The sequence below is a fragment of the Thalassophryne amazonica genome, chromosome 2 (genome assembly GCF_902500255.1).
Source record: "Thalassophryne amazonica chromosome 2, fThaAma1.1, whole genome shotgun sequence".
Taxonomy (NCBI): Eukaryota; Metazoa; Chordata; class Actinopteri; order Batrachoidiformes; family Batrachoididae; genus Thalassophryne; species Thalassophryne amazonica.
Genome location: NC_047104.1, coordinates 92,002,264 through 92,290,621, shown reverse-complemented (window position 1 = coordinate 92,290,621; position 288,358 = coordinate 92,002,264). Strand labels below are relative to the sequence as shown.

At 43.5% G+C, this 288,358-nt stretch overlaps 4 protein-coding genes and 2 long non-coding RNA genes across 13 annotated transcripts in view; 4 read left to right on the top strand and 2 right to left on the bottom strand.

Moving 5' to 3' along the window:
• The first annotated feature begins 49,677 nt into the window (after nucleotides 1–49,677).
• On the top strand, nucleotides 49,678–224,296 carry LOC117527099 (heterogeneous nuclear ribonucleoprotein C-like). 2 transcript variants are annotated; one of them, XM_034189277.1, is made up of 7 exons: nucleotides 49,678–49,823; nucleotides 68,316–68,391; nucleotides 177,290–177,340; nucleotides 204,382–204,545; nucleotides 211,052–211,165; nucleotides 212,096–212,253; nucleotides 224,195–224,296. In XM_034189277.1, the coding sequence occupies exons 1-7, from the start codon at nucleotides 49,802–49,804 to the stop codon at nucleotides 224,231–224,233; spliced, it is 624 nt and encodes a 207-aa protein (XP_034045168.1). In that variant the 5' UTR covers nucleotides 49,678–49,801; the 3' UTR covers nucleotides 224,234–224,296. The 2 variants fall into 2 exon arrangements, with proteins under 2 accessions (XP_034045168.1, XP_034045173.1); XM_034189282.1 differs by lacking the exon at nucleotides 177,290–177,340.
• LOC117527110 lies at nucleotides 77,694–94,911 on the bottom strand. Its single transcript, XR_004565441.1, has 3 exons — nucleotides 94,887–94,911; nucleotides 88,957–89,071; nucleotides 77,694–77,828 (listed from the first exon to the last, which is right to left on the bottom strand). It is a non-coding gene; the product is annotated as an uncharacterized LOC117527110 (long non-coding RNA).
• On the bottom strand, nucleotides 161,451–161,849 carry LOC117527116. The gene is made up of 2 exons (XR_004565442.1): nucleotides 161,595–161,849; nucleotides 161,451–161,529 (listed from the first exon to the last, which is right to left on the bottom strand). It is a non-coding gene; the product is annotated as an uncharacterized LOC117527116 (long non-coding RNA).
• A 7,675-nt stretch (nucleotides 224,297–231,971) lies between the features above and the next one.
• LOC117527068 (5-hydroxyisourate hydrolase-like) lies at nucleotides 231,972–252,331 on the top strand. 7 transcript variants are annotated; one of them, XM_034189249.1, is made up of 5 exons: nucleotides 243,385–243,495; nucleotides 244,492–244,643; nucleotides 248,473–248,612; nucleotides 248,704–248,839; nucleotides 252,062–252,331. In XM_034189249.1, exons 2-5 carry the CDS (start codon nucleotides 244,557–244,559, stop codon nucleotides 252,149–252,151), a joined length of 453 nt encoding a protein of 150 aa, XP_034045140.1. In that variant the 5' UTR covers nucleotides 243,385–243,495; nucleotides 244,492–244,556; the 3' UTR covers nucleotides 252,152–252,331. The 7 variants fall into 7 exon arrangements, 3 of the variants coding, with proteins under 3 accessions (XP_034045145.1, XP_034045140.1, XP_034045148.1); XM_034189254.1 differs by lacking the exons at nucleotides 243,385–243,495; nucleotides 244,492–244,643 and adding an exon at nucleotides 231,972–232,299; XM_034189257.1 differs by lacking the exon at nucleotides 244,492–244,643 and having other exon boundaries at nucleotides 243,402–243,495.
• Nucleotides 252,332–264,300: 11,969 nt separating this feature from the next.
• Nucleotides 264,301–282,873, top strand: pdcd5 (programmed cell death 5). Its single transcript, XM_034189237.1, has 6 exons — nucleotides 264,301–264,472; nucleotides 266,246–266,286; nucleotides 280,802–280,863; nucleotides 281,770–281,861; nucleotides 281,947–282,018; nucleotides 282,093–282,873. The coding sequence occupies exons 1-6, from the start codon at nucleotides 264,407–264,409 to the stop codon at nucleotides 282,138–282,140; spliced, it is 381 nt and encodes a 126-aa protein (XP_034045128.1). The 5' UTR covers nucleotides 264,301–264,406; the 3' UTR covers nucleotides 282,141–282,873.
• A 3,104-nt stretch (nucleotides 282,874–285,977) lies between these two features.
• mvda (mevalonate (diphospho) decarboxylase a) overlaps nucleotides 285,978–288,358 on the top strand; it is an 8,851-nt gene continuing 6,470 nt past the window's right edge. Inside the window, exons 1-2 of the mRNA XM_034189222.1 lie at nucleotides 285,978–286,068; nucleotides 286,163–286,233. Of these exons, the coding sequence (XP_034045113.1) occupies nucleotides 286,002–286,068; nucleotides 286,163–286,233 (138 nt within the window). The 5' untranslated portion in view covers nucleotides 285,978–286,001. The remainder of the gene's footprint in view (nucleotides 286,069–286,162; nucleotides 286,234–288,358) is intronic.

Sequence of the window (288,358 nt, the reverse complement as noted above, 5' to 3'; positions counted from 1 at the left end):
CAGCACTAGCACGCTAACACTTCAGGAACATGAAGTGAGACGTGTGCTGAAGGCGGTGAACCCCAGGAAGGCGGCCAGCCCCGATGGTGTACCTGGAAAGGTACTCAAAGCATGTGCTGACCAACTGGCTGGAGTTTTCACCTGCATCTTCAACCTGTCCCTGTCGCAGGCCATCATTCCACTCTGCCTCAAATCCTTCACCATCATTCCAGTCCCAAAGAAGTCAGCAGTGGAGAGCATAAATGACTACAGGCCTGTTGCACTTACGCCTGTGGTCATGAAGTGCTTTGAAAGAGTGGTCTGTCAGCACATCAGAGCCTGTCTGCCTTCCACTCTGGACCCCCACCAGTTTGCCTACAGGGCAAACCGCTCCACAGAGGACACTATCATCACAGCTCTCCACACCACACTGAGCCACCTGGAGCACCAGGGAAGCTATGTGAGGATGCTCTTCCTGGACTTCAGTTCAGCCTTCAACCACATCATCCTGGAGATCCTGGTCCAGAAACTGACACATCTGGGCATCTCCACCCCCATCTGCCAGTGGATCAAGGACTTCCTCACAAACCGTCCACAGTCTGTGAAACTTGGCCCCCACCTTTCCTCCACCATCACACTCAGCACCGGTTCCCCTCAAGGCTGTGTACTGAGCCCCCTCCTGTTCACTCTTTACACGCACAACTGCTCTCCGACCCATCCCACAAACACCATCATAAAGTTTACCACCGTGATTGGGCTCATCTCGGGGGGGAATGAGACTGACTACAGAGACGAGGTAAATCGACTGACAGCGTGGTGTTCAGTTAACAACCTGCCGCTGAACACCACAAAAACAAAAGAAATCATCCTGGACTTCAGGAAGGCCAGGGCTGACCCAGCCCTGCTCTACATCCAGGGCGACTATGTAGAAAGGGTCAGCTCCATCAGGTTCCTGGGAGTGCAGCTCTCTGACAGCCTCTCTTGAACTGCCAACACCACAGTGGTGGTGAAGAAATCCCAGCAGCGACTTCACTTCCTGAGGGTGCTCAGGAGAAACAATCTGGAGGAGAAGTTGCTGGTGTTGTTCTACAGAGCCACAATTGAGAGCATCCTGACGTACTGCATCACAGCATGGTAATTTGCACCTTTCAAGTTTCTTGTGCAATATCTGTAAACCATGTGCAATATTCCCATGTAATATGATTCCACAGTTGTATATAATTCTCATTTTACATTTTACTTGGTCTTACTTATGTTTATATTAGTTGTACATATACTCTGAAAAATGTACCGTTAAATTTCACTATCTTTTATATGGCTAAAAATTACTCGCACTGCGGAAAGCACCTTTTTGGAGTTGCACTCAAATCTCGTTGCAATGCAAATTACAATGACAATAAAGGCAATTCTGATTCTGATTCTGGTTTACATAATGAATGACTCAACCAATCAGTGTTTAGCGGAGGCACATTTTACCCAGAATCCTTTGCGATCTATCTGTGTTTGTTACAGAACTTCAGAATTAGTGCATTATTCAACATTAAAAGATATATGTTATATATACCATACGGACCACTCAGGCAGAAAACCAGAAACCCTGTCAATTCTGTCATTTGTACAAATGACAGAATTGACATTAATGGAGTTATTCTATCAGTATTCATTTTCTTTACACACCAAACCATAACTCAGCAATGCTTTATTTTCCAAGACCTCCGCCTGACAGGAGCATTGTGATTGAGTAGAGAGCTGAGCTTTGTGGCTCCTCTCAGCTTGCATCTGTGCTGGAAGCCATGTAGTAAACAAGAGCTTCCAGCAGGGGGCAAGATATTCAAAGACAGAAGTGTGGGCTCATTGTTTAGGTCTGTTGTCGCTTTTGATGCTACCAGAAGCGGCCGTGGTGTTAAAACTCAAACTCAGCTTGTTAGTAGTTGCAAATGTACCAGAGACAATACTGGAATTTATCGGTTATCTGTAACTTCCGATACATTTTTGGGTGGTTTATTGTTTTATCTTTATCAAAGATAACTTTTCTGTTATCTGTTATCAAAGTTAATTTTTTGGTTATCTGGTCACACCAGATACTGACTCGCTTTCTCACACCCCACCAATAAAGCAAAACTGCACTTTTCAGTGCCCAATGCAGTGTTGTCATGGTGATTTAAAAAGAGTAAACACAGTTGTTGGACAATAAGTGGCTTCACGCAACCACTAACCATTAGTGAAAAAAAAGTTTTCGTGTTATCATTCATATTGTCTGAAAAATAGCAAAATAAATAAATTCTGCCAGGGAATGTAAATTTTTGAGCACAACTGTACATGAGCTAGGTATATGAATTAGTGAGTTTTTGGCAGGTTAAATTGTTCATCAATGTGATGGCCTATGGAAAAAAAAACTGTTCCTATTTGTGCTTGTTTTTAGTACAGAAGGTTCCTGGTTCAAAACGCACCTCTGCCCATTACTACATGTTACACTCCCTGATAGGTCAGCACTTGTTATGATGACATCAACAGCGACTTGATGGGGTGGCATTCAAATGACCATGCTATTATGGACCAGCGCGACACATCATCAGTTGTGTACCCTGGCTTCACTGGGTGTTTTGTCTTTTATCACAGTACACCCTCAGCTGAGGAAGACTTGGCTGATCAGACCATGGTGTGTGTCGCACAGTCGCCACAGTCGCTGTCGCCACAGCCAGCCACCGGACACACATTCACCTTCCATGCCTGTCCCACTGCCTCAGTTGCTAGCTCATCATACTGCAACCTTTTTCTTTCAAATGCCTCATCAATAGTGTCTTTTCACTGGACTGTGAGTTTAACAATGAGGACATAGGACCAGGTCAGGGTTCAAGTTGGTCTGTGCAATATCATGCGGAAACGTAGGTCTTTGGTGTTGAACGGCAAGTATTTCCCAGTCCTTGGCCAGTATCAGCAGGCACGCATGGGGATGGGAGGGCTTTGTTTGCAGCTTTTTGCCTCCCTGGATGAAGGATGTTATGTGTGGGAAAATCCGGTGAGCATTTGGGGGGATGGCGTTGATTGAGGTTCTCTTGTCCTCCAGCGCCGAGGCCAAATACCTCAGTACCTGATTGCGATGCCAGGTATGTCTCCAATGCATCAGGATGGTCTTGCAACCCACCAAGATATGTTTGGAGCTGCACAGAGGTGACAGGCAGGGTCTTCTCCAAGCCAAAGAAGTGAGTTGCAGAAGGAAGGGCATCCAGTGTCAAACTTGTGCAAAGTCAACATGCAGATCCACCTCCGATCTGCTGCGGCAAGCCTGAGTGAAAACAACGGAGCAGCCAAGGGGACTTACTATATTTTAATTTTTTTTTTTTATGTTGGTGAATTTTGTGTAGATTTGATTACATTTATCCATGGGATTGTGCTAGCGTACACAGAGTTCTCCTAAAACTATAATGATGCTCACTAAGTAACTCATTCCACTCCATTAAGTATGTTGACAAGTAAATTTTCATCTATTTTGGAGAATTGTGATCATATGGAATATCAATAAAATATAAAATATACTTATTTCCTTTCCAATTCTTTTTTATAAATTGGAATTATCATAGCCATTTCCTTTTTAATGGGGAAAAACGTGCTAAAAATACTGTTACAAATATAAGGAAATTGCTGAAATATATTGCTGTATAAGAGAATAGGATAACAGAATAATTTATCAGAGCAAAATTTAAACCTTCATTTTTTTATCTTTACTTTTTTAAACCTCCACTCGCTACTGGAAACAGAAGTGCAGTTTAATTGATGTGCTGTTTAAGTCTCTTGTTGGCCATTTAACAGATGTGTATTCTGTGGGAAAATACCTTCAAGTTTTCAAACACTTGGTTTTTGGTTGCTGAAAAAATGTGCACTGAGACAAAAAAATAAAATAAAAATAAGATAAAATAGAAAAAAAACATCATATACACAAATAGGTTTCATGCATATTCTTACTTTTACATATACTTATTTTTAGCAAAGAAGAAAGCTAGTGTTTTCCATAATTTAAATCATTAAATACTTCAAAATGTTTTAAAAATGTTTTCAGAGAAGTCATATTAAAACACCGCTCATGTAAAGTATATTTGATGAAAAAATTTTAACTCAACAAAAGTTGAAAATGTTTAATAGTATGCAAAAAGGAAGACAACACACAAAACCCTGTCTTATTAGTTAAGAATAACAAAGTAATTCAATTTTCTCTGCATGTAATGAACGCTCAGGAACAGAGCATTAAGGACAGAAATGGTTACAGAAATTGTCAGTGGAGAAAAGAGAGAAAAGGAAGACAAATTACCTCATTACACTGTGAGTGAGAACATTATTTTCATGTGGCAGGATGCAGAGTTAAATGTCATACCAGTGAAGTATGACCAGTGGATACGGTGGTTTTACCCTTTCATTGTACATGTTACAACCGATGTCTAATATATTAATAGATATTAACATGTGAATAAGATGTTCCGAACTGTGATTTCAGAGAAAATAATCTGATGAATATGCAGCGAGCATGCCAAATTTATATTATTTTCATTACTAATGACTACTCATGATTGTTTGTCATCATATTCTGTAGTACAACAGAGATACTATTTTGCAGATTTGTAACCCAGTGCTGTCCTCGACTTAAATGTAGAACTGGAGCAGGACTAATTTAGCGCTTTGTCACAGTACTGAGAGTGCAGTTAGCCAAGCTTTATAATGCAATTGTCCTTGGGTTAAGTGCAGCATGAAAAGGGAGTAATAACTATTTTAAAGTTGACTAAGATTAAAGTTTGGCTTACAGCCAGTCTTACTCTCTGGGCCGCATGGAGAAGAACCTAATTAAACCCACATGAAAGTCTCTCCCCAAGAGCCAGAGAGATTAAACATCCTCAGGTAGACTGCTGGGTGAATAACACACAACAAAAGTTGAACAATGATGAGACAACACACATAGACACACACATTCCATAATGCAAAACCTGGTTCAGATGCATATTAATTATAATCAAGATCCTGTTGATGAAAATAATGAGATAGAAGTAACACAATGAGCACACAGAATCACATCCTTTTTCAGTCTGTTCAAATCAAATATGCTACACCGTGTATGTTAATTCTGTATTTGTTCAAGTGTTCACTCTGTGGTCAGTCGGTGTAGTTACTGCCCATAAGGTACAACCTTTTTTTTCCCTAAATGTACAGAATGCCAAAAAAAACCTTAAGTAGTGAAGATCTGGATGAGATCAAACTCTCCCTGAATTTCATGTCAGAAGAACTCAGTGGAGTGGTTAAAAAGCAAACTGAACTGCTTGGTTTATTGAAGGAGGTTCGTGATATAAAAAAAATCTTGCAAGAGAAAGACAATAAAATTAGATCATTGGAAAATCGTGTCGATGATCTTGAGCAACAAATGAGGATGGAGGACGTAATTGTTTCAGGACTGAACATTAAGCATCGGACATACGCTCGGGCCACTGCTGTGGGCAGCGGTGCCGATGATGCAGATGACATGCGAGAAGAAACTCACTCCCTGGAGCAACAGGTTGTTCAGTTTTTTCTTCCAAGGACATCCACATTAATAGTACTGATATTGCTGATTGCTATTCAGTTGCAAGAAGAGACAAAAAAGCGAAACAGGTTATCATCATCTGGTTTGTAAATAGGAAGTTTAAGAGAAAATTGCAGAGATTGCAAGACAAGCCAGAGATTGCAAGACAAGCCAGAGTCCTTCGCAAGCAGAAAAAAAATTCAAGTGACATGGACTAGGAACTGTAAAGTGTGGATCAAATTAAATGGAACTCCAGAGGAAGCGAAGGTCATAATGATAAGAGAGCTTGCGGATTTGGATCATTTTAAATGATTGCTCCTTATGGAGGAAAATGTTCCTTATTGTTTTGATATTGTTTATCTGAAGGGATTTTGTTATGTTTTTTGTTTTGTTTTCCTTTTTTGTTATGAGACAACTTTTGACTAAATCCATATCACATACTGGTTTACATGAAATAGTTATATTTAGCCACATTTTTGGTTTGTCAATTACAACCCTTTTATGATGTCAATTGATTCTTTTCAACTTGCTTCTGCACAGGAGCTTGATCTAAAAGTGTTTGATTACTCTGAACGTAAATCTTATAGCATTGATTACAATATAGATCCGGATTGTTTTTTTCTTAAAAATACTACTCACCACTGCAATTACTTTACCAAGGAACAACTTAAGAACTGTTCCATGACAAACGGTTCTTTCTCCATTATAGATTTTAATAGTAGAAGTCTTCCTATGAATTTGCCCAAAATTCAGGATTGTTTAAAACGTGTCAATAATCCCTTTTTGTTGTGTGGGCCGCTGAAGAGGAGGTACTGCTGGCCCACCACCACCAGATGGCGCCCTGCTTGAAGTGCGGGCTTCAAGCACGAGAGGGCGTCATAGCAACCCGGGAGTGAGAGCTGTTACTCATCATCAGCATCAGCTGTCACTCATCCACATCATCACCACCACCTTAAAGGCCGGACTGCAACTCCACCTCCCCGCCGAGAAATCAACTACCAATCAGGTCATTTTCTCTGCTGACTTAAAACCTTGTGTAATAGTCTGAACTTCTGTTGCAGCCGTTTTCCTGTGGTGATTGCCTTATCTGTGGGATTGGCGTTGGTGTGATCAGCGACGGCTTCGCTTCACACCCCAACCAGATAAGTGGTTAGACAGGAGCTGCACGAGTGTGTGATTGGAGGTGGAGGTGCTCCCTCCTTACTGACTACAGACTGTGGGATTACTGAGTGTGCGACCTCACACTCATCAGGACTGTCTCTGTTCTCTGCCAGCAGTACCGGGTCTGACTGCTGAAGACAGCGGCCACCTGGGGCGCAGGGCTTGGCGGCTCCGGTGTTCTCAGCTCCGTTAGTAGTGGAAGCTGTGTGGATCCGGCTCTTCTCTCGCCAGGCGTCTTCTATCGTCGAGCCTGCCAACACGTCACCTGGTGTATGATTGACAGTCACTATATTGTTATTGTCTGTACGTCGTTGTGTGATTCACAACATTAAATTGTTATTTTTGGCTTATCCATTGTCCATTCATTTACGCCCCCTGTTGTGGGTCCGTGTCACGACACTTTCACAACACTTTTCTGTCATTGCAGTTACAGAAACGTGGTTGAGGGATGAGCACATGGACACGGTCCGGCTCGATGGGTATAACCTTTTTGTTACAAATAGGATGAATAAAAGGGGCGGTGGCGTTGCACTTTATGTCAGTTCTAGTTATCAGTGTGAAATTGTTAATAATATGTCCTTTTCTTTTGACAATGTCATGGAATGTGTCTCAGTGGAAATTAAATGTGAAAAATCAAAAAACATAATCATAACTTGTATTTACAGAGCTCCTGAATCAAACACGAATATTTTGTGGATAAATTAACAGATATGTATAACACCTTTAAAAATAACAAGCTTTTGTTTATCTGTGGAGATTATAGATGAATTTATTAATTCTGTGTTTTGTATGGGATTGTATCCAGTAATTACTCATCCAACTAGGATAACTAGGAATTCATCAACACTTATTGACAATATATTGATATCAGTGACCACCTGCCTGTTTTTGTTGTTTTCAATTCATTAACTGATAAAAATTGACCATATTAACATTACAAACTTCATAAGGAAAATAACAAAGGAAACTATGGAAAAGCTTAGGACGGATTTAAGACAGCAAAACTGGGGTGACATTTACACTGAGGATGTAGATCAATCTTACGAATCATTCATTTCTGTTATTTCCAATTTATATGATAGACATTGCCCTTATAAATGGTAAATGGACTGCATTTATATAGCGCTTTTCCATCTGCATCAGACGCTCAAAGCGCTTTACAATTATGCCTCAAATTCACCCCGATGTCAGGGTGCTACCATACATGGCGCTCACTACACACCGGGAGCAATAGGGGATTAAAGACCTTGCCCAAGGGCCCTTAGTGATTTTCCAGTCAGGCGGGGATTTGAACCGAGTATCTTCTGGTCTCAAGCTCAACACTTTAACCACTCAACCATTACCTCTGCGCTTGTGTGTTAAAAGATGGAAAAAAGCTAAGCAAAGATAAACCTTGTGTTGGGAAAGTGTAGTGACACGGACCCACAACAGGGGGCGTAAATGAACGGACAATAGAGGAAGTTAAATTTGAACACTTTACTGTTATGAATGTCACAACCACACACAGCAGATTATAGAATAAATACAAGTCAATGAATGAAGGTGTCGTGTGGGCAGGCTCGACGATAGGAGACGTCCATCTGGAGATGAACCGGAACCACACGATTTCCACCGCCACCGAACCCGAAGGATACTGGAGCCGCCAGGTCCCGAAGTCCCCAGGTGGCCACTGTCTCAGCGTGTCGGATCTGGTACTGCTGGCTGAGAACAAAGACAGTCAAGTGTGGGTGTGTGTACACCCCGTAACAATAACGGTGGGAATTCCACCTCCACCTCTAACACACACTCGTGCAGCGTCTGAGTACCACTTATCTGGTGGGAAGTAGGACGAAACAGTCGCGATCCACGCCGGTCCTCTGGGTAGACAGCTGCAACACAGTAGCTCTTGGAATCAATCAATATAGTACGCAGGCAAAGAAAGTTACCTCTCAAAGAAGTACGATATCTCGGCGACGTGGTGGAGGTGTCATCCTGCTTTTATCCGGGGAGAAGTGCAGATGATCGGTGACAGCTGTCATAGTTGATGAGTGACAGCTGTCACCTCGGCTGTTCCTGTAAGGCGGCAGCGCCCCCTCATGCCTGAAGCCTGCACTTCAGGCAGGGCGCTCTCTGGTGGTGGGCCAGCAGTACCTCCTCTTCTGGCGGCCCACACAACACCTTGGATCACTAAGGGACTTCAGAATGCATATAAACAGATTTTTTTTTTTTTTTGTATAAGCAGTTTTTAAAATCTAGAACAACTGAAGCAATTGTTCCTTCCAGAACGTGTGCCTTGAATCACAGCAAAACAATAGAAACAGTGCGTGATTCAATGTTCATTAGAAGAACGGATGAAAAATAAATTATTGATATAGTTCACAAATGTAAGGGGAAAAAATCAACTGATAGTGACCATTTTGATATGTTTTTTGTTAAAAATATTATTGATTGCATTGTTAAGCCTTTAACATATATCTGTAATTTGTCATTAATGAATGGTAAATTTCCTTTCAAAATGAAAATAGCTAAAGTGATCCCATTCTTCAAATCTGGTAACAAGCATGTTTTTTCCAATTATAGGCCAAGCTTCCTTTTACCACAATTTTCCAAAATTTTGGAAAAGGTATTTGAAATTAGGTTAAATGATTTTTTAACTAAACATCATATCCTTAGCGAGCAGCAATACGGTTTTAGAAACAATCGCACTACTTCCCTGGCTGTGATGGATTTTGTCGAACAAATTTCTAACGCGATTAAAAATAATCAATATACTGTAGTTTTTTTTTTTTTTTTTTTTTACAGAAAGCATTTGATACTATAGATCATACCTTGCTACTGGACAAATTACAGAAGTATGGTATCGGGGGATTGGCACATGACTGGATAGAGAGCTACTTAGACAGTAGGTATCAGTGTGTCCACTCTGGTGGGACAAATTCAGAGTTTTTGAAGATTATTTGTGGGGTGCCTCAGGGTTCAGTCCTTGGGCCACTGTTGTTCCTTTTGTATATTAATGATATATGTTTGGCTTCTAAGTACATAAGTTGTATTTTATTTGCGAATGATACAACTGTATTTTGTTGTGGGGATCATTTGGGACAGCTCCTGGACAAGATGGAGAATGAATTATATACATTTAAAAAATGGTTTGATTTAAATAAATTATCGCTCCATTTTGGTAAAACTAAGTGCATCATATTTGGGAATATAGTCCAGGAATTTAAGCAAAAAACCATTATTACATGATATTGAAATTGAAATTGTAACAGATACAAAATTTCTTGGTGTTCATATTGATGATAGATTAAGCTGGAAAACACATATTAACTATGTTAAAACTAAAATGTCAAAAGCCATTGCAATTCTGCATAAAGCCCAGGACTTCCTCACCCAACATGCATTAACCACTTTATATCATCCATTACTTGTTCCATATATGACATATTGTGTCGAGGTTTGGGGAAATACATACAGAACTAATACTGGACCAGTTTTTCTGTTGCAAAAGAAAGCTATAAGAATTATCAGTAATAAACCATACCGAGAGCCACAAAATCTGTTATTTGCTTGTCTGCAAATTTTAAAATTCTGGGACTTGGTGGATTATATTACAATGCAGATTATATATAAAGTCAAAAATAAGCTTTTGCCTCTACATGTCCAGAATCTGTTTAAAATGAGAGACTCCAGCTACAGTTTGAGAGGAACATTATTATTTGAGAAACTGAAGATCCGTACTACTGTTAAAAGTCATTGTGTTTCCGTCAGGGGTGTTAATATTTGGAATAATTGTCCTGATAATATTAAAATACTTGTTACACTGGTTGGTTTTAAAAGGCTTTACAAAAAGAACATACGTATTTACCCGTTATAGGTTAAAGGATTAGGTTTACCATTTGTGTCACTGTTCACTCTTACTTGTTTGGTTGTGTTTTGAAATGTTTGTAATAAAGTTAAATATATATATATATATATATATATATATATATATATATATATATATACAGTGAGGAGAATAAGTATTTGAACACCCTGCGATTTTGCAAGTTCTCCCACTTAAAAATCATGGAGGGGTCTGAAATTCATCTTAGGTGCACGTTCACTGTGAGAGGCATAATCAAAAAAAAAAAAAAAAAAATCCGGAAAATCAGAATGTATGATTTTTTAAATAATTTATTTGTATGTTACTGCTGCAAATAAGTATTTGAACACCTGTGAAACTCAATGTTAATATTACAGAGGTTAAAATTACAGAGGTCAAACGTTTCCTGTAGTTTTTCACCAGGTTTGCACACACTGCAACAGGGATTTTGGTCCACTCCTCCATACAGATGTTCTCCAAATCTTTCAGGTTTGGAGTTTCAGCTCCCTCCAAAGATTTTCTATTGAGTTCAGGTCTGGATACTGGCCAGGCCACTCCAGGACCTTGAAATGCTTCTTACGGAGCCCATCCTTAGTTGCCCTGGCTGTGTGTTTGGGGTCACTGTCATGCTGGAAGACCCAGCCATGACCCATCTTCAATGCTCTTACTGAGGGAAGGAGGTTGTTTGCCAAAATCTCGCAACACATGACCCCATCCATCCTCCCTTCAATACGGTGCAGTCGTCCTGTCCCCTTTGCAGAAGAGCACCCCCAGAGTATGATGTTTCCACCCCCATGCTTCACGGTTGGGATGGTTTTCTTGGGGTTGTTCTCATCCTCTAAACATGGTAAGTGGAGTTGATTCCAAAAAGCTCTATTCTGGTCTCATCTGACGACATGACCTTCTTCCATGCCTCCTCTGGATCATCCAGATGGTCACTGGTGAACTTCAAACGGGCCTGGACATGTGCTGGCTTGAGCAGGGGGACCTTGCTGCCCTGCAGGATTTTAAACCATGACAGCATCATGTGTTACTAATGTAATCTTTGTGACTGTAGTCCAGCTCTCTTCAGGTCAGTGACCAGGTCCTCCTGTGTAGTTCTGAGCTTTCTCAGAATCATCCTTACCCCACAAAGTGAGATCTTGCATGGAATCCCAGACTGAGGGAGATTGACAGTCATCTTGTGTTTCTTCCACTTTCTAATAAATAATCATAACAGTTGTTGTCTTCTACTAATCTGCTTGCCTGTTGTCCTCTAGTCCATCCCAGCCATGTGCAGGTCTACAGTTTTGTCCCTGGTGTCCTTAGACAGCTCTTTGGTCTTGGCTATGGTGGACAGGTTGGAGTGTGATTGATTGAGTGTGTAAACAGGTAACAAGTTCAAACAGGTGCAATTAATACAGGTAAAGAGTGCAGAATAAGAGGGCTTCTTAAAGAAAAATTAACAGGTCTGTGTGAGCCAGAATTCTTGCTGGTTGGTAGGTGTTCAAATACTTATTTGCAGCAGTAACATACAAATAAATTATTTTTAAAAAAAATCATACATTGTGATTTCCAGATTTTTTTTTTTTTTTTTTTTTTTTTTTAGATTATGTCTCTCACAGTGGACATGCACCTAAGATGAAAATTTCAGACCCCTCCATGATTTCTAAGTGGGAGAACTTGCAAAATCACAGGGTGTTCAACTACTTATTTTCCTCACTGTGTGTATATATATATATATATATATATATATATATATATATATATATATATATATATATATATATATATATATATATATATATATATATATATATATATATGTGTGTGTGTGTGTGTGTGTGTGTGTGTGTGTGTGTGTGTGTGTAGTTGTGGTGGCTTCTTTCTTTTCCGTTGGTAAATCCGCTTCTTTTATCCGGTCCTCAAATACTGCCTTTTTCCTCCTGCCCCACTTCTCATGCCTTGAGTAAGCGAAGCAGGAGAAGATCATTTTCTTCTCCTCAATGGTCCAATTTACAGTGGCGTAATTTCGTAGATTTCTTTTGGCCCTTTGAGGCTGTTGCTGCTGGAGTCCAGGATCAGAACTGTGCTGATCTGGTGGGTTATCCAGCTGAGTGCTCCCGCAGAAGAGATCATTCCCTGCAGCACTAGGAGAAGTTGCATCATTGCTTTCCTCACACACCCTGGTGTCTAGGCGTGATGTGGGGACCTTTTTATCCTGGGAGACATCCGGCCAGTACAATTGATCATTTTTCGACTTTTTCATATTTTCATATTGCTTTGTGGAGTTTTTAGCTGGGGTTCATTTTCAGTGAAAGGTCCTCATACAGAGATCTCTCCCCGCAAACCCTCTTCACAGTGGGACCGAGGACACTTGAGGCAAGTGTCCAGTAGGAATGTTGGGAAGGTGTCGTAGCACGGACCCACAACAGGGGGCGCAAAAGAACGGAGAATGAATAAGCCAAAAAGTAACAATTTAATGTTGTGACAACACACAACTAAACACACAAAATTTGTAAAGTCAATTAACACCAGGTGACGTGTGGGCAGGCTCGAAGATAGAAGACCCCCGACGAGAGAGGAGCCGCGTCCCACACGGCTTCCACCACCAACGGTCTGAAGAACACCGGAGCCGCCAAGTCCCGAGTCCCCAGGTGGCCTCTGTCTTCGGCTGTCGACCCTGGTACTGCTGGCAGAAAGCAAAGACAAGATGAATGAGTGTGAATCCACACACTCAGTAATCCACAGTCTGCACTCAGTTAGGAGGGAGCACCTCCACCTCCAATCACACACTCGTGCAGCTCCTGTTTAAACCACTTATCTGGTTTGGGGTGTGAGGCGAAGCCGTCGCTGATCACACCAAACGCCAATTCCACAGATAAGGCAGAACACCACAGGATAACGGCTGCAAAAGAAGTTCAGATTATCACTCAACGGTTTGAGTCAGCAGAGAAATTATCTCTTCGGTAGTTGATTTCTCGGCGAGGAGGTGGAGTTGCAGTCCGGCCTTTATGGTGATGGTGATGATGAGGAATGAGTGACAGCTGGAGCTGAGGATGAGTGACAGCTGTCACTTCTTCTGGGTCTGGCGCCCTCTAACCCTTCCAGCACTTTCCCTGACACCTGTGTCTTGTTTTCCTAATTACTGCACCTGTTATTTAAACCCCTCACTTTCCCCACTCCCTGCCAGTTCATTGTACTTTCTAGTTCATGTTCCAGGCCTTTGCCTTGCTCTGTTTTGCTCTGCAGTGTTTTTGACTGTGTTCTGCCTTTGACCTTGCTCTCGCCTCAGCCCGTGACCATTGCTGCCTTGTGTTTTGACCAGTGCATGTTTTTGGACATCGCCTTAGCTTGTCGCCTGCCTGTACTGCCGTCTCTCTGACTGTCTACTTGTGTACCGAATCCCTGAATGCCTTTTTGAGATAAAAACTTTTACTATCACACCAGTCTCTGTGACTTTTGCAAGCCTTTATACAATCACACCTGTCCCTGTGAGTTTTGCATTTGCATCCATCCACCTTCTGTGCCACGCCTGTTCTGATCCTGAAAGTTAATTCTGTATTTGTTCACTTTTCCCTGCATAATAAACACTGCAGTTTACTACATGCTGAAGAATAAATTGAGATTTTGAATCATTGCCGATCATCAGGCACCACAGCTGACAGAGTCCCACAGAACGGCAATATCCATATTGCACTGTGGGAACTCTTGGGGGGGTAACTAATTTAGTGGTCCTTTGTGTTTCTCAGAAGTATCTTGTCTTAAAAATTCTACTTCAGTTATTCATGCCACAGCTACACTTCCAAATCTCTGACACTGAGGACATGCAGCACTGCATACAGTAGTTTACATCTCACTCTGGTTAGGAACAGAGTGGTCTGAGAGAGGCATGAATACCTGATAATACTAAATACATGATTAGGTGCATATGGATGTTCCAGCTAACTAGCAGTGGGTTGTAATGTTTAGGTGGAGAAAAATTAGTCAATAGCTGCAGTGCAATGCCTGGCTAACATGGCAATGTCATGACTATAAAATGTGTGAGGTGTGTGACACATACAGTACATTACCTCGTTACACTGGACAGCACCCTTTGGGAGTCCATTGCACATCCTACAAAGTTGCCTGAAGAGATGCAAAACCACCTTTCTGTGGACTTGCTTCAGCATCCCTTGTACGTTGTCATTGTCTCCTGTGGAGTTGAGCACTACAGATGATGTCACATTTCCACAGGGATCTGCGCTGAGCAGAAAGATTTTCAGAAATATACGCTGGATTTGAGCGGAGTTTGCCATGGTCTAAAAGAATGACATCCTATTTCCTCATGGTTCAAACACCAGGACATCAAACACTGTGTTTCCTCATTGAGAGAGAGACAGAGAAAGAGCAATCATGACAAGGAACTCATTTAGTACTTAACAGTGCTTAATCGTGACAAGGAACTCATTTTGTACTTAATAGTGCTTTATCATGACAAGGAACTCATTTTGTACTTAATAGTGCTTTATCATGACAAGGAACTTATTTAGTAGTTAATAGTGCTTTATCGTGACAAGGAGGTCATTTTGCACTTTATAACTGTGCTTTATTGTGACAAGGAGCTCATTTTGCACTTTATAACAGCACTTTATGATGACAAGGAACTCATTTTGTACTTAACAGTGCTTTATCATGACAAGGAACTTATTTTGCACTTTATAACCGCTTTATGATGACAACAAACTCATTTTGTACTTAACAGTGCTTTATCGTGGCAAGGAACTCATTTTGCACTTTATAACCGCTTTATGATGACAACAAACTCATTTTGTACTTAACAGTGCTTTATCGTGGCAAGGAACTCATTTTGTACTTAACAGTTTTTTATCGTGGCAAAGAACTCATTTTGTACTTAACGGTGCTTTATCATGACAAGGAACTCATTTTGTACTTAATAGCCCTATACAGGGGCGTAGGTTTGCATATGGACCATAGGGACAAGTCACAACCAATATTTTGGGATGGCAAAATAGTCCCTACCAATATTTAGAATTTTTTTTATATAACAAAATCATTCAGTATTTTTTTGCGAACTCGATACTATAATTTTAGTCATCACGTTTTGTGTTTTTGACGTGCCAGAGTGACAGGGTTACCCATGTTGCAATTTCATTAGCTCACGTTCTTCTCACATGGACGTAAACAAAGCGCATCTCGTGGCAGGCAGTGCTTAATTTGTAAAGTGGGAGGTCCCAGAGCGCAGAGGATGGGTGGCTCCGGTGCAGTGTTGCCAGATGTACGATAATTATCGTATTTGTACGATAGTTTTGCCCTCTGTACGATGTACGATCAATAAATGTACGATCAATAATGGGAAAAAATCCAATATGTACGATAATTTCAGTTGGTTGCCCAAACACGCATCTCTCTCTGACACCCAAGAATCATTTTGCAGGTGTTGCACTCAGGCGGCATCAAATGCTGGCTTTGGGCGACCGGGACAGTCATTTGAAAGCCCGCCCCCTCTCCATACAAAGTAATGAGTTCCCATCCAATCTCTGCAGGACAGGACAGGAAGATTCCCCAACCAACATCTTTTTTTTTTCTCGAAACTTTATTTCAACAAATGCAATAACAAACGGAAAAAACACAAGAGCAAAGAGATATACAAGAAGAATAAAAAAAAGTTAAAGTTCCTTATGGAGGTGTCAACATTTTTTTCTGTGTTCAACAAAATCTGCACAAGTGGCCATGGCATCGGATGACGACAGCGACCTCGAGGTTGAATTCGACTCTTTCTAGTCTGGTAATTAACACGTTTGTGTCCCTTCACAGAAAAAAAAATCTTTCTAGTCTGGTAGTGCATTTGCGTTCTTTTTGTGCCATAGTTTCCCCATTACTATAATTACTGTTTAAAAATGTGACATAAAATTCTTTGTAAATTAAAAAAAAAAACGCTAAAATAGCTACGTTGTATGCGTTTTGTTTGTGTACGATAATTTCTCCCAAAATACGATAATTTTGAGGTTTTGGTACGATAGTTTCATATTTCATATCTGGCAACACTGCTCCGGTGCAGAAAAACAAGAAGGGCGGGGGAGGGGCTTGCAAACAATGCTGTGCGCCACACTTAAACTGCACACCCACACAAACACGCACGCACACCTTCACAAATGACACTAACACCCTGCCTTTTCCTCAAAAATTACTACATTTATGTTTGCTGTCTGTCTCTGTACTTTTCTGTCACTTTTGCGCTCTTTTTCATACTTTTCCCTCGTTTCAAAAGTCACCGAACGCACTTTACCGTAATATATGCAACATATAGCATACTGTTGGAAAGCACGGGTTCTTGGCTTGCTGTCAGTGTTGAAATTTTTCAGCGTGAGGGCTTACATGAGAACTTACGGTAATGAGAATCAGCGGCGCACTAGTGTGAAACTTCCGTGTTTTTCCTCTGCGTTATGACATCACAGGCTTACGTTTACCGTAATACACCCTATATATCATTGTAAAGCCCTTTTTTTTTGTTGGCAAATTAGGTTGCCAGATACCTACAACTGCATTATTGATGAAGAGAATAGATTATACATCTTGGTTGCAAAAACTTTTTTTTTTGTTAGCTCCACAAGTATTTTTTTTGTTGTCTTGTTCTCTCAGGTGTAGGCCTGTAGAATAGACTCGTGATTTTGGGTGCAATTTTGTTATTTAAGCTATTTGTTTGTCTGCCTACACACTTAATAATGTAAATACAGTGTTACATTATTCAGCATTATGTCGTCATATGTTATGTATTATGCTGTACTTGTGTGTCTAATGGTATGAGTGGGTTAGGGGGTGGTGGTGGTGGTCAGGGGGGCAGGGGGGGTGGTATTGTCCCTACCAAAGCTGAGACCAAACCTACGCCCTTGGCCCTATATCATGACAAGGAACTCATTTTGTACTTAATAGCCCTTTATCATGACAAGGAACTCATTTTGTACTTAATAGTGCTTTATTGTGACAAGGAGGTCATTTTGCACTTTATAACAGTGCTTTATTGTGACAAGGGGCTCATTTTGTACTTAACAGCACTTTATGATGACAAGGAACTCATTTTGTACTTAACAGTGCTTTATCGTGGCAAGGAACTCATTTTGTACTTAACAGCACTTTATGATGACAAGGAACTCATTTTGTACTTAACAGTGCTTTATCGTGGCAAGGAACTCATTTTGTACTTAACAGCACTTTATGATGACAAGGAACTCATTTTGTACTTAACAGTGCTTTATGATGACAAGGAATTAATTTTGCACTTTATAACAGCACTTTATGATGACAAGGAACTCATTTTGTACTTAACAGTGCTTTATGATGACAAGGAACTCATTTTGTACTTAACAGTGCTTTATCATGACAAGGAACTCATTTTGTACTTAACAGCGCTTTATGATGACAAGGAACTCATTTTGTACTTAACAGCACTTTATGATGACAAGGAACTCATTTTGTACTTAACAGTGCTTTATCGTGGCAAGGAACTTATTTTGCACTTAACAGTGCTTTATCATGACAAGGAACTCATTTTGTACTTAACAGTGCTTTATCATGGCAAGGAACTCATTTTGTACTCAATAGTGCTTTATCATGACAAGGAACTCATTTAGTACTTAACATTGCTTTATCATGACAATGAACTCATTTTGTACTTAACCGTGCTTTATCGTGACAAGGAACTCATTTTGTACTTTATAACACCGCTTTATGATGACAAGGAACTCATTTTGTACTTAACAGTGCTTTATCGTGGCAAGGAACTCATTTTGTACTTTATAACACCGCTTTATGATGACAAGGAACTCATTTTGTACTTAACAGTGCTTTATCGTGGCAAGGAACTCATTTTGTACTTTATAACACCGCTTTATGATGACAAGGAACTCATTTTGTACTTAACAGTGCTTTATCGTGGCAAGGAACTCATTTTGTACTTAACAGCACTTTATGATGACAAGGAACTCATTTTGTACTTAACAGTGCTTTATCGTGACAAGGAACTCATTTTGTACTTAACAGCGCTTTATGATGACAAGGAACTCATTTTGTACTTAACAGCGCTTTATGATGACAAGGAACTCATTTTGTACTTAACAGCACTTTATGAAGACAAGGAACTCATTTTGTACTTAACAGTGCTTTATCGTGGCAAGGAACTTATTTTGCACTTAACAGTGCTTTATCATGACAAGGAACTCATTTTGTACTTAACAGTGCTTTATCATGGCAAGGAACTCATTTTGTACTCAATAGTGCTTTATCATGACAAGGAACTCATTTAGTACTTAACATTGCTTTATCATGACAAGGAACTCATTTTGTACTTAACCGTGCTTTATCGTGACAAGGAACTCATTTTGTACTTTATAACACCGCTTTAAGATGACAAGGAACTCATTTTGTACTTAACAGTGCTTTATCGTGGCAAGGAACTCATTTTGTACTTTATAACACCGCTTTATGATGACAAGGAACTCATTTTGTACTTAACAGTGCTTTATCGTGGCAAGGAACTCATTTTGTACTCTATAACACCGCTTTATGATGACAAGGAACTCATTTTGTACTTAACAGTGCTTTATCGTGGCAAGGAACTCATTTTGTACTTTATAACACCGCTTTATGATGACAAGGAACTCATTTTGTACTTAACGGTGCTTTATCATGACAAGGAACTCATTTTGTACTTAATAGTGCTTTATCATGACAATGAACACATTTTGTACTTAACGGTGCTTTATCATGACAAGGAACTCATTTTGTACTTAACAGTGCTTTATGATGACAAGGAACTCATTTTGTACTTAAATCAAATCAATTTTATTTATATAGCGCCAAATCACAACAAACAGTTGCCCCAAGGCACTTTATATTGTAAGGCAAGGCCATACAATAATTACGTAAAAACCCCAACGGTCAAAACGACCCCCTGTGAGCAAGCACTTGGCGACAGTGGGAAGGAAAAACTCCCTTTTAACAGGAAGAAACCTCCAGCAGAACCAGGCTCAGGGAGGAGCAGTCCTCTGCTGGGACTGGTTGGGGCTGAGGGAGAGAACCAGGAAAAAGACATGCTGTGGAGGGGAGCAGAGATCAATCACTAATGAATAAATGCAGAGTGGTGCATACAGAGCAAAAAGAGAAAGAAACACTCAGTGCATCATGGGAACCCCCCAGCAGTCTAAGTCTATAGCAGCATAACTAAGGGATGGTACCTGATCCAGCCCTAACTATAAGCTTTAGCAAAAAGGAAAGTTTTAAGCCTAATCTTAAAAGTAGAGAGGGTGTCTGTTTCCCTGATCTGAATTGGGAGCTGGTTCCACAGGAGAGGAGCCTGAAAGCTGAAGGCTCTGCCTCCCATTCTACTCTTACAAACCCTAGGAACTACAAGTAAGCCTGCAGTCTGAGAGTGAAGCGCTCTATTGGGGTGATATGGTACTATGAGGTCCCTAAGATAAGATGGGACCTGATTATTCAAAACCTTATAAGTAAGAAGAAGAATTTTAAATTCTATTCTAGAATTAACAGGAAGCCAATGAAGAGAGGCCAATATGGGTGAGATATGCTCTCTCCTCCTAGTCCCTGCTAGTACTCTAGCTGCAGCATTTTGAATTAACTGAAGGCTTTTCAGGGAACTTTTAGGACAACCTGATAATAATGAATTACAATAGTCCAGCCTAGAGGAAATAAATGCAAGAATTAGTTTTTCAGCATCACTCTGAGACAAGACCTTTCTAATTTTAGAGATATTGCGTAAATGCAAAAAAGCAGTCCTACATATTTGTTTAATATGCGCATTGAATGACATATCCTGATCAAAAATGACTCCAAGATTTCTCACAGTATTACTAGACATCAGGGTAATGCCATCCAGAGTAAGGATCTGGTTAGACACCATGTTTCTAAGATTTGTGGGGCCAAGTACAATAACTTCAGTTTTATCTGAGTTTAAAAGCAGGAAATTAGAGGTCATCCATGTCTTTATGTCTGTAAGACAATCCTGCAGTTTAGCTAATTGGTGTGTGTCCTCTGGCTTCATGGATAGATAAAGCTGAGTATCATCTGCGTAACAATGAAAATTTAAGCAATACCGTCTAATAATACTGCCTAAGGGAAGCATGTATAAAGTGAATAAAATTGGTCCTAGCACAGAACCTTGTGGAACTCCATAATTAACCTTAGTCTGTGAAGACGATTCCCCATTTACATGAACAAATTGTAATCTATTAGATAAATATGATTCAAACCACCGCAGCGCAGTGCCTTTAATACCTATGGCATGCTCTAATCTCTGTAATAAAATTTTATGGTCAACAGTATCAAAAGCAGCACTGAGGTCTAACAGAACAAGCACAGAGATGAGTCCACTGTCTGAGGCCATAAGAAGATCATTTGTAACCTTCACTAATGCTGTTTCTGTACTATGATGAATTCTAAAACCTGACTGAAACTCTTCAAATAGACCATTCCTCTGCAGATGATCAGTTAGCTGTTTTACAACTACCCTTTCAAGAATTTTTGAGAGAAAAGGAAGGTTGGAGATTGGCCTATAATTAGCTAAGATAGCTGGGTCAAGTGATGGCTTTTTAAGTAATGGTTTAATTACTGCCACCTTAAAAGCCTGTGGTACATAGCCAACTAATAAAGATAGATTGATCATATTTAAGATCGAAGCATTAAATAATGGTAGGGCTTCCTTGAGCAGCCTGGTAGGAATGGGGTCTAATAGACATGTTGATGGTTTGGAGGAAGTAACTAATGAAAATAACTCAGAACAATCGGAGAGAAAGAGTCTAACCAAATACCGGCATCACTGAAAGCAGCCAAAGATAACGATACGTCTTTGGGATGGTTATGAGTAATTTTGTCTCTAATAGTTAAAATTTTATTAGCAAAGAAAGTCATGAAGTCATTACTAGTTAAAGTTAAAGGAATACTCGGCTCAATAGAGCTCTGACTCTCTGTCAGCCTGGCTACAGTGCTGAAAAGAAACCTGGGGTTGTTCTTATTTTCTTCAATTAGTGATGAGTAGTAAGATGTCCTAGCTTTACGGAGGGCTTTTTTAATAGAGCAACAGACTCTTTTTCCAGGCTAAGTGAAGATGATCTAAATTAGTGAGACGCCATTTCCTATCCAACTTACGGGTTATCTGCTTTAAGCTGCGAGTTTGTGAGCTATACCACGGAGTCAGGCACTTCTGATTTAAAGCTCTCTTTTTCAGAGGAGCTACAGCATCCAAAGTTGTCTTCAATGAGGATGTAAAACTATTGACGAGATACTCTATCTCACTTACAGAGTTTAGGTAGCTACTCTGCACTGTGTTGGTATATGGCATTAGAGAACATAAAGAAGGAATCATATCCTTAAACCTAGTTACAGCGCTTTCTGAAAGACTTCTAGTGTAATGAAACTTATTCCCCACTGCTGGGTAGTCCATCAGAGTAAATGTAAATGTTAAGAAATGATCAGACAGAAGGGAGTTTTCAGGGAATACTGTTAAGTCTTCAATTTCCATACCATAAGTCAGAACAAGATCTAAGATATGATTAAAGTGGTGGGTGGACTCATTTACATTTTGAGCAAAGCCAATTGAGTCTAATAATAGATTAAATGCAGTGTTGAGGCTGTCATTCTCAGCATCTGTGTGGATGTTAAAATCGCCCACTATAATGATCTTATCTGAGCTAAGCACTAAGACAGACAAAAGGTCTGAAAATTCACAGAGAAACTCACAGTAACGACCAGGTGGACGATAGACAATAACAAATAAAACTGGTTTTTGGGACTTCCAATTTGGATGGACAAGACTAAGAGTCAAGCTTTCAAATGAATTAAAGCTCTGTCTGGGTTTTTGATTAATTAATAAGCTAGAATGGAAGATTGCTGCTAATCCTCTGCCTCGGGGGTGTTGACTCATTTAAACTAACATATTCATCCTGCTGTAACCAGGTTTCTGTAAGGCAGAATAAATCAATATGTTGATCCATTATTATATCATTTACTAACAGGGACTTAGAAGAGAGAGACCTAATGTTTAATAGACCACATTTAACTGTTTTACTCTGTGGTGCAATTGAAGGTGCTATATTATTTTTTCTTTTTGAATTTTTATGCTTAAATAGATTTTTGCTGGTTATTGGTGGTCTGGGAGCAGGCACCTTCTCTACGGGGATGGGGTAATGAGGGGATGGCAGGGGGAGAGAAGCTGCAGAGAGGTGTGTAAGACTACAACTCTGCTTCCTGGTCCCAGCCCTGGATAGTCACGGTTTGGAGGATTTAAGAAAATTGGCCAGATTTCTAGAAATGAGAGCTGCTCCATCCAAAGTGGGATGGATGCCGTCTCTCCTAACAAGACCAGGTTTTCCCCAGAAGCTTTGCCAATTATATCATCTCATTTAGTACTTAACAGTGCTTTATTGTGATTAGGAGCTCATTTTGCACTTTCTAACAGCACTTTATCGTGACAAGGAGCTCATTTTGCACTTTATAACAGCACTTTATGATGACAAGGAATTTATTTTATACTTAATGGTGCTTTATCGTGGCAAGGAACTCATTTTGTACTTAACAGGGCTTTATCATGACAAGGAACTCATTTTGTACTTAACAGTGCTTTATCGTGGCAAGGAACTCATTTTGTACTTAACAGCACTTTATGATGACAAGGAACTCATTTTGCACTTAACAGTGCTTTATGATGACAAGGATGTTGGGAAAGTGTAGGAACACGGACCCACAACAGGGGGCGCAAATGAACGGACAATGGAGTAAGTCAAATAACAACGCTTTACTGTTGTGAATGTGCACAACGAATACAACCAATCACAGAAATGGACAACAGTCAATTCACAAAAGTGTCGTGTGGGCAGGCTCGAAGATAGGAGACGCCTCTCCAAGGTAAGACCGGAACCACACGGCTTCCTCCGCCACAGGACCCTGGGAATACTGGAGCCGCCAAGTCCCGAACTCCCAGGTGGCCACTGCCTCCGCGTGTCGGACCTGGTACTGCTGGCGAGGAACAAAGTACAGTTAGATGGGGGCGCGTTTGCACCCAGGACTCCGAACAGCAGGAAAGTTACCTCCACCTCTCGTTGGAACAGTAATCCAAAAAAACTAGCTCAATCCAAAAAGATACACTCTGTTAGCTTCAATACGTTACCTCTCCGGTAGAAACGATATCTCGGCAATGAGGTGGAGATGCCGTCCTGCTGATATACCCCACTGATGATTGCCGTCAGCTGTCTCAGGTGATGGGTGACAGCTGTCACCGAGGCTGCTCCCGTGAGGCGGCGGCGCCCTCTGGTGCCTGGAGCCCGCACTCCAGGCAGGGCGCCCTCTGGTGGTGGTGGGCCAGTAGTACCTCCTCTTCAGCGGCCCACACAACAGGACCCCCCCCCTCAACGGGCGCCTCCTGGCGCCCGACCGGGCTTGTCCGGGTGGCGACGGTAGAAGTCGGCCAGGAGGGCCGGGTCCAGGATGAAGCTCCTCTTCACCCAGGAGCGTTCTTCGGGACCGTACCCCTCCCAGTCCACCAGATATTGAAAGCCCCGGCCCATCCGTCGGACGTCCAACAACCGGCGCACTGTCCAAGCCGGCTCGCCATCGATGATCCGGGCAGGAGGTGGTGCCGGACCGGGTGTACAGAGGGGCGAGGTGTGATGGGGCTTGATTTTTGACACATGAAATACTGGATGGATCCGCAGTGAGGCTGGAAGCCGAAGCCTCACTGCGGCGGGATTGATGACCTTCAGAATTTTAAACGGACCTATGTACCTGTCCTGCAGTTTTGGGGAGGCCACTTGCAGTGGAATGTCCTTGGTGGACAACCACACTTCCTGCCCGGGGCGATACGTAGGGGCCGGGGTCCGCCGCCGGTCTGCATGGGTCTTCGCCCTCATCCGGGCCCTCAACAAAGCAGAACGGGCGGCACGCCACACCCGACGGCACTTCCGCAGGTGGGCCTGGACCGAGGGCACACCGACCTCTCCCTCAACCACCGGGAATAATGGGGGCTGATACCCCAAACACACCTCAAAGGGGGAGAGGCCGGTGGCTGATGACACTTGACTGTTGTGGGCGTACTCGATCCAGGCCAGATGAGTACTCCAGGCCGCTGGGTGCGCGGCTGTCACACAACGTAGCGTTTGCTCCATTTCTTGATTGGCCCGCTCTGCTTGCCCGTTGGTCTGGGGGTGATACCCGGATGAGAGACTGACCGTGGCCCCCAGTTCCCGGCAAAAGCTCCTCCAGACATGCGAGGAGAACTGGGGACCGCGATCGGAGACGATGTCTGATGGTATTCCATGCAGGCGGACGACGTGGTGGACCAGGAGGTCCGCTGTCTCCTGGGCCGTAGGGAGCTTCGGGAGGGCCACGAAGTGGGCCGCCTTGGAGAATCGGTCCACTATCGTGAGGATGACGGTGTTTCCCTGGGACGACGGGAGGCCCGTGACAAAATCCAGGCCGATGTGGGACCAGGGGCGATGAGGCACGGGCAGCGGCTGTAGCAGTCCTGGAGCCTTGCGATGGTCGGCCTTGCCCCTGGCGCAGGTGGTACAGGCCTGGATATAGTCCCGGACGTCGGCCTCCAGGGACGCCCACCAGAAGCGCTGCCGGACAACTGCCACGGTTCTTCGCACCCCTGGATGACAGGAGAGCTTAGAGCCGTGACAGAAGTCCAGGACTGCAGCCCTTGCCTCTGGTGGGACGTAAAGTCTGTTCTTTGGTCCAGTCCCGGGGTCCGGGCTTCGTGCCAGGGCCTCCCGGACGGTTCTCTCTACGTCCCAGGTGAGGGTGGCCACGATAGTGGACTCCGGGATGATGGGTTCCGGTGGATCCGACAACTCCGTTTTGACCTCGTCTTCGTGTACCCGGGACAAGGCATCCGATTTCTGGTTCTTGGTCCCGGGCCGGTAGGTGATGCGGAAGTCAAAACGGCCGAAGAACAGTGACCAGCAAGCTTGCCTGGGATTCAGCCGCTTGGCGGTCCTGATATATTCCAGGTTCCGGTGGTCAGTGAAAACCGTGAATGGCACGGACGTTCCCTCCAACAGATGTCTCCACTCTTCAAGAGCCTCTTTCACCGCAAGGAGTTCTCGGTTGCCGACGTCATAGTTCCGTTCAGCCGGGGTCAACCTGCGGGAAAAATAGGCACACGGATGAAGGACCTTATCGGTCTTCCCACCCTGGGACAGCACAGCTCCTATCCCTGAGTCCGAGGCGTCCACTTCAACCACTAACTGGCGACTAGGATCGGGCTGCACCAGAACGGGTGCAGACGAGAAGCGCCGTTTCAACTCCTTGAACGCGGCATCGCAACGATCCGACCAGGTGAAGGGGACTTTTGGTGAGGTCAGGGCTGTCAGGGGGCTAACAACCTGACTGTAGCCCTTAATGAACCTCCTGTAGAAATTCGCAAAGCCGAGGAACTGTTGCAGCTTCCTACGGCTTGTGGGTTGGGGCCAGTCTCTCACCGCCGCAACCTTGGCCGGATCAGGAGCGACGGAGTTGGGGGAGATGATGAACCCCAGGAAGGACAAAGAGGTGCGGTGAAACTCACACTTCTCGCCCTTAACAAACAGCCGGTTCTCCAATAACCGCTGCAGGACCTGACGTACATGTCGGACATGGGTCTCAGGATCCGGAGAAAAGATGAGTATGTCGTCTAGATATACGAAGACGAATCGGTGCAGGAAGTCCCGCAAGACATCATTAACCAATGCTTGGAACGTCGCGGGAGCATTTGTAAGACCGAACGGCATGACCAGGTACTCAAAATGACCTAACGGGGTGTTAAATGCCGTCTTCCACTCGTCTCCCTTCCGGATCCGAACCAGGTGATACGCATTCCTAAGATCAAGCTTGGTGAATATCTTGGCTCCATGCAGGGGCGTGAACACCGAATCCAACAAGGGTAAGTGGTATCGGTTACGAACCGTGATTTCGTTCAGCCCCCTGTAATCGATGCATGGACGTAATCCGCCATCCTTTTTCCCCACAAAAAAGAAACCCGCACCCATCGGGGAGGTGGAATTCCGGATCAACCCGGCAGCCAAAGAGTCCCGGATGTAGGTCTCCATTGATTCGCGTTCAGGTTGTGAGAGGTTGTACAGCCTACTGGACGGGAACTCAACGCCTGGAACCAAATCAATGGCACAATCATACGGGCGGTGCGGGGGAAGGGTGAGTGCCAGATCCTTGCTGAACACCTCCGCAAGGTCATGGTACTGCACCGGCACTGTCCCTAGATTGGGCGGGGCTCTGACCTCCTCCCTGGCCTGGGAACCGGGAGGAACCGAGGAACCTAAACATACCCGATGGCAGGTCTCGCTCCACTGAACCACTACCCCGGACGGCCAATCGATCCGGGGATTGTGTTTCAACATCCAGGGAAAACCTAAAATCACACGGGAGGTGGCCGGAGTCACGAAAAACTCGATTTCCTCCCGGTGATTCCCCGACACCACCAGAGTTACTGGTGGTGTCTTGTGAGTGATTGGAGGGAGTAGGGAGCCATCTGGCGCCCGTACCTGCACAGGCGAGGTAAGCGCCACCAGAGGGAACCCTATCTCCCTAGCCCATTTGCTGTCTAGCAAATTCCCTTCTGAGCCTGTGTCCACCAGTGCTGGGGCCTTCAGGGTTAAATCCTCATAAAGGATTGTAACTGGGAGTCGTGTGGCGATGTGGGTGTGTCCCACGTGAACGTCTCGGCCCACCCCTAGCCCAGTTTCTAGGGGCGGGCGTTGGTGTTTAACCGCTCGGGGCAGTCCCTTACTTGATGCTCAATCGAGCCACAAACAAAACACGCCCCGCGGGCCAGCCTCCTTTGCGTGACCGGTGCCCTAAATGTTGCCCTACTCGTGTCCATAGCTTCGTCAGCAGGGGGGCCTGTAACCGCACGGAGCGCAGGGGCCGTGGAGCGTGGGGAGGGCGGAACGCGGTCGGAACCGGAAGGGAGAGGGACGACGCGTGCCTGGCCACGCCCTTCGTCTCGTTCCCGACGGCGCTCATTTAACCGATTGTCTAAACGTATAACAAGATCGATAAGCCCATCTAAATCCCGCGGTTCGTCCTTAGCCACCAGGTGACTCTTGAGGACCAATGACAGTCCGTTTACGAAGGCGGCGCGGAGGGCAGCGCTATTCCAACCGAACCTCGCAGCCGCGATGCGGAAGTCGACTGCATAGGCAGCTGCGCTCCGGTGCCCCTGTCTCATTGACAGCAGCACGGCTGAAGCGGTCTCTCCTCTATTAGGGTGATCGAACACCATTCTGAGCTCCCTCACAAACCCATCATATGTCAGAAGGAGCCGTGAACTTTGCTCCCAGAGCGCTGTAGCCCAAGCGCGTGCCTCACCACGAAGCAGATTTATCACATAAGCTACTTTGCTAGCGTCAGTCGCGTACATGACGGGACGCTGTGCGAAGACGAGCGAACACTGCATAAGAAAATCCGCGCACGTCTCCACACAGCCTCCGTACGGCTCTGGGGGGCTTATGTATGCTTCAGGGGAATGTGGGAGGGGTTGTTGGACAACCAGTGGAACGTCGTTGTTACGCACAGGTTCTATGGGAGGGAGAGCCGCAGCGGCGCCCAGAGGGCGCGCTTCCAGCTGCGCGGCGAGAGCCTCCACCCTGCGGTTCAGGAGGACGTTCTGCTCGGTCATCAAATCTAACCGAGTCGTGAAAGCGGTGAGGATCCGCTGCAACTCACCGATTACCCCTCCTGCGGACGCCTGTGCGCCTTGTTCTTCCATTGGCCGTTCAACAGCCGGTTGACGCCCCTCGGGATCCATGACGATTGGCCGAGATATCCTGTTGGGAAAGTGTAGGAACACGGACCCACAACAGGGGGCGCAAATGAACGGACAATGGAGTAAGTCAAATAACAACGCTTTACTGTTGTGAATGTGCACAACGAATACAACCAATCACAGAAATGGACAACAGTCAATTCACAAAAGTGTCGTGTGGGCAGGCTCGAAGATAGGAGACGCCTCTCCAAGGTAAGACCGGAACCACACGGCTTCCTCCGCCACAGGACCCCGGGAATACTGTAGCCGCCAAGTCCCGAACTCCCAGGTGGCCACTGCCTCCGCGTGTCGGACCTGGTACTGCTGGCGAGGAACAAAGTACAGTTAGATGGAGGCGCGTTTGCACCCAGGACTCCGAACAGCAGGAAAGTTACCTCCACCTCTCGTTGGAACAGTAATCCAAAAAAACTAGCTCAATCCAAAAAGATACACTCTGTTAGCTTCAATACGTTACCTCTCCGGTAGAAACGATATCTCGGCAATGAGGTGGAGATGCCGTCCTGCTGATATACCCCACTGATGATTGCCGTCAGCTGTCTCAGGTGATGGGTGACAGCTGTCACCGAGGCTGCTCCCGTGAGGTGGTGGTGGGCCAGCAGTACCTCCTCTTTAGCGGCCCACACAACAAAGGAACTAATTTTGCACTTTATAACAGCACTTTATGATGACAGCGAACTCATTTTTTACTTAACAGGACTTCATCGTGACAAGGAACTCATTTTGTACTTAACAGTGCTTCATCGTGACAAGGAACACATTTTGTACTTAATGGTGCTTTATCGTGACAAGGAGGTCATTTTGCACTTTATAACAGTGCTTTATTGTGACAAAGGGCTCATTTTGCACTTTATAACGCCGCTTTATGATGACAACAAACTCATTTTGTACTTAACAGCACTTTATGATGACAAGGAACTCATTTTGTACTTAACAGTGCTTTATGATGACAAGGAACTCATTTTGCACTTTATAACAGCACTTTATGATGACAAGGAACTCATTTTGTACTTTATAACAGCACTTTATGATGACAAGGAGCCCATTTTGCACTTTCTAACAGCACTTTATCGTGACAAGGAGCTCATTTTGCACTTTATAACAGCACTGTTATGTGTCGACGCGGGTTGAGGAGCGGACCTGCGTCTGACGGAACCCAGCGCTAAAACAACCAGAAAGCGGTTCCAATAACAAAACAATTTATTTTTCCACCCTTTGGTGCATAACAAAGTGCACAAATAAAAGCTGCGTCAGTCTGGCGGAGTGAAGGACGGCACGCTCTCCGGCGCCCAAAAGGATCGAAGCCCGGCGCTTCTGGACCCACGTTCACCGCCAAACACCCCCCAGGTGGACACGACAAACCAACTCTCTGCGAAGGATAGAAAAGGTGAGGTAAGTCAGCAGCTACAACTAATATCCTTCAAAAGGCACACACTATCAGCAACACATTCAGGTCTGTATTTAAGCTTTATGTAAATGAGCAGCTTCTCACAACAGGTGGAGGATCATCAGTCCGCATGCCATGGCAGTGAGAAGCGAGCTGCACAATTCTCATCAAAGTTCAAATATACTGCGTAACAAAATACCAAGTTACTATTAACAATTATTCAGACAATTAATCACCTCTGATGTGTGCTGACAGCATGTGTCCCTCACCCTTCCTCCTTCACAGGCACGATGTGTCAAACCCAGGCGCGGTCCTCAGCGTCTCACAAACGAACATCACAAAGTCGAGTTCCCGGCAATTCTGCTTGAATCACTCATGACTTAAATGCAGAACGCCATCTCATTATCTGCTTCAGCTGAAAGTCTTTAAGGTTGCACGTGAGCACCATACACCAGTGCTGCACATCATGTTGATGAGGGTGAAGGACTCTTCTGCCAGCACCTTCTCCACAGACAATAAATCAGTTTGCATACCACCTGGAGAGCAAAGAAAAGAAAAGAACACCAAAACCGTCCTGCCACACACCCCCAACACACAACAGTACCCCCCCCTTTAACGGGAAGCCTACCGGCGACCGAACAGACCAGGTCCGAGAACAGCACCTCCCTCCGGGGTCCACGTCAGGAAGCAGACAGCGTAACGCTCCCAAGGTCCACCACAGACAGCAGGACAGGGCACCGCAGCTGGAAGGCCGGCTGGCATCAACAAAAACCCCAAAACAGTCCCAAATACAACCTAACATACAAGAAAAACATAAAACCCACCCAAAACCTCCCCAGGGGACCGTCCCATCCAACCCCGGGAAGAAAAGAAAAACGCCCAAATGCAAAAACCCAACACAGCCCCACAAACACAATACAAACATAAATGCATAAAAGAAAAATAACAAACAACCCCCCCAGAACGACTTGCAGAGCCCAACACCCCCCAGAAGGCCTTTACCGCCGGTTCCAGGAGGAATAGCCAAAACCGGAATCCCACAAAGGTTCCCAGGTACACATGGAGCAAACGGCGCCCCCCAGAGGACCGTACCATCAAACCCCAGGAGGCACCCTCCCCACAACCCAGGAACCCCAGACCCGGCCACACTTGGCTAGGCGGCCCCACAAGCCAATTCCCCCCCAGAGGACCGTCCCATCAACCCTGGAGGTGGAAACCGGAAGGAAACAAAAAACATCAAAGACCAACCCCCGGAGGACCACCTGAAACAACCCCGGGGGCAAATAAAACAACCGATAAGCCCTGTTACCTTCCCCGGCACCCCGAAAGACCCCAGGTCCTTCCCAGAGCCCCTCGGCGGCTCAATCTTGGCGAGCGGCACAAAACAGCAAGCCGGGGAAGGGAACAGGAAAAACTAACCCGGCCCCAACCCCAAGGCGCAGCGGAAAACCGGAAATACGTCCGGTGTCTGCTCCAACCATACCCAGCCTATCGGGAGGGGTGGAACTACCGAAATGGCGAACGGCAACAGATCGGCCCACCCCTCTGACCGAGGCATGTTCCCGCTGCACCACACCCCGGCAACACCAATGACAAACGGTACAAAGGCCCACCGAGGCTGGAGTGAAATCGGGCCCAAACTAAACAGAAAAAACGCCCCTAACAACCCCCCCCCCAGGTGCAGAGGTCTTCTGAGAATGCTCAGCGTGACCAACCTGCACCACCCCACCGCCCACAAGATGAACGGTCTTGGGGCGAGTGAGGTTGGGGTTAGGGAAGTAGGGAAATAATATAAACAACAAAATAAAACGACCCCAGAACCCAACAAAAAATACCTAAAGACACATAAAAAAAAAAACAACGATCAAGTGAGTCCAGACGGGCTTCTAACCGCCTGTCGTTCACTCCATCAGACAAGCCTCTGACTCCCCAAACAAATTATAACCCCTTTCAAAGAAACAAAACATTAGCCCATACAAGTTTTTTTTTTTTTTGTGTGTGTGTGTGTGTGTATTATTTCGCCTGTCCCAGAACACCTGGAGAGACGTCACCACTATTTTTCTTGATGCTTCTATGACGGGGCAATATAGCGGCCTCAGCTCGTCCGAGCTGCATGGGCTCATCTGCAAGAGGAGCCAGAGGTCCCGTCGGAGGAGCCTCAGTGGGGCGAAGAAGTGGCGGCCCAGATCTGTGTCGGGGAAAGCCCCGAGACAAAAAAAAACGTTCTGATGGCCGCCCTCTCTCGCGTCCACGCTCCTTCATCCGATCATCTAGACGAATCACCAATGATATTAGCTCATCTAAATCATTTGGCTCATCACGGACTACTAGCTCGTCTTTTAATGGGTCATTTAAACCAACCACAAACACTCTGCTTAATGCTGCAGCATTCCAACCGGACTGAGAAGGAAAAATTCGGGAATCCACAGAAAAATCCACCGCACTCCGCCTCCCCTGCCTGAGATTCAGCAACCGCTGGGCAACGGTATGAGCAAAAACCAGAGAACATTGCATCAAAAACGGAGCACAAGCTTCAGGAGGAATAGCCAAAACCGGAATCCCACAAAGGTTCCCAGGTACACATGGAGCAAACGGCGCCCCCCCAGAGGACCGTACCATCAAACCCCAGGAGGCACCCTCCCCACAACCCAGGAACCCCAGACCCGGCCACACTTGGCTAGGCGGCCCCACAAGCCAATTCCCCCCCAGAGGACCGTCCCATCAACCCTGGAGGTGGAAACCGGAAGGAAACAAAAAACATCAAAGACCAACCCCCGGAGGACCACCTGAAACAACCCCGGGGGCAAATAAAACAACCGATAAGCCCTGTTACCTTCCCGGCACCCCGAAAGACCCCAGGTCCTTCCCAGAGCCCCTCGGCGGCTCAATCTTGGCGAGCGGCACAAAACAGCAAGCCGGGGAAGGGAACAGGAAAAACTAACCCGGCCCCAACCCCAAGGCGCAGCGGAAAACCGGAAATACGTCCGGTGTCTCCCCCAACCATACCCCAGCCTATCGGGAGGGGTGGAACTACCGAAATGGCGAACGGCAACAGATCGGCCCACCCCTCTGACCGAGGCATGTTCCCGCTGCACCACACCCCGGCAACACCAATGACAAACGGTACAAAGGCCCACCGAGGCTGGAGTGAAATCGGGCCCAAACTAAACAGAAAAAACGCCCCTAACAACCCCCCCCCCAGGTGCAGAGGTCTTCTGAGAATGCTCAGCGTGACCAACCTGCACCACCCCACCGCCCACAAGATGAACGGTCTTGGGGCGAGTGAGGTTGGGGTTAGGGAAGTAGGGAAATAATAAAAACAACAAAATAAAACGACCCCAGAACCCAACAAAAAATACCTAAAGACACATAAAAAAAAAACAACGATCAAGTGAGTCCAGACGGGCTTCTAACCGCCTGTCGTTCACTCCATCAGACAAGCCTCTGACTCCCCAAACAAATTATAACCCCTTTCAAAGAAACAAAACATTAGCCCATACAAGTTTTTTTTTTTTTTTTTTTTTGTGTGTGTGTGTGTATTATTTCGCCTGTCCCAGAACACCTGGAGAGACGTCACCACTATTTTTCTTGATGCTTCTATGACGGGGCAATATAGCGGCCTCAGCTCGTCCGAGCTGCATGGGCTCATCTGCAAGAGGAGCCAGAGGTCCCGTCGGAGGAGCCTCAGTGGGGCGAAGAAGTGGCGGCCCAGATCTGTGTCGGGGAAAGCCCCGAGACAAAAAAAAACGTTCTGATGGCCGCCCTCTCTCGCGTCCACGCTCCTTCATCCGATCATCTAGACGAATCACCAATGATATTAGCTCATCTAAATCGTTTGGCTCGTCACGGACTACTAGCTCGTCTTTTAATGGGTCATTTAAACCAACCACAAACACTCTGCTTAATGCTGCAGCATTCCAACCGGACTGAGCAGGAAAAATTCGGGAATCCACAGAATAATCCACCGCACTCCGCCTCCCCTGCCTGAGATTCAGCAACCGCTGGGCAACGGCATGAGCAAAAACCAGAGAACATTGCATCAAAAACGGAGCACAAGCTTCAACGTTTCCCACATAGGGCTCCGGACAACAAATAATCAATTCGGAAGCTGAATCTCTGGGTGACGGAGTTATCTGCACCGGTATCGATGGTGCCGCAGCTGGAGCAGCAGGAAGCGGAACGGCTTGCGCTGCAAGCTCCGTAATGCGGACATCTGTTTGTTTAATTTGGTTTGTGAGATGCTGTAATTGCTCCCATATTTTCTCCAAGTGTTCTTGAACTCTTTCGGCGAATGGAACCGCCTCTGCCGCTGGGTCCATTATTGAATGGCTGGGAACTACTGCTATGTGTCGACGCGGGTTGAGGAGCGGACCTGCGTCTGACGGAACCCAGCGCTAAAACAACCAGAAAGCGGTTCCAATAACAAAACAATTTATTTTTCCACCCTTTGGTGCATAACAAAGTGCACAAACAAAAGCTGCGTCAGTCTGGCGGAGTGAAGGACGGCACGCTCTCCGGCGCCCAAAAGGATCGAAGCCCGGCGCTTCTGGACCCACGTTCACCGCCAAACACCCCCCAGGTGGACACGACAAACCAACTCTCTGCGAAGGATATCATCAAAGTTCAAATATACTGCGTAACAAAATACCAAGTTACTATTAACAATTATTCAGACAATTAATCACCTCTGATGTGTGCTGACAGCATATGTCCCTCACCCTTCCTCCTTCACAGGCACGATGTGTCAAACCCAGGCGCGGTCCTCAGCGTCTCACAAACGAACATCACAAAGTCGAGTTCCCGGCAATTATGCTTGAATCACTCATGACTTAAATGCAGAACGTCATCTCATTATCTGCTTCAGCTGAAAGTCTTTAAGGTTGCACGTGAGCACCATACACCGGTGCTGCACATCATGTTGATGAGGGTGAAGGACTCTTCTGCCAGCACCTTCTCCACAGACAATAAATCAGTTTGCATACCACCTGGAGAGCAAAGAAAAGAAAAGAACACCAAAACCGTCCAGCCACACCCCACCAACACACAACAAGCACTTTATGATGACAAGGAACTCATTTTGTACTTAACAGTGCTTTATCGTGACAAGGAACTTATTTTGCACTTTATAACAGTGCTTTATTGTGACAAGGGGCTCAGTTTGCACTTTATAACACCACTTTATGATGACAACGAACTCATTTTGTACTTAACAGTATTTTATCGTGGCAAAGAACTCATTTTGTACTTAACAGTGCTTTATCGTGACAAGGAACTCATTGAGTACTTAACAGTGCTTCATCGTGACAAGGAACTCTTTTGTACTTAATAGCCCTTTATCATGACAAGGAACTAATTTTGTACTTAATAGTGCTTTATCGTGACAAGGAGGTCATTTTGCACTTTATAACAGTGCTTTATTGTGACAAGGGGCTCATTTTGCACTTTATAACACCGCTTTATGATGACAACGAACTCATTTTGTACTTAATAGTGCTTTATGATGACAAAAAACTCATTTTGCACTTTATAACAGCACTTTATGATGACAAGGAACTCATTTTGTACTTAACAGTGCTTTATCGTGACTAGGAGCTCATTTTGCACTTTCTAACAGCGCTTTATGATGACAAGGAACTCATTTTGCACTTTATAACAGCGCTTTATGGTGACAAGGAACTCATTTTGCACTTTATAACAGCACTTTATGATGACAAGGAACTCATTTTGTAATTAACAGTGCTTTATCGTGGCAAGGAACTCATTTTGTACTTAACAGTGCTTTATCGTGGCAAGGAACTCATTTTGCACTTTATAACAGCACTTTATGATGACAAGGAACTCATTTTGCACTTAACAGCGCTTTATGGTGACAAGGAACTCATTTTGCACTTTATGACAGCATTTTATGATGACAAGGAACTCATTTTGTACTTAACAGCACTTTATGATGACAAGGAACTCATTTTGTACTTAACAGTGCTTTATCGTGGCAAGGAACTCATTTTGCACTTTATAACAGCACTTTATGATGACAAGGAACTCATTTTGCACTTAACAGCGCTTTATGGTGACAAGGAACTCATTTTGCACTTTATAACAGCATTTTATGATGACAAGGAACTCATTTTGTACTTAACAGCACTTTATGATGACAAGGAACTCATTTTGTACTTAACAGTGCTTTATTGTGGCAAGGAACTCATTTTGCACTTTATAACAGCACTTTATTGTGACAAGGGGCTCATTTTGCACTTTATAACACCGCTTTATGATGACAACGAACTCATTTTGTACTTAACAGTGCTTTATGATGACAAAGAACTCATTTTGCACTTTATAACAGCACTTTATGATGACAAGGAACTCATTTTGTACTTAACAGCACTTTATGATGACAAGGAACTCATTTTGTACTTAACAGTGCTTTATCGTGGCAAGGAACTCATTTTGCACTTTATAACAGCACTTTATTGTGACAAGGGGCTCATTTTGCACTTTATAACACCGCTTTATGATGACAACGAACTCATTTTGTACTTAACAGTGCTTTATGATGACAAAGAACTCATTTTGCACTTTATAACAGCACTTTATGATGACAAGGAACTCATTTTGTACTTAACAGTGCTTTATCGTGACAAGGAGCTCATTTTGCACTTTCTAACAGCACTTTATCGTGACAAGGAGCTCATTTTGCACTTTATAACAGCACTTTATGATGACAAGGAACTCATTTTGCACTTTATAACAGCGCTTTATGGTGACAAGGAACTCATTTTGCACTTTATAACAGCGCTTTATGGTGACAAGGAACTCATTTTGCACTTTATAACAGCACTTTATGATGACAAGGAGCTCATTTTGCACTTTATAACAGCACTTTATGATGACAAGGAGCTCATTTTGCACTTTATAACAGCGCTTTATCGTGACAAGGAGCTCATTTTGCACTTTATAACAGCGCTTTATGATGACAAGGAACTCATTTTGCACTTTATAACAGCGCTTTATGGTGACAAGGAACTCATTTTGCACTTTATAACAGCGCTTTATGGTGACAAGGAACTCATTTTTCACTTTATAACTGTTTTATAAAATGAACAGAAAAATCACAGCAAACAGCCCCAATTGTGCAGGGTCTGTTGGGCAGCCATGCCGTCATCTGAGCATTGTTTGTGCATCATCTGTGCATCTTTTAGGGCCCCTTCACACATATAGTACAACTAAAGAACAGCTGAGAACTAAACCTTTCACCTACCACAATCTGAAGCAAGCCATCCAGCTCTGGTGTTGGTCATCTTTTAATTATTACCTCCTGCTTTGATTTAAAGTACAGTTTTAAAAATTGTTTCAGTTTGGATATGTAATGCTTCATTCTGAAACTCAAGTCCAGGTAAGAGATAAAAATAAATGAACGGCTGCTCTCGTAGCTTGCTGTCACTTATTCTGCAGCTGCGGAATTGCTGCAATAAGAATCCCTGGGATCACTAGTGCCCCCTAACATGAGGCAGGAGAACTGCATGCCTCACCTGGTGCGTTTTTGCAGCCATTTTTTGATCGCTCAGCACACGAAACACGTTATATACACATACAGATTTTGACAAAAAACACTGTACATTATGTACATCAGCTAACCTATGGAATTTAAGTTCATACAGCCAAAGTGTTTGACCATTTTGATGGTGACATACAAACAGACAGTGAGACAGTCTCTCTGCACAGCATTCCGGCAGTTAGCCCAGTGATTGTACAATCCAAGGTGAGGCACAGCTGGCTGTTGCTTCACAGCACGTCTCTTCTCAGTATTTGAACGGCAAATGTGAAAATTCAGCGATTTTGAATAAAAAATAATACAAAACTGGTGAAGTTAAAAGGAAAATAACGTTATAGTACAAATCACTGTATAAATATAATCATTTAATTTATTTTTCATTTTACATTTTTTCCTTTCCATGATGACCCTCACCTGCCTCCCCTGACCACACGTCACTGAGAAGGAAATACTGGCATGAACCCATGCAGTGACCATTGGATTTACTGTGTTCATTAGGCATGAACATGTAGTACAAACATTATATCAACCCAAACTTCAAACAGTGAGTCACCAAGGAGTGTGTGAAAAGCCCAGGTGATTTTTTTTAGCAACGCTAATGTTGTGTGTTGGGGGGGTGTGGCTGGACATTTTGGTGTTCTTTTCTTTTCTTTGCTCTCCAGGTGGTATGAAAACTGATTTGTCTGTGGAGAAGGTGCTGGCTGAAGAGTCCTTCACCCTCACCAGCGTTATGTGCAGCACCTGTGGATGGTGCTCAAGTGCAACCTTAAAGACTTTCAGCTGAAGCAGATAATGAGATGGCGTTCTGCATTTAAGCCATGTGTGATTCAAGCAGAATTGCCGGGAACTCGACCTTGTGATGTTCGTTTGTGAGACGCTGAGGACCGCGCCTGAGTTTGACACATCGTCCTGTGAAGGAAGAAGGGTGAGGGACACATGCTGTCAGCACACATCTGAGGTGATTAATTGTTTGACTAATTGTTGATAGTAACTTGGTATTTTGTTACGCAGTAGATTTGAATTGTGATGAGAATTGTGCATCTCGCTTCTCACTGCCGTGGCGTGCAGAGTGGTAATCCTCCACCTGTTGTGAGAAGCTGCTCATTTACATAAAGCTTAAATACAGACCTGAATGTGTTGCTGATAGTGTGTGCCTTTTGAAGGATATTGGTTGTAGCTGCTGACTTACCTCACCTTTTCTATCCTTCGCAGAGAGTCGGTTTGTCGTGTCCACCTGGGGGGTGTTTGGCGGTAAAGTGAGTCCAGAAGCGCTGGGCTTCGATCCTTTTAGGCGCTGGAGAGCGTGCCAGCCTTCACTCCACCAGACTGACGCATCTTTTGTTCATACACTTTGTTATGCACCAGAGGGTGGAAAAAATAAATTGTTTTGTTATTGGAACCGCTTTCTGGTTATTTTAGCGCTGGGTTCCGTCAGACGCAGGTCCGCTCCTCAACCCGCGTCGACACATAACAGCTAAGCGCAAACTGTCCAAACAGTTTGTGAAGTGAAAAAAGCACACAAAAGTAATTCCAAATATGACAGTATCAAAACACAGGGGACTGCACAGGGAATACACAAAGATCATAACAATACTCACAGAGAGCGCAGGGAGCAGAGAAAAGGAATGAATTGGCAAAGGCTAAAGGACAGCTGAGAGCGAAATTACTGACTCAATGACTAATGATAACAGGTGCATGAAATAAGAACGGGAACCAAAGACACACATGGAAATATACAGAACACAAGGTGGCGAAAAACTAAGTAGACATTTGCTGGTGATAAACAACTCAACAGACATCTAAGGGTGAGTGGAAAAATAAATCAGAACAAAACATAACAAAACACAGAATCATAACATAACTGAAGAAGAAGATTCAGACCTGCACCTTTCTCTTCTGAGCTGACAGTGACATTTGTGAAACTTATTTTGTGTGCTCTATTTTATACCTGTCTGCAGTTTCACCTATTAATATTTTTAATTAAGTTAATAGTACCTATGGGCATGAAGACAGTGACCTTGACCTTCAGCTAAAAGATTGACCTCAGGCTGATTTTGCCAGGGCAGTTCTCCAGTCCATCAACTGTAAATGTGTGCCATATTTGGTGCATATTGGGTTAGAAATCAATTTCCATGACTTTAATGATTACCCAAATGAATTCTTCAAGGGCAGTCTCGCAGAATCGCAGTAAACCTTTAGTGACATAAGAAGTTAGGTAGAAATCAGCAAAAGGACCTGTGAAGAGTTGACCAAGAAACAGACAAGCAAACATGACCTTTGCACAAATGTAAATTTGGACATTTCACCTTGCTGGGTAATTCTGGAACCCACATCTTCCAATTATAAGGGTTATGGGGAGCTGCAACCTATTCCAGCAGTGGTCACTGGGCAAGAGGTGAGGTACACCCCGAACAGTCAAACGCAGACACATATATAGACAGACAAACTCATTAACACTCACACCTATGGTCAATTTAAAATTTACAATCCACCCAAACTGCACGTCTTTGGAATTAGAATGAAGCCTAAGTAACTGGAGGGAACTCACTGAAACATGGGGAGAACATGCAAACTCCACACAGAAAGGACCAGGTTGCAAGTTGTTGAGTTATGTTTTCAAATTTTTCACAGGGCAATAAGAGCAACTCCAAATCACAGATAACAGACTTCACTTTTAGATGTTGTATTATATAGATGCCTACACTCAAGAGTTCATGTCTACGTCAGCCTGCAAGCTGATCACACACACTCTGCCCCTCTCTACACCCTGCACTCCAGCCCCGTCCACATATGGGCAGGCTGTTTCCCCTCAGTGTGGCTCATTTAAATATGTGATTATGGTTGAAAGATGTTGCATTTTGACCTTTATCTGCGGTTTTTGCGAGCATTGTATTAAATGGTATGTACGTATACAAGTAAAACTGTGTTCTGTCCATGTAGCGTAATAAGCAGGACAGTATGTATCAACGCATACAACATAAAGCTATTATTGTTACTGTGATTATCTGTATAAGGAGATATGATGTTATTAGTAGTATTATGATATATTATTATTAGTATTATATGAAGTTACTGAGTAGCAAATTAGCCATGAGACATAGCTCTCCACCAAAGTGAACCTGGGACCTTCTCACTGTGAGTCAACACTGCTACCACTAGCTCACTGTGCTGCCCTAAATTTGATGTTGCCTGGGAAATTACACAACCCATCTCTGACTGGTCTTGACCTCTTCCCCAAGGGTGGAAAAGGACGCAGGACCACGCAAGCAAAACTGGGAAGAAATATGCCAAGTGACAGTGGCAGTTTTTAGTACAGGCCATGCAGGCCACTGCCCAGGGCGGCATTTATGGTGGAGCAGCACCATGGGCATGAGCACTGAAAAAAAAAGAAAAAAAAATCTCCACCGCAAAGTGGTTTTCTTGTCACTGTGTGTGGAATTGGAAAATTGACGCCCGCTGCAGGCACCCCTACTTGCTGTCAGAGTTCACAGAAGCAGTGAGAAGGTGAAAGAAAGGGGAGGGATGCGCGGTGGACAGGTCACCTCTTTGTAATGAAAGGGACAAGTTGGGGGGGTTTCTTGGGCTAAAGTCAGTTACACCTCGACTTTCTTCCAAATAACGCACATCTCATTCATAAAATTATGAATACAGGTCTATAATTCCTGCACATTTTTCTGAATTGTGTGAAATGTCCTGCAGCACACGGAGAGGATTGGACACGCAGCCAAATCCTCTCTGTGTGCGGCAGGACATCGGGGACAGGGGTTCTCCTCCCGTGCGGTCTGCGGATCATCCAGCAAACGAGGCAGGCAGCCTTTGAAAACAGACAGACAAGGTGTAAGAATGGGTTTGAATGTCACCAGAGAGGACAATCTGCCCACTCGTGGAAAAAAGTTTGCAGAAAGGAGAGCCTGCCAATTTGTAAAGAGGGCTTAGAACTTCTGCTGTGTTCACATTACTAGTTGAAGTGACTGAATCTGACCCTTTTTTGAGTGCCTGCAAGAGTGTGTGTTTTTACCTAAATTTTCCAGCAGCTGACAACTCATTTTGTTGTTATGTACACTGACAAAATAATAATAATAATAATAATAATAATGTATAAAATGAGGCTTATCTTCATAATTAACTGGTTTATTTGAGGGAGAAAATGAATCACATTTGATTTCATTGGCACGGGAATGCAAGTAACATTTCAGTTAAGATTTTCTTTTGACCCACAGATGAAGAGCAAAAATTAGGGAGAAAAAAAAAGGCATTATCAAATTTCTGTCAAACCTAAAACAGATTAGTTAATGCTAAGTATTTACACATTTAGCCTAATATTTACAAACATCAAGCTAAATATTTAGCTAAATCTTGAGACGAATATGCACCTTAATAAAAGAGCTAATTGTTCTTCTCTGAAAGACAGATGGAGACTGCATTTGCCACATCTTCTGTAAGGTACACATCTTCCAACCAGGCAAATTCTTGCTTCAAATATGAGTGGGTTGACTCTGGTGTTGGCATCAAGGGACAAGCTACAGGAGGAGGGTTGAGATTCTTTGTGATATATGCTGGGTGAATATTAGTGTATGACTCTGGTAGTTCTGGAACTCTCTTGACCTTTAAGTCTGGATTCACTTTGTGTGGTTCACGTTCTTGACCTGTGTTCTCCTGGCTAGGATGCTGAAATATTGAAACATGAAAGGATGTATGAGCAGTGGTTGCACTGGGATTATGATCAGTGTTGTCCACTGCAGCTGTAGTAAACAAGTTTTTCCTCAATATTGGTGGACAAACAACTCCATCTTCTGCATATTGTGTTACAACTGCCTCACCTAACTGAGCTGAAATCTCCAGGACTCTATCATACGAGATGCTGAGGCCATTATCATAAAACATGTCAATGAGTTGCCATTTTCTGGTTTGAGCAAACACTGATGTACCAACATAGACAGCAAAGGGTGTTTCACGGTCCTTTGAATGTCTGTGCACTTCAGCTCCATCTTTGTACTTTGCAAAGCAGTTGAACTGCAGAAGCTGGGATATGGCCAGATCTGATTTTGAAGCACAATGCTGGAGTTGGGACTTGATATCTGCACCGTGTTCAATCAAATTGAAGAGGTTTTGGTGGTACAGCTTGTTCCAGGTCTGCATTGTCTAATGTACTGCTGAAGTTAGATTGTGATGCAACATGTCTCGTCTTATCATTGTAGCAGCTTTTGCCAGGTGAATTGCATCTCCATATTTGGATGCTTCAGCAAGAATACATCCAATATCTTTCTCAAAAGCGAGCAGGATCTCACATCCTTTACTATGAGGTTGCAGCTCAGGGATGTGCAAAAGAAGTTGTTCTTTAAGTCAAGTAGCATGAATATCTGGTGATTCAACACCCAACTGCTCTAGGCTCTGCTTGTAGAGCTTTGTCAGATCTGCAAGTCTGAAAATAGGTGGATCAGTACTGTCAGCTGATGCTTTTACCTCACTGATGTAAGTCACCAACTCTGAAAGGCTACTGGGTAAGCTTCTTTGCAATGATTTGGTGCATTTTCTTGCTCTCTGGCTTTCAGGTAATCCCTTTCTCGATTATACAAAGCTGCCAAGCAAGAGGGATGATACTTCATTTCCTGAGCAATAACATCACCAGCACTAAGTTTGGCAAGTAGTTTTTGATCAGTCAGTGTCTTTGCACACCTATTTATCCTTGCATTCACCGTCATTGTCAGTGCTTCACATAGCTTTCCTTCATTCTTCTCACATAGAAAACATTCAAGAGGTTTTGGACATGTCTCAGGAACTTTTCTCAGGATTTTGCTTCTTTTGTCCTCATCAACAGCATATGCTGTGATTGATCTTTTTCTAGCCCTCTCTAACTTTGTGTTGTTGAACAGTCTGCAACTCTCATGATACTGGGCCAGGTTTTCCGCCAAAGTTTATTCAATTCCACATCCACCATCAAGCCTTGTGAGGTCCAATTGTATTGGGAGTGCATTGAGAGATTTAAATTGTGGAATATTATTTGCCAAATTCACATATCCATCATCTCCTTTTTTGGTAGGATTTGTCTTAGGGGACTTAAGACTTTCCTTTGTATCTTGTTGACATAAAAAGCACTTGCTCCAGTTGGTTTTGCATTTCTTACTGGTGGAGATTCCTTCCATGGTTAGTCTGATATTCAGGGTCAAGGGTTCATCCTTTTACCACCCTGTTTATGTATAATGGGCAACTTATAATGGGCATTTTCTCGTATGGGATACAACTAAGCTCATGCATTTGCCCTACACTTAGTCCAGTCGTTCATCTGGTGTCATTAGTCCCATGCAATCTGTACACCATTCAGACAACTATATTCCCCATTATCCTTGGCTTGGCTATCCCGCGCTGGCACATCCTGTCAATTCATTTGCAGCTACCCAGCTGATGTAGGGGGTTGACCAGGTAACATTTGGGATACTAAGTTGAACAAGTGATGATGACATGAATTTACAACTTAGTTGACACCAAACCCCATGCTGAGTTTCACAGCAGTGATGTCACCAATGTGCCTTGGTAGTGCCTGACGATCACTCTATTAATGTGTTGGTTGGCTCGTCCCATGTCCAGTGTTGATAGGAGTTCTTGTTAAGAGACTTCTTCATGGGACTGTGATCTACTCATTTTAGCAGTGTTATGTTGGGACGCAGGTTAGAGGAGCGAACCAGCGTCTGACAAGGACCCAGCGCTGAAGAAACAGAGAGCGGTTCCAAAGAACATAACAGATTTATTTCAAGTGCAAATATAAACAAAGGGTGAATTAACAGCCTGGCGGGGTGGAGGACGACGCGTTCTTCCTAGCGCCCAAGGGATTGGAGCCCGACAGTTCTGGACCCAGAAATTCCCGCCGGCACCCCCCAGGTGGTTAATGAATCGGACAGCGCCTGTTAAGGATGAGAGGCAAGATAAGTCAACACTGTTCACACAAATACTGTTTAGGGTTCACACCATCAGCAAACACATTCAGGTTCTAATTCAGACGCAAATTACAGAAACAGCTCTCACAGCCCGTGGAGGACCATCAATCCGCACGCCACGGCTGTGAAGAGCGAACTTACACAATTATCAGAGTAGCTCAAATATAGCTGCGTACAAAACGCCAAATTACTATTGTTAATTACTCAAAGTCATTCACAGCTTTAGTTACCTCTGAAGTGTGCTGATGGAGCATGTCCCTCACCCATCTCCTTAACAGGCACGGTGCGTCAAACCTGGAGTGATCCTCAGCGTCACAATGTTAGACAAACAATCGTCACACAGCAGCAACAAGGTTGAGTCCCCAGCACCTTACACAGAGCAGTCATGGCTTAAATGTAGTACATCATTAGGATATCTACTTCAGCTGGAAGTCCTTTGGAACTGCATGTGAACTGCTGATCAGGATATCCACTTCAGCTGGTAGTCCTTTAACTCTGCACGTGAACTGCTCATCAGGTGCATCCTCTTCAGCTGGTAGTCCTCTAGATCTGCACATGAACTGCTCATCAGGTGCATGGGGTTGTCATGATGACAGTGGAGGGTGAGAGATGCTTCATCCATCAACACAGCCTCAGACACGCCCCCCACAAACCACCCGAAGTATACACAAAACACACAAACAGTATCTTGGCCAGCCAAACCCCCCCCCCCCCCCCCCCCCCCCCCCAACACACAACAAGCAGGTCAGATAAACTTCTGCCAGGATTACACATTGCACACAGTTCTGTGTGCTTCCCTCATCTTGTTTAGTCTGCAAGCCAGTGCGGTTTATCAGGGTGTGGCCATATTACCATATTTGGTTGTGGATATGAGTTAGGGTAATGATGAAGACCAGTGCCAGTGGTCCATCCAAGGGATGTGGCAGACTCCTGAACAAAAGTGCTACTTCTAGCACTGCATCCATAGACCCCATATACTGGCTTCCATAAATATGTGTAGGCTGCCACTTAAAAAATCACAAAATCATGCAAATTGTCAAAAAATCTTAATGATAGGGCTATGGAAATAGCATATTTCGTATCAGAGAGCTTTAAAAGGAAGGAATAGACCCCTAAATCATCAAAATTGGTTAATTATACCCAGACTTATAAACAAAACTAGTTTCAGTGAAAAAGTTTGGCAGCCATATTGAAAAATGGCTGCCATCTTGGAATTTTGAATGGCCAATCAGCAGAATTGATCAGAGACCTCTGGAGGGCAATAATAGTTTCATGCTTTTATCATAATTTGCACAATTCCTAGCAAATATAGACTTTATCTGCCCCACTAATGTGTAACCACATCATGCTACTCGCACTTTGTTCCCGCCTCCACGAAACTGTCGCAGCATGTATTTGTTTTTTTTTTTTCTTTTTTTGCTTCACAGCAGCTGTGCGATATGTAACCACATCGCACAGCTGCTCGCACTGTGTTCCCGCGTGAACGAACCTTTGCAGCGGTATCCTGCATGCCTGCCCGTCGGCTCAATGTTTTCGTGGTTCGCTCATACGAGCTGTTCAGTTGTGAGCCGCCCTGAGTTTTACTTATTCGTACTATGTGTTAAGGGGCCCTAATAAAGCGTCTAATGACAGAAATTTAACATGTAAGGGTGTGTTTATTCAAATTTGCAATTCATGGATATTTTAAGAGCTATATTGTAGCCTGCGGTCTTTTGATGTCAGAGGGGGGCCTTGCCCGTGGAGTAATTCAGTGTAGAACCGCCACTGCCCAGTGACCTCACATACAGGAAGAGCATGAAAAATAAATATGCATGAAAATGAGCACAGAGGAGGACAGAACCAGCCAGCACTATAAATAGCTTAGATCTGTGTGAGTCAATCAGAAGAAAGAAGCAAAGAGCTCTCAACCAATGAAATGGACTAATTCGCTGTTGATTAACAGCCTCCTTTTTCACCCTAGTGGAGGAGGCTGGAACCAGCCAGAACCCACCTAAAGGAGGCAAATAAGCATTTGATCCACTGTCGATTTTGCAAGTTTTCCCACCTACAAAAGAACTGAGAGGTCTGTAATTTTTATCGTAGGTACACTTCAACTGTGAGACAGAATCTAAAAAAAAAAAACAATTCAGAAAATCATATTGTATGATTTTTTAAATAATTAATTTGGATTTTATTGCATGAAAAAAGTATTTGATCACCTACCAACAAGCAAGAATTCTGGCTCTCACAGACCTGTTCATTTTTCTTTAAGAAGCCCTCTTATTCTGCACTCTTTACCTGTATTAATTGCAATTGTTAGAACTTGTTACCTGTATAAAAGACACCTGTTGACATACTCAATCAATCACACTCCAACCTGTCCACCATGGTCAAGACCAAAGAGCTGTCTAAGGACACCAGGGAGAAAATTGTAGACCTGCACAAGGCTGGGATGGACTACAGTACAACAGGCAAGCAGCTTGGTGAGAAGGCAACAACTGTTGGTGCAATTATTAAAATATGAAAGAAACACAAGATGACTGTCAGTCTTCCTCGGTCTGGGGCTCCATGCAAGATCTCACCTCGTGGGGTAAGGATGATTCTCAGAAAGCACACGGGAGGACCTGGTCAGTGACCTGAAGAGAGCTGGGACCACATTCACAAAGATTACATTAGTAACACACCACACCATCATAGTTTTAAATCCTGCAGGGCAGCAAGGTTGCCCTGCTCACATCGGCGCATGTCCAGGCCAGTTTGAAGTTCGCCATTGATCATCTGGATGATCTAGAGGAGGCATGGGAGAAGGTCATGTGTTCAGATGAACGCAAAACAGAGCTTTTGGTATAAACTCCACTCACCGTGGTTGGAGGATCAATCAATCAATCAATCAATTTTATTTATATAGCACCAAATCACAACAAACAGTTGCCCCAAGGCACTTTATATTGTAAGGCAAGGCCATACAATAATTACAGAAAAACCACAACGGTCAAAACGACCCCCTGTGAGCAAGCACTTGGCTACAGTGGGAAGGAAAAACTCCCTTTTAACAGGAAGAAACCTCCAGCAGAACCAGGCTCAGGGAGGGGCAGTCTTCTGCTGGGACTGGTTGGGGCTGAGGGAGAGAACCAGGAAAAAGACATGCTGTGGAGGGGAGCAGAGATCAATCACTAATGATTAAATGCAGAGTGGTGCATACAGAGCAAAAAGAGAAAGAAACACTCAGTGCATCATGGGAACCCCCCAGCAGTCTAAGTCTATAGCAGCATAACTAAGGGATGGTTCAGGGTCACCTGATCCAGCCCTAACTATAAGCTTTAGCAAAAAGGAAAGTTTTAAGCCTAATCTTAAAAGTAGAGAGGGTGTCTGTCTCCCTGATCTGAATTGGGAGCTGGTTCCACAGGAGAGGAGCCTGAAAGCTGAAGGCTCTGCCTCCCATTCTACTCTTACAAACTGTAGGAACTACAAGTAAGCCTGCAGTCTGAGAGCGAAGCGCTCTATTGGGGTGATATGGTACTATGAGGTCCCTAAGATAAGATGGGACCTGATTATTCAAAACCTTATAAGTAAGAAGAAGAATTTTAAATTCTATTCTAGAATTAACAGGAAGCCAATGAAGAGAGGCCAATATGGGTGAAATATGCTCTCTCCTTCTAGTCCCCGTTAGTACTCTAGCTGCAGCATTTTGAATTAACTGAAGGCTTTTCAGGGAACTTTTAGGACAACCTGATAATAATGAATTACAATAGTCCAGCCTAGAGGAAACAACCCCAAAAACACCATCCCAACTGTGAAGCATGGAGGTGGAAACATCATTTTGGGGGCTGCTTTTCTGCAAAGGGGACAGGGCAACTGCACCGTATTGAAGGGAGGATGGATGTGGTCATGTATCACGAGATTTTGGCAAAGGCTGAGATTTTGAGGCTCCTTCAAAAAATAAAAAAAAATAAAAATAAAAATAACTTTATTTATCCGTCAGGAACTTCATTTGCAGACAAAGCGCCAGCACGAGCAGAAACACACATTTCATACATGATCAAATTCCATAAAAATCAACACTTCATCAACACTTAATAAATATAATTACAAAAGATCTTCCCTCAGTAAGATCATTGAAGATGGGTTGTGGCTGGGTCTTCCAGCCTAACAATGACCCGAAACACACAGCCAGGACAACTGAGGGCTCTGTAAGAAGCATTTCAAGGTCCTGGAGTGGCCTGGCCAGTCTCCAGACCTGAACTCAATAGAAAATCTTTGAAGGGCGCTGAAACTCGAAACCTGAAAGATCTGGAGAAGATCTGTATGGAGAAGTGGACCAAAATACCTGCTGCAGTGTGCAAACTTGGTAAGAACTAGAGGAAACATCTGACCTCTGTAATTGCAGGCAAAGGTTTCTGTACCAAATAAGCTCTGTTTTTCTATTCTATCAAATACTTATTTCATGCAATAGGATGCAAATTAATTATTTGAAAATCATACAGTGTGATTTTCTAATTATTTTTAGATTCTGTCTCACAGTTGAGGTGTACCTACGATAAAAATTACAGTCCTCTCCATTCTTTGTAGGTGGGAAAACTTGCAAAACTGACAGTGGATCAAATACTTACGTATTTGCCTCACTGTACATATGTGTGCCAGGTTTGGTGGACATCACGGTGACAAAGTGAATTTTTCTGTCATGATTGATTTGTTTTGGTATGTTGTGTGTTCTTAGTCTGTTTATATGTTACTGGGACTACGGATGGAAATTGGCATCCTGCTATAATCCGGCATATTTACATGTAACTATGTTCATTAATATGCATTGTCCCATTTCAAATAAACGTGAGTATATTACCTTTTGCCCCAGTTACCTTGCCTTTTGCCAAAACAAAGGGACTGACTGTAATCCATATATTAAATTTGGTAGAAATCAGCAAAAAGACATGTGAGGAGTTGGGGAACAAATAGACAGACATGCAGACAGATGTTTCTTAATTTATAATATGATGCTTAAATGCCTTCTAATTTCAGAAAAGCAGTTGATATCTGCATGTGCGTTTTCATGTATTAAAAGTTATCCATGTGACAACCCAGGGAAAATGGGAATTTAAGATAATCCCTCGCGTTAAGAGCCACTAGTGTCCAGATTTTCACTGAAAGCATCACGTCAGCAGGTCGTTTCCCTGAGGAACTCCTCTGCTCTGTCTGAAGGAGTGCTAATCACTGAAATCAGCGTTTGATACAGATGAAATCCTGCCCATAATCTCAGGCTGTAGCATGACATGGGAAGTGGCTCTTTACACTCTCATACACATTACAGCAGCTGTCTTTTTATTTATTTATTTCGTGCCCGGGCTGAAATGTGTTCTTCTTGAGCTGCAGCCAAACTCCTGTTGCTGAGGGGAAAACAGCTGCACACTCATCCAGTCCTCATTACACTTCTCCTACTAATGGAAAAGACCACTTTTCTCCTGCCCACCCCTGACAAAGAAAGAATTTGGTACAGCCCACTGGTGCTCCTGTAGCCGGTCTGTCATTGAGTCAGTAGTATGTGAACAGTCTGTGTGAACACACACAGCAGTGAGGACATAAATAGAGATCATCGGCTGTCCTGTCTGTGGTTCGTACATCCCTGATATGACTCTGTTCAGCCTGAGATGTGAGTATACTTGCAGGCAGTGTGTGTGTGTGTGTTTTCTTCTACATGCAGCACTGTGTCTCTCAGTGACAATTTTTGACTATGTAGCTCTCCTCCTGTATTTTTGCAGTCTGTTATATTTGTCTTTCTGAATATTTTCTGTCTTCATTAGCTGCATATTTGATCATAAATACCAGGACCATTTTCACTTTTGCTTCCAGTAGTTTTTGTACCCCGGCTTTCACTGTACTTCATCAGATGGGGTTTTGGAAAGTAGTAGATTTTGTAATCATAAACACTGTGATCTGCTTTGTGAGGTGATTCTGACCACTTTTGTCAAAACTCTGATTTATCATCCAATGTGAGCTTTATCTGTCTCTCACATTGACAAGGTCAGTATTCTCTGAAAAGAAAACATTGCAAGACCAAATTGGTCATCATGAAAGATGGGAGGACCTTTCCTTTTTCTTCTGCTTGACCATGGCCACTCCATTTTCAAACAGTTATTGAGCCATTTCACAGTCTTGGCCCTCATATCTAACCACATGTGTTGGAGAATATTAAAAATACAGCAGTTGTGATGGAAAATGATTAGAAATCAAATCAGAAAATACGTCCCATTCTAATATCATCATGACATCGTCATGACATTATCATTTTCAATTCAGCATATGACAATCTGGGGGGGTTTTTTTGGTCTGTATGACAGGACTGCATTTGGTGACATCATCATGACGCCACATTTACAGTTGTAAATCAACAGATTGTATTCTGTTTGCTGATTCATGTGGACTTGAAATCATTCTTCCAGCTCTCTTTGTTTTAAAGTTATTACAAAAATGTGGTTTTTCAGACTATTTAATGACCTTGACTGACCTTGACTTTTGACCTTTACATTATGTCATGCGGAGATGATATCGCAAGCAATTCATAAGTGCAACACAAATGGAATCAGGCCAAGTGGTTCTTCAGATATTTGTTCATACAGACTGTAATAGACTATTAGAACATCACTGTTTATCCGCCCTTTTCAGGTTTCAAATCCCACAAAATCTTGGAGAGTTTGCCGCGCTGCGAGATCTCAGTAACATTGAGCACTGCATTGAGACGCTGTGATCAGGCTGCACTTTAACCGCTGCACACGGACAACACCATTAACATTGCAACATAAAACTATTTTTATATTTTGCCTAAAACTCTCATGAATATATTCTCTGGGTTTATAGATGTTGTTATTGCGTTTGTTTTATGCAAACATGCAAGAATCACAGGCTGTCTCTCCATTATTTTCAATGAGAGCTGCTGTGAGCTACGCTCGCTTCCTGATCATGTTGTTCTGGGGGAAAGTGAAGTTCTTTAACATCTTGATTCTTTACAACACTGTTTGTCCTCTTTGTTCCAGACTAATATATATAATATGTCTGAAATTCGGTTTGCGCTTATTAAATTCCACGCAGATTAAATGTAGCAGACACAGATTATTTGTTACAATTGTTTTAGCAAGTTTTCAGGGTATCATGCAGCAGTCTCTTATTTTTGTAGTATAATATTCATTTGCAATTGTCATCATTGGATTCTCTATGTTGTTTTGACTGCAGCGACTCTCTGGCGCGCAAGGGATTATGGGATATGTGAAAACCCTGAATGTGAGTAATGGATTGGCTAACATTTAGATGAGTAGCAAGAAGGGACCTCACATTGCTAACCACCCACTCCAGGCTAAACACAAAAGAAAAATGAAATAAAAATTCACATTAAACTAAATCCCAGTATCTGTGATGAAGTGATCTGAACAAATAGTTCTGCTGTTCAGTGGGCTTGTGATTTGTCTTCATTTTACCCTGTGGATGGCATTTAGCCACCTAGCCTCTCTTTTTTGTGTCCAAATAGCATTTTGGCAGCTATAAAAAAAACCCTTTCCCCTATAAACTATGATCGACAACTACTTACTATTTTTGTGACTTTTTTCATAAGGTACAGAGTTCAATGCTCTCTGCATTTTGTTGGTAGTGGTTAGTTGTCATTGCTAGACTGGATGCTAGGCTAACTCTCAATGGAGGTAGTACTCAGGGAATAAGCTATGTTTAGGCTCAGATCGACCTCCCTTAGACCTCTGTGACATATGTAATAGATATTCACATCATCTCTCAAACTGCTCTTTGAGACACGGACGAATAACCAGTTTAAAATTGGAGGTCAGAATTTTCCATATGAAAATTCTTGCTATCAGTGTCAAAGCCTTGACACCAGACAGAAACAAGAAAAAAATGTCAACAAATGTTTTTACTTTCATAATCAACATTTATTCATAAAAGTTGTTGCCCTTGGTTGATGTGTGTTGGGATTTGGTACATTTCACAGTGGATGCCCTACAACTCCAATTGTACATGGGGCAGCACACACAGTCCTCAGTGTTCCCAAGCATTCCCCCAATCAGGAATTACTCTGCTTTACTTAGGAGATCTGACAGGATCAAGTGCACAAAGCAAAACTACTGCATACTTATGTATAAAAGTTTAGATTCTGAAACTGTATACCTCTGCAAAAACGTATTGCCAGCTTAATATGGAATATGTGTGATCCTGGGATTCTTTCACAGGCACATAAAACCAACAGGGCAATTATGAGCTTTGGCAGTGTCTGGGGTGGTGTCCAGTGTTGCCAACTCCTCAGTAAGGGCCCCTTCACACAGTACGAATAAGTAAAAAATCAGGGCGAATCACAGCGGAACAATTCATATAAGCGAACCATGAAAACATCGAGCCGACGGGCAGGCATGAACGAACCCGCTGCGAAGGTGTGGTGCATATGACGGTGTCATGCGAGCAGGAACACAGTGCGAGCAGCTGGGACGTGGTGTACCACATCACACCGCTGACATGGAGAACAATAAAATAAAAACCGGCTGTATAATTAGTGAATATCACTGGGTTGATATAAATAAGAAATAAAAGGGGACGCAGTTGTAAATGGGCACTGGTCTTGCATAGGGACGTGACACATGATGATCTGCCATCCTTTGAAGGGCAAGACATACACTCTCACCTACATCACACTATGATATAACAGCCCAGTCTCATAGTTTTTTTCGTGTTCCCGTGAAGAAATGAGCCAAATTTTCGTAACAGGGTTTTTTAACTCACTATTATACTAACCCTACTCCTACCCCCAACCCTAAGCTTAACCATAACCTAATCCTACTCCTTCCCCCCACCCTAACCATAACCACCCCCCAACCCCCCGCTTCACCTTTCATTTCGTGCAGCCATCACAGAAAGAATTAGAATGAATTCATTCTGCCGTGATGAAAATGAGGCACTTTTCATCACAATATCACGAACCAATAGATTAATGTATATTTTGTGCTGCTGAACCATGATTTGCTGTGAAACTGGTTTGGATATAAACTACTGGTGTTGCAGACTGAATGGTTGCCCCTAAAAATCTGTGCCCCATGCCTTTATTGCACCGTCATGCATCATGTTGGAGCATTAGCAGCGATTCACTGATTATCAGCACGTTTCTGCTTAAAATTGACTTGAGAATGATCTGATGGTTAGTAATCCCATTATTTCCTTTGATCATTTTGGGTGTAGAGAATCGTAGTCAGAGAGTCAGGCTCAGACGTGCTGCTGTGGTAATCTGATTGCTCCCCCATATTTTATGATGAAATGATGCTGAATTTATGTGGAAATGATTGTTGTACAAAAGCTTCAGATATCTGTCACTAAGATAGATGATGACCGGAGTTTGAAGCAGAAACGAGGCAATAATCAGTGATTTGCTTCTGACGCTCCAAAATAACACATGTACAATGAAGGCAGGGGGTACAGATTTTTAGGAGAGACAATTTGGTTGGTGACACCAGAAACTATGAATCCCAGTATCAATGAGTCTCTACAGGATTTATTTCTTCTGTGTCTAATCTGTTTTACCATAAATTTTACTTCAAGCTCTTGGAGGAAAACACTTTTATTTGGCTGATAGCAGATTATTTACGTTCACTCCAAACGTGCTGACATATGCAGTCAGAGCAAAAGCTCTGTTAGAGTTCTGGATAGAGGGATTTGGTCTGTTTTATTAAGGATGCATCACTTCAGTGTCTGTGAGATATGTTTGGCTAAAAACTTTATTATATTTAAAAAACAGCGGTTGGCCTTTGTTAATTTAGTGAAAGAGTGTTTAATACACCCCCGTTATACTTCCTAAAGTGTACCAGTACAATTTGAAAACGTGCTGGAAAACCAAATCAGAATCCACAGTAAAGATACAGATCCTTTTTATTATTATTTAGTTTTTATTTCTTCGCTGTCATCTTGTTGATGTAATCTACTTTTTCTGTTTTAAAATTTTGATTATTTTTGATGACATAAGATCACATGGCTATTTTCGTCGTGTCTCTGAAAGTTGACGAGTACTTTCAAAGGATCTGGAGTCTCTCTTAAATGGAATCATTTTTTCAGAGTTGTGAGACCTGTCTGTTCTTCAAAATTTAATTTAAATTAATCTAAAACATTGATTTAACAAGTCACAACGTAAATATGTTTACCTTGGCAGAGGCAAGAGTTCATAATCAGAGCACTTTAGTAGCCGTTTGGTTAGTGAAGCTGCAGCTGTACATGATTTGCACAGTAATTTAGAGGCAGCACTCTATTTGCAAAGGTTCCTGTCCAGTGGGAAAGCCTAGAGTTTGATAGAGAAGTGAAAATCTTCTTCCTCAAGTGTTTCTGTGATGTCAACAGGCTTTTCAGGATCTATAGCTCAGCTCATGTATAGCCTTGTTGCGCAGCTTTATCTCCCCCACTGTGACACATCAGAAGCACTTTCATGCACCTCTTTTCCCTGACACTCATATAAAGATTATGAGCCTATCTTGCACACAGCACAAAGTACTTTCAAACAGAGTTGTCGTTTTCTTGCCCAGTGTCCACAGACTTTGAGGTCCCTTCACACATAACACGCAGTTGGGCGAAAGAGGCAGAAACCGTCTGAAACAGCCAGAAAAAAACTAACAAACTGGCGAACCGCGAAAAATTCCAGCCAGTGTCTTGAGGGACACATGGTCGGACAGGTGTGAATGATCCCGTGGCGATGCTTTTGTGCACACTCGTGCGCATGCACACAAAAACAGTGCGAGCACGTGAGAGGTGTGATACCACATTGCGCTCATGCAGCAGCAATCACATGTTGGACAAATTAACGTAAATCAATGAAAATGTGTAAGGACAAAATAATGGGAGTGCACACAACATTATAAGAACAATGAATGTACTGTTTAAATGTAAGACAGTCAAGTTACTGGTAGTGATGTGTAGTTGATGCAATGATGACCTGACAGTCTCTGTTGGAAATGATGAAACAAATGGATTTTATTTTGTCTGTTAAAATATTTAATTCCTGTTATAAAGATCAGACAATACAAGAATTAACGGCCCTCTGTTCCATCATGTGCAAGGAATTCATGAACTGACATGACTGAATGCTCATATCATGAACACATCAGTCGGCTCTGTGTGCTCAGCTGTCCAACACATAGACACCGCGTCATGTGGACTATAACTCACATGGTGGATGTGAAATTCGGATCGCCAGCTGAGTGTTCACATGATCAGACGGATACTTTCACATGGAGCAGCCTGACTGATTGTGTCCAGTGTGCACTGAGGCATTTGCTACTGAGCACGTTGCAAAAGTGATATGTGTTTTTATTTATTACCATGCGAGGATAGCATCCAATACATGCGTATCGCGGTGTAATGGTGAGAGGTGATGGTGTTCATGGCATGATATGTGTTCTCCAGCTGTGAGTTGCGATTGCACAGTGGTCAGCTGCTCCTGCTTTCCGCCGTCACGCCCACCTGTCCAGACCAACTCACAGCCGGAGAACACATATCATGCCATAAACAACCTCACCTCTCAACACACCATGTAAAACACATGTTTGGGCAGGCTCTCATGCTCTCCTGACATGCTTATAATTACATACAAACAAGATCACCTCTTGATCACCCAGTCACATTCCAGCACACATGGTATGGTGTGAACATTGTGACCAGCTGGCCGACACGGCTAATGTCATGTCTCCACCACATAAGTTGTCCACATGACAGACAGAGTGGAAAAATAAATAAAAACATATATATTTTCCTTACCACTGTCGCCTGTATGCTTGCTCTGGGGGTTGATAAGGTTAGACCTTACTTGTGTGAAGTGCCTTGAGGCAACTTTGCTGTGATTTGGTGCTATATAAATGGAAATAAATTGAAATGGAAATGGAAATAAATTGAAATATACGATAAGGGGAAAGCCATGAACTCATTCATGTCTGATTGCTTTTCTCATAGGGCTGTGGACAAGCGGCGTGTCAGCTGACCGCCGGCCAGGGACTCACTGTCAGCTGGAACTGACACATGTTATATTAAAACAAAGAGAACAGAGAGAGGGAGGACAAATACATAAATAATACAATAAATAAATCCATATTTATATAACAAACATAAAATAAATAATCACAGAAAGAAAGTCCCTTTTTTCTCTGTGGCATCTGGTAAGTATAAATCCAGCCCACCCTCCCTGTTTTTTGTCCTCCCATCACGAAATGATTCCGATTTTCGTGACAGGTTTGTACTAACTCTACTCCTACCCTAACCATAACCAAGGTTGGGTAGGATTACTTTGAAAGAATATACCTGTGGATTACATGTATGTATGTACATACATTTGGATTACTTGTAATCTGATTACTTTTGGATTACATTTCAAAGTAATCCTACCCAACCCTGACCATAACCACCCTCCCATCCCCCCACTGCACTTTGAATTACGTGCAGCCGCCACGAAATGAATTAGAATAAATTCATGCTCCCATGACGAAAATTTTGCACTTTTCGTGACAATATGACGAACCAATAGATTAATGTATATTTCATGCTGCTGAATCACGACATGACGTTAGACCAGGTTGCATAAATCTCACCAGAGTATAAGTCACACCTGTTAAAAATGCCCCTTGAAGAGGAAAAACCTAAGTCACACCAGAATATACGAGGTCTATTAGAAAAGTATCCGACCTTATTATTTTTTTCAAAAACCATATGGATTTGAATCATGTGTGATTACATCAGACATGCTTGAACCCTCGTGGGCATGCGAGAGTTTTTTCACGCCTGTCGGTTACGTCATTCGCCTGTGGGCAGTCTTTGAGTGAGGAGTCGTCCACCCGCTCGTCGATTTTTTTCATTGTTTAGGAATGGCTCAGAGACTGTTGCTTTGTTTGATAAAAATTTTTTCAAAACTGTAAGGCACAACTGAGTGGACACCATTCAATAAATTCAGCTGGTTTTCGGTAAAAATTTTAACGGCTGATGAGAGATTTTGGTCTGGTAGTGTCGCTTTAAGGACGGTCCACGGCGCCTGACGGCGATCTGCGCTTCGAGGCGGCAGCGTCTCGCCGTTTCAAGTTGAAAACTTCCACATTTCAGGCTCTGTTGACGCAGTAAGTCGTCAGAGAACAGAGAACTTTCAGAAGAAGTCGGCATGAGGAGTTTATTCGGACATTCCATTGTTAACGGTCATTTTGTAATGTAAGAACGTGCGGGCAGAGTCGCAGAAAAAACACCTCCGTTGGAAATCTTAACGGGCAAGTTGGAACATGCCCAAGCTGTTAAACAATTTCTCAGTTACTCACTTGTTGAAAGCCATTAAAAGCCGCCTGAATTCTACAAATGGTTTTCAACACGGAGGTGTTTTTCCTGTCGCGGCGCACACAGATTTGCCGAGTCGTCACGGAAACGACTCTGCGAATTTGCGCGTACGTCTTTCATTAAAAAAATGTCCTTAAACAGTGGAATGTCCGCATAAATTCCTCATGCCGGCCTCTTCTGAATCTTCTCTGTTCTCTCACGATGTCCTGGGTGAATTAAGCCTTAAATTAGGATGTTTTCAGCTCGAAACAGTCCGACGACAGCGCCTGGAAGCGCTGCAGGACGTCCCGCTCCGTGGGAAGTCCTTACACCGACAGAAACACCCCATAATCTCTCATCAGCCGTTAAACTTTTCACAGAAAACCAGCTTAATTTCTCGAATAGTGTCCACTCGGATATTCCTCACAGGTCCAGAAAAAATTTTGATAAAGCAACGCGCGCCGTCTCGAGCAGCGTGTGAAACAAAGGAATTCAGCCGAGAGGGTGGGACCACATCTCACTCAAGGCCTGCCCACAGGGAAATGACGTCACCGACACGCGTGAAAAAACTCACGCATGCGCACGAGGGTTCAAGCATGATTGGTGTAATCGCATGTCATTCAAATCCATATAGTTAAAAAAAAAAATAAAAGGGTCGGTTTATTATCTAAGAGACCTCGTACAGTGAGGAAAATAAGTATTTGAACACCCTGCGATTTTGCAAGTTCTCCCACTTAGAATTCATGGAGTGGTGTTGGGAAAGTGTAGTGACACGGACCCACAACAGGGGGCGTAAATGAGCGGACAATAGATGAGCCAAAAATACAACACTTTACTGTTGTGAAAAATGCACAACAAGAATACAGACAAATGTAGAATTTGGATCACAATCAAACTATACAAGGTGATGTGTGGGTAGGCTCGAGCATAGAAGACGTCCGTCCCGAGAAGAACCGGATCCCACACGATTTCCACTGCCACCGAACCCGAAGGATACTGGAGCCGCCATGTTCCGAGTCCCCAGGTGATCACCGTCTCCGACTGTTGGATCTGGTACTGCTGGCAGAAGAACAGATGTGATCAGTGTGTGACAATACACTCAGTAAACAGTCAGCAAGTCGTTATTCCAGGTGGGAAACAACACCTCCACCTTTAACACAGAACACTGTTAAGCAGAGCCAAAGAGCTACTTAGCGTTTTGGCGTGAGGGTGAAGAACGTCACTCTGTCACGGAACCACAAAACGCCGCACCCAGCTGACAGCAGCTACAGCAACTCCTGCAAACACTCAGAAAAGGAATCACGTGCGTAACGGCACAGTCAAACGGCTGAGAGTTTACCGTATAGGTAGACGATATCTCGGCGACGAGGTGGAGATGTTGTCCGGCTTTTCTGTGTGTGGTTGAAGACCTGGTGATTGGTGACAGCTGTCACCTCGGCTGTTCCTGTGAGGCGGCAGCGCCCTCTCGTGCCTGAAGCCCGGACTTCAGGCAGGGCGCCCTTTGGTAGTGGGCCAGCAGTACCTCCTCTTCAGCGACCCACACAACAAGTGGTCTGAAATTTTCATCTGAGGTGTATGTTCACTGTGAGAGACATAATCTAAATAAATAAATAAATCCGGAAATCACAATGTATGATTTTTTAATAATTTATTTGTTTGTTACTGCTGCAAATAAGTATTTGAACACCTGCTAATCAGCAAGAATTTTGTCTCTCACAGACCTGTTAATTTTTCTTTAAGAAGCCCTCTTATTCTGCACTCTTTACCTGTATTAATTGCACCTGTCTGTAAGAAGCATTTCAAGGTCCTGGAGTGGCCTGGCCAGTCTCCAGACCTAAACTCAATAGAAAATCTTTGGAGGAAGCTGAAACTCCAAACCTGAAAGATCTAGAGAAGATCTGTATGGAGGAGTGGACCAAATCCCTGCTGCAGTGTGTGAAAACCTGGTGGAAAACTACAGGAAACATTTGACCTCTGTAATTGCAAACAAAGGCTACTGTACCAAATATTAACATTGATTTTCACAGGTGTTCAAATACTTATTTGCAGCAGTAACATACAAATAAATTATTTTAAAAAAATCATACATTGTGATTTCTGGATTTTTTTTTTTATTTTTTAGATTATGTCTCTCACAGTGGACATGCACCTAAGATGAAAATTTCAGACCCCTCCATGATTTCTAAATGGGAGAACTTTCAAAATCGCAGGGCGTTCGTTCAAATACTTATTTTCCTCACTGTAAATTACATAACATATAAGTCGCACTTTTTTTTTTTTTGTATTATCATCTCATTAATTTGGGATAATGTGTACATTGTTGCGTTGTACTTTTTATCATTTGCATTTAATCTTTTATTATTAGAGATTATTTTGTTTATGTATATAGGGCTTTCCCAGCAATTAAAGCACTAGTCAATAGAATTAGAATTATTATTAATAACAAATGTATAATTTTTCAGTATATAAATCACACCAGAGTAAGTCGCAGAACCTCCCAAACTAGTAAAAAAAACTGTGACGGATACTCCAGAAAACCCTCATTCTTATTACACTGGTTTCAACTGTGTGAAAATCAAAGCTCTGCTTCATGAGTGCAGCCTCACCTGATCTGAGGTCATCTGGAGTGCATAAAAATTATTTCAACAGACATGCTTTTCCATCCATATTCAACTGTTCTTCCCTTTAAGTGTAGAGTGTCAAACTGTGGCCTTGTTCAAAAACAAGATCTGAAATGCTTCCAATGCTTTGATGTAGAAACAAACAAAGACTGACTGTGAAATAATTTAACAAATGTACTAATGGCGATCAGATTTTACAAGGTCACAGTGCATTTGATAAATAAAAATATTAAATTTAAATATATCCTAGAAACAGTATTTTTCCAACAAGGCATAACTCAATTTCCCTGAGGGAGTCTTCCCAAGGGATTAACAATGTTCTATCTAATCTAATCTATCTAATCTATGTTTCTTAAATGTACCAAACCCATCTGAAGGAAAAGTAAGGTAATGTCACTTCTTGTGCCACATTAATCCTGCATTAAATGACTGCTGCAAAGGCTTTTTCTGCGACAAAAACTTTATTTCTTTTTAGTCTTTATAGATAGAACGCAATAACTATCATCTGAAAATGGGGAAAACATGACTCTTCAGTTCCCCCCCAGACTGAATTTTCACTTAAAATATCAGTTGAGGTTGATAAATGCATTTTTGAAACATGCAGCTTGATTTAAATTTTAATTTAAATCACTTCAAACACTAAGACGTGGTGTAAGCCTTGCAAGCAAAAAAAAAAAAAATTAAAGAAGCCAGAAGGAGAAAAATGATAATGCATACAAACGCCAAAATTAAGCGACGGTTTTATCTGATGATATTACATTTCCAAACTCTGCACATCACTGACTTCAAAGTCCACAGATAAATAGGATATGAGAGCCAGTCATACAAATTACCATGCCAACTTTTTTTGTACCATTTGTGTGTGAGTGTGCAGAAGATGAGACTGCGAGCAATGGAGCAGAAACGGTGCAGTAAATTAATATAAAATAATTGAGATACTGCATTGATCATAGTTAGAAATTATTCTCCAAGTGTATGTAGGGAGGTGAAAGCACATGAGTAGCTCCAGAGGAGCTCTGCTGGGGCTGCCAGAGATTCAACATACTATTCAAGGACACATCAGCAGGGTGGAAGCTAACTGACTGGAGTCTTGGACTGGTTAAGCAGGTGAAGTTTGCCTCCTGAAAAAAATAGAATGTTCCGAGTTGCTACCGTTTACTTTAGTTTCCAGGTAGTCAAATCAAATCAAATCAAATCAATTTTATTTATATAGCACCAAATCACAACAAACAGTTGCCCCAAGGCACTTAAGATTAATGTAGTAAGATTAAGCTGACTGTCCCCATGAGCCGCAGCCTGCTGTATGTCATTACAAACTGCAACGGCAACCAAGGCTACAGTGGACCCTGAGGTTTTATAATACTTTGATGATGACAGTTAGATTACACTGACTGGGCCTCACAGAAAAAAAGGTGTTGGATTCAAAGTGTCTGTGTGAGGTTCAACAAATTGTAGATGAGCATTTCAAAGTGTTATCGTGTCTATAAGTGCATCATACATGCAAAATTATGCTTTTGCCTCAGTGTTTTACCAGTGATAAGCATGTGTTTTGATTCTAACGCTGTTTATTGCTTGCATGGACTGGGTGGTGGGTAGGGTTGTGGAAACCAGCGGCTTAGTTGGAGAGGAAAGGTTTACTGACAGCGAGGTTATGGAAGATGCTGTGATCTTTGCAGAATCTTTGAATACCCTGATTGTAGCATTTGAAAAGCTGAGTGAAGAGTCAGTCTGAGTTTGTGATGGTCCTGGATTAAGACTAAGATCCAAGCCTTCAAAGACTTCCTTGACTCCATCAGAAGTGTATCTGTATGAAATTGTTAGACACTTAGATACGTTCGCTTATCTCTCCAGCCTTTGAGATTGAGAGACACCTGGGAAGAGCTAATGGAGTCATGAGGTTGCTGGACAGAAGTGTTTGGAGACACCAACGTCTTTGCTAGAGAATGAAGGTCCGAGTATTTAGTGGACTGGTGCTTCCTGTCTTACAACAATGACTAGATTTCTTTGGTACTCGATCTCTTAGGGAGACTAAAATCAGAGCATCACTTTCATTGTGAAGGAACATCAGCAATGGTTCTCTGGGCATGATCCAGCACACAGGTGCATCAGTGTTGATAAAGCCAAGGAGCCAGCAACTTTTCACCGAGTTGCAACAGATAGATGGTTACTTTTGAGAGGTGGTGATAGATCGGGTGTCTGCCTGGGTTTTTGCTATCCCTGGCCCAATGCAGTTCCATGGTGTGGTGGATGAGGCAATGAACAGCATCTGCACATGTTCCCAGATCTCATCTGGCCTGTTTTCCATCTTTAACCCCTGAACAGGTTAAAGGTGTGGACACACCTAAATCTGGACCAAACCAAGAACACCTCAGACTGCTACAAGCGACATGTGTGCACACGTCGCATACCGACCACCCAAAACCAATCAAAGTTCATTTTGGGTGGTTGGTAACCTTTGGTTGGAAAAGCAAACAAAAAACAAAGAAGTTGGCATACTCATTAAATTCATTTAATGAGTTATTTTAGGGCAGCATGGTGGATTAGTGGTTAGCACTGTTGGCCTTTCTGTGTGGCGTTTGCATGTTCTCCCCGTGTGTGCGTGGGTTAGCCCGGGTTAGGTGGATTGGAATCTTTAAATTGTCCATAGGTGTGTGTGTGTGTGTCTGTATTTGTTTGTTTGTGGCCCTGCGACAGACTGGCGTCCTGTCCTGGGTGTACCCCGCCTCGCGCTCTATGGCTGCTGGGATAGGCTCCAGCAACCCCCGCGACCCTTAAATGGACTAAGCGGTAGAAGATGAATGAATGAATGAATGAATGAATGAGTTATTTTAATGAACAAATTATCACAGCCACATGACCATGGCTTCAGGGGTCCTTGCATGTTTGGGAGACTTCATCACAAATTACAGGAAGAAGATGTACCTCACTGACATATCTCACTCATTTTCAACCGCTTTTCCGGGATTGAGTCGCAGGGGCAACAGCTCCAGCAGGTGACACCAAACTTCCCTTTCCCAAACCACATTAACCACCTCTATCTGGTGGATACTGAGGCGTTCCCAGACCAGTGTGGAGATATAATCTCTCTACCCCGTCCTAGGTCTTCCCAGGATCTCCTCCGAGATGGATATTCCTGGAACACCTCCGTAGGGAGGCAGCAAGGGGGCATCCTTAACAGATGCTCAGCTGGCTTCTTTCAATGCAAAGGTGCTGCAGCCTTTGCATTGAAAGGAGCCGATCTCCCCACGGATGACCGAGCTTCTCACCTTGTCTCCAAGGGAGACACCAGCCCCCTTCCTAAGGAAGCCCATTTCAGCCAGTTGTGCCAGCAATCTAATTCTTTCGGTCATGACCCAACCCTCGTGACCATAAGGTGAGAGTAGGAATGAAGATAGACCAGTAGGTCGAGAGCTTTGCCTTTTGGCTCAGCTCCCTTTTCGTCACAACAGTAGGGTAGAGCAAATGCAATACCGCCCCTGCTGCTCCAGTTCTCCAGCCAATCTCATGCTCCATTATCCCTTTACTTGTGAACAAGGCCCCAAGGTACTTGAACTTCTTCACTTGGGCAATCCATCAGTTTCCTGCTGAGAACCATGGCCTCAGATCAGAGGTGCTGATCCTCATCCCAGCTGCTTCACACTCAGCTGCGAACTGATCCAGTGAGTGTTTGAGGTCACAGGCTGATGAAGCCAACAGGACCACATCATCTCCAAAAAGCAAAGATGAGACCCTGAGCCCACCAAACTGAAAACCCTCCTCCCCATCTATGCCTTGATATCCTTTCCATGAATATCACAAACAGGATTGGTGAAAAGTCGCAGCCCTAACGGAGGCCAACCCCCACCGAAGCAAGTCCAACTTACTGCAGAGCACCCGAGCACAGCTCTCGCTTTGTGAGTACAAAGATTGGATGAACCTGAAAAGGGACCCCCTCACTCCATACTCCTGCAGCACCTCCCATAGTATCTCTGGGGTACCCAATCATATGTCTTCTCTGGATCCACAAAACACATGTAGACTGGGTGGGCATACTCCCAGGCACCTTCCAGGATCCCTGTGAGAGTGAAGAGCTGGTCGGTTGTTCCACAAACAGGACGGAACCCACATTGTCCCTCTTCAATCAAAGGTTCGAGTATCAGCCTAACACTCCTTTCCAACACCCAGGAGTAGACTTTACCAGGGAGGCTGAGTAATGTGATGCCCCTGTAGTCGGCACACACTTTCTGGTCACCTTTTTAAAATATGGGGACCACCACCCCAGTTTGCCACTCCTGAGGCACTGTCCCAGACCTCCATGCAGTGTTGAAGAGATGTCTCATCCAAGACAATCCCTCCACACTCAGAGCCTTCAGCATTTCTGGACGGCTCTCATCAAACCCCAGGGCCTTGCCACTGCGGAGTTGTTTGACTACCTCAACCACTTCCACCAGGGAAACTGATGATAATCCTCCATCAGCTTCCAGCACTGCCCCAACTATAGAGGGTGCTCCGGTATGATGCAGAAGTTTCTCAAAGTGTTGCATCCAGTGCCAGATTGCATCCTCACTTGAGGTCAACAGAGTCCCATTCTTACTGTAGACAGCTTGGATGGTTCCCCGTTTCCACTCCTGAGATGCCTCTCAATCTGCCAGAAGTACCTTGGTGCTGACCCAAAGTCCTTCTCCATGGTTACTCCGACCTCCTCCAACACCCACTGTTTTGCCTCCCCCACAAAAGAGGCTGCCGCCCTTTGGGCCTGTTGGTACCTTGCAACTGCCTCTGGAGTCTCTGCCTCCAGATGATGAAGTGGTGTTATAGAGCAAGATTTTATTAAAAAGAAGACCTGAAAATTCAGCTACAATTTGCCAGAAGGTACAGTGGGGCAAAAAAGTATTTAGTCAGCCCCTGATTGTGCAAGTTCTCCTACTTAGAAAGATGAGAGAGGTCGGTAATTCTGTAACATAGGTACACTTCAACTATGAGAGACAAAATGAGGAAAAAAAATCCAGAAAATCACATTGTTGGATTTTTAAAGAATTTAATTGTAAACCATCGTGGAAAATAAGTATTTGGTCACCCAAAAACAAGCAAGATTTCTGGCTCTCATAGACCTCTAACTTCTTCTTTAAGAAGCTCTTCTGTCCCCCACCTGTTACCTGTATTAATGGCATGTGTTGGAACTCATTATCTGTATAAAAGACACCTGTCCACAGCCTCAAACAGTCAGACTCCAAAGTCAACCATGGCCAAGACCAAAGAGCCGTCGAAGGACACCAGGAAGAAAATTGTATATGTGCACCAGGCTGGGAAGAGTGAATCTACAATAGTCAAGCAGGTTGGTGTGAATAAATCCACTGTGGGAGCAATTGTAAGAAAATGGAAGACATACAAGACCATTGATAATCTCCCTCGATCTGGGGCTCCACGCAAGATGTCATCCTGTGGGGTCAAAATGTTCATTAACGGGGAACAAAAATCCCAGAACTACACAGAGGGACCAGATGAATAAAACACAGAGAGCTGGGACCAAAGTAACAAAGTCTACACACTATGCAGAGAGGGACTCAAATCTTGCAGTGCCAGGCGTGTCCCCCTGCTTAAGCCAGTACATGACCAGGCCCATCTGAAGTTTGCCAGAGGGCATATGGATGATCCAGAAGAGGATTAGGAGAATATCGTGGTCAGATGAAACCAAAATAGAACTTTTTGGTAAAAACTCAACTCGTCATGTTTGGAAGCTGGGTCTTCCAGCATGACAATGATCCCAAACACACCGCTCAGGCAACAAAGGAGTGGCTCCGTAAAAAGCATTTCAAGGTCCTGGAGTGGCCTAGCCAATCTCCAGACGTCAACCCCATAGAAAATTTGTGGAGGGAGTTGAAAGTCTGTGTTGCCCAGTGACAGCCCCAAAACATCACTGCTCTAGAGGAGAGCTGCATGGAGGAATGGGCCAAAATACCAGCTACAGTGTGTGCAAACCTGGTGAAGACTTACAGGAAACTTTTGACCTCTGTCATTGGCAAAAAAGATTATGTTACAAAGTATTGAGTTGAACTTTTGTTATTGACCAAATACTTATTTTCCACCATAATTTACAAATAAATTCTTTAAAAATCCTATAATGTGATTTCCTGGATTTTTTTTTTCATTTTGTCTCTCACAGTTGAAGTGTACCTATGTTGAAAATTACAGACCTCTCTCATCTTTCTAAGTAGGAGAACTTGCACAATCGAGGACTGACTAAATACTTTTTTGCCCCACTGTATATGTGAGATGCAAGCCTACACCTGATGTTTTGATGAAAGAAAATCCTCCTTTATACCATTTCATCATGACGCTGTTTAATTGGGGATACAAAATGCAAAATATGCACTATGCACAATATTTAAATTCACAGCCACAGAAGCCTATAACTTCTGGGTGTCTTGGTGGCTTTCCTCACTCATTTCCTTCTACAGTCACAGTTTTTGAGAACTGTCTACTCCACACAGATTCACCATAGAGTGACATACTGTTTGTATTTCTTCATAATTAATGTAAATAAAGCCCAAGACATATTCAGTGACTTGGAAATGTTCATGTATCCATCCCCTGACTTGTCTGAAGAAAACTGGCAAATAAACTGATTATTTACAGGTATTATACCAGGGACCTATTACTTATGCAACTCATCATCTTGGCTTTTATACTTTTTATTCATTTATATCAAGTTGTAAAGCTTTGCTTTGAGTTTAAGGAAGATCATTTTCAAAATTTTTATGTTGAGAAGACTGATTTATTTTTGTATTTAAAATGGCATAAACAAATTAAGATGTATGAAATTCCAAGGGGCTGAATATTTTTGCATGACACTGTATTTAAAAAGCCCAGTGAATAAGATCAGTTAAATGGACCATCAAGGTCTCTGTGCAAATAATTATTTATTTTGTTGCTTTCATCTCCTCCTGGTTGTACAGCAGGTCAGGTGCAGGTCCACAATGGAATTTGGCATGTTTTATATCAGACACCGTTATTGATGAAACCCCAGTTCTGTTTTGGGAAACATGCTGACAGCTAATCGTCTCAACCAGTTTCCCAGACAAGTAGCAATCAGGACCTATTCTGCTTCACCTCTGAGATCTGACAGATTGTGTGTGCTGAGCGCACCATGGCTTTACAATCATTTCATATAATATGCTTTAAATATTCCTGTCCTTTAAGTCTGTATTGCTGCTTTATGAAAGAAATTTTCTTTATGATTCAACCTACTTGGCCATCACAGCCAGAAAATTATTAATCTTTAAAAAAAATTTTTAAAAAACCCAGTTAATTAAAATTTTCTTGTGTCTTGTCTTTTGAAAGCACCAGCAGTCCTTTTCATTACATGTGTTTTCTGATGTGTATGCATTTGCGGGTCAGATGAGTAATGGTAATGCGTCAGCAGCACAGGCCTTGTGTTGGCTACAGAAGAGTCAACCAGCAGGTTACTGACTATAAACTGTCAGCAAATGACATGTTTACTTTTTAAAACACATTCAGATCTGTAGTTAATTAATTGTAGCTTGCAGCCATTTGACAGTCATGCTGTGTGCGTGTACGTGCAGCTGGCCCAGTTACACTCCATTGGCCACCCATCTGTCCATGTCAGAGCAGCCCTGTCTCCTCACCTCCCCTTTTTGCTCCTTCAGTTTTTTCCCCTTTCACATTGTTTCCACACTTCTTCTAAATCAATGGCCACACCACTGCCAGCTGTTGGCGTGTCCTGTGATGAGGGTAGTTCATGTTTAATTGACCTACTGAAATTAATGTGAGCTATTCTGTAAGACAGACAGAGGAAGGGGCATGGCTATTGGCTGGTGAAAAGAGCTGCAAAACTGCACTATGTTTCTGACGCATGGAAAACCAAAATGGAAGTGAACAGCTGGCTCGGAGCAGCAATCAGCGGGGAGTGAAGGAAGATGGATGTGAAAAGCACCTGTTGTCAGTGTTTGCCAGCTCTTTTTGGTCATTATCATTAAATCATGACAACAAATACAATGCTGAATTAGACTGTGGAATCACACAAAAGGCAAATTAAGCTCCATCTGCACAGCTGAGATCTGCTCGCAATTTTTTAATTCCAGTGTGGTTTTTCTACTGCAAATGGCAATAAACTGAAACTGAGCTATGATGGGTAACGTGAAGCGTGGCATGAACAAAACCAAACTGCTTTAATATACCAATAATGACCTGTGTTTTGCAAATTTGTGCAGATATGAACATGAGTGGAGAGCTGCAATCCAGCCGCTCTAGATCAACAAGTAAAAGGGCCAGTGCCACCACTTACGGGTGAGTACCAACCTCCCCATTCCACCCACCACAAACATTCACACACTGACTCCCACCTCCACTCAGAGATACAGGTGCCCTATTATTTGCTGCAGCCTTTTATCTATAACTCATTGGCTGAGCCTCAGCTATGCAATCGATGCAGTATTATTTCTTAATAGCATCATACCGGCTATGTGTGTCGGCCACTATTGATTTTAGCCAGAGGTGTTGTCTCCATCAGTCAATGTTTTAATGTATTTGTTGATGTAGTGCACACATATGAAGCTGGCTGATTGCTGTTTATGGTTGGATGTTCAAACCAGCGCTGGTGCTACACTAACATTAAATGTATGGTTCACTCGTTGGGGAACTGACAGCGGTATGGTGAGAGGGAAGACAGCATTTTGAGCTGTTCAGATCCCTTTGTATCAAGTTCAGCATTTGTTGAAGTGCACCTGCAGAGCTGTTCAATATGCCTAAGAATATATTTGAGAGGTTGAATTTATCCTTATTCTTTTTACCTCTTACCCCTCTGACATTGCAGACAAACCTCTCTGCAAATCTGCATGAATCTGTTGAAGCTGTAGATATATACCCACTGTTTACATATATACTGGATAAACCCTTTAACGTCACCCATGGGTTTTCTGAACAGTGGTTTTGAAGCTCAAATTGGGGGTTGGGGGTTCTGGATGTCACCATTTTGGATACGCTGAATTCCTCATAACTTCATTCTGCCAACAAATGTGTGGAGGGTGAGCCAGATCAGTGTCGCTGACTGAAAGGTCCCCTCTAAAAATTGGTCTGCCCTGCCTTCACTGCGCATACGTCATTTCAGAGTGTCGGCAGAAATTCACCAATTATCGCATCGTTTGTGCTTAAAACTGCACTCCAGTGATCAGAGCGCAACAGCAGCACGAGTCTGACTTTCTACACAAAAAGCGATCAAAGGGAATAATGTGATTATTAACCATCAGATGACAAAGTAAAACCTCTTAAGTCATTCTAAAGTCAGTTTTAAGCAGAAACTAAGCCATTTTAAGCAAAAACGATGCGATAATCGGTGAGTCGCATCTGAGCTACTGATGCTCCGAAATGCGCTCTGATCGCTCCCCCATCTTTTATTATGAAATAATGCTGGATTTATGTGGAAATGATTGTTGTACAAAAGCTTCAGATATCTGTAGTGGAATGTAGTTTGAAGCAGAAATGAGGTGATAATCAGTGAACCACAGCTGACGCACAGAAATGACGCATGCGCAGTGAAGGCAGGGCGGACTGATTTTTGGGGGGACCGTTCGGTCAGCGACACCAGCATGACCACGGTAGGACAAATGAAGCCCAAACACCTCTCCATGTCAGAGTTACAGAACAAGCTAAAGCTGACAGGCTAACCATTGAGTTTTATAAATGCAATTTTTTTTAGGACAGGCTCAGGTGCAGTTATTAAAAAATTATGATTGGCTTATTGCCTCAGTAACCATGGTGTAAAAGTGGAGCTAATGTCATGAAGTTACCAATACTTGCTAATAGTGCTAACAGGTGGTAGCATACATACAAATTAAATAAGAAAATTTCACTCAACAGAATTATTGGTGCACAGACTTCTTAGACAGTTCATAAGCGTATAATTCCATCGCAGTAGTCACGGGACTCTTGATGGCCTTCTTCACTCGTCTCCTTCTTGCACGGTCACTCACTTTTTGAGAAGGGCCTAATTCACAAAAGTTTACCCGCCAGTAAATCAGTGTTTTGTAATTTGCAATAACTGATGTAAATGAAGTCCAAGACATAGTCAGTGACTTGGGAATGTTCATGTATACATCCCCTGTTTTGTCTGAAGAAAACTGGCAGTAAAGGTCATGATGTATACGAATAATAATCCTTCTCCGTTGGTTGTCTGATTACTTGTGGCCTCTGGAAATGCGGATAATGTGCATAAATGTTGTATGGCTGGGGGGGCCTGGCTGCCGGTTTGTTTGTCATTTGGTTTCCTCCCAGGTGGCATGCATTTGGGACTGAGTGGCTGTGTTGCTGAGGCTGTTAGGACTTCACCCTGATCACCTGCGACTCGTCAGGACTCACAGCTGAGGTGCATCTGGAGGGATTGGAGTATGTTGGCATTTAAGACTGAAGTGCACAGTGTGCATTTGCCAGAGACTCGACCTTGTGACCAGACGGGTGAGATCGTCGTCTTGGGAGCCATCTCATCAGCAGCGGACGCTGAGAAACGTCCAGGTTTGATGCACGGTCTGTGAAAGAGGAGAGGGTGAGGTCTCACGCTCGTCAGCACACTTCCTGAGGTACGTTGGATTTTGTGACTAACAGTTATACAGTCAGTAAATGTGGTGTCCCTCACACCTTATTGTATTGAGCTGTATGTTAGTCATGTATCAGCTTCCACTGCTGTGGTGATTTGTGAACGAGATGTTCCATGCCTGCAGGTTGGAAGCTGATCAGTAATCAAGCCAGGAAGTGTTTGCTGTTTGTACACCTTTAAGTGTTCTGTGTGTAGAGTGTGGACTCACATAATGGTTCCTTCTTTCACAGACTCGGTTGTTGCGGCCACCTGGGGGGTGTCGGCGGGGTCCTTGGGTCCGAAACAGCTTCTGGCTCCGGACCATTAGCGCTGCTGGGAGCGCACCACGCCAGACCGCACCTTTTTGTTATATTATGATCACTGTTATGTATTAAATTCAGTTAGCCTTTGTACCGTGCTCTGCTTATTTTATACTGGGTCCTTCAAACGCTGGTCGGTTCTCCGAGCTGCGTCCGACACATAACAGTAGTCTCTGGCCAAACATCACGGACCCAGCGGTAGCAGAGACGGTTACGCGCCGGGAAGGCGGCAGCAGACGTTCAGTGGTTATCCGGATCAGTTGCGGGGCTCTCCGCCCGGAAGGTGCGTGTTTGAGAACCCATTACTAGATACTAATTTGTGCTCTCTTGCAGCCGTGTCCTGTGTTTGTGCCTTATCCGTGGGTCGTGGTGGAGTGTGACTGGCGACAGCTTCGCGTCACACTCCGACCGGATAAGAGGCTGAAACGGGAGCTGCAAGAGTGCGGTTGTAATGGGTTCACGCGCACGGCGGAGCTATGTTAGCACGGGTCGCTGGGCTTCCTGTGCTACAGTCGTAGCCCCGTTTCCCCGGATAAAAGGTAACTACTGCGTCTGTTGTTTCAGCTCCGGCGTTATTTAGTTGAGCACATTTTGGTTGTTGCACACAGCTGCGCACGAGGATGCAGCTCGTTTGTTTTTGTCACCAAAGGGGGTTTTTCATTTTTTAGCACTCTGGTTCCCCCTTGTGGTGACTGAATCACGGTACCGTCAAGCTCTTGAGTAGGAACAGGTGTGTTCCATGTGGTTGAGCTTGACGGTATAACTCACTGATTTGTTTTGTGTTGGTTCATTTTGTGTGGGTGTTTTTTTTTGAGTGGGTTTTTGTGTGGGTTTTTGTTTTTTGTTGTCCACTGTTTGTCTGGGGGTGTGATCCTGCAGCCTTTGCTACACAAAAAAAAAAAAAGAAAAAAAAAAAAGGAAAGACGGGGACCCAAATAACTGTGTGTTGGTCTGTTTTTTTTTTTTTCTTGTTTCTTTTTGTTTCACATCCCCAGGATTAGGTGGAACGGTCCCCTGGGGGGGTGATGGGGTGGTATTTGGGTTGTTTTTTTTTTTCTCTTTGTTTTTTGTTATGCCCTCTCTTCTCCTCTGGCTCCAGCCGGGGGTGCCGTAGTGTCGGCATTGCTGGAGGGGTGCAGTTAGGTTGTGCTGGGCGTTTCCCAGGTGGCCTCTGCACCCGGGAGGGGAGGGGGGGGGGGTTTTTGGGGTTTTTGTTTTGTTTTCCCTCCCCCAGTTTCCGCCCTCAGGGTTTGACTGTGGTGTCCTCTGGGGGGGAACGGGCGTTGGGTCCATCTAGCCGTGGACGGCCGGGGCTGGGTCCATTGGTCGTGAGGGGAGGCGTCTCCTGGGGTTGACGAGCGGTCCTCTGGGGGGGCGCTGGTGGTCCCCGTGGGTGACGGTGGATCCCAGAGGGACCTCGGCCGTGGTTATTACTCCTGGAGTTGGCGAGTGGCCCTCTGGGGGGTGTTGGTCCCTGCGTGTCGTTTGGGGGGGGGGGGTTTGGGGTTTTTGTTTTGTTTTTCCTCCCCCAGTTTCCACCCTCAGGGTTTGACTGTGGTGTCCTCTGGGGGGGAAAAGGCGTTGGGTCCATCTAGCCGTGGGCGGCCGGGGCTGGGTCCATTGGTCGTGTGGGGAGGCGTCTCCTGGGGTTGACGAGTGGTCCTCTGGGGGGCGCTGGTAGTCCCCGTGGGTGACGGTGGATCCCAGAGGGACCTCGGCCGTGGTTATTACTCCTGGAGCTGGCGGGTGGCCCTCTGGGGGGTGTTGGTCCCTGCGTGTCGTTTGGGGGGGAGGAGGGGGGGTCTTTTGGCATTTTTGTTTGTGTGTTTACATGTGGGTTGTTTTTCTTTTCTCCCCTTCCCTGGGGTTTGATGGAACGGTCCTCTGGGGGGGGGGGGGGGGTGTTTAAGTATTTTTGTTTGTAGGCTTGGGTTTGGGTTGTTTTTCCTTTCTCCCCTTCCCTGGGGTTTGATGGGACGGTCCCCTGGGGAGGGGGGGGGGGATGTTTTGGTTGTTTTGTTTTTGACTAATCACACGTTTGGTTAAAGGCTGACCGCACAGGTGTAGGAACTCCTGGCCACACCTGTGCTAAGACTGTTGGAACCAAGGGCAAATATGCAGCCAGTTCGGGCAGTCTGTTGGAGGACGAGCGCGGACGTGGTTTCCAGCCATGGTCCCTGGAGGGGGGTGTTTCTCCTGGGCCAGGTGTGTGTGGTCGCCGGGAGGCTTCCCGTGAGGGTGGGGTACTGTTGTATGGCTGGGGGGGCCTGGCTGCCGGTTTGTTTGTCATTTGGTTTCCTCCCAGGTGGCATGCATTTGGGACTGAGTGGCTGTGTTGCTGAGGCTGTTAGGACTTCACCCTGATCACCTGCGACTCGTCAGGACTCACAGCTGAGGTGCATCTGGAGGGATTGGAGTATGTTGGCATTTAAGACTGAAGTGCACAGTGTGCATTTGCCAGAGACTCGACCTTGTGACCAGACGGGTGAGATCGTCGTCTTGGGAGCCATCTCATCAGCAGCGGACGCTGAGAAACGTCCAGGTTTGATGCACGGTCTGTGAAAGAGGAGAGGGTGAGGTCTCACGCTCGTCAGCACACTTCCTGAGGTACGTTGGATTTTGTGACTAACAGTTATACAGTCAGTAAATGTGGTGTCCCTCACACCTTATTGTATTGAGCTGTATGTTAGTCATGTATCAGCTTCCACTGCTGTGGTGATTTGTGAACGAGATGTTCCATGCCTGCAGGTTGGAAGCTGATCAGTAATCAAGCCAGGAAGTGTTTGCTGTTTGTACACCTTTAAGTGTTCTGTGTGTAGAGTGTGGACTCACATAATGGTTCCTTCTTTCACAGACTCGGTTGTTGCGGCCACCTGGGGGGTGTCGGCGGGGTCCTTGGGTCCGAAACAGCTTCTGGCTCCGGACCATTAGCGCTGCTGGGAGCGCACCACGCCAGACCGCACCTTTTTGTTATATTATGATCACTGTTATGTATTAAATTCAGTTAGCCTTTGTACCGTGCTCTGCTTATTTTATACTGGGTCCTTCAAACGCTGGTCGGTTCTCCGAGCTGCGTCCGACACATAACACATAAAAATGGGTTTAATTCCTAATGGATGTGTATAAAGGCACAATCCAAGAGGTAGTGGCTACGGGTATGAGACATTTCCGTGCAGTGGCGCACCGTGCAGTGGCGCACCTACACTCTGAGTACTTACCACAGAACCCAACACCACCACATGGTAAAACAATGTACTGCAGTAGGCTACATTAAAAAAAAAAAAAAATTACAATCATTCTGTGGAACATGTCTTACCATTTTATACTTTGGTGGAAATCTTGTGACAACACCGCAGGAAACCATAATTTTAAAAACTCATACATATAAGAATAGTAAAGGAACTATGACAGATGAATGCAAATATCAATGCCAACACCTTTTTCCTGCGGCATCATCAATAAATCTTATTGTTCTGTGGCTCTGCATAACTGGAAGTCTACATATATATCTTCCAGCTAGCCAGTAAATATGCAGACACCTCTGTTCCTGTTGGTTCTGTTTCATCATATTACGTATATAAAATATTTCAACAGCAACATATCATCCTACATTCCTTCTGTCTGTGACCATGTGCTTCTAACCTTAAAGTTACAGTGTGTATGAATAGCAACCACTGCCAACATGAGAAAGGCAGAGTAATATGTCCCTTATGGGCTACTGTATCAATATAGTGGTGCAACATGGTAGCTCGTTGAGGGTGTCTGTTCCCATGTCGATATGGAGGGCTCATTCAGAGTTTATGAGAACATTCAGTTCCTTGTTGAGGGTAATTGAGTGAACAGATGGTTATGAATGCTATATTCCACTTCTGCCGCTAAATCCTACAAACTAGCTTTAAATGCCCAACGTTATATTCTGTAATTTCACCGTGGAGTTATTCAATATCATGCAGTGATGCATTAATGAGGTTGGTGCCTCCTTTTTTCCTCATGAACAGTTTCATCAGCCACTGGAACACACCTGACGTATTTGCCCTGATATGACCTCTGCACACATGGACATAAAGTGGGGCAGTAAAGTTTTCTCTGCTCATGACCATTCTTTGGTCTTGTTCCTGTCTACGTTACACCAACAGTTTCACTAGAAAACTGTCCAGTGTCAGCACATACCTCAATGATTTTACTCATGTGGAGAAGTGTGCAGGGCCTCATTTGGGTGGCATTACACCATGAATCAATGAAAGCTGACGCTAGAAAAACAGCGACATGCATCCAATGAGAAAGTAATTAAATGGGGCCGTGTTTATTGGAAGGCAGTGTGATACAATGCTGGAGTGAGATTTAAAGGGGTCATATTGTGCAAATACAGTTTTAATCTAACTTCTTAATCTAATCACACTAAAGTATGTTTCCAGTTTTATATTCAACATTGCCAAAGTTCCGCAGTTTTACATGCCTACATAGAAATTCTGCACTGCCAAAAAAAAAAAAAAAAACCTGAAATAGATATTGAGGCTGCTGCTTAGTGTGTGAGATTTGCCTAATGAGTCATTTTGCGATCTTTACAACACTCTCTGTGTCAACTGTGTCTTTTGAGGTTTCAGGTGGTTGTAGAGCATGTTCCAGGAAAACAACTGGTTGTACCAGAAACAGCACAGACAAGAGGTACAAGTTTATCTGCAGTCCGTAATTTTGAATGCACTTGCATAACCACAGAAAACTGTTGTGAAAGTGTAGGAACACGGACCCACAACAGGGGGCGCAAATGAACGGACAATGGAGGAATCAAATAACACTGTTTTTACTGTTGTGAAAACAGGCACAACAACACAGCCGATTACAATATTGAGACTGAGTCCAATAACAACGGTGTCGTGTGGGCAGGCTCGACAATAGGAGACGTCTGTCCAAGTCGAACCGGAACCAACCCGATTTCCTCTGCCACCGAACCCCGGGAATACTGGAGCCGCCAAGTCCCGAATCCCCAGGTGGCCACTGCCTCCGCTCGTCGGATCCGGTACTGCTGGCAAGGAACAAAAACAGTCAGGTGTGGATGCGGCTGCACCCAGTAACACGGAGGGTGGAGAGTCCACCTCCACCTCTCGTTAACAACGATACAGGAGTGTAGGAAGGTGAGTACTTATCCAAAAGTTGTTCAGTAGTCAGCTGTCCTACAAATGCTCCACAAGAAATACAACAATGGTTAATTATATGTATGGGCAGAGATTGTTACCTCTTTGGTCAGGCGATATCTCGGCAAATGAGGTGGAGATGCCGTCCTGCTGATATACCTCCGTATTGATTGGGATCAGCTGTCTCCAGTGATGGATGACAGCTGTCATCCTGGCTGCTCCCGTAAGGCGGCAGCGCCCTCCGGTTCCTGGAGCCCGCACTCCAGGCAGGGCGCCCTCTAGTGGTGGTGGGCCAGCAGTACCTCCTCTTCAGCGGCCCACACAACAGAAAACAACAGGTCAGAGCAACCTCATACAGGATGAAGAACTAACCAAAGTTACAGATATGATCATAAAATGGCTGGCCATCTAAACTGGCATATACCTTTTTTTCTGGAGCATTTGATAATAAACCCCCCCGCCCCCCATGGCAAACTCCCAAAAATACAACCCCTGGCAAAAAGTATGGAATCACCGGCCTCGGAGGATGTTCATTCAGTTGTTTAATGTAGAAAAAAAGCAGATCACAGACATGACACAAAAATAAAGTCATTTCAAATGGCAACTTTCTGGCTTTAAGAAACACTATAAGAAATCAAGAAAAATAATTGTGGCAGTCAGTAACGGTTACTTTTTTAGACCAAGCAGAAGGGAAAAAAAATATGGACTCACTCAATTCTGAGGAATAAATTATGGAATCACCCTGTAAATTTTCATCCCCAAAACTAACACCTGCATCAAATCAGATCTGCTCGTTAGTCTGCATCTAAAAAGGAGTGATCACACCTTGGAGAGCTGTTGCACCAAGTGGACTGACATGAATCATGGCTCCAACACGAGAGATGTCAACTGAAACAAAGGAGAGGATTATCAAACTCTTAAAAGAGGGTAAATCATCACGCAATGTTGCAAAAGATGTTGGTTGTTCACAGTCAGCTATGTCTAAACTCTGGACCAAATACAAACAACATGGGAAGGTTGTTAAAGGCAAACATACAGGTAGACCAAGGAAGACATCAAAGCGTGGGGTGTGGTCTCCTCCCATTGCATAGTTGCCGTTTCTACCTCCGTTTGCTTGATGGGGGTCTCCACCTAAGTATGGGGCAAAAAAAGAACAAACTCTCCTTTATAAGGATGACTTGGTCAGTAAAGCAAAAACTAATGAAAATATGTAAATGTATGCAATAGATAAAGCATACAATACAGAATCACTTAGTCACTTACAAACCTTTTGTCTCCATGGCCAATTGCTATCTCCATAGTTAAACGTAGGAGAGGAAATTACGTATATGTCTCTGTCCACAAAAAGACAGATGTGGTTTTTCCCCAACGATGATCTTTTTCATTTTGCAATTAGGATCAACATGGTTATCATTTACGAGCCTTCCGAAGGACCCATCTTCAGTGGCAGCATCGATGCTTCAAGAGACAAAAAGAATCATAGTGGCTTAGCCAAGCACATCATTGGTATCAGATCATGCACTGAATATTGCATCATATGCTTACCACCACATCTTGTCATGCCACATCAAGTCGTACATGAAGACAGAGCATTTTGGATTGTATACTCTCCTTCTCCTCTCCGACTCTATGAAGTCAATCAGTTGACCACGGTACTCCACAACAAATTCCCCCTTTGTAAAAGGTGCCATTGCAAACACACCCCTATCTGTTCACAAAATTAAGAGCTGGTTAAAACATGAATTGCCAACTTTACATTGTTCAGAGTAAAAAGAAATCTGAATTTTCGAATGGCACCAATGATTTGGTGTACAGTTGGGTCTGAAAGTTTGGTCACCCCTGTTCAAAAGCTGTATAAATGTGAATGAACAAAACAATGGAAAGTTGGAAAAATCTCAAAAAGACATCAAATTAAAGTTGAGACAGTCTAGTTTCCCACAAAGCACCACGTGAGACAGTGTGTGTCTGTGGCTGTAGAATGACTGACTGAGTGGGAGATGTGATTTATGCCAGTTCCCCACACGGCACAACCTGAGACAGTGTGTGTCTGTGGCTGTAGAATGACTGACTGAGTGGGAGATGTGATTTATGCCAGTTCCCCACACGGCACAACCTGAGACAGTGTGTGTCTGTGGCTGTAGAATGACTGACTGAGTGGGAGATGTGATTTATGCCAGTTCCCCACATGACACGACCTGAGACAGTGTGTGTCTGTGGCTGTAGAATGACTGAGTGAGTGGGAGATGTGATTTATGCCAGTTCCCCACACGACACGACCTGAGACAGTGTGTGTCTGTGGCTGTAGAATGACTGACTGGCGAGTTTTCACTGTGGCTCCAAAATGACAACACTGGCATGGTTTCTTTAAAGACGGGCGGGAGTTATGGGTAGTTCGCTGGGATTCCGCGACCAGATCTCCGTTACTTTTAAAATATATGAGGTAAGGGTTACTTACCGGCTACTTTCATGCCCACCGAGCAGGCGAAGGTAAGATCCGTCATATTACTGGTCTGCGCTCCTTTAGCACAAGCTAAGCAGTGAGCTAGCGACGTGGCATAAAGTTACGGCGGCTAACGGCGGCTCCTCCGCAGCTGAGGCGCCTCCGTGTCGTTCTCCCACTTTCACACAAACTTTAAAAAATACAGTAGTTAGCAGTAAGGTGGATAAACGCTGTGCCGCGCTGTGTCGGTGACCGTAAGGGGGCAACGGAGGCTAGCCAGCTTAGCCTAGCTAGGTGTGTTTTTGCTCCACCAAGCAGCACGGCCTCTACTGGATGTCATTTGGCGAGCCTGGGGATTGGGCCGATGGTACGGCTCTAAGAGCCAGGGGCGCCGCCTTTTCACATGCATCATCGACGTGCTTTGCTGAACTAGTCTGGATGTCGGCTAACGTTACGCTCCCTGTGTTTAATTTGCGTCTTCATTATTTTACAGTTAAGCAACAAGAGGCTAAACAGCTATCACTTGGAGCTAGCTAGCTTAAGTAGTAAAAAAAAAAATAGAAAAAGTAAATAAATAAATAAAAATAATAATAATAAAATAAATAAAAAAAGAAGACCGGTCTGACCACGGACAGCCCCCCCCCCCCCCCCCCCCCCCCCCCGACAACGAACAGAAAAAGGATAAATGAGGCAATAAACGGAGACGTCTCGGCGACCCCCAATCAAATATGGCAGCAAGTAAGAAAAACATGAGGATCTGACACGGGAAAAAACAAATGAGGACAGCACGGTTATAGACAACGACAAACAACCAGCCAAAAATCTCAATCTCTATTTATTTATAAAGCACTTTAAAATGAACCAACAACCAAAGCGCTGTACACAACAAGAACAGGCAAGTTAAAATAAATAAATAAATAAACCACAGTTAAAAGCAGAAACACTAAAAGAAGAAGAAGAAGAGAAAAAAAAAAATGTGTCAAGCTGCGTTAAAAGCCAAAGAGAAGAAATGTGTTTTAAGATACGATTTAAAAGCAGAGAGAGAATCAGCCTGCCTAATGTGCAAAGGAAGATCATTCCACAGTCTCGGGGCAACGATTGAAAAAGCTCGGTCACCTCTACGGTTCCTCTTTGACCTTGGGATAACCAACAGTGACAAATCAGCTGACCTGAGTGAGCGTGAAGGGGCATATAAATGGAGCAGGTCAGACAGATATAGCGGGGCAAAGCCATGAAGACATTTAAAAACAAATAAAAGAATTTTAAAATCAATTCTAAAATGAACTGGGAGCCAATGAGGTGAGGCCAAAACCGGTGTAATGTGCTCGCACATTCTAACACCAGCCAAAAGTCAAGCAGCAGCATTTTGCAACATCTGTAGGCGAGTAAGCAGAGTCTGATTCAGCCCAATATAAAGTGCATTGCAATAGTCCAGGCAATTAGTGATAAAAGCATGGATTAAAATCTGAAAATGTCGTGAAAGAACTTGCTTCACCTTGGCCAGTTGTCTAAGTTGACAGAAACTAGACTTGACTACTGACCTAATCTGAGCATCAAATTTAAGATCACTGTCCAGCTTTACACCCAGGTTTATTGCTGTCTGTGTCAGATACTGACTCATGGGACCCAGATCAACATTGATTTTGGAAGTGTCACTAGGCCCAAACAGCAGCACCTCAGTCTTTTTATCATTCGGGTGTAGAAAATTTATGGACAACCATGCCTTAATGTCACCAATGCACTCTAGGAGATGGTTCGATAGGTAGGATCTAAACCAGTCTAAAACAACACCCTTAATGCCCACCCAGTTTTCCAGGCAAGACAAGAGGATCTGATGGTCCACTGTATCGAAGGCCGCTGTTAGATCCAACAGGACCAAAACAACACAGTGACCAGAATCAGTAGCTATACAAATGTCATTAAAAACCCGCAGCAGTGCCAACTCAGTACTGTGATGGGATTTAAAACCAGACTGAAACAACTCCAGGGTGTCATGATTATTAAGAAAAGAACTCAACTGGCAGTATACAATTTTCTCCAAAATTTTAGAGAGAAAAGGAAGTTTGGAAATTGGCCTATAATTGGACAATTCAGAAGAATCCAAGCCAGATTTCTTAATAAGTGGGGTCACCACTGCATTCTTGAAACTGGTAGGCACTATACCATTAACCAAACTCCCATTAATAATATTCAATACATACGGTGACAACATGGAAAAAGCCTCTTTAAGAAGACGAGGTGGCAAGGGGTCATTTGAAGAACCAGCAGGCTTCATATGACCAATAATATCTCTCAAAGACAGCAAACTGACAGACTAAAACTGGTCAAAAACAGCTGAGCATGTCACAGAGATAGAAGGGTCATAAGCAGGAGAACTAATGAGGGCCCTAATACCAGCAACCTTTTTTAAGAAAAAAACTCAAAATTCTCACACAATTCAGTGGAGCTCTCCAGACCATCCAATTGTGGTGCACTTAAAACAGAATTTACAATCTTAAAAAGAACACGAGGATTATGACAGTTCGAATCAATAACATCAGAAGAGTACTTGAATTTAGCAGCCTTCATTGTTTTCTGATAAAAACGCCAACAGTCACGCAGTAACTGGAAGGACAACTGAGATCTGTCCTTCTTCCACTTTCGCTCAGCTCTCCTACACTCACGCCTGACAGTGCGCGTAACATCATTCATCCAAGGCTCAGATCAACGTTTGGAAGATCTGTTTCAATAAGCTAAAAAAATGCCAAACTAATTACGGATCCTGAACTTGAAGACACGGACTTGGATTATGACGAGGCTGGACTTAGCCAGGACGAGATAGCCAATGACAGCATGGCAACAGAAACCACAGATGCAGACACTGAGGGAATAACCAAGGAAGATATAGGAACAACAACCTCCCTCAATAGGAGAGACCTAAGGAACCGCTATACCCTCGACTACAAAGCATTTAGCGAAGGCAAAAAGAAGAGAGAAGTACACAAGATGGGAGAAAAAAGGGAGGAAAAAAGACAGGAAAAAATACAGACCAGCAGCAACACCTAGCCCAGGCTAATGTGGAAACACTGCTACACAAAGAAAGGAAACTCAGAGTGGGAAAATAGCTCAATCGGCAAAGAACACCGACTCAAACAGCAAGAAGAAATCCTGCTACAGAGAGAGGAAAAGACCCGGAGGAGAGACGCAAAAGTGAGAGAGGAATGCGAAGAGCTTTTGGAGAAAAACTCCAGGACAAGCAGAAAAACTACAGGACAAGGACAACAGGGTAAAAAAAAAAAGGGAAGAAAAAGTGGAAGAAAGAGAAGCAAAGGCAGAGGAGAAAGAAACAGAGCCTACACAGAAACAGGAGAAAGAAAGAATGCTAATCCAGTGGCAGAAAAAACTGCTGGAAAACGAAACAAGTAATAAAAAGCAACAGCCAAACCAAATGGAAATAGAGAAATTAAAGGAGGACTTGCACAACAAGAGAATGCAACACCAGGAGGACACAGATAAAATTGATAGACTAACAAAAGAAAACACCACCCTCAAAGATAAACAGAGAAAATGAGACGACCATCCACCAGGTAGAAAAGACCTAAAAGAGAAGACACCCCTGGCAAAAATTATGGAATCACCGGCCTCGGAGGATGTTCATTCAGTTGTTTAATTTTGTAGAAAAAAAGCAGATCACAGACATGACACAAAACTAAAGTCATTTCAAATGGCAACTTTCTGGCTTTAAGAAACACTATAAGAAATCAGGAAAAAAAAATTGTGGCAGTCAGTAACGGTTACTTTTTTAGACCAAGCAGAGGGAAAAAAAATATGGAATCACTCAATTCTGAGGAAAAAAATTATGGGATCATGAAAAACAAAGAACGCTCCAACACATCACTAGTATTTTGTTGCACCACCTCTAGTTTTTATAACAGCTTGCAGTCTCTGAGGCATGGACTTATTGAGTGACAAACAGTACTCTTCATCAATCTGGCTCCAGCTTTCTCAGATTGCTGTTGCCAGATCAGCTTTGCAGGTTGGAGCCTTGTCATAGACCATTTTCTTCAACTTCCACCAAAGATTTTCAATTGGATTAAGATCCGGACTATTTGCAGGCCATGACATTGACCCTATGTGTCTTTTTGCAAGGAATGTTTTCACAGTTTTTGCTCTATGGCAAGATGCATTATCATCTTGAAAAATTATTTCATCATCCCCAAACATCCTTTCAATTGATGGGATAAGAAAAGTGTCCAAAATATCAACGTAGACTTGTGCATTTATTGATGATGTAATGACAGCTATCTCCCCAGTGCCTTTACCTGACATGCAGCCCCATATCATCAATGACTGTGGAAATTTACATGTTCTCTTCAGGCAGTCATCTTTATAAATCTCATTGGAACGGCACCAAACAAAAGTTCCAGCATCATCACCTTGCCCAATGTAGATTTGAGATTCATCACTGAATATGACTTTCATCCAGTCATCCACAGTCCATGATTGCTTTTCCTTAGCCCATTGTAACCTTGTTTTTCTCTGTTTAGGTGTTAATGATGGCTTTCGTTTAGCTTTTCTGTATGTAAATCCCATTTTCTTTAGGCAGTTTCTAGCAGTTCGGTCACAGACGTCGACTCCAGTTTCCTCCTATTCGTTCCTCATTTGTTTTGTTGTGCATTTTCAATTTTTGAGACATATTGCTTTAAGTTTTCTGTCTTGACGCTTTGATGTCTTCCTTGGTCTACCAGTATGTTTGCCTTTAACAACCTTCCCATGTTTGTATTCGGTCCAGAGTTTAGACACAGCTGACTGTGAACAACCAACATCTTTTGCAACATTGCGTGATGATTTACCCTCTTTTAAGAGTTTGATAATCCTCTCCTTTGTTTCAATTGACATCTCTTGTGTTGGAGCCATGATTCATGTCAGCCCACTTGGTGCAACAGCTCTCCAAGGTGTGATCACTCCTTTTTAGATGCAGACTAACGAGCAGATCTGATTTGATGCAGGTGTTAGTTTGGAGGATGAAAATTTACAGGGTGATTCCATAATTTATTCCTCAGAATTGAGTGATTCCATATTTTTTTTCCCTCTGCTTGGTCTAAAAAAGTAACCGTTACTGACTGCCACAATTTTTTTTCCTGATTTCTTACAGTGTTTCTTAAAGCCAGAAAGTTGCCATTTGAAATGACTTTAGTTTTGTGTCATGTCTGTGATCTGCTTTTTTCTACAAAATTTAATAACTGAATGAACATCCTCCGAGGCCGGTGATTCCATAATTTTTGCCAGGGGTTGTAGAAGAATGCCAGCAAGTCAATAGCCAAGAGTGCCCGAAAGTAACAACTGAGGATATCTTTGAAGAAGATACAATCAAACTAAGAGAAACTGCAAAAGCTCTTACACGGATCGAGGAAAAGCTAAAATACTAATGTGCTGCTCCCCCCTCAAAATGGTAGGGTAGCCCCCAGCAGATCTGGGAACGCACACGAGACGAGATGACTGAGTGGGGGATGCGATTCATGCCAGTTCCCCACACGGCACGACCTGAGACAGTGTGTGTCTGTGGCTTTAGAGTGACTGACTGAGTGGGGGATGGGACTTATGCCAGTTCCACACACGGCACGACCTGAGACAGTGTGTGTCTGTAGAATGACTGACTGAGTGGGGGTTATGTCAAATTCAAGTATTTTTAATCATCCAGAATTATTTGACACAGAGAATGTGCACTACGAGTTTCTCTGCACTACTGCCTAGAACCCATGAACGGAAAATAAATTATTCTCAAAAGCCAGTGGCACTGGGTACATGACATGGGGAGAAGAACAATAAAAGCATTTTAATTCCCCTAACTTAGGGCTGTCTTTGAAAAGGCCTCTACAAATGTACAGTAATTCCAAACAAAATCAAAGTAAGTCACTATACTTATACTATGCAGTCACTATAGTGTACAAATAATATACAGACAGGCATCAAATTACAAATCACTTTGTGTCACTGTGTGTGTGACCCACTTGATATTTAAGTTGGCATGTACCTTTAAAAATCTTGTGTTACAGGACAGACTTAAAAAGCACAATTAGCAGTGTGCAGTCAGTGTAGTATAGTCAGTGATCAAATTATTACTTGTAGCATGGTTGCCACAAAGCACCACCTGAAACTGTGGGTGTGTGTATAGCTGTAAAATCACTGACTAAGGGGGGGAAGGATTCATGCCAGTTCTCCATACGGCACGACCTGAGACGGTGTGTGTCTGTGGCTGTAGAATGACTGACTGAGTGGGAGATGTGATTCATGCCAGTTCCCCACAGGGCACACGACCTGAGACAGTGTGTTTGGCGGTATTATCACTGACCATCAATGCCACCGTCACCTGGTATTTTTCACAACTATGCTAGCTGTTTGATCACGAGTTAGTGCTAATCTATCACAAGCAGACGTGTGGTACCAAGCACAATCAAGTATGTCTACAGAGGAACACTTGCCTTTGGTGATTAGGTATTTTATATCCAACATGCCAGTCTGGTCTATGCCCTTGATGGCATGATGTTCTGCCATTCTTTTAGGGTTTGCTCTCCTCCTCTGCATTCTGTCTGTAGAGAAATGATAGAAAGGGAAGTTCACAACTTATCATTTTATGCTTCAGTTTGTCAAGACAGGGTAGATGGTTCCATCTGTAAAACCTTGCTTAGGGCTTGAGTAGTAATAATACACACACGTCATGATCACATTTCACAACATTGACCCAAAATCAAGCATCTCATGGGCTCAAAACTGTAGAGCTGCTTTTGCCATTAAATTATTATGTGTGATCATTTACAGAGTCAACACAAAAAGTAGTCAACATTTTTTATGAAATCAATGCCATTTTCCTGCCTTCTAGAGCATTTATTAATTGCACTACAAATATTTCAATAATTACATTATAGTGTACACATTTACACTGTTAATGGATTATTTTAAAAAAATAGTGTAGTAAAATGTATTAATCACTATTGACCAATTGATGTAATTTACATATTATTTTTTCCACACTTGAAATAAAATAGTATACTGACCAAGTATTTGGTCACATTTAACAGACAAACTCATTTGTATTTCATAAATCCGTGTGAAAATGTGTAAATGCAGTGTGATTAATGTATGAGTAATCAGTTAATTTTCTTTGTGATTAATCATGATTAAACAGACTTAACTCTGACAACCCTAGCTGTTATACAATGTCAGATGATTATTTGGTACCATTTCACTTGACAAGTGGTTTTATCACATTTAGGGAAACTTTGGAAGTGGCTTCTTTAAGGGCCTTTCACACTGAACGCTTTAGCGCGACGCTTTAACGCCCCCTAGCGCATCAGGCCGATGCGTTCCAACGCGTCGTGACGTCAGACGCGTTGCTTCGGAAGTGGCAAGGGGGCGGAGATTGCGGCTACGTCACACTCTGGCTGTTTCCACAATCTGAAGAAAGTTCAGTGATCGCCATCTTGAATTTGGGTCGCCTGAACCACAAAAAAGCTTTAAAAAACAGCAGTAGAATGATTTTCCCATCACCCTGCTGGGAGAAGCTTTTTTTCGCTACTTTTTGTCCGAGGGATGACTGAAGACTTGGTGGGATATCGATCGAACTGCGGCAGCGGGCCGACCCGCACGTTGAAGCCGGCCTTCAAGCATCATTCCTGGGCAGAACGAGACAGGCAGCCGGGTGATGGAGCAAACCCACTCAGTCCGAAATCTCCCACTTTTTGGATATACGCAAAGTCCCAGTTTGCCCAACAGAGGTTAGTTCTGCAGCTTTATCGAGGTGAGAATAATGTAAAAATAAAACGTGACGTTTACTGAACTGCTATGAAGGTTTAATGATCGGCTAACATTAGCGTAGCCTTTTAGCACAATTGATCTGAGTGAACACTTTAATTTCTAAATGGTTCAGTCTTTTTTGTTTTTACCAAATAAAGCTACAGCTTTCTTCAGACACCACAAAAGCTCAACTTTAACTTATATATATATATATATATATATATATATATATATATATATATATATATAAACTGTTTAGTGTTTCTTTATATTTAAAAAAATATTTTTATTTGTCCCAATCAGGAACATTAGCTGTGCAGACAACTAAACTTCCAATGATGAGCTGAACACCACGAAGTCCAGTCGAAAGAAAACATCTCTGCTTTTCAGCAACACCACCAGAGTTCAAAGCTGCAGAAGAGACCTTCATCTGGTCCAGAGAATCCAGCAGAACATCACCTGCTTCTAAATTAAAGGCTCTTTAAACAGCAACTATTTTATTATTTTGAAAAAAGCTGTTTTATTTTATATTTTAACAATAAATGAACGGATCATTAAAAATGTCCACAAATCAAAGTCCAAAGACATTTGCACAGGTAGAAGCTCTCCACTTATTGCGCTCAAATTCATATTTTAGAAATTACTGTCCTGATAACATTAAAGGCAATTACATATTTTGACAAAATTACAAGTTGAAATGACCATTAAAAAAAATTAATCCCGAGGTTTATGTCACAGAAACCCTACTTTACAATCACACTGCAGTCATTGTTAAATTATTTCCTGTTGTATTTATAATAAACATTTGTATTTATTTACAGTGTCTGTTTTTATGGTTGAAATGAGATATAAATAATCTACCAGACTTTAAAAAAATGTACAAATTTCCATGTTATTTTGTCTAAAAATAAATGTCTGAGGTTCCTTATGTTAAACAAGAAATTATCTAATCTGAAATAACAGGTGGTTTTAATTTACAGATGAAAGGTTTCTAAAGAACCATTTATTGATTTATTTAGCTATTTTAATTACAAGTGTTCAAAATTTTTTTTAACAGTAATCAGAAATTCTGAGGTAACAACAACAACAAAAAACATTTCCAATGATTTTTCTTCAGAAAACTGCTCCATCAACGAGCAGTCCTGTGACACGTATGTTTTGTAGAGATCAGTGGTTTCTGCCACTAGTCTTCCGTGTTTTGGCCTGACGCGTCGTTCCTATTGGACAACGCAAAGGTACGTCACAGCTCAGAGCATCGAAAGCTGGATTGGATTGAACTTTGACTGCGTCAGCCTGCTGACAAGCAGCAATGCACGCTCCCGTCACATGCGTCGGTTTAGCTCGGCTTTTGACGCAACGCATCTGACGCATATAAAACGCAACGCGTCTCATTGAAAATAATGCTTTTTAGACCGATTTTTGATGCATTTGATGCATCTGATGGATTCAGTGTGAAAGGCCCTTAAGGGGGAAGGATTCATGCCAGTTCCCCACACGGCACAACCTGAGAGTGTGTTTCTGTGCCTGTAGAATGACTGAGTGGGGGATGGGATTAATGCCAGTTCCCCACACGGCACGACCTGAGAGTGTGTGTCTGTGGCTGTAGAATGTGTGACTGAGTGGGGAATGCGATTAATGCCAGTTCCCCACACGGCACGACCTGAAACAGTGTGTGTCTGTGGCTGTAGAATGTGTGACTGAGTGGGGGATGCGATTAATGCCAGTTCCCCACACGGCACGACCTGAGAGTGTGTGTCTGTGGCTGTAGAATGACTGAGTGGGGGATGGGATTAATGCCAGTTCCCCACACGGCACGACCTGAGACGGTGTGTGTCTGTGGCTGTAGAATGTGTGACTGAGTGGGGGATGCGATTCATGCCAGTTCCCCACACGGCACGACCTGAGACGGTGTGTGTCTGTGGCTGTAGAATGACTGACTGAGTGGGGATGGGATTAATGCCAGTTCCCCACACGGCACGACCTGAGAGTGTGTGTCTGTGGCTGTAGAATGACTGAGTGGGGGATGGGATTAATGCCAGTTCCCCACACGGCACAACCTGAGAGTGTGTGTCAGTGGCTGTAGAATGACTGACTGAGTGGGGGATGGGATTAATGCCAGTTCCCCACACGGCACGACCTGAGAGTGTGTGTCTGTGGCTGTAGAATGACTGACTGAGTGGGGGATGGGATTAATGCCAGTTCCCCACACGGCACGACCTGAGAGTGTGTGTCTGTGGCTGTAGAATGACTGACTGAGTGGGGGATGGGATTAATGCCAGTTCCCCACACGGCACGACCTGAGAGTGTGTGTCAGTGGCTGTAGAATGACTGACTGAGTGGGGGATGGGATTAATGCCAGTTCCCCACACGACACGACCTGAGAGTGTGTGTCTGTGGCTGTAGAATGACTGACTGAGTGGGGGATGGGATTCATGCCAGTTCCCCACACGGCACGACCTGAGACAGTGTGTTTGGCGGTATTATCACTGACCATCAATGCCACCGTCACCTGGTATTTTTCACAACTATGCTAGCTGTTTGATCACGAGTTAGTGCTAATCTATCACAAGCAGACATGTGTGGTACCAAGTACAATCAAGTATGTCTACAGAGGAACACTTGCCTTTGGTGGAGTTTATGTATTTTAAATCCAACATGCCAGTCTGGTCTATGTCCTTGATGGCATGATGTTCTGCCATTCTTTTAGGGTTTGCTCTCCTCCTCTGCATTCTGTCTGTAGAGAAATGATAGAAAGGGAAGTTCACAACTTATCATTTTATGCTTCAGTTTGTCAAGACAGGGTAGATGGTTCCATCTGTAAGACCTTGCTTAGGGCTTGAGTAGTAATAATACACACACGTCATCATCACATTTCACAACACTGACCCAAAATCAAGCATCTCATGGGTTCAAAACTGTAGCGCTCCTTTTGCCATTAAATTATGTGTGATCATTTACAGAGTCAACACAAAAAGGAGTCAACATTTTTTATGAAATCAATGTCATTTTCCTGCCTTCTAGAGCATTTATTAATTGCACTACAAATATTTCAATAATTACATTATAGTGTACACATTTGCACTGTTAATGGATTATTTAAAAAATAGTGTAGTAAAATGTATTAATCACTATTGACCAATTGATGTAATTTACATATTAATTTTTCTACACTTGAAATAAAATAGTATACTGACCAAGTATTTGGTCACATTTAACAGACAAACTCATTTGTATTTCATAAATCTGTGTGAAAATGCGTAAATGCAGTGTGATTAATGTATGAGTAATCAATCAATTTTCTTTGTGATTAATCATGATTAAACAGACTTAACTCTGACAACCCTAGCTGTTATACAATGTCAAATGATTATTTGGTACCATTTCACTTGACAAGTGGTTTTATCACATACTTTGGCAGTGGCTTCTTTAAGGGCCTTTCACACTGAACGCTTTAGCGCGACGCTTTAACGCCCCCTAGCGCATCAGGCCGATGCGTTCCAACACGTCATGATGTCACAAGCGTTGCTTCGGAAGCGGCAAGGGGGCGGAGATTGTGGCTACGTCACACTCTGGCTCAGCGATCGCCATCTTGAATTTGCGTCGCCTGAACCACAAAAAATCTTTAAAAAAACAGCAGTCGAACAATTCTCCCATCACCCTGCTGGGAGAAGCTTTTTTTTTCAGCTACTTTCGGAGTGACGCCGACCGAGGGATGACTGACGACTTGGTGGGATATCGATCGAACCGCGACAGCGGGCCGACCCGCACGAAGAAGCCAGCCTTCAGGCATCATTCCTGGGCAGACCGAGGCAGGCAGCCGGGGTGATGGAGCAAGCCCACTCAGTCCGAAATCTCCCACTTTTTGGATATATGCTCAGTCCCAGTTTGCCAAACGGAGGTTAGTTCTGCAGCTTTATCGAGGTGAGGATAAAATAAAAGTAAAACGTGATGTTTCTGCATAGCTGTGAAGGGTTAATGATCGGCTAACGTTAGCTTAGCTTTTTAGCACAGTTGATCTGAGTGAACGCTTTAATTTGTAGATGGTTCAGTCTTTATTATTTTTAACAACTAAAGCTACAGCTTTTTTTCCAGACACCACAAAAGCTCAACTTTAAACTTATTTTTTCGGGCGTTTTTTTTTTTTTTTTTTTTTTTGCCATTTTTTTCCTTTTATATATATATATATATATATATATATATATATATATATATATATATATATATATATATATATATATATATATATAGTGTTTGTTTATATTTAAAAAAATATTTCTATTTGTCACAATCAGGAACATTTGCTGTGCAGACAACCAAACTTCCATTGATGAGCTGAACACCACGAAGTCCAGTCGAAAGAAAACATCTCTGCTCTTCAAAATAGGACAAGTTGTTGTGTGTTGGGGGGTATGGCTGGATATTTTGGTGTTCTTTTCTTTTCTTTGCTCTCCAGGTGGCATGAGAACTGATTTGTCTGTGGAGAAGGTGCTGGCTGAAGAATCCTTCACCCTCATCAACATCATGTGCAGCACCTGTGAATGGTGCTCACATGCAACCTTAAAGACTTTCAGCTGAAGCAGATAATTGGATGGCGTTCTGCATTTAAGTCATGTGTGATTCAAGCAGAACTGCCGGGAACTCGACCTTGTGATGTTCGTTTGTGAGACACTGAGGACCGCGCCTGGGTTTGACACATCGAGCCCGTGAAGCAAGGAAGGGTGAGGGACACATGCTGTCAGCACACATCAAAGGTGATTAAGTGTTTGACTAATTGTTGATAGTAACTTGGTATTTTGTTACGCAGTATGCTTGAATTGTGATGAGGATTGTGCAGCTCGCTTCTCACTGCTGTGGCATGCGGACAAGTGGTCCTCCACCTGTTCTGAGAAGCTGCTCATTTGCATAAAGCTTAAAATACAGACCTGCATGTGTTGCTAACTTACCTCACCTCTTCTATGCTTCGCAGAGAGTCGGTTTGTCGTGTCCACCTGGGGGGTGTTTGGCGGTGGTAGTGGGTCCAGGAGCGCCGGGCTTCGATCCTTTTGGGCGCTGGAGAGCGTGCCAGCCTTCACTCCACCAGAAGGATGCTATTTCTGTTTTTACACTTTTTATGCACCAGCGGGTGAAATAAATATATTGTTTTTGGAACCGCTTTTCTGGTTATTTGTAGCGCTGGGTTCCGTCTGACGCAGGTCCGCTCCTCAACCCGCGTCAACACATAACACAAGTGTCTTCAACAACACCACCAGAGGTCAAAGCTGCAGAAAAGACCTTCATCTGGTCCCGAGAATCCAGCAGAACATCACCTGCTTCTAAATAAAAGGCTGTTTAAACAGCAACCATTTTATTATTTTTAAAAAGCTGTTACATTTTAATTTTAACAATAAATGAACGGATGATTAAAAATGTCCACGAATCAAAGTCCAAAGACATTTGCACAAGTAGAAACTCTCCACTTATTGTGCTCAAATTCATATTTTAGAAATGACTCTGTCCTGATAACAACATTAAAGGCAATTACATATTTTGATGAAATTACAAGTTTAAATGACTATATAAAAAAATTCATCATGAGGTTTATGTCACAGAAATCCTACTTTACAATCACACTGCAGTCATTGTTAAATTATTTCCTGTTGCATTTATAATACACATTTGTATTTATTTAGTGTTTTTTTCTGGTTGAAATGAGATATAAATAATCTACCAGACTTTAAAAAATGTACAAGTTTCCATGTTATTTTATTTGTCTAAAAATAAATGTCCAAGGTTCCTTATGTTAAACAAGAAATCTAATCTGAAATAACAGGTGGTTTTAATTTACAGATGAAAGGTTTCTAAAGAACCATTTGTTTTGCTATATTAATTACAAGTGTTCTAAACTTTTTTTTTTTTAACAGTAATCAGAAATTTTGAGGTAACAACAACAACAAAAAAACATTTCCAATGATTTTTCTTTCGAAAACTGCTCTATAATGAGCAGTCCTGTGACACGTTAATGTTTTGTACATATCAGTGGTTTCTACACCGATCCGTTTTGTTGAGATCGGTGGCAGAAACCACTGAAAATGGATTGGTCCAATCCATTTTGTAGAGATCAGTGGTTTCTGCCACTCATCTGTGTTTTGGCCCGACGCGTCGTTCTTACTGGACAACGCGTGTTGTCCAATAAGAACGCGTATGTCACAGCTCAGAGTGTCGAAAGTTGGATTGGATTGAACTTTGACCGCATCAGCCTGCCGACAAGCAGCAATGCGCGCTCCCGTCAGAAGCGCCATTGTAGCTCAGCTTTTGACGCGTCTAGTGTGAAAGGCCCTTTAATGCAGTGTTGCCAGATGTACGATAATTATTGTATTTGTACGATAGTTTTGCCCTCTGTACGATCAATAATGGGAAAAAATCCAAATGTACGATAATTTCAGCTGGTTGCCCAAACACGCATCTCTCTCTGACACCCAAGAATCATTTCGCAGGCGTTGCACTCAGGCGGCATCAAAGACACACCACACACAGGGCTGCTGCTAGCTTTGGCCGGCCCGGGGACCACCCCCTCTCCATACAAAGTAACGAGTTCCCAATTCTCGGCCCTACCCCTCCCTCCCTGGGCCAGAGACAACTGACCTGTAATGTAGACTTTTGGCTGCACATGCGCACATACGTAGCTTAGCCCACCCCCGTCACCATTGGAAATTTAAAAAAAAAAGCTAAAATAGCTACGTTGTATGCGTTTTGTTTGTGTACAATAATTTCTCCCAAAATACTATAATTTTGAGGTTTTGGTACGATAGTTGCATATTTCCAATCTGGCAACACTGCTGTAATGTGAAGCTACATAGCCGCTCACTACACTCTTCCAACGCACTCTGCCCTTCTCTCCTAAAATTGCACGTCTCATTTCACATTTCTGAGATCATTAACATCAACATCAACATTAAATCTCTTGTTTTAAAACTCAAACACGGCGCATCAATACAGAGCACAAGTTAGCTAGCGGCTGTAGCCATTTAGCTTCGTATTAGTGCTATGATGCTAACTCTCCTCTGCACAAACAACAGCACAAACACTGTGAACATGTCTAATGCCCAGAGCAAAAACTTTCACTTGACCTGTCCCTGCGGTGGTGTCTCCTCCCGGGGTCAGAGCTGTCCGAGAGATCTCACCCCGCACCTGCTCCATCACTGCTCCTCTCATCCCGGCCCGCACACAGCTCGTCTGTGGTGTAACTAGGTCATGGGCACGGAGTGCTATGGAGGCTCGCTCGCACAAATTATTGGTTCCGCCACAATTTATTTAGGATTAACGTTACATTAATAAATAAAATAATGGTTAAGTAATTAAATGAATAGTTGACTAGGTCATGGGCACGGAGTGCTATGAAGGCTCACTCGCACAAATTACTGGTACAATTTATTTTGGATTAACGTTACATTAATAAATAAATTAAATGTAAATTAAAGTAATTAAATTAATGGTTGACTAAACTTATTTTTTGGTTACCAACTGAATCTGCCATCTTCCATCAAATGTCCAGCTGACTGAGAAAATATGACAGATGATAAACTAGCTTCTTGCTCAGATAACATCTAACATTTAGTTAGTTAAGCTAACGTTAGCACATTACATTTCATATGTTAGCTTGCCTAGCTAACGTTCGTAATGGTAATAATAAAATTAATTGCAGAGAAATCTACACTTTTTTAAAACTCTGAAAGTCTGAAAGTCGTACATCAGAATCACTTGTTCCTGTTGTGAAAGTGTCGTGACACGGACCCACAACAGGGGGCGTAAATGAACGGACAATGAAAGAGTCAAATATGAACACTTTACTGTTGTGAAAAGCACAACCAAACACAGCAGATTACAGAATAAGTACAATAGTCAATTAGCAAAGGTGACGTGTGGGCAGGCTCGAGGATAGAAGACGTCTGTCCTGAGAAGAACCGGAACCACACGATTTCCTCCGCCGCCAAACCCGGAGAATACTGGAGCCGCCAAATCCCAAACACCCCAGGTGGCCACTGTCTCCGCGTGTCGGATCTGGTACTGCTGGCGAGGAGCAGAGACAATCAGATGTGGGTGTGTGAACACCCAGTAACAACAACGGTGGGAATTCCACCTCCACCTCTAACACACACTCGTGCAGCATCTGTTTAACCACTTATGACGAAACAATCGCGACCCACGCCGTTCCTCTGGTTAGACAGCTGCAACACAATAGCACTTGGAATCAATCAATGCAGGCAGAGAACGTTACCTCCTAAGGTAGACGATATCTCGGCAACGAGGTGGAGATGACGTCCGGTCTTTATGGAGTGGGATGATGAAGTGTAGATGGGTGACAGCTGTCAAGAGATAATGAGTGACAGCTGTCACCCCCGGCTGTGTCCGTGGCGGCAGCGCCCTCTCGTGCCTGAAGCCCGCACTTCAGGCAGGGCGCCCTCTGGTGGTGGGCCAGCAGTACCTCCTCTTCTGGCGGCCCACACAACAGTTCCTCTTTCAAAGTATGAATCTAGTAAGAATTGTAGCTACATACCTTTATATTAGCTTACCTTGATTGTCTTGAATCGCTTGTTCTCATCACCAGCTAACATGGAAATTAGCATCATCTCACGTGACAGTGAACTCGGCGTTTGATTGGTGGGAGGAGTGAAGCGTGTGTGAAGAGTGCTAAAAAAAGTCTACTTGCAGTACCCTTTTCAGTCTGTAGGGGGCCAGCCCCACACACACTTAAACACAAAGCCCTAGGTTTTTGTGAAAAGTGAGAATTTTTTTTTTTTCGTCAAATTTTTGCACCAGGTATATCAGCATCCTCTCTTCCATCCATTTCAATGAATTCCCTAGTGGGGTCCCGGTTTTTGTTCCCCACAAAAAATTTGTTCCCCATACTGTGAGTGTGCTGTCAGGTTTTGTTCCCCAAAAGGTATTAAAAACATCAGGCTCTCGTAATGACGAGAGCCTGATGTTATAATTATGAGATCTTTTCTCGTCATTACGAGATCATGATGTCGTAATTATGAGATCTTTTCTTGTAATTATGAGATCTTTTCTTGTAATTACGAAATCAGCAGTCAAATATTTTTTTTAATCCAGTGAATGCAATATGCTTCCATACCACATACCGGTAGTTAATTTCTTGTTGCAGGCACATTTTTTTGCTCTTGTGTCTCGTTTCGCCGACCTGTCCCTCTCTCTCATACGTTTGCCAGCAGGCCATCTGCCCCAGAGAGACCCTGACAACATCAGCGTTTCGTCATCATTTATTGTCCCTGCTTCCTGACTGTCACAGGTCTCCTGTTGCTCAGCAAGTCTCAGCTGTGGAAAGAGGGACGGGTTGAGATAGTGGAAACCGTTCACAGTCCAAATGTTCCAGCTGCTGCATGTTTTGGCCTCTGTGTGCTCCAGTGCATTGCTGCAAAAGCTCACTGGAGTATGTGGCCTTTAGAAAGAGGCTCAGGTGCAAAAGGAATGTCTCAGGAGTGTTGGCCAAGTGTGTGTATGATTGTTCCATAACAGACCTCTGTCCTTTAAATGGGACAAACAGGTTTGCGAGTTATCTTGTTTCTGTGCTGAGCCAAATATTGTTTTGTCTCTTGATGCAAAGAAACCCAATATATTTTAAAATATTTTTCATCTACAAGCAGATCACAGAACATAATTCCAGATTTATAAATATCATATTTAGAAAAATCCTTAAAGTCATATGATGAAGAAAAGTGGAGGAAAAGAGAAATCATACTGTATCTCAAATCCTACCAGGTCTTTTAGCCATTTCCCACCACACTTGATATGTGGATGATGGTCAACCCAGGAACTGCCCTTCAGTGGTTTGTTGGTTAATGGGGTAGAAGGACAAAATTTGGATTTTCATTCTAATGTCAACCAGACTTGGCACACATTTATTTGTAGGTAGGTCCTTAAATTGCCTGGGCAAAATCAAATTTAACAAAGGTCAGTCATTTGGGTCAAACAGTCAAAGTCATTGGATGAAAGGTCAAAATGTAAGGTTTTCTGTCTGATGTGCAACAAAATTAGCAGACACATGAAGGCAGATTTAGGAATTTCCTTGGTGAGATCGAATTTGTCAAAAGGTCAGTCATTGGAGTCAAGATCATTACTGTCAAGAATTTTTCATTCCAAATTGCACCAAACCTAGCACATATATGGAGGTGGGAAATTTGCAAAAGGTCAGTCATTGGGCCAAGGCATGTGTGTGTGTGTGTGCGTGTGTGTGCGTGTGTGTGTGTGTGTGTGTGTGTGTGTGTGTGTGTGTGTGTGTGTGTGTGTGTGTGTGTGTGTGTGTGTGTGTGTGTGTGTGTGTGCCAGCATGTTGCCCGTGGGGATCCACGGGTTCTAGATTGGGTAGTGTTTCTAAAATAGGTAGCTCATATTTTTCAAGGGTGGTAATAAATTAAGCAAAGTTTGTATAATGAGTTGGAATGGTGTGAGAGTCCAGAATGTTTTTTGAAGCTCAGACAATTTTTAGAAGAGGAACTCAACCCTTTTATTTCCTGTTAATTATGTAATTTTTAAAAGTTAATTTACTGTCTTAATGTATTTATATATTATTTAGGTTCCTGTTATCATATACACACTATTATTATTATCATTATCATTATCAGTATTAGTATTATTATTATTAGATTTTATTATTACTTATATTTTATCATTTGATTTTTAAATGCACCACAATGGAAATAAATGTTTTCACTTTCTTGTGTCATCCATGTATTTTTAACATATTTATGATTATATTATGTACTTACATTGAATTTACTGAATAAAATCACACACACACACACACACACTCTCACGCTTTTAATATAAAGATGATTTACCGCCCCCTGCTGGAATGGCATGTTAGTCCAGAATGTAGTTTGCAATGTTAGCTAATATTTGTAGTTTCTACAAAAAAAATATTAGTACTGTGAACGTTCTGTTTTGGCACCATTCATCCTTGACCCAAAATACATAAGCGTATCAAACTGCAAATGTCAGATGTCCCCAGTAACACGCACGCCAAGTTTTTTCTTTTCTCTGCATTCTGCTGCAAGCAGTTGCTTTTCATTTTTACATATGCACAAACAGAGACAGTGGCGGAAGACATCAAAAACAATACTCTTTTCACTCATGGTAAAGACATGACACAAATAAACTGAATAATCCAATTGAACTACAAAAACACAATAAATCAATAACACTAACAACACTGTTAAAATAACATGAGCCACAATAACAACATTTAAAAATCTACAATTGCTAATTTCTCCAAAAATATTCGTCCTGTCAACTTTCCATTTTTGCAGCGTTCATCTTTGACCCAAAATACATAAGCATACCAAACAGCAAATGTCAGCTCTCTCTCCAGTTTCTGATCGAAGCCATACACACGTACGTACACAGAGGCCACTTGGCTATTACTTGTATATACGAGGTCTGTTAGAAAACTATCCGACCTTTTTATTTTTTTTAAAAACTATATGGATTTGAATCATGTGCGCTTGCGTCAGCCAAGCTTGAACCTTCGTGCGCATGCGTGAATTTTTTCTTGCCTGTCGGTTGCGTCATTCCCCTGTGGGCAGGCTTTGAGTGAGCACTGGTCCACCCCCCTCGTCGGATTTTCATTGTCAGGGAAATGGTTGAGCGATTGGAGCAGCGCTGAATCAAATTTTTCCAGAAACTGTGAGAGAAAGGCAGGTGGAAACCATTCAGAAGATTCAGACGGCTTTTGGTGAGGATACTCTGGGCGTCACACAGATTAAGGAGCATTACAACCGGATTAAAGACGGCCCACAGCGGCGGAGGGCGCTGTGCTCCGAGCAGCCATCGACAGACTGAAACGACCAGATCATTTCCAAAGTGAACGCTCTGGTGATGTGGGACTGTAGTCTGACTACCAGACAAATTGCAGAAGAGGTGGACATCAGCACTTTTGCGGCACATTCCACTGTTACAGGAGATTTTGTAATGAAAGACGTGCGGAGGAATTCGCGCGTCGGGACAGAGCCGCAATGGCACACAACAAAAAGCACGTCCATGTTGGAAACCATTCGGAAGATTCAGACGGCTTTCGGTGGCTTTTCAGTCGAGTGAGTATCGGATAAATTGTGTAACAGCTGGGCATGTCACAACTTGTCCTGTGAGACTTCCAACGAGGGGGGGTGGACCAGTGCTCACTCAAAGCCTGCCCACAGGTGAATGACGCAACCGACAGGCATGAAAAAACTCACGCATGCGCACGAAGGTTCAAGCTTGGCTGATGCAAGCGCACATGATTCAAATCCATATAGTTTTTTAAAAAAATAAAAAGGTCGGATAGTTTTCTAACAGACCTCGTATATTTATATATGTATACACACACACCCACCCACACACACACACACACACACACACATATATATATATATATATACATTTTTTTTTTTTACATTGAGTCAACTCAAAAATTTAATTCAGCCCAAACACTAACATTAAAAATAAACCGCTAAATAACCCCTTTTTACTTTCTTAACAGTACACTCAGCTCTTAGGAACCTTTTTGAGACTTTTTATTTTGAGTCTCTCCATTGACTGTTACTTGAAGTAAGAGGAATATCAGACATTACAGCCACAGCCCCACAATCCAACATTTACTTCAGTTCAAAGCCTATAATTTTAGAAGATAATCATTGCAGTGCCTCACCCCATCCTGGGGGTGAGTAAGCAGAGACAAAGAATTGAAGAATGGACTGATCATCTGGTCTCTGGTATTTATATCTGCTTTCTCTATGTGCTTCATTCTTTTAATATTCTGTCATCTGTTTTAATTACCAAAAGGTTGGACATGGCAGAGTTCGTGTTCAGGGAGAAACAATGCAGCAGCCGAGTCTGTCACATCAGCTCAAAGAGGCAGATGGGGACAGAAGAAACAGAGGCATCAGGCTGTGATCTCTGTATCTGTTGGGATCAGTGGGCCCGATCTGATACACAGTGTCACAGCTGACACGTTAATCTGTTGACAGCTCTTGTGAATTAGATAGGTCACTGACAGGATCCAATAAGTGGGGTAGTTTTATTTGAACGCCACATTGACAAGAGATCCTTCAAATGCACAAGAAGAGATTTGCACTGCGATAGAGCACATTTTCCTCCCCATTTTCTCTGCATCTTTTGTTCAAAAGCAAAATGGGCACGCATGTTGACAGAATGTCCATTTGTCTGTTGGTACAATCTCAGTATACTCTGTCTCTGTGAATAGAGACAATTTGCAATAAATGACATGATGCTGATGTTATCCTGTTTTTATGAGTGAGTTCAGGCTGCTGAATGTATTTTTCCATTGCTGCTGAATCTCTGCGACTGTTACAGTTGAGAGACCATAGGTTTACATACACTTTGGATAAAAAAAACATTCAAACTCACATTTCACCAGCTTGACATTTTATCAAACAGTGTGGATGTTACGTCAGATGAAAGGTCTACTTTACTTCCATACAAAGTCATTTCAAAAATAATATTTGAAAAGTGGATTAATTTTTTTCTTAATTATGTCAAATGTTCAGTGGGAGCCGGTCTGCTCTGTGTAAGCCTGATCCCGTCAGGTCTCAGACGCTAAGCAGTGTGGCAACTGGTTAGTGCTTGGATGGGAGACCTCTTCAGAACCCCAGCGGCTCTGTGTGTGCTTCTCCAGGTAAAACTGGAGTTGCGTCGGGAAGGGCATCCAGCATAAAACTTGTGCCAAATACCAAAGATGTGGCTGTATTCGCTGTGGTGACCCTGTACATGCGGGAGCAGCCGAGCAGCTGAAATGACAACACGTCAAATGTTCAGTGGGTCATCAGGGTATATATATATATATATATATATATATATAAACACACAACCCCAAATCAGAAAAAGTTGGAACAATATGGAAAATGCAAATAAAAACAAAACCGGCTTCTATTTCATTGCAGACAATTTGAACCCAAGATATTTCTTGTTTTGTGTGGACAATCTTTGCCTCACAGCCAATCCTAAAGCCATGAAAAGTTATAAGACAGGCAATGTCGCACTGCTCAGGAGTCAGATGAATTCATGCTGCCACTAAGCCCTTATAAGTGCTACAAAAACAGTCATGTCAGCCTGAAAACACTTTTTATTTAGTCATACAGAGAAGCTTAATGTCATAAAAAACATGTGGATGAGCTATTTTCTTTTCTGTTTCCCCGCTATTTTCTTTACTTTTTACATGATCTACATTTCTTTGTGAGGGACTTTCATTTTTTAGTGTTCATTAATTTACACTGGCAGATCTGTTCCTAAATGAAGAATTCTAATCTCTAATCTCTAAACCATAGGCCGATATCAAATCTATCATTTTGCTCTAAAATTCTGGAAAAGGTGGTTACACAGCAGCTCGTGCACCACCTTACTGAGAATAATCTTTTTGAGCCACTGCAGTCTGCTTCATTCCACAGAGACAGCTCTCACTAAAGTGGTAAATGATCTTCTGCTTGCAATGGATTCGGTTAGATCTTAGTGCTGCGTTTGATACTGAGGATCATCATATTCTACTCAATAGGCTGGAGAATCATTTTAGGATTACTGGGAATTCCCATGCATACCTGACCAGTCGTTCTCACTGTGTTTTGTACAGTAACACTACCTCTAACCTTAGTGACATGAAATTTGGGATTCCACAGGGGTCTGTCTTAGGCCCCCTGCTTTTCTCTGTTTATGTAGGACCCTTTGGGCACATACTGCGACATTTTGGGATTACCTTTCACTTGCTGTGCTGATGATACTCAGTTATACTCGTACATGCCGATAACTGCTGGTAATCTCATTCACATAAAACCCTTAGAGGATTGCCCTGCATCAGTGAAAAGCTGGATGTCTAGCAATTTCCTACTTTTAAACTCTGACAAGCCTGAAATGATGGTTCTTGATCCAGCAAGACATCGGCATCAATTTGACCAGGTAACAATTAGCCTAGGCTCGTGCGACACACATCACACTGACAAAGTGAGGAACCTTGGGGTAATCTTTGATCCTACGTTGTCCTTTGACCTCCACATTAGAGATATTACGAGGACTGCTTTTTTCCACCTGCGAAATATAGCGAAGATTCGTCCCATCCTGTCTATGGCTGATGCTGAGACCCTGATTCATGCATTTTTTCTTCTAGATTGGACTACTGCAATGGTTTATTTTTATGGTTTACCGCAATCCAGCATTAGGGGTCTCCAATTTGTTCAAAATGCTGCTGCCAGACTTCTGACAGGAAGCAGAAAGTTTGACAACATTACACCCATTTGGCCACTGGTGTGAAGGCGCCATTCGGCCATGGTTTGACATGGCCAATGATTTTGTTCAGTTCAGTTGGGTTTCCACCACGAGTGGCATGCGAATGTAGAGTGCACGTGCTGTGCCCCGAATGGTTGTGGTGACTGCTGTACGAGATGTTCCAGGCTGCTCAGAGTTTTCACGAGTAGCATACGATTCTTCCTTCGTGCACCAATTGGCTTCATTCGTGTTATGATTGAAGGGGCCCTAATGCCCGTTTACACTGTACAAAAACCTATAGGACCTGCAAGATCATGACATGTTGTCAACTCTCACAAGTCTTGGCTGGTCACTGCTGTGATCTGTTATTTGCATTTACACCAAGCTTGCATTGCGATGGAACTGTGTGAGTGACAAATATGTTAATACCTGCGATCTTCGATGCAACCCCATGCAGCATCAACTGAGAGTCTATTACGACCCAATAGATCAAGTTGAAAATGAGTTGAGATGTGAAAGTTAATCAAGACTCATTATAAGACCCATGTATATGTTAACTGGTCACACAACTTGTGCAACTATTTTAGATGGTTCAGTACACTGCACACCTGTTGGGGACCAATGGGGAGTGATGGCAACCAAGAGGGATCTTTTTTCTGGGCATAGAGACCTTATTGTGACCAGCCTGCAACCCCAGTGTGAGTCAGTGAGAGTGACAGCAAGTAGAGGCCATTTTACGATCGCAACTCAGTCATGGACTCCGTCTAAACGGGGTGTTAAGAAAAGTGGCTGTAAGTGAAGTTTTGTATGAAAAATAGTCACCATTTTTACTGTCCAGTTGTTTATGGGCTCCCCTCTGAATTAAATCCGAAAGTCTACACTACAAGACTATCTTGATTCCTTTCAACTCCACTGTGTTGGTGTATAGACAAAAAAATGACAGAAATTGTGTAACTGTCCAAATGTAAAAAAAAAAAAAAAAAAAAAAAAAAAAGAACTAATATTTTAAGTGTACAAATTTTATAGCTGTTTCTGTAAAATAAGCAACCTTGGTCATGACTACAGTTGAGGAGCACATTCCACAGAGTACAGGTCTACATTTCTATTTATTTGTTTTATTGTTTGGCATAAAGTAGAAGCAGCACAGTGCTTGTATCCCCTTACCAGTGTAGATGTGTCAAATATGGTGTCCACTGTGGACAGGTGGCTCTGTAGTACTGCCGAAGTTGTGTCTCCTGACAGAAGGGAGATGGTATGATAACCAGGGTGAAGCCCACCACATTCATCCCATTTCATCAGAAAGAGTACCCTGTGCTAACCTAAGAGCTGCATGGAAGACTTTTATCAAGGCGTTCATTAAAAAAAACAAGTGTGTGCTTGGGTTTTGTTTCTGTGAGAACAATACATATAATGCAGCAGATAGGCAAAACAGTTGTGCATTTTGCGATAAAAGCATGAAATTTGGTATACATATAGCCAAAGGTATTCAAAATAAAACTGGAGATTGCGTCATCATGAATTTTCAACATGTCAACCACGACCGCCAATTTATAAAATGAAAATTGAAAACTGCACCAATTGTTTTGAAAAATATACCACAATATTTGTCTGATTATAAGAAATCCAAAAAGGTATACTTTGGACTATCTCTGACTGAATGTTATGGAGTTAAAAACAGCAATAATGGTGACATTATTATTTTTAATTAAAGTTTATTAAAGTCCCACCTAAAATAAATTAATTCCATGACTGCCAGCATATTGTAAGAAGCAAAAAAAACAATGAGTTTTCATGATATTTTTCTTGTCATCCATTTGTCCTCTGCTCTTATTATGAAAGACTCTTGTGCAACAAAGAGGAAGTGTTCTGTGACAATATGGCTGGCTTTGTATGGACAGCCACAAATGGATTACATGGGTCAACATGATTTTTCTTCCATGGAGTTTTTCAATGTATTTTTGGGTAATTTGGGGGCGCTGAATCTGAATCTGGTGTTAGTTTTTGCCTATCATATCATGTTTTGTCTAGCTACAATGGCAATACCAGCACCTTCCTTAAGGGCCCATTCATGCATAACACGAAATTGGGAGAAAGAAGCAGAAACTAGCCAAAAAGCTGTGACCAAAAAAAAAAACGAAATGGGGAATGGTGAAACATTCCACCTGCTGTCAGGAGGGACACACGGTTGGAGAGGCGTGCACAATACCATAGTGATGTCTCGTACACATGCACGAACACAGCACGAGCACATGGAACTTGTGGCACCACATCATGCGCTGCTGTGGTGCGAAAATAACACATACCAAAAAAAGCCACCGCAATTCCTAATATTTAATCCCTCTTATCGAGCAGACAATACAAGTATGGTCCTTCTTTTCCTCTGTATATAACCCATGGACATGACGTGAATGAAGCAGTGCGCTCTTATCACGTCCACATCTGTCAGCACACGGTACACCAGACAACACCGTGCCATGTGGACCATAGCTGATGTGGGTGATGTGACATTCAGAATGCCAGCTGCATGTACACATCATCAGACGGTTCCTTTCACATGTTACAGCCTGCCGATGTGTGCGTTGACATGGTCGCTCCCACCTGTTGCAAGGGCGATGTGTTTTTATGTATTTCCACGTGAGGACAGCATGCTCATGCATGCGCCTCACGGTGGAGAGTTGTCACAGCATGCCCATCATAACATGCTATGTGTTCTCCAGCTGTGACTTGCTGGTCTGCAGATCTCAACAGCAGCGGCTCCCGTGGACAGGCCCACCTTACCAAACAAACTCAGATCAAAGACAAAAGTCTCACTCTCTGTTCCTTTGTTATATTATTGTTTATGGTAAGTATTTGTTATGTAATTATGTATGTAGTTATTGTTGTATATATTTGTTTAATTGTCCTGTTCTCTGTGTTTTTAATTTAACACGTCATTAGCACTGAGCCACACTGTCAGCTGGGACGGACGAGAGCATGAGAGTCCGCCCACACATGCATTGCTGGAGTGTTGTTCATGTTGTTGATGGTACGACATATGTCCTCCAGCTGAGTTGCAAGAACACGGTGGTCAGCTGTTCCAGCCGCGCACTGCACTGGTCAGCGATTGCACTCCAGGACCATCAGGCACACCTGAAAATGTTGGATCATGAGCATTTGTGTTGGGGGGGCACACTGCACTCTTACATGCCATTTTTGTGTGTGTGGGGGGGGAGTTCGACACAGTCAAACCCATGTGCGTTGCTTGGTAATGGCACGCTCGTGTGGCACTTAGACAGTTTTCACAGACAGCTCAAATGTGGTCATCTGCACTCTACTATCATGCCGGGAGCACAAATAGCCCTGCTGTTTCTAAGTACCCAGCGAGAGGTGTTGGATGTTCTTGTGTGGCACCTGGAATTTGGCCGACACCTGCCAAGAAGGGGTCTAATGGGCGCTCGCAGGGCACTCACTATCTTTCAGCCACTGGTGCGCGCGAATGTTTGTGGCAACAGCTGTACAAGGTGTTTGAGGCTGCTCCAATTTTTCATGAGTGACATATGATTCCTCCTTCGTGTGCTAGTCAGCTATGTGTTATATGTGAAGGGGCCCTAAAAGTTAAGAGATTTTAACTTAAAGCACTTCAAAAGGCCAAACAAAAAAGATATAAGGCTCTGAAAAAAAGACACTGTGTGCAGCGGCTGGTATCCTCCTGCAGCTGCATATGCTCTGGTCTCATTGGGAACAAGTGGAAAAAAAAAGATGCTCAGATTCAGAAAAAATACTGTATGGGCAAGGGCCATATGACTGGCTTTCAGTACTGTGCCTCTGCAATCTAGTATCACTTTTGTAGCAAAAAGGATTGTGGCTAATGAATCAGCGTGGATGTTTTTTGATGGATTGATGGACAGCCCTCCCAGCTATAAATTTTGTATAGTCTGTGCTGCACAGGAATAAAACTTGACTGGTCAATTTTCAGCTGTAGTCAGCTGACAGGCTTGAGCCATGACAAAATAATGGAGAAAATGTTGGAGCTTGTTATTTATGTCAAAACATAACACACAGATTTGTTTCAGCACACAGGATTTCTTAGTAAATGTTTTTTTTTTAGACATATGAGCTCCCCAGAACAGACAAGATGCTAAGCTATGCTAACAGAATGAAAACCGCTTCCATTCTGAGCTTCTTCTACTCTGCTTTTTCTGAAACTGTATGTAGCACTGCCCCCAGTGGACATATGAAACTAGGAAAGTGTGCAAAGTGTGTAAATCTACTGGACAAAGGCTGGGTGACGTCACCCATTAGTTTTCTATAGAGATCCAGAAAAACTTAAATGACGCCATTTTCTGTACGTTGCCATGTTGAAATCTCCGTCCGCACTGATTCACAACTCATCAATGCATAAAGGGGCAGAGCGGTAGCTCAGTGTGTGAAGAAAAAAATCTGAACACACCCCATCCCTGAGTCCAAAGCACAAGCTAACAGCTAACCTCAGTTTGGGTATCAATTAAATCATACTTTGGGGACTGCGCAAGGCTTCTCATAACTGCTTACTTTGGTGTGAACAACAAAAGTTATGAGCTATGTACTTCCTCAGTAATCCTGCATTAAGTGGACATACTGACAGCTGCTAAAAGTGCTAACACTGTTAGCATACAACATTAAATAAGACTAGAATTTCACTCTGCATGAATATTGCAACAGGGATGTCTTAGATGCTACGGGGACATCTTTCACCGCCCAACAAGCCATGTTATTCCAGGGCCCAGTTTCATTAAGTGGTCTAATCTTTTAGTCTACTAAACTTACTTAGTTGACTACAGTTAGTCACCCAACATTTGCCATCTAATCGCCGTTTTACATCGACGGCTAAACTTGGGGATTAGTCGACTTACATTAGTCAATGATTTTCAATGCCATAGCGGACTTGCGAGTGCCGTTGCCAAGAAACGCTTCCAATGCACCACAGTTTTATTTACTTCCAGGTTGGTCCGACTGCTACAAACATGGCCGCCCGCCATGCGCTCCCAGTCTTGGCATCTGTAAACATCTCCAATGGATTATTCCAGTCCTGGAACACCCGCTCCCACCGCAAGTCTCGCCTTCCTTCCTCCTCCATCAAGTGGTGGTACATGATAGCTGCCTTTTTTGAGGTAAGACACTGACGTTTTGTTGACTAAAATAAGATTAGCCTCCTCTGTACCAAGCTAAAAACTTCAGTCAGCTAACGTGAAACTTTAGCCGACTAAATGCTTTGTGCAATGACTAATGTCAAAAAAATTAGCCAACTAAGTGAGTTTAGTTGACTAAACAAGATTAGACTGCTTCATGAAACCAGGCCCAGGTATCTATAATAAAATACTCCAAACAGACACAACCACACAACAGTAAGTTACTTCATTAGGGTCGGAAGTTGCGAGAGGAGGAGTCATTGGACCCAGCCACTGTCACTCAAAGCAATCACCCCCACAATTATACAGAGTTGTATTAATTAAAATGTCTTAAACTAAGAAATTAGAAAAAAAATTCACCCCCCTACAGTTGTCACGGAGGAGGAAACTATGTATAGAGAACAAAACTGTTTTTTGCTTTCTGGGGGGGTGTTTGTTTTTTGTACCAGGATGTAAACATTTTTTTCTGCTCTAAAGTTGGACATTTTAAAATGGGCTTCTGTGGGAAAGTGCTTTGTTTTGGAGCCAACCTCAAGCAGCCAGTCAAGGAACTGTACTTCCTGGTTGATGTCAAAATACGGACTTGAGTGTTGCGGCTTGGTTGCAATGATGTTGAATAGTTGAAGCACAGCAGTAAAACTGGCTTTTTGTTGGCTTTAAGTTATTGCAGGAATAAAAATATTCAAAACAGATTGCAATAGTGGATGATGCATTTTATAAAAAGAACAACAACGAGGCATAAAATACAAATAGACAAAAAAAAAAAAAAAAAAATGCCACTTCAGCAGTATGGTTTATATTGTTCATTTATACTGAAAAGGACAACTGTTCACTGTGATGAATTTCATGATACTGTAGTTTCTCTTCACAAGTTGCAAGACCATTCTGCTTATGTCTGCACTTTGGAAAATGAAGTTAAATGAAGTGTGTGGAGCAATCCAGGCATGTGTGACTAATACACTATGTCTGCATTTTTATTGTGAATATTGTTCCTCTGACTGTGGAGTTGGCATGAAATGCATCCAGGCCTGTGGTGTACATACTTTTATGAAGACCTGGGCTCTTTCCCAATTTTGCATATCTAAATTATTCATGGTGTCACAAACATGTAGATGTGTGAGTGCAAATGAAAGCAGCAAACATGCTGTTACTCTGCAGCAGACATTGCTGTTTTCTCCTTTGTAGTCAGTCCCATGTGTCGTGTCAAGTGTGAGTGTCTCTGTTGGCAAATATTTTTAGGATGGTATGATGTTTTTGATGTATTATAATAACAACAACAATATATCTGGGCTGGAATGATGGCTGTTGCTTTATTTTGAAAGGAACTGTTGCTCACCACACACATTGCACTATACGAGGTCTGTTAGAAAACTATCCGACCTTTTTATTTTTTGCAAAAACTATATGGATTTGAATCACATGCGATTGCATCAGCCAAGCTTGAACCTTCGTGCGCATGCTTGAGTTTTTTCACGCCTGTCGGTTGCGTCATTCGCCTGTGAGCACGCCTTGTGGCAGGAGTGGTCCAGCCTCTTCGGCGGATTTTCACTGTCAGGAAATTGGTTGATCGACTGCCGCTTTACTGCATCAAAATTTTTTCAGAAACTGTGAGAGACAGCCAGTTGGAAACCATTCGGAAAATTCAGATGGCTTTCGGTGAAGATCTTATGGGGATCACACAGATTAAGGAGTGTTACAACCGGTTTAAAGACGGCGCACAATGGCGGAGGGCGTGCCGCGCTCTGAGCAGCGATCGACAGGCTGAAACGACCAGATCATTTCCAAAGTGAAGGCTGTGTTGATCTGGGACGTCATCTGACTACTACAGAAATGGCAGAAGATGTGGACATAGCACTTTTTCGGCACATTCCACTGTTACAGGAGTTTTTGTCATGGAAAGGGGAGTGGAGGAATGGGCCATGGAGCCGCTAATGGTGCGGGACAAAAGCACCTCCGTGTTGGTCTCACAGGACATGTTCTAACATGCCCAGCTCTTGCACCATTCGGAAGATTCAGACGGCTTTCAGTGGCTTTTCAGTCGTGTGACTATCCGAGAAATTGTGGACGAGCTGGACATGCCACAACATGTCCTGTGAGGCTTCATCACGGCATTGCTTTTTGTTATGCACCTCCGTCCCGACGCGCGAATTCCTCCGCACGTCTTTTCATGCCGAAAAAGTGCTGATGTCCAACTCTTCTACCATTTCTCTGGTAGTCAGATGACGTCCCGGATCAACAAAGCGTTCACTTTGGAAAAGAACGGCACATTCCACTGTTACGAGGTCTGTCCAAAAAGTAACGGGCCTTTTTATTTTTTTCAAAAACTATATGGATTTTAATCACGTGTGATTGCATCAGCCAAGCTTGAACCTTCGTGCGCATTTTTATTGTGAGGAAAATGTCTGAATGATTTGGAGCTTTGCTGCATCAAATTTTTCCAGAAACTGTGAGAGACAGCCAGGTGGACACCATTCGCTAAATTCAGATGGCTTTCAGGGACGATTTTATGGGGATCACACAGATTGAGGAGTGTTACAGCCGGTTTAAAGACCGCCCACAGCGGCTGAGGGCGGGCCGCATACCGAGCGGCGATTGACAGGCTGAAACGACCAGATCATTTCCAAACTGAACGCTGTGTTCATCCGGGACGTCGTCTGACTACCACAGAAATGGCAGAAGACGTGGACATCAAGACTTTTTTGGCACATTTGGCGGCACGGTGGCCATTCCTCCGCTCCTCTTTCCATGACAAAAACTCCTGTAACAGTGGAATGTGCCGAAAAAGTGCTATGTCCACCTCTTCTGCCATTTCTGTGGTAGCCAGACGACGTCCCGGATGAACACAGCGTTCAGTTTGGAAATGATCTGGTCGTTTCAGCCTGTCAATCGCCACTCGGAGCGCGGCGCACCCTCCGCCATTGTGCACCGTCTTTAAACCAGTTGTAACACTCCTTAATCTGTGTGATCCCCATAAGATCTTCACCGAAAGCCAAAAATCCGCCGAGGAGGCTGGACCACTCCTCCCAGAAGGCGTGCTCACAGGTGAATGATGCAACTGACAGGCATGAAAAAACTCACGCATGCGCACGAAGGTTCAAGCTTGGCTGATGCAATCGCACATGATTCAAATCCATATAGTTTTTGCAAAAAATAAAAAGGTCGGATAGTTTTCTAACAGACCTCGTATAGAGGTGGTGTGGTGGTGTAAATGGGTGGACCCACTTACTACGATCTGCAATAGAGGGTATACACTGACATCATCAAACCAAGGCCTGAGACATATATTTCCATGTTGAATGGAAAATAGCTGAAAGGAATCAATTGAGTGCAGCAGCCGAATGTTCCAAAATTCTGCAACTGAAGAGTAAAATCTTTTTTTGTGTGTGGCGAAGTCAGTGAAGGACTGGCCTTCAGGACCCATATTTTTGTAGATGTTTTCAGAGCTGCAGGCATGCGAATATGTACCTGATATTCAGCACAAGGACATCTACAACTATTTCATCAGGGATACAAAAACAGTAAAACTGACTGTAACCCTTTTACCACCCAGCCCGTTATGGTAAGGGAGGACAACCCCAATTCCAATGAAGTTGGGACGTTGTGTAAAATGTAAATAAAAACAGAATACAATGATTTGCAAATCCTCTTCAACCTATATTCAATTGAATACACCACAAAGACAAGATATTTAATGTTCAAACTGATAAACTTTATAGTTTTTGTGCAAATATTTGCTCATTTTGAAATGGATGCCTGCAACACGTTTCAAAAAAGGTGGGACAGTGGTATGTTTACCACTGTGTTACATCACCTTTCCTTCTAACAACATTCAATAAGTGTTGTCCAGGGGCGTGCTGGGAACATTTTTCAGCAAGGGAGTTTCATATCCAACCGGCCCACAAATCGCCAGCGCACAGGGATAATAAGAGTTCTGCTGTGGCATTTAAATCCAGCATTTGTGCTGACTGACTGTGAAAATTGGGTGGCTTATAATCGAAAGAAAAAGTTAAGGTAGGCTTACACTGTGCGATTTTTGGCCCTTTTTCAGCCGATTTTTAACTCGTGCGAGAATTTTTTGGATCGCACCGAGTTTCAGCTTAATCGTGCATCCTGCATCGTGCAGTCTGCATGGAGTAACGAGCTGCGTTTAACATCTCACGACCACCTCCCGATTGGGAATCATACGGTCGAATGAAAATCAAACCTGTTTAATATTTTGGTCGGCCGTCGTGACTCGTGAGGGTTCCGCGCTGTTGAAGCAGCGCTACAAGCGTCTACGCGCTGATTACGTTGAGCACTGTTCATGTGCAAACACTGGAGAGAGCAAACAGTGATCTCATGTAAAGTCTTGTGTGTTTTTTATTGCGTTCCCTCGCAATAACCTAATATCATATTAAAGTTCATGCCTATCAGCGCGCACAGTGAGTGGAATCAGGTGGAAGGAGACTGAATGTATATGCGCGTACGCGTACACACACACAGCAGACAATAACAGGATTTACGACAGATGAGCACAGCTGTAAGACTCCGTATGAAATATAGTTTATTTATACAACAGTGTAAGTACCAACACCTGTTATGAATGTTTTTCTTTTTTTACTGTCCTCTCATGAACCACCTTCCTGTCTGCTGTGTGTGTGTGTGTGTGTGTGTGTGTGTGTGTGTGTGTGTGTGTGTGTGTGTGTGCGAGCGCGCATATACATTAAGTCTCCCCCCACCTGATTACACTCACTGTGCGCGCTGATAGGCATGAAGTTTAAGATGATATTAGGTTATTGCGAGGGAACGCAATAAAAAAAAAAAAAAACACAAGACTTTACATGAGATCACTTGCTCTTTCTGGTGTTTGCTCATGCACAGTGCATGACGTAATCAGCACGTAGATGCTTGTAGTGCTGTTTGAACAGCGCAGAAAAAAAGAAAAAGAATAAAAAGCTTCTGTTACGTTTTGCTTCCCAACGTGTGGTTTTTGAAGGTACAATGTGAGCAGTCAGATCGCATCAGAGCATCGGGCTGTACAGTTTGAGAACATGAATCGTGGGCGCACAGGGCTTGGTTGGACTGAACTAACTGTAATGAATGCATAGGGGTGTTAAACGTGTAATGGTATGTCCCTACCTTAGGCTTTGGAAAAGATAACAGCATTGCAAAAGAAGCAGTCTTAAGTTATTTTTGTGATTAAGATACAACAGCCCAAGTGTCTTGCTGTGTAGCCTAACAGTTAGTGGTGGTCATATATGTATGCATATATATTAACACCCCCTCACAACGGCCCCAGGTTGGACCAGCCCACCGGGAAAACTCCCGACTCTCCCGATTACCCAGCACGCGGTAGGTGTTGTCCTCAGTTCCCAAACGCTTATTGAGTGCTGTTAGAAGGAAAGGTGATGAAATGCAGCATAAGCTTCCATGCTTGATGAAGGGTGAAAAAGTCTATTTACACAGATGCTTTTTGACATGAGGTCAAGCTGAGGTAGAACCTGAGGTAAGTTCTATGGATCATTTTACAGCGGTAAGAAGTGCAGACTCTATGGATGCATGCATTCGATGATACATTCTCATGTGGCAAAATACTGAGAATTTCTGGTTATAATTACTTCACCCACCTCCCCATATACAGCCATTTAAAGCCAGTTGTGCCACAATAATTCATGCAAGAATTTATCCTTCAATCATACTGCATGCTTGATAAGATTTTCAAAGAGGCAGAAGAGGAAATATTTTCTGACTTTGCCTACTGATCATGGCTCACTTTCATGAATAAGGTGAGAAACTAAACCATTTGTAACCCAAATGTTACTGAATGAATTGAAGATTGTACTATCCAAGTATTAATGGTAATATTGAACGGTCATATCACTGACATTTGCAGCCAATCTGCTCTGTGTATGCTTGATTTGCTCCTGTCAAATCTCAGAAGGTAAGCAAAGTATGTCCTGATAAGTACTGGGCTGAGTGGCCACTTAGGAAGACCAGAGGCTGTGTGTGTTTCTCTGGGTAGAATGAGTTCATCAGGAAGGTCATCCAGCATAAAATGTGTGCATAAGATGTGTACTAGATCCATTGTGACAACCCTTTACAAAATGGGGGCAGCCAAAAGCCAAATAGTAATGTGTTTCTGGTGTTTGGTCAGTGCTCTTGTTTGTGCTCATATTACCTGGGGCTGGAAATCTGTCAGTTAGGAAGCTTAGTATAAAGCATTCTATGAATCAGCAGCAAGTGAGCGTTCACACAAAACTGGACTTTCCCTGCATGGTCTGGGGCATGGTCATAGCTGCACCACACTACAAAACACCTCTGCAAGTCTGATCAGACCTACACCAGCAGCGATGTCCATGGCACCCCAGCCATGTCCCAGAGCACTCAACATAGTAAAGCAAACTGGACGTTGTGGCCATAAGATGCTTAGTACACTCAAGACTGCATAGTGTGAGTTCAACCAAAATGATCAATGCCACTGCTGCCAGATTTGCTGTGGAAACAAAAGCATTTATATGATAAAACACAAATTGAGGGGGGTGCTGCAATGCTCGCTGTCATGAGCTTGAGTTCTAGTCCTGGTATGCTTTTTTCAACTTCCCACCCAATTTGTCTCATACACTCAACAAAAATATAAACGCAACACTTTTGGTTTTGCTCCCATTTTGTATGAGATGAACTCAAAGATCTAAAACTTTTTCCACATACACAATATCACCATTTCCCTCAAATATTGTTCACAAACCAGTCTAAATCTGTGATAGTGAGCACTTCCCCTTTGCTGAGATAATCCATCCAACCTCACAGGTGTGCCATATCAAGATGCTGATTAGACACCATGATTAGTGCACAGGTGTGCCTTAGACTACCTACAATAAAAGGCCACTCTGAAAGGTGCAGTATTATCACACAGCACAATGCCACAGATGTTGCAAGATTTGAGGGAGCGTGCAATTGGCATGCTGACAGCAGGAATGTCAACCAGAGCTGTTGCTCATGTATTGAATGTTCATTTCTCTACCATAAGCCGTCTCCAAAGGCGTTTCAGAGAATTTGGCACTACATCCAACCAGCCTCACAACCGCAGACCACGTGTAACCACACCAGCCCAGGACCTCCACATCCAGCATGTTCACCTCCAAGATCATCTGAGACCAGCCACTCAGACAGCTGCTGAAACAATCGGTTTGCATAACCAAAGAATTTCTGCACAAACTGTCAGAAACCGTCTCAGGGAAGCTCATCTGCATGCTCGTCGTCCTCATCGGGGTCTCGACCTGACTCCAGTTCTTCGTCGTAACCGACTTGAGTGGGCAAATGCTCACATTCGCTGGTGTTTGGCACGTTGGAGAGGTGTTCTCTTCACAGATGAATCCCGGTTCACACTGTTCAGGGCAGATAGCAGACAGCGTGTGTGGTGTCGTGCGGGTGAGCGGTTTTCTGATGTCAATGTTGTGGATCGAGTGGCCCATGGTGGCGGTGGGGTTATGGTATGGGCAGGCGTCTGTTATGGACGAAGAACACGGGTGCATTTTATTGATGGCATTTTGAATGCACAGAGATACCGTGACGAGATCCTGAGGCCCATTGTTGTGCCAACATCCAAGAACATCACCTCATGTTGCAGCAGGATAATGCACGGCCCCATGTTGCAAGGATCTGTACACAATTCTTGGAAGCTGAAAATGTCCCAGTTCTTGCATGGCCGGCATACTCACCGGACATGTCACCCATTGAGCATGTTTGGGATGCTCTGGACCGGCGTATACGACAGCGTGTACCAGTTCCTGCCAATATCCAGCAACTTCGCACAGCCATTGAAGAGGAGTGGACCAACATTCCACAGGCCACAATTGACAACCTGATCAACTCTATGCGAAGGAGATGTGTTGCACTGCATGAGGCAAATGGTGGTCACACCAGATACTGACTGGTATCCCCCCCAATAAAACAAAACTGCACCTTTCAGAGTGGCCTTTTATTGTTGGCAGTCTAAGGCACACCTGTGCACTAATCATGGTGTCTAATCAGCATCTTGATATGGCACACCTGTGAGGTGGGATGGATTATCTCAGCAAAGGAGAAGTGCTCACTATCACAGATTTAGACTGGTTTGTGAACAATATTTGAGGGAAATGGTGATATTGTGTATGTGGAAAAAGTTTTAGATCTTTGAGTTCATCTCATACAAAATGGGAGCAAAACCAAAAGTGTTGCGTTTATATTTTTGTTGAGTGTACATGTCTGAGACAAATATATGGATTGAAATGCAATTCAAATTGCATTTTTGCAAATCCGGTTTGGTCTGAATGCTCAGATCAAGTTCCTGGTGTGCTTTGTAATGTCTGTGACTTTTCATGCAACATGAAGCCCCCCCTAAGTGAGCTTGCGTGGTGAGACCTGTGGTGACTCTCTACCCACCAAGTTGGCCTGGCTCTGGTCCAAACTGAATCGAAACTCAAGTTAGTTTGTTCACACATGAACAGAATGAATGGAAACAAATCTTACTACATTTTTTACTATGTGCAGGTGTAATAAGACATTGCAACCTATCAAAATCATTTGCCTTGATAAATGGCTTCAAACTGTTATCATAGTCAGCATTTTTAATCAATTGATTGTTTCAGCTTTAATCCTTCTGAATTCTGCACATAAACATCTTACTTTGGAGTCATATGAAACTGTTCTTCGAAAAATACGTTTGGGAAACAGACTGCAGCAAATACATTGGTGACCTCACTTTGACATGACAGCTATTACGACTTTCTTAGCTGCACCCATTCGCCTCAACATCCATTTAAAAGTGTAACTGGTATTTTCACTCCATTCCCCAGCTTTTTCTTCTGTCTGGTTTCTCTCTGCACGGATGCACAGGCGATGCACTATCTGGAGTCCGTTCCTCTGACAGATGACAGGGCTGTACTGTAGGTAAAGGTCAGTGCAGGCAGAATTGGATGTAGTGGTTGGGAAAAGGTCACAGCATGCAGGGAAGGGAGTGGATCTGCTGATTTCACAGCCACTGCCAAGATGGTGCAGAGAACATCAGAAGATGGGAGATAAATGGGAATGAGGGATTTTGGAAAAAAGAGAGAGTAATGAGCTGGCTAGAAATATGGCATTATATGTGGCGATAAGGTCAGCAGTCAGCGGTGGTAGCAGCTGTATCTGGGGCAAAATGGCAAAGGTGAGCATGATCAGGTACCTCCCAAAATATAATGATTCTTTCCAGCTGTATGAATGTGTGTGTTTGCAGACATATATTCTATATCTGTATAGTACCAAACCGGATGAATTATCAGTGCTGTCCTGCAGGCTGAGCAGTGCTCTGAGTCTTCCCATCTGTTAATGAAGTCATCACCTGCCCAGTCTGGTGTGGAAGGAAAAGAGGGGGGAAAGAAGTGTGTGAAGGTCTACGGGGGGGGGGGGGGGATATGAATAAGAATTGTTTTGTTTGTTTGTTTGTTTTTAAAGTGCACTAGAGAATAACAGCATGGGAGAGAGCAACTGTGAGACAATTGAAAGTGAGAAGAGATGATACGGAGGGGAATGTGGGGAGAGATATAACAGGCGAAGAAAGCGAAGGAGGGAAAGCAAGTGAGCACCGTGTGTCATTGCCCCCCTGGTGTGAACAATCCATCTCAAATTGATCTTCCAGCTTGGCCCAGCAGGGCATTCTGAATCAATCTCAAATTGATCTCAGTGCCAGAGGTCGAGAAAACTAGCAGTGGAGCTTATCAGAAATATAGTGGTGCTGGGAAGATCTGACAGGGAAACTTATCACACTGCACAACAGGAAATGGGCTCTGAGCCCCCGGGGCAGCAAATGGACAAGCCTGCTGCCTGCACGCTCACAAACATACAGACGATCAGGGGCGCACACCGCTTCAATGTCTCTGCGTGCACACAACCTAGCTGCACAGTGGCACGCGCTGTGTGCAGCACCGCTTCACGCCTACAGGTCATCCCTCCAAAAATGAAAGGTTTATCAAAACCATGTGTGTCAATATATTATAAATTAGTGTAGATGCAAGAGATTTAAAGCCTGGAACTCTTATTGACTTATAACATTTAATGTGTTCTCAGTAACGTCAAAGTGAAAGACTGGAGGGCAGACGTTCAATACTGCTGTGCATTTAGATAGTCAGCTTAGAGGAGCGAAACATGTCTGGAGGTCTGTAAATAAATAAATAAAACTCTATAAACAACTGTCCGCTGCACACAGCCTATGAACACTTGAATGCAGCCAAGAAGTCATGTGCAGGAATTCAACACTTTATATACAGCAGTGTGCAGAAAGTTTAAGGCATGTTCAACATGCCTATAACGTTTTAAAAAATAACTGCTAAATCTCTGATATTAATATGGGTTAAATAAAAATGAAACTAACAAAAATTCAATTCAATTGATTTTATTTATACAGTGACAAATCATCCTTTAAGTCATAAGTCAAACTTTAAACCTTACCCATCACGTGAGGGAACACATTGATGACAGCAGTAATTAAAGGAAGCATCCTCAAGCAGACCAGACCTAGTTACCACACTAATAAGATCATTTGGCAAATTCACCGTGGACAAATCAGTCACTAAAATTAGTGCTAACCTCAATCTACGAGGGCTGTCCGTAAAGTATAGGTCCTTTTTATTTTTTTCAAAAACTATATGGATTTCATTCATATGTTTTTACGTCAGACATGCTTGCACCCTCGTGCGCATGCGTGAGTTTTTCCACGCCTGTCGGTGACGTCATTCGCCTGTGAGCACTCCTTGTGGGAGGAGTCGTCCAGCCCCTCGTCGGAATTCCTTTGTCTGAGAAGTTGCTGAGAGACTGGCGCTTTGTTTGATCAAAATTTTTTCTAAACCTGTGAGACACATCGAAGTGGACATGGTTCGAAAAATTAAGCTGGTTTTCAGTGAAAATTTTAACAGCTGATGAGAGATTTTGAGGTGATTCTGTCGCTTTAAGAACTTTTCACGGTGCGAGACGTCGCTCAGCGCTCTCAGGCAGCGTCATCAGCCTGTTTCAAGCTTAAAACCTCCACATTTCAGGCTCTATTGATCCAGGACGTCGTGAGAGAACAGAGAAGTTTCAGAAGAAGTTGGTTTCAGCATTTTATCCGGATATATTCCACTGTTAAAGGAGATTTTTTTAATGAAAGACGTGCGGACGGGTCCACGCGTCGGGACGCAGCCGACGCGGCGCGGCGGCACAGGAAAAACACCTCCGTGTTGATAACCATTTGTAAAATCCAGGCGGCTTTTGATGGCTTTCAGTGGAGTGAGTATATGAGAAATTGTTTATCAGCTGGAGATGTTCCAACTTGTCCTCAAGGCTTCCAACAGAGGTGTTTTTCCTGTGGTGGAGCGAGCCGACGCTGCAATCCGCCCGCAAGTCTTTCATTAAAAAAATCTCCTTTAACAGTGGAATATCCGGATAAAATGCTGAAACTGACTTCTTCTGAAACTTCTCTGTTCTCTCACGACGTCCTGGATCAATAAAGCCTGAAATGTGGAGGTTTTAAGCTTGAAACAGGCTGATGACGCTGCCTGAGAGCGCTGCGCGACGTCTCGCACCGTGAAAAGTCCTTAAAGCGACAGAATCACCTCAAAATCTCTCATCAGCTGTTAAAATTTTCACTGAAGACCAGCTTAATTTTTCGAACCATGTCCACTTCGATGTGTCTCACAGGTTTAGAAAAAATTTTGATCAAACAAAGCGCCAGTCTCTCAGCAACTTCTCAGACAAAGGAATTCCGACGAGGGGCTGGACGACTCCTCCCACAAGGAGCGCTCACAGGCGAATGACGTCACCGACAGGCGTGGAAAAACTCACGCATGCGCACGAGGGTTCAAGCATGTCTGACGTAAAAACATATGAATGAAATCCATATAGTTTTTGAAAAAAATAAAAAGGACCTATACTTTACGGACAGCCCTCGTAAATGTTGTTCCAACCCCCCCAAAAAAATTGGCCCACATCCCACGACCATGTTCTGAGGTTCAGAAGCTCCAAAGTCCACACATCCGGTGTCCAGTGACACACGCTTCTCCCCCTTCCATCAATTCCTCATGATAATCTAAAAAGACAAAAGACTGATTAAAAACAGGGACAGCAAACATCCACCACAATAATGTAAAAAGTCAAACAAAAACAACAAAAATAGTCCAAAACTTAAATAAGAAGCAAAAGTCAAGCAATTTGTAAAACTATTCAGGCATGTGTGCAAATAAGTGTAACAAATGCATGATGCAACAATAGTTTGAGGTAGAAACATTCAGAAAGAGGCTGATTGATTTGGCATGGTATTGTTAGGATTTCTTCAACACGTTTCTTCAACAATTTCAATTCCTTCTCACTTTTTCCAATACTAATCTCCAAAATTTCATTGGTAAATAACAATAAAACATTTTAATGGTTCTGTTAATCCCTTAATGTTTGGTGTAAATACACACTCACCTAAGGACCCCTTCACACATTATACGAATGTGGTCGAATTGCGAATGAACTGCGCATGAAGCAGGAATCGTATGCAATATGTCTAAAATCATAGCTGCCTCCAACACCTCATAAACCTGTTGCTACAACTATTCGCACACACCAGCAGCTGAAAGACAGAGTGTGCCCTGTGAGAGCCCATTTGATCCCTCTCGCGGCAGGTGTTGGCCAGATTTCAGGTGACACACACAAACATCACCGCTCGCTTGGCACTTTAAGAATATGTGGACATTTGTGCTATTAGAATGAAAACAGTCAGCAGGCAATCACTTTCGAGCTGCTGGTTACATTTTCTAAGTACCCCCGCGACTGTGAAGTTGCCAAATTGCATGTGACGTGCCAGACTGTTGGCTCCCCCCACAACACGTGTGCGCGTGTTTCATGCGCTCCCCCCCAACATGTGCATGTGTGTGGTTTGATGCATTCCCCCCCCCCCCTCCCGCGCAGGCGAGGCGCCTCTCATCTGATCACAGAGTGACACCTTGGTCTGTGCACTGAACGGACGGGGGCATGTGTGTGCTTGCTGTCCTCATGTGGAAATACATAAAAATGCTCGCTTTTGCAATGGGCTGGAAAATAGACCACCAGTTCACATGGCCATGCAGCAGGCGATCTGAATGTCACGTCTGTCTGACAGGACATGCATGTCAGGCCAGACATGCGTGTCCTGTGAGCGGCGCAGGACTGTTTGACAAGCCAACAGTGTGACAAATACACCACTTTCAGTCACGTATCAGCAGAAATACACCGTAACAAATGCTGCTTGGTCAGTTATCACGGTGCTTTTTTCTTTTTTTTTTTTTAAATATATTTATCTGTTTGTTGATTTCAGCCATTTCACACTCCTGTTATAAGACAGGTTCGAATCCCGTGAGTAGCAGTTATTTTTTAATTAACCAGGTTATTTAACCATGGGGTTTTGTATTGCCTCCCCTTTTATTTATGATTTATATCAACCCAGTGATATTCACTAATTATACAGCTGGATGCAGCTTGGATGAAAATCAAACCTGTTTCATATTCTGGTCGCCTGTCGTGAGGGGATACCGTTGCTGAAGCGCAGCAAGCGTCCAACCTCTCGCACTGTGCATATGCAAACACCGATGCAGAATTGGAGAGAGCATAAACAGTGATCATCTCTTTGGGAGAGAAGGTTCTGTTTATTTTTTCCCCATTATTCTTCAACTCATGTAAAGTCTTGCAGTTTTTTTTAAACTTTGATGTCTCCCATCGAGAGTTTTTGTAAAAATAAGAAATGTAAATGAAGTTTGAAAAAAAAGAAAAAAAGAAAAAGACAAAAAAAGAAAGCTTCTGTTTACGTTTTGCTTCTGGAAACACAAGTCCAATGTATGCTTTTTGAACGTACAATGTGAGCAGTCAGATCGCATCAGAGCATCGGGCTGTACAGTGTGAGAACATAAATCGTGCGCTCTGAACTTTTACACCCTGCGGTTTTGTCGCACAATTTGAGCTGGAGCCAAGTACAACGATTGAAAATATCGTACAGTGTCTGCCCAGCTTAAGCTTTTCTCAACAGTATGACTTGGAAAAGAGTAGCAATAGATGATTAGAAAAGTAGCAAACATTAGGATGGATATAAAGCCTTTTAGAAATATTAAACCGTTGTGAAAAAGCATTGATAAACTATCAGGAAGAGGACAAACAAGGGACTATAACATAACACTGAATTTGAATGACAACTATATCTGATAGTCTCACCACTGGAGATTCTTTTAATCATTTTATTGAATCAGTTCAAATGCTCAGTCAGACGTTCCCACAAAGTACATGTAAACAGTTTTGCATGCACAATATGAATGAGCTAAAGTTTACTTTGACCAATGGTACAGAAGTACACAAAATCCTCACTTCACTGTCTAGCTCACGGTGTCAGGATACGAGGTCTGTTAGTAAAGTATCCGACCTTTTTATTTTTTTCAAAAACCTGATGGATTTGGATCACGTGTGCTTGCATGAGCCAACCTTGAACCTTCGTGCACATGCTCACCTCTTCCACCATTCAGAAGATTCAGACGGCTTTCGGTGGCTTTTCAGTCGTGTGACTATCCGAGAAATTGTGGACGAGCTGGGCATGTCACAACATGTCCTGTGAGACTTCAACACGGTGGCGCTTTTGCTCCGCCATCAGCTTCGTGCCGAAGCCATCGGCATGAATTTCGCTGCAACTCTTTTCATGGCTAAATCTTCTGTCACAGTGGAATGTGCCGAAAAAGTGCTGATGTCCACCTCTTCCACAATTTCTCGGATAGTCACACGATGGTCCCACCTCACCACAGCGTTCACTTTGGAAATGATCTGGTCATTTCAGCATGTTGATGGTCGCCCGGAGCATGGCTCGTTCTCCACCATTGTGCGGCCGTCTTTAAACCGGTTGTACCGCTCCTTAATCTGTGTGATGCCCATAGCATCGTCACCAAAAGCCGTCTGAATAATCCGAATGGTTTCCACCTGGCTGTCGCCCAGTTTCTGGCAAAATTTGATGTAGTCGCACTGCTCCAGTCGTTCCGCCATTTTCCTTGCAAAGAAAAAATGAAGAGAGACTACACCTATCCTCACACAAAGGCTACTTACCAGCAAATGACGCAATTGACAGGCGTGAAAAAATTCACGCATGCGCACGAAGGTTCAAGGTTGGCTCATGCAAGCACATGTGATTCAAATCCATCAGGTTTTTGAAAAAAATAAAAAGTTCGGATACTTTTCTAACAGACCTCGTATTCAAAGAATACAACAAGATAATAAAATGCCAAAGATACATAATAAACAGAACCAGAGAAAACATAATACAAAATGATCATAAAAGGGCAACCAAGAGGATCAAATAAGGGGAGGCGGACGACAACAGGTTACAAACCAATAATTTTGCCCCAAGCCAGGACCCACCATGACACAATGAGGTTGTTGAGGCCTTCAATTCAATTTCAGTTTCAATTTATTTTCATTTATATAGCGCCAAATCACAACAGAGTTGCCTCAAAGCGCTTCACACAGGTAAGGTCTAACTTTACCAACCCCCAGAGAACAGTGGTAAGGAAAAACTCCCTCTGAGGAAGAAACCTCAAGCAGACCAGACTCAAAGGGGTGACCCTCTGCTTGCGCCATGCTACAACCATAAATTACAGAACAATTCACAGAACAATTCACGGATGAATATACAAGAAATGCTATTGGCGCACAGGACAGGAGGATCGCCAACACGAATACAACTCCCATCTCTGGATGGAGCTGCACCTTAAACAGAGAGAAAAAACAGCCCGCTCCAATTACTAATAAAAGAGTAAAAAGCGTAAAACAAAACTGTACCAGTATGCTAGCCATATGAAAGGTAAAATAAGTGCATCTTAAGTCTGGACTTGAAAATATCCACAGAATCTGACTGTTTTATGACGCAGGGAGATCATTCAACAGAACAGGCGCACGATAAGAGAAAGCTCTGTGACCCGCAGACTTCTTATTCACCCTAGGGACACAAAGTAGTCCTGCACCCTGAGAACGGAAAGCCCGGGCCGGTACGTAAGGTTTAATTAGGTCAGCTAGGTAGGGAGGTGCCAGTCCATGAATAATTTTATAGGTTAGTAGCAGAACCTTAAAATCTGATCTCACTGGGACAGGAAGCCAGTGAAGGGATGCTAAAATGGGTGTAATGTGGTCAAACTTTCTGCTTCGTGTCAAAAGTCTGGCTGCAACATTTTGAACCAACTGGAGACCCCTAATGCTAGACTGTGGTAAACCAGAAAATAGAACATTGCAGTAGTCCAATCTAGAAGAGATAAATGCATGGATCAGGGTCTCAGCATCAGCCATAGACAGGATGGGACGAATCTTCGCTATATTTCACAGGTGGAGGAAAGCAGTTCTAGTAATATTTCTAATGTGGAGGCCAAAGGACAACAAAGGATCAAAAATTACCCCAAGGTTCCTCACTTTGTCAGTGTGATGTATGACACACGAGCCGAGGCTGAGCATTAACTGGTCAAATCGATGCCGATGTCTCACTGGACCAAGAACCATCATTTCAATCTTATCAGAGTTTAAAAGTAGGAGGTTTCTAGACATCCAACTTCTCACTGCTGCAAGGCAATCTTCTAAGGATTTTATGTGAACGAGATTACCAGCAGTTATCAGCATGTATAACTGCGTATCATCTGCATAGCAGTGAAAGGTAATCCCAAAATGCCGCAATATGTGCCCAAGGGGTGCTATATAAAGGGAGAAAAGCAGGGGGCCTAAGACAGACCCCTGTGGAACCCAAAATTTCATGTCACTAAGGTTAGAGGTAGTGTTACTGTACAAAACACAGTGAGAACGACTGGTCAAGTATGACGTCAGCCATGCAAGGGCACTCCCAGTAATCCCAGAATGATTTTCCAGCCTATCAAGTAGAATATGATGATCCACAGTATCAAATGCAGCACTGAGATCTAACAGCAACAGAACCCTAGTGGTGTCCGAATCCATTGTAAGCAGAAGATCATTCACCACTTTAGTGAGAGCCGTCTTTGTGGGATGATATTTTCTAAAAGCAGACTGCAGTGGCTCAAAGAGATTATTCTCAGTAAGATAGTCTACGAGCTGCCGTGACACCACTTTTTCCAGAATTTTAGAGAAAAATGATAGATTTGATATCGGCCGATAGTTTGTCAATACACTAGGGTCAAGATTAGGTTTCTTAAGTAATGGTTTAATCACTGCAGATTTGAAACATTTAGGAACAGATCCAGAAGTTAAAGAAAGATTAATCATTTCCAGCACAGTTGGCCCAAGAGTGGGCCACAGGTCCTTAAACAGTTTTGTTGGTATAGGATCAAATAAACAGGTTGTGCTTTTTGTTGACATTACGAGTTTCGTCAGCATGCCTAGTGAGATACTATCAAATTCTGTAAATCTAGGTAATACCTCAGTAGTGGCGCCCACCTCAATAGCAGGGTGTAATGGCTGGGTTAAGGCATGCTGGGATATGTTTAACCTGATGTCTTCTATTTTCTTCCCAAAGTAATCCAGCAAGTCTTGTGCTGTAAAAGGAGAGTGAACTACGGGTGGTTGTCCATGCATAAGTGTTGCCACCGTGTCGAACAAGAACTTTGAGTTATACTTGTTTTTGTTGATCAAATCAGAGTAGTAACTCCGCTTTGTAGCCAGTAATGCATGCTTATAGTCTAAGATAGCATCACGCCACACAAGGTGAAATACTTCTAATTTTGAACAACGCCATTTCCATTCTAGACCTCTTGCTTTATGCTTGAGGTCACGCAGATAATCATTGAACCAAGGTGACTGTGATTTGGGGGAGCGCAGTTTTAAAACAGGTGGTGCTATCATGTCGAGTGTAGTTTTGACCACCGAGTTTAAACTATCCACAAGTCTGTCTACTGACTGGGTATTTGTCAAATGTGAAGCTAAGACATCAGCCAGTTTAGCTTCGAGTTCAGTCTTAGTTGAGGAGTTGATGCATCGCCGTAATGATATATAAGGTTGTTGTTCCACTAAACACGGCAGCGAAACTGTAAACTTAATAAGTGAGTGATCAGACACCACTGATGTAAGAGGCATGATGTCAATATTCGTGACAGCAATACCATGTGTGAGAACCAAATCCAGGGCATTTCCACTAATGTGCGTCGAATCCCAAATGCATTGCCAAAATCCTAATGCATCCACAATTTCCATAAATGATTTGCAGAGGGGATCAGAAGGCTTATTTATATGAATGTTAAAGTCACCAATGATCAGAATGTTATCTACACTATTTGACAAGTTAGAGATGAACGCACCAAATTCATCTAAGAATTCAGAATATGGGCCAGGAGGCCTATATACAGTGACAACGTAATACGACTAATTTTTATTCTTCTGACCTTGGCAATGTGTGATATCCTGAGCAGAGCAGAGAATCAGATGCTCAAACGAGTGATATTTGTAACCCCCAACAGCTAATAAGCTAAACCTAGATTTATAAATAACAGCAACACCCCCGCCTTGCTTCGCATCACGACGGACGTGACTAAATGTATAAGCTGGTGGGCAGGCCTCATTTAAGGGGGGGACAGTTGTAGGTTTAAGCCAGGTTTCACATAGCCCAATCATATCTAAGTGATGATCAATAATTAGATCATTGATCAACAATGATTTTGAGGACAGTGATCTTATGTTAATGAGACCCAGTCTAAGGACCTCAGTGGGGTTGACAGTTGAATTGTTTGGGTTTAGGGGTGGTTCCAGAGTAGCATATATAAGATGCCTAGAAGTAGGTTTAGGTTTAAGACATTCCACACGCCTTGTAGGTAGCAGACACGAAATCTTTGCTATTGCTGGAACAACCACTGGGCCATCCTCAATTTCAACATCATCCAATATAGTAATGGGTATTAAGTTTGGAAAGCAAATCCCTCTATGATTTTTATGGACATGACTACAGAAGCAGGCCACAGTCTCAACTTGTTGAAATTCCGTCCCTGGCAAATAAATTGCACTATCACCATAGTGGATTTTCTGCACTAAATTCCCCACTAAGGTAATGGATTCCACACCCACATTTGTCATAAGCCTTGCAGGGTCTCTAATCACTTGCTCCGTGGCCTGCTGTAGATTCCTAATGTTACCCTCCCTGTAGAGCTCTATCTATGTTCTCAGACAAGATGGCGGCGCCTTCCCCAGTAGGGTGGAGGCCATCCGGCATCAGCAACCCACGGCGGCCCCAGAACGAAGGCCAGTCATCAATAAAGCTAAAGCCTTGCTGTCTACAAAACTGCGCCAGCCACCTATTCAACAGTATCAGCCTGCTAAATGCCTCATCAGTACCCTGGGAGGGGAGGGGACCAGAGACTATTAAGTCCTCTCTATGTCCATTTTTGTGACCTCTGATTGCTTCATCCTGATATCATTGGTGCAAACGTGAATAACTATGTGACTATATCTCAGGTCATGTTCCTTCATCTGTCTTCCCTTCTGCAGCATCAGCACCCTAAGATGAGATGCAGTGTCGGGAGGTCTGGCCCCAGGAATACATTTAACGTCAGCCGGTGTCTGTAACCTGACTTTGCGGGTGATAGAATCCCCTATCACTAAAGTCCGGTGTTTCGGCCTGGAGACAGGAGTGGAAGTCACTTGTGGGCTCAGAGAATTCACATCTGGCAAATTCAAGGGGGAGAACTGATTCACAGTTCGCACTGGCGAGTGTGATTGGGGTGCCACAACCGGGCACCAAACCCTACGGGGCTTCCTCCGCCTAGCCACAGTCCAAAAGCCGTCGCCCACAGCCAGCGTTTCTAAGCTGATGCTAATGGGCTCGCTAGCTGGCCCAATACTAACCTCATCTGGAGTGCCCGTAACATCTAACTCCACTAAGCTAGAAAGCTTCTCTAACTTACGGACACGGCTCTCTAAGAGAGCCACCCTATCTTCCAACATCACACAGGATTTACGGAGGGTGTAAAGTAGAATTAGTAGTGTACTTTGTGCACTAAGAAATTCAAGAATGTAGCCAAGCAAACACGAGCTAACCAATAATGGATAAGCTAACCACTCCTAAGACTCACACAGACGCAAATAAATGAATTAAATTTCACAGCAGTTACACTGAAAAACTAACAGAAGCATTAAACTGTTGTGAAAGTGTAGGTACACGGACCCACAACAGGGGGCGTAATGAACGGACAATGGAGGAAGGTGAATAACAAGGTTTACTATTGTGAAACGAGCACAATGAATACAACAATCAACAATTTGGGGTCGAATCCGCTGGTGTCGTGTGGGCAGGCTCGAAGGTAGGAGACGTCCGTCTCAGTCGAACCGGAACCACCCAGATCTCCTCTGCCACCGAACCCTGGAAATACTGGAACCGCCAAGTCCCGAAGTCCCAGGTGGCCACTGCCTCCGCTCGTCGGATCCGGTACTGCTGGCGGGAGAGAGCAACAACACAGGCGTGGATGCGACAGCACCCAGTAACGGAGAGGGGAGAAGCCGCCTCCACCTCTAGTCACAATATGGCAGGCAGGTGAGTACTTATCCAAGCAATTACAGTAATCAGCTGTCCTGAAAAGGTTTAACAAGTCTTTTAGCTAGTTAGTCAGAATATAAATGCAGAGAACGTTACCTCAGTCTAAAGGCGATATCTCGGCACTGAGGTGGAGACGCCGTCCTCCTGATACACCTCTGTGCTGAGTGGAACAGCTGTGTCCAGTGATGGGTGACAGCTGTCACCCAGGCTGCTCCCATAAGGCGGCAGCGCCCTCTGGTGCCTGGAGCCCGCACTCCAGGCAGGGCGCCCTCTGGTGGTGGTGGGCCAGCAGTACCTCCTCTTCAGCGGCCCACACAACAGGACCCCCCCCTCAACGGGCGCCTCCTGGCGCACGGCCGGGCTTGTCCGGATGGCGACGGTAGAAGTCGGCCAGGAGGGCCGGGTCCAGGATGAAGCCCTTCTTCACCCAGGAGCGCTCCTCGGGACCGTACCCCTCCCAGTCCACCAGATATTGAAAACCCCGGCCCATCCGACGGACATCAAGGAGCCGGCGTACAGTCCAAGCCGGTTCCCCGTCGATGATCCGGGCAGGAGGCGGCGCCGGACCCGGGGTGCAGAGGGGTGAGGTGTGAAGGGGCTTGATCCGGGAAACATGAAAAACTGGATGGATCCGCAGTGAGGCCGGAAGCTGGAGCCTCACTGCGGCGGGGTTGATGACCTTGAGGATCTTGTAAGGTCCGATGTACCGTTCTTGAAGTTTCGGCGAGTCTACCTGCAGAGGGATGTCCTTGGTGGACAACCAGACCTCCTGCCCAGGACGATACTTGGGGGCCGGGGCCCGCCGCCGGTCTGCATGTTTCTTCGCCCTCGTCCGGGCCTTCAACAAAGCAGAGCGGGCGGCACGCCACACCCGATGGCACTTCCGTAGGTGGGCCTGGACCGAGGGCACACCGACCTCTCCCTCAACCACCGGAAACAAGGGGGGCTGATACCCCAAGCACACCTCAAACGGGGAGAGGCCGGTGGCTGATGACACTTGGCTGTTGTGGGCGTACTCGATCCAGGCCAGGTGGGTACTCCAGGCCGTCGGGTGCGCGGCTGTCACATAGCGAAGTGTCTGCTCCAGTTCTTGATTCGCCCGCTCTGCCTGCCCGTTGGTCTGGGGGTGGTACCCAGACGAGAGGCTGACCGTGGCCCCCAGTTCCCGGCAGAAGCTCCTCCAGACGTGCGAGGTGAACTGGGGACCGCGATCGGAGACGATGTCTGATGGTATGCCATGCAGACGGACGACGTGGTGGACCAGGAGGTCCGCTGTCTCCTGGGCCGTTGGGAGCTTCGGGAGGGCCACGAAGTGGGCCGCCTTGGAGAAACGGTCCACTATCGTGAAGACGACGGTGTGTCCCTGGGACGGCGGGAGACCCGTGACAAAGTCCAGGCCGATGTGGGACCAGGGGCGATGAGGCACGGGCAGTGGCTGTAGCTGCCCTGAGGTCTTTCTGTGGTCGGCCTTGCCCCTGGCGCAGGTGGTACAGGCCTGGACGTAGTCCCGGACGTCGGCCTCCAGGGATGCCCACCAGAAGCGTTGCCGGACGACTGTCACGGTCCTTCGCACCCCAGGGTGACAGGAGAGTTTAGAACCGTGACAGAAGTCCAGGACTGCAGCCCTAGCCTCTGGTGGGACGTATAGTCTGTCCTTTGGTCCGTTTCCGGGGTCCGGGTCACGGGTCAGGGCCTCCCGGACGGTCTTCTCTACGTCCCAGGTGAGGGCGGCCACGATAGCGGACTCCGGGATGATGGGATCCGGGGGATCCGACGGTTCCGTTTTGACTTCGTCTTCGTGCACCCGGGACAATGCATCCGATCTTTGATTCTTGGTCCCGGGATGGTAGGTGATCCGGAAGTCAAAACGGCCAAAGAACAGTGACCAGCGGGCTTGCCTGGGGTTCAGCCGCTTGGCGGTCCTGATGTACTCCAGGTTCCGATGGTCAGTGAAAACCGTGAATGGCACGGCTGTTCCCTCCAACAGATGTCTCCACTCTTCGAGGGCCTCTTTCACAGCAAGGAGTTCCCGATTGCCGACGTCATAGTTCCGTTCAGCGGGGGTCAACCTGCGGGAAAAATAGGCACACGGGTGAAGGACCTTATCGGTCTTCCCGCTCTGGGAGAGCACCGCTCCTATCCCTGAGTCCGAAGCATCAACTTCAACCACTAACTGGCGGCTAGGATCGGGCTGCACCAGAACTGGTGCAGACGAAAAGCGCCGTTTCAACTCCTTGAACGCGGCTTCGCACCGATCCGACCAGGTGAAGGGGACTTTTGGTGAGGTCAGGGCTGTCAGGGGGCTAACTACCTGACTGTAGCCCTTAATGAACCTCCTGTAGAAATTAGCAAAGCCGAGGAACTGTTGCAGCTTCCTACGGCTTGTGGGTTGGGGCCAATCTCTCACCGCCGCAACCTTGGCCGGATCTGGGGCGACGGAGTTGGAGGAGATGATAAACCCCAGGAAGGACAAAGAAGTGCGGTGGAATTCACACTTCTCGCCCTTCACAAACAGGCGGTTCTCCAACAACCGCTGCAGAACCTGCCGGACATGCCGGACATGAGTCTCAGGATCCGGGGAAAAGATGAGTATATCGTCCAGATACACAAAGACGAACCGGTGCAGGAAGTCCCGCAAGACATCGTTTACCAACGCTTGGAAGGTCGCGGGAGCATTAGTGAGACCGAACGGCATGACCAGGTACTCAAAATGGCCCAACGGGGTGTTAAATGCCGTCTTCCATTCGTCTCCCTTCCGGATCCGAACCAAATGATACGCATTCCTAAGATCAAGCTTGGTGAAGATCTTGGCTCCATGCAAGGGGGTGAACACCGAATCCAACAAGGGCAACGGGTATCGATTGCGAACCGTGATTTCGTTCAACCCCCTATAATCAATGCATGGACGAAGCCCGCCATCTTTTTTACCCACAAAAAAGAAACCAGCACCCATCGGAGAGGTGGAATTCCGGATCAACCCGGCAGCTAATGAGTCCCGGATGTAGGTCTCCATTGATTCGCGTTCCGGCCGTGAGAGGTTGTACAGCCTACTGGACGGGAACTCACTGCCTGGAACCAAATCAATGGCACAATCATACGGGCGGTGGGGAGGAAGCGTGAGAGCCAGATCCTTGCTGAACACGTCAGCGAGGTCATGGTACTCCGCCGGCACCGCCTTCAGATTGGGCGGGACTCGGACCTCCTCCTTAGCTTGGGAGCCGGGAGGAACCGAGGAACCGAGACACTCCCGATGGCAGGTTTCGCTCCACTGAACCACTACCCCGGACGGCCAATCAATCCGGGGATTGTGTTTTAGCATCCAGGGAAAACCCAAAACCACACGGGAGGTGGCCTGAGTCACAAAGAACTCGATCACCTCCCGGTGGTTACCTGACACCACCAGAGTTACTGGAGGTGTCTTATGCGTGATTGGTGGGAGTAGGGAGCCATCTAGCGCCCGAACCTGCACAGGCGAGGTAAGAGCCACCAGAGGGAGCCCTATCTCCCTCGCCCATCTGCTGTCCAGCAGATTCCCCTCAGAGCCCGTGTCCACCAGTGCTGGGGCCTTCAGGGTTGAATCCTCAAACAGGATCGTGACTGGGAGTCGTGTGGCAATGTGGGTGTGTCCCACGTGAATGTTTTGGCCCACCCCTGGCCCAGTCTCTAGGGGCGGGCGTTGGAGTTGTAATCGCTCGGGGCAGTCGTGTGCGAGATGCTCACTCGAGCCACAAACAAAACAAGCTCCGTGGGCCCGCCTCCTTTGTGCTCCAGGTGCCCTAAATGTTGCCCTGCTCGTGTCCATAGCTTCGTCAGCAGGGGGAGCCATAGGCGCACGGAGCGCAGGAACAGAGGAGCGTGGGGAGGGCGGAGCTCGATCGGACCCGGAAGGGAGAGGGACGACGCGTGCCTGGCCACGCCCTTCGCCTCGTTCCCGACGGCGTTCTTCTAACCGGTTGTTGAGTCGTATGACCAAATCGATTAGCCCATCTAAGTCCCGCGGTTCGTCCTTCGCCACCAGGTGCTCTTTTAGGACCAGTGACAGTCCGTTTACAAAGGCGGCGCGGAGGGCAGTGCTATTCCAGCCGGATCTCGCCGCCGCGATGCGGAAGGCGACTGCATAGGCAGCTGCGCTCCGACGCCCCTGTCTCATTGACAGTAGTGCGGTTGAAGCGGACTCTCCTCTGTTGGGATGGTCGAACACCGTTCTGAGCTCCCGTACAAACCCATCGTATGTATGAAGGAGCTGTGAATGCTGCTCCCAGAGCGCTGTAGCCCAAGCGCGTGCCTCCCCGCGAAGCAGATTTATTACATAAGCTACTTTGCTAGCATCAGTCGCGTACATCACGGGACGCTGTGCGAAGACGAGCGAACACTGCATCAGAAAATCCGCGCACGTCTCCACACAGCCTCCGTACGGTTCTGGAGGGCTTATGTATGCTTCTGGGGACGGAGGAAGGGACCGTTGAACGACCAGTGGAACGTCACTTTCACGCGCAGGGTCCTCGGGAGGGAGAGCCGCAGCGGCGCCCGGAGGGCGCGCCTCCACTTGTGCGGCGAGAGCCTCCACCCTGCGGTTTAGGAGAACATGCTGCTCGGTCATTAAATCGATCCGAGAGGTGAAAGCGGTGAGGATCCGCTGCAACTCACCGATTACCCCTCCCGAAGCCGCCAACGCGCCTTGGTCTTCCATTGGCCGTTCAACAGCCGGTTGACGCCCCTCGGGGGTCCATGACGCTGGCCGAGATATCCTGTTGTGAAAGTGTAGGTACACGGACCCACAACAGGGGGCGTAATGAACGGACAATGGAGGAAGGTGAATAACAAGGTTTACTATTGTGAAACAAGCACAATGAATACAACAATCAACAATTTGGGGTCGAATCCGCTGGTGTCGTGTGGGCAGGCTCGAAGGTAGGAGACGTCCGTCTCAGTCGAACCGGAACCACCCAGATCTCCTCTGCCACCAAACCCTGGAAATACTGGAACCGCCAAGTCCCGAAGTCCCAGGTGGCCACTGCCTCCGCTCGTCGGATCCGGTACTGCTGGCGGGAGAGAGCAACAACACAGGTGTGGATGCGACAGCACCCAGTAACGGAGAGGGGAGAAGCCGCCTCCACCTCTAGTCACAATATGGCAGGCAGGTGAGTACTTATCCAAGCAATTACAGTAATCAGCTGTCCTGAAAAGGTTTAACAAGTCTTTTAGCTAGTTAGTCAGAATATAAATGCAGAGAACGTTACCTCAGTCTAAAGGCGATATCTCGGCACTGAGGTGGAGACGCCGTCCTCCTGATATACCTCTGTGCTGAGTGGAACAGCTGTGTCCAGTGATGGGTGACAGCTGTCACCCAGGCTGCTCCCATAAGGCGGCAGCGCCCTCTGGTGCCTGGAGCCCGCACTCCAGCCAGGGCGCCCTCTGGTGGTGGTGGGCCAGCAGTACCTCCTCTTCAGCGGCCCACACAACATAAACAGGTAAAAAAAAGCAGCAGCTATAAAATACACTAAACAGTTAATTAACTAACAAGAGTGTAAGAAAATGAAATGAAAAAATGATGACGGGGTATGAAATAGCTAATGCAAGCTAATCGCTAGCGAAAATGCTAGCCGCTCCTAAGCTTTTACACAGGAGTAAAATAATTACTTAAAATTCACAGCAGTTGGACTGAAAAACGAACAGAAGTATTAAACAGGTAAAAAAAAGAACAGCTATAAAAAGTAACGACGGAGAGGGGAGGGGTCGACCTAGCTAGCGAATGCTAACCGCTAGCGAATGCTAACTGCTAGCGATTCACAACAGGACTGTTGTTAAATAACGTTCAGAATAGATTCAATTAATAACCAGAAGAGTGCTAAACAGAAATAAAAGAAGCGTATACAACCGTGTGAAGTTCAGAGCGGCGTCACAGCAACAAACAATCCATCAGAAGCAAGTTGTCAAATCTGTGAAAATCAGTAAACAGTACTGCTTCGTAGCCGGCCTTGGCTACAATAATGTACATTTAATGGAAATTAACTATTGCCAAGTGATACGTTTAGGTAAATGGACTGCATTGCCATATTTCTATAAATTGCACCAGAGTATTAATCACATTTCTCCAAAAATTTGTCATGAAGAGGAACAAGACATATGTAAACTGCAACTACTCATAAGTCTAGCAGAAGCTAATAAGCTAAACTATGTTACTGGATGAGGCACACAAAACTCAGGTGTAAACTAAAATATCAATGTGGAGCTAAATGCATGCATGTTTACCTCACTAAATGTAAATAGACTTTTTCATCGTTTATATCTTTTTAAAACATCATAGTTGGCCTTACCTTAGCCATCCTCCCCACTGTAGGTGTGACTGTCCCACAAAGTGCAAATAAGGTGAGTACAGAGAAGCATGAAGGTTATTCCCTCTCTTTATTTAAGAGCATATGAAGGTTATTTCCTGTCATTATTCAAAAGTGTGGTCTTTCAGCATGAGAGCATGATTTATTAATTTCACTCTTTCTCTAATACCAGCTCATTATCCTAATTCAGATCTACTTGTTCTTCTTGTTTTACTTCTTCTTCTTGTTTCTTGTTGTTGTGGCTGGCATCCAACCTAAGAGTAATGGGCCTTTCACACTGAATACGTCAAGCCAATCCGTCAAGGCTTCCCAATCCGTCGGATGCGTTTCCAGCGCGTCGTGACGTCAAGACGCTTCGCTTTGGAAGCGGCAAGGGTGCGGAGATTGCTACGTCACACTCTGGCTGTTTCCACAACCTGAAAAAAGTTCAGTGATCGCCATCTTGAATTTGCGTCGCCTGAACCACAAAAAAGCTTTAAAAAACAGCAGTAGAATGATTCTCCCATCACCCGGCTGGGAGAAGCTTTTTTTTTCAGCTACTTTTCGGAGTGACACCGACCGAGGGAGGGCTGATGACTTGGTGGGATATCGATCGAACCGCAACAGCGGGCCGTCCCGCACGGAGAAGCTGGCATTCAGGCGTCATTCCTGGGCAGACCGAGTCAGGCAGCCAGGGGGATGGAGCAAACCCACTCAGTCCGAAATCTCCCACTTTTTGGATATATGTGAAGTCCTAGTTTGCCCAGCGGAGTTTAGTTCTGGAGCTGTATCAAGGTGAGAATAAAGTAAAAATAAAATGTGACGTTTCTGCACTGCTGTGAAGGTTCATTGATCGGCTCACGTTAGCTTAGCTTTTTAGCACAGTTGATCTGAGTGAATGCTTTAATTTGTAAATGGTTCAGTCATTCTTATTTTTACCAAATAAAGCTACAGCTTTTTTCGGAGACCACAAATTTCAACTTTCAATAACTTTTTTGGGGGGGAATTTTTTTCCATCTTTTATTCCGTTTTTTTTTCTTTCTTTTTTATATATAAACTGTTTAGTGTTTCTTTATATTTAAAGAAATATTTTTATTTGTCCCAATCAGGAACATTTGCTGTGCAGACAACCATACTTCCACTGATGAGCTGAACACCACGAAGCCCAGTCGAAAGAAAATATCTCTGCTCTTCAAAATAGGACAAAAGTGTCTTCAGCAACACCACCAGAGTTCAAACCTGCAGAAGAGACCTTCATCTGGTCCAGAGAATCCAGCATAACATCACATGCTTCTAAATAAAAGGCTCTTTCAACAGCAACTATTTTATTATTTTTTAAAAAGCTGTTTCATTTTATATTTTAACAATAAATGAACAGATCATTAAAAATGTCCATGAATCAAAGTCAAAAGACATTTGCACAGGTAGAAGCTCTCCACCTATTGTGCTCAAATTCATATTTTAGAAATGACTCTGTCCTGATAACAACATTAAAGGCAATTACATATTTTGCCGAAATTACAAGTTGAAATGACTAGAAAAAAAATTATCATGAGGTTTATGTCACAGAAATCCTACTTTACAATCACACTGCAGTCATTGTTAAATTATTTCCTGTTGCATTTATAATAAACATTTGTATTTATTTACAGTGTCTGTTTTTCTGGTTGAAATGAGATATAAATAATCTACCAGACGTAAAAAATGTACAAATTTCCATGTTATTTTGTCTAAAAATAAATGTCTGAGGTTCCTTATGTTAAACAAGAAATTATCTAATCTGAAATAACAGGTGGTTTTAATTTACAGATGAAAGGTTTCTAAAGAACCATTTATTGATTTATTTAGCTGTTTTAATTACAAGTGTTCTAAACTTTTTTTTAACAGTAATCAGAAATTCTCAGGTAACAAACAACAACAAAAAACATTTTGAAGGATTTTTCTTCAGAAAACTCTATAAATGAGCAGTCCTGTGACACGTTTGTTTTGTACAGATCAGTGGTTTCTGCACCAATCCGTTTTGTACAGATCAGTGGTTTCTGCCACTAGTCTTCCACAGGGCTTAATTTGAGGGGGAGCAAGCCGGAGCGCGCTCCGGAACCTCGGACGCGCACTCCAGAACCTCTGACGTTGGCTCCGCCAGCTATTTATACTGGATCCGTGATCCGCCACCTCTCTTGACTAACAAAATAAAAAAAAAAAAAATCACCGCCTGCTGTGCGGTATTGCGTCAAATCTGGCAACAGGTCCAGAGGCTACTCTCGCTGTTTTGATCCAGATGTTGACCGTAGCCGCAGAGCTCCGTGGCCACCGAGAGAGGACTTGGATTCTTTGCGGGTCCCACATCCGTACCCCCGGAGACAGTGAGTGAAGGGAGAGCCGCGCATTGTGTCCTGCGTGTGTCTGTTTATAATCTTCTCGCACAGAAGAAAAAAGAGAGTGTTTACACAAGAGAGAAAAGTGAGAAAATGTTAATGCCTGTTTGAGAAAAGTGTGTAGTGAGGGGTTTTACAGCCTTAAAACATCTATAATAAGTGTAAAAAATAGCGCTGACTACGCAGATTTCGTTTATCGCGGGTTATTTTTATGCTGCGTTCACACCGGGCGCGATCAGACGCTACAAATTCGCGGTGGTCGTGTGGTGATGGACGCGCCTCCTTCGCCCGGTGTGTCGCTCTGCTTGGGTGGACCTTCGCTGCGAAAATTCGCCGCGGTGCATCATCAAATAGGAGGAGCTTCCATTCGGCATCAAGTCATCATGACGGACCTTGATCACACGGAGCGAGTTGTTGTGAAAAGCTCCCAATACAGAGAGTATCATTATTTGCTGCAGGAGCTGCGTCTGGATGATGGCCGCTTTCAGCGGTCCTTCCGCCTCTGCAGGACCCAGTTTGAGGACCTCCTGTCCCGTTCATGCGCGCACATGTAAACAATTAAAAAAAAAAAGAAACTCTGCTGCTTGTTGCAGCTCGCTCCTCCCCCAAAAAACTCTGTCATAATTGTGTTTAGAAACCAGTCACCATTTGTTTTATTATACATCTGTGTAGTTAATTAATAAAATATTCTCCACACAGACGATTCGCTCGCGCGCGCACGTAAGAAAAAAAAAAAAGAAACAAACAAACTCCGCGGCTTGCTGTGAGGCTGCTCCTTGCTCTTTCCCAAAAAACTGTCATAATTGTCTTTAGAAACCAGTCACCATTATACATCTGTGTAGTTAATAAGTAAAATAATCTCCATGGACCCTCACGCGCGCACGTAAAAAAAAAGAAAAAGAAACTCCGCTTCCCCTGCTGTGGGGCTGCTGCTTGCTCCAAAAACTCTGTCATGATTGTGAAATAAAGGACAAAAGAGACATAAGTCCTGCTCACAGGCTGCTACCAGAGACAGGACATGTTCACATCTTCAGTCAAACTCCAGACATCTCCACGTCACTACATATTCAGTCCCTGATTGGTCATCGCGGCGCGAAGAGACAAAAAAGTTCAGATTTTTCAACTTGGGGAGGAGGGCGACACGATGTGACGCGACACAATATCGCGCTACAAACGTGCAAAACGCTCAAAATCGCTTCACTAGCGTCCATCGCGCTGCGTGGTTTGGCGCCAAAACGCGTCCTTACATAGGGATTACATGGCAACCTGTGGCTACAGTCGCTCGCGTCGTGCCCGGTGTGAATGCGGAGAACATAACTCCCGCGGTAAACGTGGGACCACTGTACATCATTAAACAGGAATTTGTACTCTATCTGGATTTGGTGTGACTACTAGTGTTATTAGGCCTACAATACATGCCCAGTTTATTTTTGGTGTGGCGCACAGCGTTGTTCGCAAGCCCCCCCCCCCCCCCCCACCCTTCTTTTTTTTTCTGCACCGGAGCCACCCATCCTCTGCGCTCCGGGACCTCCCACTTTACAAATTAAGCACTGGTCTGCCATGTTTTGGCCCGACTCGTCGTTCCTATTGGACAGCGCAAAGGTACGTCACAGCTCAGAGCTTTGAAAGTTGGATTGGATTGAACTTTGACCGCATCAGCCTGCCGGCAAGCGGCGATGCACACTCCCGTCAGAAGCATTGGTTTAGCTTGGCTTTTGACGCAACGCTTCTGACGCATCTAAAAAGCAACGCGTCTCATTGAAAATAATGCTTTTTAGACCAATTTTTGACGCATTTGACGCTTCCGACGTGTTCAGTGTGAAAGGCCCTTTAGAATAAAATCAACTTTTTTGGATCGTGCCATTTTTCAGCTCAATCGCGCGTCCTGCATCGTGTAGTATACATGGAGTAACGAGCTGTGTTTAACCTCTCACGACCACCTCCTGATCGGCAATCGTATGGTCGGATGAAAATCAAACCTGTTTGATCTTCTGTTCGGCCATCGTGAGGGCATCCCGCTGCTGAAGCGCTACAAGCGTCCAACCTCTCGCACTGTGCATGTGCAAACACCAATGCGGAATTGGAGAGAGCATAAACAGTGATCATCTCTTTGGGAGAGTAGCTTCTGATTCTTTTCCCCCTTTCTTCAATTCATGTAAAGTCTTGTATTTTTTTTTTAACTTTGATGTCTCCCATCGAGAGTTTTGTAAATATAAGAAATGTAAATAAAGTTTAAAAAAAAAAAAAGCTTCTGTTTGCATTTTGCTTCAAGTCCAACGTGTGGTTTTTCAACATACAATGTGAGCAGTCAGATTGCATCAGAGCATCGGGCTGTATAGTGTGAGAACATAAATCGTGCGCTCTTAACTTTTACACCGTGCGGTTTTGTCGTACAGTTTGAGCTGGAGCCGAGTATAATGATTGAAAATATCATACAGTGTCTGCCCAGCTTTAGGGTGAATACTGCCATGAACACTACTGGCCGGTAGATGGCAGGAGAGGCCGTGAAAACTTGCCAAAACAAAATTCCAGATAATCCGTGTCTGCTACATTTTAGATGCGTGGAATTTAATAAACCCAAACTGATTTTCAGACATCTTATATATATTACTTTGGAACAAAGAGGACAGACAGTGTATGACATAAGCAGGACTCTAAATAGCAAACAGGAATCGACTGCAATGATTCCAATTGAAAATAATGGAGAAGCAACCTGAGCTTCTTCTGGCATTTTTACATAAACACAATAACAACGTCTATAAACCCAGAGAATATATTCATGAGAGTTTTAGGCACAATATACAAAGAGTTTAATGCTCCGTGTGGAGCCTGATCAGAGCGTCTCAAATGCATTTCTTTTGTCGTGAATGTACTGACATTACCCATAATGCACTGCTGGGCAAAGCATGCCCACACTAAAACCTTCAAAATTAGTGCATTACTTGAAAACTAAAATATATAACTGATATTTTCACTTTATAAAACTTCAGACGTGACATTAATTTAAATAACTTGTCCGAAATTAGTTTGGTTAAAAATTTAACCATAAGTTAAAACTATGCATCTGGATGACTTGGATGATATCGCCAGCATATCAGTATGGGGTCAAAAGAAATGAGCTTTTCTTTCTTTCTTTTTCTTTCTTTCTTTCTTTCTTTCTTTCTTTCTTTCTTTCTTTCTTTCTTTCTTTCTTTCTTTCTTTTTCTTTCTTTCTTTCTTTCTTTCTTTCTTTCTTTCTTTCTCTTTCTTTCTTTCTTTCTTTCTTTCTTTCTTTCTTTCTTTCTTTCTTTCTTTCTTTCTTTCTTTCTTTCTTTCTTTCTTTCTTTCTTTCTTTCTTTCTTTCTTTCTTTCTTTCTTTCTTTCTTTCTTTCTTTCTTTCTTTCTTTCTTTCTTTCTTTCTGTGACCAGTTCTCCTTTGCCTATGGAGGATAGAGCGGTTTCTTTTAGAACCGGCTCTCCTCTGTTTATGGAGGATAGAACTGTGCATCTGCTACAAAACATTTAACAGGTAGGTACTCAACTGATTTTAGATTTCATAAATGTTTGTAACTTTTCAGCTTTGTTTACCACGTCTGCAAAAATACGTTAGCGGTCTAAAAATTATCGGAAGTCCGATAATGGTTTTCAAAGTTATCTGAAAAGCTAATCCGATAATGAAAACATTATCTTCAATAATTAGCGGTTAGCGGATTACTGGAACTGTGCCCACCACTGGTTGCAGGCAATAGTATGTGTCTGCAAAGGTGGAGGCTGCATGTTTACGGCTGCAATTTCACGGCTGCACTTTCAGTCCACACGCTGCTTCTTTTACTGACGTCGATTCAGAACATTTCTTTGGAGGCTGCGCCACCTACCTGTGATTCAAGAGTGTGACTTGCCATTTTCAAATTTGATTTCACTCCAAATATACTTACAATTTAACTAAATCAGTTAGTACATCTCTAGAGCCTATAAGGCTGCACTTTCAGGAGCACATAGTATTGCACAAAAAGTAGTACTTTAGGTCCTACCTATAATTGTAAAGGTTAAATGTACCCCAAATTTTTTAAAAAGTTAAACTTTTAAAGGTTTATTTCACCCAAAAATATTACTTATTAATAAAAAAAAACTGTTTTATGCATTGGAACAAAATCAAATCAAATCAATTTTATGTATATAGCACCAAATCACAACAAACAGTTGCCCCAAGGCACTTTATATTGTAAGGCAAAAGCCATACAATAATTACAGAAAAACCCCAACGGTCAAAACGACCCCCTGTGAGCAAGCACTTGGCAACAGTGGGAAGGAAAAACTCCCTTTTAACAGGAAGAAACCTCCAGCAGAACCAGGCTCAGGGAGGGGCAGTCTTCTGCTGGGACTGGTTGGGGCTGAGGGGAGAGAAACAGGAAAAGAAAAATGTGGCAGATATTTAGATTTATTTTTATATTATTAAACCAAAATAAAAGCTTAAAACACACACACACACACAAAATGCCAGAAGAGCATCAAGTTATGTGGACATCACTGAAGTAGCTCCTCAGACTGATCTCAGAGCCTCCTGAGAGACACACAGACAGACATTAACTGTTGTGAAAGTGTAGGAACACGGACCCACAACAGGGGGCGTAAAAGAACGGGCAATGGATAAGCCAAACAGTAACAATTTAATGTTGTAAATTGTGCACAACGGAATACAGACAACAATCAGTTTGGGACTATAGTCAATTACACGTGGGGTGACGTGTGGGCAGGCTTGAGGATAGGACCGTCCAGAACCGAGCCGGATCCCACACGGCCCTCACCGCCAACGGATCTGAAGAACACTGGATCCGCCAAGTCCTGGGTCACCAGGTGGTCACCGTCTCCAGCTGTCAGACCTGGTACTGCTGGCAGAGAACAGAAACAGCACGTGAGTGTGAGTACGCACACTCGGTAATCCCACAGTCTGTGTTCTGTAAGGAGGGAGCACCTCCACCTCCAGTCACACACTCGTGCAGCTCCTGTCTAACCACTTATCTGGTTGGGGTGTGAAGTGAAGCCGTCGCTGATCACACCAAACGCCAATCCCACAGATAAGGCAACACCCACAGGAAAACGGCTGCAAAGAAGTTCAGACTATTAGTCAGTTTAAATTCAGCAGAGAAATTACCTCCAAGGTTGCTGATTTCTCGGCGGGGAGGTGGAGTTGCAGTCCGGCCTTTATGGTGGTGGTGATGTGGATGAGTGACAGCTGGTGCTGATGACGAGTAACAGCTGTCACTCCCGGTTGCTATGACGCCCTCTCGTGCTTGAAGCCCGCACTTCAAGCAGGGCGCCATCTGGTGGTGGTGGGCCAGCAGTACCTCCTCTTCAGCGGCCCACACAACAGGACCCCCCCTCAACTTGCAGGGGAATGTCTTTCGTGGAAAGCCAAACCTCCTGCCCAGGCTGATACGTAGGGGCCGGGGCACGTCGGCGGTCTGCATGGTTCTTGGCCCTTGTCCGGGCTTTGAGCAGGGCAGAGCGGGTGGTACGCCACACCCGACGGCACCTCCTCAGATGGGCCTGGACCGAGGGCACCCCGACCTCTCCCTCCACTAGCGGGAACAATGGGGGCTGGTACCCCAAACACACCTCAAACGGGGAGAGGCCGGTAGCAGACGATACTTGGCTATTATGAGCGTACTCGATCCAGGCCAGATGGTCACTCCAGGCCGCCGGGTGCGCGGAGGTCACGCAGCAGAGGGCCTGCTCCAGTTCCTGATTCGTCCGCTCTGCCTGCCCGTTCATCTGGGGATGGTACCCGGACGAGAGACTTATGGTGGCCCCCAGTTCCCTGCAGAAGCTCCTCCAGACCTGGGAGGAGAACTGAGGACCACAATCCGAGACAATGTCTGATGGAATCCCATGCAGACGCACGACATGGTGGACCAGGAGGTCTGCAGTCTCCTGGGCCGTCGGGAGCTTCGGGAGGGCCACGAAGTGGGCCGCCTTGGAGAACCGTCCACTATCGTGAGGATGGTAGTCATGCCCTGGGACGGCGGGAGGCCCGTGACAAAGTCCAGGCCGATGTGAGACCAGGGACGATGAGGCACGGGCAGAGGCTGGAGGAGGCCTTGGGCCTTGTGGTGGTCGGCTTTGCCCCTGGCACAGGTGGTGCAGGCCTGGACATACTCCCGGACGTCGGCTTCCATAGACGCCCACCAGAAGCGCTGCTGGACCACTGCCACGGTCCTTCGCACCCCTGGATGACAGGAGAGCTTGGAACCGTGACAGAAGTCTAAGACCGCAGCCCTGGCCTCTGGTGGGACGTACAATTTGTCCTTCGGACCTGTCCCGGGTCCGGGCTCCGTGTCAGGGCCTCCCGGACGGTCTTCTCCACGTCCCAGGTGAGGGTGGCCACGACAGTGGACTCGAGGATGATGGTTTCCGTCGGGTCTGACAGCTCAGTCTTGACCTCCCCTTCATGCACCCGGGACAGGGCGTCAGATCGTTGGTTTTTCGTCCCAGGGCGGTAGGTGATCCGAAAGTCAAAACGCCCGAAGAACAGTGACCAGCGGGCTTGCCTGGGGTTCAGACGCTTGGCGGTCCGAATGTACTCCAGGTTCCGATGGTCCGTGAAAACCGTAAATGGTACCGAAGCTCCCTCCAACAGGTGTCTCCACTCCTCAAGAGCCTCCTTCACCGCAAGAAGTTCCCTGTTGCCGACGTCATAGTTCCTTTCGGCCGGGGTCACCCTGCGGGAAAAGTAGGCACGTGGATGGAGAACCTTGTCGGACTCCCCGCTCTGGGATAGCACGGCTCCTATCCCTGAGTCAGAGGCGTCCACTTCAACTACAAACTGGCGATTGGGATCGGGCTGCACCACAACTGGTGCAGTCGAGAACCAGCGTTTCAACTCCCTAAACGCGGCTTCGCACCGATCCGACCAGGTGAAGGGGACTTTTGTGGAGGTCAGGGCTGTCAGGGAGCTAACTACCTGACTGTAGCCCTTGATGAACCTCCGATAGAAATTTGCAAAACCGAGAAACTGTTGCAGTTTCCTACGGTTTGTTGGTTGGGGCCAATCTCTCACCGCCGCAACCTTGGCCGGATCAGGGGCGACGGAGTTGGAGGAGATTATGAACCCCAGGAAGGACAAAGAAGTGTGGTGGAACTCACACTTCTCGCCCTTCACAAACAGCCGGTTCTCCAACAACCGCTGTAGGACCTGACGTACCTGCTTGACATGGGTCTCAGGATCCGGAGAAAAGATGAGTATATCATCTAGATATACGAAGACAAACCAATGCAGGAAGTCCCGCAAGATGTCATTAACCAACGCTTGGAACGTCGCGGGCGCATTGGTGAGGCCGAACGGCATGACCAGGTACTCAAAGTGACCTAACGGGGTGTTAAATGCCGTCTTCCACTCGTCTCCCTCCCGGATCCAAACCAGGTGATAAGCATTCCTAAGATCCAATTTTGTGAAAATTTGGGCTCCATGCAAGGGCGTAAACACTGAATCCAACAGAGGTAACGGGTATCAGTTGTGAACCGTGATCTCGTTCAGCCCTCTGTAATCAATGCATGGACGGAGTCCGCCGTCCTTCTTGCCCACAAAAAAGAAACCAGCACCCATCGGGGAGGTGGAGTTCCGGATCAACCCGGCAGCTAACGAGTGCCGGATGTAGGTCTCCATTGATTCGCGTTCCGGACGTGAGAGGTTGTACAGCCTGCTGGACGGGTACTCAGCGCCCGGTATCAAATCAATGGCACAACGTACGGACGGTGTGGGGGCAGCGTGAGTGCCAGATCCTTGCTGAAGACGTCAGCAAGGTCATGGTACTCGGCTGGCACCGCCGCCAGATTGGGGGGGACTAAAACCTCCTCCTTAGCTGTCACACCGGGTGGAACCGAGGATCCTAAACACTCCCGGTGGCAGGTTTCGCTCCACTGAACCACAACCCCAAACGGCCAATCAATCCGGGGATTGTGTTTGAACACCCGTGGAAAACCCAAAATCACTCAGGAGGTAGAAGGTGTTACATAAAACACAATCTCCTCCCTGTGATTCCCAGATACAACCAAAGTCACGGGCTGTGTCTGGTGTGTGATTAGTGGAAGAAGGGTGCCATCTAGGGCCCGTACTGACAATGGTGATGGTAAGGCCACTAGAGGGAGCCCAACTTCCTTTGCCCATCTGCTATCCAGCAGATTCCCCTCTGACCCCGTGTCCACCAGTGCTGGGGCGTGAAGGGTTAGATCCCCACTCAGGATCGTGACTGGGATACGTGCAGATTTTCGGGATTTCCCCGCGTGGGTATTGTGACCCACCCTTAGCCCAGTCTCTAAGGACGAGTGCTGCTGTTTTGACCGTTTGGGGCATTCTCTCTGTGTGTGCTCGGTTGAGCTGCAGAGAAAACACTCTCCACGGATCAGCCTCCTTTGTCACTGATCTGATTGCTTTTTGGCCCTGCTCGTTTCCATAGCAACGTCAGCAGGCGGAGCTGTCATCACGTGGAGAGCCCTGGCTGTGGAGCGTGTGGAAGTCGGCTCCCTTTCGGACCCGGGAGGAAGAGGGACGGCTTGTGCCTGACCACGCCCTTCGTCTCGCTCCTGTCGGTGTTCTGTTAATCGGTTGTCTAACCGTATAACCAGGTTGATAAGCCCGTCTAAATCCCGCGGCTCGTCCTTCGCCACCAGGTGCTCCTTAAGGACCAGAGACAGTCCGTTTACAAAGGCGGCACGGAGCGCAACAGCATTCCAGCCGGCTCGCGCTGCCGCGATGCGGAAGTCGACTGCATACTTTGCTGCGCTCCAACACCCCTGTCTTATCGACAGCAGCACGCTTGAAGTGGTCTCGCCTCTATGAGGGTGGTCGAACACCTGTCGGAACTCCCTCACAAACTCAGGGTAAATCGTTAGGAGCCGTGAATTCTGCTCCCAGAGCGCCGTAGCCCAGGCGCGTGCCTCTCCTCGAAGCAAATTTATAACGTAAGCCACCCGGCTAGCGTCTGACGCGTACATGACAGGACGCTGTGAAAAGACGAGCGAGCACTGCATCAAGAAGTCCACGCACGTCTCCACACAGCCTCCGTACGGCTCCGGAGGGCTTATGTATGCTTCAGGGGAAGGTGGGGGGGTTCGTTGAACAACCAATGGAATGTCTGTCTCTGGCATTCGGTCAGCAGGAGGAGGTGCTGCAGCAGCACCATGAGCATGCGCTTCCACCTGGGCGGGGAGAGCCTCCATCCTTTGATTGAGAACAATGCTCTGCTCGGTAACTAAGTCCAACCGAGCAGTAAAAGCAGTTAAGATGTGCTGCAGCTCACCTAACACGCCTCCTGCTGGCGCCTGTGCACCTCGCTCTTCCATTGGCCGTTCAAGCGATGGTTGACGCCCCTCGGGATCCATGACGCTGGCCGAGAAATCCTGTTGTGAAAGTGTAGGAACACGGACCCACAACAGGGGGCGTAAAAGAACGGGCAATGGATAAGCCAAACAGTAACAATTTAATGTTGTAAATTGTGCACAACGGAATACAGACAACAATCAGTTTGGGACTATAGTCAATTACACGTTGGGTGACGTGTGGGCAGGCTTGAGGATAGGAGACGCCCGTCCAGAACCGAGCCGGATCCCACACGGCCCTCACCGCCAACGGATCTGAAGAACACCGGAGCCGCCAAGTCCTGGGTCCCCAGGTGGTCACCGTCTCCAGCTGTCAGACCTGGTACTGCTGGCAGAGAACAGAAACAGCACAGGTGAGTGTGAGTACGCACACTCGGTAATCCCACAGTCTGTGTTCTGTAAGGAGGGAGCACCTCCACCTCCAGTCACACACTCGTGCAGCTCCTGTCTAACCACTTATCTGGTTGGGGTGTGAAGCGAAGCCGTCGCTGATCACACCAAACGCCAATCCCACAGATAAGGCAACACCCACAGGAAAACGGCTGCAAAGAAGTTCAGACTATTAGTCAGTTTAAATTCAGCAGAGAAATTACCTCCAAGGTTGCTGATTTCTCGGCGGGGAGGTGGAGTTGCAGTCCGGCCTTTATGGTGGTGGTGATGTGGATGAGTGACAGCTGGTGCTGATGATGAATAACAGCTGTCACTCCCGGTTGCGATGACGCCCTCTCGTGCTTGAAGCCCGCACTTAAAGCAGGGCGCCATCTGGTGGTGGTGGGCCAGCAGTACCTCCTCTTCAGCGGCCCACACAACATTAACATGTCTATAAACAGGCTAAGCATTAATATATCAGATAAACTCTCCATCTTTCACTTTCATGGGCCCAATAATTTTCATTTGTAACAGTTCATGTCAATATACCCCCTTTTTAAGTGAGCCCCACCTACGATCAGAAGTGTCTTCCTTCTTTCTTTGATTCCGTGTCCAGCCGTCTGCCAAATTCGTCCACTTCACTGGAAACAACTGACAGACAAGAAAATCTCAGCTGGTTTGAGCCCGCAGACTTAATAAGCGCAGCGGAGGCAGAGAGCGGGAGAGGAAGAACGGCGCCCGCTGTCGATGTCGTTGCTGATCTGAGCACACAGATCTGTATCTCACATTCATTGCAGCTTACTTTTGGATGTTGAAACCAGGACATGTATAAGTAACATTACTAACAGATAAAATCAATTTCAATGCGGGATCGGACTGAAGGCGGGAGCGCGTCGTCTTGTCCCTGACGTCATGGAAATGATACGGCTGTACAAACAGTTTTCGCTGAGGGCTAAATTTTAGCTGCAAATTTGTCATTTTTAAACAAAGATTTCTCCGCTGAATTACAAATTTGGGCTTACAGATTTACTTTACTGCATTCACAAGGGTCTTATAAATACATATCAGCTATTTCTTTCTGAAATCTGACCACATTTATTTCAATGCAGTTCTACTTTAAGAGTCCATTCACTTCCAGGTAATAACAACTTCTATTAGTAAACATGTTAAAAGATTATTGTGTATTGTTTAATCTAAAAAAAACACAAATTTTACCCTTACCTTTGATGGTAAAGTGGACCACGGAAGTACATATTGTCTGCTTCTTGGGAGGAAAAAGCGTGCGGCCTGAGAGTGCAGCCGTAAACGTGAAATGTGCATGCTCCGGCTCTGCAGAGACACCCTATTCGTTGCAGGTGCAACCAAACAAGGTTTAAAAAAGTATGATGATGCCTCACACTGACACTGATGCCAGCGTGCTGCCTTGAAAGACATACACCAAGAGCACCTTAAGGGGATTAAGGGCCTTACAGAAATTGTCATGGCAGCATTATCACTTTTTACTGAGATACACAACACGTAACGCGTACATAAAAAGTTGGCTCACTTTTGTCGTGTTGGCTAGTTGGCGTGCGCTGCTCTCCAATTTAGCCAGTGTGTCCTCATCAACCTGGCTGCATTAGCTGCTGTTCATTGTCGTACTATCCATGAGAAAATTATCCGGAATATCCATATTGGGACCAAAACACACTTCTCGCATTTTCATCTTTTCCTCTGCGGACAGTTTTTTTTCCCCCCTCTGCGGACAGTTCTTGGGCTGCGCGCGCTATGACGTCATCTGTTTACGCATAGTGGGCGGGTATAGCCAGGTACCGTCAACGTAAATCTACAATACCAGCCCAGCAACGCCCCAGTAAAGTGATAATAATATTGAATAACTAATATTTTGCTATATTTTCCAGTATTTCTTTTTCTTTCTTTTTTTATTTTTATTTTTTGAGAACTATCACATCTGAGGGGGCGCGGTTGATGACGTGAGGGGCGTCGCCCCCAAACGCCCCTGCGTGGCGCTGGTCCGGCAGCATTGCTTCCATTCATGCTAACTAGGGATAAGATTTTATCAAAATCGATGCCATTATTGATTCTGCTTATCAAGCTGATTCTTTATCCATTCCCTTACCAATATGTGAATTTTCTGTGTACTAAAAGTAGGCTTTACAGATTTTCTATGTCAACAATATTTTATTGAGTCTTAAAGTAAATAAATGTGAAATTGGTCACTGGATCCTTGATCTCTGGACATAAATAAAAATTAATAAAATCTGTACATGGTCACTGTGTCAGAACGGGCAGAGCCCATCACCAGGAGCGGTTGGACCCGCAGTACAGACTCCCAGACTTGACTTAGGTGTAAGAGATAACGTGGTCTTTATTTCAGGCACAGGTTCGGTACACATGTGGTCAGTCAGCGTAGCAGAGGTACAAACAGGATCAGGCTGAGACGCAGTCATAAACAAGCAGGGTTCAGAGGCACGAGCAAACTTAGACATCCGGGATGAAGCAAAAGACAAGACAAAAACAGGACTGTGCAGGGCACTGGAAAGTGTACTGTGACAACAATCTGGCAGTGTGCTGTGAGACTGTAAGGGCTTAAGTAACAGGTGCTGTGAACAATGTGCATGTGCAGACTAATTAGGTAACAAGGTGCAGGTGTGGAGGGAGATTCCAGAAAGGGGGCGTGGCTAGTAGACAAAGATCAAACACTACAAGAGAGTGATGTAAGGAGCAAAGATACTTGGGCTGGTGTAGGGAGTGTGAGTGAGGTGAAACAACACAGACAGAAATAAGGTGAGAGACAAGGGGCAGGTGCAAAGAGTGTGAATGAAAGAAAACAAAGCAGACAGAATCAAAGTGAGGGAAAAACATAAAGTCAGGTGCAGGGTGAGGAGTGAACATAAATAACTGGATGTGAGTGCAATCTAAGAACAAAACTGAAAAGCAAACCAGAGGATTACAAACACAGAAGATAACCTTCATAAAAACTGCTCTCAGAATAATACACTAAGACAAAACTAAACTGGAGCAGACTAAGAAACCAAAGTGGCTAAACAAATTACAAAATAAAACAGAGACTGAGATAACAAAACCTGACACTAAAGCACAACAGATAATATAACAAATGAGAAGAACAAAATAAACAAGTGGCAAACAATGAAAACACAAACTGGTTGAACAAAACAAGAATGGAACTGGACAACGGCTAAAGTATAAAAGTAGCACAGAAACAAAGTGACAAAGCAAAATAGAACATAGCAGAAACACATGATGAAAATAAACCACTAATAAATCAAAGCGGGAACAGAAGATGCAGCAAAGAAAGGGGCAAAAAAGGGATCAAAGCCTGGCTCAGGGCCGGTCATGACACACTGGATCCTTGATGCACATGATGGATCCTAGATCTCTGGACAAAAATAGAAATAAACAAAATCTGTTGTTTGTGTCTAAAGCATTTTCTTTCAGCTATTAATGAGACAAATGTAACTTCGTAGCACTGAGCTGAACTCTTGCAGCCGACTGCTGCACGTCAACATCAATGTAATTCATAAAGAACAGAGGATGTCTCAATTTGGGGGAGGAAAAAACCCGGTTTTGGTCTGTTGTAGTTTGTTGTCTGTATTACAATGTTTGGAAAAGGTGTCATTTGATTTAAAACAGCGATTCACTTTGAAGTAATTAATTCAGACCAAAATCTGCGGGGCAGAGAGCCACGCAGTGTTTAGAGTCCCTTAGTCCCATAAAACAGGAATGGAACAGAGGATGATTCTCGTTTCTTGCCCACAACAAGACAAGAGTCCCCATTAGTGACTTTAATCCACACAAAGGTGATGTAGCGAAAATTCAGGACTCACACGGAGGCACCATAAAAATGTAACAAAATTACATGACTCGCAACAGGGACCATAAAGATGTAACAAATTGGTCAATTCTAGATCGGCTCACACAGGAGCACCAAAATAAAATGTAATTAGGTATTGTTAAACTCCCAAATTGAATTAGATTGGCCTGGACCTAATTTAATGGGTCACCAAAATAATTAACAATTTTAGGGTTTAATAATTATTATTATTATTATTCTAATTTACTTGGGGCACCACTCATTTGAAGCATAGGTACTTTAAACATTCATTAATTTATCAGTCTCAAATTAATCAATTAGTCTCAATTGAATTAATCAGTTTTGGGTCTGAAAGTCTGAATTCTACAATACGATTGACCAAAGGTTTCCTTACGAAAACAGAATGAACCACAGCAGAAATATTTACAATTTATTTACAATTATACAAGAAATGAACAGTTTACTGTCATTTTTGTGGACATTGATTAAATAAGTTAATTTATGGACACAATTTGCTTAACTCATGAGACATGAAAGAAAGAGAGATGAAGCTTAAAGACTTTAAGTAAATAAATCTGATTAGAATTTAGTGATGAAATTTGAAGCCAATTAATTTTAAGAAAATTATTAAACAAACATGAATATGGTTAAAAAGCAGCCACTTTGTATCCATTGACAACAAACCCTTTTTTTGGAACCTTTAACTGGGTCACTTAGCTGATCCATTGAAAAGGTGGTTCGGACGATCTGTCCGTCCGTCGTTGAGGTAGGTTCTGCAGCATGCTCACTTGGGTCAGGGGTTAACTCAGTGGTCTTCCCGAGTAATCCCAAAGGCTTGTGTCGGCTGGCTTTACTGACAGGATGGGTGCTTGCAGTCAGATCGTCAGCTTGTTGGACCCCAGAGGTAGAAAGCGTTTGTTGAAAATGGTTTCTGGTAGCTTTTAAAAATTTGTTGGAGCCAGATTAAAAGTCTTCGTGAATTTAGAAAAAAGATAAAACTTTAAGAGCATTGGACAAATAGCCGACAGAAAACGAAAATTGCTTTTCTGTAAATTCACTATTATTTTGAAAAGTTCAGCTAGGAAGTTCTCTTAAAACTTAGAAAGATTTGACGCATCTTAAAGCGTCAGGTTAAAATTCTCAAAAATTGAGACAAGAATAAAAACAAAGAATGAATGCCACATGGTAGCTTCAGCTAGGATAGCTTAGCATGGGGCCAAAAATAATGAAGCATTTTATAAAGGAAGAGAGCGAGGCAAGGGAGACAAATGAGAGGAGCGAAGAGAGGAGCGAAGAGAACTCTGTTCTAACTTTTTAAGGAGGACTGACGTCACCAAACTCCGCCCATTTAGGGTGTGTAATCTCACAGAAAACTTCATGTCTTCACAGGGCAGACCCAAGTGATTCAACTATTTAAACACATTAACTATTTTGGTATAATATTGTTCTAAGACACTGGAATGGATACACATTAATAATTGTCACTTAAACACATCCTTTGGATAAACAGAATCCTTCACCATCAACATACTGATAATGCAGAAAGATCACACTTAAACACACATCAGTTACAAGGAACACATATCAATAAAATGGAATGATATGCAAAGCATTTCGTTTGATTAATCAATACAGACACCATTAACTCTTTATATATGAATGAAAAAAATACTGATGCAATTCTTTTATTTTAAAAGAATTTCTTTCTTCACTTAGACCTAAAGATAATACCTGTTATCAAGACAAAGTTTATCATGGGGGAAGGTCCTCTGGCAGTGTGGAGTCAGAAAATTTGGGTTCTTCTGGCCTGGAGAAGCTCAGATTCTGACGTGAAGCAATTATAATGTCATGTAATTCATAGTGACCGAAAATTCACTGATAAAAAAGCAAGGACTCCCCTTTGAAGAACTTTGAGTTACAGTTCTGTTTTGCTGTGATGCCCAGTGTTGGCCCATTGGGGGGGGTTTATTTCCAGACCTCCAAATGGCACAGCAATTTCTCAACTGGGAGTTATGACACCGTCTCTGTCTGCAGTTCATAACTTGGGTTTTTGTTGAGACAGCATTAATGTATTTAGTTAATTAGGGCGAATCGAGGCCATGCACTACAGTGACTCATGATTGACATCTTTAAATGGCTTTCATGGGAGTTAATGAAGAAATTGCGGACCTGCCACTTCTGAAAAGCAACGAAGCAGAGAACCAGCGAAGCAGCGGGTCACAGTCCTGCTTCGTTGCTTCAAGCTTCAAGCAATGAAGCCCACAGTGCTAACCCTAACCCTCAAAAACAATGGCAGCTCTGGCGTAATGTGAACTGAAGGACTGATAAGGGAATTGTTAAGCAAAAAGGCCGTTGATGTCGGTGGATTGAATCATTTCCTATCAATTCTTAACAGGAACCAGTTTTTGATACCCATCCCTAGTGCTAAAACTTTACTCTCATAGATTCACTCCCTGCTACACCCGCAGATTTGTTTTCCTTTGTAAAAAGAGCTGACAATTCAGAAAATATTAACTGCTCAGAAAATTACGAGTGCATCCTACATTTATCAGTACGTTAGGATTTATGTTGAAATGTATGGGATGTAAATACATGGGCATTGTTTTTTTATTATTACAGAGGTAAAGATACATTGATATTTCATTTCTGACCAATCAGGGTCCAGCTTAATATTGTTCTTGATACCCATCCTGATAAGGCAATGGAGAAATTTAAAGCTGTCCATGATTTCAGATGCAGGACTGTGAGTTCACTGGAAATGGGAAAGTACAATGTTGGTGTAAGATCATATCATGATTAATTTTCCCTTGAATTTTTTGAAGTAGTCTCTGTGATTTATAATGGGACTGTATTTGTTCAGAGGTTTAACAGAGTTTATTACTGAGCAATCATTTGCTAAGGGCTACTTTTTTATGTTGCTTTGCTTGAAGTTCATTTTTTTAAATGGCCTAGATTTTTAAAGACCCTCATATGATTTTAGTTAGAATTGGAATATTTGGATATTTCAAATCTGACTTTCTGTTGACACTCGAAATGAAGAGGACATCAATTTGAATTTTTAAAAGGGGTGCCTAAAACCTTTGCACAGTAATGTACGTGACTGTTTTCAAGGACCGGCTGCATTTCTTTAACCATAATGTCTCAGCCATATTAAAGGTGTCACCAGTGACATTGTGATGAAAAATCATGGCATCTTCTCATGCCTTTTAACATCCACGGATACTCTCATTGGGTTCTATGGCACTGTGCACACTACTCTTTCAGTTCCTGTCACGTTATGGGTCATCGACTGAAGCTGACAGTGAGATATGGAGGCAATCCTGGGACCAAATCGCACAGATAAATATTTCAAAAGTTCATTTTGATGACTGAGAGGGCAGCAGAATGGCACTGAAATGGAAAAGGGGAAGATACACATGTAGTGACAGATGAAGAGTGAAATGTAAAAGGGTGAGGAGAGGTGGAGTGTGTTTGAGCATGTCACCATTGGGAGGGCAGCAGGAGAGCCAGACTGAAAAAGACAGAGACGTAATGACAGTTAGCAAAGGGAATAAGAGCACTGAGGTGGTTGAGGAATAAGTGTGAGAGCACACTCCAAGGACTACTTCATTAGTGACACCGTGGCTCACCTGCACTAAAAAAACCAACATGGGTGTTGTTGGTTTTTTAAACCTTCTACCTATATTGTAGAAGCTACATGAATGAAAGTCTAACATATACCTTCTACAATATAAAATCAAGTTTTATGGGTGAACACATTCAAATCATGTAGTTTTAACATAACATGTAACAACTTAAAATTTAACTTGCTCAGTGAATATAATAAAATTATGGAAAGTGTTTCCACCCAAGTAAGATGTGTTAACATAGCCAGAAAAAATTTTGCTGAGTGACCTAAATGTAAATTTGTTGGGTCAACATGATGAATTTGCATTACTGTTGCTTAATTACCATGGGTCGGGCCAACTATATTTCGAAGGGTAAATGTAATAAAAAAAACAGTAGGTCCCTTTGGCTCCTCACTTGTTTGCACTCAGGGTCACTACAGCAAATCAAAGGTGGATCTGCATAAATTATGCTGGCTGATCCAACACAGCAAGGTTGCCATGTAACTATACTATTTTAAAAGTTGTAACTACTTACAGGGCTGGGATGGTGACCAAGTGGTTAGTGCACTTGGTTTCAGTATGAAAGGTTCCTGGTTCAAACCCTACCACTGCCACATTTCTCCATGTAATGTGGAGTTGCATCTGGTGTAAAACCTGTGCCAATTCAACATACAGATCCATCTCACATTTGCTGTAGTGACTCTGAGCACAAACAAGGGAGCAGCTGAAGGGGCTTATTTTTGTTTTTGTTACATTTACCCTTACAAATCTAGTTGGCCTAAACCATGGTAATTGAGTAACAGCAATGCAAATTCATCATGTTGACCCAACAATTTACATTTAGGTCTACATTTACCTTTTCTAATCTAGTTGGCCTGAACCATGGTAATTAGGTAACAGTAACGCAAATTCATCACGTGGCCTAACAAATTTACACTTAGGTCACTCAGCAAAATTGTTTCTGGCTAGGTTAACACATTTTACTTGTGTGGAAATACTTTACATAATATTTTTATGTTCACTGAGCAAGTTATTTTTTGGAGTGTGGAGCAAAATATACACATAAGTGCATCTGAAGTAATGTCACTGCACACCAAATAAATTCTTTTCCAGATAAACAGATGTTTCTACAGCTTAATTGGACTCCTACTGTGGTAAATTCAGTTGATTGGACATGATTTTGAAAGGCACATACCTGTCTACATAAAAGGTCCCACAGTTGACTGTGCATGTCAGAGCACAAACCAAGCATGAAGTCACAGTGGCCTCCATCATCCATAAATGGAAGTTCAGCTCCACGAGGACTCTTCCTAGAGCTGGCCTCACGTCTAAACTGAGTCATTGGGAGAGAAGGGCCTTAGTCCATGAGGTGTCCAAGAACCCGATTGTCACTCTGTCAAAGCTCCTGCATTCCTTTGTGGAGAGAGGAGAACCTTCCAGAAGGACAACCATCTCTGCGGCAATCCACCAATCAGGCCTGTATGGTAGAGTGGCCAAGTAGAAGCCACTCCTTAGTAAAAGGTACATGGCAGCCCACCTGGAGTTTGCCAAAAGGCACCTGAAGGACTCTCAGACCAGGAGAAACAAAATTCTCTGGTCTGATGAGACAAACATTGAACTCTTTGGCGTGAATGCGAGGCATCATGTTTGGAAGAAACCAGGCACCATTCCTACAGTGAAGCATGGTGGTGGCAGCATCATGTTGTGGGGATGTTTTTCAGTGGCAGGAACTGGGAAACTAATCAGGATTGAGGGAAAGATGAATGCAGCAATGTACAGAGACATCCTGGATGAAAACCTGAACCAGAGCGCTCTTGACCTCATACTGAGGTGATGGTTCATCTTACAGCAGAACAGTGACCCTAAGCACAGAGCCAAGATATCAAAGGAGTGGCTTCAGGACAACTCTGTGAATGTCCTTGAGTGGCCCAGCCAGAGCCCGGACCTGAATCTGATTGCACATCTCTGGAGAGATCTGAAAATGGCTGTGCATCAACGGTCCCCATCCAACTTGATGCAGCTTGAGAGGTACTGCAAAGAGAAATGGACAAAACTGCCCAAAGACAGATGTGCAAGTCTGTGTCTGGCACTGGGACTGGAACACTTCATGTAACTGATGTTTGAAAGGAAAAAATGGAGACCTTTATCAACCTTTGGTTTCCATGGACACAAACATGCGCAACTCAAATTCACATCTCTACAGCTTTATCCTCCTCGTATTCTTTCAGTCAAAGCTGTTTCCTAATCATGAACATCACATTAACATCTGCACACATTGTTGTACTTGTATTTCTGTGCAGTCCTTCTTTTCATAAAATTATTTGCCATTACTGCTCCTATTTTCATATGTATTAAGTTGTGTGTTGTATTATTTGCTAAATTGTATGTACACCCGAACATAGTTTAGTTCTGACAAAGTGAAGCCCATTTTTAAAAAATACAAAATTCTTATTCTGAAAGCTCAAATTGCTGCTTACAAAACCAAAGTGTGCAAGATTCATGCACATTATAATTATTTAGTCCTGCTACATTAATCTTGAATTACCTAAAAATATTCTACTAATGGTTTATGTTTCTGTGGCATCGTCTCATTTCAGCATGTTAGTCGCACAGCTGGAGTCCAACTTGTCTCCCAGCTTTAATATATTTCACAGTCTTCGTTGGATTCCTCTGCCTCTGTCGATGTCTATCTGGTAAAACGCCAAGCAGACAGAGAGAGAATGTTGACAGAGCTGATGTTAGCTGAGGGTTTGTCCAGTGAGGATCACAGACTGCAGTCTGAGGTTGACTCAGCAAATGGCAATCCTGTCGATCACACTTAAAACCACAGGCAACCTATCCTCAGGGCCTTTCTGAAAGGCAGTTATTATTTGCCTAAATATTGCCTGAATGTTCAAGATCTTATCCAAACATGGATGCTGTCTTCAGTTGCTGGATCTCCAGGGGCTGAAGTACGACTGCACAGTCTAATGTGACATGATTGGCATGAGACTGTGAGTACAAACTATGTCGACCATCGAATCACTCATCTGTACTGCATGATGTACCCCATACAACATTCTTTAACATCCACACATTTTTCAGTAGACTGTAGTAGATCTCACATGCTCTACCAAACAGTTGAGCTAAACATTAAAGGGTTAAAAAAATTGAAAGTCAGCCTCGTCATATGAGGCTGACTAATAAATACTCTCACTGTTTCACGATCAGCCATTTCCTGCAAAGTTGACCTGTTGATCACCACCTGCTATAATGCAATGTTTAGCTATTACTGATTTGTTGGTGAGGTAGCTATCTTGTAATTCAGATTTGGCAGCCAATCTGTAGTCTTAATGTCATCGTCGAATGCGGCATTGTCTCTGAACTTGCAGTGATGACACAGTACTTACAATAACTTGCTTTGTTGTGCATTACATAACAACGTAGTGTGACCGGAGGACCTATCTTTGTGGTCGGGATGGCGGTGGGATTCGAACACTGAACTGCTCAAACTGAAGACCAAAACTCTACCAGGTCAGCCAAAGGGGAATTCCCCGCTAACCAAGCTAGCAGGAACATCTTTTCAATCTGGACTTCACCTTGCTACATATTTCCCCACTATTTTAGACTTTGTCCCGAATTCACAGGTGCACTTCGTGAAAGGCACAGGATGTATCTACATCCTGCCGACAATGCCAGTTTGTGGCTGGAGGACCTATCTTTGTGGCCGGGATGGCAGTGGGATTCGAACACCGGACTGCTTGAACTGAAGAGCAAAACTCTACCAGGTCAGCCAAAGGGGAATTCCCCGCTAGACAAGCTAGCAGGAACATCTTTTCAATCTGGACTTCACCTTGCTAGAGTAGCAACCCTGAAGTGACTGACATTCACGAGGAACATGTTATCACTCTTCAACATCTATCCTTGCAAGTTAATAGTGAGACAGTCAGACTGTTGATGTCAAGCATTATGTCTTGGACTTACATATATTTGTTATGGTTTCTGTTGCATGGACTGGGTATTTTGGGTAGAATTGTGGAAACCAGCAGCTTAGGCACATTTACTGGTAATGAAAGGTTTACTGACCTTGACCTCACAAATGACGCTGTGATCTTTGTAGAATCATTGTAATTGCAGCACTTGGATCACGGTGAGGATGTAGGCTTACTTTAACCCGCTGGACTCCACCATCAGAAGTGTATCTGTGTGCAGCAAAAGTGTCAAAATTTTAAAGGGATTCACTGATCTTGGCAGTGACATTCATGTCTTTGGGTCCTCTGCCTTTCAGATTGAGAGATGCCTAGAAAGAGTTTATGGAGTCATGAGGTCCCTGGACAGAGGTGTTTGGCAGTGCTGATACTGTTGCAGGAGAACAAACATTCAAGTCTTTAGGGTCCTGGTGCTTCCTCTCTTACTGCACAGTTGTGAGTTTTGGAAACTAATCCGTGACCTAAGGCAATGACTGGTGTCTTTGGTATGAGGCCTCTTTGGAGGATCCTTGGTACCGTTGGAATGACTTGGTGTTGAACAAGCAGTTACAGAAGACTCAAATCAGGTGTACCACTTGCATAGTGAGAGAGCATCAGCTACAACATTTTGGCCATGGTGCATGTTTTGTCTGGGTGTGACTCAGCATGCAGGTGTCTAAGCGCTGAAGACTCCAGCAACTAGAAAAGGCCAAAGGGATGGCCATGAGGATCTACTGTCCTCTCTTCCACATCCAGTATATAATCCCCCACTTACATGATCCTTTTGTCCACAGCTCCAAGATTCACATGCAGCATTCTTCCACGCGCTGGACCAGTCTCTTCATCGTGATGCAGTGATGTCCAGCAGCGCATCGGGTGGTGTGCGTCCTTCGATTTGATTTTTTCTACAATAACATTGTAAATCCCTTTGGCTGGTCCCTTGTATCTAGGGAATAACCCTGTTGTGTCTGATGATTTGTGGACGTTAATGCTGGATTTTATGGTCGCAAATTGTGTTTTACAGTAAAATGGACATTTGCGACCGTAATCCAGCATTAACGTCTGCAAATCATCAGACACAAGGGGGTTATTCTCACTGTAATCCAGTTCCATCATTTGCACGGTTTATTTTATATAGTAATTCGGTCAGCAAAGCTTACTGTAGCAAGGGTTGGCATCGTCTTTGCTCCACCAGTTTCTCTCGCTGTCAGCTGACAGCGCCATTATTGACATCTGCATAGCAACGCGGTCAGGGTGTGGAGTAATAAATCAAATGTGAAACAAAAGTTTTGCCACCGTCAACGCAAAACATTTGACTCTCTATTCATCTCCGCTATTTTGACGTGCACCCCGTTAGCTCATGTGTGTGGCCCAACCCTCTCATAGTTCACTCGATACGATCACGATAGGCGTCCCAGTGAGTGCATTCGGAGGTGACGTCATACGATTTTGGGGGCATAATGAGAGGAGCTTTGTGAATGAAGCAAGATAAGAGCATCACCCAGCGAATGCCTCATGAAACCAAGCAATTTCCCTCGGAACTGCCGTTTGCAGGCTGTCAAAGCACCGTGAGATAAGACCCTTAGGTTAGTTTTAGTAGCAAATAAAAAAGATCAAATTGCTGCTTTTGCCCTTTATGCAATCAAATTGGAATAACTTTCAGCTTTTAATTTTTCAATAATTCTAGGACAAGCACGAGGGCTTCACAACATGAAATGACCCAGGGGCTTGACAGAGTTGAATAGACTGAGGATTAATTACTCCAGGTGGACCTTTTAACTTTATGAGTCTCTTGTGACAGGGTAGTTTTAGGGGACTCAGGTCCCTGCAAAGAGACATGTCTTTTGCTCCTTTGCTCTTTGCAAAGGGGAAGAGACCTCCAGTTACCTGCCACCTTACTGCTGCATAATGTACCTAATTAGCACTAAATATCTTGCACTCTGAAATTTCCTATTGCTGCTCCCAGCATTACTTTGAGGTTCTGATAATGATGCAGGACTAAAACAGTTATCCCTCCTGCAGAGAAGCCACTTATAGGCACATCAGGTGATGAGTTAAACAGCCCCTATTCCCATTACCCCAGTTCCAAAGCTACAAAATAAAACACTGAATCAAGGACAGCACGTTCAGTTTGCTGATGTAGGTGTCACTTGTGAATTTGTCTGCAGATGGGTTTAAATCCAAACAGTTTGCATCCATGTAGGGCACAGGCTGACAACAGAACCAGGTGTAACCTTCACAGCATGGAACAAGAAATCAGTACAGTTACAGACACTTAAAGTGGGGCACAGCCAAGACATTCTGAAAGTTTTACATGGAGACAGGGTGCTTCATCAAAAATTAAGACAAAAGTCTGCAATAGTTTGTGTAAAAGTTGGTCCAGACTTTTGTCATTGAAGGTGGATACCATATTTGAGAGTAAGTATTTTAGGGCTGGCAGAAGGGGTGTGCGATATGGGCAAAAAAATGATATCTCAATAGTTTTATGACTTTGACAATAACAATAATTTGACGATTTACACAAAAACATTTTTGAAGAATGGTTTGGTATTAGTCGGCATTATTTGTTGCTTACTAATGACATTAATTGACACAATGTTTAAGGAAAATGGCTCTTGTTTATTTCCTTAGAACTTAAGCTTTTAAGTACACTTGGATTAAATAAAGTTTGCTGAGTGTGTTGTGCAGACAGCTTAGCTGATTTAGACTTTTTTTTTGGCCACAGAGTCTCAAAGTTTTTCTTTTTCTTTATAGTCCAATGAGTTAGTTTGCAGATGGTAAAAACAAGTTCACTGTTGAGCTGTTTTTAAACAGCAATAGGTCACAGGTATATTTTGTACACTGCCGTCTTTTGAGCGAGATCCATCTTTTCAAATCCAAACTACTTCCGTGCTCGTATGGTTGAACCACATGGAGGAAATGAGGCCTTGTCCACACTGATACAGCACTTTCTTTTCGTTGTTTTCAAATAGTGTTCTGCACCGTCTGCAGATTTATCTGCGTCCACACGAAAACGCACAAAACTAGGGGTCGACCGATATGGATTTTTAAGGGCCAATGCAGATTATATTATATTTCAGACTGATATTTGCCTGCAGTAAAGTGTCAAAAAGGTGCAAAAATTTAGGATAACACACTCTTAACACAAATCTTTTTTAACTGTTTTGCAGCATATGTTTAATTCACAGAACCTTTCAACATGACATTCACACAAAAAGTGAAAGGACCTATAAATAACAGTGTTGAACAAATAATTACATTCAGCACAGCTCCAGTCTGCACACTATTTTCTTTCATTCCAGCCTTCAGCACTGACAGGCTGAACTTGTGACATCTAACAACTCAAGTAGTGTTGTGGGGGGACTTGGCTACAAACCAGAAAGCAGTAATTCATATTTTAAAACAGTAGTTTGGGCTAATTAGCTCCATATGATGGATACTTCTCACACATCAATGGGCCTTAGTGAAGTGGCATAAATTAAAGTAATTTAAGATTTTTTTATGTTTTGTAATCTACTGTAAGAGCCACAGCTTCAGGCAATTTAATAGACATCATATTTAAATATGATGCATAGTTCATGTTTCTGTTATATTTTAGGTTATGCGCAGGTCATAAATAAATTTCAAAAGGTTAAAAACACATTAATATTGGATGGACATAGCATTTCTTCTTCAAAACTACTTTTTCAAAGAAAAATCTTTTTCCTTCAACATTTTGTGTGGGATTGCTTTTTTATTATTTTTTTTAACAATATAACACCTTTAATAATTGTCTTATTTGAATAAGCGCTGAACCTGGACTGATTATCACTGTCCAACCTGCTTTTTAAAGGTTAACACCTAGATGAAAAACTTTCTGAATCACAGTTTTTCCACACTTTCCTGTTTCATAAACATGAAGCTGTATGCTGAAGATGATCGTTTATGGTTGTTAGCTGCTTTAATGAGCATTTAGCGCTAAAGTCTGCTGTTCACACAAATGATCATGTGATCATTTGTATACAGTTTGTACAGTTTTTCAATAGTTACAGCTCTCCCCTGTTTGTCCATGTTCAAACATAGATGCACACATACACATACATAGAGCCCAATTGATTTTTAATGTAAACACGATTTACTGCCCCCTGCTGGAATGGCATGTGAGTCCAGAATGCAATTATCAATGTCCATTGTTCAGTGTTGTTAGCTAACATCCGTAGTTTCTCCAAAAAAATTAGTCATATCAATTTTCCGTTTTCGCTGCGATCATCCGTGACCCAAGATACATAAGCATACCAAATGTCAATTGTCAAATTTGTGTCAAGGTGCCTTAACACTTCAGCTTACCAGCAAGTAACTCGACTTCAGTAGCAATAACATTGCTCACAATATACTGGAACTGGAACTGAACAGATTTGACACTTAATGAATTAGAATGGATCATTTTTTATATTTGTGAACTGCAGCAGGAATTAGAATCGACCATGTCTCAGCAGACGCAATTGAAAGTGGAATCCACACACACACATGCTCACATACGAACGCATATGCATGCGCACACACACACACGCACGCACGCACACACACACACACACACAAACAATGCTTTTACACATCATCCTCAGGGAGACATAACATTTGGCAAAGATGGTCTTCATTATTTTCTCTGAGAACCTACTTAAACATTCAGCAACTGCACGTTTAGTCAGTGACAGGACAGAAGCTAATCGATCACATCACCATGTAATCTGCTCCTTGACATCCTTCACTGCTTGGCCCACTAGTCCACATCATTTAGATAAACCATATGTACATCAGCCTGCGATAAATGACTACAAGACCATACATAAGAGGTACTAGACTAATGGGAAATCTAGGAGCTCATAAATTTACATCCAGGAGGCATCAAGGTTAAATTATAGCCTGAGAGCAGTTTATTCAGACAGAACCAGAGCTACATAGATAAGGGTTATGTTTCAGATTGCACTTGTGCTGCGATGCTTTTGCTTACATAGCGCAGGAGAGCTAATGACCATTTAGGACTGATTGCAGCCACTGTCAGAGCAGAAGAGCGCTGATAAAGAGGATGAGTGGAGTGCGCTGCATCAATAAAGCACTGAACGGGAGATAGTAGGACGACAAAAGCATAACGGGCAGTAGATATCAGACAGCAGGGAACAGGAGAATGAACAAGCAGAGTCCCACAGGACAAAGATTTTCTCTGTTTGCCACTCGGTTGTAATCTCTCCATAGTGTTTTCATTGTGCTCACCATCGGGAAACTCACACTTCAGTGGCAGGAAAGAGCACAGTCACGTCATGCTGCCAAAGCGCTCACTGGAATAAAGAGAGAACAGAGTGGACGAGAGAGGGATAAGTGGACTGTTTTTAAAAGACACAAGGATGATGGGACAGAGAACGGAGTCAGTTTGTCCTACAGCTGTCAGGGTGTGGGCATTCCAAATGGATACTGCTGGCTTGTAAGATCAGCCTGACCCGTACCAGGTGTAGAGTACAGTTGTACACTTACTGTTCAGTCAGCCAACCAGAATGCCAGAACAGGAAACAATGAGTGAGCTTCATGCCTGCAGAATCAATGTTGCTGTGACCCAAGTCAGGGGCTGCATAGTTCTAGGGCGATGTCACAAACCATTCTGACATGAAAAGGTCTAGCCCATAGATCATTTTGCTATTGCATCGTTAGCTTTTCCCACCTCTTACCCACCTTGCAACCTTGACAGCTGCACAGAAAAAGGCAGCATTGTGGGTGTACACTGCAAAAACAGGGGTGTCGAAAAACAAGATAAAAACCCTAAATCTGAGGGAAAAGGTACTCAAAACAAGTGAGATATATCTGTCCATGCAGCAAGATAATTTCACTTGACAAGATTCTTAAATTAAGATTGTTAAATCTAGAAATAGTAAGCATGTTAAACACTTAAAATAAGAAATTAACTCTTAAAACAAGATAAACTGTCTAACACCTCTAAAGCTCAGTGTTTTTTTTTCTTGGTAAGAACTAAATAATTTGCAGTGTAACGTGTAGTTTGGTTGTCATTTTTACCCGAGGCCAAAATATGGCCATCGGGTATTGCAAAGATTTTCCATCTGTCCGACTGACTGTCCGTCTGCCTGTGCTCAGCATAAGACAAGCATGGACAAGTTCAAAGATGGCTAACCTTGGCCTATTTTAAGTGGTCAAAAGGTCACATTCTTTCAACACACATTTGATTACATGCTCATATGGCCGCGATTACTTTAGCATTGCATTCTATATTTTTCAATATTCAATTCAGTTTATATGTCACCAAATCACAACATAAGTCACCCCAAGGCACATCACAAGGGTCAGGTCTAACCTTACCAACCACCCTGAGCAAGCACGTAGTCAACAGTGGTAAGGAAAAACTAACTCAGGCATTTCTTTGAGGAATAAATCACATTGAAATGCTAAAAATGCCTGTGACTATTATTAGCAGAATGGTCACTGGTCAACAAAAAACTTTTTTTTCTTGCATGGACTTTGAGAACTGATTTATTTTTGGGTGCTGAATCCGAATCTGAGCTCAGATTTTGCAATCTGCATGTTCCATACTGATGGATTACGCAGAAGTTGCTCATTCACTCATGAGTTTGACGCCACGAATCATGCACAAAAGCAGCTTCAACAGCATAGTTTTTAAACCAGACTCACGAAATGTGAACAAATAGCCGTAATATTGTTTACAGCACTGAAAAGGTGTGTGAGACTGTGGCTTTTGCTTCAGTGCTTGATACGAGAAGTAGCCAAGAAGTTCGAAAAATACCTGTTTCCAGACAAAGTAGTAAGGTTAAGAAATGTTAGGTTAAGAAATGTTAATTTTTAAACATGTGTCTGACTGTAACAGCATTAGTTTCTTAACAGGAATGTTTGTTATTGTGTGACAGGTTCAGCATTTTACAGTTTAGTGAAGACTTTGCCCTGATTCTTCTTTACGCTAAGGTAGTTAACATGTCTATGACTTCCAAGCAAAGGAAGTGTTGCAATGACCCAGATATTTTCTGTTATATCTGTGGTTGCTTCACTTTACCGCCTCAAAGACGCACCATCAATATTTTTATTCAAAAGAGTGTAACTTGCTTATTTCGGAGTACCACTTGGTGACCAGGACAAAACTGGGTGCCTCACAAAGTTTGCACAACTTGTGTCGAAACACTGAGATCCTGGTCGTGAGGAAAGACTGCTAAGCTCAAATTTTGTGTACCACAGGTTTGGAGAGAACCAAAAAACCGCTGAGATGACTGCTGCTTCTGCCTTGTAAACGTCAAGGGCTTTAAAAAGGCTACACGATAGTAGGTCTGGCAGTACAGAGAAACTCAATCTGCATCCCATGCTTCATGTACGATATCCGCTTCTTCTTCATCATAAGTTGATGAAGATGTGGAAGAAGTAAACTGATCCTCATCAATGTCTGGGAGCTTGGTGAAAATGGGTATGAGTATTTCATCCTCCCTTGATTTTGTGTCAGGACGGCTCAGCACAAATACAGTCCAATTAACAGAAATCTGTTGTAGCAACAGAGAACTTTAATCTCTGCACCAAGCAGTTGAAGGGAAAAGTTTTTAAAAAGTGCTTTGGGGCAGTTTTTTCATTGAGTCTACGATTTTTAGAGCAGTTGGCAAATCTGTATACCAAGAAATCCAATAACTATGACCTAGGCTTAAGTCAGGATACACCCTGGACAGGATGCCAGTCTGTTGCAGGACTAGCACCTTTAATATTCTTTCAAATGTACATTATATTATACAGTAGAATAACCATTTGTTCATGATGGATCATGAAGAATTGTTGCATATTTTAATTAAGATAGGATGAAAATAATGTAGGTGTCATTTACATGTAATTTACATTCAGTGGTGGGCACAGCTAACCAAAAAGTTAGCTTCGATAACAGCTAATCAGCTAACCGAAAAGTTATCTTTTGTCAAGCTAAACCAATAAACCACCCAAAAATTTATCAGAAGCTACAGCTAACCGATAACTTTCAAAATTGAGTTTTAACACAGCAATCACAAACCCAAACAATGATTCTCCACTTCTGTCTTTGTGTGCCCTGCCCCCTGCTGGAAGCTCCTGTTTACTACGTATTTTGCAGCAGTGAAGCAGTTGAGAGGCATTAAACTTAACTCTAGCACCAAACTGCCACAGCATACAGCAGTTCTGCCGTGAGGCAGAGGTCTTGGAAAATAAAGCAGTTTTGACTTATGGTTTTGATTTATAAATCAAATTAATCCGGATACAATAACTACATTAACGACAATTCTGTCATTTGTACAAATATAACACATATTTTTTAATTTTAAATAATGCACCAATTCTGAATTTGTGTAACAAACACACAGATGCCAAAGGGATTATGGGTAAAATGAGCCTCCGCTAACACTGATTGGTTGACTCATTCATTCTATGTAAAAACAAACACGTTAATGTGACGTGTGTGTTACATTACTGAAAGGTAAGGTACCTTGACACTTGCATGCATTTAACTCCGGCACTGCCATGCAATTCGTCGTGCCAATGTGACCACTGTGTTCCATTGGACACTGCTTTTTGTGGATGCTGTGTTATATAAAATAATTATTTTGTAGCAGATTAATCATTTGCTCTCAGAGTTTGGCTGATGAAACCACCTCTAATTGCTCCGGAATCACAGAGGAATTTTGTACAGCTGCAGCTGTTCTCATGCTCTTCATGATGTGGAGAATGCATTTGGAATTATCTGAAATGTTTGTAATATTGTAATATAACATTATATAATATATATAATATTGTAATATCAAATTTGTATTATTTATATTGTAATGGCTTGGTAAACAGTTCCATTTTCTTTCTTTCTTATGAGTATCTGTTCAATTATGTTTGTTGTAGATTTAACATCTCTTTATAATCATTTATTAAGATGGGCTGCACCGTGATGCAGTGCGCTGACGCACTGACTCATACTGACACTGTTTTTGATTTTTTTATGCAATGTTCACACGTAGTTCACAAAATTAAGGGCCCCTTCACACATAGTGTGAAATGCACACAGTAGACGTGATGCAGTAATTGTGTGCAAACCGTGTAATGTCGTCCCTGCCTCCAACGCCTCGTACACCTGTTGCTACAACTATTTGCGCACACAAGTGCCTGAAAGACAGAGTGTGCACTGTGCGAACCCATCGCACCCTCTCGTGGCAGGTGCCGGCCAAATTCCAGGTGACACGCACAAACACCTAACACTGTTTGCATGGCACTTAGAAAATGTGTGGCCAGTCGCACTCTTGGTACGACAACAGACTACAGACAATCACTTTCAAACTTGCAGAGAAATTTGTCTAAGTCCCACACGAGTGTGGCTTTGGTGTGTGCCCTGAGATGGCAGGAGGTGTGTCCTCCCACTGAAGCAGCTGTGGAAATCTGTGGATCTGGACATTCCAGCTGGACAACATGTACTGTGTTTGGACAGACATGGACAAACAACTGCCCACTGTGACACACGTGTGTCTGTTTGCTGTTATCAAGTGGACATAAAAAAAACATATATCACTGTGGCGACTTGCTGCAGAGAGCAAATGCGCACACGGCGCGCACATGGACAGGCTGCTCCCAGGTTGAAATGGACTGTCAGATCACAACACGGAGCCAGCGATCTCACTGTCACTTGAGCTCTGTTCCACATGACGCGGTGTCCTGTTGCGCGTTATCCACATGACACGCGTGCATGGCCGGTTGGAGACGTGCATGAATGAGATGAACGAACTGCTTCTCATTCATGTCATTTCATGACTGTATATCTGTGACCATGGGTCATTTACAGAGGAACAGAACGGATCATAATTGTACTGCTTTCTTGATAAATGCGAGCAGTACAAGTACAATTTTTTTTGTAATACTTCCATGTCCTTCCTGATATGAGGCAGAGTCCCGCAGCTTTCAAAGAACAGCTCCGTAGCTCAGTGGTAAAGTCTCTGACTGGTAATCAGAGCTTTTGGATGGCGCACGTTTGCGTCCAGTGGGTCATATGTTTTTTGGTTTTTGTTTGTTTTTTTTTTTCCACATAAGCAGCAGTAATTGACCAGATGTCGACCAAACTTCGCACTAGGTGTGAAGGGGCCCTAATGCATGCCAGAGATTTTGAACATTCCAAAATGTTCTTTGTGCACTTGCACACAGCCACGCACAGTTTACAATGATTTACAATGCGTTTAATCTCTGGCACAGCAGATTGCGTACCAGTACGTGGCTCAAATTTGTGCAAGTGTCAAGGTACCTTTACAATGCATGGCTTTGTAAGACAACAAAACATCAGGTTTCCTCAGATTGGTGGCATTTTTCGCTTCAGATCTGAATTATGAGTCTGAAAAGGATTATAGGTGAAGACTCAGAGGTTGTGAAAGATTGAGAAAAGACAGACCGCAAAGGGGGTAGCAAAATTTAACATGTTGAAAAAATTTTCTCCTGTGAATATACACTCACCTGCCACTGTACTGTGCATGATGTAGTTTAGGAAAATGTTTTGCATGGAAAAGGAAGTTCAGCAACTCACAAATGGGAATAGTCTTGAAAGGCATTTAATGTAGAAAATGTATGAAAGATTAATGCTGTTCACAATTTTTTGTCTTTATTTTATTCACAGCCTCTTTATTAACTGCTTTTTATGCTGCAGAGCCACACGCATCACTTTTTTAACCTTTATTTAACCAGGATAGTCCCATTGAGATCAAGACCTCTTTTGCGAGGGAGACCTGGACAATTATAAAGTTTCTAATCCACCTAACCCGCATGTCTTTAAATGTGGGAAGAAACTGGAGCACCTGGAGTAAACCCACGCAAACATGGGGAGAACATGCAAACTCCACACAGAAAGGCCACAGGTGGGAATCAATTCCATGACCTTCTAGCAACAGTGCAACAATGCTAACCACTAATCCACTGTGCTGCCTGTTAAAGGGGAACCTGGGGATTTTACAATCTAAGCTCTATTTTTAGAAGTTCTGTTGGTCATCTTTTCAATCAGGACAAATATTAAATTAATAGGTGAAACATCAATTTACCTGTGACAGACTGGCGTCCTGTCCTGGGTGCACCCCGCCTCGCGCTCTATGGCTGCTGGGATAGGCTCCAGCCCCCCACGACCTTAATTGGACTAAGCGGTAGAAGATGAATGAATGAATGAACATCGATTTAGAACAGAAAACTGGCTAATTAATGTATTGGCACAGAGCAATCTAAAACCTCTCAGATTCTGCAGTTAGTTAGAGTTAGCCCCTTACCTTAACTTATCCATCCTCCCTAGTGCTGCTGTACACTGAATGGTTACAAGTCGACTGTAAAACACTGCCCTTCATCGACAGTCAAAGGGAGGATGTCTAGGCTAAGGTAAGTGGCTAACTGTATAATCAGTTGTTTTAAAAGTTTTTTTATATTTAGTAAGATAAACATGTGCATTACCTCAGCATGGACCCTCTCCATGCTATCGGACACTTAATGGCATTTTGCCTGTTCACTGGCTACCACAATCTGTTTACTGAGAGTGATTGTAGCTTGTACGATGCTAATAATTTAATTTGTGGTTAGCATGTGATGTGCTTGCATTCTAAATCAGTATTGTGCTAATTCATTGTTTTTGTCCTGAGTGGAAAGCTGATCCCCCTCCCCACAAAAAAAAACATCTAAAATTAAGTGTCTAATGTAAAATTCTGAAGTTCTCCTTTAAGCTGTTTCTGTATTGTGATGATATAATGTGTTTTGTCACCATAATAGAAACAGTTCATCATCAGCAGACATACTGGACAAAAGATGGCACCCAGGATCTTTATTTTCCAGAAATAATGCCAAGAATCTTTGACATAGTAATGGTATTTTGGCTCATCATCAGCAACATTTAAATTTCATCTGTCACTTTAGCCAGTCAAATTACATCACTAATAATTCATGAAGAATACAAATCTTCTCTCACCTACTTAGTGAGTGTAAAACCGATGCTTTTCTTCCTGCTGTTGTCGAGAGTGGAAGTTGGAGCAAATCTCGAGGAGGCACAGATGATTTATAGCCAGCCATGACTAATGGATTGCTTTAGCGCTTCAGAAATTATGAAAAGAATTTAATTAGCCTTTAGTGACCCTGCTGTCCACCATCATCCCACTGTCTCTCTCTCTCTCTCTCTCTCTCTCTCTCTCTCTCTCTCTCTCTCTCTCTCTCTCTCTCTCTCTCTCTCTCTCTCAGATGTTTGCTTTTTCACTTTGTATGTAACTACAGTTTGTTTGCTGTGTTTAACCATCATAAAGGTATCTTCACCAAAGGTGCCAAATGACATAATAACAGCTTTTTAATTACACCGTGGTAAAACTATCAATAACTTATCAGTCATTGCAAAATTACTTTACTTCTCACTGGAAAGTGGGTTTGTAACATATTTGTGATGAACACTGAAGCTCTTAGTCTACATACATTGTTCCCTCATAACTTTTATTTACTTCTTGTATAGATAGATAGATAGATAGATAGATAGATAGATAGATAGATAGATAGATAGATAGATAGATAGATAGATAGATAGATAGATAGATAGATAGATAGATAGATAGATAGATAGATAGATAGATAGATAGATAGATAGATAGATAGATAGATAGATAGATAGATAGATAGATAGATAGATAGATAGATAGAAAATCAATATTTTGTTGATGCACCTTTGGCAACAATTACAGCCTCAAGTCTTCTTGAATATGATGCCATAAGCTTGATGTACCTATATTTGTGCAGTTTTGTCCATTCCTCTTTGCAGCACCTCTCAAGCTCCATCAGGTTGGATGAGGAGCGTCGCTGCACAGCCATTTTCAGATCTCTCCAGAGATGTTCAATCAGATTCAGGTCTGGGCTCTGGCTGGGCCACTCAAGGACATTCACAGATTTGTCCTGAAGCCACTCCTTTGATATCTTGGTTTGTGCTTAGGGTTATTGACCTGCTTGAAAGATGAACCGTCACCTCAGTCTGAGGTCATGAGGGCTCTGGCGGAGGTTTTCATCCAGGATGTCTGTGTACATTACTGCATTTATCTTTCCCTCAATCCTGACTAGTCCTCCAGTTCCTGCTGCTGAAAAACATCCCCACAACATGATGCTGCCACCACCATGCTTCACTGTAGGGATGGTACCTGGTTCCCTCCAAGCATGATGCCTGGCATACACGTCAAAGAGTTCAATCTTTGTCTAATCAGACCAGAGAATTTTGTTTCTCATGGTCTGAGAGTCCTTCAGGTGCCTTTTGGCAAATTCCAGGTGGGCTGCCATGTGTCTTTTACTGAAGAGAGGCTTCTGTCTGGCCACTCTACCACACAGGCCTGATTGGTGGATTGCTGCAGGGATGGTTGTCCTTCTGGAAGGTTCTCCTCTCGCCACAGAGGAATGAGCTTTAACAGAGTGACCATCAGGCTCTTGGTCACCTCCTAGACTAAGGCCCTTCTCTCCCAATCGCTTAGTTTAGACGTGAAGCCAGCTCTAGGAAGAGTCCTGGTGGATCTGAACTTCTTACATTTACGGATAATGGAGGCCACTGTGACTTCAGGCTTGGTTTGTGCTCTGACATGCACTGTCAGCTGTGGGACCTTTTATGTAGACAGGTGTGTGCCTTTCCAAATCATGTCCAATCCACTGAATTTACCCCAGGTGGACTCCAATTAAACTGTAGAAACATCTCAAGGGTGATCAGTGGAAACAGGATGCACCTGAGCAAAGACTGTGAATATTTATGTACAGGTGATTTCTTAGTTTGTTTGTTTTTTTATATATACATTGGTAACACACATTGTCTTTATGGGGTATTGTGTGTAGAATTTTGAAGAAAAAAATGTTTCATCCATTTTGGATTAAGGCTGTAACATTAAACAATATGTGGGAAAAGTGAAGCGCTGTGAATACTTTCTGGATACAAAGTATAGATATAGATAATATTAAACTGCACAGTAAATATTTTTATTGTAGTATTACATTTTGTGTTAGGTACCCTCTTACAGCTGGCTGGGGACAGCGGATGAAAATTAGCTCTTGAGCTACAAATACATAAAAATTAAAAGCTAAAGATGCAAACCGTTTAGTTCAACATTGAGTGATTAAAAAAAGCTGTAGCGTGGTTGATTTCTCACAACAAGAAGGCTGTGGGGGCTGTTGTGTGGAGTATGTGTGTTCTCCCAGTGTCTGCATCATGTCCCCTTCCACAGTCTGTAGATTATGCATGTAAATTTGACCCAAATTTAAAATTTCTCAATTACATTAAAACATTCATACTGAGAGAGGCAGTGAGAGAGCACAGTAAATGATCAGTTATTATTACTGCTGCCATCTCACAGAGGACAGCAGTTCGAATCATTTTTTTTCCCAAACCATATCTTTGTGATGTCATACAAAAAGAATACTCAAAAAGAGATAAAAGTAGAATTTTCTCATAAATCCATATCACCATTAAAATGTAATTGTTTTTCAAGAAGTGAAACATTGACATCACTTTAGTCTCCCTCAAATTGGTGGCATTGTGGCATCTCCTTCTGATTGTTGGTGACTTCAACATTCATGTAAACAAGCCTTCTGACCCCTCTGAAAATCATTTATAGACATTACAGATTATTAGGATTCCAGCACTGCATTCAGGGTTCAATACACATTAGTGGAAACACCCTGGATTTGGTCCTAGCTCGTGGTATTACCATCTCAAATGTTGACATTGTTCTCTTACGTCTGTGGTTTCAGATCACACACTGGGATGAGACATTTATTTATCATCACGGCGATACATCAACTCCTCAACAATAAATGAAGTTGGAGCGAGACTGCCTGATATCTTATCGGAACTTGATCCTTCAGTAGATAGTCTTGTGGACTCAGTGATTCTACATAAATGCATATTGGTGTGCTTTGGCTTTTTCTGTCCTAATTTCAAAGAAAAAAGTAACTTAACTAATTCCATTTATTCTTCCAGACGTTCTACGGGTACGGAGTGATGCAGGCTGGCTGTATGCTGTCCAATCTAAGCGTCCCTTTTACACACAGAGCAGGCTGACCCAGCTTCATGGAGACTACAGGACACAGAGGGACAGAAGCAGTGACTCGCTGAAATGTTGATGACTGACTTTACGGCAGTGAGGAGAAACAAACAAAACTAAGACAATGTTATTTTAAAAATTGATTCTTCAACATTTTGAAACAATTAGAAATTGTTAAGGACAAGAATCGCAGGACGTCTTTGCGCATTCTTGAATGTGCATCCCAGGTGGACATCAGGGTGGTGTAACTGCAAACGGTGCACGATGTGCAGCACCAGAACATGCTCCCTAACCTGACTCTATACAGTCCAATTCAAACCTGTGAGATAACAAAATTAAACTTGATCACATCAAACTAATTTTAGGGCCCCTTCACACATAACACGATTGAAGCCAACTCACGCACACAGGGGGAATTGCATGCCATTTGTGAAAAATCTGAGCCACCTCAAATGCATCGTACACCTGTTGCTACAATGATTTGTGCACACAAGCAGCCGAAACACAGCGAATACCCTGCATGTGCTCATTCGATCCCCCTCTTAGCAGGCGTCAGCCAAATTCCAGGTGTCACACACAAACATCTAACACTGCTCACTGCATACTTAGAAAAGCAGGGGCTATTTGTGCTCCTGATAGGAGACAACAGGCAATCACATTTGACCTGTCTGTGAAAATTGTCAAAGTGCAACACAAGCGTGGTGTTACCTAGCAACATACATGGGTGTAACTGTGCCGACCCCCCACACCACACACAAACACACAAATGGCGTGTGGAGTGTGGAGTCGCCCCACTCCCAACACAAGTGGCTTGTGGAGTTTGTTGTCTCTCCCACCCTCCACCAATGCACACACACACACACACACACACACCATGAATCCAGCATTGTCAGCTGTGGTTGAGGGTCCCGGAGCCCAGTCGCTTTGCTCATACGCTTTGCTGTGGACACAGCGCCTGTCAGCTGAGCGCAGACTGTCAGCCGGACATGACCGTGTACACAAGGTGTCAAATTAAAAACACAGACACCAGACAGATGTAGGACAAACAGTCTGATGTAGGACAAACACATAATAATACGTACATTAAATTAAAATCACAGAACAAAACAACAGAAAGTGAGCCTTTCTGTTCTGTGAGCTGCAAGGTCCGCTGACAGACGTGGGCATGTCCCCTTGTGACGTGCAGCTGGTCAGATAGCTTTGCTCACAAATCATAGCTCGAGAACACCTGTACTGGCTTGTAGGATATTAAGTCACATAACTCCAGTGTGATGCGCGGACGTCAGCATGCTGTCCTCACGTGGAAATCAATTAAAACACATATTACTTCAGCTGACAGTCACATCTGCGCACCGCAATGCTGTTGAATATCGTGCCATGCAGCAAATCACCCCATGGAATGCCCCCACAAGGTGCGTGTCACTGTGGGATTTCCCCATATTGTAATAATTAAAACACATATCACATTTGCAGCAGATCATTGTGCGCTTGGCACGCCATGCCGGCTGCATGTGTTCACGACATGAGAGCCCGGCTCTTCATGAGACAGGAGCCAGCCGGCTCAAGCGCATCAGGTAATTCATGTTAAACATGAAAGAGAGAACAGTAATCCAGGTTATTTCATTACTTCCTGGTGTACGTCTCAGCGGAAGCTAAATCCGCTCTTTATAACAGGAATTAAGTACTAGAAATTGTAGTGTTTTATTACATTTTCCCTTCGCTGCTGTGTGTGCAACTTTCCATGTGCTCTCACTGTGTTCATGCGCGCGAACACGAGCATGCACAAAACCGTTGCCACGGTATCGTGTACGCCTGTCCAACCGTGCTTCCCTCACGACAGCAGGTGGAATGTTTCGCAGTTACCCATTTTGTTTTTGGTTCGCGGATTTTCTTCCGGTTTCTGCAAGTTTCATGTTATGTGTGAAGGGGCCATTATGTTTATGCTGGTCACATTGATGTGTCCCGTCCAAATTCTTGATTATCAGCATTGTTGAGTCACTAGAAAGTCTCATATTGAGACATAGATGAAGACTTGCAGACCGTTTTCAAACATTTTTCTTAACTGTTTGTCTCATTGCTGTGCAACCCCGGAAAGCATTTTCATTTGCTTTTGACAGGGGCACCGCCGGGGATTTTGGGCCCCATGAAAAGAAATCTTACTGGACAATTCCCCATATTATTTTGTCAGTATTATAATTGTATTATGGCCTCTCTGGGCCCTTGTCAATCATGGGCCCTTAGAATCTTTCTCCTTATTCTCCTCTTTTTGGCACTCCTGGCTCTTGATATATAAAAACTAAAGCGTTAAGAGGAAAATATATGCCAAATGCCTACCAAGACACAATAATCGTCATGACTTATTTGTTAGTTGGCGCAAATAACTTGCTGCATTCTCACTGGTTTGGTTTGATTACAGATCTTGATAATTCTGCATTTTCAAGTTATTGCATGGTAAGATGGCGGCACAGTGGCTGAGTGGTTCACACTGTTGCCTCACAGCAAGTAGGTCCTAAGATCCCTTCCCACCTGGTCCTTTCTGTGTAGAGTTTGCATGTTCTCCCCGTGTTCACGTGGGCTCCCTCTAGTGTTCTGGCTTCTTCCCACTTCCAGTGACATGCATGTTAGGTGAATTGGGCACGATGACCGTGTGCATGTACCCTGCCTCTTACCCAATGACCGCTGGGATAGACTTAAAACTCCCCTGTGACTCTTAATATGAATTAGCAGGTATAGAAAATCAATGAATGTATGGAAAGAGCTCAGATGTACTGAAAATAAAAACTTGTACTGTTTCCTGCAGCTTTTTGCAATCCCAGAAGTATGTTGGTAGTACTTTATCCGAACTAACAGTAACCAAGTCTTCAGCTCATGCCAGGACGTGATGGAGATCTTATTGATTATCCTGTTTTAATGTGTACAGCACTTTGGTCAACCCCAGTTGTTTTAAATGTGCTCTATAAATAAAGTTTGAGTTGAGTTGAGAAGATATGGAGAGAGTAAACACCTTACCTCTAGGTGAGGATGTGCAGCTGAGTTCCATTGTGAGCAGAAAGTGTAACTCATCTTCTTCATCCTATAGGACTCAGTGATGTTTTGCTCATCATCCATTCTACTTTTATTTCCCTTTACAAATTCAGATCAATAGAAAGGATTCAGTAGAAATGCCCTCCTTACTGGTTTTGAATTGCACTTGGTACTGTATTTTTGGAAAGTCTGCAGCTCAGACATCCGCACTTGTTATAAATTATTTTGTAGTTTCTTGTCTCTTGAGCTCTGAGAACCAGCTGGTTTGAAAGAGAAAAGAGTCAGAGATTTGATTACTCAACAAGTACATCTAAAAAAAAAATGGAATATTTATTTAATAATTTTTCTCAGTTCTTTCAGAAAATTTTAATTTTATTTTAACTAAAATGTTTCAAGCATTTTTTTATTTAATCTTCATAATTATGCCCTGCTGCTCCATAAAATAGGGAAAATGTATCTCAAAATGTATTTCATTAGAATCAATCCACAAAAAAAGATTTATAGTCCAGAAATGTTAAGCTTCTGAAAAGTATATTCCTTTCCCTCCCTCTCCTGACAACCACTCAGTCTAACGAAGACTGTGACTGTGTCCTTTTTCATCAGTAAAATCCATGATATCAGGGCAAACTTTATCCCCTCTGTTTCTCCAAATATTTAGCAAACAATAGCTCCTAATTTTAACTAGATAAACATATTGAGAAGTTAAGAACAAAGTTCAGTGAGAAACATTAAAGACGACTTTAATACGACTTAATTCAATATGGAGGCACTGATGGAACGTTCTGTTATTGCTTACCACGCTGACACAAAAAAAGTTCATTACAACAAACAACTGCTTGTACAAACAAATGCTTGTCCAAACAAAGTGATCACATCACCCTCTTACCACGTCAACACACCCATATTGCAGCCAACCACATAGTCCCACTGATACATGATGACAAGGCAAAGACCAACCACCTGGGGGCAGGTCGATTGCAGAAATAAAAACAACTCAGCCCTAGTGTGGTGGCTCTCTGTTGCAATGGTGCATGTGATGTTTGCTTCTGGAAGACCCCTGAGTTGCCTTAGTGACTCTGTTCTCAGTGTAGGCATCTCTTAAGACAACATCTATTTTTTGAAGTCCGTCTCCTGTCAGTTATTGAGTTCACCACATAAAACTACTGGGTGGGGTTGAGGAGACAGACAAACCCCTACACTTTTGATGACTTTAATCAAAGACAGTTAATGCATTTGTGGCCTATAGCACCCTTCACCTAATAAGCAAAATGGGATGGAGATATGTCCAAATACTTATGGAACTATGTGTATATCAAAGCAGAGTGCTTGGGAGAGTGGGATGGGGCAATGTCCATATTCTTATGGACTTTAGTGTATGTTAAAGCAAAGTGGGATAAGCCATTGTAAATAAATAAATAAATAATGCTTACAGTACAGACCAGAGTGTGTGTGTGTGTGTGTGTGTGTATATATATATATATATATATATATATATATATATATATATATATATATATATATATACAGTATATCAATGTCTGTGACGGGACTGGACTGGGTCCCACTTTGGCATGACAGACTCACGGAGAGAGTGAGGTCACATTAAACAAAGAGGAAGCATGACAGTTGAAATAAAGAATGACAAATAGAGAGCGAGGGAAGCAGAGTGAGCAGAGAGATAGAAGGATTATTAGCGACTGTGCAGGGATTACAGAGGAATGATGAGATGTGGCACACCCCCCAGTGTCATCTCACTCTTATTTAGTATCACTCCTTCATTTCTTTAGGCTGTTCCAGTAACCACAGAAACACACTAAACAATCTATATATGTTCCATCATTGTCGTTGCGCTCCGCTCTGATTCCTTCTCGCACACGTGCCTCACAGCGTGTGTCAACATTAACAAAGCTTTCACACAGAGGTGCAGCACAAAACATTTCGGGTGGGTTTTTCCACCCTGGATGCTGCACCAAATCAAATCCAACATCTTTTTCCAGCTGGCTAGAGATCATGAACACGGTATTCTTTCCAGATGAAGTAATTGTGCTCTACAACTTTAGATACACACTCATGCACACCAAGTAAGCTTTCTATTGTAAATTGAAATGTGAGATTGGTATTTGTAGCCACATGAAAAGTACATGTCCAAGTATTCCTTTATTAATCACTCAGTGTTTTGCTCTTTTCCTGCACCGCCCCTACAGGTCTGACTTTGAGCTGGACTACAACAGCTACCACGAGGACTACTATGACAGGTACTGTCGGAAAGTGACGCAGACTCCTTCACCGTCACTGTCACAGTTGTCATTTATCTCATCTTGTCTGTTCAACCTGGTCTCACGGCAAGTCATGATTCAGCAGCACGAAATATAATTAATCTATTGGTTTGTGATATTTTGACAAAAAGCGCCTCACAGCTCAAATTCATTCTCATTCATTCCGTAATGGCTGCACAAAATTAAAACTGAAGCAGTGGGGGGGTCGGTGGTGGTTATGGTTAGGGTGGGGTGAAGGAGCAAGATTAGGTTATGGTTAGGGTTAGGGTTGGGGGTGGGAGTAGGGCAGTGATGCCGGTAACGCGTTACTTAGTAACGCGTTACTCTAATCTGACCACTTTTTTAGTAACGAGTAATCTAACACGTTAATCTTTCCAAATCAGTAATCAGATTAAAGTTACTTCTCCATGTCACTGTGCGTTACTATTATTTTTCATTGTGGGTCGATAACAGCATTAAACTTGGTCTGTGGGCAGGAGGTCGGGGTTCGACTGAACGTCCCACTTTAAGCGAACTGTGAGCTTTTAATCCGCGTTTTTTGCAGCTGCTCAACTCGTCCTCACCTCTTAAAGCGCGGTGATCAGCACACCTGCACTGAACTTTACAAAGACATTTTTATGTTTTTTCCCCCTTTATTTAGAATTCTGAGCTGCTCCGTATCGTCTCGTTAAAAACAGCTGATCCTCCGCGACGCGTCAACAACTAACACTATTTTCCACTCAAATGCACCTAAACTCTCTTTCTGAGGACCACATGATGTGAAAACGCAATAAAACTTTCTTACCTGTAAATCTGGTCATGTTTTCTGCATAAATAAATGTTATCCATTCTTTGTGCGCAAACGCCAAAGCAGGGGCGAATCTAGATGGAATGGGGGCGTGGGGGAGGGATGTGCCCCCTCCCCCACAACACCCCTAGATTAAAGGTGCAATTTTGAAGCCGTTTTTTACTACAACTAATATTGCTTAAAATAATCATTTCGACAAGTAAAATGTTTAGAGAGAATTTAAATGTTAGAAAAATGTTAGAATTTAATAGTTACCTTTATAAACAATGTAGGCTCGAAATTGCAAGTTTTACTGTTACAGTGCTGTCAACAGTTAAATATGAGGTCAAGAAAGAGGTCTTTATTTTACTTTTTATAAAACAAGTATTTATTTTCATTGAAGTCAAGAAAGGGTGACTATAAAGTGAGTTTTGGCAAAACAAGTATCATTGTCATGTTGAGGTGGCAGAGGGTTGTTGTCGGCAGCTGGGAAAAGTAACTAAAAAAGTAACTAGTAATCTAACTTAGTTACTTTTACAATTGAGTAATCAGTAAAGTAACTAATGTTGTGTGGGCCGCTGAAGAGGAGGTACTGCTGGCCCACCACCACTAGAGGGCGCCCTGCCTGGAGTGCGGGCTCCAGGCACCAGAGGGCGCTGCCGCCTCACAGGAGCAGCCAGGACGACAGCTGTCATCCATCACTAGAGACAGCTGATCCCAATCAATACGGAGGTATATCAGCAGGACGGCATCTCCACCTCATTTGCCGAGATATCGCCATACCTAAGAGGTAACGACTCTCAGCCGTTCGTGAGTATTGTTCTGTACGTGTTTTTGCAGGAGTACCTGTTTAATCTCTGGACCGCAGGAGCTGGTGACTGGGAGCTAGGACTGCACTCCTTTTCCCCCTGAGAGATAACTGCTTACTCTGCACATTCTTGATTGTTGTTGACGAGAGGTGGAGGTGGACTCTCCACCCTCCGTGTTGCTGGGTGCAGCCGCATCCACACCTGACTGTTTCTGTTTCCTGCCAGCAGTACCGGATCCGGCGAGCGGAGGCAGTGGCCACCTGGGAATTCGGGACTTGGCGGCTCCAGTATCCCCGGGGTCCGGTGGCGGAGGAGATCGGGTTGGTTCCGGTTCGACTTGGACAGACGTCTCCTATCGTCGAGCCTGCCCACACGACACCTTTGAATTAGACTTAATCTCTCTATTGTTATCAGTTGTATTTGTTGTGCCCTTTTTTCACAACAGTAAAAACAGTGTTATTTGATTCCTCCATTGTCCGTTCATTGTCGCCCCCTGTTGTGGGTCCGTGTTCCTACACTTTCACAACTAAGTTACTTTTACAATTGAGTAATCAGTAAAGTAACTAAGTTACTTTTTCAAAGTAACTGTGGCAACACTGGAGTAGGGTTAGTAATAGTGAGTTAAAAAAAAAGCTCCATCACGAAAATTTGACTAATTTCGTCACGGGAGCACGAAAAAAAAAAAACGTGAGACTGGGTTGGTCTGTTAGTACTCAGCAGCTACAAGGCTTCTCTTCATGCTCACGTACACACATGCACACATGAACGGACAAACACAATTAGAGTTTGGATGTGTTCTGCAGCAGACACCTTTGAAGGATTTGCTAAAAAAAAAATTTCACCTACACCTAGAGTGGTTTTGTTATTTTCTGCACTGTGGAGCTTAGGGCCCTGTCCCACTGGCAGTTAGGAGGATTTGCGTATGGAATGCGCACAAAAGTGGCCCACATCCGCCAAACAACCGCAATATCCGTGTAACATTCCTGTATGAGTCGGCCGACATCCGAACACGTCCGTGAACATCCGCAGAGGCACGCATGTCTGCAGCCAGGATTTTTGAGTGGCTCAAAAATCCTGAATCACTTCCTGAACACATACTGAAGACATACGCTGGACATACACAATCAACGCGCCGCATATCTGCTGTCATCCGCTGATATCCGCAACCGACGGGTTGGCGCGGCTTGGCGGCGGACCGGGACAGCGTGCAAAACAGATATAACGCGTGCCCAGCATGGCCACATCACGGTCGTAAATGGTATGTCACGCATGCAGACAGAGTGGGCACGGATGAAGCGAGTGCATCACGGCCGCTGTACATCCGATATGCGATCATATGTGGATGCATTCCAAAACACATAAATGCTGGCCAGCACCAGCCCAGCTGTGGATACTGATCCCGGCAGACCCGTTTGCGCTTCCTTTGTGTCCATGATGCAAATGCGCCACCACCGCAGTTCCCGCCACGCATGTGCACTGCGTCCCCATTGCAGCCGTTGTGCTGCCGTGTTCGTCGCTCTGCGTCCGATCCCTCTCCTCTATCCATGCATTTTATACATCCGTGTTTGGCCGTTGTGTTTACGCAATGGCCGCGATACGTTCCACTACATCTACCAGCTGTGCCCCTCATGGGGGCACCTCCGCGGTCGCCTTTGCTTCTGTTCCCTGTTTTATCCGCTTTTCCTCATGTATTCGCTGTGCACTCATGATGTCTACGTGACCCACCCTGGGACATTTGTCATTTCCGCCCACCTTTGTTGCGGACGCCCAGCTTTTGTCTCCTCATTTCATGCGCAAATCCTCCTAACCGCCAGTGGGACAGGGCCCTTAGGCTTCCACTTGTGTCTGTTGATTTGGATATTGATTTGTCGCCAGGATTATTCAAGCTTCTCTACTGATTTTCAGTAAATTTATGGAGGTGTGGGGTATTGACTACGGGGGGAAAAATATGACATTTTCATGTGTAGCCAAAGCCAGAAGCTAATCTGGGCATGTTTTGTTTTTGTTTTGTGTGCTTTCTTTTCTTGGGTGTGGGACGGTATGGAAAATGCAAATTAAAAACAAAAAGCAAAACAGTGATTCTGACATTTACTTTGACTGTTCCATTGCAGGGTGGATGAGCCCAAGATATGTAATGTTTTGTGTGGCTAACTTCATTTCATTTGATAATCAGTGGTGGGCACACTTCCAATAATCCGATAACAGATAATTATCGAAGATAATGTTTTCATTATCGGATTATCTTGTTGGGAAAGTTTAGTGACACGGACCCACAACAGGGGGTGCAAATGAATGTACAATGAAAGAGTCGAATATGAACACTTTACTGTTGTGAATGAGCACAACCAAAACACAGAGGATTACAGAATTTTGCAAACAGTCAATCTACAAAGGTGACGTGTGGGCAGGCTCGAGGATAGAAGACGTCTGTCCTGAGAGGAGCCGGAACCACACGATCTCCTCCGCCACCGAACCTGGAGAATACTGGAGCTGCCAAGTCCCGAGTCCCCAGGTGGCCACCGTCTCCGAATGTCGGATCTGGTGCTGCTAGCGAGGAGCAAAAACAGTGAGATGTGGGTGCGTGAACACCCAGTAACAACAATGGTGGGAATTCCACCTCCACCTCTAACACAGTTCAACTCAGGTTGTCTCTGCTGTTCAGTGTGACAAGTGAACGCCCTTCACTTTGTCACCACTCCGCACTCCGCCAGACGACAACAGTGAGTAGTCTCCTGAAACAATATCACACAATAGAAAAGTAACATGCGCACGGCACAATCACGGCTGAGGTATTACCTTCACAGATAGAAGATATCTCGGCAACGAGGTGGAGATGACGTCCGGTTTTTATGGAGTGGAATGATGAAGTGAAGATGGATGACAGCTGTCATGAGATAATGAGTGACAGCTGTCACCCCCGGCTGTGTCCGTGGCGGCAGCGCCCTCTCATGCCTGAAGCCTGCACTTCAGGCAGGGCGCCCTCTGGTGGTGGGCCAGCAGTACCTCCTCTTCTGGCAGCCCACACAACATATCTTTTTAGATAAATTTAAAAACCATTAGACCAAGCTGAACAGTGAAAAACATTTTTAAAACTGTTAAAGCTGTTGAGACCTACCTGTTAAAAGTTTCCTAATAGGCATGTTGTTCTACCCTCTGCAAACAGAAACCACTCTATCATCTGTATGCAAAAGAGAACTGGTGACCAAAAAAAAGTCATTTCCTTTAATACCATACTAATATAATCGCAATGTCACCAAGTCATCCAGAGGCATACATGTTTAACTTATGGTTCAAATTTTAACCACTCATTTTAGACAAGTTATTTAAAATTATTGTCATGTCTGAAGTTTATAAAGTGAAAATATCAGATATATGTTTTCGTTTTAAAGTAATGTGCTAATTTTTAAGGTTTTGTGAGCACATGCTGTGCCAGGCAGCAATGCATTATGGGTAGCATAAGGTAATCTCAGACGTTCACCGCAGGACAAATGCATTTCAGACACTCTGTTCAGGGTCCACAGATAACAGCATTAACCTCTAGTGCCTAAAACTCTCGTGAATATATTCTCTGGGTTTATAGACGTTAGTGTATTTGCGTTTGTTAAATTCCACGCATCTTTAATGTAGCAGACACGGATTATCTGGAATTTTGTTTGATATTTTTTCAAGGCCTCTACTGCCATCTACTGGCCTCTACTGCCATCTACTGTTCATGGCAGTATTAAATGTCTGGGTACATGGCTGCTCTCAAAGTGTTGGTATTGTCCATTGTCCAGGTGCTTTTTGTGTGCATATACGCGGTCTATTAGATAAGAAACCGACACTTTTATTTTTTTTTTTAACTATATGGATTTGAATGACGTGCGATTACACCAATCATGCTTGAAAGTTTTTTCACGCGTGTCGGTGATGTCATTTCCTTGTGGGCAGGCCTTGAGTGAGATATGGTTCAGCCCTCTCAGCTGAATTCCTTTGATTCACACGCTGCTCGAGATGGCGCGCGTTGCTTTATCAAAACTTTTTCTGGACCTGTGAGGAATATCTGAGTGGACACTATTCGAGAAATTTATCTGGTTTTCGGTGAAAAGTTTAACGGCTGATGAGAGATTATGGGGTGTTTCTGTCGCTGTAAGGACTTCCCACGGAGCGGGACGTCGCGCAGCGCTTCCAGGCGCCGTCGTCGGCCTGTTTCGACCTGAAAACATCCTAATGTAAGGCTTAATTCACCCAGGACATCGTGAGAGAACAGAGAAGATTCAGAAGTGGCCGGCATGAGGACTTTATGCGGACATTCCACTGTTTAAGGACATTTTGTAATGAAAGACGTGCGCCGCAACAGGAAAAACACCTCCGTGTTGAAAACCATTTGTAAAATTCAGGCGGCTTTTGATGGCTTTCAACAAGTGAGTAACTGAGAAATTGTTTAACAGCTTGGGCATGTTCCAACTTGCCCGTTAAGGTTTCCAACGGAGGTGTTTTTCCTGTCGCGACCCCCCGCGGTTGGGTCCGGCCCGACATGCGACTCTGCCCGCACGTTCTTTCATTACAAAATGTCCGTTAACAATGGAATGTCCGAATAAACTCCTCATGCCGACTTCTTCTGAAAGTTCTCTGTTCTCTGATGACTTACTGGGTCAACAGAGCCTGAAATGTGGAAGTTTTCAACTTGAAACGGCGAGACGCTGCCGCCTCGAAGCGCAGATCGCCGTCAGGCGCCATGGGCCATCCTTAAAGCGACACATCAGCCGTTAAAATTTTTACTGAAAACCAGCTGAATTTATCGAATGGTGTCCACTCAGTTGTGCCTTACAGTTTTTGAAAAAATTTTTATCAAACAAAGCAGCAGTCTCTGAGCCATTCCTAAACAATGAAAAAACGAAGAGAGGGTGGGCGACTCCTCACTCAAAGACTGCCCACAGGTGAATAACGTAACAGACAGGCGTGAAAAAACTCTTGCATGCCCACGAGGGTTCAAGCATGTCTGATGTAATCACACGCGATTCAAATCCATATGGTTTTTGAAAAAAATAATAAGTTCGGATACTTTTCTAACAGACCTCGTATGTTAACTTTGTATTCTAAAACTACGGTTAGAAGTAATTCCGACTCCTTATCGGTCCACACGAACAAGGTTGGCGCCATGTTTTTAGTTTTTGTGGAAGTGACGACAAGAAAATAAGGCTCCTGATTGGATAGAATTTTAATCAGTACCGCCACCCAAAGGTTTGGCAGACTAATTACAACACATTTATACGGTTCGATGTGAATGGATTTTTTTTTAAACGACGTAGTGTGGATGAAGTTTTTTCCCCAAACTGAAAGGGTAAGATACTCGGTTTTACAAATACCCGACAACGTGTGTACATGGCCTTATGTCTGTGAAAGGCACTATATAAATAAATTTACTTACTTACTTACTAATATTGAGTGCACGTTTTACAACATCATAAAAGTTTTAAAACATGCAATTGCGATGACACTTCCAGGGCTCCGTAAAAATGCCTGTTTTTACAAATAAAAATGGAATATTTTACAAAAGCACATTTATCTTTAAACCAACACACGACACACGTCACATTAACGTGTTGGTTTACATAATGGATTACTGACCCAATCACTGTTTAGCACTTTTACCCAGAATGCTTTGCGGTCTGTGTTTGTTACAAAACCTCAGAATTAGTGCCTTATTCAACATTAAAACATATATATGTTATATTTTAACTTTGTACAAATGACAGAATTGACATTAATGGAGTTATTCTATCAGTATTTTCAAAAAACCATAAGTTAGTGTTGTGTGGGCCGCTGAAGAGGAGGTACTGCTGGCCCACCACTACCAGAGGCCGCCGCCGCCCCACAGGAGCAGCCTCGGTAACAGCTGTCACCCATCACCTGAGACAGCTGACGGCAATTATCACTGGGGTATATCAGCAGGACGGCATCTCCACCTCATCGCCGAGATATCGTTCTACCTGGAAGGTAATAATCTCAGCTTACTGCTTGACAGTAACCTTTGTGATTTTTGTGAGTGATTGCAGACTTTTTTTCTCCAACGAGAGGTGGAGGTAGCTTCCCTGCCGTACAGGTTGCTGGGTGCAAACGCGCCCACGTTAATTGTGTTCTTGTTCCTCGCCAGCAGTACCAGGTCCGACACGCGGAGGCAGTGGCCACCTGGGAGTTCGGAACTTGGCGGCTCCAGTATTCCCGGGGTCCTGTGGCGGAGGAAACCGTGTGGTTCCGGTTCTACTTTGGAGAGGCGTCTCCTATCTTCGAGCCTGCCCACACGACACCTTTGTGAATTGAACTTTGTCCATTGTTGTAATTTGTTGTGTTTGTTGTGCACGTTCGCAACAGTAAAGTGTTGTTATTTGACCTATTCCATTGTCCGTTCATTTGCGCCCCCTGTTGTGGGTCCGTGTTCCTACACTTTCCCAACAGTTAGTATGACTTTATTTTTCAAGACCTCCGCCTGACCGGAGTGTTGAAATTGATAGGGAGCTGGCCTTATGGCTGCTCTTGGTGTGCCTCTGTGGTAGGAGTGCTGTTGTAAACAAGAGCTTCCAGCAGGGATATAATGTTGAAAGAAAAACGATTATGATTAGTAAAGAGTTGAGTTCGTGGGTGCTATCAGGATTTGTCTGTGCTGCTTCCTGCAGGGGGGCAGTATGGTCAAACATTCTTGCTTATTCTTTAGGTCTTTTACCGCTTTTGATGCTTTCAATAGCGATCGTGTTAAAAATCAATTTCAGCTCTTTAGTAACTGCAAATGTCCCATAGACAACACCGGAATTTATCGGTTATCGATTATCTGTAACTTCCGATACATTTTTGGGTGGTTTATCGGTTTATCTTTATCAAAGATAACTTTTCAGTTATCTTATTATCTGTTATCGAAGTTAATTTTTTGGTTATCTGTGCCCACCACTGTTGATAATATACAACAATTCTTGTATTTCTGGGCTGCAGCACATTCCATCTCAAACTTCTCAATGAATGCAAGAGAAAATGATTGAAATGTTTCAAAACAGTGTTCCTCAAAGATAGATTTGAAGGGATTTGCATATTTCTTCCTCTACAGTGCATAATATCATTTAACAATTCAAGGAATCTGGAGGAATTTCAGTGTGTGAAGGGCAAGAGCACAAGTCTAAACTGATCACCCATGATCTCCAATCCCTCGGATGGCACTCATCATTCATCAGTAGCTGATACAACCACATTATCAAGGGATTACTTTGGAAAACCTATGTCAAGCACTAAAATTCAGATTTACATTTACAAATGTGTAATAAAAAAGAAGCCTTATGATTTCCTAAGTTGCCACCTTCTCTGGGCTTGAAGACATATGGTTTGGACCATCACACCATCATGTACTGTGGTCAAATGAATCAGTATTCCAGACCTTTTTTGGAAGAAATGGATGCCAATGACAAAAAGGACCACTTGGTATCCTCATTGCCAAAACATCTTTCAAGTGTTGGGAAACCAAATGGCAACGTTATAGTGGGTATTGCTTTAGCTTCTTGATTTTGTTTTTGTTGTTGCTATTGTTTTTCAATGTGTTGCAGGCCTTAAATCCAGGAATGGATGTGTATATTAACAAATTAAATGAAGCTGAGCAGAAAAAAAACCTTGAGAAATCTTGGGTTCATATGGTCTGCACAAGTCAAAGTAAATGTAAGAATCACTATGGAGTTTATTGTTTGTTTGTTTAGATTTTTTTTTCTCTTTTTTTTTCTTTTTTGCATTTTCTCTGCCATCCCAACTTTTTTGATTTGGGGCTGTAATTTCTTGAACCACTGAAATAGATCTTTCAGTGGGTCAGCAGTTTGTCTTCAGTGTGTGCTTATCTTTTCTATGTTACTGCAAAAATACAACCTCATGCGGTTTACGCTTAAGTGCAGCAGTTAGGTAGATAAAGTAGTTAGACTGTGCCATGCTCAGAGTCAGCTCGTGTGATTTGTCCTGGAATAAAAATTGCTCTGGGACCTTCCAGGTCCTTTGGGCCGCGCTCATAAACAAACCACTCAGCACATCCAAATAAAAGTGGCTTGTCACAGTGTACACATGCACACTTATCCACTTCATTCCACTACCTCTCTCACATGTCAACACTCTGTCACACTGAGCATTAAATGCCCCCCCACACACACACACACACCACCCTCTAACACTTGCTTTGCCTGCTCTGCATTTTCTCATCTTTGCTGAGAGGAGAACATTTGCCACTGATTTTTCAATTTGTTTTTTACACGGTGCAAGATTATGCTGAGTGCACTGCTGAAATCTGTGCATGTGTGCAGGCATGCATGAATGTATGCATGCGTGCATGTTCATATTTCTGTGTGGTTACAGATGCAGGTATGTGGGGGATTGTGTATGTGCATTTTGTTTTGTTTCTGGCTGCTGTCCTCTGGAGTGAATACGAAGGAATCGTCTCTTTCGCCATCCATAACCGTCCACGTCGACATAACCGCTTTCCATGTGGGGTCTAATCCACTGAGACAGACGCTTTCCCACTCTTACGTGCTTCTGTAATCTTCACTTGTCTACAGTCTCTCATTGTTTGAGCTTCCATTCTGTGAGATGACACTTCAAAGCCGCTGTAACAGCACATTGTCTCTCTGGCCTGCAAAAGGCTCTAAAGGACGTTAAACTCTCTTAAGGTTTTTGGTGTCTGTGTCTGCCCACACGGACAATCCTCAAAGCCTCTAATCTCACACTTACTGCAGCCTCGTACAGCTCATCCTTCAGCAAAATCTCTGTACACTGAGGTTTTACTAAATGCGAAACAATACAGAAAACATTAAGAAGGCAGAGCTCTGCTCAGACAGTAAATCTACTTTATTTTCAAACTACACATCCTTGCAGCTGACAGCTTGCCTCTCTGTTGTTAGCTTGTGATGTACAACAGAAGTGCTTTTCACTCCTTTGGCTTAGCAGAAACCAATTGGGCCTATTGTCTTCTTTCCAAATATATCCAGATTCTGTCGCCATCACAACTGAGATCAAGTGCAACTCACATGGATCATAGGAATGCTTCCAAAAGTAGAAGGTCACCCTGTTAAACAGATAAAAGGGGAATTTTTGAAGCAGGTCTGGAGGACTGCCAAAAATATTGTTTGCTACACCGTAAGATACCCACCTAACCTCTAATATTACTAAGATACGAAAGCATTTCTCTTCTACTTTATGTCATTACATATGTCTTTACATTCTGTTAACTTTATTTCTTATAAATTACAAAATTAATAATTTTGTATCACTGAGCTATTACAGCAAATGGTCATTTAATAAGGGTCAAAGCTGGTGAATGATCCTGTCCAAAAAAAAAAATGCATTGGGATAACACAATGAAGTATTCCCATTGTGTTCCTCAATAAAAAATAAAACACAAACAGATAAATCCACCTTGCATGCACAGCCATTCCAGCACTGCGACCGAACAGACCAAGGCTGCTGACATGCTCAGCCACTTCCAGAAGTGCTGTTCCTTTCCGATCATCTCTGCCATTTTGGAGCACTTCCAGAGCAGCTCTTGTGTTTCTCCCACAAGGAATGTCAGATCCTAAATGTTTTCTCCAATCACTCACAATGTAGTTACATCCATCATCAACCCCTCACAAAGCTCTCTCACAATTCTCGCACGTTCTGAGTAACAGAGACTGCATTCAGAAGAGTTTGTGACACTTGCGTGACTATATGGTGAGGAACTTTGTCATGGAAATTCTGTGAACAGTTCAAAAATCAGGTGACACCCTGTGACTGTGAGAGGATGGTGAAGCCCATATGATATTGCGCAAATTCCCTCACCCATGCCATTTGCAAGCTGTCATGGTCCAGTGAGATTTCATTAAGGTCAAAGGTCATATGAACATTTCTGGACATCTGCAGTAAAAATATGAAAAAAAATAGTTGCAAATAGCGACTTGGATGAATCCTGACTAATTCGTTCATTCATTCGTTTCCTGACCCCACCTAGTCCTGCTCAGGGTCACGAGGGGTTGGGGGCTATAACAGCGGTCACTGGGTGAAAGGCAGGGTACACTCTGGATAGGCAGCCTGAATAATTTTAAGGGCATATTGCATTCCAATCAACACTATCTTGTAAAAAAGTACACGAGCAAAGCACCGCGCCGCAAAGCACCGAAAAGCTCGCTCTATGGTCGACGAAGGCACAAACCGGAAATGGCACAAAACACAAACTGGAAATGGCACAAAAAATCTGCCCAGTGGGGAAAAAGCCACAAACCGGACAACATTGTCATAAAGCAGCAAACCGGAAATGACATGGTGAGATGCTGAAGAGCTTCGCTCATTCATGTCCGCAACATATACATATTATACTAAATTATGAATCATACTTCCAATCCTTGAACTTGCATGAGTCCTGATGTAGCTGATAAAATTAAAATGAGCCATATAGTGTCTTAAAGATGCACTCAGATTCAGAGCTATTTTTAGCCAAAAAAGGGATGCAACCTAAGATGCTAAGTACTAGCTGTCTGAAGGTCACTCCACCTGTGTTCAGCTACAGACCACTTCATGATTTACTCCAGTAAACACAGTCAATCTGGGTTGTTTTTTGTTTTTAGGTTGTTGTTGTTTTTTTTTTTCTTTAAATGTAATATGGCTTTAATTTGGTTTTCAAATCAAATTATTGTAAGCTGTAATCAACATTTGTCCATGTCCGCCTCTTTGTAAACCCGAAGTGTATTCATGAAAAAAAGCCAACGTGTACGTCGCAATAAGACTGAATAATAATGCTCATATACCTTGAAAGTGGTGTCTGATTTCACTCCCGTTGACAGTTTGCACACAGAGCTCCACTGTGTGTCACTGTCTTTTCTCCACAGGAAAACAACGTTCGGACGTCTGCCGGAAGCTTCCTTAACTTTGCCATCAGTTTAGCTCAGCTTATTCAATAAATCAACAGTTTTTTTAAAGACCATTTTCACGCTGTGATCGGCTTCACATCTGCTCTGTCCCACCTAATAAGTAACAATAGTCGTGTGACTACATCCTTGCAAAACACACATTTTAATTATTTTGACGTATTCACCATTAAAGTACACAAAAACACAATTTTAACACTGTCACAAATTACATTTTACCCCCATTCATTTTAGGGGCGTGACGTGAGATGATGTCACCAAAATTCATATTCCTGACAGCTTGAGGTATCTAAGTGTTGATCAGATGCACGTGAAATCAGGCTAATTTCCCCATGTTTATGACTTAATTCTCTGACCATATGGTACCAAAAATAAAATGAAATAATGAAAAACTTAAATCAATATTTTCATAATTCTTTATTTATTTTAAAATATTCAGCTCATTTCACATTTTATTTACTAGTGATACACACTTTAAGCCCAAATTTTGCTATTTTAACATCAGCAGGGGTGGTGGCCAAGTGGTTAATTGGTTAATACGCTTGGTTTCACTGCAGATGGTTCCGGGTTCAAATCCCACCCCTGCCACATTTCTCTGTGTAATGTGGAGTTGTGTCAGGAAGGGTATCCGGCGTAAAACCTGTGCCAATTCAACATGCAGATCCACCTTGGATTTGCTGTGGCGACCCTGAGTGCAAACAAGGGAGCAGCCAAAGGGACTTACAGTTACTGTGATGCTATAAAAGGGGTGAAAACAAGACTTTCCCATCATATTTCCTCAGAAGAAGTAACACCAGGCTGCCAATGCCAATATTTGACACTCAGTTATGTATGTGTTTGGCATAAGTACACGTGTATATGTGGCAAAAATAGGTAACAGTGGACATGTAGGTACGACATGCAGTGATAGGAACCTCCTGTTCTCTCAACAGAAGTCTTCTGATTCTTATCTCCAACATAAATCCTTGTCACGCTCTTCAACAGAAGACAGTTTTGAAATGTTAACCCTCTGGGGCCGATGTCGCCGTATATGACCAAGCTTTACTAAATTTTAAATAACTTTTTAATGAGATAGAAACATACTTTTTTTTGCTGAAAAGTTAACTCTGCTGACTTTCAAGCCAGCCATCGGCCATCTTTGTACTCTTCATAGAAGCTGTGTGATGACGTGCGTAATGTGAGTTTCCAATCGGAATTGGTTCACCGTCACATGGTTTTCCAAAATCCAATCGTAGGGCAGATTTACCTCACGTGAAAAGCCAAAAATCATTTTCAGGAGTGATATGTTACTAGTTGGCCCATTTGAATAGCCCCCTGGATGCTCCAATGAGTACATACTATTGAGCTCCAATGCACCCTGCACCATTATGCACAGCGATCAGTGAAAGCAGACGGTGCAGATGGAGAGCCTCTGATGACAAGCTCACGTGCTAAACAAAGAGTGTATAACTATCAGAATTGCTCCACTAGTTTGCATGTGAATGTTACTGGATAACTCTGTTGCTTTCTCAATGGAGAGATGGGGGAGGGCCACTCCTCAGACTGTAAAGAGCCAAAGTGAGCCAAAGTGTGAATGAAAGCTGCTTTAGGAGCAGCACAGAACACTCCAAAACGCAGTAGAAGTAGAAGTTTGTGATGTAACCTTTAATAGCAGACAGAAATTGCTTTGAGATGAAGACAAACAAAATGCAGAGACCATTTTGTATACGTTCTTCAAAATGTGCATTTGTGTTTATTGTTTGAACCTTTTTGTTGTACAGTCTTTCACACAAGACCTCAAATTACCTTTATAAAGTGTCAAAACAGTTATTATAGTTTGCTATGTGTTTTGAATAAATGTGTGGAAAATTATTTCCGCTTTTCTTTTTCCTTTCTTATTTCTAATTGTAAACCTTTATTACACTTATAAAACTCAACATAAGCATATATATTATGAAAGCATGAGTTGTCCTGAAAAAAAAGACACATAAAACTTGATTGTGGGATACAGGGAGAGCTGTTAACATAATAATAAAACATTTATGCCAGGCGGGTGAACTGTCCAAAAAATGCCCTTGGACCCCAGAGAGTCAGTGACTACATTTTAGCTTTGTGAAAAAGTGTGGTAATAACCATGGGAGTACCGCATAGGGTGGGCGACATGGGGTCCAAACAGTGCAAGTTTATCTCCCAACCAATCACCTCAGCAGGTGGATCTACTGATGTACTTCACCCCATAGCCTGAAGTCCTCACCATCTTTGAAATCATCCTCTGTGGTGCCCGGTAGCTTCGAAAACCTACGCTGTCTTGGCCCTCCTTCATTGCACACTATTGCCCACCCCTGGGAAAGATTACCCCTGGACAGGACGCCTGTCCAACTCAGATTACTTCCAAAGCCCAAACCAGTATCCATGTAGAGTTGAGTTACCTGAGACAATGCAGGTGAAGTATGTTGTCCAAAGACACAAACAGCTACCTTAGCCAGAAATCAAAAGCATGTCTGCATATTGGAAGCCCATGTAACTTTCCATCTGGGCTACCTGCTGTAAATGATCAATAATAACAAATAGAAATTTGGGATTTTTGAGCAATTTAAGACCAACTTTTGCTCACCAGAGTCACTGATATCTGAGTATTTGGCGAGTCTTGTTGTTCCGTTACAGCCTGTAGAAAATTTGTAGATAACTTGTAGATAATTTGACACTAAAACTAATGACCATATAAGTGGTGGCTCACCAGTTACTGCACTGAATAAAAGAAGCATGCATACATACACACAAGTGGAATGTGACAGATGTTGCATAACGGTTTTGGTTGTTACAGTACAAAGGTCATGGATTTCAAAGAATTTTTCTCTGATATCTGATGTCAGATACTTTCTTTGTTTTAATCTGTAACTTTGTGTCATACACACAGACACACCAGAGTGATCACATAACCTCCCACCCTCCTCTGTCGGCTGGTAGAAATCACAGACAGAAGCATTAGTAAAGTCATTTGTAGATTTTTATATCCCTGGGTCCAGGTCTTCTTTCAGTGAAGCTCAGTGTTATTTGCTGGCTTTGTTCCTACTGGTCACAGCAACTGCACTTGTGCAGGCCAAATTTAAGGTCAAGTCAGTGCACATATTCTCACAGTTTGTTTTTTTTCCTTTAACCGCTGTATAGATTGAGTGTGATACCCCTCTGCTAGCCCAGCGTGGAACTATTGATTTGAGCTGACAGATCCAATTACATTCTGTGACAGAGAAATAGAACTGTCCACAGGGATAAGGCAAGAGAAAGACAATATAGATTCATATTTATCCATGCAATTTATCAAGAAGCTTCTATCACCCACTTGCTTGTGTTTTACACTGTGATATGTGTCAACAATATGACCTAAAATGAACCAGACCTTTGCAGAATTACTGATGTCACTGCACAACTCACTATTTAGAACCCTACACTTGTACACGATGTAAACATGAAAAATTTGCATAGCTAAAAAGAAAAAACTGATAACCTAAATTTTTTTGGAAGTTTAAATGGATTACATTTATAAATATCTAGAAATGTTTGAAGTAATGATATCTTTTGATTGCCATTAAATTAAATACACTGATTAAATTAACTCACACAACAAGATTCCAGTAGTAGAACACCATGCTTCACCACTTATACCATTATCACAAAACACTGTAGTACTTTCTTCCCATAAATTTTTGTAACCCATATCATTTTCCTTTTACTGTTTGATTCCAGCATATATACCATCTGAGTCTGCCTCAGTAAACCAAAAAGGAAAGAGAATAACATCAAAATAAGTTTGAGAATACTGGTTAGTCTGTGTCAGAGCGTAGCGTGTGTAGAGAAGGTAGCTGAGTATACAATATAAGGACCTGGGCTGCCCATCTGTAGACGCGGATTCGAATCCAACTCGTACTACCTCTCTGTGTCATTAGACCAGCCTCAGCTGGGGAAGTGACTCTTAACTCATCGACTGATGCACTTCATGCTACAAAATCCAGAGATAAACATGGGTACCAACTTACCTCGGGACTATATAGGACTTATTTTGTGAAACACTGTGACCTTAATGGACAACAAAATAACTTAAATATATACAAGAAAAAAAAGGCAGTTTTATAAAAAAAAAACCTATATGGATTTGAATCACGTGCGATTACACCAGACATGCTTGAACCCTCGTGCACATGCGTGAGTTTTTTCACGCGTGTCGGTGACGTCATCCGCCTGTGGGCAGGCTTTGAGTGAGCACTGGTCCAGCCCTCTCAGCTGAAATCCTTTGTCTGAGACGCTGCTGGAGACGGCGCGCATTGCTTTATCAAAATTTTTTCAGGCAACACTACCAGACCAAAATCTCTCAGCCGTTAAATTTTTTTACCGAAAACCAGCTGAATTTATCGAATGGTGTCCACTCAGTTGTGCCTTACAGTTTTGAAAAAATTTTGATCAAACAAAGCAGCAGTCTCTGAGCCATTCCTAAACAATGAAAAAAATCGACGAGAGGGTGGGCCACTCCTCACTCAAAGACTGCCCACAGGCGAATGACGTAACCGACAGGCGTGAAAAAACTCTCGCATGCCCACGAGGGTTCAAGCATGTCTGATGTAATCACACGTGATTAAAATCCATATGGTTTTTGAAAAAAATAATAAGGTCGGATACTTTTCTAATAGACCTCGTATTAATATAGAAATATGGGCAGCATGGGCCCCGCCTGCTGCAGCCTTCACCCACTTTACCTCAATTCGGATGACGGACTGCTTAAAGTTTAGTGCACATAAACAATGTCAAATGTATATGTGTTGTCTTTAATTCTGATGTGTGCCATTATTACAGTAAACAAGTAATAATTGTGAATTAATTGTTGTATCTTGTCTGAGGTAATTGGAGTGTAAACGGAATTTTGTTGTTGTTGCACTCGTGTAATGACAATGACAATAAATCTCATCTGTCATATCAGTCAGTGTGTTTCATTTAGTTGGACACCCTATTCACAAACCTGAAGATCTATTTTTCAATTCAATTTATTTTCATTTATATAGCGCCAAATCACAGAGTTGCCTCAAGGCACTTCACACAAGTAAGCTCTATCCATATCACCCCAATAGAGCGCTTCGCTCTCAGACTGCAGGCTTACTTGTAGTTCCTAGGGTTTGTAAGAGTAGAATGGGAGGCAGAGCCTTCAGCTTTCAGGCTCCTCTCCTGTGGAACCAGCTCCCAATTCAGATCAGGGAGACAGACACCCTCTCTACTTTTAAGATTAGGCTTAAAACTTTCCTTTTCGCTAAAGCTTATAGTTAGGGCTGGATCAGGTGACCCTGAACCATCCCTTAGTTATGCTGCTATAGACGTAGACTGCTGGGGGGTTCCCATGATGCACTGTTTCTTTCTCTTTTTGCTCTGTATGCACCACTCTGCATTTAATCATTAGTGATCGATCTCTGCTCCCCTCCACAGCATGTCTTTTTCCTGGTTCTCTCCCTCAGCCCCAACCAGTCCCAGCAGAAGACTGCCCCTCCCTGAGCCTGGTTCTGCTGGAGGTTTCTTCCTGTTAAAAGGGAGTTTTTCCTTCCCACTGTAGCCAAGTGCTTGCTCACAGGGGGTCGTTTTGACCGTTGGGGTTTTACATCATTATTGTATGGCCTTGCCTTACAATATAAAGCGCCTTGGGGCAACTGTTTGTTGTGATTTGGCGCTATATAAAAAAAAAATTGATTGATTGATTGATATCCTTACTAACCCCCTGAGCAACAGTGGTAAGGAAAAACTCCCTCTGAGGAAGAAACCTCAAGCAGACCAGACTCAAAGGAGTGACCCTCTGCTTGGGCCATGCTACGGACATAAATTACAGAACAATTCACAAAATGAATATACAGGAAATGCTGTTGGTGCACAGGACAGGAGGGTCGAAGAAGATCTGTTTCAATCATTCAACATGTTTACATTTTGATAGAACATTACATGATTATGCTCATTTAAGTTGATTTAACTCAAATCAACCAAGTCCATTCATTTTCGATACCTGCGTATTCCAATTAAGGGTAACTTGGTGGGTGGGGGGCTAACTGGAACCTATCCCAGCAGCCACTTGGTGAGAGATGAGGTATACCCTGGACAGGCCACCAGTTTATTGCAGGGCCAACATACAGTGGGTAAAATAAGTATTTAGCACATCACCATTTTTCTCAGTAAATATATTTCTAAAGGTGCTACTGACATGAGGTTTTCACCCGTTGTCAGTAACAACACATGTAATCCACACATACAAACAAATCAAACCATAGATGTCCATAAATTAAGTTATGTGCAATAATTTAAAATGACAGGCAAAAGTATTGAACACCTGAAGAAAGGGAGGCACAAAAAGACAAGGAAAGCCTAGACACCAGCTGAAATCTATCAGTAAATAGAAAGCAATCCTGCCCCTTGTCAGTGCAAATTAATATCAGCTAGTTCAGTCCCAACTGATGGCCTATAAAAAGTTGTCTCATTGTCACACAAGAAACAACTCATGATGAGTAAAAGCAAAGAGCTTTTTCAAGATTTTTGCAACCTTATTGTTGCAAAACATACTGATGGCACTGGTCAGAGAAGGATTTCTAAACTTCTGAATGTTCTAGTGAGCACTGTTGGAGTCATAATCTGAAAGTGGAAAGAACATTATTTCACCATAAACTGGCTACAACCAGGTGCTCCTTGCAAGATTTCTGACAAAGGAGTGAAAAGAATTATCAGATGAGTTGTTCAAGAACCAAGGATCACTTCAGAAATACCTGGAATTATCAGGTACAATTGTTTCACAGAAACGTAGAACAGAACGTCACGGTGTGGGGCTGTTTGTCAACATACGGTACTGGCAAACTTGATATCACTGAAGGAAAGATGAGTAAAAAAAAAGTACCGATTTTGGATAAAAATTTACCAGGATGATGTTAAGATTAGGAGTTATGGCAGCTAACGGAACCCAGGACTTAGGTAAATAGTGTAGAACCCCAGGATGCAGAGCAGCTCAGACACGAGGGTGAGGATGGATAACAGTTTTACTCAGGTGAGTAACACCAACCCAGAGTTCAGTTGCGGAATAGTCTTGACACTGGTGTGAGAAAACAAAGGAATAATCTTCATAAATGTGTAGACAAAGTCAGGAAATCCTTTTCTTAAAGGTGTGGACCAAGTCAGGAAATCTACTTAAAGAAGTGGATAAAACTCTTAATAAAAGTGAGGAACAAAACCCTTTTCATGGAAGGGGTGTGTCAGACAGAATTCAACTTAGCAAATCTCCTTTCTTTAGGAATGGTGAGTCAATACAGACTGAATCAAAGGTTTAGCTTCTTCATAAAAGTGAGTTTAAACTGAGAACTCTTTCTCCTTAGGTGGAAATCAATGCTGGAGTCTTCTTTAACAACAGACTCTGACTCAGACTCTGTTCAACTGAGGAATGTCTCGTATTTCTTAGTTGTGGAATTCCAACTCATTGACAGGGTTAAATAAAAACAGTCCTTTCTTCTTACCAAAAGGCATGGACTTGGAGACAGGAGTTAACTTAAAAAAAAAAAAAAAAAACTTTCTTGCTTAGTAAATGAGTTCAACTTCAGAGTGCAAAAAAACAGGTTAATACTCCTGTGAGGACATAAAGGGTCACCAGAGGGAAGCAGAGAATGCTAAACACTGAAAGGTGATAGAGGCCAAATGCAGAGAATACTAGACAAGAAAAAGGGTGAAATTGACAAGATGTGATATCAGAGCTGGAAGAGACTGTGAGAAGGAAATGATTAAAAACTACTGAGACAGACAGAAAATGACAGACAAAAGCTGGGATATGCAAAGAATGATAGACCAGAAAACAAGATAAAAGGCTGGGAAATATAATGATAACCTAAAGAGGTGGAAGAAAATAGGAGATCAGAGCAGATAAAAGCTGGTAACAGATGTGAAACAGATGAACAAAGAGGAGACTAGGACCCCAACACTGTTCAACTGTCAGCCCCACTGAGGTCCTTAGTCCGCGTCTCATTAACATAAGATCACTATCCTCAAAATCGTTGTTGATTAATGATCTAATTATTGATCATCACTTAGATATGATTGGGTTATGTGAAACCTGGCTTAAACGTACAGCTCTCCTCCCCTTAAATGAGGCCTGCCCACCAGCATATACATTTAGTCATGTCCCTCGTGATGCGAGCAAGGCGGGGGTGTTGCTCTTATTTATAAATCTAGGTTTAGCTTATTAGCTGTTGGGGGTCACAAATATAACTCGTTTGAGCATCTGATTCTCTACTCTGCTCAGGATATTACGCATTGCCAAGGTCAGGAGAATAAAAATCAGCTGTATTACTTTGTCACTGTATATAGGCCTCCTGGCCCATATTCTGAATTCTGAGATGTATTTGATGTGTTCATCTCTATCTTGTCAACTAGTGTAGATAACATTCTGATCATTTGTGACTTTAACATTCATATAAATAAGCCTTCTGATCCCCTCTGTAAATCATTTATGGAAATTGTGGATGCATTAGGATTTTGGCAATGCATTCGGGACTCGATGCACATTAGTGGAAATGCCCTGGATTTGGTTCTCACATGTGGTATTGCTGTCACGAATATTGACATCATGCCTCTTACATCAGTGGTCTCTGATCACTCACTTATTAAGTTTACAGTTTTGCTGCCGTGTTTAGTGGAACAACAACCTTATATATCACTACGGCAATGCATCAACTCCTCAACTAAGACTGAACTCGAAGCTAGACTGCCTGATGTCTTAAGCAGGGTTCACACGGCAGGATAATTAGGCCGATATCGGACCCGATCTTCCCCTTCCGACAATCTTAAGGACACCCCGACAATCGTGATGATGCTAAAGATAATCTTATCAGATATTCCTCCCATGTGTGGTGTGTTAAGAGCGCGCTGATCTGCAAGGAAGGACGTCAGGGGCGCTCCGATCACAAATCGGGGATATTCAACATGTTGGATTTTTTTGGCCCGATATCGCAGCGTGTGTTGTGTCCTCTGACCACAAACGAGCACGCAGCCTGCTGAATCTGACGTGTAGCCAATCAGAAAGTGAGGTGATGGATGCACGGAGTGGAAAATAAAATCAAAACAGCTGTTCTGACTTACCAGAAAGTCCGGTGGTCGCGCTGTCTCCACTCCTTTAAAGAACGCCTTTTCTTTTTCGTTTTGTGTCGTTGTTTCCCTCTGTTTTAAATAGTCCACAAAGTACCTCAGTTTGTTTACTCTGAAGTCACGTTTAATCTCGAGAGATTTTGTGAGATTTCGTGTCTGAGCTGTAAATGTTTGTGTGTGAAATCTGTTCGTGTGTGGTGTTGTTGTCCTTACCGTGTGGCTGAACACCACACACTGTACAACCAAACCTGTTAGATCCATGATTTTTTATCTTCATGTGTGTGGTCTCTCAGGTTTTGGAAACCTAAAGATAATTTTAAAATCCTGTCATGTGAACCAGGCTTTAGCTTCACATTTGGCAAATACCCAATTAGGAGACAGTCTTGTGGATAGTTTAAACTCAGTGCTCAAAACTACACTCGACATGATTGCACCACCTGTGTTGAAACCGTGCTCCCCCAAAACACAGTCACCTTGGTTCAATGATTACCTGCATGACTTCAAGCATAAGGCTAGAGGTCTAGAACGGAAATGGGGTGGTTCAAAATTAGAAGTATTCCACCTTGCGTGGCGTGATGCTATCTTAGACTATAAGGATGCATTACTGGCTACAAAGCGCACCTATTACTCTGATTTGATCAACAAAAACAAGCATAACTCAAAGTTCTTGTTCGACACGGTGGCAACACTTTACAGCACAAGATTTCCTAGATTACTTTGAGAAGAAAATAGAAGACATTAGGTTAAACATATCCCAGCATGCCTTAACCCAGCTACTACACCCTGCTATTGAGCTGGGCACCATTACTGAGGTATTACCTAGATTTACAGAATTTGATAGTATCTCACTAGGCATGCTGACGAAACTCGTAACGTCAACAAAAAGCACAACCTGTTTATTTGATCCTATGCCAACAAAACTGTTTAAGGACCTGTGGTCCACTCTTGGGCTGACTGTGCTGGAAACATATCATTTTTCTCTAAAATTCTGGAAAAAGTGGTGTCACGGCAGCTCGTAGACTATCTTACTGAGAATAATCTCTTTGAGCCACTGCAGTCTGCTTTTAGAAAATATCATTCCACAGAGACAGCTCTCACTAAATTGTTGAATGATCTTCTGCTTGCAGTGGATTCGGACACCACTAGGGTTCTGTTGCTGTTAGATCTCAGTGCTGCATTTGATACCGTGAATCATCATATTCTACTTGATAGGCTGGATAATCATTTTGGGATAACTGGAAGTGCCCTTGCATGGTTGATGTCATACTTGACCAGTCGTTCTCACTGTGTTTTGTACAGTAACACTACCTCTAACCTTAGTGACATGAAATTTGGGGTTCCACAGGGGTCCGTCTTAGGCCCCCTGCTTTTCTCCTTTTATATAGCACCCCTTGGGCACATATTGCGGTGTTTTAGGATTACCTTTCACTGCTATGCTAGTGATACCCAGTTATACATGCCGATAACTGCTGGTAATCTCATTCACATAAAATCCTTAGTAAATTGCCTTGCATCGGTGAGAAGTTGGATGTCTAGAAACTTCCTACTTTTAAACTCTGATAAGACTGAAATGTTGGTTCTTGGTCTAGTGAGACATCTGCATCAATTTGACCAGTTAAAGCTTAGCCTAGGCTTGTATGTCATACATTACACTGACAAAGTGAGGAACCTTGGGGTAATTTTTGATCCTACATTGTCCTTTGACCTCCACATTAGAAATATTACGACGACTGCTTTCTTCCATCTGCGAAATATAGTGAAGATTTGTCCCATGGCTGATGCTGAGACCCTGATCCATGCGTTTATCTCTTCTAGATTGGACTACTGCAATGTTCTATTTTCTGGTTTACCACAGTCCAGAATTAGTGCTCTCCAAATGGTTAAAAATACTGCAGCCAGAGTTTTGAAACAAAGCAGAAAGTTCAACCACATTACACCCATTTTGGCAGACCCAGATGGAACCCAGGCAAACATGGGGAAAGCATGCAAGCCCCACTTATTCCCCTGACGCCCAGTTTTGTCATCAGAACAGAAAGATGCACAAAATCTCAAATTAGCCTCGTTTCAAGTTTCAAAAGAGATCAGATCAAGCTCTAAAATTATGCTCAGGCACAAAATGGACACTAAAATAAGGCTGAAGTGAGAAATTCACTTTTGTCTCTCAAGCTGTCTATTTATATGGAGAGAACAAATAGACGTAAATGTGTTCACGCTTACCTCAGTACATGGAAATAAACTTTTTAAATGAAAGAATATACAGGCAGTAACTTCTGTTATTTGTAGAAGTCACTCTCACTGATAATCAACTCGTGGACTTAGTGGAGAGCAGTGCTCCCAGTGGGCGAGGAGGCTGAGGGAAGTAGCTGGTTTGCCTAATTAGTAGCAGCAAGAAGCGGATTACTCTGTAGATTTTAACTTGTCCCACAGGCTTACGTTGTATGACTATTTAGCCCTTGACGGTGTTAGCACACTAACACACTACTCAAGTTATCCTTTTAATTTACTTTACTTTTTGCTAATAGTAAAAAGTAAAGTAATGCACAAATATTAGAACATATCTCATGTATTCAGCAACCAGGAGGTAGTGATGACATCATCAAAAACAAGAAAATGGATTTTATCTCTGAGAAAAAAGTAATGTATTATTGTTATTACCACTACTACCCCTAACCCTAAATTGAACTTAAGCCTAAGACATTTTTCTGAATGTTAAATGCAAAACACGATTTGCATACACACAATGCACAAAATGTCACACAGCTTTTTGTACAATATAAGAAACAAATCATGAGAATACATTGCAATACTGGGCTGATGATTATGGCTTTTGTGAATATTTTAACCCAAAAACATCTAAAAATAGAGCCAGGTTAAAAAAAAACCCAGAGTTCCTGTACAGTAAAAAATAAAATAAAATTGCAGTGATCAGCTACCTCAGTTTTGTTTTATTTTGTCTTCACCAACGAAGTTGGAGGAGGTTATGTTTTTGCCCCGGATTGTTTCATATACCCACAATTTTTCATATATCGTTGTGAAATTTTTACAGAGGATTCATATCCTGATAGGCATGAACTGATTCAATTTTCAAGGTCATACGTCAAAGTCAGGAAAAATCTTGGAAAATCCGTATCCTTTAACATTAAACGAGTTTTCAAAAGTTCATATCGCTGTCAAAAAACATCAATTTCTTGTACATTTGAGAGCGTTATGTTGGATGGTATTCTTTATCGACTGACAAAGTTTGATCCAGTGTCACCAACTGAACAGTGCCCCCTAAAAATTGGCCTTCACTGCACAGATGTGCTGCTGCTGCGCCTACTTCATTTCAGAGCATCAGTAGTGACCCACAGATTGTCACCTCGTTTCTGCTTAAAACTGCCTTGTTTCTGCATAAAACTGACTTTAAAATGATTTAAAGAAAAAGAAAAGTTAACATAATTTATGATTGGGTTGGTAGATTATGATATTGAGAGCCCATATGAAAAATTGTAGGCATGTGTGAATATTTATGTTAAAGGTATGAGCATTTTTTTATGGCTGGTCTAAAGCCACCAGCAGGCTGCCATGCTGTCTGCTATAACAGTGATGTGTGACATTACATGGGCACAGAGGTTCACAACTCCGCCATTGTCGCTCTTCAGTATAGAAGGGGCAAAGCACATAAGCTACAATCAACATCCCGGATCCCGAATCAGTATCGGGTTCTGATAATGACGTAATTCGTGGATTGGAATTTCCCGAGCCAACCTGGATTTTCCAATACTGGAGAGAAACCATGTCTGTGAAACCAGTCTCGTGCTACCTGTTCTCTGTTCTCTGCTGTTTACTGCTGAACGGGAGGAGAGGAGGGGGAGGTTTCTGCACTGAAGGCGAGCTGTTTCTTCTGCGCACCACAACCAAGAGTTTCAAGCCTCTGGTAACAGCAAATTTCCACCCGGATCTGGGGTTCAAATGGTCTGTGCCGCCGAGCAATGAACTGAATTGTTACTGAAAAATCAGCCGCTTCAACGTCCCAAGGCTGTGAAATGCTTTAACAGCAGCTCAGTGCACATCTGAGGAGGACAGCTGAACGGAGATTCAATTTCTCTCCACTGAATGGAGTAAAAAAAACACCAAAATCCTTCAGTCTTTACCCAGAGTACTCGCATGAGTGCCGCTGATGATACATTTAGAAATTTAGTTTATTTTACAGTTGAAAGGCTTTGTGTTTGCTCAGCAGGAAAACGGGAGGGAGAGAGAGAGAGTGAGGGAGGGGGATGTAGCTTTCTGTGCCCATTCTATGTCACAGCAGTTCCGCAAGCAATCTGGGTTTTTTTCTGATTGGTTAAAATTGTGTCAGTGGCGGCATTTATGAAATCGTTGATGATGGATGAATTCTGCTTAAATGCACTTACTAACTTAATAACTTTCGGAGGCATATATTTCAGTTGTAAGAGCTCCTTATTTTCATTGATACACATCAGTTGTTAGTTTATAGCACAGTCTATCTTCCCAGCTATATTTTGTCAGTGGGTTTTCTTTTCCTTTAAGAGGTTTTACTTTGTCATCTGATGGTTAAGAAACATATTATTCCCTTTGATCGCTTTGGGTATAGAGAGTCAGACTCAGATGCATGTGCAGTGAAGGCAGGGTGGACCAATTTTTAGGGAGGACTGTTCGGTCAGTGACAGCAGCTCTGATCCAGATTACAGGTTTTGTGGCCACTGAAAACCCCATTTAATGTATATTTTACATTATATCTTAATCAAACATGTCCTAATCACTCTCATATTTGAAAGTGAGGTGCAGACTGGCACTCACTGTCGCCTGACAAAGTTTGATCCAGATCTGACCCAGATTGTGAATTTTGTGGACATTTTAATTTAATATTGGGAAACCCATTTGTGTACATTTTGCATTATATCTCAGTCAAAAGTGCCTCAATAAGTCTCATTTTTCTGTTATGGATTTACTTACACCACCAAAATTGGATGGAGGTGCCAATTTCATGCCTGTTTGTCTAACAGTCAGAAACCAAGTCCTAAAAAGCAATGACAAATTGAGCATAGCAGAGATAACCAGTGTTCTGTGAAAATTGCCTGAAAAAGAATTCAGAAAGTGAAAAAGTTGAAAAACCTGACAACACTACAAAAGAAACTTTGATTCAGGTGCATGAACAAAATACATACTCCTGACATTTGATGACATCTAATTTAGCTTATGAAAAGACACTTCTAACAGGACTTTGACCTTGAAATTTTTTTCAAGGTAAAAATTTGGGGAATTGGAAACTAGTGTTGGTGGAGGTTTGTATTCTACGAGCGTGGTGCTCTACTATTTGTTTTGTTTTGTTTTTTGCTGTTTTTATAACTTATTCAGGTTTATATTACCAAATCCAAAAAGTTGCTATAAGAATTTTGTTTTATGAAACTGATATGTTGAATTTTTCAGGGCCTATGACTATCAGCGTGTGCCAGCATCACTGTCCCCATCACCTCTGGATACCAGCGTGGCCAAGAGATCACGTTCCTCCTCCTACTCCACGGGCCACAGACGCAGCCGAGACAGAATCCACTCCAAAAACTCCAGACCTCACTCCACTACATCAGCCAAGTGTGAGTAACGTACAAGAGGGCCTGTGAATGAAATATCTATCTATCTATCTATCTATCTATCTATCTATCTATCTATCTATCTATCTATCTATCTATCTATCTATCTATCTATCTATCTATCTATCTATCTACTGTATGTGTGTGTGTGTGTGTGTATATATATATATATATATATATATATATATATATATATGTATATGTTGTGTGACCCGCTGAAGAGGAGGTACTGCTGGCCCACCACCACCAGAGGGCGCCCTGTCTGGAGTGCGGGCTCCAGGCACCAGAGGGCGCTGCCGCCTCACAGGAGCAGCCAGGGTGACAGCTGTCACCCATCACCTGAGACGAGACAGCTGATATCAATCAACAGGGAGGTATATCAGCAGGACGGCATCTCCACCTCATTGCCGAGATATCGCTCTACCAAGGAGGTAACGTATCCAGCCAAACAGATCATCTTTTGACCATTAAATACTTTTTGCCTTTACACAGAAAGAGAAAAGACAGCAGGAGACTGTATTTTGGATAAGTACTCACATTCCTGCACTCACCTGTATTTTCCTGACAAGAGGTGGAGGTGGTGTTTCCACCCTGTGTGTTGCTGGGTGCAGCCGCACCCACACCTGACTGTTTCTGTTCCTTGCCAGCAGTACCGGATCCGATGAGCGGAGGCAGTGGCCACCTGGGGTTCGGGACTTGGCGGCTCCAGTATCCCCGGGGTTCGGTGGCAGAGAAAATGGGGTGGTTCCGGTTCGACTCGGACAGACGTCTCCTATCGTCGAGCCTGCCCACACGACACCTTTGGAATTCGGTTACTGCTGTATTTGTAATCTGTTGTGTTTGTTGTGTGAGTTCACAACAGTAAAACTTTGTGATTTGACTTTCTCCATTGTCCGTTCATTTGCGCCCCCTGTTGTGGGTCTGTGTTCCTACACTTTCCCAACACGATATCTCGGCCAACGTCATGGATCCCGAGGGGTGTCAACCGGCTGTTGAACGGCCAATGGAAGAACAGGACGCGCAGGCGTCCGCAGGAGGGGTAATCGGTGAGTTGCAGCGGATCCTCACCGCTTTCACGACTCGGTTAGATTTAATGACCGAGCAGAATGTCCTCCTGAACCGCAGGGTGGAGGCTCTCGCCGCGCAGGTGGAAGTGCGCCCTCCGGGCGCCGCTGCGGCTCTCCCTCCCGTAGACCCTGTGCGTAACATTGACGTTCCACTGGTCGTTCAACGACCCCTCCCACCTTCCCCGGAAGCATACATAAGCCCCCCAGAGCCGTACGGAGGCTGTGTGGAGACGTGCGCGGATTTCCTTATGCAGTGTTCGCTCGTCTTCGCACAGCGTCCAGTTATGTACGCGACTGATGCTTGCAAGGTAGCTTATGTAATAAACCTGCTTCGCAGCGAGGAACGCGCTTGGGCTACAGCGCTCTGGGAGCAAAAGTCATGGCTCCTTCAGACATATGATGGGTTTGTGAGGGAGTTCAGAACCGTGTTCGATCACCCCAATAGAGGAGAAACCGCTTCAACTGTGCTACTGTCGATGAGACAAGGGCGTCGGAGCGCAGCTGCCTATGCAGTCAACTTCCGCATCGCGGCTGCGAGGTCCGGCTGGAATAGCGCTGCCCTCCGCGCCGCCTTTGTAAACGGACTGTCATTGGTTCTTAAGGAGCACCTGGTGGCTAAGGACGAACCGCGGGATTTAGACGGGCTCATCGATCTTGTCATACGGTTAGACAACCGGTTAGAAGAACGTCGGCGGGAACGAGACGAAGGGCGTGGCCGGGCACGCTCCGTCCCTCTCCCTTCCGGTTCCGACCGCGCTCCGCCTTCCCCACGCTCCACGGCCCCTGCGCTCCGTGGGGCCACAGCTCCCCCTGCTGACGAAGCTATGGACACGAGTAGGGCAACATTTAGGGCGCCAGACGCACAGAGGAGACGGGCCCACGGAGCTTGTTTTGTTTGTGGTGCGATAGAGCACCATATGAGGGACTGCCCCGAGCGGTTCAACTCCAACGCCCCGCCCCTAGAGACTGGGCTAGGGGTGGGCCGAGACATTCACGTGGGACACACCCACATTGCCACACGACTCCCCGTCACGATCCTTTATGAGGACTCAACCCTGAAGGCCCCAGCACTGGTGGACACGGGCTCTGAGGGGAATCTGTTGGACAGCAGATGGGCCAGGGAGATAGGGCTCCCTCTGGTGGCGCTTACCTCGCCTGTACAGGTTCGGGCACTAGATGGCTCCCTACTCCCTCTGATCACGCATAAAACACCACCTGTAACTCTGGTGGTGTCAGGAAATCACCGGGAGGTGATCGAGTTTTTTGTGACTCAGGCCACCTCCCGTGTGGTTTTAGGATTTCCCTGGATGTTGAAGCACAATCCCCGGATTGATTGGCCGTCCGGGGTAGTGGTTCAGTGGAGCGAGACCTGCCATCGGGTGTGTCTAGGTTCCTCGGTTCCTCCCGGCTCCCGAGCTAAGGAGGAGGTCAGAGTCCCGCCCAATCTGGGGACGGTGCTGGTGGAGTACCACGACCTTGTCGACGTGTTCAGCAAGGATCTGGCTCTCACTCTTCCCCCCCACCGTCCGTATGATTGTGCCATTGATTTGGTTCCGGGCAGTGAGTTCCCATCCAGTAGGCTGTACAACCTCTCACGGCCTGAGCGCGAATCAATGGAGACCTACATCCGGGACTCGTTAGCTGCCGGGTTGATCCGGAATTCCACCTCCCCGATGGGCGCAGGTTTCTTTTTTGTGGGCAAAAAAGATGGCGGACTTCGTCCATGCATTGATTATAGGGGGTTGAACGAGATCACGGTTCGCAACCGATACTCGTTGCCCCTGTTGGATTCAGTGTTCACACCCCTGCATGGAGCCCAGATTTTCACCAAGCTCGATCTTAGAAATGCGTACCACCTGGTTCGGATCCGGAAGGGAGACGAGTGGAAGACGGCATTTAACACCCCCTTAGGTCACTTTGAGTACCTGGTCATGCCGTTCGGTCTCACAAACGCTCCTGCGACTTTCCAAGCGTTGGTTAACGATGTCTTGCGGGATTTCCTGCACCGGTTCGTCTTCGTATACCTAGACGATATACTCATCTTTTGTCCGGACCCTGAGACCCATGTCCAGCATGTACGTCAGGTCCTGCAGCGGTTGTTGGAGAACCGGCTGTTTGTGAAGGGCGAGAAGTGTGAGTTCCACCGCACGTCTTTGTCCTTCTTGGGGTTCATCATCTCCTCCAACTCCGTCGCTCCTGATCCGGCCAAGGTTGCGGCGGTGAGAGACTGGCCCCAACCCACAAGCCGTAGGAAGTTGCAACAGTTCCTAGGCTTTGCTAATTTCTACAGGAGGTTCATTAAGGGCTACAGTCAGGTAGTTAGCCCCCTGACAGCCCTGACCTCACCAAAAGTCCCCTTCACCTGGTCAGATCGTTGCGAAGCCGCGTTCAAGGAGTTGAAACAGCGCTTCTCGTCTGCACCTGTTCTGGTGCAGCCCGATCCTAGTCGCCAGTTAGTGGTTGAAGTGGACGCCTCGGACTCAGGGATAGGAGCCGTGCTGTCCCAGAGCGGGAAGACCGATAAGGTCCTTCACCCGTGTGCCTATTTTTCCCGCAGGTTGACCCCAGCTGAACGGAACTATGACGTCGGCAATCGAGAGCTCCTTGCGGTGAAAGAGGCTCTTGAGGAGTGGAGACATCTGTTGGAGGGAACATCCGTGCCATTCACGGTTTTCACTGACCACCGGAACCTGGAGTATATCAGGACCGCCAAGCGGCTGAATCCCAGGCAAGCCCGCTGGTCACTGTTCTTCGGCCGTTTTGACTTCCGGATCACCTACCGTCCCGGGACCAAAAATCAAAGATCGGATGCCTTGTCCCGGGTACATGAAGATGAGGTCAAAACGGAGTCGTCGGATCCCCCGGATCCCATCATCCCGGAGTCCGCTATCGTGGCCGCCCTCACCTGGGACGTGGAGAAGACCGTCCGGGAGGCCCTGACACGAGACCCGGACCCCGGAACCGGACCGAAGAACAAACTCTACGTCCCACCAGAAGCCAGGGCTGCAGTTCTGGACTTCTGTCACGGTTCTAAGCTCTCCTGTCATCCTGGGGTGCGAAGAACCGTGGCAGTCGTCCGGCAGCGCTTCTGGTGGGCGTCCCTGGAGGCCGACGTCCGGGGTTACATCCAGGCCTGTACCACCTGCGCCAGGGGCAAGGCCGACCACCGCAAGACATCGGGATTGCTACAGCCGCTGCCCGTGCCTCATCGCCCCTGGTCTCACATCGGCCTGGATTTTGTCATGGGCCTCCCGCCGTCCCAGGGAAACACCGTCATCCTCACGATAGTGGACCGATTCTCCAAGGCGGCCCACTTCGTGGCCCTCCCGAAGCTACCAACGGCCCAGGAGACAGCGGACCTCCTGGTCCACCACGTCGTCCGTCTGCATGGGATACCATCAGACATCGTCTCCGATCGCGGTCCCCAGTTCTCCTCGCACGTCTGGAGGAGCTTCTGCCGGGAACTGGGGGCCACGGTCAGTCTCTCGTCCGGGTATCACCCCCAGACCAACGGGCAAGCAGAACGGGCCAACCAAGAGATGGAGCAGACCCTACGTTGTGTGACAGCCGCGCACCCGACGGCCTGGAGTACCCACCTGGCCTGGATCAAGTACGCCCACAACAGTCAAGTATCATCAGCCACCGGCCTCTCCCCTTTTGAGGTGTGTTTGGGGTATCAGCCCCCGTTGTTTCCGGTGGTCGAGGGAGAGGTCGGTGTGCCCTCGGTCCAGGCCCACCTACGGAAGTGCCGTCGGGTGTGGCGTGCCGCCCGTTCTGCTTTGTTGAAGGCCCGGACGAGGGCGAAGAACCATGCAGACCGGCGGCGGACCCCGGCTCCTACGTATCGTCCTGGGCAGGAAGTGTGGTTGTCCACCAAGGACATTCCCCTACAAGTGGACTCCCCAAAACTACAGGAACGATACATTGGTCCGTTTAAAATTCTCAAGGTCATCAATCCCGCCGCAGTGAGGCTTCAGCTTCCGGCCTCACTGCGGATCCATCCAGTGTTCCATGTTTCCAGAATCAAACCTCATCACACCTCACCCCTCTGCACTCCGGGTCCGGCACCACCTCCTGCCCGGATCATCGACGGCGAGCCGGCTTGGACTGTACGCCGGCTCCTGGACGTCCGACGGATGGGCCGGGGTTTGCAGTATCTGGTGGACTGGGAAGGGTACGGCCCCGAAGAGCGCTCCTGGGTGAAGAGGAGCTTCATCCTGGACCCGGCCCTCCTGGCCGACTTCTACCGTCGCCACCCGGACAAGCCTGGTCGTGCGCCAGGAGGCGCCCGTTGAGGGGGGGGGTCCTGTTGTGTGGGCCGCTGAAGAGGAGGTACTGCTGGCCCACCACCACCAGAGGGCGCCCTGTCTGGAGTGCGGGCTCCAGGCACCAGAGGGCGCTGCCGCCTCACAGGAGCAGCCAGGGTGACAGCTGTCACCCATCACCTGAGACGAGACAGCTGATATCAATCAACAGGGAGGTATATCAGCAGGACGGCATCTCCACCTCATTGCCGAGATATCGCTCTACCAAGGAGGTAACGTATCCAGTCAAACAGATCATCTTTTGACCATTAAATACTTTTTGCCTTTACACAGAAAGAGAAAAGACAGCAGGAGACTGTATTTTGGATAAGTACTCACATTCCTGCACTCACCTGTATTTTCCTGACAAGAGGTGGAGGTGGTGTTTCCACCCTGTGTGTTGCTGGGTGCAGCCGCACCCACACCTGACTGTTTCTGTTCCTTGCCAGCAGTACCGGATCCGACGAGCGGAGGCAGTGGCCACCTGGGGTTCGGGACTTGGCGGCTCCAGTATCCCCGGGGTTCGGTGGCAGAGGAAATCGGGTGGTTCCGGTTCGACTCGGACAGACGTCTCCTATCGTCGAGCCTGCCCACACGACACCTTTGGAATTCGGTTACTGCTGTATTTGTAATCTGTTGTGTTTGTTGTGTGAGTTCACAACAGTAAAACTTTGTGATTTGACTTTCTCCATTGTCCGTTCATTTGCGCCCCCTGTTGTGGGTCCGTGTTCCTACACTTTCCCAACATATATATATATATATATATATATATATATATATATATATATATATATATATATATATATATATATATATATATATATATATATATATATATATCAGATGTCTTATTCAGTGGCTGCCAGAGTTGAACTGAGTTCAACTGGTGATCCAGGGTGAATGCAACTTCTGAAATGACATGTTACTGAACAATGACAAAGAAAATATACAATGAATAAGTCATCAGAGTGTGAAAGTGTGACAGCTCCCTAACGCGGTGGCTCTGTTTTTTGTGTGTGTGTGTGTGTGTGTGTGTGTGTGTGTGTGTGTGTGTGTGTGTGTGTGTGTGTGTGTGTGTGTGTGTGTGTGTGTGTGTGTGTGTGCGTGCGTGCGTGTGTGCGTGCGTGCATGCATGCAGTGGGCATGGGAGAGCTGCAGGTGATTAAAAAGGAGCTGACTCTGATAAAGACACAGATCGATGGGCTGCTCGACAGCCTCGACAGGATGGACACACAAAGGAATGACTACAAAGGTGAGACACATTCAGAAAGACAGCGTAGGCAGGACGGTGTTAGACACAGTGATCTGTTGATACATCAGAAACACTTTCAGGTGGACTCCAGCGAGGTTCAGCTTTGCACCGATCACAAAATGATTCAGTTTATCTGTGCAGCAGGGAAAGGAGGGAATGCAAAACAACCTGGCCTGGCTGATCATACTTTTGCCTCAGTTATGTTTAAGTTAAACTGACGGTGAGATCAGGATAACTGTGATAAACGTGCAGAACAAACAGTGTTCTACTCAAGTATGGGACATGACGAAGATTCAGACAATATTCTATTCAATATTATATTCAGAATATATTATTATTAGTGGCGACCAGAGGAGTGCTTGGTGGCGCTGAGATCTGCTGCTGCCCTCAGGTGGACATTTAAATACAGCACTGATACTGTGCCAACACCATTAGCAGGTGCACGGTAATACCAACGCTGAGCTTTATTATCCTCCCAGAGGAAATCGATTTTAGTGCAATCTTAATTAAACTGATTGTAAACTAAAACACCATTTGTTCCATTCCACCTCCCTCACTTCCTCCATCACTTTGGCTCTAAAACGTTACTGCATAAAACCATTTTTACATCAAGCTGAGTTTCAAAATGCAGTGTGTAGTTTTCCTGTCTGCACTGTCTGACCTTGGCGAATGATAGCTCTTGATATTCATCCATCTCCTGCTCATATTAAGCCCCTATCTAATTTGACGTTCTTCTCCCTCTCACTTGCTCCTTGTCTGTCTGTCTTCATTCTGTCACTCTTGTCTCAGAACTTTCTGTCTGTGCCCTTGAATAAACATGTCATTTTTATAAGCAGCCCTCACCAGATGAAGTGGTGCACATTATTCACACCAAACTCTTTTCCCCAAAGTCCTTGTCATGTTCATATGTTTTTTTGTGTGGTTTTGTAGGGTCCCCCCTTAGGGCTGACATTCCATCTGGATCACCGTACCCTCTGACAGCCAGCAGCCCTGAACACTCCTTCTCCTCCCTCTCCCCACACACCTCCTACCTTCCAATCCACAAGGGGAGCCCCAACCTGAGGGAGTCCTCTGATGACCATCACACGGTAAATCCACTTAGCACATCAGCATATTACAGTTCTCTAAATGAGTGTCAGTGTAAGAAGGAGACTAGTGAGGGAAGCCACCAAGACACCCATGGTGGTAACTCTGAGGGAATTACGTGCTGCTGCAGCTGTGATTGTCTGTTGCTTCACCAGTCACAGTATCATGGTAGAACCCTGTTTAGTTGGAGTTTTGTTCGTTTGGGGGGTGGTGCATCGCATCAGTGTCCATGGGATATTTTTGGGTCCAAACCTATACATCGCTTTGTAAGAGTGCTTTCACACAGACGTCATTTGGGTTGTATACTTGAGCTTTTCTGTTTTATCCAGTCTTGTATAAAGTATCTCAAAGTGATACTTGAGTGAAAGTACAAGTATCTTACCACAAAATTACTTTGGTAAAAATTGAAGTCTCCTTTAAAACTATTACTTGAGTAAAAGTCTTAAAGTATCTGGCATTTTACTGTACTTAAGTATCAAAAGTAAATTTGTCATATAAAATGTACTGTAAGTAAAGTATTGAGTAAAAGTAAAATCCAAAACGAGTGGAGAGTGAAACGGCGACAGAAAAGAAAGTCAGTGTGGTGTCTGGAGAAACCAGGAGGGGGCCTCAACCTAAAAGCCTGGATCTGCCTCTGGCGGAGCAGTTGGTGTTGGGATGAGTGTCGTTCTTTTTCTGAAGACCACGCAGTCTTTTTCCTGGAAGACCCACACACACTTTTCTGTTAAACACAACTGCCAGGCTCTTGTGAAACAGAACAGTCATTTATAGCTACACAGTTGTGCCAAATTTAAGTTAAAAAAAAAAAACCTTCCAAGCATCACCACCACCAACCACTACAAAGCAACCAAACACAGCGCTCTTTGCGTTCTGGAATCCAAAACGCGGCGCCACTTTTACGCAGCGCTTCTCCGCGAACATTTTAAATAAGATAAATAAAATGAAACAGACACACTGGCTCATTTTGTTGTTAGTATTCCTCCTACGTGTGTGTTAATTCCGATTGTGCACTGCACTCCACTGTATGTGTGTGTGCGCCAGTGTGTGCGTATTTGGTGTCCAAAATGCAGATGATTTTCTCCCTCTGCAGTCTCCTCTTCCTCAGCACGGAAGAGGAGACTGAAGATATTTTATTTTATTTTAATTTTTGTCTTTTAAACGTGTTTTATGTCAAACATGGCATTTGTTGCTGCAGGGGTGAAAGGCGCCGCACTCCGGTTGAAGATGACTGTATCTGCTGTGCTCCAGTTTATACTTTCACCTCTGCAAACAGGCATTGCCCAATCAAGTTTCTTCTACTTTTATATTGTAGTAATGAGTAACGAAGATGTTTAAGAGAAATGTATCGGAGTAATATACATTTTACTGAGGAAATGTATTGGAGTAAGGTGAAAGTCGCCACAAATGTAAATAATGAAGTAAAGTACAGATATGTCAAAATTCTACTTAAGTACAGTAATGAAGTATTTCTATTTCGTTATATTACAGCACCAGTTTTATCGCTGAGGTGTCAAAGCACCTTGAGATTGTGGCCCAGTCAGACGATTTCTGCTTTAATCTAAGGAGGTGATCTTGGTCCAGCAAAAAAAAAAAAAAAAAAAAAAAAGAATCATGGTTCAATTCCTTTGTGGCTTGAAATCATTTATTTGGGTAATTTAGACATTCAGATTGCTTACAGAACATTTTTGCAAAGTATACTTTTGTCACTCACTCTACTGGTCTCTCGTAAAACAGAATTTCCATGAATGACCATATTATTTGCACTCTTCTGCTGCTTTCTTGTCAGCAACAACACAGTTTTAGCACAATCTAGTTTATTTCATAAATTGAAACTAGTTTTGCATCGTACCAGTGAAGATGTTGCTGCTAGTAATAATGCTATAAAACCAAAAACCCTCAGACACTTTATGACTTATATTATCTTGCTGAAAATGTGTATAATAGCCTCCTGTTAAGATTCTATTTGAAGCATACACTGAAAAAGAGAATGTTTGAACCAACTTAAAAAGTATTACAAACCTGAATGAATTAAGTTGTTTGAACTTGTAAGTTAGAGTTGATTTAACTTTCAAACATAAGTTCAAACAACTTAATTCATTCAGGTTTGTAACACTTTTTTTAAGTTGGTTCAAACCTTCTCTTTTTTCAGTGTATCAACATAGATGCATCGTGTAATTTCCTTCAAATGTGTGGTGCACTGGGTCAAGAGCAAGAACCAGCTAACATGTCCATTTGTAAATGGTGTTCATGGGTGATTTTAGAGAACTTCCTGCCTTCACCAATTTTCTTATGTTTTGAATTGGGGTTATTGTGTATGTATGTATTTATTTATTTATTTTGTATGTACAGACAAAAATTTACAAGCGATGCAAACCTACAGTAGGAATCCATCTGCTGTGGTCCAAAGCTATGTTTTTAGTGAGTGAGTGAATGTTTCCTTCATTTGAAGCAGTTTTAGTGTGAAAACACTACATAAATTAGATGATGTAATAAGGTTGACACTGTCCTGTTTAAATCGACAGTTTGAAATGTAGTATTAATGTACTGTAATACACTACACTACACTTTCATCTTATTTCATTTCATTTTCAGTCTGACATCTCAGGGATATGTGTGTATGTATGAGTATGTGAGGGGTTGGGGTGGTGTGGGTGGGGGGTTCAGGCCCGGATCCAGATCGGTTTGGACCGATGCAGTTGCATCGGTCAAATTTTTTTACACATCATTCGTCATCGGTAAAAAAAAAAAAAAAAAAAAAAAACATTGAATAATCCCGAATAGTGCCGAACGTGTCCCCGCGGTGAACACAGCTTTGGTTTTCATGTCAACCTATAGTCCATAAATTATACGGATTTTTCCAAGTTTCAGAGTCATACAAATACATACAAACGTACAAATAAAGTCAGATATTTAGGGTTTGGTCTGCAGCAGCTCTGTAATCAACCGTTTCAGCAGCGCAACTCCACTTTGAAGCCATGAACCATTGAAGCAATGCTTCTTTGATTCGCTACTCTTCAGAAGCGGTAAATCCACTTCTTAACCCCTCGCAAAGCCATTAAAATATCATGAGTCACTTTTGTGCGTATTAAAGTCACTAACTGGGACTCTTGTCTTGTTGCTGTCAAGAAACGAGAATCATCCTCGGTTCCGTTCACACAGCTTGAAACACTGTGCGGCTCTCTGCCGAGACAGAGTCCGGTCTGAATTAATAACTTCAAAATGAATTGCCGCTTTAAATAAAATGACACCTCTTTCCAAACGTTGTAATACAGACAAGAAACTACAATCGACTAAAACGTTTTTTCCTCCCAAAATGATACGTGCTGTATTTCTTTACAAATTCCTGAAGTGAAGCACAGCAGATAGAGTTCAAAAGAAGAGTTCAAGAAAGAAAGAGTTCAAGAAAGAGTTCAGCTCAGATATATGGAAAGACATTCATGCCAATAATGTCTGAAAGGAAATGCTTTTGACAAAAACTACAGATTTTGTTTATTCCTATTTATGTCCAGAGATCAAGGATCCACCATGTAGAGTTTATTATGTCCAAAGTTTAAGGATCCAGTGACAAATTTCATATTTATTTACTTTAAGACTCAATAAAATGTTCAGTTTCAATTCAATTTCAATTTAATCGGCTTAGAAAGTGCCAAATCACACCAAAATCTAAATATACTAAAACAAATACATCACAATTGTACACATATCACAGTTGTGATATGTGTACAATTGTGATGTATTGATTTTAGTATATTTAGTCATGGACATGATGAATATTGTTACCTGCTTGTTGGGGAAAGTGAGGAACACGGACCCACAACAGGGGGCGCAAATGAACGGACAATGAAGAAGTCATATAACACGGTTTTACTGTTGTGAATTCGCACAACAAACACAACAGATCACAATTGTAAGAATAAACCAATTCCACTGGTGACGTGTGGGCAGGCTCGACGATAGGAGACGTCCGTCCGAGTCGAACCGGAACCACCCGATTTCCTCTGCCACCGAACCCCGGGAATACTGGAGCCGCCAAGTCCCGAACTCCCAGGTGGCCACTGCCTCCACTCGTCGGATCCGGTACTGCTGGCGAGGAACAGAAACAGTCAGATGTGGGTGCGGCTGCACCCAGCAACACGTAGGGTGGAAACACCACCTCCACCTCTAGTCACAAACAGTATTGCAGTGAAGGGTACTTATCCGATATGGATCAAGTTCAGTCTTCAGCTGTCTTAAGCACAAGCAAAAACAGGTTAGTCCTCAGAAATATGATGACTGGCTGAGTGCGTTACCTTCCTGGTAGAACGATATCTCGGCAATGAGATGGAGATGCCGTCCAGCTGATATACCCCTCAGCTGATGGATGTCAGCTGTTTCAGGTGATGGGTGACGGCTGTCACCTGGGCTGCTCCTCTTCAGCGGCAGCGCCCTCCGGAGCCTGGAGCCCGCACTCCAGGCGGGGCGCCCTCTGGTGGTGGTGGGCCAGCAGTACCTCCTCTTCAGCGGCCCACACAACACTGCTGGACTGTTTCTAATTTTGATTGGTATCAATGGAAAATGTTTTCTGTGACCTGTCTGTATCTCACTATTTTTAAGAATATATGCAGTCATACGAGGTTTATTAGAAAACTAACTGGCAGTTTTATAAAAAAAAAAAAAAAAGCTATATGGATTTGAATCACGTGTGATTACACTAGACATGCTTAAACCCTCGTGCGCATGCGTGAGTTTTTTCACGCGTGTCGGTGACGTCATCCGCCTGTGGGCAGGCTTTGAGTGAGCACTGGTCCCGCCCTCTCGGCTGAAATCCTTTGTCTGAGACGCTGCTGGAGACGGCGCGCGTTGCTTTATCAAAAATTTTTCAGGACCTGTGAGGGATATCCGAGTGGACACTATTCGAAAAATTCAGCTGGTTCTCGGTGAAAAGTTTAACGGCTGATGAGAGGTTGTGGAGTTTCTTTCGTTTTAAGGACAGTGTTATGTGGGCCGCTGAAGAGGAGGTACTGCTGGCCCACCACCACCAGAGGGCGCCCTGCTTGGAGTGCGGGCTCCAAGCACGAGAGGGCGCCAGACCCAGAAGAAGTGACAGCTGTCACTCATCGCACCAGCTGTCACTCATCTACACCACTTTATAAGCCGGACTGCAACTCCACCTCCTCGCCGAGAAATCAACTACTGAAGAGGTAATTTCTCTGCTGACTCATATCGTTGAGTGATAACCTGAACTTCTTTTGCAGCCGTTATCCTGTGGTGTTCTTCCTTATCTGTGGGATTGGCGTTTGGTGTGACAGCGACGGCTTCGCCTCACACCCCAAACCAGATAAGTGGATTAAACAGGAGCTGCACGAGTGTGCGATTGGAGGTGGAGGTGCTCCCTCCTAACTGTGTGCAGACTGTGGATTACTGAGTGTGCGGACTCACACTCATTCATCTTGTCTTCGCTTTCTGCCAGCAGTACCAGGGTCGACAGCCGAAGACAGAGGCCACCTGGGGACTCGGGACTTGGCGGCTCCAGTGTTCTTCAGACCGTTGGTGGTGGAAGCCGTGTGGGACGCGGCTTCTCTCTCGTCGGGGGTCTTCTATCTTCGAGCCTGCCCACACGTCACCTGGTGTTAATTGACTTTACAAATTTTGTATATTTCGTTGTGTGTTGTCACAACATTAAATTGTTACTTTTTGGCTTATTCATTGTCCATTCATTTGCGCCCCCTGTTGTGGGTCCGTGCTACGACACCTTCCCAACAGACAGCTCACAAAGCGGATCAGCGCGGCGCGGTTGGAGGTGGCGTCCGTCTGGCTGTTTCGAGCTGAAAACATCCTAATTTAAGGCTCTGTTCACCCAGGTCGTCGTCAGAGAACAGAGAAGTTTCAGAAGAAGTCGGCATGAGGAGTTTATGCGGACATTCCACTGTTAAAGGAGATTTTGTAATGAAAGAACGTGCGGGCAAATTCGCTGAGTCGGTTCCGTGACGACGACGCAAATCCGTCTGCGCCGCAACAGGAAAAACACCTCCGTGTTGAAAACCATTTGTAAAATTCAGGCGGCTTTTGATGGCTTTCAACAAGTGAATATCTGAGAAATTGTTTAACAGCTGGGCATGTTCCAACTTGTCTGTTAAGGTTTCCAATGGAGGTGTTTTTCCTGTCGCGACCCCCCGCGGTCGGGTCCGGCCCGACATGCGAATCTGCCCGCACGTTCTTTCATTACAAAATCTCCTTTAACAGTGGAATGTCCGCATAAACTCCTCATGCCGACTTCTTCTGAAACTTCTCTGTTTTCTGACGACGACCTGGGTGAACAGAGCCTGAAATGTGGAAGTTTTCAGCTTGAAACAGCGAGACAACGCCGCCTCGGAACGCAGATCGCCATCAGGCACTTACAGACCAAAATCTCTCATCAGCCGTTAAAATTTTTACCGAAAACCAGCTGAATTTATCGAATGGTGTCCACTTAGTTATGCCTTACAGTTTTTGAAAAAAATTTGATCAAACAAAGCAGCAGTCTCTGAGCCATTCCTAAACAATGAAAAAATCAACGAGAGGGTGGGCCACTCCTCACTCAAAGACTGCCCACAGGCGAATGACGTAACCGACAGGTGTGAAAAAACTCTTGCATGCCCACGAGGGCTCAAGCATGTTATTAATTATTTAAGATGCATTTACACGATGCATCATGTTAAGAATTATTTACACATTATTCACTTTGCGTGTTTTTAGGAATCCGCTAGCTTAGCGTAGCTACTAGCTCTTAGCCAATTTAGCATGGCGGCTTCTCCTGTCTCTCCCGCACTTTTCTGCTCTGGGTGTGAAATGTTTAGTTATTCCTCGGCCTCCTTTAGCAGTAACGGTACTTGTAATAAGTGTAGCTTATTCATAGCTTTGGAGGCCAGGCTGGGCGAATTGGAGACTCGGCTCCGCACCGTGGAAAATTCTACAGCTAGCCAGGCCCCTGTAGTCGGTGCGGACCAAGGTAGCTTAGCCGCCGTTAGTTACCCCCTGGCAGATCCCGAGCAGCCGGGAAAGCAGGCCGACTGGGTGACTGTGAGGAGGAAGCGTAGTTCTAAACAGAAGCCCCGTGTACACCGCCAACCCGTTCACATTTCTAACCATTTTTCCCCACTCGACGACACACCCGCCGAGGATCAAACTCTGGTTATTGGCGACTCTGTTTTGAGAAATGTGAAGTTAGCGACACCAGCAACCATAGTCAATTGTCTTCCGGGGGCCAGAGCAGGCGACATTGAAGGAAATTTGAAACTGCTGGCTAAGGCTAAGCGTAAATTTGGTAAGATTGTAATTCACGTCGGCAGTAATGACACCCGGTTACGCCAATCGGAGGTCACTAAAATTAACATTAAATCGGTGTGTAACTTTGCAAAAACAATGTCGGACTCTGTAGTTTTCTCTGGGCCCCTCCCCAATCGGACCGGGAGTGACATGTTTAGCCGCATGTTCTCCTTGAATTGCTGGCTGTCTGAGTGGTGTCCAAAAAATGAGGTGGGCTTCATAGATAATTGGCAAAGCTTCTGGGGAAAACCTGGTCTTGTTAGGAGAGACGGCATCCATCCCACTTTGGATGGAGCAGCTCTCATTTCTAGAAATCTGGCCAATTTTCTTAAATCCTCCAAACCGTGACTATCCAGGGTTGGGACCAGGAAGCAGAGTTGTAGTCTTACACACCTCTCTGCAGCTTCTCTCCCCCTGCCATCCCCTCATTACCCCATCCCCGTAGAGACGGTGCCTGCTCCCAGACTACCAATAACCAGCAAAAATCTATTTAAGCATAAAAATTCAAAAAGAAAAAATAATATAGCACCTTCAACTGCACCACAGACTAAAACAGTTAAATGTGGTCTATTAAACATTAGGTCTCTCTCTTCTAAGTCCCTGTTGGTAAATGATATAATAATTGATCAACATATTGATTTATTCTGCCTTACAGAAACCTGGTTACAGCAGGATGAATATGTTAGTTTAAATGAGTCAACACCCCCGAGTCACACTAACTGTCAGAATGCTCGTAGCACGGGCCGGGGCGGAGGATTAGCAGCAATCTTCCATTCCAGCTTATTAATTAATCAAAAACCCAGACAGAGCTTTAATTCATTTGAAAGCTTGACTCTTAGTCTTGACCATCCAAATTGGAAGTCCCAAAAACCAGTTTTATTTGTTATTATCTATCGTCCACCTGGTCGTTACTGTGAGTTTCTCTGTGAATTTTCAGACCTTTTGTCTGACTTGGTGCTTAGCTCAGATAAGATAATTATAGTGGGCGATTTTAACATCTACACAGATGCTGAGAATGACAGCCTCAACACTGCATTCAATCTATTATTAGACTCTATTGGCTTTGCTCAAAAAGTAAATGAGTCCACCCACCACTTTAATCATATCTTAGATCTTGTTCTGACTTATGGTATGGAAATAGAAGACTTAACAGTATTCCCTGAAAACTCCCTTCTGTCTGATCATTTCTTAATAACATTTACATTTACTCTGATGGACTACCCAGCAGTGGGGAATAAGTTTCATTACACTAGAAGTCTTTCAGAAAGCGCTGTAACTAGGTTTAAGGATATGATTCCTTCTTTATGTTCTCTAATGCCATATACCAACACAGTGCAGAGTAGCTACCTAAACTCTGTAAGTGAGATAGAGTTTCTCGTCAATAGTTTTACATCCTCATTGAAGACAACTTTGGGTGCTGCAGCTCCTCTGAAAAAGAGAGCTTTAAATCAGAAGTGCCTGACTCCGTGGTATAACTCACAAACTCGTAGCTTAAAGCAGATAACCCGTAAGTTGGAGAGGAAATGGCGTCTCACTAATTTAGAAGATCTTCACTTAGCCTGGAAAAAGAGTCTGTTGCTCTATAAAAAAGCCCTCCGTAAAGCTAGGACATCTTTCTACTCATCACTAATTGAAGAAAATAAGAACAACCCCAGGTTTCTTTTCAGCACTGTAGCCAGGCTGACAAAGAGTCAGAGCTCTATTGAGCTGAGTATTCCATTAACTTTAACTAGTAATGACTTCATGACTTTCTTTGCTAACAAAATTTTAACTATTAGAGAAAAAATTACTCATAACCATCCGAAAGACGTATCGTTATCTTTGGCTGCTTTCAGTGATGCCGGTATTTGGTTAGACTCTTTCTCTCCGATTGTTCTGTCTAAGTTATTTTCATTAGTTACTTCATCCAAACCATCAACATGTTTATTAGACCCCATTCCTACCAGGCTGCTCAAGGAAGCCCTACCATTATTTAATGCTTCAATCTTAAATATGATCAATCTATCTTTGTTAGTTGGCTATGTACCACAGGCTTTTAAGGTGGCAGTAATTAAACCATTACTTAAAAAGCCATCACTTGACCCAGCTATCTTAGCTAATTATAGGCCAATCTCCAACCTTCCTTTTCTCTCAAAAATTCTTGAAAGGGTAGTTGTAAAACAGCTAACTGATCATCTGCAGAGGAATGGTCTATATGAAGAGTTTCAGTCAGGTTTTAGAATTCATCATAGTACAGAAACAGCATTAGTGAAGGTTACAAATGATCTTCTTATGGCCTCAGACAGTGGACTCATCTCTGTGCTTGTTCTGTTAGACCTCAGTGCTGCTTTTGATACTGTTGACCATAAAATTTTACTACAGAGATTAGAGCATGCCATAGGTATTAAAGGCACTGCGCTGCGGTGGTTTGAATCATATTTATCTAATAGATTACAATTTGTTCATGTAAATGGGGAATCTTCTTCACAGACTAAGGTTAATTATGGAGTTCCACAAGGTTCTGTGCTAGGACCAATTTTATTCACTTTATACATGCTTCCCTTAGGCAGTATTATTAGACGGCATTGCTTAAATTTTCATTGTTACGCAGATGATACCCAGCTTTATCTATCCATGAAGCCAGAGGACACACACCAATTAGCTAAACTGCAGGATTGTCTTACAGACATAAAGACATGGATGACCTCTAATTTCCTGCTTTTAAACTCAGATAAAACTGAAGTTATTGTACTTGGCCCCACAAATCTTAGAAACATGGTGTCTAACCAGATCCTTACTCTGGATGGCATTACCCTGACCTCTAGTAATACTGTGAGAAATCTTGGAGTCATTTTTGATCAGGATATGTCATTCAAAGCGCATATTAAACAAATATGTAGGACTGCTTTTTTGCATTTACGCAATATCTCTAAAATCAGAAAGGTCTTGTCTCAGAGTGATGCTGAAACACTAATTCATGCATTTATTTCCTCTAGGCTGGACTATTGTAATTCATTATTATCAGGTTGTCCTAAAAGTTCCCTAAAAAGCCTTCAGTTAATTCAAAATGCTGCAGCTAGAGTACTGACGGGGACTAGAAGGAGAGAGCATATCTCACCCATATTGGCCTCTCTTCATTGGCTTCCTGTTAATTCTAGAATAGAATTTTAAATTCTTCTTCTTACTTATAAGGTTTTGAATAATCAGGTCCCATCTTATCTTAGGGACCTCATAGTACCATATCACCCCAATAGAGCGCTTCGCTCTCAGACTGCAGGCTTACTTGTAGTTCCTTACTTGTAATTCAGATCAGGGAGACAGACACCCTCTCTACTTTTAAGATTAGGCTTAAAACTTTCCTTTTTGCTAAAGCTTATAGTTAGGGCTGGATCAGGTGACCCTGAACCATCCCTTAGTTATGCTGCTATAGACGTAGACTGCTGGGGGGTTCCCATGATGCACTGTTTCTTTCTCTTTTTGCTCTGTATGCACCACTCTGCATTTAATCATTAGTGATCGATCTCTGCTCCCCTCCACAGCATGTCTTTTTCCTGGTTCTCTCCCTCAGCCCCAACCAGTCCCAGCAGAAGACTGCCCCTCCCTGAGCCTGGTTCTGCTGGAGGTTTCTTCCTGTTAAAAGGGAGTTTTTCCTTCCCACTGTAGCCAAGTGCTTGCTCACAGGGGGTCGTTTTGACCATTGGGGTTTTACCTAATTATTGTATGGCCTTGCCTTACAATATAAAGCGCCTTGGGGCAACTGTTTGTTGTGATTTGGCGCTATATAAAAAAAATTGATTGATTGATTGATTGATGTCTGATGTAATCACACGTGATTCAAATCCATATGGTTTTTGAAAAAAATAATAAGGTCGGATACTTTTCTAATAGACCTCATATTTTTATTGATTTTATCAACTGACAAAAAAAAAAAAAAAAAAATCATATATAGATTCAGGTATAACTGAAAGATTTTGGCAATAAATTTGATCCTGTTTACAGTCAGTTTTTGTTATAGTGGGTTTTTTTTTAGGACATCATATTTATACAAATAAGTGTTCACTATGGTCCATGAAGTATAATAAATATATTAAAAGAAGTGCGACAGTGTATGGTGCACACAAATAAAAGAATGAAGATTATTGAATAACAAGATGCGTGCGATTTTTATTTTATCATTGGCCAAAATGCATCTGTCAGATTTTCACTCTGGATCCAGCCCTGGGGTTTTGGTGTGATAGATGTGTGTTTTTACTTAAATCTTTGTTTTTTTCTTTGCATCCCTGCGAGAAACACCCTTTCATTTTGCATGCACTACAACTGTATGTACAGCTAAATGACAATAAGGGTTGTTTTGATTTGATTTGATGATACTCATAAAGCCTCATAATGTCTTTAATTTGAGATCGGATATGTAGGATATTTGGAAAATATGCACGAATTTCAAAGCAACAAAACACACTCAAAGATTAAATAGATGCAAAGAGAAATTAGCCAAAATTATAGAAAAACTATCAAATAAAAAACAAAATGGTGACATGAAGAGGGAAATGCCTTTCTGCAACAAATCTATTTAATATTGATATAATATCAAAATCTGATCATTAAAATGACATGATCTTTGTAAAATGCACTTTAATTTATTTCTACTGGTCTGTCTGTGTGTCTAACTGTCTCACTCAGATGAGCAACAACAGCTCTGACCACGAGGAGGAAATATGAGGCTGGCAGAAGACACGGATTACGTGCCAAACATTGAGGAAGAGAAAAACAATCGAGCCAAAATCTCTGAAGCTCCGCTCGTACATATCAAACGACACATTCAGCTGAATCACAGCATCCTGGTGTCTATAAACAACTGGCGCAAGATACTGCTGATTGATACACAGAGATTATAGCAGACAGCTTGGAGCAGTTTCTTTTTTAAGTAGGCATTTATGTTCCATCATAACTCTCAACACAGTATTAGTCGAAATAAAACAGAGCAGTGTTCTGATCACATATTTACTCTTGAAAACAGGCAGCATTATTTTCACAGTATTGATGTGGTTTTATGACTATAGTTTACATCATAGTTTATGTGCATTTTATGACTGCTGTTGGTAAAAGTGCTACATTAGTTTCTACTCAGAAGGAATAAGATAAGTGTTACGTTTTCAGGAAAATTAATGCCTAATGTTTTACCACCATTTCATTTCCAAAAACATGGGCTTTTCTAAAGTATGTAAATGACCTGCATTTTCAGAATAAGAACATAATTGGAATACTGTTATGTTGTTAATCACTCGTTCACGCATCTTCAACTGCTTACTCCATATTAAGGGGTCAACGGGGCTGGAGCCTATCCCAGCAGTCAAAGGGCGTGAGGTGGGGTACACCCTGGATAGGATGCCAGTCTGTCACAGGGCCACATTTAGACAAACAAACACATTTACACCTACAGACAATATAAGGTTTTCAATCCATCTAACCTGCATGTCTTTGGATGTGGAAGGAAGCCGAAGGACCCGGAGGGAACCCACACAAACATGGAGAGAACACACAAACTCCACAAAGAAAGGCCACAGGTGGGAATCAATCCCATGACCTTCCCGCTGTGACGCAACAGTCCTAACCACTAAACCACCGTGCTGCTGAAACAAATCTGCATATTGAAATTTGATCTTTTAAGAGGGTTTTCTGCTTACACTGAAATCACACATTCATATGATAATAAACCACTTACAGTGGGGCAAATAAATATTTGATCCAGTGTCAATTTTGCAAGTTTTCCCACCTACAAAGAATGGAGATGTCTGTAATTTTTATCATAGGTACACTTCAACTGTGGGAGACAGAATCTAAAAAATAAATTAGAAAATTACATTGTATGATTTTTAAATAATTAATTTGCATTTTGTTGCATGAAATAAGTATTTGATACACTAGAAAAACAGACCATAATATTTGGTACAGAAACCTTTGTTTGGAGTTACAGAGGTCAGATGTTTCCTGTAGTTCTTGACCAAGTTTGCACACACTGCAGCAGGGATTTTGGTCCACTCTTCTATACAGATCTTCTCCAGATCTTTCAGGTTTGGAGTATCAGCTCCTTCCAAAGATTTTCTATTGAGTTCAGGTCTGGAGACTGGCCAGGCCACTCCAGGACTTTGAAATGCTTCTTACGGAGCCCCTCCTTAGTTTTATTTTTTTTAGGTTCTGTCTCCCACAGTTGAAGTGTACCTACGATAAAACCTACAGACTTCTACATTCTTTGTAGGTGGGAAAACTTGCAAAACTGACAGTGGATTAGATACTTATTTGCCTCACTGTATGACGGGGAGATTCAACTGTCAATCACCAATACATATCAGGAAAGAAACACGTTTTTTGTAATATACATATGTCCTTATCATGTGGCATTTTTCATAGAATACAAGTATGTTCTCTTCTTATACGAATTAGAAGAATGTTAATATTCTCTTCCACAATGTGTTTGGCACTTTAACACGTGCACAGACGTGGGTCAGTGTGTAATATTGTGTATTATTGTAAACTTTACTGTAATTGTTCAGCTGTGTGATTTTAATCTTGAGTAGGACTTCCCATGTTTTTTTAAAGAAAACTGATGTTCTAATTCTTAGCGGGTTACATGTTTTTGTTTGCACTGTTAAAAGTGGAAATACTCAATGTCACAGTAGTAAAAGTATTTTCATATTTACAATAAATCATTGACATTTGTGGATTCTTTCATTCATTTATTTTTCATTATCTGTGCTGAATGTAAAGAGGAAAAGAGTGAAAGTAAAACATTTAGAAACTGTAGAAATAATTGATAGTCTTCTGCTACAAAATGTTTTGACTGAATCTCTTTGAGAAAATGGGCGTTACTACCAGAAGGGGCATTTAGACAAGATAACACTTACATCTCACATATTTGACACTGATTATATGGTGCTGTGTGGCCTTGACATTTGATCAATTCTGACCAAAATTTAACAATTTTATCCTAACACACAGCCGTTACACCATGCTTATTGTACAACCCCAATTCCATTTAAGTTGGGGCATTGTGAAAAATGTAAATAAAAACAGAAGACAATGATTTGCAAATCCTCTTCAACCTATATTCAGTTGAATACACCACAAAGACAAGATATTTAATGTTCAAACTGATAAACTTTTTTGTTTTTGTGCAAATATTTGCTCATTTTGAAATGGATGTCTGCAACACATTTCAAAAAAGCTGGGACAGTTTTATGTTTACCACTGTGTTACATCACCTTTCCTTCTAACAACACTCAATAAACATTTGGGAACTGAGGACACTAATTGTTGAAGCTTTGTAGGTGGAATTCTTTCCCATTCTTACTTGATGCATGACTTCAGTTGTTCAACAGTCCGGAGTCTCTGTTGTCACATTTTGCGCTTCATAATGCGCCACACATTTTCAATGGGTGACAGGTCTGGACTGCAGGCAGGCCAGTCTAGTACCTACAGTCTTTTACTATGAAGCCACGCTGTTGTAACACGTGCAGAATGTGGCTTCGCATTGTCTTGCTGAAATAAGCAGGGATGTCAATTAAAAAGACGTTGCTTGGATGGCAGCATGTGTTGCTCCAAAACCTGGATGTACCTTTCAGAATTGATGGTGCCATCACAGATGTGTAAGTTGCCCATGCCATGGGCACTAACACACCCCCATACCATCACAGATGCTGGCTTTTGAACTTTCCGCTGGTAACAATCCGGATGGTCTTTTTCCTGTTTTGTCTGGAGGCCACAAGGTCCATGATGTCCAAAAACAATTTGAAACATGGACTCATCAGACCACAGCACACTTTTCCATTTTGTGTCTGTCCATTTCAAATGAGCTCGGGCCCAGAGAAGGTGGCGGCGTTTCTGGATGTTGTTGATGTATGGCTTTCCCTTTGCATGGTAGAGTTTTAACTTGCACTTGTAGATGTAGTGACAAACTGTGTTAACTGACGGTGGTATTCTGAAGTGTTCCAGAGCCCATGCGATAAGATCCTTTACACAATGATAAGTAAGTCCCTTTGGCTGCTCCCTTGTTTGCACTCGGGGTCGCCACAGCAAATCCAAGGTGGATCTGCATGTTGATTTGGCACAGGTTTTACGCCGAATGCCCTTCCTGACGCAACTCCACATGTTGGTTTTTAATGCAGTGCCACTTGAGGGATCAAAGGTCACGGGCATTCAATGTTGACGGCCTTGCCGCTTACATGTAGAAAGTTCTCCAGATTCTCTGAATCTTCTGATTATATTATGGACTGTAGCTGATGGAATCCCTAAATTCCTTGCAATTGAACGTTGAGAAACATTGTTCTTAAACTGCTGGGCTATTTTTTTCATGCAGATGTTCACAAAGTCGTGATCCTCACCCCATATTTGCTTGTGAATGGCTGAGCCTTTTGGGGATGCTCCTTTTATACTCAATCATGACACTCATGTTGTGTGGGCCACCAGAAGAGGAGGTACTGCTGGCCCACCACCAGAGGGCGCCCTGCCTGAAGTGCGGGCTTCAGGCACGAGAGGGCGCTGCCGCCACGGACACAGCCGGGGGTGACAGCTGTCACTCATTATCTCTTGACAGCTGTCACCCATCTACACTACACCATCTCACTCCATAAAGACCGGACGTCATCTCCACCTCGTTGCCGAGATATCGTCTACCTGTGAAGGTAATATTCTCTGCTGTATCTGAACTTAACACTGACTTTATAGTCTGAACTTCTTTGCAGCCGTTTTCCTGTGGGTGTTGCCTTATCTGTGGGATTGGCGTTTTGGTGTGATCAGCGACTGCTTCGCTTCACACCCCAACCAGATAAGTGGTTAACAGGAGCTGCACGAGTGTGTGATTAGATGTGGAGGTGACTTTCCACCTTCTGACTGTTTTTGTTACTGGGTGTGCACACACCCACATCTATCTCACTGTTTGTGCTCCTCGCCAGCAGTACGAGATCCGGCAGTCGGGGACGGTGATCACCTGGGAATTCGGGATTTGGCGGCTCCAGTATTCACCAGGTTCGGTGGCGGCGGAAATCGTGTGGTTCTGGCTCTTCTCAGGACAGACGTCTTCTATCCTCGAGCCTGCCCACACGTCACCTTTGTGTATTGACTGCTATCAGATTCTGAGATTGTCTGTATATTTGTTGTGCACATTCACAACATTAAATTGTTACCTTTTGGCTCATCTATTGACCGTTCATTTGCGCCCCCTGTTGTGGGTCCGTGTCACTACACTTTCCCCAACAACTCACCTGTTTCCAGTTAGGTGTTCTTTGAGCATTCATCAACTTTCCCAGTCTTTTGTTGTCTCATCCCAACTTTTTTGAAAGAATTCCACCTACAAAGCTTCAACAATTAGTGTCCTCAGTTCCTAAATGCTTATTAAGTGTTGTTTGAAGGAAAGGCGATGTAACACAGTGGTAAACATACCACTGTCACAGCTTTTTTGAAACGTGTTGCAGGCATTCATTTCAAAATGAGCAAATATTTGCACAAAAACAAAGTTTATCCGTTTAAACATTAAATATCTTGTCTTGTGGTGGATTCAGTTGAATATAGGTTGAAGAGGATTTGCAAATCATGGTATTCTGTTTTTATTTAAATTTTACATAATGTCCCAACTTCATTGGGACATTATGACTGACTTTGAACTGTTTGAATTAAACAGTCTGTCATCACAGAAGACAAAACCTGCTAAATATTAAATGAATCATTCTTCCACATTTTTGTCCGTGCACGTTCAGGTTGGATAATGCATGCGTGTGCAGGGTTCTGTTTTTATTTTTCATTGCTATCATTTGTTTTCCAACTGGAGAAAGTCCAGTGAAAGGTGCAAATTATACAATGAGGTCATTTTTCTGCCGATTTAGCTGATGCTGCTCATGAATGAAGATGAAATGCACATGCATACACACATGCACCCACATAAGATAAATTCAAACTGAGTGTGAAAAATGAACCATTTAATATTTAGTTCATTTTTTTCTCCCTCTCTCATGCGCTCTCAGTGCGCATGAACAGTGAGGAAATATAACGGCAAACCGCTCAAAATTCAGCATATATGTGAAAAAAGTGGTAGATCTCCATGGAAATGTGTGTGATGTCATCTGTAGCACAAACTCCACATGACGTGAGACAACATGCAAAAGGGCTGATGAAGCGACTACACAGAAAGGTGTTTTTGCATCACCTCTGCGGATCAGGCCCATTTTAAGCTGTGCAACAGACAACTGCTGCCGTCCTGTGTAAACAGGGCCTTAGAACACCTCAATTGTAGTTTTACACTATACAGTATAAAGGAAGAATGAAGCTGTTCTTTCAGACGGCATTTTCTTCTTAGTGGATGTGAGCTTTCTTATCTTTTTTAAAATGGATAATTACCTTCCCAGCAATCAAAATATGTGATCAGGTGGCATCTTAAAACACGCTGAAGTCTTTGGATACTACTGAGGTGAGGTATCCTGAAGAAAATAGCTATTTTGAGTTCACCAAGAAGTGTGCCTGTTGCTTTGAAGCTACAGTGTGTAAAATTTTGTGGTATTTATCAGCAAATTGATGTGCACATTGATGAGCCTAGAATGAGCCCTTCGTGTCTAGAGGGGAGTGGGCCCCTTCATGGAGGCTACCATGTTGCAATGCCATATTGCTACCGTAGTCCAAAACTCTGCTTGTTGCCTTTTGCAGTGCAGCTGGAAGACTGACAAAAAAGGAAGAGCAATCTGTGGTTGCTCCCCTTTACAATGTCTACTGTTTGTTAGTGCAGGCAAACAACTTTGAGAAGGCTCATTTTTGTGAAATAGACAGTCATATTTATTGATCATTGCAAGAGAAGGCAAAAGAGCATAACCCCCTGTCACCAAAGAAGCAAAAAGGTGAAGGGAAACAAAATTGTTACTGGTGACAGCATAATGCAATCTGAAACTTCACCAGTAGATGGCTCTAAATCTTACACATTGCAACTTTAAAAGAAAAGCAGGTGCTGCTTCACATATGCTCTGTGGTTTCACAGTTCAGATATGGTCTTTTGCTGCATGTCACAGCAATCTAAAATTGAAACTCTTTCAGATCTACATTTTGCTCAGAGCTGGTTTCTACTTGTCTAGTCACAGAATTATGTGACTTTCGAGATGTTTTACATAAAGCCACAATTATTTTTAACAATATTAAAAATACAAATAAATACATTTAAAAACCTGATTTATAACCAAGAAAGTTGGTTGGCCCTAAAAAGACAGCAAAATGAAGCACAATTTAGCAACAGTAAAGCAAACCTAGTTGAGTCATTGAAATAAGAATACAAAAGAAGTTTCAGAACAATCCACAGAAAAAGGACACCACAACACTGCTTTCATTGAGCTTTTCTAACAGAGTTACTTAATTAAACAGGGTTAAAGTTAAACAGTGACCATGTGCAATTCATTCAGAGGTCTTAAAAGATAATCTAACAATCTGACTGATTCTGTTGTGTGGGCCGCTGAAGAGGAGGTACTGCTGGAGCACCACCAGAGGGCGCCCTGCCTGAAGTGCGGGCTTCAGGCACGAGAGGGCGCAGCCGCCTCACGGGAGCAGCAGGGAATGACAGCTGTCACTCATCACCACCTCATCACCATCTCCATAAAAGCCGGGCAGCAACTCCACCTCCCTGCCGAGATATCATTCTACCTCTCAGATAAACTGCTCAGCCGTATTCCTGAATTATTCAGTGACAGGTTTTTGCATCTGTACTTTTGCAGTTGGTGAGTGCTTGCAGCTGGAGGCTGGGTTTGTGGTACGTGGAGGGCTGACGGCTTCGCTCCCCATGCCAAACTTTGATAAGTACTCACAGATTTCTGCACGTGCCTAGTTTCTGGGTTGGAGGTGGAGGCTTTCCCTCCGTTGGAATTACTACCGCGTTTGCTGACTGTTTGCTGGATGTGCACACACCCACCATTAAACTGTTTCTGCTTCCTGCCAGCAGTACCAGATCTGACAGCTGGAGATGGTGGCCACCTGGGGACTCAGGACTTGGCGGCTCCAGTGTGCTCCAGATCCGTGGGCAGTGGAAATCGTGTGGGACCCGGCTCTTCTCTGGACAGACGTCTTCTATCCTCGAGCCTGCCCACACGTCACCTTTGTATATTTGACTTGATTCTAAATCTGCTATTGTCTGTATTCCGTTGTGCACATTCACAACATTAAATTGTTGTCTTTTGGTTCATCTATTGTCCGTTCATTTACGCCCCCTGTTGTGGGTCTGTGTTACTACACCTTCACAACAGATTCCTTCAGTCTATTATTATTTTCCACAATATTCTGAACAATTTGAGTGGAATTTGAGTGGAATTGTTTGGACTTTGAATAACACTTCTGTGGTAAATTCAAGCCTAAAGCTTGAGGTGGAATGAGTTACCCAACAGTCAAGCATAACAATGAGAGAATGTCATGATGTTTGTGTTAATTCATTGTGCATGTGTACATGTTCCACTGAACTTTGTGCATTTATAATCCAGGCCCACAAGTTCAAAGTGCTGAAAACAAACTATCCCAGAAAGGAATGATTGCACAACAGGTCTTCTGCTGACAAAAAAACAAACAAACAAAAAAAAACAGATAAGCACATCTGTGTGTATCAAACCAAACCAGACAATGCGGATAATGTGACACAAAACTGAAGTTGTTGAACAGGTTATTAAATTAGGATTTGGTTTGGACTGCTGACCTACTTTGGGTATTTTTTAATCATCCACATGAGTGCTTCCAGACTGCAGCGGCTGAAGAATCACGTGGTGTGTGAACAACAGGTAAAAATACAGCTTTAATAATGAAAAACATGTTTGATTTAGCAAGAAAATGTAAAGATGCAGAAATGTATGTGTAGAATGTTACACGATAAACAGCTGCAGCTTTATTGCTGAGCAGTAGATTTTACCAGCAATGAAGTAACTTCATCAACACTGAAACTTGACTGAATTCAGTACCCAGTGAGTCCATTGAGCATTTTTATCACTGCTGCCATCGTGTAAAGTTTTCTTTGTTAGTGTAGCTATTAGACATTGTTGCCGGTGTCGTAGACCAAATGGTCCCCCCTAAAAATGGGTTCCCCCTGCCTTCACTGCGCATGCGTCATTTTGGAGCATCAGCAGTGATTCACCGATTACACTATGTAACAAATTTTTATTTTTGTTTTGTTCCTGGATACATAGTGTGTTTTCCTAACCTGTTATGCCTTAAATAAACAGAAAATAGCTGTTATTCCACAGAAACTTTGCTTCTGTGATCAGGACAATGATATTTTGAAATTTGTCTGTTTTCAAGAATATTCTCGATTCGCTTCACTACTACTGAGTAGTCTTCTAGAATATTCTTTAACTGCTAGAACTGTACAGAATTTTCTAGAAGTTTCCAGAATTATCTAGAAAATTCAAGAAACTTTTAGAACTTTCTAGAACGTTAAAAAAAAATAAAATCAAAGTTTGTGCTGAATGTAGTCATTTTTCCATAGACTTTAGACATAAGCAGTTGAAATATAACACTTAGAACCCAGGAACAAAAATTGTGTTACATAGTGTTATCGCCTCGTTTCTACTTAAAACTGCACTTACAATACAGAACATAACACAATAACAATTGACAAAGAGTCCATGCAGTCATCCGGTCTACCGTCAGGGGGTGAGGGAGTTGGGGAGGGGGGGTCATCAAGCCACTTGTTGGATCTATTCCTACAGCAGAGTCCTTCCGCGTCCACAGAAATCATCCAATCCAGCATGTGGATCCAGCTACATCTCGGACAGAGAGAATAAGAAAACAGAATCAGTTGTCCAGAAAAAACTATACTTGAGATATAATTCATCAGCATTAAGCAACAGGAAAGCAGAAGAAAAACTAAGGTGATTGCCGGCTACTAGCCCTAAGCTTCACTAATGCCCCTGTCACAGATAGCAAGAATTTGCCGGAAGCATGCCTGACACGGCAAATATTGCCATAATCCGATGCAGTCAGGAGGAAAAGATGCGTGGTCAGCAGTGTCAGAGCACTAGTGCAGCAGATAACTGAAACAATCATGTAAATGGTGATAAAAGCATCATATTCAGCAGAAATACTCCTTAAACACTCCTCTATTTGAAAAAAACGATTGGCCACTTGACTTTTCAATCGGTGGTCAGTGTGGCAGCAGTTAAAATTTGTTTCACTTGACAATATGTTTCGCCACTAGGCGGAGCCTTTGCGCCACAAATGTATTAAGACTACTTTTCACATGCATTTATTTTCGTGTGTATTTTGTTCATTTTTACATTTCTTTTATATTGTATAGCTGAAGAGGCAACTATATTCTGTTTCATAGTGAAATTAAAATTGTTACTTTATTTAGTTTCGTCCAAGTAACCGAACGAGGTAACATCCTGTTTGTCGCTAAGAAAAAAAACAACAGTTGAGAAAGACGGACCTCGTATTTTAGAAGCTATAAAGGAAGAAAGAAATAAGCCATTTAAGCTCCTGGTTTGTCCACTAGCAGGCCAAAGTGGTATGCGTGTTTTTCTTAGTTTCCAAATAATTTGTTTAAATCACTTGAGATTCATTGTTTGTATATCACTTGTTTCACCAGTTCTACGGTGTATCTGTGAAAAGTTGAAGACCACATTAAACATCAGTAAAAAAGAACTCGTGCCTCTCTTGTGTGAACAAATCTGGCATAGTAGAACACTCCACTGCTTCGGAGAAGGCAACGCGATGGTCGGACCGAAGCTAGCAAGAGATGCAACAACATTGCAAAGGAAGTAACACGTGTTGTATGTATCGTTGCACTGAAGTAAAGAAGCAAGCTAACAAGTATAAGTTAATCAAGCAAGCACATACTGCTTTCATAATCTCAACTGCATCTAAGATTCAAGAATAAGCTTAAATCAGTAAATGTCTGTGTTATGGCAGATGAAGATAAAGGTACCAATAAGCCCAGTGAAAGCAGTGCAGAGCCTGTTGTACAAGGTGATGAGAGTAAAGATACAGAAGAGGGAGCAAATGGAGAGGATACTCCACAGCCCTCAACATCTGATGACAGCAGACATTCTGAAGTACTATGCAGAAGTCAGAGTAAACCTTCACTCACTGAAAAGGGAAAATCTTTACAAGAGGCAAAAATAAATAAGCTGACAAAGGATTTGGAGCGCATCTATAAAAAGTGGAAATACCAAATAAACCTTTTCAAAAAAAAAATGGTGAAGAAAAAGGATACTGACTTAATCCCTGAGGCAGTGAGTGATATCAACAAACTTGTGACTGAATTCTGCAACAATTACAATGAGCTCAGAAAGACTGAAAGTCCTGGGTTTGAAATACGAAGAAAATGTGATGTGTGCTCTGCTATCAGTGAAGCCGCCATAGCAAAGGCAAAGTGTCTTTTAGAAGAAGATGGTGATCCAGATAACATTCCCTGGCCAGATGCAGAGTCAGTGTTTGAAAGTAGTTCCTACAGTAGCTCTTCTAGGAGTTCATTTAAGTCAAAGTCCATTTCTGCAAGGTCCAAGTCATCCTCAGTTACAATACAACAAAGACAAGAGGCTGCAGCTGAGGTAGCAGCAAGTGAAGAAGTAATTGAACTGATGAAAACACAGCATCTACGAGGGCTGTCAATAAAGTAGCGGTCCTTTTTATTTTTTTCAAAAACTATATGGATTTCATTCATATGTTTTTACGTCAGACATGCTTGAACCCTCGTGCGCATGCGTGAGTTTTTTCACGCCTGTCGGTGACGTCATTCGCCTGTGAGCACTCCTTGTGGGAGGAGTCGTCCAGCCCCTCGTCGGAATTCCTTTGTCTGAGAAGTTGCTGAGAGACTGGCGCGTTGTTTGATCAAAATTTTTTCTAAACCTGTGAGACACATCGAAGTGGACACGGTTCGAAAAATTAAGCTGGTTTTCAGTGAAAATTTTAACGTCTGATGAGAGATTTTGAGGTGAGACTGTCGCTTTAAGGACTTTTCACGGTGCGAGACGTCGTGCAGCGCTCTCAGGCGGCGTCATCAGCCTGTTCAAGCTGAAAACCTCCACATTTCAGGCTCTATTGATCCAGGACGTTGTGAGAGAACAGAGAAGTTTCAGAAGAAGTCGGTTTCAGCATTTTATCCGGATATTCCACTGTTAAAGGAGATTTTTTTTAATGAAAGACGTGCGGACGGGTCCGCGCGTCGGGACGCAGCCGCAGCGACGCTCCGCCACAGGAAAAACACCTCTGTTGAAAGCCTTAAGGACAAGTTGGAACATGTCCTGCCTGTTAAACAATTTCTCATATACTCACTCCACTGAAAGCCATCAAAAGCCGCCTGGATTTTACAAATGGTTATCAACACGGAGGTGTTTTTCCTGTGCCGCCGCACCGCGTCGGCTGTGTCCCGACGCGTGGATCCGTCCGCACGTCTTTCATTAAAAAAATCTCCTTTAACAGTGGAATATCCGGATAAAATGCTGAAACCGACTTCTTCTGAAACTTCTCTGTTCTCTCACGACGTCCTGGATCAATAGAGCCTGAAATGTGGAGGTTTTCAGCTTGAACAGGCTGATGACGCTGCCTGAGAGCGCTGCGCGACGTCTCGCACCGTGAAAAGTCCTTAAAGCGACAGTATCACCTCAAAATCTCTCATCAGCCGTTAAAATTTTCACTGAAAACCAGCTTAATTTTTCGAACCGTGTCCACTTCGATGTGTCTCACAGGTTTAGAAAAAATTTTGATCAAACAACGCGCCAGTCTCTCAGCAACTTCTCAGACAAAGGAATTCCGACGAGGGGCTGGATGACTCCTCCCACAAGGAGTGCTCACAGGCGAATGACGTCACCGACAGGCGTGGAAAAACTCACGCATGCGCACGAGGGTTCAAGCATGTCTGACGTAAAAACATATGAATGAAATCCATATAGTTTTTGAAAAAAATAAAAAGGACCGTTACTTTATTGACAGCCCTCGTATGTGAAGAAGAAATAAGAGAACTTGAAGTTGAGGATGCAAACAAAAGAGCTCAATTTCTAGCAGAGAGCACCAAAATTAAAACAAAGTTAGAAGGAAAGAGAAAAGAAGTGGAACTAATAAAAGAGATGCAAAAGCACAATGCAGCACAAGCAAGGCTAAAGGTGTATGCTGAAAGTGTAAACAGTGAGGATGAAGAATCACCTTTTGTTGTTAATCCTCAAGTAAAGCAGGACAGCTCCCTCCCACAATTCAACTTTCCAAATGTGCACTGTCAACCATTTATGTTTTCCCAAAACAGAGCTCCTATCAACCACCAATCTGCACTCCCTCAAGCATTTGGGCCTCAAACAGAAATTCCAACTGTGAATGAAGGAGCCACCATAGATCTTGTGAAGACACTCACTGAAGCAATAACAGCCAACAGAATCCCAATCCCGGAGCCTGCAGTCTTTACAGGTGACCCGTTGCAATACAGTGATTGGAAGTTGTCTTTCCAGACATTAGTTAACCATAAAAATCTGCCTATCCAAGAAAAGCTCTTCTTCCTAAGAAAATATGTCGGAGGTTCAGCTAAGAAGGCTATAGAAGGTCATTTTTTTGTTGGAACAGACACAGCGTATTGTAATGCCTGGGAAATACTTGACGACAGATTTAGAAATCCATTTGTGATAGGCAAATCGTATCGAGATAAGATTCAGTCATGGCCTAAAATCACATCTAAAGACAGTAAAGACCTACGTGAGTTCGCAGATTTCCTGAGCAGTGTGGAGTCAGCCATGCCCTATGTGCAAAGTTTGCAAGTTTTAAATGAGAATAGCAGCAAAGCTACCTGATTGGCTAAGCGCACGATGGAACAGAAGAGTAACAGAGTTCCAAGATGAAAACAGAATGTTCCCTGATTTCAGTTATTTTGTGAAATTTCTTAACAAAGAAGCAAGAATTGCATGCAACCCTATCACCTCTCTGCATGCAATAAAGCCAACTGGATCAGATAAGCATCCGTTCAAAGACAAGTCAAGAAGAAAAACCATGTTGGTTGTTAAAACATTTAGCACATCCTCAGATGAAAAGGTGAACATCACGTGTCTTTTGTAAGAAACCTGGTCACACTCTTCACACTGTCGAAAGATTATGGAAAGGTCAGTTGAGGACAGGGTTAAATTTGTGCAGTCTGAAATACTGCTTTGGCTGCCTTAAATCCGGTCATAACTCCAAAAACTGTACCTCCAGAAGTGTGTGTGACAAGTGTCAAAAGCCTCATCCAAGTTGTCTTCATCAAGACAGAGAGAAAAGAGGAAAAGAACAAAAATCAAGGAATATTCAAGAACAATCAAAGATTAATCTGGATACAGTAAACGTCTGAAACATAAGAAGAAGAATCCAAGCAAGTTACATCCAACAGAGTTGTACAACAAGGATCCAAAGGCTGTACTTCCTCAGTCATTCCAGTGTATGTTTCGACTGTGGATGAACCAGAGAAGGAAAGACTTGTGTATGCTTTACTCGACTCTCAAAGACACAGCTGAGTCACTTAACGCCATAACTGAGCCAGTCAAACTCAAAATTTCCACAATGACATCTAAAACAAAGGTTGTTTCAAGTCACAAGTTAAAAGATCTACAAGTAAGAGGCATGTACAGTGGTCCCTCGCTATAACGCAGTTCACCTTTCGTGGCCTCACAGTTTCGCGGATTTTTTTTAGTGCAATTTTGCATGCTTTTTTTTTTTTAACAGCGCATTGCATTCTGCGTCCTTATCAGGCGGGCCGGTCGCGGCACAGGTCGGCATCACCACAATTGCTCTCACTGCCTCCGATGCGCTTTCTGCGGGCTCGGTAAACGTAAACCGCCCTCCTGTCTGCTGTGCGGAGCTGCGCCAAATCTGGCAACAGGTCCAGAGACTACACTCGCTGTTTTGATGCGGATGTTGACCGCAGCTGCAGAGCTCCGTTGCCACCGAGAGACAACTTGGATTCTTTGCGGTTCCCGCATCCGTACCTCTGGAGGCAGTGAGCGAAGGGAGAGCACGCGCATTGTGTTCTGCGTGTGTCTGTTTATAATCTTCTCGCCCAGAAGAAAAAAAGAGTGTTTACACAAGAGAGAAAAGTGAGAAAATGTTAATGTCTGTTTGAGAAAAGTGTATAAAGTGTGTAGTGAGGGGTTTTACAGCCTTAAAACATCTATAATAATTGCAAAAAATAGCGCTGCCTACTTCATGGATTTCACTTATCGCGGGTAATTTTTAGAACGTAACTCCGGCGATAAACGAGGGACCACTGTACTCTGAAACAAGAATCAAGTTGCCTACAGCCTATACCAGAGATTATATTCCTGCCAATAGGTCCCATCAAGCAAAAATGCAGAGAACTGGTCTCATCTGAACCATGTGTGAAAAGAAATGGCTCCCATGCTCAATTGTGAAGTTGGACTGTTGATTGGATATAATTGTCCTCAAGCTTTACTCCCTCTAGAAGTGGTCAGTGGTGAAGCAGACCAGCCATTTGCACAGAAATCCCAGCTTGGGTGGAGCATCATCAGTTACAGAAACTCTGAAGGTGTGTATGAAGATGAAATTGGAGTAAGTCATCGTGTTATTGTTAAACAAGTCTTACCAACTTTAGAACCCACACATACTCGTAAACTTAAAACTGAAGTCCACTTTGTGAGTAGAAACAAAGTCAAAGAAATAACAACTCCAGCAGAGATAATCAAAGCTCTGGAGATGGACTTTGTTGAAAGGAGTGTTGAAGAAGAAACAATGTCACAAGAAGATCTGTTGTTTCTGGCTAAAGTAAAAAGAGGCATAAAATACAAGCAAGATGGCCACTTGGAAATGCCACTACCCTTCAGTAAACAAAGACCTGATTTGCCAAACAACAAACTTTGTGCAGAACACAGGCTCAAGTGTCTGGGGAGGCGCCTCAGAAAAGATCAGCGCTACTTCAAAGATTTGGCATTTATGGAAGACATCATAAAGAGAGGGTATGCTGAGAAGGTGCCAGAAGCTGAACTAAGTAACCATCCAGCATGGTATATCCCTCATCATGGCATCTACCATCCGCAAAAGCCAAATAAGATCCGTGCCGTCTTCGATTGCTCGGCAAAGTATCAGAATACATCCCTGAACGAACATCTTCTGTCAGGCCCAGACCTCACAAACACCCTCGTGAGGGTGTTGTGCCATTTTAGGAAAGGACATGTGGCTATCATGTGCGACGTAGAACGCATGTTCCACCAATTCCATGTTTTCGCACAAGATCAAGGTTACCTTCGATTCCTGTGGTGGGAAGACGGTAACATGGAAAAGCAACCATCAGTGTTTCGTATGAGAGTCCATCTGTTTGGTGCTGCGTCATCACCAGGATGCGCTAACTTTGGGTTCAAGCATCTAGCTGCTCAAGGCGAAAACAAATTCAGTCAAGCCGTTGTGAAGTTCCTTCAACGCAACTTCTATGTGGACGATAGTTTGGCAAGTGTGGACTCATAGCAAGAAGCTACTGAGCTTATAAAAGAGGCTAGAGAACTATGTGAGACAGGGAAACTGTGTCTCCACAAGTTCGTCAGCAACAGCAAAGTGATTGCCACTCTTCCCAAGGAAGAATGTGGATCAGAAGCACACAACCTAGATCTAGCTCTAGGAGAACCAAAGATGGAGAGAGCCTTAGGAGTTCAATGGTGTGTAACCTCAGACATATTTCATTTCAGAGTTGTCGTAAAGAACAACCCTTTCACTAGAAGAGGAGTGCTCTCCACTGTGGCTTCAATATTTGATCCACCCAGATTTGTAGCTCCATTCATTCTAGTTGGCAAAAGAATCCTTCAGAGAATGTGTCAGGAGAAACTGGACTGGGATGAGCCGCTTCCAGAAGACCTCGAGTCTCAGTGGGAAGCTTGGCTACGAGACCCCCAAAACCTGTCCTCGATAAAAATCTCACGTTGTTATGTCCCATCAACATTCAACCAAGTACAGAGGTACGAGCTGCACAGCTTTTCTGATGCCAGCATATATGGTTATGGTGTGTGCTCTTATCTAAGAACTGTGACCAAGTTTGGAGAAGTTCATTGCACCCCTGTAATGGGGAAAGCACAAGTTGCTCCAACTAAAGTGACAACTATCCCAAAGTTGGAGCTTTCAGTATCGGTAGTAGTGGCGAGAACCACTAACTTTTTAAAGAGAGAGTTAGAAATCCAAAACATCCAGGAGTACTACTGGACCGACTGCAAAGTCGTTCTTGGTTATATCAACAATGACACAAGACGATTTTACGTATTCGTTGCCAACAGAATACAGAGAATCAGGTCAAGTACAGAACCAAGTCAATGGCAATACATAGCCTCAGAACAAAATCCCGCTGATCATGCATTGCATGGAGTCATGACAAAGGAACTAGTAGAATCGAACTGGTTCACAGGACAAAGTTTCTTAAAGCAAAAGGAACTACCAACGGAAGGTCTTCAAGTGAAAGAGATTAGTTCTCAAGATCCAGAACTCAAAGTCACACAAGTCTTCGCTGTCAATGCTAAGGAGGAGAAACCCATTTTACGTCTAGAAAAGTTCTCAGATTGGACAAGGTCTGTGAAAGCTATTGCAAGATTAAAGAGATGTGCAAAGTATGCAAAGAACACAAAAGAAATGTCCAATGAAAGCACTTCCCTGGAAAAAAGGAAAGAAGCCGAGGAGTTCATTATTCGCACAGTCCAAAGTGAAGTATTCAGAACAGAAATTCAGTCCCTCAAATATAAAAAGGAAGTTAAGACATCAGACTCCAAACTAAACCAGTTGGATCCTTTCCTGGACAACTGCAGTGTTCTGAGGGTGGGAGGCAGACTAACTAAAGCATCACTCCATCCCAACATCAAGCACCCAGTCATCCTGTCAAAGGAGCATCATGTTTCACGTCTACTCATCAAACAGAAGAAGAAGAAGAGAAGATACATCATCAAGGTCGAGGGATGACAGTCAATGAAATACGCGCTAATGGCATATGGATAATTGGCTGCAGTACAGAAGTGTCATCATTCATATATAAATGTGTCAAATGCAGAAAATATAGGAAACAATCAAGAACAGAGAATGGGCAATCTGCCATCAGAAAGATTGGAAGCCACCCCTCCATTTACGTAAAGTGGTATGGATTGCTTCGGACCATTCTGTGTAAAAGAAGGGAGGAAGGAAGTAAAGAGATATGGACTGTTGTTTACATGTATGTGCTCGAGAGCTATCCACTTAGAAGTTTTGGATGACCTGCAGCACAGACTGTTTCCTCAACGCACTTCGTTGCTTTATTGCAGGGGTGGCCAAGTTCGGTTCTCGAGAGCCACATTCCTGACACTCTTAGTTGTCTCCCTGCTCCAACACACCTGAATCCAATGAAAGACTCGTTAGCAGACTTTTAATGAGCCTTTCATTGGATTCAGGTGTGTTGGAGCAGGGAGACAACTAAGAGTGTCAGGAATGTGGCTGTCAAGGACCGAACTTGGCCACCCCTGCTTTATTGCAATACGTGGCAACATCGGTCAACTACATTGTGATCAAGGCACGAATTTCATCGGTGCAAGGAATGAGCTTTTAACCCAAATAACTCAAGAGAACGTGAAAAAACTGGGTTTAAGTTTTGCATTTAACCCACCTGCTTCAAGTCACATGTGCGGCGTCTGGGAGAGACAGATTTGTACAGTAACAAATATCCTAAGATCCATTCTCGACCAGTCAGCTTCAAGATTAGACACTTCATCATTGAGAACATTTATGTATGAAGCCATGGCAATAGTGAACAGTCAACCGCTAACTGCAGAATGCATCAACGACCCGGTCCCAGACAGCAAATGGATCCGGGCCGGATGTAGTCCAACATCCGGTACCAATCCTGAAAACCAGTCTCGTCCAGACAGTTTTTGCACCCTGGCCCAGATCTGGCACAGCTCCACTTTACTGTTCTGGAACAGATCCAGACCAGATCCGTGAAAGACCAACCGTTTACAGCCCATATCTGGCACGGATCTGTGACAGATGTGGTCCGCATCACGGATCTGTAAAGTGGAGCCGTGCCGGATCTGGGCCAGGGTGCAAAAATTGTCTGGACTGGATCTGTTTTCAGGATTGGTACCAGATGTTGGACTACATCTGGCCCGGATCTATTTGCTGTCTGGGGTAGGACCAGAGCCGTTGACACCAAACCACATCTTGACAATGAAAGCAGCAGTTATCTTACCGCCACCTGGAGAATTCGTCGAAGAAGATCTGTACCTGCAGAAAAGATGGAAAAGAGTGCAGTATTTGGCGAATGTATTCTGGACCAGATGGCGGAAGGACTATCTGTTAAACCTGCAACAGAGAAGTAAATGGAATAAAAACAGAAGAAATGCGAGGATAAATGACATTGTTCTTCTACAAGAGGACTGTGTTCCAAGGAACGAGTGGAAGCTCACCAAAGTCATGGAAGTCACACCAGGAGACGACGGCAGAGTCAGAAAGGTCAAACTCCTCATCAGTGACTCTACTCGAGACAAGAAAGGAACGCGAATAACAAAGACTGTATTAGAAAGGACTATACATAAGACTGTGCTTTTACTTGAAGCGGAGTAAGGTCTATGTAATGTGTATTTGCTAATGTTTGCTAAGTTCATGGCTGCATTCATTTCTGTTTGATCACATACTGAAGCAGTAGTGTGATGATGGTGGGATTGTGGCAGCAGTTAAAATTTGGGTCACTTGACAATATGTTTCGCCACTAGGTGGAGCCTTTGCACCACAAATGCATTAAGTCTACTTTTCACATTTATTTTCGTGTGTGTTTTGTTTATTTTTACATTTCTTTTATATTGTATAGCTGAAGAGGCAGCTATATTCTGTTGCTTAGTGAAATTAAAATTACTTCATTTAGTTTTGTCCAAGTAACCGAACGAGGTCACTTCCTGTTTGACGCTAAGAAAAAAAAAAAAAAATAGTTGAGGAAGACGGACCTCGTGTTTTAGAAGCTATAAAGGAAGACAGAAATAAGCCATTTAAGCTCCCGGTTTGTCCACTAGCAGGCCAAAGTGGTATGTGTGTTTTTCTTAGTTTCCAAATCATTTGTTTAAATCACTTGAGATTCATTCTCTGTATATCACTTGTTTCACCAGTTCTACGGTGTACCTGTGAAAAGTTGAAGACCACAGTAAACATGAGTAAAAAAGAACTCGTGCCTCTCTTGTGTGAACAAATCCGGCATAGTCAGGTAGGGGTCAATTGAAGAATTACACAGAGGTCAAAATTAAAAGATGCTCCAATCATATTGAAAAAAATTCCACATTATTTGCCTGATCATAAAGATTCCAAAAAGGTATAGTTTGGACTATCTGTGACTGAATTCTATGGAGTTACAGGATAAAAACAGCAAGAATGGTGACAGCTTAGTTTCATTTTGTACAGGGGTCAAAAGTTAAAGTTGCGCAATTTTGGTAAAAAGTGATGCAAATTATTGGTTGAGCTAATAGGATTAATAAATGGAATAGTTTTGACAGTATTGAATGCTTGATCTCCAAAGTAAAGGTCAAACAAGGTCTACGTCTATTGGATTCTATGACGTGACATATGTTACCCCGTAACGTGATAAGTAAGAATGATACATGGTTCAAACTATTCCTTTTTAAAACTGTGTTAACTAGTAATTTGCATCACTTTTTACCAAAATTGGAGCAGCTTTAACTCTTGACTCCTGTAAAAACGGACACTGACCTTTGTCACCATTCTTGCTGTTTTTATCCCATAACTCCATAGAATTCAGTTACAGACCATCCAAACCATACCTTTTTGGAATCTTTATGATCAGGCAAATAATGTGGCATAGGTTTGAATATGATTGGAGCATCTTTTAATTTTGACTAACCATGTATTTCTTCAATTGACCTCGACCTGAACGTCAACTGAAAATTCAAGTGGCCAATTGGTTTTCTCAAAAGAGGATTGTCTGAGGACTATTTCTGCCAAATTTGATGCTTTTATCACCATTTGCAGGATTCTGCTCTAAATATTCTCTTATCTGCTGCACTACACAGACTGCCTCATCCACACCTGTCAGATCGCATCCAGAGCGTATGTAGATGACACAGACAGCTGTCAGATGGCCATAAAAGACGCTGCAGACTGCCCAATCTCCAAATGTCTGGATGGCAGACACAGGCTGGAGTGCTGTGTACCTCACGCGCATGTGCGTGCAAGTGCGCGTGTGTGTGTGTGTGTGTGTATGTGTATGCGTATGCATAACGCTGCATGGGCCACTAAGTGTGCGCACAGGGCGCACATGTGCGCGCCTGCCACTGGACAGCTTTGCTCAAGTTTGCTGGCATTGGGCCATGCAGTCCCTCAGACGGAGCCTTTCCAAGGAACTTTCTTTTTTTCTTGTTTGCACACTTCAGGAGCACAACATGGTTCTGGACACCACGATGGTTGCATTATCACATGGACTTAATTTTTTTTGGGGGGGGAGAGGATTTTTAACCGCAGGCGACTGTCCCGACTTCATGTCCATGTTCGTGCTGTGAAACACTCCTGGACCACTGTTGGAGGTGATATTCATGTTTATTAATGGTGTAATGGCCTGGCACAAGTTCAATGTTATATCTCCTCCAGAGTCAGAAGGTGATCATTTATTACAGCGTGAGATCCATCCAGCGCCGAGCATGACGCATGCAATGATGTGTTACTGTGCACCACAGAGAGGCACAGCTGCCCGTGTTATGATGGAGATAATAGTCTACAATTATAGACTTTTGATGAGGTGTACCAAGGTCTCAGTGAACCCCATCCTGACCAGGTCCACATAATCACGGGTACACCGAAATCAAAACTTTATAACTGTTATTATATGGTAAACAAGAAAATTGGGAGTTTGTCAAACATACTAAAACTGAAAAATCTATCTCAACTTTCAACTCTTTATTATTACTGTCATACTGAACCAACAGGTCCAAAATACTTCATGAGCACAATCTCTAAAGCCCCTTTCTCACCAGGGCTGCCTCAAGCTTCCTGTGGTGTCATGACGACGCAGGAATGTCTGCGTCAGGTGCACACTGCAGACAGACTGTGCACTCAGATTTCTCTTCTAGTTTATATTTGTTCTTGTGCTGAGCTGCAGGGCTCCGCTCTGAGTTCTGTTATAGTTTATCTTTCCTACTTTGACCACGAGATGCGCATCTCGCGTGAACAAACCGTCTGAGTAAATGTGGAGATATCTGGAGTTATACTTGATGTGGACATGTCCTGTCTCTAGCAATCAGTCTGTGAGCAGGACTTATGTCCTTTAACACAGTGATGAGTATCACAATTGTCAGATGAGGAAGGCAGGAGACAAATGCAGGACTCACTGGAACAGTTCTGGTTCAGAGAGGCTTTTACTGAGGTGCTTAGCAAGGTTCGGTACACAAACAGACAGTCCAAGAAGAGCAACCAAATCCGAAACATCAGGCAGAGGCGTAGACAAAAACACAGGCAGGCAGTCAAAACACCAAGAGACAGCTTAACAAAACGTAGTACTGAGCTTGAAGCACTGGCACAGGGCACAATGATCAGGCAACACCAAGTGCAACTAGTAGCATCTAAATACTCCCGGAAACAAGTGTAGAAAGGCCCAGAACAGGGCGTGACCCACTCACCGAGTACTGCCCCCACCAAGCACAGTGAAGGCAGCCAAGAGACATACAGACCCAAAAACACAAACACAAACCACCCAGCCACAAAAGGGAACAAACAAAAACCCCAACACTAACATGATACATGACAATGAGAGAGTTTGCGGAGAGCGAGGAGCGCAGGCAGCCTTTTTTCTTTTTCTTTTAATTGCTCACATGTGCGCGCACGAACAAATCATCCGTGAGTGGACTGGAGATGTCCGGACTTTTTACTGAACGTTGACATGTCCTGTCTCTGGCAGTCAGTCTGTGAGCAGGACTTTTATGGACTGTATTTAAACACATTTGTGAGAGAAGACTGAGGAGCTGCTGCAGCCAGCAGCGTTTTTTTTTTTGTTTTTTTTTGTGCTCTTAGTTTTTACTGCATTGTGTACATGCCGTTGTCATGACGACACACAACGCAACTCGAAGCGGGCCCATGTGAAAGGGGCTTAATAAGGAATAGTCTTTGTGAAATAATGCACAGGCATCATGTAGAATCTTGTCAACAAACTGACAGCCAAAGTAGGCGTTGTATCAGGTTATCTGATTGGTCGTTATCGATAGAATGCGTCACTCGATTGGCTAGCGCTACACTGTACGCGAGGTGTACTTGGCACCAGCGGTCAACTCGGCATGGTACAGCTCAGAAAGTGGCGAATGGGCCAATCAGAAGTTGGCAAAATCACATACCATATAATAATTCACATTATTTATGTCATCCATGGGAAGGAATGGACAAATATCTGTACTGTAAGGTCTATTGTGGATATAATAGCCTGTTCAGATTTGCGGCGGCGTGCGGAGAGACCCGCTCTGTTTGCTAATAAAATTAATTTAAAAATTAATCAAAGATAGATGTAAGAATTCACTCAGTCATTCAAGATCAAATGGAGTATGCTTGAATAACTGTTACAACACTAAGCTCAATATTTCAGTGATGTCTGCATTTGCATTGCATTTATGACACACTCAGTGCATAGATGTGTGGATGCAATTATTTTTTTCACTCACTTACTCATCTTCAACCGCTTACTCCAATTAAGGGTCGCGAGGAGATTAAGCCTATACCAGAGGTCATAGGGTATGAGGTGGGCTGAACCATGGACAGGACGTCACCCAGACAGCAAATAGATCCGGGCCGGATGTAGTCCAACATCTGGTACCAATCCTGAAAACAGATCTGGTCCAGACAGTTTTTGCACCCTGGCCCAGATCCGGCACAGCTCCGCTTTACAGTTCTGGAACAGATCCGGACCAGATCTGAACTGGATCCGCAAAAGACCAACCGTTTACAGACCATATCTGGCACGGATCTGGCGCAGATGTGGTCTGCATCACAGCACCGTGGCAGGAACATGGTGCATAACAATAAGCAATTTTATCTGCACTTGGTAGAAACTATCCATTAGCGGTTGTAAACTGTACTCTGTAATCGTGATCGTCACTGAGGCTTTTTTAAGTGCTTATTGCAAAGCGTTTTGTTTCTTTACGACAATCAAGTTTTATAAGTCCAGGGACACTGATCTGTGTGTTACAGATACAAATTAGTTTCCTCAGATCCACGGAACGTACCCCTGTAAAACTTGTTCCTGCCATGGTGCTGTGATGCGGTCCACATCTGCCCCAGATCCGTGCCAGATATGGTCTGTAAATGGTTGGTCTTTTGCGGATCCAGTTCAGATCTGGTCCGGATCTGTTCCAGAACTGTAAAGCGGAGCCGTGCTGGATCTGGGCCAGGGTGCAAAAACTGTGTGGACTGGATCTGTTTTCGGGATTGTTACCAGATGTTGGGCTACATCCGGCCCGGATCTATTCGCTGTCTGGGCAGTCCATCACAGGGCCACATACAGACAAACAAACACAATCACACCCACACACACACCTACGGACAATATAAGGTTTTCAGTCCATCTCACTTGCATGTCTTTGGATGTTGGAGGAAACCGGAGCACCCAGAGAGAACCCACACACGGGCTGGAACACGCAAACTCCACACAGAAAGGCCACAAGCGGGAATCGAACCCATGACCTTCTTGCTTTGAGGTAACAGTGCTAACCACTAAACCACTGTGCTGCCCATTTAACCAATTCAGAGGGCTGATCCAGGAACGTTTTTCTTTTTTCTTTAATATTGCCAGATTTTACTGTGTTCACTTCATCAGAAATAAATATTTGTATGCTCATGGAATATATGGAAAAATGGATACATGTTTCTAGCCAATTTGTTCTTTTTACATCAAGAGAAGTACAGCATGAAGAGATTCTTGTATTTTTCTTCTCATTCAGACTTAGTGGGGGTATGAACTCTCAGATCACTTTTAGTTAACCGGTGTTTAAAATGTTCATATTGATATTGTTCTGTAGACCACAGCAATGGCAGGTTCAGGTAGTCCCCTGACCACCCATGTGCTGAACACTGCCACGGGTGTCCCCGGCTCCAGCATGACCCTCAGCCTCCACCATCAGGATCCTTCTACAGCTACCTGGTGTTTGATTACAACTGGGTATTAAAACAGAACAGGACCATCCAAAGCATCAAGCGTAACCATTAGGTAATGCTACTGATCACAAAATAATAGTACTTTGTCCCATCAGAAGCACTAATGAAGATGGACGCTGCCCCGGGCTGATCACAAAACAAAAGTTTACACCTGGTGTGTACAAACTGCACTTTGATACTGCTCAGTATTGGCAACGTTTGGGAGAAACCTGCTTTTACCCGTATGTGGAGGTGAGAATTCAGTTGAAATTTTATCCAGAAACATACTCATTCAGACTGCGCTGTGTTCTCACATTTATGTGAAGCGGTGATGTTGCCATATTTCTATTTCTGGTACAACTCAATCCATAAATATTTGGACAGTGGCACAATTTTTACACCCCCACAGTGAAGTTAATATTAAACAATCAAGATGTGCTTGTAGGGTAGACTTTCAGATTTCATTCAAAGGGTCTAACAAAAATAATGCACGAGCCATTTAGGAATTATGGCCACTTATATGTAGTCTCTCCATTTTTAGAGCCCATAGTGCAACTTTTGACTGCTGCATCACCAGTTATACAGCTGTGCTCAAACGTTTATATACCCTGGCAGAATTTTTGGTTTTATGGCCAATTCTTCAGAGATTATGAATGATAACACAAAAGCTTTTTGTTCACTCATGGTTAGTGGTTGAGTGAAGCCATTTATTGTTAAACAACTGTGTTTACTCTTTTTAAATCATAATGACAACAGAAACTACGCAAATGGCCCTGATCAAAAGTTTACATACCCCTGTTCTTAATACTGTGTGTTGCCCCCTTTAACATCAGTGACAGCTTGGAGTCTTTTGTGGTCATTGTGAACGAGGCTCTCTGATGGTAAAGCTGCAACTGAATATGTCTTGGACTTTATTTACATCAATTATGAAGAAATACAAACAGTATGGCACTCTATGATAAATCTGTATGGAGTAGACAGTTCTTAAAAACTGAGTGACTATGCAAGAAGGAGAAGAGTGAGGAAAGCCACCAAGACACCCAGACAAGCCAGAAGAAGTTATTTGCAAACATTTCCCATAATCCCCCTGGACTTTGCATTTTGTATCCACAGTTACACAGCTGATGAAGCATGATGGAGTGGTATGGAGGAGGATTTTCTTAAAAAAGAAGACCTTAAAGTTCAGCTACAAATTGCCAGAAGGTACATCTGAGATGCAAACCTAGATGTGTCTGTTTTGGTGAAAGAATATCCTTCTCCACTCTACTCCACTGTGAAGCTAAGAGTGGTGATGCAAAATACAAAACTTGCACTGTGCACAATTTCTCCAATCACAGCCACATAAGCCTATAACTTCTGTGTTGTCTGGGTGTCTTGGTGGCTTTCTTCACTCTTCTCCATCTTGCACAGTCACTCAGTTTTTGAGAACTGTCTACTCCACACAGATTTACCATAGAGTGTCATCATTGATTCACCGATTTGGAAATGTTCATGTGTCCACCCTGTTGTGGGCTGCCTGTTCCTGCTGCTGCTGTTTCTCTTCTGCACAGGTGGCGCGCCTCAAGCTGATTGACACACCTGCTACTCATCTTGTCAGTCCCTGTATATAAACCCCGGGCTTCACTCCATCTTCGCCAGAAACTCAGCGTATCTTTCACGGTAACTGGCCTCTCGTTTGTATGCAGTGATTATTCTCAGCTCCCACGCTCGTTTGATTGCGCGCAGCAATTTTTCCTGCAGTCTGTCTGAGTTCCCAAGCTCAGCATTTTTTGTTGTTGTTTTCTAGCTTCAGCTCGTTTCAACTGCTTCAGCTCGTTTCAACACTCTGGACTCAGCTAAGATAAACTCTCACTTAATTTGACTGTGAATAAGAATTGATCTACTTCTGGAACCGACTCGGTTTGTGTGCTCAGTAATTCACTCACCTGTGTATCTTCTCCAGATGCCATGTCGACAGCTTGCAGGCGGCTATCTGGCTTCCGGATTACATCATTTGGGGTTCGACGCCATGCTGACCGGCACCGGACCCCCTCCCCCCACTAGCAGCCCGGGGAGGAGGTGTGGCTTTCGTCGCGGGACGTAACCCTCCAGACGGACTCTCCCAAGCTACCTCCCAGATACATCAGTTCCTTCATCGTTGACCGGGTGGTCAACCCCTCAGCCATCCGACTCCGGCTAACGCATTCACTGCGGATCGACCTGGTCCATGTATCCCGACTAAAACCGGTGCACTCCAGCCCTCTGTGTCCTCCAGCTCCTCTGACGCCACCTGCCCGGATAGTGGACGGTCACCCAGCCTAGACTGTCCGGAGGATCCTGGACGTTTGGCCCTGAAGAACGCTCCTGGGTCAAGCAGGGCCTCATTCTGGACCCTTCCCTCATCCAGGATCATCCTAATCGTCCTGGTATGTTGCCTGGGGGCTCCCATTGGAGGGGGGGGGGCGTACTGTTGTGGGCTGCCTGTTCCTGATGCTGCTGTTTCTCTTCTGCACAGGTGGCGCGCCGCAAGCTGATCGACACACCTGCTACTCATCTCGTCAGTCCCTGCATATAAGCCCCGGCTCTTCACTCCATCTTCGCCAGAAACTCAGCGTATCTTTCACGGTAACTGGCCTCTCGTTTGTATGCAGTGATTATTCTGAGCTCCCACGCTCTTTTGATTGCACGCAGCAATTTTTCCTGCAGTCTGTCTGAGTTCCCAAGCTCAGCATTTTTTTGTTGTCGTTTTTCTAGCTTCAGCTCGTTTCAACTGCTTCAGCTCGTTTCAACACGCTGGACTCAGCTAAGATAAACTGTCACTTAATTTGACTATGAATAAGAATTGATCTACTTCTGGAACTGTCTCAGTTCATGTGCTCAGTAATTCACTCACCTGTGTATGTTCTCCAGACGCCAGCTTGCAGGCGGCCACCTGGCTTCCGGATTACATCATTTACGGTTCGATGCCACCTGGTCTGCGGTTCCCTGGTTCCACCGCAGAGTGGGCCCTGTCTCCACCTTGCAAGGCTGCCTCTTAATCCACATTCATACATTCTTGTAAATAAACCAGTGTTCTGCCTCACTCCACTCTCATTTCTGCTCCCAGCTTTTGGGTTCCCTGCTCTACTCCAGCCCGAACTGTAACACACCCCTTCACTTGAGTAAAGGGAACTGACTGTAAAAGTGATGATTTGTATTCACACTAATCCTGATATATACTTTGTCCAGTTTCTTATGTGCTCTAAAAGTGGGAGTACATAAAAATGGCCTTAATTCCTAAATGAATAATTCATTACTTTTTCTTCAACTCCTTGAATGAAATTTGACAGTCAACACTAAAAGCACATCTTGATTATCGCCATTGTAGTGGTGTAACAGGAGCAAAATTACTTCACTGTGCAAATACTTATGGTCCTGGCTGCAACATCCGCACATGCTGATAACAGTGTTATCTCTATTAAATCTCTGTTAAAAGTTGAACTCTTTATGTTGCAGATTGTCTTCACTATAAATGATCCTGGACAAAAGTACCACATCCCTCTGCTGCTGAGTCGTTTCTCTTACAGTACCTACAGGGGGAGCTAGAGAGCAGAGCATGATGATCCTCCTGATGCCACGTCACACATCACAACGCTAATTCACTGTCAGTCATATACACACATAATACATGTGTGCTGCACTTGAAGTGTTTATACAGTTAAACCAGTTTTACATTTCTAAAAACTACTGGATGTATGTGTGGAATAATAAATACTGTGTATCTTTCCTGTTCACTGTCAAATGCCTGTATAAGCATTCTCACACTGATACAAGTATCCAAGTAACCAGTGATACTCGTGACACAAAGTTATTGTCTAGTATTGTTTGACCGGTTGTGTGCGCGTGTGTGATGTTTCACGCTAGTGTTTAAGAAGGCCACAGACACAGCACTGCTCTTCAATGTCTTTTACTGCAGATCTGTTAAAACACAACCAACACACTTCCCATTGTGTGTATGTACGACTGAGGCCAACTGCAGCTTATCCAGTGTCAGAGATTAACTGGACTTTGTGATTGTATAGTATTAAATATATATTTTTATACAAACTGTCATTACAATAAATATGCATTTTAAAATCACATCATAAATATAATTACAAACAAAAACGGTCAAAATTAACAGAGCTAACACACACAGATTGTTGTCAGTTGCCTAGCAACCACTAAGATTAGCTGTTATACAAATAATGTTTATGAGTTCAATGGTACGAATATTTCATGAGTTGAAAGCTGAAACATTCAACAAGGCAAAGCCGAGTTGAATGGTATGTTCCACCTTTCACCAAAGTAAATATTCGTTCCATTGAGAATGTAAAAACATTCATTATTTGTTTTATATCACGGCTAAAATAGATCCTTGTCATTTGATATTTGAATGCCCGTGACCTAACCCAACATCATTGTGTAAAGGATCTTACCGCATGGGCTCAGGAACACTTCAGAATATCACTGTCAGTTAACACAGTTCGTCACTACATCTACAAGTGCAAGTTGCCATACATCAATAACATCCAGAAACGCTGCCGGCTTCTGTGGGCCCAAGCTCATTTAACATGGACAGACGCAAAGTGGGAAAGTGCTGTGGTCTAATGAGTCCACATTTCAAATTGTTTTTGGAAATTATATATGTTGCATCCAGATTGTTACTAGCGCAAAGTTCAAAAGCCAGCATCTGTGATGGTACGGGGTGTGTTAGTGCCCATTGCATGGGCAATTTACACATTTGTGATAGCACCAACAATTCTGAAAGGTACATCCAGGTTTTGGAACAACACATGCTGCCATCCAAGCAATGTCTTTTTCAGGGACGTCCCTGCTTATTTAAGCAAGACAATGCCAAGCCACATTCTCCACGTGTTACAACAGCGTGGCTTCGTAGTAAGAGTGCGGGTAGGAGACTGGCCTACCAGCAGTCCAGACCTGTTGCCTATTGAAAATGCGTGGCGCATTATGAAGTGCAAAATACGACAACGGAGACCCCGAACTGTTGAACAACTGAAGCTGTATATCAAGCAAGAACGGGAAAGAATTCCACCTACAAAGCTTCAACAGTTACTGTCCTCAGTTCCCAAAATTTTATTGAGTGTTGCTAGAAGGAAAGGTGATGTAACACAGTGGTAAACATACCACTGTCCCAGCTTTTTTGAAACGTGTTACAGGCATCATTTCAAAATTAGCAAATATTTGCACAAAAATAATAAAGTCTATCAGAACATTAAATATCTTGTCTTTGTGGTGTATTCAATTGAATATAGGTTGAAGAGGATTTGCAAATCATTGTATTCCGTTTTTATTTACATTTTTCACAACGCCCCAACTTCATTGGAATTAGGGTTGTACATTTTGCTGTTCCACTGCTGCTAAAGTCCAAATTGTGGCATGTAGTCCAGTGATGCTGTGCACGACTTTGGCCTTCCATGCAAAAAAGAAGAAAAAAAAAAAGTGTGTAGTTCCTCAGTCCAGCCAAAACTCACGTCAGCTTTTCATCTGAACAGCTCTTCATGCATCCAGACAGCTTACAGCGGAGTGGATTTTGTGTATGTGTGTGTTACAAGAATTAGCAGCGTCAGTTAACTTGTTCCGCGCGTGCACGCACACACACACATGCAACCACGTCAGCGCTTGTGTGTGCGCGTACTACCAATAAAAGACTGTACATCCTCAGTGCAGCAAAAAAAAATCATGTCAGAAATTAGTCCAGCTTTTCATTCTTTCTTCCTGCTAACAGCCTCCAGACAGCGCAGTGGATTTGTTTTGTGTGTGTGTGTGTGTGTGCGCGTTGTGTGTGTGTGTGCGCACACCCTGTATGGGCGTGCATGCGTGGGTGCATGTGCACGTGCGTGCATGAGCATGTGTGTGTTTCTGTGCACGCATGTGTGCGTGCATGTGCACACGCATGCATGTGGGTGTGTGCACATGTGCAGAGTGCAATGGTACCAAACATATGGAACCAAATTTGCACTCTAAATGGAACTACACTCTAAATCAATGCAACACAAATGGGACAATTAATCCATGTCATGTGACATACAAAGCACCAATCAAATGACAAGGATCCATTCAGCTGTTATACGAGGGCTGTCCATAAAGTATAGGTCCTTTTTATTTTTTTCAAAAACTATATGGATTTCATTCATATGTTTTTACGTCAGTCATGCTTGAACCCTCGTGCGCATGTGTGAGTTTTTCCATGCATGTCGGTGATGTCATTCGCCTGTGAGCTCCTTGTGGGAGGAGTCATCCAGCCCCTCGTCGGAATTCCTTTGTCTGAGAAGTTGCTGAGAGACTGGCGCTTTGTTTGATCAAATTTTTTTCTAAACCTGTGAGACACATCGAAGTGGACATGGTTCGAAAAATGAAGCTGGTTTTCAGTGAAAATTTTAACGGCTGATGAGAGATTTTGAGGCGATACTGTCGCTTTAAGGACTTCCTGTTGTGTGGGCCGCTGAAGAGGAGGTACTGCTGGCCCACCACCACAAGATGGCGCCCTGCTTGAAGAGCGGGCTTCAAGCACGAGAGGGCGTCGGCTTTGCTGGAGGTGACAGCTGTCATTAACACAAGCTGTCACCCATCACCACCACTACAAAGACCGGACTGCAACTCCACCGCCTCGCCGAGAAATCAACTACCATTCAGGTAATTTCTCTGCTGACTGACACTTTGTGTGTAATAACCTGAACTTCTGTTGCAGCCGTTTTCCTGGAGTGTGTCCTTATCTGAGGGATTGGCGTTTGGTGTGAAAGCGACGGCTTCGCCTCACACTCCAACCCAGATAAGTGGTTGACCAGGAGCTGCACGAGTGTGTGTGATTGGAGGTGGAGGTTTTCCCTCCTTTACTTAATACAGACTGTGGGATTACTGAGTGTGCGAACTCACACTCATCTGGACTGTCTCTGTTCTCTGCCAGCAGTAGCGGGTCTGACTGCTGAAGACAGCGGCCACCTGGGGCGCAGGGCTTGGCGGCTCCGGTGTTCTTCAGCTCCGTTGGTGTTGGAAGCTGTGTGGGGATCCAGCTCTTCTCTCTCCAGGCGTCTTCTATCGTCGAGCCTGCCCACACGTCACCTGGTGTATGATTGACAGTCCACCATATTGTTATTGTCTGTACGTTGTTGTGCGATTCACAACATTAAATTGTTACTTTTTGGCTTATCCATTGTCCGTTCATTAACGCCCCCTGTTGTGGGTCCGTGTCACGACACTTTCACAACACTTCCCACGGTGCGAGACGTCGCTCAACGCTCTCAGGCGCCGTCATCAGCCTGTTTCAAGCTGAAAACCTCCATATTTCAGGCTCTATTGATCCAGGACGTCGTGAGAGAACAGAGAAGTTTCAGAAGAAGTCGGTTTCAGCATTTTATCCAGATATTCCACTGTTAAAGGAGATTTTTTTAATGAAAGACGTGCGGACGGGTCCGCGCATCGGGACGCAGCCGGCGCGGTGCGGCGGCACAGGAAAAACACCTCCGTGTTGATAACCATTTGTAAAATCCAGGCGGCTTTTGATGGCTGTCAGTGGAGTGAGTATATGAGAAATTGTTTAACAGCTGGACATGTTCCAACTTGTCCTTAAGGCTTCCAACAGAGGTGTTTTTCCTGTGGCGGAGCGTCGCGGCGGCTGCGAGCCGACGCTGCAATCCACCCGCACGTCTTTCATTAAAAAAATCTCCTTTAACAGTGGAATATCCGGATAAAATGCTGAAACCGACTTCTTCTGAAACTTCTCTGTTCTCTCACGACGTCCTGGATCAATAGAGCCTGAAATGTGGAGGTTTTCAGCTTGAAACAGGCTGATGACGCCGCCTGAGAGCGCTGCGCGACGTCTCGCACCGTGGGAAGTCCTTAAAGCGACAGTATCACCTCAAAATCTCTCATCAGCCGTTAAAATTTTCACTGAAAACCAGCTTAATTTTTCAAACCATGTCCACTTCGATGTGTCTCACAGGTTTAGAAAAAATTTTGATCAAACAAAGCGCCAGTCTCTCAGCAACTTCTCAGACAAAGGAATTCCGACGAGGGGCTGGACGACTCCTCCCACAAGGAGTGCTCACAGGCAAATGACGTCACCGACAGGCGTGGAAAAAATCACGCATGCGCACGAGGGTTCAAGCATGTCTGACGTAAAAACAAATGAATGAAATCCATATAGTTTTTGAAAAAAATAAAAAGGACCTATACTTTATGGACAGACCTCGTATAAAACTGAATAAAACAAAGACTAATCATTTTGAAACATATATTTGAGCCAACCAACACACTTCCCATTAGTGTGTATGAACAAGTGAGGCCTGTTTAGGAATAAAAAGAGAAACAATTTTAATAAAAATATTGGGGATGTTTAACAATTTACTCTAATAATGTATTTACATATGAAAAATATTTTAAAATGGTTAAACTCGAGATTAAAAACAATTTAAAAGTAGTTTCAAATGGACTTTGTGTGAAAAAGCAAAGTGCGCACGTTTCAAACATGCAGTTGTGCCTCACTACCACCAGGTGGCTTTGAACATAAACATTAAAAACATTTTGGTGAAATTAAACATTTTATCTCTGTTACAAATGTCATAATCAATTCATCACGTGAGTACTTTATCAAGAAAAAAAAAATACAAATTTAGATTTGGTTCATGTTCTTAAATGTGAGGATTTCTATTCTATTCTTACTGGAGATTAACTTTTTTCTTGGTGTCAAACTGAGATATACGAAAGATGACAATGTAATCACTTAAAATGTTATCTTTATTTTCTGTGTTTTTGACAGCCTTTCATTCAAAAGTAAAATGTCTTAAACTGGCTTCAATCTTATCAGCTTAGAGGTCAAATCAGATCTGGGAGCAGGAGCTAGTGCCGCGTGCTGCCACATCCACCACACTATGTATCTGCCTTGAGTTCTGGATGGCAACCACTCGGTCAGACCACCTGGTTTTGAGATTGGTGATGATTTTGGTTTAATACTGTTTCACACTCAGAATAGACATGTTTATAGAGTTCATAGTAGTAAGTCCCTTCGGCCGCTCCCTTGTTTTCACTTGGTGTCGCCACAGCAGATGCAAGGTGGATCTTGCATGTCGATTTGGCACAAGTTTTATGCCGGAGGCCTTTCCTGAAGCAACTCCACATTACATGGAGAAATGTGGCAGGGGTGGGGTTTGAACCGGGCACTGAAACCAAGCATTTTAATTGGCTGTTAAATACAACAGCTCTTTGAAACTTGATTTATAAAGGGTATATAAGAGAAACCAATTTGAATAGATTTCAAATAAATATATTGTAACTTTTAGACTGCTATTCTGAAAATCTCTCCTAGGATTATGAGGGATTGTTGTTGTTGTCTTTTTCATTCATTCATTCATTCATTGCCTGCCACCTATCCAGGTCACTGTTGCAGTAGACAAAGCCGCTCACCCCACACTTCCCTATCCTCAGCCAAATACTCTCATCCTGTAACTGTAGTGTAAGAGTGTAAGACCACATACCCAACGGAAGAATCTCATTTCTGACGCTTATATGAGGTCTATTAGAAAAGTATCCGAACTTATTATTTTTTTCAAAAACCATATGGATTTGAATCACGTGTGATTACATCAGACATGCTTGAACCCTCGTGGGCATGCAAGAGTTTTTTCACGCCTGTCGGTTACGTCATTCGCCTGTGGGCAGTCTTTGAGTGAGGAGTGGCCCACCCTCTCGTCGATTTTTTCATTGTTTAGGAATGGCTCAGAAATGGTGTGGTTCCGGCTCTTCTCAGGACAGACGTCTTCTATCCTCGAGCCTGCCCACACGTCACCTTTGTGTATTGACTGCTATCAGATTCTGAGATTGTCTGTATATTTGTTGTGCACATTCACAACATTAAATTGTTACCTTTTGGCTCATCTATTGACCGTTCATTTGCGCCCCCTGTTGTGGGTCCGTGTCACTACACTTTCCCCAACAGGATATCTCGGCCAACGTCATGGATCCCGAGGGGCGTCAACCATCTGTTGGACAGCCAATGGAAGAGCAGGGTGCGCAGGCGTCAGCTGGAGGCGTGATTGGTGAGTTGCAGCACATCCTCACTGCCTTTACCGCTCGGATGGACCTGATAACCGAGCAAAACGTCATCCTTAATCGCAGGATGGGGGCTCTCACCGCGCAGGTGGAAGCGCGCGCTCAGGGCGCTGCTGCAGCTCCTCCTCCTGCCGACCCGGTGCCGAATACAGACATTCCACTGGTCATTCAACGACCCCCCCACCATCCCCTGAAGCATACATAAGCCCCCCAGAGCCGTACGGAGGTTGTGTGGAGACGTGCGCGGACTTTCTTATGCAGTGTTCGCTCGTCTTTGCACAACGTCCCGTGATGTACGCGTCTGACGCCAGCAAGGTGGCTTACGTGATTAATTTGCTTCGAGGCGAGGCACGCGCTTGGGCTACAGCGCTTTGGGAACAGAGTTCACGGCTCCTCGCCTCTTATACTGGGTTTGTGAGGGAGCTCAGAACTGTTTTTGATCACCCTAACAGAGGCGAAACCGCGTCTACCATGCTGCTGTCAATGAGACAGGGGCGCCGCAGCGCAGCCGAATATGCAGTCGACTTCCACATCACGGCTGCGAGATCCGGCTGGAATATGACTGCGCTCCGCGCCGCCTTCATAAACGGACTGTCGTCGGTCCTGAAGGAGCACTTGGTGGCTAAGGAGGAACCGCGGGATTTGGCTGAGCTTATCAATTTGGTTATACGATTGGACAATCGGTTAGAAGAACGCCGACAGGAGCGAGGCAAAGGGCGTGGTCAGGCACAAGCCGTCCCTCTTCCTCCCGGGTCCGAAAGAGAGCCGTCTTCCCCACGCTCCACAGCCACAGCGCTCCGTGTGGCTACAGCTCCCCCTGCTGACGGTGCTAGGGACACGAGCAGGGCCACATTCAGACAGAGGAGGCTGGTCCGCGGGGAGTGTTTTGTCTGCGGCTCGAGTGAGCATCAGCAGAGAGACTGCCTCAAACGGTCAAAACACAAACGCCCGCCCTTAGAGACTGGGCTGAGGGGGGGTCAAAACATTCACGTGGGTCATACACATCTGTCAACATGACTCCCAGTTAAAATCCTGAGCGGGGATTTAACCCTTCAAGCCCCAGCACTGGTGGACACGGGGTCAGAAGGGAATCTGCTGGATAACAGATGGGCAAGGGAGGTAGGGCTCTCTCTGGTGGCGCTTTCTTTACCAGTGAAGGTGCGAGCACTAGATGGCACTCTTCTCCCTTTTATCACACACAAGACACTACCTGTAACCCTGGCAGTGTCTGGGAATCACCGGGAGGAGATTGAGTTTTTTGTAACTCCTTCTACCTCCCGCGTGATTTTGGGCTTCCCATGGATGATTAAACACAATCCCCGGATTGATTGGCCATCTGGGGCTGTGACTCAGTGGAGCGAAACCTGCCACCGGAAGTGTTTTGGATCCTTGGTTCCTCCCGGTGTAAATGCTAATGAGGAGGTTAAAGTCCCTCCCAATCTGACGGCGGTGCCAGTTGAGTACCACGACCTTGCTGACATCTTCAGCAAGGATCTGGCGCTCACCCTTCCCCCGCACCGTCCGTATGATTGTGCCATTGATTTGGTCCCGGGCGCTGAGTACCCGTCCAGCAAGCTGTACAACCTCTCACGTCCTGAGCGCGAATCAATGGAGACCTACATCCGGGACTCATTAGCTGCCGGGCTGATCCGGAATTCCACCTCCCCGATGGGTGCAGGTTTCTTTTTTGTGGGCAAGAAAGATGGCAGACTCCGTCCATGCATTGATTACAGGGGGCTGAACGACATAACGGTTCGTAATCGATACCCTTTACCCCTGTTGGATTCAGTGTTCACGCCCCTGCATGGAGCCCAAATTTTCACCAAACTGGACCTTAGGAATGCGTATCACCTGGTTCGGATCCGGAAGGGAGACAAATGGAAGATGGCATTTAACACCCCATTAGGTCATTTTGAGTACCTGGTCATGCCGTTCGGCCTGACTAACACCCCCGCGACATTCCAAGCATTGGTAAACGACGTCTTGTGGGACTTCCTGCACCGATTCGTCTTCGTATATCTGGATGACATACTCATCTTTTCCCCGGACCCTGAGACTCATGTCCAGCATGTACGTCAGGTCCTGCAGCGGTTGTTGGAGAACCGGCTGTTTGTGAAGGGCGAGAAGTGTAAGTGTCACCGCACCTCTTTGTCCTTCCTGGGGTTCATGATCTCCTCCAACTCCGTCGCCCCCTGGCCAAGGTTGCGGCAGTGAGAGATTGGCCCCAACCAACAAGCCGCAGGAAGCTGCAACAGTTCCTCGGCTTTGCAAATTTCTACAGGAGGTTCATTAAGGGCTACAGTCAGGTAGTTAGCCCCCTGACAGCCCTGACCTCTCCAAAAGTCCCCTTCACCTGGTCGGATCGGTGCGAAGCCGCGTTCAAGGAGTTGAAACGCTGGTTCTCCTCTGCACCAGTTCTGGTGCAGCCCGACCCTAGCCGCCAGTTTGTGGTTGAAGTGGACGCCTCTGACTCAGGGATAGGAGCCGTGCTATCCCAGAGCGGAGAGACCGATAAGGTTCTTCACCCGTGTGCCTACTTTTCTCGCAGGTTGACCCCCGCTGAATGGAACTATGACGTCGGCAATCGGGAACTCCTTGTGGTGAAAGAGGCTCTTGAGGAGTGGAGACACCTGTTGGAGGGAGCGTCTGTGCCGTTCACGGTTTTCACTGACCATCGGAACCTGGAGTATATCAGGACCGCCAGGCGGCTGAACCCCAGGCAAGCCCGCTGGTCACTGTTCTTCGGACGTTTTGACTTCCGGATCACCTATCGCCCCGGGACCAAGAACCAGAGATCGGATGCCTCGTCCCGGGTACACGAAGACGAATTCAAAACTGAGCTGTCGGATCCACCAGAGCCCATCATTCCGGAGTCCACTATCGTGGCCACCCTCTCCTGGGACGTGGAGAAGACCGTCCGGGAGGCCCTGGCACGGAGCACGGATCCCGGAACTGGGCCGAAGAACCGACTGTACGTCCCACCAGAGGCCAGAGCTGCAGTATTGGACTTCTGTCACGGTTCCAAGCTCTCCTGTCATCCAGGGGTGCGAAGGACCGTGGCAGTTGTCCGGCAGCGCTTCTGGTGGGCGTCTATGGAGGCCGACGTCCGGGAGTATATCCAGGCCTGCACCACCTGTGCCAGGGGCAAGGCAGACCACAAGAGGTCCCAAGGCCTTCTCCAGCCGCTTCCTGTGCCTCATCGCCCCTGGTCCCATATCGGCCTGGATTTTGTCACGGGCCTCCCGCCATCCCAGGGCAACACCACCATCCTCACGATAGTGGACCGATTCTCCAAGGCGGCCCACTTCGTGGCCCTCCCGAAGCTCCCAACGGCCCAGGAGACAGCAGACCTCCTGGTCCACCACGTCGTCCATCTGCATGGGATACCAACTGACGTAGTCTCGGATCGTGGTCCCCAGTTTTCCTCTCAAGTCTGGAGGAGTTTCTGCAGAGAACTGGGGGCCACCGTGAGCCTCTTGTCCGGGTACCACCCACAGACGAACGGACAGGCAGAACGGGCCAACCAAGAGTTGGAACAGAACCTCCGCTGTGTGACATCTGCGCACCCGACGGCCTGGAGTAACCATCTGGCCTGGATCGAGTATGCATATAACAGCCAGGTGTCTTCTGCCACCGGCCTCTCCCCATTTGAGGTGTGTCTGGGGTACCAGCCCCCATTGTTTCCCGTGGTGGAGGGAAAGGTCGGTGTGCACTCGGGTGTGGCGCACCACCTGTTCTGCCTTGTTAAAGGCCTGGACGAGGGCAAAGGCCCATGCAGACCGCCGGTGGTCCCCGGCCCCTGCATACCAGCCCGGCAGGAGGTGTGGTTATCAACGAAGGACATCCCCCTCCAAGCGGACTCACCTAAGTTGAAAGACAGGTACATTGGACCATTTAAAATCCTCAAGATCCTCAGCCCTGCCTCAGTGAAGCTCCAACTCCCGGCTTCACTGCGGATCCATCCGGTTTTCCATGTGTCCAGATTGAAACCACACCACACCTCACCCCTCTGTGCTCCCGGTCGGGTGCCGCCTCCTGCCCGGATCATTGACGGGGAGCCGGCTTGGACAGTGCACCAGCTCCTGGATGTCCGTTGAATGGGCCGGGGGTTCCAGTATTTGGTGGACTGGGAGGGGTATAGACCCGAAGAACGCTCCTGGGTGAAGAGGAGCTTCATCCTGGATCTGGCCCTCCTGGCCGATTTCTACCGCCGTCACCCGGACAAGCCTGGTCGGGCGCCAGGAGGCGCCCGTTGAGGGGGGGGTCCTGTTGTGTTGGCCGCCAGAAGAGGAGGCACTGCTGGCCCACCACCAGAGGGCGCCCTGCCTGAAGTGTGGGCTTCAGGCACGAGAGGGCGCTGCCGCCACGGACACAGCTGGGGGTGACAGCTGTCACTCATTATCTCATGACAGCTGTCACCCATCTACACTTCATCGTACTACTGCATAAAACCCAGATGTCATCTCCACCTCATTGCCGAGATATCATCTACCTGTGAAGGTAATATTCTCTGCTGTATCTGAACTTAACACTGACTTTATAGTCTGAACTTCTTTGCAGCCGTTTTCCTGTGGGTGTTGCCTTATCTGTGGGATTGGCATTTTGGTGTGATCAGCGACGGCTTCGCTTCACACCCCAACCAGATAAGTGGTTAACAGGAGCTGCACGAGTGTGTGATTAGAGGTGGAGGTGACTTTCCACCTTCTGACTGTTTTTGTTACTGGGTGTGCACAAACCCACATCTCACTGTTTGTGCTCCTCGCCAGCAGTACCAGATCCGACAGTCGGGGACAGTGATCACCTGGGAATTCGGGACGGCAGAAATCGTGTGGTTCCGGCTCTTCTCAGGACAGACGTCTTCTATCCTCGAGCCTGCCCACACGTCACCTTTGTGTATTGACTGCTATCAGATTCTGAGATTGTCTGTATATTCGTTGTGCACATTCACAACATTAAATTGTTACCTTTTGGCTCATCTATTCACCGTTCATTTGCGCCCCCTGTTGTGGGTCCGTGTCACTACACTTTCCCCAACAGAACCATGGTCTCAGATTTGGAGGTCCTGATCCTCATCCTGGTTGCTTCACAATCAACCACAAACCTGTCCACTGCACATCGGAGGTCATAGTCTGAAGAGGCCAACAGAACCACGTCATCTGCAAAAAGCAGAGATATGAGTTCACCAAACTGGACACCCTTCAATCCTCAACCTTGAAATCCTGCTCATGAAAAGCATGAACAAAGCTGATAATTGATCATTTTTGATAACTGATAAGATTATTAATTTTATTTATTTATAATCCTTAGTTAGCCCTAAATTATTCACAAATAATTTTCCAGACATCTGCAATATTTTTAAATGTTAAGCAAAACAAAACATATTTTTGTTTAAATTCTGGCATTTATGTTACACTATCCTCTCATACCAGTGTGCTCGCCTTTCAAAAAAAAAAACACCAAAAAGGCATAAATATTATAATACTACTAATAATAATAATCATCATCACCATCATCATCATCATAGTTCATTATTATTATTATTATTTTAGAATACCTTTTCTTCACAATAACAGTTGCACCATTAAATGGCGTTCTGTGCTCGATTGCTTTGACTTGTATGGCGGTCAATCGATTATTCGCTTTACGTGCCTCTTCCCTGGGTAGTCGGGCCTGATCCTCATTTTTGCAACATAAGTGTTATATTTCTCTGTTAGCCCTTTTACGTCTTTTGGTTTTGGATTCGGGTTGTAAACAATGGAAGACAGCGAATTAGAAGCAATTAGGCGACAGAGAATGGAGCAGCTCCAGGCAAAACATGGGGTAAGGACAATGTTTTGCCTGGGAAACAGTGTGTTGCTAGCTAGCTAGCTAGCCTCATCAGTGCATCGGTTCAGGAGGAGCATCCAGTTTAACTTGTGCCACATCAACATGCAGATTGGGTCTGCTGTGGTCATCCCAAAGCAAAAGGAAAGAGGCAAAAAAGAAAGTTTTTTCTTCTTGTTTTAAAAGCCAGGGAAATATCCAGACAATTCCAGGCTGATGAATAATGTGTTACCGATAATATATTGAATAACAAGCCAGAAATAATATAAAAATGGAAATAAATACTAAAATACAGGTGTTTCTATTTGTTTATTAGTTGATTAACTGGTTCATAATGAAGTCACCTCACTAAGAAGTCACCTCAGGTTAAGTCGCCCTGGCAGTCCAGTAACAAAATAGTTCATTAAATAAATTATTTATACACACCAGTGGCATAATAGACCATTTTTACATCACGTTTTGTAACTGAGATGATGTTTTAGGGTACGGCAATGTAATTGTCAGGTAAAAAGCCTATTGGTGGGAGGAACAGGGCACACTGCCCAGTTCTATACACTGGCAGGTCCCTAACTGTAAACTAGTCATTCTTAATTATATATGAAAATAAGCATGGATAGCTAGACTGGGGTGACTTCACTTGGGGTGAGTTTGCAGTGGCGTGGCTTCACTCTCTACTGTTTAACTCACATACATACAGTGACTGAAACCAAATTTTATTCATTTATTTGATCCAGACTGGTATAGTGGTTTTTTTTGTTTTTTACTTGTGTACAATAATGTATGTTTTGCTTTCCACAAATGAAAGTAATCCACACTAAAGCTTTGATTAAATTGATTGATTAAGGCAATTAATATTAAAACAAATAAAATTATTTCACTACATAATACGGTGTAAATAAACACAAGATTTATGTTTACTGCATTATAATCAATGAAAGATTTGAGGAAAGTTACACTTAACTTTTTTAACCACTATATCTCTTTCAGCTTTTGTTACATACTGATTTTTAGCTGTAATGTATTATTTTTGTAAACTATTGGTTTCATATGTGCATGTCGATTTCTAGTCATTTTTACAGCAACTGACTGGCGACATTGTGTGTATGGTCACAGTCTTTTTACAGTAGTAAACAGATGCATTATTATCAGTATTTGGACTTTTGTTTTCTGAAAGACAGGTACTTTATTATCTTTTAATCTGATGTAAAAAATTATTTTGGCTTAGAAATGGTTGGTGACCACTAGTTCAAAGTGACGTCTTTGAACTAGTGGTAGCATCTTGTACTAGAACCTTATTGGTACAGTATTGACTAAAAATACTTAATTTCTGATTTAACCAGTTCAAATCTTGTTTGCCATTTTACCAGTTGACCAGTTACTCCTAAAGCATTTCATCTCTGGTTATGACTGGTTAATCTTAACTGAATGTAGAAAAAGAACAGCGATCACTACTGTCAATCTGTGTTTAATTGTACAAGGAATCACATTTAAATTCAAAATGGTCTGCAATATTGCTAGGAAATTACTAAATGCATAATTCAGACAGCATAGCCCAGCACAGTTGCTGTTTGCTCCAAGTTTGGATGTGAATTGCCAGATTTGAGTTATAACATTACTGGCTAAATGAAAACTTCACAGTCACCATGGTATGTGCCTGTGTATAGTGTTTCATAGTTAAAACATTGATTGTGCTGAATACTGGAATTAGAAAGGGACTGTTAAGCATCACAAATATAATACAGTATGGGGTTTCCTTGTATATCCTTTCAGGATCCTTCAAATAATCAGCAAGCAGAGGAAGCAAAACAAAGGTAAGCTGTTTACATTTGCTGTTGTCCGCAGTGCATTCTTAGCAGCTGAAAACTCTTCCAACTAACTATTGTGTAAGAGGCCCTGATATCCCCTCTGTCATGCTCATACATTATTAAATGCTTGTGTACACAGAGCATTTGTTAATATGTGGAATATTTGCATGAGGGATTAAAAAAAATATCTTTTTAGTTTTATTATTATTATTATTATTATTATTAAAAAGCAACTTTTCTAGGAAAAGAAATCTAAATTATTAAGATAGATATAAGAATTACCGGGTCAGTTGAGACTAAATGGAGTATGCTTGAGTAACTGTTACATCACAGAGCTCAATATTTCAGACGTCTGCATTTGCCATTGTTTATGACACACTCAGTGCATAGAATTGTGTATACAATTATCTCTTTCACTCACTCATCTTCAACTGCTTATTCCAGTTAAGGGTCACAGGGGGCTGGAGCCTATCCCAGAAGTCATAGGGCATGAAGTAGGGTACACCCTCGATAGGACGCCAGTCCGTCGAAGGGCCACATACAGACAAACACACACATTTACACCCGCACTCACCTACGGTCAATTTAAAGATTTCAATCAACCTAACCTGCATGTCTTTGGATGTGGGAGGAAGACGGAGCACCCGGAGGGAACTCGCACAAATAGGGGAGAACATGCAAACTCCACACGGAAAGGCCACAGGTGGAAATCAATCCCATGACCGTCTTGCTGTGAGGCAGCAGTGCTAACCACTAAGCCACTGTGCTGCGGCAGTTATCTTTTTGATCAACAAAATGAATCACAACATATAAAATCACAGAAATATGGCAAAAATATAGTTGTACAGTAATTAAAATACGATGAATTATGCAAATGAATGTATGACACCTCAAACTTAAATATATCTTGTGTCTGATGATTTTTGTACATTCTGTAATGATAGTACTGTAGTGACATTACATAGTTTAATGTGATAGCACATTGCACTACCCGTTTTCCTCTTCAATCCTCTTCATTCATTGTGCACTAGCCTGTACTTGATGTGAATATTTGTCCCAGATACTATACATATGTACTGTGTGGACTAGGGATGAGAATCACACTGGTCTCATAATCATAACCATTGTGATAGAATGTCCTGATTTGGATTGCACAAAACCAGAGGTGCCAACCATTATAATTGCATTGGAATCATTACAATTTGGATGCACACTGACTTTACAATATGTTTTGCAGTTATCAGGATATTGTAGTGCTCTCAACACTGACGGCATAATTCACTTTCTTATAAGTGTTCTGTTATGTGCTATGTTGTGATTCATGTAATAGTAGCGGTCCCTTTAAGAGTTCGGGTGATGTGTTCTGTTTCCGGCTTTTCTGTTGGCGCGCGGCGCCATGTTTGTAGTCTGTTAATAAACGCGACTCAAAAAGTCTTAATGTGAGAAGTTTCAGCTCGTCTCTTCGCCAAAAGACAACTTCTACACTGGTGACCCCGACCTTTTTTTACTGGACGTATCCAGATCGCCATGACCGCCAACGCTGTGTCTCTCAAGCTCCCCGAATTCTGGGAATCTTCTGCTTCAGCCTGGTTCGCTCAGACTGAGGTACAGTTTGCCTTGCGTCAGATCACCGCTGACTAAACTAAATACTACTACGTGGTATCTGCCCTCGGAAGTTCTACAGCATCGAGAGTGATGAGCCTTCTTAAACGCCCTCCTCTGATGGGAAAGTATGAAACTCTGAAGGAATACTTGCTTCAAACATTCGAACTGTCTGACGCTGAGAGGGCCAATAGGCTTTTCTCTCTTCAAGGGCTCGGCGACAGCAAGCCCTCAGAGCTAATGGACCGAATGCTCGACCTGCTTGGCGACAACAAGCCAGATTTCCTTTTCCTCCACCTTTTCCTACACCAACTGCCTGCTCATGTGAGAGCTGCTTTGGCCAACACTGCCAGCACTGATTGCAGAGCACTGGCTACTGAGGCTGACAAGTGTTTCCTGACGAGTCAGCAGCCCTGCGCAGCTGCCTTCCTGCCTTCCTCTGCTGGTGCTGTATCAGAGGTACCGGATGATCATATGCTCATCGCAGCAGCAGTCCCGCGTCGGCAGCAGTCTTCAGGTGTGTGCTTCTACCATGCCAGGTTTGGCCCCAAGGCCAAACGATGCCGCTCTCCATGCAGCTTCAGTGGAGTGGGAAACACCAAGGCCGGCGCTCACTAGTGGCCATGAGCATCGGCCATGCCGGCAGGCTGCTCTTCATCCACGACTCCGTCTCCGGCCGACGCTTCCTCTGCGATACAGGGGCACAGCGGAGTCTACTGCCTGCTTCACAGGTGGACGTGGTAACTGACACCCAAGGCCCCCCCATGGAAGCCGCCAATGGCAGCCCCATCCGTACGTACGGCACAAGGCATGTTGAACTGTGTTTTGGGGGCCAATGCTTTGGCTGGGACTTTGTGACTGCCAAAGTAGCTGTTCCCTTCTTAGGGTCAGATTTTTTTGTGTGCATATGGACTGTTGGTGGACGTTAAAAATCAGCGCTTGATCGATGCCGTCACTTTCTGTTTGTATGCATGCGTGCTCAGCGACTCTGATGCACTACACCTCTCCAGCCTGCTCTCTGTCACAGACAGTTTCCAGCGTCTACTCACTGAGTTCCCAGCACTCACGCAGCCCACCTTCTCCTCTTCCACAGCCAAGCATGGTGTCGAGCATCACATTGACACCACTGGCCCGCCTGTATACGCCCGCGCTCGACGCCTCAAGCCAAACAAGCTTGCCGTGGCCAAGACAGCGTTCGAGTCCATGGAGCGCCTGGGGATTGTTCGTTGCTCCAACAGTCCTTGGGCCTCCCCCCTACACCTCGTCCCCAAGCCAGGGGGGGGTGGGGGTGGGGGGCTGGCATCCTTGCGGGGACTACCGATGGCTCAACGGCGCGACAACGCCTGACCGCTACCCAGTGCCACACATCCAGGATTTTTCAGCGCACCTGGCTGGTAAGGTCATTTTTTCGAAGGTGGACCTGATCAGAAGATACCATCAAGTGCCCGTACAACCTCTCGACATCCCAAAAACAGCTGTAATCACGCCGTTTGGTTTGTTTGAGTTCCTGCGCACCCTGTTTGGGCTCAAGAATGCTGCTCAAACTTTCCAGCGGCTCATGGACTCTGTGTTACGGGATCTGCCTTTCGTGTTTGTGTACCTTGACAACATCCTGGTGGCCAGTTCATCACCTTCAGAGCACCTTTCGCACCTTCACACTCTGTTCGAGCGACTTACCGAGCACGGGCTCATCATCAATTCAGCCAAGTGCGAGTTCGGCCTGTCCACCATAGACTTTCTGGGGCACAGAGTCACAAAGGACGGGGTCGTTCCTCTTCCGTCAAAAGTGGAGGCCATTACCACTTTCCCACACCCAGTCACTGTCAAAGCCTTACAGGAGTTCCTAGGCATGGTTAACTTCTACCACCGTTTTCTCCCCAGGGCTCACCACACCACGGCCTACCACCCCCAGAGTAATGGCCTCTGCGAACGTTTTCACAGGTCAATGAAAGCCTCCCTGTGTGCCAGCCTGAAGGACAGTTCCTGGGCTGACAAGCTCCCATGGGTCATGCTGGGCATCAGGACAGCACAGAAGGAAGACCTTCAGGCCTCCTCCGCAGAGCTGGTCTATGGTCAGCGACTACGGGTCCCCGGGGATTTCATCCCTAGCACCACGACCCCTTGGTCAGCCCCATTCCAGCGCTCCAGCCTGTTGGATAATGCCAGGCTGTTTGCTCCACTTCCTACTTCCTGTCACGGTTTGCCGAACTCTCACGTCCCCAGTAGCCTACAGTCTGCTGGCTATGTTTTCATTCGAGCAGATGGTCACCGCGGACCTCTCCGTCCGCCTTACAAGGGCCCTTTCCGTGTTGTGGAAACTGGGGACAAACACTTTGTGATAGACATTGGGGGCAAACCGGAGTGTATATCTGTGGACCGCCTTAAGCCAGCTCACCTAGATCTGGCCACGCCAGTTGAGTTGGCGCAACCCCCAAAATGAGGACGGCCTCTGACTAGGCCCCCATTTCCTGTTCCTCCTGCCCCTCGACCATGCCGCAGGGGAGCCCTGCAGACAGCCACTGAGGGGGCGGTCCGTCTTCTCCCATACGGCAGAACCGCACTGGACGTTTGATTCGCCCCCCACGCGGTTGATACATTTTTTTTTTTTTTTTTTTTTTTTCCCCTCTCAGGTGTCCTGTTAGACTGAATTCTGGGGGGACATGTGTAGTGCTCTCAACACTGACGGCATAATTCACTTTCTTATAAGTGTTCTGGTATGTTCTGCTATGTTGTGATTCATGTAATAGTAGCAGTCCCTTTAAGAGTTCGGGTGACGTGTTCTGTTTCCGGCTTTTCTGTTGGCGTGTGGCGCCATGTTTGTAGTCTGTTAATAAACGTGACTCAAAGAGTCTTAATGAGAAGTTTCGGCTCGTCTTTTCGCCAAAAGACAACTTCTACAATATGAACATTTATTAGATATATGTTGGCATTCGGATGCTATCAAAGCACCCTGGGCTTCCAGACACGTCAGTAGCACCATAGGCTGATCAGCCTTAATGCCACACAGTGTTGATGAAGTAATTCATGCAAACTGAGCCCGCACCAAGTATTAAGTGCACAAATTAACATACACTTCAGAGACTAAACATTTCTGCATTATAATTCCCTTTTTATTTTTATTGACTTATTTTATATTTTAATTTATATGTACAGTGAGGAACATACACTCAACAAAAGTATAAACGCAGCACTTTTGGTTTTGCTCCCATTTTGTATGAGATGAACTCAAAGATCTAAAACTTTTTCCACATACACAATATCACCATTTCCCTCAAATATTGTTCACAAACTAGTCTAAATCTGTGATAGTGAGCACTTCTCCTTTGCTGAGATAATCCATCCCACCTCACAGGTGTGCCGTATCAAGATGCTGATTAGACACCATGATTAGTGCACAGGTGTGCCTTAGACTGTCCACAATAAAAGGCCACTCTGAAAGGTGCAGTTTTATCACACAGCACAATGCCACAGATGTCGCAAGATTTGAGGGAGCGTGCAATTGACATGCTGACAGCAGGAATGTCAACCAGAGCTGTTGCTTGTGTATTGAATGTTCATTTCTCTACCATAAGCCGTCTCCAAAGGCGTTTCAGAGAATTTGGCAGTACATCCAACCAGCCTCACAACCGCAGACCACGTGTAACCACACCAGCCCAGGACCTCCACATCCAGCATGTTCACCTCCAAGATCGTCTGAGACCAGCCACTCGGACAGCTGCTGAAACAATCGGTTTGCATAACCAAAGAATTTCTGCACAAACTGTCAGAAACCGTCTCAGGGAAGCTCATCTGCATGCTCGTCGTCCTCATCGGGGTCTCGACCTGACTCCAGTTCGTCGTCGTAACCGACTTGAGTGGGCAAATGCTCACATTCGCTGGCGTTTGGCACGTTGGAGAGGTGTTCTCTTCACGGATGAATCCCGGTTCACACTGTTCAGGGCAGATGGCAGACAGCGTGTGTGGCGTCGTGTGGGTGAGCAGTTTTCTGATGTCAGTGTTGTGGATCGAGTGGCCCATGGTGGCGGTGGGGTTATGGTATGGGCAGGCGTCTGTTATGGACGAAGAACACAGGTGCATTTTATTGATGGCATTTTGAATGCACAGAGATACCATGACGAGATCCTGAGGCACATTGTTGTGCCAGCATCCAAGAACATCACCTCATGTTGCAGCAGGATAATGCACAGCCCCATGTTGCAAGGATCTGTACACAATTCTTGGAAGCTGAAAATGTCCCAGTTCTTGCATGGCCGGCATACTCACCGGACATGTCACCCATTGAGCATGTTTGGGATGCTCTGGACCGGCGTATACGACAGCGTGTACCAGTTCCTGCCAATATCCAGCAACTTCGCACAGTCACTGAGGGGGAGTGGACCAACATTCCACAGGCCACAATTGACAACCTGATCAACTCTATGCGAAGGAGATGTGTTCCACTGCATGAGGCAAATGGTGGTCACACCAGATACTGACTGGTATCCCCCCCCAATAAAACAAAACTGCACCTTTCAGATGGCCTTTTATTGTGGACAGTCTAAGGCACACCTGTGCACTAATCATGGTGTCTAATCAGCATCTTGGTATGGCACACCTGTGAGGTGGGATGGATTATCTCAGCAAAGGAGAAGTGCTCACTATCACAGATTTAGACTGGTTTGTGAACAATATTTGAGGGAAATGGTGATATTGTGTATGTGGAAAAAGTTTTAGATCTTTGAGTTCATCTCATACGAAATAGGAGCAAAACCAAAAGTGTTGCGTTTATATTTTTGTTGAGTGTAAGTGTTTGAACACCCTGCGATTTTGTAAGTTCTCCCACTTAGAAATCTTGGAGGGGTCTGAAATTTTCATCTTGGGTGCATGTCCACTGTGAGAGACATAATCTAAAAAAAAAAAAAATCCAGAAATCACAATGTATGTTTTTTTAAATTATTTATTTGTAAGTTACTGCTGCAAATAAGTATTTCAACACCTGTGAAAATCAATGTTAATATTTGGTACAGTAGCCTTTGTTTGCAATTACAGAGGTCAAACGTTTCCTGTAGTTTTTCACCAGGTTTGCACACACTGCAGCAGGGATTTTGGTCCACTCATCCATACAGATATTCTCCAAATCTTTCAGGTTTGGAGTTTCAGCTCCCTCCAAAGATTTTCTGTTGAGTTCAGGTCTGGAGACTGGCCAGGCCACTCCAGGACCTTGAAATGCTTTTTACGGAGCCCCTCCTTAGTTGCCCTGGCTGTGTGTTTGGGGTCATTGTCATGCTGGAAGACCCAGCCATGACCCATCTTCAATGCTCTTACTGAGGGAAGGAGGTTGTTTGCCAAAATCTCGCAATACATGACCCCATCCATCCTCCCTTCAATACGGTGCAGTCGTCCTGTCCCCTTTGCAGAAGAGCACCCCCAGAGTATGATGTTTCCACCCCCATGCTTCATGGTTGGGATGGTTTTCTTGGGGTTGTTCTCATCCTCTAAATATGGTAAGTGGAGTTGATTCCAAAAAGCTCTATTCTGGTCTCATCTGACCACATGACCGTCTCCCATGCCTCCTCTGGATCATCCAGATGGTCACTGGTGAACTTCAAACGGGCCTGGACATGTGCTGGCTTGAGCAGGGGGACCTTGCTGCTTGCAGGATTTTAAACCATGACAGCATCATGTGTTAACTAATGTAATCTTTGTGACTGTGGTCCCAGCTCTCTTCAGGTCATTGACCAGGTCCTCCTGTGTAGTTCTGAGCTTTCTCAGAATCATCCTTACCCCACAAATTGAGATCTTGCATGGAATCCCAGACCGAGGGAGATTGACAGTCATCTTGTGTTTCTTCCACTTTCTAATAAATAATCATAACAGTTGTTGTCTTCTACCAAGCTGCTTGCCTGTTGTCCTGTAGTCCATCCCAGCCTTGTGCAGGTCTACAGTTTTGTCCCTGGTGTCCTTAGACAGCTCTTTGGTCTTGCTATGGTGGACAGGTTGGAGTGTGACTGAGTGTGTGAACAGGTGTCTTTTATACATGTAACAAGTTCAAACAGGTGCAGTTAATACAGGTAAAGAGTACAGAATAAGAGGGCTTCTTAAAGAAAAATTAACAGGTCTGTGAGAGCCGGAATTCTTGCTGGTTGGTAGGTGTTCAAATACTTATCACCTTACTCTTATACCAAATATTATCACCGATTTTCACAGGTGTTGAAAGACTTATTTGCAGCAGTAACATACAAATAAATTATTAAAAAAATCATACATTGTGATTTCCGAATTTTTTTTTTTTATTTTTTTTTTTAGATTATGTCTCTCACAGTGGACATGCACCTAAGATGAAAATTTCAGATCCCTCCTTGATTTCTAAGTGGGAGAACTTGCAAAATCGCAGGGTGTTCAAATACTTATTTTCCTCACTGTAAACTGCTGGGACCCCGTGACCCTCAATTGGAGTAAGTGGGTATAGAAAATGGATAGATGGAATTTGTATTTAATGAGTCACGAATACATAAGATTTCACTTTTTGGAATAACTGACAAAAATTATTAAACCTTTCTACAATATTCTAATTTTTTGAGATATATATGTATGAACATTTGATATAAACTATATTGTGAATTCATAGGTGAATTTAAAAAAAGAGTTTTGGTGGCATCCTATCAGAGCTAATTTTATATAATTAAAGTTATGATTAAAAATAGCTATAATAGTTATTAAAGTCATTTTATGCTTATTTTACACTTAGAAAGTTATACTTTGGTAATTAACCTGAAGTTCTATTCCATGTTGTAAATATGTGGTATACATACAAAAACGTATGCTAATTGCTTTATATTGGCAAGAAAATAATAAAATAAGTGAAGCATAAATCAGAGTTTGCAACATCATGAAACATGGCCACAGGCATCATGTGCAATGTTCCGGAACTTTTTGTCTTAAGAGAATGGTCAAAAGTAATTACCCAGAAAAAATAAAAGCACCATTAGTCCTTAATTACTGAAGTTTACTTTGAGTAAATGAGAAAATTTGCCCTTTGTACAAACTTCTGATACATTTGATCTTGTTTTGTTTTGTTTTTTGTTTTTGTTTTTTTGTTTTTTTTTTGTGAATGTTTGTTTGTTCTGGGTGTGGCGGTGTTTTTTAGTTTTTTACACCCGCCAACGAAGTTGGGTGGAGGTTATGTTTTCACTCATTTGTCTGTTTGTGAACAGTCTATAACCCATAATTTTTCATATATCTGTATGAAATGTTTTCAGAGGATTCATATCCTGATAGGCAAGAACTGATTTCTTTCATATTTGAGAGCATTATGTAGGATGGTATCCTTTATCGACTGACAAAGTTTGATCCAGATCTGATCCGGATTACAGATTTTGTGACCATTTAACATTGAAAACCCCCATTTAATGTGTATTACATCTTAACCAAACATGCCCCAATCACTCTCATATTTGATAGTAAGGTGCAGGCTGGCACGCAATATTGCCTGACAACATTTGATCTGGAACTGATCCGGATTGTGGATTTTGTGAACATTTGAATGTAATATTGAAAAGCCCATTTGGTGCACATTTTGCATTAGATCTCAATCAGAAGTACCTCAGTCACTCTCATTTGTAACAGCAACTCAATTAGGGATGCACCGATCCACATTTTTTCACTTCCAATCTGATCCTGATACCTGAATTTGGACATCTGCCGATACCGATACTATTCCGATACCAGAGCACTGTTTGCTTGAATATTATTATCATTATTGTTGATTTTATGAGGATATTTTGAATTCCCAGTTATACAGTGTCATGGTGAAGTTTTTAGAGGAGGATTTTCTTACAACCCCAATCCCAATGAATTTGAGATGTTGTGTAAAATGTAAATAAAAACTGAATACAATGATTTGCAAATCCTCTTCAACCTATATTCAATTAAATACACCACAAAGACAAGATATTTAATGTTCAAACTGATAAACTTTACTGTTTTTGTGCAAATATTTGCTCATTTTGAAATGGATGCCTGCAACACCTTTCATAAAAGCTGGGACAGTGGTATGTTTACCACTGTAAATGGTAAATCGACTGCATTTATATATCGCTTTTCCATCTGCATCAGACGCTCAAAGCGCTTTAAAAATTATGCCTCACATTCACCCCGATGTCAGGGTGCTGCCATACAAGGCGCTCACAAGGAGCAATGGGGGATTAAAGACTTTGCCCAAGAGCCTTTAGTGATTTTTCAGTCAGGCTGGGATTTGAACCGAGGATCCTCTGGTCTCAAGCCCAGTGCCTTAACTACTAGACCATCACCACTGTGTTACATCACCTTCTAACAACACTCAATAAGCGTTTGGGAACTGAGGACACTAATTGTTGAAGCTTTGTAGGTGGAATTCTTTCCCATTCTTGCTTAATGTACGACTTCAGTTGTTCAACAGTCCGGGGTCTCCGTTGTTGTATTTTGCGCTTCATAATGCACCACACATTTTCAATGGGCGACAGGTCTGGACTGCAGGCAGGCCAGTCTAGTACCCGCACTCTTTTACTATGAAGCCACACTGTTATAACATGCAGAATGTGGCTTGGCATTGTCTTGCTGAAATAAGCAGGGACGTCCCTGAAAAAGACGTTGCTTGGATGGCAGCATGTGCTGCTCCAAAACCTGAATGCACCTCCTTTCAGCATTGATGGTGCCATCACAGATGTGCAAGTTGCCCATGCCATGGGCACTAACACACCCCCATACCATCACAGATGCTGGCTTTTGAACTTTGCTCCGGTAATAATCTGGATGGTCTTTTTCCTCTTTTGTCCAGAGGACACAGCGTCCATGATTTCCGAAAACAATTTGAAATGTGGACTCATCAGACCACAGCACACTTTTCCACTTTGCGTCTGTCCATTTCAAATGGGCTTGGGCCCAGAGAAGGCCGTGGCGTTTCTGGATGTTGTTGATGTATGGCATTTGCTTTGCATGGTAGAGTTTTAACTTGCATTTGTAGATGTAGCGACAAACTGTTAACTGACAATGGTTTTCTGAAGTGTTCCTGACCCCGCGTGGTAAGATCCTTTACACAATGATGTCGGTTTTTAATGCAGTGCCCCCTGAGGGATCGAAGGCCACGGGCATTCAATGTTGGTTTTTGTCCGCTTACGTGTAGAAAGTTCTCCAGATCCTCTGAATCTTCTAATTATATTATGGACTGTAGATGATGGAATCCCTAAATTTCTTGCAATTGAACATTGAGAAACATTGTTCTTGAACTGTTGTACTATTTTTTTCATGCAGTTGTTCACAAAGTGGTGATCCTCGCCCCATCTTTGCTTGTGAATGGCTGAGCCATTTGGGGATGCTCCTTTTATACCCAATCATGACATTCACCTGTTTCCAATTAGGTGTCCTTTGAGCATTGATCAACTCGGCCTGTGTGATATTGATTTTATCGATTAATTCAAGTTTTTTTTCTTGTGGACGATTTTTAAAAGTAAAAAAATTTGAGTTTTTTTCTCCTTTTGCTGCGGTGCACCTTTTGTCTCCAGGACCTTCCATTGCTTCCCCCTCCACGTCCCATTTCCTTCACACAATAACAAACATGGCCAACCACTAATGGAGAGCTCTCCACAATTTCACTGATACTTGCAGGACTGGTAAGCATTGAAAGCCGAGATAGACATGTCCAAACTTGTCCTCTGACACGCCGAAACGGAGGTGTTCCTTTGTCTCGCTTCCAAAGCGAATCGGTCGTGACGCGCGAAGCCTCCGAGCGGCTTTCCATGACAAAATCTCTTGTTAAAAGTGAAATCTGCCAGAAAATGGCTGATGTCCAGCTCTTGTGATAACCAGAGAAAGAGCACACGACGGTCTCGTATCCACAGAGCCATCAGCTCAGAAATGGTCCGGTGGCTTGTGCCGTGTCGTCGCAGCTCGGAGCGCGGCGCGCTGAGCATCCTTAAAGGGGTCCTTAAAGCTGTACTAACAGACCTTATTCTCTGTGAAGCCCGTAAAATTTTCACCGAAAGCCAGAAAATTTTTTAGAATAGTTTCCAGGTGCCAGTCTCTAACAGCTTCTGAAAAAATTCTGATGGAAAAAACCCCCCAAATCATTCCACCATTTCCAGACAATGAAAATCTGACGACGGGGAGGGACCACTCCTTCCACAAGGCATGCTCACAGGCGAATAACATCACCGACAGGCGTGGAAAAACTCACGCATGTGCACAAGGGTTCAAGCTTGTCTGACGTGAAAACATATGAATCAAATCTATATAGTTTAAAAAATAAAAATAAAAAGGTGTGATACTTTATGGACAGACCTCGTATATATAAACTACATATTTAGAACCCATTAAATTTTGGGGGGGAAGTTTTAATTCGTGGGAACATACATAATTTGAGGGAAATCCATAGCGTATTTCGCCCCAACGAACATCAAAACCTGCAGACGAATTCAAGCCCGAAGTGCATCTGCGCTTGCGCAACCTGACCTAGATATCAGATAATAACCATAACTGTACACCGTCAGTCACCAGGCAACTCACCTGTCCAAAAGCAGCGCTGCAAAATCCTTGTGAGTTCGATCGCCAGTCTTCTGTCGCAGTTGCTCCCAACGATCTCTTTGGTTCCCAGTGTTCACCGTCGTTGATCTTCTCTTTTTCTCTCGCTCCAAATGACGTCTTTCTTTGTATATTGTCGGTCTTCCTCGCTTTCTTCCACTTCTACTGTCTCTCTCCTCCATCTTGCCTTCTTCAGTTTTAAATTTCTATCCCAGTATGCATCGCAGCTAGCGGTGAAACCCCCCCCACGTGACCTGTGACGTCACCCCGAGGGCATCCTGGCTTTTGAATTTTTGGCACTTGCCAATAATTCAGAATTTGCTTCGATAGGGACAAATTTTAATCACGTTCATACTAATTTTTTGGGAATCCTTTCACTAATGAACAGAATGACTTTGGTCCCCATCAAAATTCTAACAATCGTCTCAATTTCAATATGCTTCCTGGCACTCCAGCTAAGTACTTTTATTAAGTTTTTTAGCTAAATGGGATGAAATGGGAACTGATAATAACAAAATGGGGGTAAAACTTAATGAAATGGAACCGACTGACCCATTAATTGAAGTTTCATCTCTCGAACACCAGATGGCACACCTGCCCCTACTACATGGACTTGGAGTCAGTCTCATTACATTTTACCCCATTTCGTGATTATCAGTCCCCGTTTCGTATTTTAGTATGGCCCGTTTTTGATAAAATAAAAGCAAAACTTGTTTTGAGTTATCTCTGTTTTCTATTTAAAAATATTTCAAAAGTCTAATTTTTTTCTGAAAAAATCGAAGATTTTTATTTTTAGGCCATATCGCCCAGGCCTATGATCAACTTTCACAGTCTTTTGTTTCCCCATCCCAACTTTTTTGAAATGTGTTGCAGGCATCCATTTCAAAATGAGCAAATATTTGCATAATAACAACAAAGTCTATCAGCTTGAACATTATCTTCTCTTTGTGGTGTATTCAATGAATATAGGTTGAAGAGGATTTGCAAATCATTGTATTCTGTTTTTATTTACATTTTACACAATGTCCCAACTTCATTGGAATTGGGATTGTACAAAGAAGACCAGAAAGTTCGCCTACAATTTGCCAGAAGGTATATCTAAGACAGAAGCCTAGATATGATGTTTTGGTGAAAGAATTAAGTACTTTTATTTATAGACTTATTTTTATAGACTTAATTGAGAAAAGACAGTGCTCTCTCTCTGTCTCTCTCTCCTTATCAATTTCAGTGGAGCTTTATTGACGTGGGAAGCATATTTACATTGTCAAAGCAATTGTTACAGTAAAAATTAAAAATTAAGTCCTCTCTCTCTCTCTCTCTCTCTCTCAATTTCAATTAAAACATACATTGTCAGTGTATACATTGTCAGTGTTGGAGGAAAAACAAAAAAAGTCCTCTCCCTCTCTATCGTGCTAGCTTTCTCTCTCTCTCTCTTGCCGTTTTCCTGCTGAGCAAACATGGAACTTTTTGGAAGCACGAAGCCTTTCAACTGTAAAATAAACCATAAATTTCTAAATGTATCATCAGTGACGCTCACACGAGGAACTCTGGATTAATACTGAAGGACTTTGGTGGAGTTTTTTCCCCCATTCAGCGGATGGAAACTCTGTTCAGAGCTGCTCCTGTGCTGCACTCTCAGCTGCTGTTTCATAGCATTTCACAGCCTTGGGACATTGAAGCGGCTGATTTTTCAATAACAGTTCAGTTCATTTTTGGAAAATCTGTGCTCGGTGGCACAGACAATTTGAACCAGAGAGCCGGGCGGAACTTTGCCACTACCTGTGGCTTAAAACCCTTGACTGTGGAAGAAACAGCTCAGCTTCAGTTCAGGACACCCCCCCCCCCCCCCCCCCCCACACACACACACACATGCCTCCTCACACTCAGCAGAAACACAGCAGAGAGCATGCAGCACATAAGAGGTTTCACAGACGTGGCTTCTCTACGGTATCAGAAAGCACCACAGGTTGTATCAGTATCTTACGATATTTGAATGAATTATGAATGATGAATTGCATTGATATCAAAAGCTGATACCGATATTGGATCGGCTCTGTCCCAACCTTACGCTCAATGAATAGAAGTTTGATCCACATCTGGTCCGTATTGCGGATTTAGCAGATATTAGATATTAACATTGAAAAGCCCTTTTGATCTATATTTTGTGTTTTATATTTTAGCTTATGAAAAGCCACTTCTAACAGGACTTTGACCTTGAAAATTTTTTTCAAAGGTAAAAATTTGTGGAATTGGAAAATAGTGTTGATGGAGGTTTGCGCTCTACGAGCACTCTGCTCTAGTTATCCTTTTGTTTTGACTGATCTCAGACTCAAAGAGCATGTGACACCAGTGTAGTAATTTTTATTCCACTGTTTTTAATTCACAGAGAAACAGAAATGAGAAACTCCATCTTGGCTCAAGTTCTAGACCAGTCTGCACGTGCCAGATGTAAGTGTACTTTTACATTAGTTAGTTTAACAAAGGAAAATTATACCCTTTTTTTTCTCTCTCTTTTCTTTTTTAACAGCCGTATTGTATTGGTAAACACAATGAATTATACACTTAGCTCAGATTGTTGATATGCAGTAAATAAAATCTGATAGCAACACAAAGCTGTAGATAAATCTGTAGCTTGCAGTAATAGTGTATTACTAGTGACTTTACGTTGAAGGATTAGTTTAATCTGCAGTAGGCCTGCACAATACGAGGAAAATCTGTGATGTGTACAAAATTGTGATGGCTGTATAGGAAGAGATTCTATATAGGCCCTGAGGTCTGTGCTTATCTCCAGATTCCATAGCATCCAGCGCAATGAGAGCCTGTGATGCCAGTCAGACACAGGTTATTTCCCCAGCCGAGGCTGATACCCATTTACATCTGGGTGGACTGAGACTGTGCTGATTAAGTGTCTTGTCCAAGGGCACAGACAGGTACCAGGAGTAGGATTTGAACCCAGGTCTGCATATTGGCAGGCCATGTCCTTATCCACTCAGCTACCTGCTCTGGGATGACTATAGCAGTTGTGATAAATGAACAAATATTGATTCAACACAGTTTCTGGCTCTTCCATTTTCCCTGATGTAAAAAAAATAATTAATTAAGACCTGCCTCTGTAGCCCCATGATAATCACTCAAATGTGTTGATGATTTTTGACCAGAATTTGTTCTGAATGAGTGTTAAATGTAACTTGCCTCATTGGGTAAGTTAGGAGCATGGTGCTGTAGTCCAATAAAACCATTCACTTGCCAGTGTCGAGCAGGTAAGTGTTACTGTCGAGCCCTGTGTGTGTACACCTGTCCCAACCCAATACATATTACTTGTGAAAGTGTGGCAATAAAGTTGTCTGGTTTCAGTGAGTAATCTTGCCTTGGTGAAGCCGGAGAAGGCCAATGCAGTTGAGAATTACCTTATTCAGATGGCTCGCGTCGGGCAGTTGGGAGGAAAGGTGAGGGACTGACTTCTAACACTTGAAATATGTGTTTATGTTCTTCTTCAAACCAACAGTGTTATAAATGAATTTTCTTTATTAGATAACTGAGCCGGGCTTAATTGAGATCCTTGAGAAAGTCAGTCAGCAAACAGAGAAAAAGATGACTGTCAAAGTGAGTGCCACAGATGTTTGATTCCTTTTCAGTGCCTTGTTGTTGTTGTAGTTGTAATGCTTTGTGCTTTTCAGTTCAACAGACGGCGGGTGATGGACTCTGATGAAGACGATGATTACTAAGTTGTAAAAGAGAGCTCTGAAGTGAAACCAGGACTCTGGAGAGTTTATGCTTTACTTGGACTGTAATGGCATCTTTGAGCAGCGAGTTCCATTTAGCTGAATCCTGCAATGTCACACGAGCTTCTGTGTGTCTCTGGAAACTATGCGTGAATACAAAGACGGTTGAACATTGTGATATAAGTGAAGGGTAGAATACACGCAGTGCGAACTTTTTCATTCTCTTTGCAGGTGATAAAAATTTGCACTTCTGGTGTTGCGCTCCTGACAACGGCGGTAGTTCTTCACCTCATTCTCACGAAGGCTGCACTATGTTTTGTGAAATTCAAAACATTGTAGTGCTGCTGGTGCATGTGTCAAGGCTGAGCTGCAAGAACTCCACGGTTGGTTGATTTCTGTTATGCGCTAGCATCCATTGACCTTGGTTGTTGCTTTGGGGTATTTTATTGGGGTAGTTTTATAGGAAATTAAAAGAAAGTGAGTGTTTCATGATTCAGTTATTACAGTAATTGTTTGACCCTGTTGAAAAGGCTTACATTTTGGATCTTTACATAAACTGATGCACTGTTTAAACAAGGCAGTGGTTTATCACATTTGTAATAAAAAAAAAAGTTATAATCTACGTGCCAACAGTTGATTGCTGTGTGTACAGTTCAACATTTTTTTTCATTTCCAGTAGATGACCACCATGTTACTCAGTTATCAAATTGCTTTTGAAAATAAAAGAAAACAAAAAAGAAATTGTTTGTTTTGTTTTGTTTTTTTTAACCAAGGCCATCAAAATATGGCCATCTGGTATTGTGAAGGCTTTGTGTCAGTCTGTCTGTCCTTCTGTCTGTCTGTGCTCAGCATAACTCCAGTCTGATTACTGCCAGGGCTGGTCTTCAAATTCACAGGGAACATTCTTGGGACACAGACCTTGGAGATCTGTAAATCTGCTCTTTTTTTGGGGGGCGGGGGTGACAGCCAATCAGAGTAGGGGGCACTGTGATGTCACTGGCTGGTCTCTCTGGCTGTTAAGCCAACATGGCAGAATCTACTCCGAAACTGCTGCGTTTCTGTGTGAATATAACATGTTTCTCATATGTAAAAGCTAGTGAGAAATAAACACTTTTAAAACTGAAAATGCTGTTTTTGTAACCTATAACACCTCTGGAGTGATTTACAAGACATCTCATGGACCTCAGTGTGCACACGCATCACAAGCGGTAATGTATGTGCACATACACCCTCTGATGCCGTTAAAAGGTATATGCTCATACAGCTGAGGGTTTTTTTAACCATTGCATTATTTTAATACTGTGTACACTTGGGGCAATATGGTGGAACAGTGGCGAGACCTCTCTCCTCACACCAAAAACGTGGTTTCAGTGCCACCTACACTCAACAAAAATATAAACGCAACACTTTTGGTTTTGCTCCCATTTTGTATGAGATGAACTCAAAGATCTAAAACTTTTTCCACATACACAATATCACCATTTCCCTCAAATATTGTTCACAATCCAGTCTAAATCTGTGATAGTGAGCACTTCTCCTTTGCTGAGATAATCCATCCCACCTCACAGGTGTGCCATATCAAGATGCTGATTAGACACCATGATTAGTGCACAGGTGTGCCTTAGACTGTCCACAATAAAAGGCCACTCTGAAAGGTGCAGTTTTATCACACAGCACAATGCCACAGATGTCGCAAGATTTGAGGGAGCGTGCAATTGGCATGCTGACAGCAGGAATGTCAACCAGAGCTGTTGCTCGTGTATTGAATGTTCATTTCTCTACCATAAGCCGTCTCCAAAGGCGTTTCAGAGAATTTGGCAGTACATCCAACCAGCCTCACAACCGCAGACCACGTGTAACCACACCAGCCCAGGACCTCCACATCCAGCATGTTCACCTCCAAGATCGTCTGAGACCAGCCACTCGGACAGCTGCTGAAACAATCGGTTTGCATAACAAAAGAATTTCTGCACAAACTGTCAGAAACCATCTCAGGGAAGCTCATCTGCATGCTCGTCGTCCTCATCGGGGTCTCGACCTGACTCCGTCGTCGTAACCGACTTGAGTGGGCAAATACTCACATTCGCTGGCGTTTGGCACGTTGGAGAGGTGTTCTCTTCACAGATGAATCCCGGTTCACACTGTTCAGGGCAGATGGCAGACTGTGTGTGGTGTGTGGGTGAGCGGTTTTCTGATGTCAATGTTGTGGATCGAGTGGCCCATGGTGGCGGTGGGGTTATGGTATGGGCAGGCGTCTGTTATGGACGAAGAACACAGGTGCATTTTATTGATGGCATTTTGAATGCACAAAGATACCGTGATGAGATCCTGAGGCTCATTGTTGTGCCATACATCCAAGAACATCACCTCATGTTGCAGCAGGATAATGCACGGCCCCATGTTGCAAGGATCTGTACACAATTCTTGGAAGCTGAAAATGTCCCAGTTCTTGCATGGCCGGCATACTCACCAGACATGTCACCCATTGAGCATGTTTAGGATGCTCTGGACTGGCGTATACGACAGCGTGTACCAGTTCCTGCCAATATCCAGCAACTTCGCACAGCCATTGAAGAGGAGTGGACCAACATTCCACAGGCCACAACTGACAACCTAATCAACTGTATGCAAAGGAGATGTGTTGCACTGCATGAGGCAAATGGTGGTCACACCAGATACTGACTGGTATCCCCCCCAATAAAACAAAACTGCACCTTTCAGATGGCCTTTTATTGTGGACAGTCTAAGGCACACCTGTGCACTAATCATGGTGTCTAATCAGCATCTTGGTATGGCACACCTGTGAGGTGGGATGGATTATCTCAGCAAAGGAGAAGTGCTATCACAGATTTAGACTGGTTTGTGAACAATATTTGAGGGAAATGGTGATACTGTGTATGTGGAAAAGTTTTAGATCTTTGAGTTCATCTCATACAAAATGGGAGCAAAACCAAAAGTGTTGCGTTTATATTTTTGTTGAGTGTCGTTTCTTTGTGGGGTTTGCATATTCTCCCTGTGTTAGTGGAGGTTTCTTCTCAACATCAGACCTTGCATGTTAGCTTAGATGTAAGATCAGCATGCAGATGGTACAAAGCAAGAGCTCAGTACTGGAGATGGATGATCTGCTGCAGCATGTATGTAAGTTTAGTTTTATAGATGCATAACAGAACCACTCAAATAGTTATATAACTTAAATACTTGAATGATGAATATTTTTTCAGTTTTTTTTTTTTTTTTTTAGTGGACACGTACGATCAATAAGATATGTCCAAATGAGTTCTATGTTCAAATTGTCATATATTCTGAGCACAATTTGGACAAAATTAAAAAGTAGTGGTTAGTTTGATCAGAATGTAATAACTCAAATACCTTTGGTATCGATACACTAGAAATAACTAAATGAGCTCAGAACTTGACTGATTACCCCATTGTATTCTAAAATATTTGTAAATAATAAAATTATTGTATTTGGTAAACTGTTTTTTGGTCGAATTTGTGATAATACGATCTTTTTAGGTGAACTATTATACGATCGTTTTGAAAGCGTACGTGTATTTGATTTAAAATCGTTTTAGAAATGTACTGGGTGTCGTGTGGGATCGCCTGCTCTCGCCTCGTAGTCACGCGACATTGGTCGCACGGTCTGATTGGCAATTGAGATTTTATACTGAAAAGACTCAGCTCTGATTGGACGGTGCACTTAGCCACGTGTTCCCAACCAACCAATGGAGAGGAAACAAGGAAACTGCAGCCTTTTTGAGTGGTGATGGTAAACAATCCCCGCTGTGCTGTACGTGAAAGTAGTTTGCCCTTGAAAGGAAAATATTAAAAAAAAAAAAGAAATACCCTGGTATTCACAGAACGATGCCTGACGATCGAGTTGACATAGTTACTTGCACCGCTCCTGTTAACATCGCTGTTATCAAATACTGTAAGTATCAAAGTAATGATAATAAAGATTAAGCCACTGTCGAATTCACTGTTAACTTGTCACTAAGAAAACTGATATTTTTAATTTTTTTTAGGGGGGAAGAGAAATGAAGAATTGATTCTACCCCTTAATTCATCTTTGAGCGTCACTTTGCATCAAGACCAGGTACATGTATCATTATGCCACCAGGGTCCGTTAAAATTCTTCATATTTTATATTATTCACCAAAAAAGTACTTTAGTGTTTGAACCCTGAAGGGTCACAATGCTGAAGTTGCTGTTATTTCTATAGCTGGACAGTTTATAAAATGAAATAATCACGATGTGTGGTCCTAGCTTCAAATAAAGGGCTTTACAGCTATTTTTATACACATCACTGTTTTCAGAGACCACAAGTAACTGGACAATCTAAATAAAATGACAAATCATCATTTTCACAGTCATTTTTTTAAGACAAATCGGATCGGTACATGAACATAAGTTAGTGAATATTTGACTTCATTTATGTCAATATTCTTTCTGTAGTAGACAGATGAGTGACCGTACAAGAAAGAGACGAGTGAGGGAAGCCACCAAGACACTCAGACAATGCTAAAGCAGTTAGCAGCTTCTTTGGCTGTATTTGGGGAAAATGGTGCTTAGGCTGACATTTGTTTGCTGTACCTCTGCCACTTCATGGTGGAGTGGTACAAACAGGGACTGATTATACACAAATGCTCATTTGTGCATATTTTCGCCCTGCAGTTAACACAGAGTAAGAAGTAATCCCTGAGCCGTGAGGTGCGTTTGTGTCTGTGCTTATCCTTCGATTCTGTAACGTAAAGTAGAGTGTCTATGACTCCCTGAACAAGAAACCAGTATGGCATAGATTGCATCCCCAGGGAAGGCTAGAGCCCCTTTACAGCTGGGTGGAATGTAACTATGCAGAAAAAGTGTCTTGTCCAAGGACACAGACAGCTAATTTATTACTATTTATTATACAACCCCAAATCAGAAAAGCTGGGACAATATGGAAAATGCAAATAAAATAAAGCATTGCCTTTGACTTCAGTTTAATTGCAGACAGTATGAAGCCAAGATATGTTTTGTGTGGTCAGCTTTATTTAATTTGTGATTATACATTCATTCCTGTATTTCAGGCCTGCAACACATTCCAGAAAAGTTAGGCTGGTCACAGTTCACAGTTCATCTAAATACAAGGATTAAATAGTCACTTTTACAGCCAGTTTTCTTGAGACAAGTTAGGGGATGATTACATGAATATTTCCAGTTCACAGAATATGTCTTCACTTACATCAGTTATTAAGGAATACAAACCGTATGTTACTCTGTCAAGTAGGCAGTTTTTAAGGTTTGAGGAACCATGCTGGAAGCAGACTAGTGAGGGAATCCAGCAAGAGTTGCATGATAGTTCTGAAAGAATTCTAGCCTTCTGTGGATGTCAGTGGAGAAACTGGGAAAGATGAAACCTGTTGCTTGTTTTATGGTTTCAATCTCCACACCCACCCGTTTTCCATATCATCCCAATTTTTTTCTAATTTAGGGTTGTAGATGCTTAATTACTGTTGATTGTGCACCTATACTTAAGAAAGTTCACCAGTAGCATGCATTTCAGAGGCATACCAAAAGACAATCACCATGATACTTGCTGGGGTTTTGTGAAACTGCAATCCTTGCTGGCTGTGACTCTGACAGGACTCGGCATTGCTTTCCTTGAGTCACAAGTCAATAAGCCAATCCAGGAAGTCCTTTTGTTCTGCAGTGAAGAGGCTCGAGTATGTGTGTGATGTCTCCTTGTGAATGTTGGTAGGGTATCAATGGATCCAACAGATAGCATCCTCAGCGATACTTCTGACAGACACACATCTGTCCCCCATCTCCACGTTCTCCACAGAGTTCATATTTTCCTCATTTAGCACAGTTAATAGCCAAACAATGTGTAAATCATCTTCAATTCCCTCTCAGCCAAGCTTGAAGAGAGCTGCCCACTTATTCACTGTCATGTAAGCAAAAGCGTTGCCACCCAATGTTACGACGAATTCCTCATAGATGACCTACAGTATCTTCTTCTGCCTCATCATGAAACAGCTAAATCCTGCTGCTGCTAAACCCCATCTAGTGCTGATGTTGATAAAGGCTAATGTCAATTAAACATCCAGTCTGAACTTAATTCAAAATACAACTGGTTCAGCATTGTGCCACTGAGCATTTGCAACATTGCACTGCATGGCTTAGTTACCTGCAATTTCACAGCTGGGCTTGAACACCCCTTGTGCATCTAATCATCTGAA

What these genes read in the sequence shown, in the direction of transcription:
- LOC117527099 (XM_034189277.1), top strand. Translation starts at nt 49,802, where the DNA reads ATGACTCTGTTCAGCCTGAGAT. An exon ending in GACTCTGTTCAGCCTGAGAT is followed by an intron (nt 49,824 to 68,315) that starts GTGAGTATACTT and finishes AAATTTGTGCAG; the next exon opens with ATATGAACATGAGTGGAGAG. An exon ending in GCCAGTGCCACCACTTACGG is followed by an intron (nt 68,392 to 177,289) that starts GTGAGTACCAAC and finishes CCGCCCCTACAG; the next exon opens with GTCTGACTTTGAGCTGGACT.
- pdcd5 (XM_034189237.1), top strand. Translation starts at nt 264,407, where the DNA reads ATGGAAGACAGCGAATTAGAAGCAATTAGGCGACAGAGAATGGAGCAG. An exon ending in CCAGTCTGCACGTGCCAGAT is followed by an intron (nt 280,864 to 281,769) that starts GTAAGTGTACTT and finishes GTCTGGTTTCAG; the next exon opens with TGAGTAATCTTGCCTTGGTG. An exon ending in TCGGGCAGTTGGGAGGAAAG is followed by an intron (nt 281,862 to 281,946) that starts GTGAGGGACTGA and finishes TTTCTTTATTAG; the next exon opens with ATAACTGAGCCGGGCTTAAT.
- LOC117527068 (XM_034189249.1), top strand. Translation starts at nt 244,557, where the DNA reads ATGGCCATAAAAGACGCTGCAGACTGCCCAATCTCCAAATGTCTGGAT. An exon ending in TGGTGTTTGATTACAACTGG is followed by an intron (nt 248,613 to 248,703) that starts GTATTAAAACAG and finishes TTGTCCCATCAG; the next exon opens with AAGCACTAATGAAGATGGAC. An exon ending in GCTTTTACCCGTATGTGGAG is followed by an intron (nt 248,840 to 252,061) that starts GTGAGAATTCAG and finishes TTTATGTTGCAG; the next exon opens with ATTGTCTTCACTATAAATGA.